The sequence below is a fragment of the Coregonus clupeaformis genome, chromosome 19, assembly GCF_020615455.1.
Source record: "Coregonus clupeaformis isolate EN_2021a chromosome 19, ASM2061545v1, whole genome shotgun sequence".
NCBI classification, from domain to species: Eukaryota; Metazoa; Chordata; class Actinopteri; order Salmoniformes; family Salmonidae; genus Coregonus; species Coregonus clupeaformis.
This window is the reverse complement of record NC_059210.1, coordinates 33,609,041-33,851,921: the sequence shown is the minus strand read 5'-3', so window position 1 is coordinate 33,851,921 and position 242,881 is coordinate 33,609,041. Positions and strand designations below refer to the sequence as shown.

At 42.7% G+C, this 242,881-nt stretch overlaps 1 protein-coding gene across 3 annotated transcripts; it reads right to left on the bottom strand.

Moving 5' to 3' along the window:
- Positions 1–25,710: 25,710 nt before the first annotated feature.
- On the bottom strand, positions 25,711–199,118 carry LOC121532073 (transcription factor SOX-6). 3 transcript variants are annotated; one of them, XM_041837744.2, is made up of 16 exons: positions 198,815–199,118; positions 158,365–158,435; positions 120,693–120,912; positions 119,043–119,253; positions 83,668–83,757; positions 73,473–73,645; positions 71,865–71,933; positions 63,800–63,920; positions 59,818–59,897; positions 45,853–46,002; positions 44,591–44,765; positions 43,526–43,707; positions 36,553–36,649; positions 34,995–35,168; positions 30,725–30,941; positions 25,711–28,615 (listed from the first exon to the last, which is right to left on the bottom strand). In XM_041837744.2, the coding sequence occupies exons 3-16, from the start codon at positions 120,909–120,911 to the stop codon at positions 28,312–28,314; spliced, it is 2,262 nt and encodes a 753-aa protein (XP_041693678.1). In that variant the 5' UTR covers position 120,912; positions 158,365–158,435; positions 198,815–199,118; the 3' UTR covers positions 25,711–28,311. The 3 variants fall into 3 exon arrangements, with proteins under 3 accessions (XP_041693678.1, XP_041693677.1, XP_041693679.1); XM_041837743.2 differs by lacking the exon at positions 198,815–199,118 and adding an exon at positions 197,613–198,079; XM_041837745.2 differs by lacking the exon at positions 198,815–199,118 and adding an exon at positions 167,447–167,465.
- Positions 199,119–242,881: the final 43,763 nt, after the last annotated feature.

Here is a 242,881-nt window from a genome sequence, read left to right as displayed (position 1 = left end):
AAGTTAGTTCTAGTAGCTATGTTGACAATGACGTGACAACGATGTAGGCTGTGTTTAGCGGTTAGCGGTCATGATATGAAGGTTTGGCTTGGACAGGTTTTTTCGCCTGGTCACAGACAGCTGATGTGTCGTGCACTGAAGTTCACAAACGAAGGGAAAAGGTGAGAGGAAGAGAGCGCGTAGATAGATGCAAGAAGGAATTATATATACAACGAGCTGTTTGTATGTGGCTACTATGAAAGTGAACTGTGTTTGTGTGATCAGGGGTTTATTCTTTGCGCTGATTCTGTTGAAAAATGTTTCTTAAACGGAATGAAACTGAACGAAACGGGGATAAACATACCTGAATTTGTCCAATAGAAACTGTTGTTTGCAACTGTTGAACTAATGATTACACCCTAGATCAGCTAGATGCAGGCAAGACTGTGCAAGGCAGTATTGAATGTGTCACTGTCACTTTGATTACTCAAAATTCTCGGAAATAACGGAAAAGTGGTGCATGCATATGTATTCAACTCCTTTGCTATGAAGCCCCTAAATAAGATCTGGGGCAACCAATTACCTTCAGAAGTCACATAATTAGTTAAATAAAGTCCAACTGGGTGCAATCTAAGTGTCACATGATCTCAGTATACAGTTGAAGCCGGACGTTTACGTACACTTAGGTTGGAGTCATTAAGACTTGTTTTTCAACCACTCCACAAATTTCGGTTAGGACATCTACTTTGTGCATGACACAAGTAATTTTTCCAACAATTGTTTACAGACAGATTGTTTCACTTATAATTCACTGTATCACAATTCCAGTGGGTCAGAAGTTTACACACACTAAGTTGACTGTGCCTTTAAACAGCTTAGAAAATTCCAGAAAATTATGTAATGGCTTTAGAAGCTTCTGATTTGCTAATTGACATAATTTCAGTCAATTGGAGGTGTACCTGTGGATGTATTTCAAGGCCTACCTTCAAACTCAGTGCCTCTTTGCTTGACATCATTGGAAAATCAAAAGAAATCAGCAAAGACCTCAGAAAAAAAATTGTAGACCTCCAGAAGTCTGGTTCATCCTTGGGAGCAATTTCCAAACGCCTGAAGGTACCACGTTCATCTGTACAAACAATAGTACGCAAGTATAAACACCATGGGACCACGCAGCCGTCATACTGCTCAGGAAGTAGACGCGTTCTGTCTCCTAGAGATGAACATACTTTGGTGTGAAAAGTGCAAATCAATCCCAGAACAACAGCAAAGGACCTTGTGAATTTGCTGGAGGAAACAGGTACAAAAGTATCTATAGCCACGGTAAAATGAGTCCTATATCGACATAACCTGAAAGGCCGCTCAGCAAGGAAGAAGTTACTGCTCCAAAACCGCCATAAAAAAGCCAGACTACGGTTTGCAACTGCACATGGGGACAAAGATCGTACTTTTTGGAGAAATGTCCTCTGGTCTGATGAAACAAAAATAGAACTGTTTGGCCATAATGACCATCGTTATGTTTGGAGGAAAAAGTGGTCGCTTGCAAGCCGAAGAACACCATCCCAACCGTGAAGCACATTTACATTTTAGTCATTTAGCAAACGCTCTTATCCAGAGCAATTTACAGGAGCAATTAGGGTTAAGTGCCTTGCTTAAGGGCACATCGACTGATATTTCACCTAGTCGGCTCGGGAATTAGAACCAGCAACCTTTCGGTTACTGGCACAACGCTCTTACCCACTAAGCTACCTGCCGCCCTACGGGGGTGGCAGCATCATGCTGTGCGGGTGCTTTGCTGCAGGAGGGTCTGGTGCACTTCACAAAATAGATGGCATCATGAGGCAGGAAAATTATGTGGATATATTGAAGCAACATCTCAAGACATCAGTCAGGAAGTTAACGCTTGGTCGCAAATGGGTCTTCCAAATGGACAATGACCCCAAGCATACTTCCAAAGTTGTGGTAAAATGGCTTAAGGACAACTAAGTCAAGATATTGGAGTGGCCATCACAAAGCCCTGACCTCAATCCTATAGAAAATGTGTGGGCAGAACTAGAAAAGCGTGTGAGAGTAAAGAGCCCTACAAACCTGACTCAGTTACATCAGCTCTGTCAGGAGGAATGGCCCAAAATTCACCCAACTTATTGTGGGAAGCTTGTGCAAGGCTACCCGAAACGTTTGACCCAAGTTAAACAATTTAAAGGCAATGCTACCAAATACTAATTGAGTGTATGTAAACTTCTGACCCACTGGGAATGTGATGAAAGAAATAAAAGCTGAAATAAATCATTTTCTCTACTATTATTCTGATATTTCACATTCTTAAAATAAAGTGGTGATCCTAACTGACCTAAGACAGGGACTTTTTACTAGTATTGAATGTCAGGAATTGTGAAAAACTGAATTGAATTGTATTTGGCTGAGGTGTATATAAACTTCTGACTTCAACTGTATATACACCTGTTCTGAAAGGCCCCAGAGTCTGCAACACCACTAAGCAAGGGGCACCACCAAGCATGCGGCACCATGAAGACCAAGGAGCTCTCTCTGATTTTACACCCTTTTTCATCGCTGCAACTCCCCAACGGGCTCAGGAGAGGCGAAGGTCGAGTCATGCGTCCTCTGAAACATGACCCGGCAAACCGCGCTTCCTCACACCTGCCCGCTTAACCCGGAAGCGAGCTGCACCAATGTGTCGGAGGACACACCGTTCAACTGACAACTAAAGTCAGCCTGCAGGTGCCCGGCCTGCCACAAGGAGTCGCCAGAGCGCAATGAGCCAAGTAAATCTCCAAATTCTATCTTTTGGGAGGGGCAGAAAACAGTTTTCAACCAGCGATTGAGTTGTGCGAGTCTGCTGTAGAGCTCATCACTCCCCCTAACTGGGAGGGGGGCAGAGAAAATTACGCTATGCCAACTCATCTTTCTAGCTAAGTTACACGCTGAATCTATGTTGCACTTGGTGACCTCTGACTGTTTCATCCTAATGAGTCTGACGCAAAGGATTTACTGCTGCTCCCTGTCCAGGCCCAAATCTCTGTCATTCACTTGAAGTGGAGATGGAGAAACAGAGGCCGCAGATCCGGGTGACTTGTGAGAATTTGTTGGCGAGTGGGTAACCCGCCTCTACCATCCATCTTATTGGCCAATGTGCAATCACTGGAGAATAAACTGGATGAGCTCCGTTCGAGACTATCCTACCAACGGTACATTAAAAACTGTAATATCTTATGTTTCAACGAGTTGTGGTTGAACAACGACATGGATAATATACAGTTGGCTGGGTTTTCCGTGCATCGGCAAGACAGAACAGCTACCTCCGGTAAGACGAGGGGTGGTGGTCTGTGTCTATTTTTCAATAACAGCTGGTGCGTGATCTCTAATATTAAGGAGGTCTCAAGATTTTTCTCGCCTGAGGTAGAGTACCTCATGATAAACTGTAGACCACACTATCTACCATTAGAGTTTTCATCTATATTTTTCGTAGCTGTCTATTTACCACCACAAACCGATGCTGGCACTAAGACCGCACTCAATGAGCTGTATAAGGCCATAAGCAAACAAGAAAATGCTCATCCAGAAGTGGAGCTCCTATGTCAAATGACGTGGATGCTAAGCTACAAGACTGTTTTGCTAGCACAGACTGGAATAGGTTCCGGCATTGGCTTTGAAGAGTATACCACATCAGTCACCGGCTTCATCAATAAGTGCATTGATGACGTCATCCCCACAGTGACCGTATGTACATATCCCAACCAGAAGCCATGGATTACAGGCAACATCCACACTGAGCTAAAGGCTAGAGCTGCCGCTTTCAAGGAGTGGGACATTAATCCGGACGCTTATAAGAAATCCCGCTATGCCCTCAGACGAATCATCAAACAGGTAAAGTGTCAGTACAGGACTAAGATTGACTCCTACTGCACCGGCTCGGATGTGGCAGGGCTTGCAAACTATTATGGATTACAAAGGGTAACCCAGCCGCGAGCTGCCCAGTGACGCGAGCCTACCAGACGAGCTAAATGCCTTCTATGCTCGCTTCGAGGCAAGCAACACTGAAGCATGTATGAGAGCACTAGCTGTTCCAGATAACTGTGTGATCACTCTCTCCATAGCCAATATGAGTAAGACCTTTAAACAGGTCAACATTCACAAGGCCGCGGGCCAGACGGATTACCAGGACCTGTACTCAGAGCATGCGCAGACCAACTGGCAAGTGTCTTCACTGACAATTTCAACCTCTCCCTGACCGAGGCTGTAATACCTACATGTTTCAAGTAAACCACCATAGTCCCTGTGTCCAAGAACGCCGAGGTAACCTGCCTAAATGACTATCGCCTCGTAGCACTCATGTCTGTAGCCATGAAGTGCTTTGAAAGGCTGGTCATGGCTCACATCAACACTATCATCACGGAAACCCTAGACCCACTCCTATTCTCATACCGCCCCAACAGATCCACAGATGACACAATCTCAATTGCATTCCACACTGCTCTTTCCCACCTGGACAAAAGGAACACCTATGTGAGAATGCTGTTCATTGACTACAGCTCAGCGTTCAACACCATAGTGCCATCAAAGCTCATCACTAAGCTAAAGACCCTGGGAGTAAACACCTCCCTCTGCAACTGGATCCTGGACTTCCTGACAGGCCGCCCCCAGGTGGTAAGGGTAAGCAACAATACATCTACCACACTGATCCTCAACACGGGGGCCCCTCAGGAGTCAGTCCCCTCCTGTACTCCCTGGTCACCCACGACTGCGTGGCCAAGCATGACTCCAACACCATCATTAAGTTTGCCGACGACACAACGGTGGTAGGCCTGATCACCGACAACGATGAGACAGCCTATAGGGAGGAGGTCAGAGACCAGGCAGTGTGGTACCAGTACAACAACCTCTCCCTCAACGTGAGCAAGACATAGGAGCTGATCGTGGACTACAGGAAAAGGATGGCCGAGCATGCCCTCATTCACCTGGACGGGGCTGTAGTGGAGCGAGTCGAGAGCTTCAAGTTCCTTGGTGTCCACATCACCAACAAACTATCATGGTCCAAACACACCAAGACAGTCGTGGAGAGAACACGACAAAGCCTATTCCCCCTCAGTGATTGAAAAGATTTGGCATTGGTTCCCAGATCCTCAAAAAGTTATACAGCTGCACCATCGAGAGCATCCTGATAGTTTGCATCACCGCCTGGTATGGCAACTGCTCGGCATCTGACCATAAGATGCTACAGAGGGTAGTGCGTACGGCCCAGTACATCAATGGGGTCAAGCGTCCTGCCATCCTGAACCTCTATACCAGGCGGTGTCAGAGGAAGGCCCTTAAAATTGTCAAAACTCCAGCCACCCAAGTCATAGACTGTTCTCTCTGCTACTGCACGGCAAGTGGTACCGGAGCGCCAAGTCTGTTTCCAAAAGGCTCCTTAACAGCTTCTACTCCAAAGCCATAAGACTGCTGAAGAATTAATCAAATGGCTACCCAGACTATTTGCATTTACCCACTTTTTTTATGCTGCTGCTACTCAATGTTTATTATCTATGCATAGTCACTTTGCCCCTACCTACATGTACATATTACCTCAATTATCTCAACTAACCTGTAACACCGCACATTGACTCAGTGCGGTACCGGTACCCCCTGTATATAGCCTCGTTATTGTTATTTTATTGTGTTACTTTTTTAACTTTCGTTTATTTAGTAAATATTTTCTTAACTCTTATTTTCTTAAAACTGCATTGTTGGTTAAGGGCTTGTAAGGTCATGCGCCCAGACTTGAACCCGATCTAACATCTCTGGAGAGACCTGAAAATGGCTGTGCAGCGACGCTCCCCATCCAACCTGACAATGCTTGAGAGGATCTGCAGAGAAGTATGGGAGAAACTCCCCAAATACAGGTGTGCCAAGCTTGTTGCGTCATACCCAAGAAGACTCGAGGCTGTAATAGCTGCCAAAGGTGCTTCATCAAAGTACTGAGTAAAGGGTCTTAATACTTATGTAAATCTGATATTGCATTTTTTTGTTGTTGTTATAAATGTGCAATCATTATGGGGTATTGTGTGTAGATTGATGAGGGGTAAAAAAACAATTTCATCAATTTTAGAATAAGGCTAAACGTAACAAAATGTGGAAAAAGTGAAAGGTTCTGAATACTTTCCGAATGCACTGTAGGCCTACAAACACAATTTACAATCTTTCATTGAAATACCCTTTTTCCCTTTGGTCTCAACGTAGAGTTTGATCTGAAGCCATTCTTGTGATTATTGTGTTTTTGCTATCCATTGTAAATAATGTCTGTAGGCCTTATGTTATCCATTCAAGCTTTTTTATATCTTCTATTTATCTCTAAATCAACCAATGAAATCAAGCTACAGCCGACCATGATTACAGACACCTGTGTGTGTCCTTTCAAACTATACTGAACAAAAATATAAACTCAACACGTAAAGTGTTGGTCCCATGTTTTATGAGCTGAAATAAAAGATCTCCGAAATTTTCCATACGCACAAAAAGCTTATTTAGCTCAAATTTGGTGCACAAATTTGTTAACATCCCTGTTAGTGAACATTTGTCCTTTGCCAAGATAATCCATCCACCTGACAGGTGTGGCATATCAAGAAGCTGATTAAACAGCATGATGTGGCAGGGCTTGAAAACTATTACAGACTACAAAGGGAAGCACAGCCGTGAGCTGCCCAGTGACACAAGCCTACCAGACGAGCTAAACCACTTCTATGCTCGCTTCGAGGCAAGCAACACTGAAGCATGCATGAGAGCACCAGCTGTTCCGGATGACTATGTGATCACGCTCTCCGTAGCCGATGTGAGTAAGACTTTTAAGCAGGTCAACATTCACAAGGCCGAGCATGTGCTGACCAACTGGCAAGTGTCTTCACTGACATTTTCAACATGTCCCTGACTGAGTCTGTAATACCAACATGTTTCAAGCAGACCACCATAGTCCCCGTGCCCAAGGACTCTAAGATAACCTGCCTAAATGACTACCGACCCGTAGCACTGACGTCTGTAGCCATGAAGTGCTTTGAAAGGCTGGTCATGGCTCACATCAACAGCATTATCCCAGAAACTCTAGACCCACACCAATTTGCATACCGCCCCAACAGATCCACAGATGATGCAATCTCTATTGCACTCCACACTGCCCTTTCCCACCTGGACAAGAGGAACACCTACGTGAGAATGCTATTCATTGACTACAGCTCAGCATTCAACACCATAGTGCCCTCTAAGCTCATCACTAAGCTAAGGATCCTGGGACTAAACACCTCCCTCTGCAACTGGATCCTGGACTTCCTGACGGGCCGCCCCCAGGTGGTAAGGGTAGGTAACAACACATCTGCCACACTGATCCTCAACACGGGGCCCCTCAGGGGTGCGTGCTCTGTCCCCTCCTGTACTCTCTGTTCACCCATGACTGCATGGCCAAGCACGACTCCAACACCATCATTAAGTTTGCCGACGACACAACAGTGGTAGGCCTGATCACCGACAATGATGAGACAGCCTATAGGGAGGAGGTCAGAGACCTGGCCGTGTGGTGCCAGGACAACAACCTCTCCCTCAACGTGACCAAGACAAAGGAGATGATTGTGGACTACAGGAAAAAAAAGAGGACTGAGCACACCCCATTCTCATCGATGGGGCTGTAGTGGAACAGGTTGAGAGCTTCAAGTTCCTTGGTGTCCACATCACCAACGATCTATCATGGTCCAAACACACCAAGACAGTCGTGAAGAGGGCACGACAAAGCCTATTCCCCCTCAGGAGACTGAAAAGATTTGGCATGGGTCCTCAGATCCTCCAAAAAATTCTACAGCTGCACCATCGAAAGCATCCTGACTGGTTGCATCACCGCCTGGTATGGCAACTGCTTGGCCTCCCGACCGCAAGGCACTACAGAGGGTAGTGCGTACGGCCCAGTACATCACTGGGGCCAAGCTTCCTGCCATCCAGGACCTCTATACCAGGCGGTGTCAGAGGAAGGCCCTCAAAATTGTCAAAGACTCCAGCCACCCTAGTCATAGACTGTTCTCTCTGCTACCGCACGACAAGCGGTACCGGAGTGCCAAGTCTAGGTCCAAAATACTTCTCAACAGCTTCTACCCCCAAGCCATAAGACTCCTGAACAGCTAATCATGGCTACCCGGACTATTTGCACTGCCCCCACCCCATCCTTTTTACGCTGCTGCTACTCTGTTAATTATTTATGCATAGTCACTTTAACTCTACCCACATGTACATATTACCTCAACTACCTCAACTAGCCGGTGCCCCCGCACATTGACTCTGCAACGGTACCCCCTGTATATATAGCCTCCCTACTGTTATTTTATTTTACTTCTGCTCTTTTTTTCTCAACACTTTTTTGTTGTTGTTTTATTTTACTTTTTTGTTAAAAATAAATGCACTGTTGGTTAAGGGCTGTAAGTAAGCATTTCACTGTGATGTCTGCACCTGTTGTATTCGGCGCATGTGACCAATAAAATTTGATTTGATTTGATTTGATTACAGATGTCTCAAGATTTGAGGGAGTGTGCAATTGTCATGCTGACTGCAGGAATGTCTACCAGAACTGTTGCCAAATAATTGAATGTTCATTTCTATACCATAGGCCGCCTCCAACATCGTTTTAGGGAATTTGGCAGTGCGTCCAACTTGCCTCACGACCGCAGACCACGTGTAACCACGCCAGCCCAGGACCTCCACATCTGACTTCTTTACCTGCGGGATCGTCTGAGACCAGCCACTCGGACAGTAGATAAAACGGAGGAGTATTTTTGTCTGTAATAAAGCCCTTTTGTGGGGAAAAACTCATTCTGATTGGCTGGATTCCCAGTGGTTGGGCCTATGCCCTCCCAGGCCCACCCATGGTTGTGCCCCTGCCCAGTCATGTGAAATCCGTAGATTAGGGTCTAATGAATTGATTTCAATTGACTGATTTCCTTATATGAACTGTAACTCAGTAAAATCATTGAAATTGTTGCATGTTTAGTTTATATTTTTGTTCAGTAATATATAAACTAGTCACCCGCAATGTTTGTGATTATACCCTGATGAAGACAGCTTGGCTGTTGAAACTGTGATGAGTGTGATAGAAGGAGTCAGGCACAGGAGGGTAATTCACCGAATATAGAGTTTATTCCATCGTACACAATAGCGCTGGATAGCGACACACGAAAACAGGCACAGGGGAAACTATCTACCCTGGCAATACAAAGTGCGCGTAGCTCCACCGAGCTACACTACTCTCACAAACAACACTCACCCACAAGGACAAGGGGGGAACTGTTTCTTCCTTCCCTACACTTAAATTGCCCTTTCCTAACGATTGTGTCTGAAGCCGGGCTTGCAACTCGGCTATACTCACCTTGAGGCGATAGTTATCCTGTATATTATGAGTACAGCGACTGCAAAGAAAAGGCATAATGTTACTTAGCTTTTTCGGCTGGAGGAGGTCCTGCAAATCCATGTCCAGATAAGTGGAAGTGTGACGGAATGTAACGCCTGTCCCTTTTAATAACCGGGCATCAGCACACACTTCAGCAAATAAACGCCTCTTTCAAATAAACGCCGGGTGTAATTTAATTGTTTACGAGGTTACCATGGACACAGCTTTGATATTCCCACGGTCATGTGCATTAAATCTATTAATATTTGTTATTATGTCATCGTTGCTAGCCATGGTGCCACCAAAAAGAAAACACGCCATCAAATTCTAGCTAGCAGTGAACAAATTCAGAGAGCAGAATTTGGGCGAGGCAACAGCCAGGCATTTTGGAATTGATCCAAAATGAGTGAGAGAATGGCGAAGTCAAAAAGTCTAACTTCAACGTTTGTCTGAAGTGGATCAGAAGAGGGCGAAACTGCAAGGTGGGGGGAGGAGAAAGGTAAGTAAGGAAATAGATGCCTGGCTCAAATAGAAACCTGTCTCTAATAAGTGCCAGTTGTGTACAGTGATTGAAGCAAATGGTACATTTAATTTATTTAAGGGGCGATGTTTCATTTCATCATCAAACATACAGTGGGGAAAAAATGTATTTAGTCAGCCACCAATTGTGCAAGTTCTCCCACTTAAAAAGATGAGAGAGGCCTGTAATTTTCATCATAGGTACACGTCAACTATGACAGACAAATTGAGATTTTTTTTCTCCAGAAAATCACATTGTAGGATTTTTCATGAATTTATTTTGGTTGTGGACAGGTGTCTTTTATACTGATAACAAGTTCAAACAGGTGCCATTAATACAGGTAACGAGTGGAGGACAGAGGAGCCTCTTAAAGAAGAAGTTACAGGTCTGTGAGAGCTAGAAGTCTTGCTTGTTTGTAGGTGACCAAATACTTATTTTCCACCATAATTTGCAAATAAATTCATAAAAAATCCTACAATGTGATTTTCTGGATTTTTTTTCCTCATTTTGTCTGTCATAGTTGACGTGTACCTATGATGACAATTACAGGCCTCTCTCATCTTCTTAAGTGGGAGAACTTGCACAATTGGTGGCTGACTAAATACTTTTTTCCCCACTGTATTTGTATCACAATGTTGTGTCAAATGCATGTACATCAGTTGTACAACCTGAGTGTGTACATGGCCAATGTTGTATCAGATTCTCTCAATTTAAAGTAGTCCCTTAACGAAAAAACTGGCTTCTGGCAAACAAATCTATTGACAATTTGCCACAACTTGTGGCTAACTTTCAACTTCTGCAAATTTGCTGCAAACTCATTACAAATAATAATTAGATCAGATGTTTGGTTACTTTGGGTATTAACAACATTGAAATGCATTATCTACATAAACCAAATCACATATAACTTTAAATGAACTTGCTTCTCACAGAGAACTAAACGAAACAAACTAAATATATTCAATGTCTTAACAGATAAAAAAATAAATCCAATACAACTTTCTTATCTATCTCACAATGAAAGCATTATGCCAAGTGGTACAATATTAACCTTGAATTCATCAGAATGCTAATGAAGAAAATAACATAGACTGAATATTTCCCAAATAAATTGTTTCTTTAATATTTCTATGTAGCTACAAAATGTACATGAGAGAAATATGAACACTATGGGGATGTAACCTTAGGATGTTTAAAGGGGCAACTACAGAATTTACATGAGCCATTTGATAACTGAGCTTTCAACCAATGGAAGTTTAAAAGAGAATGAACAACATTTAAATAATTAAAACAACAGAAACAAAATCAAACCCAGTTCAGAACTGTTGTCTTTTTGGGTGAACTTTGGCGATGGCGGCGCTGTGGATGTCCTTTGTCCAAATTGTTGAATGCATGCACTGAAACAATCAGAAAACACAAAACAAAAAGAACATTTAGATACTGAAAACAATTACTGAAAACATTTTATATTTTGGCATCTTTACAGGTAGACTCAAGGGTTAATGGGCGGGTTTGGCTCGGACCTTATCAAGCTGAAGACAATACACTAATATATCACCAAAAAAAAGTGTTATGAGTGACTGCACCACAAACATCTTTCCAGGGTGTTGATGCATCCGCTTCCCAATCCAGTTCCACCTCAAAAAGCATAAGAAAGAGGATTTCGACACCCATCATCTCAGATTGTTCTGAAATCGTTTCTGTAGTTAGTAACAGATACGATTAGCATTCCTGAAACATTATTTTGTTGGAATATAATTAATTAAGGTAATTGATTGCACCCAAATTGGCCATTTTAATTTATAGGATTCAGATAATATTAAATAAATATAGTACCCAACATCCGATTTGGACCAAACTTCTTCCTACCAATGAGTAAGACATGAGGACCCCCCACACCCCATGCCAATCCCACCCCAATCAATCAATCACAGTTATTTATAAAGCCCTTTATACATCAGCAGATGTAACAAGGTGCTTATACAGATACCCAGCCAAAAACCCAAAACAGAAAGCACTGCAGATGTAGGAGCATCTGGCAGATGGCTAGGAAAAACTCCATAGAAAAGGCAGGAACCTAGGAAGAAACCTAGAAAGGAACCAGGCTCTGAGGGGTGGGCAGTCCTCATCACGCTGTGCCGGGTGGAGATTATAAGAGTACATGGCCATTAAGGCCAGATCGTTCTTCAAGATGTTCAAACATTCATAGATGACCAGCAGGGTCAAATAATAATCACAGTGAGGGTACAACAGGTCAGCAACAGGTCAGCACCTCAGGAGTAAATGTCAGTTGGATTTTCCTAGCCGAGCATTTAGAGGTCGAGACAGCAGGTGCGGTAGAGAGGGAGAGAGAGAGGGAGGGAGAGCAACAGAGTGAGAGGGAGAGAGAGCGAGAGGGTCGAAAACAGAAGGTCCGGGACAAGGTAGCACATCTGGTGAACAGGTCAGGGTTCCATAGCCACAGGCAAAACAGCAGGTGGACTGGGGACGGGGACAGCCAGGAGTTATCAGGCCAGTTAGTTCAGAGGCATGGTCCTAGGGCTCAGGTCATCCGGAAGGGGGGAGGGAGGGAGAGGGAGAGGGAGAGAGAGAGAGAGAGAGAGAGAGAGAGAGAGAGAGAGAGAGAGAGAGAGAGAGAGAGAGAGAGAGAGAGAGAGAGAGAGAGAGAGAGAGATGGGAGAATTAGAGGGAGCATACTTAAGTTCACACAGGACACCAGATAAGACAGTTGAATTTTACCAGATAGGACAGACTGACCCTAGCCTCCCGGCACATAGACTATTGCAGCATAGATACTGGAGACTGAGACATGGGGGGTCGGTGGACACTGTGGCCCTATTCGACGATACCCCAGGACAGGGCCAACCAGGTAGGATATAACCCCACCCACTTTGCCAAAGCACAGCCCCAACACCACTAAAGGGATATCAACAGACCACCAATTTACTACCCTGACAAGGCTGAGTATAGCCCACGGAAATCTCCTCCACCGCAAGAGCCCGAGGGGGCGCAAAACCAGACAGGAAGATCAAGTCAGTGGTTCAACCCACTCAAGTCGAGTTTAGCGGGAAAAAGCCTGGCAAGACATGACGCACCCCTCCTAGGGACAGCATGGAAGAGTACTAGTAAGCCAGTGACTCAGCCCCCGTAATAGGGTCAGAGGCAGAGAATCCCAGTGGAGAGAGGGGAGCCGGCCAGGCAGAGACAGCAAGGGCAGTTCGTCACTCCAGTGCCTTGTCGTTCACCTTAGCACCCCTGGGCCAGACTACACTCAATCATAGGACCTACTGAAGAGATGAGTCTTCAGTAAAGACTTAAAGGTCGAGACTGAGTTTGCGTCTCTCACATGGATAGGCAGACCATTCCATAAAAATGGCGCTCTATAGGAGAAAGCCCTAACTCCATCCGCTTAGAAATGCTCAGGACAATAAGGAGGCCTGCGTCTTAGCGTACTTGTAGGTATGTACAGCAGGACCAAATTGGAGAGATAGGTAGGAGCAAGTCTGTGTAATGCTTTGTAGGTTAGCAGTAAAACCTTGAAATCAGACCTAGCCTTAACAGGAAGCTAGTTAAGGGAAGCCAGTAGAGAGGCTAGCACTGGAGTAATATGATACATTCTAGTCAAGATTCTAGCAGCCGTATTTAGCACTGACTGAAGTTATTTAGTGCTCTATTCGCATAGCCGGAGAATAGAGCATGGCAGTAGTCTAGAAGTGACAAAAGCATGGATTAGCTTTTCTGCATCATTTTTGGACAAGATGTTTCTGGTTTTTGCAATGTTAAGAAGATGGAAAAAAGCTGCCCTTGAAATATTCTTGATATGTTTGTCAAAAGAGAGATCAGGGTCCAGAGAAACGCTGAGGTTCTTCACAGTTTTATTTGAGACAACAGTACAACCATCAATATTAATTGTCAGATCAAACAGCAGATCTCTTTGTTTCTTGGGACTAGCTTCTCTGTTTTGTCCGAGATTACAAGTAAAACATTTGCCGCCATCCACTTCCTTATGGCTGAAACACAGGCTTCCAGGGTAGGCAATTTTGGGGCTTCACCATGTTTCATCGAAATGTCCAGCTGTGTGTCACCTGCATAGCAGTGAAAGTTGACATTGTGTTTCCGAATGCCATCACCAAGAGGTAGAATATATAGTGAAAACAATAGTGGTCCTAAAACGGAACCTTGAGGAACAGCAGAAATCACCATTGATTTGTGAGAGGACAAACCACCACAGAGACCAACTGATATCTTTCCGACAGATAAAATCTAATCCAGGCAAGAACTTGTCCGTGTAGACCAATTAGGGTTTCCAATCACTCCAAAAGAATGTGGGGATCGATTTTGTCAAAAGCAGCACTAAGGTCTTTGAGCATGAGGACCGATGCAGAGCCTTGGTCTGATGCCATTAAAATGTAATTTACCACCTTCACGAGTGCAGTCTCATTATTATGATGTTGTCTAAAACCAGACTGGAGCGTTTCGTATACATTATTTGTCTTCAGGACGGCAGTGAGTTGCTGCGCAACAGCTTTTTCTAACCTTTTTGAGAGGAAAGGGAGTTTCTATATAGTTTTTTAAATTTTCCGGGTCAAGGTTTGGCTTTTTCAGGAGAGGCTTTTTACTGCCACTTTTAGTGAGTTTTGTACACATCCGGAGGATAGGGAGCCGTTTATTATGTTCAACATAGGAGGGCCAAGCACAGGAAGTAGCTCTTTCAGTAGTTTAGTTGGAATAGGATCGAGGTGCTGGAAGGTTTAGAGGCCATTTTCGTGAATGTGTCGAAAGATACAGGATTTAAAAATTTGAGTGTCTCCATTGATCCTATGTCCTGGCAATTCTGTGCAGACTCAGGACAACTGAGTTTTAGAGAAATATGCAGATTCAAACTGGGGGAATGCTGCTTTTTAGTTAGCTTTGCGACAGTATCAAAAATACATTTCGGATTGTTTTTATTCTCCTCAATCAGGATGGAAAAGTAGGCTGATCGAGCAGCAGTGAGGGCTCCTCGATATTGCACGATACTGTCTTTCCAACAACCAGTATACAGTATCAGTTTTCTATGTTTGAAAAGTACCATGAAGCTGTGGCTTGGAGTATTGCTTCTCCATCTCATAAAACTCCATCGCTTACTAGGCATCAATTAGCTAACACAATTTTTTTGTTTATTGGGACGTTTAATTAATAAGTTAGACACTCACCGGACAACTTTGTTAGGTAGGTCATTTGGTTTCCATTTCCAACAGATTTTTCTTCTTCCCCTGACTTGTCAATCGTTACAGGTCTTGGAACTCATGTGTTCACCAGAAACGACTTCTAGTAAACTGTTTGCCACTAGTGGCAATAAATATTGTTTCCACAGGTTTGCCACAGATTAAAATAGAAGAATCTCGAGATAATTGTTTTCCAGAAAAAAAACTCTGGCGAACTGTTTGCTACTAGTGGCAATACATATTATTGTTGCCAAAGGTTTGACGCAGATTCACCACTAGTGCAAACTTCTGGCAACATTCTTTGGCACACTATTTAGTTTGCAGTAAATTTGCCACAACCTTAAGGGAAGTTTGCAGCAACAAATTCATTTTTGTAAGGGGTACTTACAACACACCAAGAAAAGACATTGACAGCTCTTGTCTTTGTGTCTTTATCCATTACTAAAAGAGATGCGAATACAAAAGCGATTGTAAAATGGTTATTGATGTAGGGGCTGTTATTTTTTGTACCATAAGTCTTGGACATATGGCAATGCATTCCGTTACATCATTAGAAATAGAGCTGCACACAATTCCACTGATCAAGGCTGCGATAATGCCTTTCATTCACACAATCTGACAAGCTTTCAAAGGAACATTGATTGAATCTAGGATATTTAATTAATGAACTGAGCATGTGAAAGCGACCAAGGACTTTGATTCAAGAAAGGACAAAATGGCCTTTTGTCCACTGACCATTTTCCTTTGAATGTTTCCTTTTTTAATTTAAATAAAAGGTTTGATGTATAAGTACAGAATTCTAAAGCCTGTCTCACAAAGGCAATGTTTCAACATCTTATTTTATTTGTGTGATTTGCATTTAGTATTTTAGTATCTCCAAGGTTGACCCTTGGTATTTTAATTACTAGTGTTCCTGAACTGAACTTTTTTTCAATACACTGGTATTTAAAAACTTTTACAGTGACCTTATTGTAGGCCTTTCTATCAAAGCTGAGGATGATTGCTACTGCTTAGTCATTGGGACACTAAACCTACAGATATACGTCACGTCACAGCACAGCAAAGCATGCCGCAGTCACCCGGGTCCAAATCTGTGCGAAAAAGGCAGACACAAAATAATGTCATTTCTGTGGCATTTGTTTTTGTAATTTAATTAAGTAAAATATTTATCCCCAGGCGAGTGGGGCATCCTGGGCTGTGTTGTGACATGCAACAACAAAAAAAGGACTTGGACCTGACTGAATCGATGAACTGATAGTTGTTTATTGTACCTCCACGTCTAGCTGTAACAAAGACATCTAATGAGACAACATTGGCTTATAGAAGCGTGTTAGCATGACCAAACCTTCTACTATAATGACCTCATCAGATGCAAAATACCTTTTGATGCCTCATCGGGAAGAGAGAGCCTCTCCAAGATGTTTGAAGAGCCTGCCTTTGTAATAATGATTTATAATTCTCTTGATCTGAAGCAAGAATTGGTGAAAGGAAAAAAAACAATTTTGTAATGTACATAAAAACGTTAATTGTTCCTCGAGGGTCCATCTTAAGGAGAGACTTTCATAAGAAGATCACCCAAGAGCAGAGCATGTGATTATGTCACAGCTCCTCTATAACCATAGAAGAATAAAGGGCAATTCAAAGTCTGTGTAATTAACATCAGTTTATTAGTGTCAATCTTTCTCTCTGGCATTGGGCCATAAGAACCAGTGTTAGATAAGAGCAGAACTCATGTCTGCCTTCCTTTTTAGATTTGATTCATTTGAAGATAGTGGATTTGTACTCAAGTGGTGTATTAGAAATCTCATTACATTTCCAAGTGAGGCACCAGGTAAATGCACAAACAGGATCCCTCACCCTGGTAGATTGAACATGCCTCTGGATCCACTGTGTCAAATCTGTTGTCAACTCAAACTCAAAATATTTCCAAGTTAACATCTATGGCAGTAACATTCTTGGTAGCCTTGTTTTTAACACCTGTTCTTTGCCAAACTTGGTTAGGTTTGTATTTACTTTTTCCTGTCTCTATTAAACAAATTAATTGATATAAATCAATATACTTAGAAACCAAAATATTTAGAGTCTGTAAACAATGTCAGGTCATCCATTGTGCCAATTCTGAAATTAAGCATCATTATGTGAGCAAAAAACATGCATATAAAGGTGCATCAACAGCATCAGAAAAGTACAACCCCTTGGGCCCATAACTGTGTAGTCAGCACAGGAGAGTCCATTGTATATGCACAGCAATACATTCATGTTAATGATCTGCATCCCAAAGATCCACGACTTTGTGCTAACGCTAACTTAACAATCAATCCAAACACTGCACTTGAGCTAAGTAATCATTCCTAGTATTTGGAACTCACTGGCAAATCACACACACACACACACACACCAGAGGAGGCTAGCTGGAGGAGCTATGGGAGGACAGGATCATTGTAATGGCTGGAATGGAATAAATGGAACGGTATCAAACACATTCGATTCCAGCCATTACAATGAGCCTGTCCATCTATAGCTCCTCTCACCAGCCTCCTCTGATACACACACATACAGTACACACACACACACACACATGCACACACACGTGAACATGTGCAACTGATCCTTTTCTATTTATCTGGTGTATGACAAACTGTACATCCTATAAAAAATTTGAAAAGGAAAGGGAAATGTAAATGATTATGACTTATTTAATGAGATTAAGATGGCAATGGCACAATTATGATTTCAAGCAGGCTCATCTCCTGGGAGCCACATACACACACACACACACACACGCACACACACAGAGCAGTGTGACAAATTTCCCAGTTCCCCTCGTACAGTCAATTTGGGAATTACAATAAGATTTATTGTGTGGGTGGCTGGGAATGGCTGGGACTCTATGCAGCGAGCACCGGCGCCGCGTGCACACACCACAGCTTAGTGAGAATGTGTGGCGTTCCCAAACACACACCGACACACAGGCACACATACACCACACAGACACACACACACACACACAGAGGCAAGGATAACTCATGATGAAGGAAAATAACAATAGGCACATTGAAACCGGTTCCCAAAATGATACGAATAGAAAGGGGTATTGTCCAATATTATTGGATGGGGACGACATGGATGGGAGACGGTATACAATCAGAATGTATTACAGTGGGGAAAAAAAGTATTTAGTCAGCCACCAATTGTGCAAGTTCTCCCACTTAAAAAGATGAGAGAGGCCTGTAATTTTCATCATAGGTACACGTCAACTATGACAGACAAAATGAGAAAAAAATTCCAGAAAATCACATTGTAGGATTTTTTATGAATTTATTTGCAAATTATGGTGGAAAATAAGTATTTGGTCAATAACAAACGTTTCTCAATACTTTGTTATATACCCTTTGTTGGCAATGACACAGGTCAAACGTTTTCTGTAAGTCTTCACAAGGTTTTCACACACTGTTGCTGGTATTTTGGCCCATTCCTCCATGCAGATCTCCTCTAGAGCAGTGATGTTTTGGGGCTGTCGCTGGGCAACACGGACTTTCAACTCCCCTCCAAAGATTTTCTATGGGGTTGAGATCTGGAGACTGGCTAGGCCACTCCAGGACCTTGAAATGCTTCTTACGAAGCCACTCCTTCGTTGCCCGGGCGGTGTGTTTGGGATCATTGTCATGCTGAAAGACCCAGCCACGTTTCATCTTCAATGCCCTTGCTGATGGAAGGAGGTTTTCACTCAAAATCTCACGATACATGGCCCCATTCATTCTTTCCTTTACACGGATCAGTCGTCCTGGTCCTTTTGCAGAAAAACAGCCCCAAAGCATGATGTTTCCACCCCCATGCTTCACAGTAGGTATGGTGTTCTTTGGATGCAACTCAGCATTCTTTGTCCTCCAAACATGACGAGTTGAGTTTTTACCAAAAAGTTCTATTTTGGTTTCATCTGACCATATGACATTCTTCCAATCCTCTTCTGGATCATCCAAATGCACTCTAGCAAACTTCAGACGGGCCTGGACATGTACTGGCTTAAGCAGGGGGACACGTCTGGCACTGCAGAATTTGAGTCCCTGGCGGCGTAGTGTGTTACTGATGGTAGGCTTTGTTACTTTGGTCCCAGCTCTCTGCAGGTCATTCACTAGGTCCCCCCGTGTGGTTCTGGGATTTTTGCACACCGTTCTTGTGATCATTTTGACCCCACGGGGTGAGATCTTGCGTGGAGCCCCAGATCGAGGGAGATTATCAGTGGTCTTGTATGTCTTCCATTTCCTAATAATTGCTCCCACAGTTGATTTCTTCAAACCAAGCTGCTTACCTATTGCAGATTCAGTCTTCCCAGCCTGGTGCAGGTCTACCATTTTGTTTCTGGTGTCCTTTGACAGCTCTTTGGTCTTGGCCATAGTGGAGTTGGGAGTGTGACTGTTTGAGGTTGTGGACAGGTGTCTTTTATACTGATAACAAGTTCAAACAGGTGCCATTAATACAGGTAACGAGTGGAGGAGAGAGGAGCCTCTTAAATAAGAAGTTACAGGTCTGTGAGAGCCAGAAATCTTGCTTGTTTGTAGGTGACCAAATACTTATTTTCCACCATAATTTGCAAATAAATTCATTAAAAATCCTACAATGTGATTTTCTGGAAAAAAAAATCTCAATTTGTCTGTCATAGTTGACGTGTACCTATGATGAAAATTACAGGCCTCTCTCATCTTTTGAAGTGGGAGAACTTGCACAATTGGTGGCTGACTAAATACTTTTTTCCCCCACTGTATATATAACAAATCGACATGGCCGCAGTGGAGAGGGTCAAAAGCTTCAAGTTCCTCGGCGTGCACGTCACTGAGGACCTGAAATGGTCCCTTCACACCGACAGCGTGTTGAAGAAGGTGCAACAGCACCTCTTCAACCTCAGGAGGCTGAAGAAATGTGTCTTGGCCCCTAAGACCCTCACAAACGTATGTAGTTCCGAAAGTTCAATCAGTAAGGCTGGTCTGAATGGATCGTCACTTTTCAATCATCTAGTAAACTCATAGAATTCACATCGCTTCCTATCTCACTCATCAGCGTAGCAGGTATTTATAAGGTAGTGTCTATAACATTAACCAGCATAGGGCAACCTATCATCAGCATCTGGCTCTGAGGAGCATTCTTCGGAGACGAGGCCTACCCCAAACTATTCAATAAAATTCCATATTGTATTTTGTCTCTGTTGTCATTCAGTTAAGCCTGTACTCGTTTAAACTACAGATGCACCATCGAGAGCATCCTGTCGGACTGTATTACTGCATGGTATGTCAATTGCACCGCCCGCAACCGCAGGGCTCTCCAGAGGGTAGTGCGGTCAGCCCAACCTGCCCTCCAGGACATCTACAGAACCCGGTGTCACAGGAAGGCCAATAAGATTATCAAGGACCTCAGCCACCTTGCAGTTCTTGACACAAACCTTTGCGCCTGGCACCTACTACTATACCCTGTTCAAAGGCACTTAAATATTTTGTCTTGCCCATTCACTAAAATTATTATGCTCACTCAGCTGTGCCTTGCAAGTAATACAAAAAAGTATTTATTACCAGTGTGATCATATACCATTTAAAACATATACAGTGGGGAGAACAAGTATTTGATACACTGCCGATTTTGCAGGTTTTCCTACTTACAAAGCATGTAGAGGTCTGTAATTTTTATCATAGGTACACTTCAACTGTGAGAGACGGAATCTAAAACAAAAATCCAGAAAATCACATTGTATGATTTTTTAATAATTAATTTGCATTTTATTGCATGACATTAGTATTTGATCACCTACCAACCAGTAAGAATTCCGGCTCTCACAGACCTGTTAGTTTTTCTTTAAGAAGCCCTCCTGTTCTCCACACATTACCTGTATTAACTGCACCTGTTTGAACTCGTTACCTGTATAAAAGAGACCTGTCCACACACTCAATCAAACAGACTCCAACCTCTCCACAATGGCCAAGACCAGAGAGCTGTGTAAGGACATCAGGGATAAAATTGTAGACCTGCACAAGGCTGGGATGGGCTACAGGACAATAGGCAAGCAGCTTGGTGAGAAGGCAACAACTGTTGGCGCAATTATTAGAAAATGGAAGAAGTTCAAGATGACGGTCAATCACCCTCGGTCTGGGGCTCCATGCAAGATCTCACCTCGTGGAGCATCAATGATCATGAGGAAGGTGAGGGATCAGCCCAGAACTACACGGCAGGACCTGGTCAATGACCTGAAGAGAGCTGGGACCACAGTCTCAAAGAAAACCATTAGTATGCACGCAAGGTCCCCCTGCTCAAGCCAGCGCATGTCCAGGCCTGTCTGAAGTTTGCCAATGACCATCTGGATGATCCAGAGGAGGAATGGGAGAAGGTCATGTGGTCTGATGAGACAAAAATATAGCTTTTTTGGTCTAAACTCCACTCGCCGTGTTTGGAGGAAGAAGAAGGATGAGTACAACCCCAAGAACACCATCCCAACCGTGAAGCATGGAGGTGGAAACATCATTCTTTGGGGATGCTTTTCTGCAAAGAGGACAGGACGACTGCACCGTATTGAGGGGAGGATGGATGGGGCCATGTATCGCGAGATCTTGGCCAACAACCTCCTTCCCTCAGTAAGAGCATTGAAGATGGGTCGTGGCTGGGTCTTCCAGCATGACAATGACCCGAAACACACAGCCAGGGCAACTAAGGAGTGGCTCCGTAAGAAGCATCTCAAGGTCCTGGAGTGGCCTAGCCAGTCTCCAGACCTGAACCCAATAGAAAATCTTTGGAGGGAGCTGAAAGTCCGTATTGCCCAGCGACAGCCCCGAAACCTGAAGGATCTGGAGAAGGTCTGTATGGAGGAGTGGGCCAAAATCCCTGCTGCAGTGTGTGCAAACCTGGTCAAGAACTACAGGAAACGTATGATCTCTGTAATTGCAAACACAGGTTTCTGTACCAAATATTAAGTTCTGCTTTATCAAATACTTATGTCATGCAATGAAATGCAAATTAAATACTTAAAAATCATACAATGTGATTTTCTGGATTTTAGATTCCGTCTCTCACAGTTGAAGTGTACCTATGATAAATATTACAGACCTCTACATGCTTTGTAAGTAGGAAAACCTGCAAAATTGGCAGTGTATCAAATACTTGTTCTCCCCACTGTATATATAATTTCAAAATAGTCTGAGAAGAACAACATTGGCAGGGCCTATAGCCTACTGCACAAACCTCATCGCTACAGAACTGTTTTTAATTGGTTAACGTTTTTTAAGAAAATATATACGCAACAATTTCAAACATTTTACTGAGTTACAGTTCATATATGGAAATCAGTCAATTCAAATAAATTCACATGACTGGGCAGGGGCGCAGCCATGGGTGGGCCTGGGAGGGCTAGGCCCACCCACTGGGGAGCCAGTCCCAGCCAATCAGAATGAGTTTTTCCCACAAAAGGACTTTATTACAGACAGATATACTCCTCAGCTTCATTAGCTGTCCTGGTGGCTGGTCTCAGACGATCCTGCAGGTGAAGAAGCCGGATGTGGAGGCCCTGGGCTGGCGTGGGTACACGTGGTCTGCGGTTGTGAGGTCGGTTGGATGTACTGACAAATTCTCTAAAACGACGTTGGAGGCGGCTTATGGTAGAGAAATGACCATTCAATTTTCTGGCAACAGCTCTGGTGGACATTCCTGCAGTCAGCATGCCAACTGCACAATCCCTTGAAACTTGTGACATCTGTGGCATTATGTTGTGTGACAAAACTGTATATTTTAGAATGGCCCTGTATTGTCCCCAGCACAAGGTGCACCTGTGTAATGAGCGTGCTGTTTAATCAGCTTCTTGATATGCCACACCGGTCAGGTGGATGGATTATCTTGGCAAAGGAGAAATGCTCACTAACAGGGATGTAAACAAATTTGTGCACAACATTTGAGAGAAATAAGCTTTCTGTGCGTATAGAACATTTCAGAGATCTTTTATTTCAGCTCATGAAACATGGGACCAAGACTTACATGTTGCGTTTATATTTTTGTTCAGTATATATTCCGGACTCTGGTCTGAAAGCTTATTGCCTGCAATTCTATCCATTTTGCCATGGGGTTTCGTACTGTGTATTTAAATACTGTATTCTCAACATAGCTCATTATAATATTTATCCTTCTGTACATTGCATTTTAGTTACAGCGTTTATACACACCACATATTTATTTATATACTGGACAAATATATTTACTGCTATACATATCATTCTTAGTATATTTTGTGAAAATTAATCTGGTGTAGATACATAGATTGCATTTGGATTACTGTTACAGTGCTATTTGGGTTGTTAATTGGATTCGTTCCGACATTTCTTGATTTCTTGTTGTGTTTTTTATTATTATTATTATTATTATTTGTACTATTGTTATTGTTGTTGTTACTATTATTATTTGTGTACTTGTTAGACATTTACTGCATTGTCAGGAGCTAGTAACATAAGCATTTCACTGCACCTGTTATAACATCTGCTAAACTGTGTATGTGACCAATAGATTTTTATTTTCTATATTTATGTAGGATTATTGTGGAAAAACAACCAATTTTGAAGGCAGTTCTTCCACGAAAAACCCAATTTAACCATTAAGAATAATAGCTCAATATACTTTTTTGAGAAAACACATTTTAATCAATAAATATCTAACATTTTCTCTAACCTCAAATTATAAATTCTGCTCATATTTCTCACTAAACCAAATAGTAAAGATCCTTTATATGGCCTGTTAATTCTTAGTAAAATGTATGTACGCTTGGCATGGACTCGAGCATACAGTGGGGGAAAAAAGTATTTAGTCAGCCAACAATTGTGCAAGTTCTCCCACTTAAAAAGATGAGAGAGGCCTGTAATTTTCATCATAGGTACACGTCAACTATGACAGACAAATTGAGAAAGAAAATTCCAGAAAATCACATTGTAGGATTTTTTATGAATTTATTTGCAAATTATGGTGGAAAATAAGTATTTGGTCACCTACAAACAAGCAAGATATCTGGCTCTCACAGACCTGTAACTTCTTCTTTAAGAGGCTCCCCTGTCCTCCACTCGTTACCTGTATTAATGGCACCTGTTTGAACTTGTTATCAGTATAAAGGACACCTGTCCACAACCTCAAACAGTCACACTCCAAACTCCACTATGGCCAAGACCAAAGAGCTGTCAAAGGAACCAGAAAACAAAATTGTAGACCTGCACCAGGCTGGGAAGACTGAATCTGCAACAGGTAAGCAGCTTGGTTTGAAGAAATCAACTGTGGAAGCAATTATTATGAAATGGAAGACATACAAGACCACTGATAATCTCCCTCGATCTGGGGCTCCACGCAAGATCTCACCCGTGGGGTCAAAATGATCACAAGAACGGTGACCAAAAATCCCAGAACCACACGGGGGGACCTAGTGAATGACCTGCAGAGAGCTGGGACCAAAGTAACAAAGCCTACCATCAGTAACACACTACACCACCAGGGACTCAAATCCTGCAGTGCCAGACGTGTCCCCCTGCTTAAGCCAGTACATGTCCAGGCCCGTCTGAAGTTTGCTAGAGTGCATTTGGATGATCCAGAAGAGGATTGGGAGAATGTCATATGGTCAGATGAAACCAAAATAGAACTTTTTGGTAAAAACTCAACTCGTCGTGTTTGGAGGACAAAGAATGCTGAGTTGCATCCAAAGAACACCATACCTACTGTGAAGCATGGGGGTGGAAACATCATGCTTTGGGGCTGTTTTTTCTGCAAAGGGACCAGGACGACTGATCCGTGTAAAGGAAAGAATGAATGGGGCCATGTATCGTGAGATTTTGAGTGAAAACCTCCTTCCATCAGCAAGGGCATTGAAGTTGAAACGTGGCTGGGTCTTTCAGCATGACAATGATCCCAAACACACCGCCTGGGCAACGAAGGAGTGGCCTGGAGTGGCCTAGCCAGTCTCCAGATCTCAACCCCATAGAAAATCTTTGGAGGGAGTTGAAAGTCCGTGTTGCCCAGCGACAGCCCCAAAACATCACTGCTCTAGAGGAGATCTGCATGGAGGAATGGGCCAAAATACCAGCAACAGTGTGTGAAAACCTTGTGAAGACTTACAGAAAACGTTTGACCTGTGTCATTGCCAACAAAGGGTATATAACAAAGTATTGAGAAACTTTTGTTATTGACCAAATACTTATTTTCCATCATAATTTGCAAATAAATTCATTAAAAATCGTACAATGTGATTTTCTGGATTTCTTTTTCTCATTTTGTCTATCATAGTTGACGTGTACCTATGATGAAAATTACATGAAAATTCATATTTTTAAGTGGGAGAACTTGCACAATTGGTGGCTGACTAAATACTTTTTTCCCCACTGTACATTACTATAGAAAGCCAGTTGCTGCAACTAACTTCCTCCTGTGTGTGTGTGTGTGTGCTTACTTTACTTGTTTAGATCAGCTTGGTTTCAGTCTCTTATTGAGGATACTGTGTTAGTGTTATAATCACTAATAAACAAGTAAATACAATAAGTAACATACAGCAAAAAGTGCTGCCTTTTGTCCATTGATAAACACTTCATACATGTCAATGATGATTTTGTAAGGAAATCTGTCTTTATTTTTTTCTGATTGTCTTTCTCACCAAGTTGTACTGACACTTTTAGAGCCAACACCAGCTAATAAATACAATTAAATGTTAAAATGCACAATTGAATTTCAAATACAGGAAAAATGACGTCTGCTTCTGTAGGTTGAAATTGACTGGTGGTCTGAGTGACATTTGACTTGTGTCAAAGGGCAGAGCACCTCATGCAGCACTGGAGCTAAAACAATGATTTCTGCATAAATAATAATGCTACTAAACTGGACATTTACTCAAATCTGGCAGATGTGAGGTTTTCCTCCCAAGTCCAAACAGGCGACTTTTTGTTTGTCCGAATTTTGTCATTGTCGTTTTTTTTTCTAACAACAACTTCACATTAGGCAGTACTGAAAAAAGAACATTAATATCCAGTGCTTGTGATGCTTATAACACTCGAAACAATGTCTATGCATGAGGCAAACAGTATAACTCTCCTTTTTTTTGTAATGCAAGCTAAATCAAACTTCAGTCCAAACAAAAACGTTTTTTTCTACCAACCTGCAAAATATCGTTCGACATGGTCATAAAGAGTTACAAATCACATACAAAACAACCAGCAAACAGAGTAACACAAACCCTAAAATAGAGCTTGTAAAAGTAGACATATTTGCAAAGTGGAGATGGGCATATGAAAATAGGACTTTTATGGGTATGTTTTAATTTACTTGAAATATCCGTTTCAAAATATACATGCACTGCAGAAAAAAGTGTACCTTTTGAAATGCTAGACGTTATATTGACCCATGTGTTTTTGCCAACGTACCAATTTTACAAAAACAAAACATTGATTTGTATTTTGAAAACCACCTCTGACGGCAACATAATTGTAAACTGATCAATTCACAGAAACAAATCTGATCTTCTGTACCTCGGTATAATATAGTAAAGAAAATCTACATTTTAAACCCATAAATATATGGTGTCCCTACCATAGAAATTACTGTCTGGACCGCTCCTCTGCGTTTTCCTGTAATTCGGAATGACCATAGAACTAAGAGTCTAACTTTAAGACTTATTGTGCCTATTAAGATGTACTGTGTCGTTAACAAAATTTGCTGAGTCTGTATAACACATGTTATATTCACAAACTCTACACCAAACTTGAGCCAGGAAAAAATATTGCAAACCTAAAAGCCACTCCAGCTGAACGTCAGTGTACTGTAACAGTGTACCAAAATAACTTGTTTGATCCTTTTTGGCCCCTATGCATTATGGGTGAATTAAAGTGGAAGTTCAGGATTTTACAACTTGATGTTAGATGGTTCCTCACCATGAATATAGTCTATTGGCCAGGAAAAACTGTAATACATGGTTTGGTTTTCTCTAAACAGCCAATACAAACTTTAGTTGTAAATTCCTGAACCCCTTTAACATCCTGTATAAGATGTGGGCTAAGAAAAGGGAGGTGAAAACACTTGGGGCTAAACATCCACAGATTGATACTCTCTACAGGTCTGTGTCATTGCCAGAGGGGGTGCCAGAGATGACAGTATCAGACTCCTGAGACATTGCGACTGACGATGAGTGCTGGGGGGGTGGGTGATTTCTCCTAATATGGACACATCAGCAATAAAAAGTGATTGTATAAGACTTTTTGCAGCATCAAAATTAAGACTAGAATATTTCAGAGGGATGTGAATGTAGGTTTGGCACATTTCAAGAAAAACTGTACAATATCTCAGAAAATAATAATAATATTAATAATAATAAAAGGGATTTTTCCCCCCGTTTCATTGTCAGTCTGAAAAGTCCTACCACTCTCTCATGAAATCAAAACCACATTCACAAGCTGGCACAGCATACCTGAGCAAGGATATAAAACCCCATCATAAACAGTAATGTAACATATTGTAAGCATTTGTTGAGAAAGGTGTAGATGTACTGTACTCATAAGAAATAATAATGTCAAACTACAATAGCTAAGGATTTATATTAACTTTCACATTTTCAAGTCCTGACAATCCAAGGTTTTACAGGCAGTAACCTATCAGGAAAATGTCCATGAAAATCAAAAACCCCACAAAAAAAGGTAAAGGATCATAAAAACTTCATCACACTTAAAATAAACATTTAAGACTGACAGTTGTTGAAGACCAATTCCTGATGTTTTTGTCAAATCCATGCACGCTCCTATAAAAAAAGACACACAGAAATGTGTCTGTTATCGCTTTGTTCTAACTTCTCATCTCATTTTCTTCTCATCGCCCTTTTACTGACTCTTACTTGCTCTTGTCTGTGTTGCACTGTAATTGTTGTGTGAGTATGTTCACTGTCTATCTGTTAGATTGTCTGGAGGTTGTCTAGAGGTTGTCTTTGCCCAATCACTTTGTACGGGATTGTTCCGAGACCAAGAAGCGTTCTCGTCCAAAAAAGTATTTTGAGTAACATGGGCGGTCTGTGAGATCTGAGCATGTTCAGTTTATGTCACGTCCTGTCGAGAGTCAATCTGAGAATGCTCAGTCTGTGGTGCATCATATCCCGGACGGAGCTGCTTTGAGAACATGCTCAGCTTAAAAAAGTTCAAAAAGATAAGAAGTTCTTCTGAGCGTGCTCAGTTGGCACTGACAGGCTCATGTGTCTCATGCTCACTGCTGTAGTCCGATTTATCCTCAAAGTCTTCATACATGTCTATCTCATCCTCTCCGTTGACCGGGTGGTCGCCGGTCACCATTGCGACTGGCTTGGGCTTGACCACGCCGAACGTGCTCTGGATGACGGGGATGGTGGGCTCGGGGCTGGCCGAGGCGCTGGAGCAGTCCGACGTCAGGTGCGGTGAGGGCGTGGCTGTCGCTATAGTGATGGCAGCCGGGTAGAGGCCGCCTGCACTGTTGCTGATGGGGATCTGAGGCTGTGGCCTGAGGTAGAGAGAGAGAGAGAGAGAGAGAGAGAGAGAGAGAGAGAGAGAGAGAGAGAGATAAAGAGAGAGAGAGAGATAAAGAGAGAGAGAGATAAAGAGAGAGAGAGAGATAAAGAGAGATAAAGAGAGAGAGATAAAGAGAGAGAGATAAAGAGAGATAGAGAAGTAGAAGTAGCAAGAGAAGGTAAGTGAGAGAGCGTGTAAGAGAGACAGATAGGGTGTTTTGGAAAAACAGATTCATTCTTTCCTGGCCTGCTTTTGAACAGCTATTTATAACAAGTTGAACAGTAGCTAACTCTTGTCTTTCGGGCAAACCTTAACACATAGCTTTTGCCAGCACACAGTAGTCCTGTCAACGTCAGCTAAATAGCCTCTTGAGAAATGGATGGAATGAAGGTAAACGCATATCACTCAAGCAAGCCCTCTGGCTCCTCAAATGAAGCACATAAACCAAGAAAATGGATGTCAGTTTCCTCACCTAACAGTTCCCCCCTTCTAGAAACAATTACCGCAGAGAACATCTGACAGACTAATTTTCACATTAAACTGCTTAAAAACGACCCTGTTTCATTATACGGAGCCTGGTCGAAATTGGTCATACCTCAACTTATAGCTTCTCCCCAGTTATTTGATTCAGTCCTGAGTGAAACTCCAGTCGCTATGGTGAATCAGGCTTTTCTTTTGCTTGACCACACACACTAAATTACAGAGTTAAACTCTCTCTCTCTCTCTCTCTCTCTCTCTCTCTCTCTCTCTCAAACATCTGCTAGTATAATTTCTACCGCCCGCAAGCGCCTGCCATTGTCCTAATTTAATAAATGACAACTATTAAAAATCACTCCAATTCAAAGCTGTGCCCCTGGTAAATCCATTTAAACGTGGCCTGCCGTGATGACTTTAATCACATCTATGCCTGTTTTCTATTAAGACCAAGCCACTGGCTTTGGCTGAATCCTAAAAGGCACCCTATTCCCTATATAGGTCACTACTTTTAACCAGGGCCCATACTGTAGAGCTTTGGTCAAAACTAGTGCACTAATTCGGGAATAAGGTGCCTTTTGGGGCACTGCCTTGTTCTCAGCATTGCCTGCAGTTTGACATGAGAGGATGAGAAAAGCCTTATGATAAAGAGACCTTGTTATCTTTAAACTAGTAGTTTGGATTACAAATTCAGCACTATTGCTTGAGGGAAATAGTCAGAGTCAGTACTGGGTGCAGTACTGTACAAATACCAACTTTCCCTTAACAAAATGATTAGGAGCAGTTGATTCAAGTATTCCAATTCGAAAATGGGAGCCGTCCATGAAAAAATATTTTAAGAGATAGTTGATACCATGATCAGTTTGCTTAACTCTATTAGCTTAGTATTAAAGTGACCAATAATTATTTACAATATGAGTTAAATAATTTTACTTTAATTAAGTATGTTAAAAATCTGTCTTTCTGTGTTTGAATGGTGTGGGTGTACCCCAACAACAGAATTATGTGGGTGTATACCGGTAATAAAAAATATGCATGACAAGTAACGGCTGGTTGGCCAGCTCAGTCAATGAGCCAACGCAATGTCACGCTATATGAGGAAATAGCAAGCATTTTTTGAAACAGTCTGTTTGATATACAAGTTTAAGGTGAGGTTTTGGAAGGTTTTTTTCACTAATTAATGCTTTGGCCACAAATACGAGTATAGGATGAGTCAACCACATTATTTGGGTATGAGTTAACAGAACATGAACCTTTAAAAGTGAGATTTTCACTGGCCAGTTACTTTAAAGGGTATTACTCCAAAATCAAAGTTTGTCAGATGTTTTCTGACCTCAAAAGTAGTCTAATGTCAAGATGAATCCACGTATCACATCATCGGTTGTGTATGTCCAGCTATAGTCAAATGAATAAAAAATATCTCTTTGTTCTGGAAATATGGAAATGACATGCTCAATTTACAAAACAAATGGCCTGGGACATGGACTTATCTCAACAGAAGACCACTTTTGAGGTTTGATCAACTTTGATTTTGGAGTGTAATGTCCCTTTAAGTATACTAACAGATAACCTAGTTAGCCTAAAGACTGTACAACAGTCAATCAGAAGAGTGTCTCTCTCTTCTTACCCCACACTGAAGAACTGCCTCATCTCCTGGCGCCGCGAGCGCATCATCTGCTTGTACTCGCCAATGCGCAGCTTCTTGCCGTCGATGATGCAGGTCCTCTTGGGCCGGGGCTTGTACTTGTAGTTGGGGTACTTCTCCAAGTGGATCTTACTGAGATGGGCCTGTTCCTCGTAGTATGGCTGCTTCTCCTGGTTGGTCATGGACTTCCAGCGAGAGCCTATACACGGATAGCGGGACACACACACAGCAAGAGTCAGGGTTGGAACCCAAACTACAGCGTAAGGACACACACACACACAAACACACTCATGTGTGCACACACATACTCGCGCGCACACACACACGTGCACGCGCACACACACTGAAGGACACTATTAGGGTATTGATGTTCGTAGAGTGTATTGGAGTTGGTGTTCATAGAGTGTATAGGAGTCAAAGTTTGTCAAGTATAGTATGGGTGGGGGGTATCGATACAGTTACATATCGCAATGTAATTTTTCAACAATATTATATCGATATTTGACTCCAAGTATCGATTTGTAAAAATAAATAAGTCGTTATTTTTTGCTACTGTAGGTAGCGTTAATGAGCGCTAGTCGGCTGTACCTGCGCCAAAACTCCGGTATTTTTCATCCTATAGCTTGTTCTTTAATTTTATTTTTAAATAGTGAGCCAAAATTTGCTCTACACATTTATTTCCCTGACTGATCAAAACTAATTTTCTCCTGCTCTCTCTCGTCTCTCTGCAGCAGACATATCGTGAGCAATATGTTTGGAACATCAAATCGCAATAAAATCACAGTATCGAATCGCAATACATATAGAATCGTGAGAATCGCAATAAATATTGTATCGGTACCTAAGTATCGTGATAATATTATATTGTGAGGTTCCTGGCAATTCCCACCCCTATCTTATTATGTGGTTCAATTAGCCATTGAACCTTACGAGACAGCGCTTCCACTGCACTACATTTTATAATAGTAGGAAATCTCTTCAAGTAGGAACTTGTAATATGAGAGAGACTACTAGTGCATCTACACTGTTGAAGTGTGCTTGAAAACAGGAATCTGTCCCTCTTCAGGATCCCTGATACATTGTGTTCTCATCATGTCTCTCCTATAAGCACCCAGCTGACGGAACAAGTGGACAGGACCGTCACCGCAGGAATGGAGCACATCTGCGTGGCTTTCTGACAACCCATTATACACACACCACAGCTAGAACACACACAGAGAGGAATCCAGGGCTGCGTCCCAAATGACACCCTATTCCCTATTTAGTGCCCTATTTAGGGTAAAGGGTGCCATTTGGAGCGTAAACCCAGGACTCTGTTTACCAACGTTTATCGAGACTCCCTTCTTTTTCAACTAAGGAAACAGTGAGGTCCTTTTTTTTTTTTTTTTTTTGCCTAACGCGGCTGCATCGTGTCCCTCGTCTCCAGCTGTGTTATTGTGTTTGGGCAGCACACCCTCCATCGTCTCCTGATCGCCTCTCAGGTCTGGTGTTTCCCTGGTGTCACCACAAACAAACCGCTAACTAGGTAAATATCCGGAATGTTCAGTCTCCGCCGGATAGGAGGAAGTGATAGGTGACCTCTGACCCTTTACATTTGACCCCAACTTTGAGTGATGAGGTTTGAGCTATCCAATGCTTTAGAACCCTCAAACTCAACTCTGGACCACGAAGCCAGTTCCACTGAGTTTTTTCATTGTTGCCCTCCTAATCAGGGACTGATTTAGACCTGTGACACCAGGTGGGTACAATTAATTAGAAAACCAGCAAGCTCCGGACCTCGTAGGGTAAGAGTTTTAGAATGATAACTTCAGTGATATTGAACAATGGTCTATGTATATGACGGATGAGCAAAGTGCAAAGATTGTATTTCTTTAATACAGCGTTCAGTTTGCCTCAATTCATTTAGCGAGTAAAGTCACTTGACACCGTTTGCTCAACGGCAAACATTTTGGCCTAGTGCAGGGGTCGACAACCTTTATTACTGGAAGAGCCATTTTTTCCATTAAAAAAAAAATGTTTTGAGGGAGCCGCACAAGACAATATCTGACAATATCTGATATTCAGCACCCCGGATAGCAGTCTGATCAAATTACCACAAAATCTGACATTCAGGGTCACAGAGCAGTGGACACAGTGGCTGTCTGTTGAAGTTGCAAGGAGAAACGAATCTCGTGAACATGCTACTGTAGTGATGTTACTTTTTGATTTAAAAACCGACCAACGAAGGAAATGTTGTTGTCCAGTGATTAACTGAAATACCCACATCAAGCCCCGCAAGAAATGGAATAATGAAACACAGATAAACAAGTATTATAAGGTAAACGGAAGGTTTGATTGTAATAAATATGTATTAAAGGCCTACTGCTTTACCTTAAAACAAAGTGTTGTCTGTTTCTTTACCTTATTTTTATAATTACAATTTTAAAACTCTAAAATGCTATTTGGAGAACAGCAAAAACAAGCAAAAACACTATTATTGCACACAGAGTGAGTCCATGCAACTTATGTGACTTGTTAAACACATTTTTACTCCTCAACTTATTTAAGCTTGTCATAACAAAGGGGTTGAATACTGATTGACTCAAAACATTACAGCTTTTCATTTTTCATTAATGTCTAAAAACATAATTCCACTTTGACATTATGGGGTATTATTGTGTGTGTAGGCCAGTGACAAGAAATCTCCATTTAATCAATTTTAAACTCAGGCTGTAACACAACAAAATGTGGAAAAGTCAAGGGGTGTGAATACTTTCAGAAGGCTAGTATCAACACAAGAAGCGCTTTTCACTGCACATATCCATCACCCCAGTCAGAGTCTCACAGTGGAGCTCTGTGTGTGTGAGAGAGAGAGAGAGAGTTCTATGGGTGCGTGTGACTTCTATACTGAACTTTGTAAGAGGAAAATATGTTATTTATTCTACTATGAATGATTCAATAAGATCAGATTAACCGATTGATTGGTAGATTTACAATATTTTGAATACATCATTGAATGTTTAGGTGGACGTGGGGGATAGTGGTAACGCTTTCAGTTGCTGTTTCATATGGCAGTGTTGTTTCAAATGAGACCCTCTTAAAACATGACATAGCCGCCCATGCGATGGAAAGCAAGCGCACAGTGTGCACAGTTACCCCTTATGCCCTCTATGAAAGAGCACGCCTACACCCTAGCTGCACGCCTACACCATCTTACTCAGGATTACCCTATGAACTGTGTATGAGCTGACCAGTGGGGGAAGGCTCAGTGACTGACAGCTCAGTCAGTTTGAGGGTGGGTGCTCGTAACACCAGAATTTAGGGTTAAGTCACCGCATAGGCCACATACACTGAGATTACGTTCCAATTTTTTTGGGGGGGGTTAAAGACTCCAGTCACCCAAGTCATAGACTGTTCTCTCTGCTACCGCACGGCAAGCGGTACCGGAGCGCCAAGTGTAGGTCCAAAAGGCTCCTTAACAGCTTCAACCCCCAAGCCATAAGAGTGCTGAACAATTAATCAAATGGCCACACGGACTATTTACAATGACCCCCCCCGCTGCTACTCGCTGTTTATTATCTAAACAGCATAGTCACTTTACCCCTACCTAAATGTACAAATTACCTCGACTAACTTGTACCCCCGCACATTGACTCAGTCCTGTGTAGCTCAGTTGGTAGAGCATGGTGCTTGCAACGCCAGGGTTGTGGGTTCATTTCCCACGGGGGACCAGTATGAAAAAATTTATGCACTCACTAACTGTAAGTCGCTCTGGATAAGAGCGTCTGCTAAATGACTAAAATGTAATGTAAATGTACCTCGTTATTGTTATTTTATTGTGTTACTTTTTATTTTAAGTTTATTTAGTAAATATTTTCTTAACTCTATAAAGCACGGTAAGGTCTACACCTGTTGCATTCTGCACATGTGACAAATACAATTTGATTTGACTGTGTCCCAATCCGGGATGATTTGCAATGTTTTCACACTCAAAACCGCTAAATTGCTGACTGTGGAAAATCAATCCACTTAATCTTTGCAACTGAAAGACCCTGTATGACCATAACAAGGCCACGGTATATGGAGGGCATATCATTTTATTTTTTTATATATATTTTTGACATTTCATTCAGACAGTAAGGAAATCAAACGGGCATGTGGGAGAAACAGTGAGAAGGATGGACGCCGGGATTGAACCCTGGTCTCCGGTGTGGAGTTTTATATGCGACATGCCAGGGAGTGTTACCGCTTGACCACAGCGCTGCCATCTTACCCAGGATTTTGCTGATATTGGAATTGTGCATGTCGGGGAAGGTCTGCAGGATCTTCCTCCTCTCGTCCTTGGCCCACACCATGAAGGCATTCATGGGCCTCTTAATGTGGGGCTCAGTACTGTTCCTGCCCCTGGTCTCCCTGAAGACCCGGGCCTCCGTAGTGCTGGCGACACCTGTGGGAAGGGAGGGACATTTCATGACTTACTCAATCGCTCACTCGTTCGTGTAAAAACCCATTAAGCCATTAGTACATATACTGCACAGTATGTCTAAGAGCATGGCCTCCAGACAGTGAGGGAGGGGACAACTGAAAGGCAAGAGATGGGTAAAGAATATATGTGTGCGTGTGGTGTGTGTGTGCACGCATGCGTGCGTATGTGTCTGTGCACTTGTGTGTTACAGAAATGAGGGGGGCCTGCGTCTACTCTACACAGAAGAGCATAAATAGGGATGGACCCGCTCGGTTTGGTCGCCGTCAACGACGCTCTGATTATCAGCCAGATAACATCTCTGTTTACGGTCCTGTGTTTATGGCTCTGATTTCAAACTACAGCGTGATGAATGCTTCCCAATCTACCGTAACCTGTAAACACTGGGGGTTTATAGAAAACAGGTGGGTTCTGAGCCGGAAAATATAAAAAACTCAATTCCGTTTTAACTGCCTTGCTTCTGTTTGCATACTTCGGCAGGGTGGAATTGTCTGAGACACAAACAGTGTTAGTGGGTTGGAAAGATGGGGAGAATCTAGAATACACTTTCTCGCCGTAGACGTAAAAGCCCACTGCAAAATTGTGTCGTATTAAAGGTCCTTAATTCGAAAAACAAAACGGAGGGCCCGCCACTTGGTTTGGTATAAAGCTCAGGGGTTGTGATGGGGTTAATAAACTAATCTCATGAGGCCTTAAGTGATCGAAAAAAGCTGTTAATATCACAGAGTGGGCCTATAAGTACAAGGCAGGGGTTTGGAAAACATTGTGCCTTGACTAAGGCATTCCGAGAAGAACACAATAAATATTTGGGTCTGGTGAATACCTGTGTGCAGAGCAGACTATCTCTCTGTCCGTTTCTCTACCATAGGGAACACAGTTGAAAGAGGCCCTAAAAAGTGGCGCTATCTAACCAAGGGCCCCAAGTGAAGGGTCACTAGCATCCATTTAGCCTGAGCAGGATGTGCCCACTTTTACCTCAAACCTAACCTCTTTTCCTGTCTTTTAAATATCCGTCTGACCCTCTCTCTTCTCTTCTCCTCTGTTCTTCTACTAGTATGCACCAAGCCATACAACGGCAATGTATTCTTATACACATTCATATAAACATGGATGGTAAGCATTCACACAGTCATAAACATGAACCAGAACATACTGTACTGTACAGAATGCACTTACATAAAAGTATGGAGAACTGAAAGAGATCGTTGTGTATGTAGAACTTTAAGAAGATGGAAAGAAAGGGAGAAATATATATTTTTTACATTTTGAAACGAAGAAAGAAAATATTATTTAGACATTTTGAAGAAAGAAAGAAAAAATAGAAAAAAAGAAAAAAGACGGAACTCACCATGAACATCCTCAGGTCTGGTAAGGTCAATGACCCTGTGGCCCATCTTTCCATCCTCTCCCAGGTGCTGACTCAAACTCTCAAAGTGCATCCGCTCCTAAAACACAAAGAGGTCAAAGGTCAATAAGATTTGATTCACACTACGGAGCAAAGCCAAGCGAGCCGAGCCGAGCTGTATAAAGCTGCCCTGGTTTATACATGCATCATAGTTGTTGGAACCATGCTGGAAAGGACAATGTGAAATGAAATATACAGTTTGGGTCTGCCTAATAGTGTGAAAATGCTATTAAGAGTCCAATTAAACTAACTGTAAAGCTGTGGTATAAGAGCTCAGAGAGAATAACACAATCATCACAGAACACACATTTTCAAAGAATTTCAGCAATTTAGCAAACATACACATCAAACAAGTTTCAGTCTTCAATGCGTAGCTGTTTGCATTGTAATTTGGGCGTCTTTGGATCAAAGGTCTTGTTCTTCTTTGTGATCTTAGAGTGGGTCTATATGATGAGGTCTGTGCTAATGATCGTGTAACAAACTCAAGTCATACTTTCTCACACACTGCTTTCGGCGAGAGGCAAGAGTTGCAAAAGACAACCATTCCAGCTTAGGGGAGATAGAAAGGAGGTTTTGAGAAAAGACAGGATAGAAAGAAGAAGAGAAGAGAACAGGATAATAAATTAAGTAAAATAATAAAATAAAAATGAAGAGAGAGACAGAGAGAGAGAGAGAGAGAGAGAGAGAGAGAGAGAGAGAGAGAGAGAGAAAGCGAGAGAGAGAACGGGAGAAAGTGAAAGAGAGAGAGAGAGAGAGACAGAGAGAGAGAGACAGAGAGAGAAAGCGAGAGAGAGAGAGACAGAGAGAGAGAGCGAGAGAGAGAACGGGAGAAAGTGTGTGAGAGAGAGAGAGAGAGAGACAGACAGAGAGAGAAAGCGAGAGAGAGAGACAGAGAGAGAGAGCGAGAGCGAGAACGGGAGAAAGTGAGAGAGAGAGAACGAGAGAGAAAGACAGAGAACGGCACCCCAAAAATTATTTACAGCCACAGAAAAGACAATACGCGAGATCTACCCAGCACAGCGCTACCATGTAAGCTGCCTCTGACTCGATGCTCCCCACCCATCCTGCCTACTGTCTCTGATTACCCTGCGCTGCCCACCCTTCCGCCCGCTCCTTCAAATGAGTCCACCACACTCACAAACTGTGGTGGAAAACAAGGGCCTCCACAATCACCACGCATCCACCTTTTCTCCTCCTCCTCCTCCTCCCCGTTTTCTGGTGACAGACATGTTTTATAGACCATTCCTCCATACAGAATATTTTCAGATCCTTGATATCCTTCGTCTGCACGTATGGACTGCCCGCTTCAATTCAAAACAAAGGTTTTCAATGGGATTCAAGTCTTGAGATTTTGTGGTCAATTAACAATTGATTTGTGCATTTTGATGTGTGCTTGGGGTTGTTGTCTTGCTGGTAGATCCACTTCTGGCCAAGTTTCAGGCAGAGGCAACCAGGTTTTTGGCTAAAAGTCCTGGTACTTGGTGAAGTTCATGATGCCGTTGACCTTAACAAGGGCCCCAGGACCAAAACAGCCCCATAACATCAAAGATCCACCACCATATTTTACAGTAGGTATGGGGTTCTTAGCTATCTGCTTATGCATTCTAATTTCAATGCCAAACCCACCACTGGTGTGTATGGCCAAAAAGCTATATTTTCATGTCATCCAACAAATGTAAATGTCTGGAGTTTGCTAAACGGCATTGGCACTTGGATTGAAACCAGTGCTATTGTCAGATTACATGAAAATTCACATCAACGGGGCTGTAGTGGAGCGGGTTGAGAGCTTCAAGTTCCTTGGTGTCCACATCACTAAGGACCTATCATGGTCCAATCAAACCAACACAGTTGTGAAGAGGGCCCGACAACGCCTATTCCCCCTCAGGAGGCTGAAAGGATTTGGCATGGGACCTCAGATCCTCAAAAAGTTATACAGCTGCACCAACAAGAGCATCCAGACTGGTTGCATCACCGCTTAGTATTGCAACTGCTCGGCATCCGACCACAAGGCGCTACAGAGGGTAGTGAGTAAGGCCCAGTATATCACTGGGGCCGAGCTTCCTGCCATCCAGGACCTCTATACCAGGCGGTGTCAAAGGAAGGCCCTATAAATTGTCAAAGACTCCAGCCACCCAAGTCATAGACTGTTCTCTCTGCTACCACATGGCAAGCGGTACCGGAGCGCCAAGTCTGGGACCAAAAGGCTCCTTAACAGATTCTACCCCCAAGCCATAAGACTGCTGAACAGTTAATCAAATGGCCACCTGGACTATTTGCATTGACCCCCTTATTTTATTATTATTTTTTGCACTGACTCTCTTGCACAAGCTCGATGTACACTCACTGGACTCTAACCACACACTCACACATACTACACTGACACTCCAACACACACGTGGACACACACAAAGCATACACACACACATGCATATTGACGCCACACACACACACACACACACACTCCTTCACACTCTTCACATACGCTGCTGCTACTCTCTGTTTATTACCTATGCATAGTCACCTTACCCCTACCTACATGTACATATTACCTCAATTACCTCGACTAACCTGTACCCCTGCACATTGACTCGGTATCGGTACCCCTTGTATATAGCCTAGTTATTGTTATTTGTTATACAGACAATAAAGATACAATGACTTGAGAGCAGTGCATGAATAGAAACTGAAGAGGCCCATTTCAATACTTTTTAATACTTACAGAAAATTAGGAAACAGTCTACAGGACTAACTCAAGATCAAATCAGCACTCACCAAAAAGTCCCCAAAAAGTAATTTAGGACTTAATCTGTACCAGGACTCAGTATGGCAGCAGGCCTAAAGTCAAAAGTCCAATGTGGTCGCTCGTAAATTACAACAATGACGAATAATCGACATTAGCTACATTGTTCAAAGCTATAAAATAACGTTATATATTGTTACTTTACGGGACTGAGGCTTGTCCAAAATTCAACTCGATCTATATCGGAACTTAAAGAGACACACAGAGCTGCTCTATTGCCTAGGCTCTCCTGCACTCGTTGACTGGGCACACGTTTCAACGGATTGCTATGGCAGCCCTATAAACACTGCGCCGGCCGAGCAGTTTTATCAGCGTCGTTTTGAGCTCATTACCGCGGCGACGCGTACAGGCAAACCCTGCTCTAACCGACCCACAAATGTTTACTGCCTCCTCCAGGAGCAGTGAAATCCCTCACTCCTCCTTCCCTCCGTCCTTTACTCTGCCTGTCATCTTTCAATACAGACGCCTTGCCTGTTGTACATTGAAACTGAAGAAGCAGTGAAGTCCCTCTCCCTCCCTCCTACTCCTCCTCTCCCTCCTTCCGACCTTCTTTCACTCTGCCTGTCATCTCTCAATACAGACGCCTTGCCCTGTTGCCCATTGAAACTGAAGGAGCTTACGCCCACCCTATTTCTAAAATAGTATACATAGTTGTTGTATAAATACAGTGGGACAGTGACAATTTTGTTGTTGTTTTGGCTCTATACTCCAGCACTTTGGATTTGAAATGATACAATGACTATTAGGTTAAGGTGCAGACTGGCAGCTTTAATTCAAGGGTATTTTCATCCATATCGGGTGAACCGTTTAGAAATTACAGCACTTTTTGCATATAGTCCCCCCATTTAAGGGGGCCAAACGTATTGGGACAAATTCACTTGATGCATATTAAAGTAGTCAAAAGTTTAGTATTTGGTCCCATATTCCTAGCACGAAATGATTACATCAAGCTTGTGACTCTACAAACTTGTTTGATGCATTTGCTGTTTGTTTTGGTTATGTTTCAGATTATTTCGTACCCAATAGAAATGCACTTTAACCTCATTGTCATTGTATCATTTCAAATCCAAAGTGCTGGAGTAGAGAGCCAAAAAAACTAAAAATGTGTCACTGTCCAAATAATTACGGCGGGCACTGTATCTATAGGCCTTGGAATTTGGACATCAACGCTAACGCAAAAGTACTTATACATGATTTAGCGCAAAAACTATTAGACGCATACAACCAATGACAATGCGCACCATAACACCCTGTGAATAGCACTACAGACAAAAGAGACTGCTGTGTGGTGACTGGCCTGACTTGACTCAAGTCATCCACATTCTAATGTTCTCCTCAACTGTCCCTCCTTTCCCTGTGGTGTGGCACACAAAAGAGCTGGTGTAACGTACTTGAGTAGTCCTGAGAGCTGATGTCAACTCCCGACAGAGTTAAGTGGGCTTAGTGACAGGGGCGTTCAAATAAAGTACTAGTCCTCTCCTGAGTAGGACGCACTAATGCTCTATTCAAGGGCAGCTCGCTTGCTCAAAACTGGCCTAAACTTACTCCACACACAAACACTTTCTCTTTCACACCCACGCACTTACACTCAGTGGCTATTTCAGTGTGCTTGCTTGGCAGCATAAGCGTAACGTGATACTCCACAATGCCACTTGCTGGACATAGCTAGCGTCTGTGCGCAAGAGGAGCTATAATGACATTAGCATGGCTAAGGCCAGCCCACTGCCAGGACACAAAACTGGAGCCAAAGTCAAACAGCAACAGAAAGAGGAGACCTGGATCACTTTCAGTAGTAGAACGTATATAGAAGGGAACTGTGCTTAAATTGAACGATGACTAAGGAGAAGGCCAGCACATGCATGCATACAGACACACAGCCACAGACACATGCACACACACAATCAGCATAGCTCCATATACAGTTATACCACACACTCTCTCCAACCCAAGGTGTAGTATAAGAACACATTCATCTGTGTGGATACCTCACTCAATCTCTTATAGCTGAGATCAGAGGTGGATCACGTGTTTCAGTAGTTTCATACTGTCTAATCAAATGTATATCTAAAGAATGTCTATAAAATGTCCCCAAAATAGCAACAAATATTGCTAGAAAAATGCTTTTCGAGAAAGCTTGATGCTCAGACTCAAATACAGAAGTGGATCATCTCCATTTAATTGTACAGTGGTACAATTTTGCAGAATGGAGGAGGTGAGTCATGAATTGACTAAGACAGATACAATCCTATGAGTGGCTAAAAAATGCTCCCTTTTTACAGAAAAAGGATACATTTAAAGCTAAGAAAAGAAAGCTTGAGGAACCGTTGTTAGGTAACGAATAACACTGAACTACAAACACTGGCCTGCCGTGTTTTAGAACCGGAAACAATTACTTTGAGGGATTCCAAATGAGCATTTTATTAGGAGGAATGGAGCCATAAAGTAAATTGCTGCATCTCTCGGTTTGTTCTTATAAAGCCAGAAAATATAGTATTGGTACATGTGAGAGCGGAACAGAGAAATGCACAAGAAACTCACCTAAAAACCTGTTGTTCACAATAAACCAAGCTTCATTTGATCATTTAAAGGCCCAGTGCAGTCAAAAATGTGATTTTCTTGTGTTTTATATATATTTCCACACTATGAGGTTGGAATAAAACTGTGAAATTGTAAAAATTATGATAATGCCCTTTTAGTGTAAGAGCTGTTTGAAAAGACAACCTGCGGGTGGCAGATACCTTAGTGGGTAAGAGTGTTGTGCCAGTAACCGAAAGGTCGCTGGTTCTAATCCCCGAGCCGACTAGGTGAAAAATCTGTCGATGTGCCCTTAAGCAAGGCACTTAACCCTAATTGCTCTGGATAAGAGTGTCTGCTAAATGACTGAAAAATGAAATTTCAGCCTGTTTTGGTGGGATGGAGTTTTGGCCTGCCTGGTGACCAATAATATACCATAATTTATAGACCAATAAGAAAGAGAGTTCCAAACCTCTCTGCCAATCAGAGCTAGATTCAGTTTTCCCCTTCCCACTCAGACCAGTCCCAGACAGTCATAGCAAAATTATTGCTTGAGAAACTGCTCTTTGCTAAGCATTCTTTTTTTCCTTTTGACCATTTTAATTGAAAACAATCATTAAGGTACTTAATTGTTACCCAGAAATGATTTGATATTGAGATGAAAATGGCTGCATTGGACCTTTAAGATAATTGACACATTTAGACGTTTCGATTAGGATCATGTAAACCCATCTATAAAAACACTGATAAATAGCAGCATATTTTACCACTTTAAGCTAAACAAACAACTCCCAATCAAAAACAGATATCCTAGTAGGTTGTGTTTAATATGTACAGTAAGCTTGACCTAGTTGGGGCTGTGGCTGAAGGGGTTCAAAGTATCCATTGCTAAAATATTAATTATTTATCTTTGCTTTCCTCCTTCCTCCCTGCCAACATTGGGATCAATCAATCCCTTCGGAAGATGGCAGGATAATTTCTTCTTTTCAAAATGTATTTTCCCTTGCTCCTATCCATGATTGACGGACCTGATTGATATTTTGAAGATATTTTTTTACATGGGGGGGTTGAATGCCCTCTGCCCAGACTGAGGTTCTAATTGGGTACAGACCTCCGAGGCAGAAATCCCCAAATGGCAAGAGAAGAGGAACTGCTGGACTCAACGCCCACCCCCCCCCTGCTTCACACACATACACACACTCAGACATGCACACGCGCACACACACATGCACACACCCACACAAAGACAGAGACACACACGGCCCAGTTGCCGGCTGTTCAAAGCAGTTGGCTTCTGGGTGGCCATGTGGACAAGAAGGAAGAGAGGATCTCAAGAGCACTGGCCAGGGTTCCAGGGCAAAAGGCAGACAACATTATTTCCCTTTACAGTACATGCATGAGAGGAGAAAGTGACAGAATGACAGAATTGTGCTTGCCCTGTGTCAATCTGAGAATGAATTTATAGTAGAGTATGTAAGAAGACAAGTGTACATTGTTCAGGCATCTGTCTGCATTGTGAGCCAAACCGAGGATAATAGTGCTAATTAGATAGTAGCTAGTGTGTGTGCTTGTGTGTGTGTCTTTATCTGTGTCGTGACTAACCTTGCTGCCATTGCTGAAGCTAATGCCGCTCAGGGCCGTGAGCTTGGCTTCCAGGCTGTGCTGCTGGTGATGAAGCTGTTCTCTCTGAATCTGCTCCCTCATGTTCCTCGCCTCCTGGATGGCGTTCATCACTGCATCCTGGTCCCCAAACAGTGCTGTGGAGTTCAGGCTGGACAGGATGTCTGTGGGCGGGAAGCATTGACCCCGTCAGTATCTGATTGTGACGGACACAGCGGCAGACCAATCGGCATCATTGCTGTACGTGACCTCAATGGAAAAAATCTAGACGAACGTCTGATTCCAAATGGACACCTAGCTCCTACTCTCTAGACATGCGTAGAGCTGAGAGGATCGGACAAGTGTAAGCAATATAGCAAAAATTGTGCCTAGACTATCAGAAGGCGAGGTGGAGCTGTTACCATATTGTAACGTCTGCTAAATGACGTTAATGTGCCCTTGAGCAAGGCACTTAACCCTAATTGCTCCTGTAAGTCGCTCTGGATAAGAGTGTCTGCTAAATGACTAAAATGTAAATGTAAATGTTTACATATCCAGCTCTTTCAGATCTACACATGTGCCTAGGTGGTAGAGGCTAGGGGTTTATTTGGGGTTAGAAAATGAAAGACTCCTCTGGACATTATATTTTTTCCAATTGCAGTTTCTCTACAAGCACCCACAATTCCAGTATGTTTTTGAAGCTTCTATGTAAATAAAAAAAAAAGGGGGGCATTAAAAAAGGCGAGAAATAGCACATAGGAAGGAACACAAGTGAAGTGGCGCGTCCTCAAAGCCTCTCTAGAGGAGCTAGCAAAATTGTTTCACCGTAATGAGAGGCTTTAGATTGGGCTTAATCACAGATAGCAGAGGTAGAGCATAAAGGTTTATGTTACAGGGCAGACAATGATGTGAGGAAGGTCTCCTTTGGGGTTGAAATCTCATGACTCGAACTGGCGGAGGATGCTTGGATTGTTTTTGTGCAGTGTGAAGGTGTTTGTGTGCATTTACATGTGTACCTAATGTGAGTGTTTGCGCATGCATGTGTGTGTGTGTGTTCACTGTACCCACCCAGTGAGCCCCTGCCCATGTTGGAGAGGGGGCTGGGGATGCGCCCCTTCCCCAGGCTGATGGGCCTGCTCTTGTTGCCAGGGTACAGGCTGTGTGACGGCGAGGATGGGGAGTGGTGGGGCTCGCTAGTCTTGGGTCGGGCTGAGAGATTCAGGGGCTGCGTCGATCCTTCCTCCTGGGGAAGATAGAAGAAAGAGTGGCGAAGGCTGAAAACACACCATGGACCTGTTACATGGGCAAACACAAATATTTTGACGGTGTTATGAAGGAATTATAACAAACTGCTTTAAGTGAAGACCTGGTGAAAAACTTGGTTGTTGGTTGGAGAGTGTGTATAATGTGTTTGAGAGTGCGAGAGTGCTTTAAGCCTTTTGTGGTGTTCCCCAGGGCACTGTGTTGGGACCGCACATTATTCAGAGGAAGGAAAAATAAAGCTACACAGCTATGCTTTGAACCTCAGATTGCTACCCGATCAGGTCTTTACTCAATTATCCCCCCTCTCAGGTTGTGGCCATTTATAAATACATTTGATCATTCCGATCCAAAATACAGGGCTCTGTACTGTTCACCACTCCAGCGCTCAAATTGAAACGTCTAAGTCCTTAACTATCTCATCATCCAGTTCTGTTGAAAAAAAGCCAATGGGACTTTTGTTGTGGCGTCTCCTCCTCTCTTTCTTAATCAAAGGTTCATGACCATATCGCCTCACATTGAGTTTGTGAGAAATCCCTGGAAGGGGATAACAACTGGAAAAGAAGTAAGCATGTCAACACCGCCTGACTGGGCCTCTTGTGTGGTGAAGGGTACACTAACAAACATGGATTTAATTTGGAACCGGTCTTGAGGAGAGGAGAAGGAACGTGATTTGGGAGGCTGGGGGATGGGTGGGATGCCAGTGTGATGGGTAGCGAGAGTGGAAAGGGGTTAGAGAAGGGTGGAAGTTCCAAGGCCAGAGTACTACTGTAGAGCTGAGTTCTGACACTGGTCTATTGTAATGCTGGTTGCAGCGACCCCACATAGACACATGGCTCCCATTATTGCCTCGTCGAGTCAAGATTATGAGTATGCTCTCGAGCTCACTCCAGTGAAGATGTCTGAGCCCATGCCAAACAGCAGCCAGTGCCAATGACTCTGTGTGTGTCTCTGTGTGAGCGCATACATGTTCATTCCCTTTCACTTGAATCATTGCTTCAGTCAGTGATTCATAGATAACCAAGGCCCAAAACAAAACGCACAATGTCAAGCATAAAGGGATGGCTCACCTTAATGTGAGTGACAGGACTCAATGCTCTCTTCTTACTCTTCAAGGCAGAGGGCGAGAGGGGGCCTGAGGAGTTGGGAGGCTGCAGCAGGGAGCCCATTTTGGCTCCGGGTGAGATCTGCATGCTGGCCAGCTGGGCGGCGTACAGCTGCTACAAAGGGAGGAAATAGGGAAACCGACAAGTTATTAACATCAGCAGCCAGCCGCTAGTCGGACGCTTGCTTCCCGCCTCCTCTCTCTTCATGTCCCAGTGTGTCTTTTTCTAATCTCTGTCTGGCACAGCTCCTGTCTACAATGTGATGTGTGTGTCAGAGCCAACCACACACACAAACACACACAGAAGTATACGCGAACATAAAAACACACAAACACAATTCTGAGAAAAAACGCACTTGTCTTTAGTTGATCGGGTTGAAGCTGGAATGAAAAAGACAACTGTGAGCATTGTTGGAGGAATGTGTTTGTTTATCAAGGTTGGGTTCCAGAGAAAGCACATTTAATTCAAATCAGCGACAATCTACCTACGACGCCGATTCATTCAACAGATGCAACAGAGGGGCTTGCGTATTGATTAATATCAATGCTTGGATCCAGTTTGAGGTTTTGAGTGTTCCTCAAAACTTCATCAGAGAAATGCTTAAAGTTAAATGTCAGAGTACATATATATACAGTGGGGAGAACAAGTATTTGATACACTGCTAATTTTGCAGGTTTTCCTACTTACAAAGCATGTAGAGGTCTGTATTTTTTATCATAGGTACACTTCAACTGTGAGAGACGGAATCTAAAACAAAAATCCAGAAAATCACATTGTATGATTTTTAAGTAATTAATTTCCATTTTATTGCATGACATAAGTATTTGATACATCAGAAAAGCAGAACTTAATATTTGGTACAGAAAACTTTGTTTGCAATTACAGAGATCATACGTTTCCTGTAGGTCTTGACCAGGTTTGCACACACTGCAGCAGGGATTTTGGCCCACTCCTCCATACAAACGTTCTCCAGATCCTTCAGGTTTCGGGGCTGTCGCTGGGCAATACGGACGTTCAGCTCCCTCCAAAGATTTTCTATTGGGTTCAGGTCTGGAGACTGGCTAGGCCACTCCAGGACCTTGAGATACTTCTTACGGAGCCACTCCTTAGTTGCCCTGGCTGTGTGTTTCGGGTCGTTGTCATGCTGGAAGACCCAGCCATGACCCATCTTCAATGCTCTTACTGAGGGAAGGAGGTTGTTGGCCAAGATCTCGCGATACATGGCCCCATCCATCCTCCCCTCAATACGGTGCAGTCGTCCTGTCCCCTTTGCAGAAAAGCATCCCCAAAGAATGATATTTCCACCTCCATGCTTCACGGTTGGGATGGTGTTCTTGGGGTTGTACTCATCCTTCTTCTTCCTCCAAACACGGCGAGTGGAGTTTAGGCCAAAAAGCTCTATTTTTGTCTCATCAGACCACATGACCTTCTCCCATTCCTCCTCTGGATCATCCAGATGGTCATTGGCAAACTTCAGACAGGCATGGACATGCACTGGCTTGAGCAGGGGGACCACTGCACATTTTCCTTAAATCAGCATCTCTACATGTATGACAGCCATTCCATTCCAGTGTCTGTTGAATTCCAACACAGGCACACCTCATTCTACTGAAATAGTTACTGATTAGGTGATCACCTGAACCAAATTTTATTTAATGAGGAAAAGTATAAAAACCACTGCTGTGGTCATCACTATCCTCTTGCAATAGGACCAGCTGGGTGGTAAAAACAGTGCTAATAGTACCTCAAAAGTAATTTTAATAAAAAAAATACTATTGACCATGCCAAAAGAGTTCAAAAGGAAAGTTTTGAGTGAAGAAAAGAAGGGTTCAATTCTGGCTTTACAGGCAGAGGGATACAGTGAGCGTCAGGTTGCTTCCATCCTTAAAATTTCAAAGACGGCGGTTCATAAGAACAAGGTCAAGCAGCAGACATTGGGGACAACAAAGCTACAGACCGGCAGAGGGCGAAAACGACTCTCTACTGACCGGGATGACCACCAACTCATTCGAATGTCACTCAACAACTGTAGGATGACATCAAGTTACCTACAAAAAGAATGGCAAACGGCAGCTGGGGTGAAGTGCACGGCGAGGACGGTTCGAATCAGGCTCCTAGGGGCAGGGCTGAAGTCGTGCAAAGCTAGAAAAAAGCCCTTCATCAATGAGAAGCAAAGAAGAGCGAGGCTGAGGTTTGCAAAAGACCATAAGGATTGGACCGTAGAGGGCTGGAGTAAGGTCATCTTCTCTGATGAGTCCAATTTTCAGCTTTGCCCAACACCTGGTCGTCTAATGGTTAGACGGGGACCTGGAGAGGCCTACAAGCCACAGCGTCTCAAACCAACTGTGAAATTTGGTGGAGGATCGGTGATGATCTGGGGGTGCTTCAGCAAGGCTGGAATTGGGCAGATTTGTCTTTGTGAAGGACGCATGAATCAAGCCACGTACAAGGTTGTCCTGGAAGAAAACCTGCTTCCTTTTGCTCTGACATTGTTCCCCAACTCTGAGGATTGTTTTTTCCAGCAGGACAATGCGCCATGCCACACAGCCAGGTCAATCAAGGTGTGGATGGAGAACCACCAGATCAAGACCCTGTCATGACCAGCCCAATCTCCAGACCTGAACCCCATTGAAAACTTCTGGAATGTGATCAAGAGGAAGATGGATGGTCACAAGCCATCAAACAAAGCCGAGCTGCTTGAATTTATGTGCCAGGGGTGGCATAAAGTCACCCAACATTAATGTGAAAGACTGGTGGAGAGCATGCCAAGACGCATGAAAGCTGTGATTGAAAATCAGGGTTATTCCACCAAATATTGATTTCTGAACTCTTCCTAAGTTAAAACATTAGTATTGTGTTGTTTAAAAATGAACATGAACTTATTTTGACCAGTTGTCATTTTCTGCAAATAAATGCTCTAAATGACAATATTTTTATTTGGAATTTGGGAGAAATGTTGTCAGTAGTTTATAGAATAAAACAAAAATGTTATTTTTACCCAAACACATACCTATAAATAGTAAAACCAGAGAAACTGATAATTTTGCAGTGGTCTCTTAATTTTTTCCAGAGCTGTATATTTTTTATGCTTCACAGAATAACTCTTGAGAATAAACCTCAATTTCAGAGAATTCACACAACGCTTCAGTCCAAGACACATAGTAAATATCAAAAACCCCAATCTAGCAAAGAGAAACACAGTCTCTGTCTAAGGTCCAGCAGTCTAAATCAAAGCTCTGACCACTGCCTGAAACCGCTGTCAACCTCCGTCTGAGGACTTGACAACATATCAAAGCCCCAATCCTGCAGGAAAACCACCCAGACATGGCTTGTGTTCAGTAAGACTTGGCTTGCCTCACTTTCCTCTCTACCTCCTCCTCTCCTCTAATCTCTCCCTTTCCCCACTCTTCTTTTATTTGATATTCTCTCTCTTTCTCTCCTGTCTCCTCTCTCCTCCAATCTCCCCTTTCACCACGCTTCTCCTCTCCTCCCTCTCTCCTCTCCCCACTCTGCTCTCCTCCCTCCCCACTCTGCTCTCCCCCCTCCCCCTCTCTCATCTCCCCCCTCCCCCTCTCTCCTCTCCCCCTCTCTCCCTCTCCCCCCTCCCCCTCTCTCTCCTCTCCTCCACCCCTCTCCTTCCTCTCTCCCAGTCTCTCATGGCCTCAGTGTTGTGAGATCTAATTTCACTTCAGTATAAACTGCTAGGCCTCCTGGGAGCTCTGAGGTCCGGGAAGGAGGGCGACAGACACACGAGACCCACCGCAGCGGAGCGGAGGACCGCCGCGCCGTCTCATTCTTTGGTTCAGGCAGTGAGTTGGACGGCCTTCTCCCAAGCCGATATTAAACACAAACAGAAGGTGCCCTCGCCGCAATGAAACAAAGCCCTGATGTCAAGCCGCTTATTTTCCTTGGAGCGTACGAGGAGCGCACGGGCCTCTGGCGATATGAGATCCGCGCTAGAATGTGCTTTGAATGACTGGTGGGGCCTCGCACGTCAATCATTCGTGGCCGCAAGCGTTACTCGCCGCGGTGCATGGCTGCTGATCATACGACTGGGAAGGAGAGGAGAGCTGAGTTTGAGGTATAGAAGCTGAATGTCTCGGAGGCCCACGCACACGCACAAACACACCCTGTCTCTCTCTCTCTACTGAGCAAGCATTATGTATGGGAATGAATTAGACAGTTACTGTAGACACTGGAAGTCTGAGCTATGGGCCTCTATCCCCAATCATATTCATACCCACACAAACTTAACTCACACAAACAAACTTTAACATGAATACCCCCACACAAACAGAGATAGCCCTGCCCCTTTCAATATGGCTGCCAAAACAACATCAGACAAGAGCTTCACACATAGATCTGACAAACACGACCGTAGTCGACCGTAACTAGGAAGTCAAACAGTGCAGATTGCCACAGTCATTCATAGCCACATTGAGTCTTGTAAATGTATAATTGGACTATTGTTTACTTGACATCGACCCTATCCTTGCCAATTGACATAATGCCGTTTAAGGAACTGTCGAACAAACAAAAGAGTAAAAAACAGGCCTTTTTCTCCCTTTTCCCGAGAAAAAAAAACACTGCGGGATCGATGGCCGGCTAAAAGCCAATGTGCAACGTAAACAACCCCAATCGGACCTCTCGCTGTTCAGTAAACCCTGAGGGAAGACAATGCGGCAATTTTCTAAATTACAAATTGACAAACAGTCTTCAAAAAGACCCCTCACTGCCTGACTATTGGACAGGGGCTCTGGCAGTTAGTGCTAATTTGACTGAAACTAAATGATGAGTGTCATTTTCATCCATCAATGCTGGTTTTGATAGCAAGGTTAGTGAAATAATACGCTAAGAGAAAGGCATGTTCTTGTGCTTTATAGATTTGCATGAGGGCTGAGTACTGCTGATCTAGGATCATTTGTACCTTTTAGATCATAATGAATAGATCATAATGAATAAGACTACATGGATCCTAGACCTGCCCCTAGGGGGAGTGGGAGAATCCCCTAAGCTAGCTAGGTTTCAATTGATCAGGAAAACAAATGGGGTTTTGACTTATTTCAGCAGGTTAGCAAGGAGAGAAGGGGGAAAATGGACTGCCTGTCTGCCTGACACTCACTAAGGAAAGGCTAAATGAAGCACTTCCTGGTGTGTGTGTGTATGTGTGTGTGCGTGCCTGCATGTGTGTGTATTCCTGTGTGTGTGTGTGTGTGTGTGTGTGCATGCGTACGCACATGCGTGTGTGTGTAAATGTACATGTGTGTAAACATTCACAGTAAGCGTGTCTATATATATATATATATATATATATATATATACATACATATATACATATACAGTGGGGAGAACAAGTATTTGATACACTGCCGATTTTGCAGGTTTTCCTACTTACAAAGCATGTAGAGGTCTGTAATTTATATCATAGGTACACTTCAACTGTGAGAGACGGAATCTAAAATAAAAATCCAGAAAATCACATTGTATGATTTTTAAGTAATTAATTTTCATTTTATTGCATGACATAAGTATTTAAAAAAAGTATTTAGTCAGCCACCAATTGTGCAAATTCTCCCATTTAAAAAGATGAGAGAGGCCTGTAATTTTCATCATAGGTACACGTCAACTATGACAGACAAATTGAGATTTTTTTTCTCCAGAAAATCACATTGTAGGATTTTTTATGAATCTATTTGCTAATTATGGTGGAAAATAAGTATTTGGTCACCTACAAACAAGCAAGATTTCTGTCTCTCACAGACTGTAACTTCTTCTTTAAGAGGCTCCTCTGTCCTCCACTCGTTACCTGTATTAATGGCACCTGTTTGAACTTGTTATCAGTATAAAAGACACCTGTCCACAACCTCAAACAGTCACACTCCAAACTCCACTATGGCCAAGACCAAAGAGCTGTCAAAGGACACCAGAAACAAAATTGTAGACCTGCACCAGGTTGGGAAGACTGAATCTGCAATAGGTAAGCAGCTTGGTTTGAAGAAATCAACTGTGGGAGCAATTATTAGGAAATGGAAGACATACAAGACCACTGATAATCTCCATCGATCTGGGGCTCCACGCAAGATCTCACCCCGTGGGGTCAAAATGATCACAAGAACGGTGAGCAAAAATCCCAGAACCATACGGGGGGACCTAGTGAATGACCTGCAGAGAGCTGGGACCAAAGTAACAAAGCCTAACATCAGTAACACACTACGCCGCCAGGGACTCAAATCCTGCAGTGCCAGACGTGTCCCCCTGCTTAAGCCAGTACATGTCCAGGCCCGTCTGAAGTTTGCTAGAGTGCATTTGGATGATCCAGAAGAGGATTGGGAGAATGTCATATGGTCAGATGACCTGTGTCATTGCCAACAAAGGGTATATAACAAAGTATTGAGAAACTTTTGTTATTGACCAAATACTTATTTTCCACCATAATTTGCAAATAAATTCATTAAAAATCCTACAATGTGATTTTCTGTATTTTTTTTCCTCATTTTGTCTGTCATAGTTGACGTGTACCTATGATGAAAATTACAGGCCTCTCTCATCTTTTTAAGTGGGAGAACTTGCACAATTGGTGGCTGACTAAATAATCTCTTTCTTTCTTTCTTTCTTTCTTTCTTTCTTTCTTTCTTTCTTTCTTGCTTGCTTTCTTGCTTTCTTTCTTGCTTTCTTTCTTTCTCCCCTAACCACATACATTTCTGCCTTCTCTCCTCTACACTACTATCTCTCTATTTCTCACCATGAGTCAGAGCCTCCCACTGGACCACAGCTGTCCCAGGGTCAGTCTCTGTGACCCTGCTCCCCTATCTGACCCCACTCTGAGCCTGTCACTGCCCCTGCCCTTGCCAGTCCATGCACACTAGCCATCAGGTAGGCAGGCTGCCTCTTGCCCATCCAGCTACTCCAGTCTGGTCAAACGTCTGTCTCATCTGATGGCATCTGGTATCCGATGGGCTCCATTGTAGCCAGCTTTCATTCAAGCTGATGTATGCTTACATTTGGCCCTGATACATACAGTAGACAATGACCCTGACACACGTTCATCCGCAGCTCTTTGACTCTAGAACACTACGATAGAGTAAAAACACACTCTTTTTCTTAATGTTGTAGAAACTGTTTCATACTGTTATGACAAATGGAGCTGTTGAGGCCTGTTACCTCTTGTCTTTGTGTCTCTCTGTGTCTCACTCAGTGGAGTCTCCTCAGAGGAGGAAGGGGAGGACCATCCTCCTCAGTGAATTTCATAAAACTAAAAATGGTAAAACCTTTTTAGATTAAACTATACTAAATATAATCACGTCACCAAATAATTGATTAAAACACACTATTTTGCAAAGAAGGTCTACAGTAGCCTCAACAGCACTCTGTAGGGTAGCACCATGGTGTAGCCGGAGGACAGCTAGCTTCCGTCCTCCTCTTGGTACATTGACTTCAATAAAAAACCTAGGAGGCTCATGGAATTAATCTAGTACTGAAAGCATAAACTACAGCTAGCTAGCACTGCAGTGCAGAAAATGTGGTGAGTAGTTGACTCAAAGAGAGAGAATGACAATAGTTGAACAGTTTTGAACAAATACATTTCTTACAAAATGAAGGAGAAGCAAGAGAGAAATATATATAGAGAGAGAGATTGTCATTTATTTTCACTTTCAATTTCACTTACTTAGCTAGCAAATGCAGCTACTGAAACACCCTGCTCAAACAGAGGGATGCTATGTTAGCTAGCTGGCTATGACTATCCAACACAACACTGGAACTCAAGTCAAGGTAAGCTTTTGGTTTGACGAATGTATTGTAACTGATTACTCACTGTACACTGTAACGTTACTGCATGATCGTAGCGGGTTTACTAACGCGTTAGTTATATTAGCTATGCTGACTATGATGTTACACTAGCTAATATGGTGACAAAGATGTAGGCTGTGTGTAGCGGTTTGGCTTGGAAAGGTTTTTTCCCCTGGTCACATACAGCTGATGTATTGTGCATTGAAGTTCACAGGGGAATGGAAGAGGTGAGAAGAGGAGAGCGCATATAGATGCGAGAAGGAATACAACAGCTGTGTTTTAAAGCGTGATCAGGGGTGTATTCATTCCGCCGATTCTGTTGAAAAACATTTCTTAAACGGAAGCAAATGGAACAAAACGGGGATAAACATACCTGAATTTGTCCAATAGAAAATCTTGTTTGCAACTGTTGAACTAATGATTACATCCTATATCAGCTAGATGCAGGCAAGAGTGTTTAAGGCGGTATTGAATGTCACTGTCTGTCCATGTGTCTCTCTCTGTCACCTCAAATTTGTCTCTCGACATGTGTGCACCTACGTTGTAACGTTGTAAACGAGGCTAGGTTGTAGAAACCTCATGATGGGTTTAAGGAAAATTAGAGTATCATGTAGTAGCCTAAACCTATCGATGTTACATTGAACTGGGTGAATGGAATATGAATGACAGTCATCCAATATGCTGTAATAACAATAAGGCCATGCTCATGAAAAAAAATTGTCCTCCCTCATCTTAAATGCCACTGACCGCCACTGATCTCACTGTGTGTCTCTGTATCTCACTGTATGTCTCGTTCATCTAACGGTGTCTCTCTTTCATCTCACGGTGTCTCTCTTTTATCTCACAGTGTCTCTCTTTGTCTCACTGTGTCTCTCTGTCTTACTGTGTCTCAATTTGTCTCTCTGGGTGCGTTTACACAGTCAGCCCAATTCTGTTTTTTTTCTCCACTAATTGGTCTTTTGACCAATCAAATCAGCTCTGAAAAAGAATTACCAATTCGTGGAAAATAATATCTGAATTGGGCTGTCAGGTGGGACCGCCAAAAAAGATGGCAGCACTTTAGAGAGCTCCTAATACCAGCATGTAAATACTGAAATTCAACGGCATACACTTTCATTTTTGTACAGTTTTTAATATAAAGATAATTTCTATTTTGAAACATCTCACTTAAGTGGCGCTATTGGAATGTCGACACACGCTAAAAACTTCTTCAAGCCTAACATGCAGTATTCACAGAAGGCCACATCGACTAGCAAACAAACAGCAAGTCCTCCCGAAACCCCCGACCAAGACATGGATAAATACATAAACCCAGAGAAATTGGTAAATCTGAAGGATCTATTTGAGCAAATGGGAAAGATGATCACGATTCTGTTGGATGTTGCATTACATTTACATTTTAGTCATTTAGCAGACGCTCTTATCCAGAGTGACTTACAGTTAGTGAGTGCATACATTTTTCATACTGGCCCCCCGTGGGAAACAAACCCACAACCTTGGTGTTGCAAACGCCATGCTCTACCAACTGAGCTACACGGGGCCATGTATGGGATGCTTTTTTGCATCTGAGCAAAAGGAAAAAGTTGATGCGATACAAGAGAGGATGGATGAGGCAGAGGGACGGATTTCGAAAGTGGAGGATGCCATTTCCCGTCTGGAGAAGGGTAATGAGAAGCTGGATATATTGTGGAATCGTGTCGAAGAACTTTAGAACAGAAGTAGGAGAAATACGGTGAGATTGGTTAATCTGAAAGAGGGGAGTCAGGCTGGCAGTGGACTAATATCGTGTGTGCAGAAAATCATCGCAGAAGGATTTGGATTTGATGACCGGCACGAATTCGAAATTGAACGAAGCCATCGCAATTTAACCATGCCTGACGAGAATGGCCCATGAGAACGGTTCTCATCCGCTTCCTACGATATACAGCCCAGGACAAGGTACTTAAAGCTGCAAAAAAAAAGGGTGGTGTTCAGTGGGAAGGCCGCCAGCTGTCTTTTTTCTGGACCTATCCAAGGAACTGGCAATGAAGAGGAAGAAGTTTGCAACGGCGAAGAAACAACTACACAAGAAGAACGTCAGGCACACACTGGCATTCCCAGCGACCCTGCTCTTTACTTGGAAGGGAAAGAAAATGATTTTCAAGGACAACGTGGAGGCAAAGAGATTCTTGCTAGAGCAAGGTGTTTAGCCTAGATAAAGAAGACGAGACAAGGTGAAATACAAGTTGAATTGTATGCCGTTTACTATACAAATGAAGGTATGTGTTTGCGGGACTCTGGGGCACGTTGCTAATTTAGCCTTTCAAGCGCCTCACGGACCATAAGGAATTTTGAGTTGAGACTGCAGGTTATCTTCTGCAGCGTCAAAGACAGTTCTGTGATGATTGACTCATCGAGAAGCAACTCTAGTTGCTTTGTTTTATTTTGGGATTGGTTTTCTACATTTATTTACACTGATTTATTGTACAGCTGGAGCATATATTGTGAAATGTTATATAATGATGTTCATTAGCGTTGTCATGGGTGTTAAATGGGACACGTCACGCTCACAGGCTATAACTACTCAGCGCAAATATGGCTAATGGTTATGTAAACATAATCTCTTGGAATATAAATGGTTGTGGTAACCAAGTGAAAAAAGATTGACATATTTAAAATCAAAACAGGCGGATATTGCGTTCATACAGTAATCACATTTAACAGATACAGAGGCACTGAAATTTTGAGGAGGCTTTGTTGCAGAAGTTTATCATAGCTCATTTAATTCCAAACAAAATGGGTTGATTATTCTGATAAGCAAAATACTTAATTTTGTAATGTTGAAGCAACACTCTGATGAGTTTGGCAGGCTTATCTGCATTGAGGTTCTTATAAATGAGATTAAGGTAGTGTTATTCAACATATATGCTCCCAACAAGGAGGACCCTGCGTTTTTTCATGAGGTCAAAGTTATACTGGGAAATATGGAGAGGCAGATCGTCCTTGCTGGAGACTTAAACCAACTGATGGACAATATGATTGATAGGATAGACTTGCAATATATATGCTAGCAGAATATATGGGCCTTACAGACATGGAGATTAGTCCATCCTAATGATAGAGAATATACTTTTTTCTCCCACTGTCATAAGACACACTCCAGAATAGATTTATTCTTGATATCTAATTTCATGGTTAATAATGTGATTGATTGCAAGATTGGGCCCATTGCCCTCACAGATCATGCTATAGTAGAGTTACTTGTTGATATAAACTCTGAAAATGTGGGGAAGGGTATATTTAGACTCAACACCATGCTATTACAAGATGCAATATTTAGCCAATCACTAGCAGATGATCTTAGATCCTTTTTTGAGATCAACATAGGCTCAACTGACGGTATGGGAAACCTCTAAAGCATATACTAGAGGGAAAATAATAACACATAACACACACAGAAGGAGCTGAAGTAGTAAAAAGATTAGAAACCGTGACATGTGTCTTGGAAAGGGATTTGGCACAACATTTCCAAGATAGCACATTTCAAACTGCCTGCAAATAGAAATTTCAGTTGCACGAAATGTATAACAAAAAGGCAGAATATGCACTGTTTAGACATAGAACCAGTTTTTATGGAGGTAGGTGAGAAGACAGGCAGGCTACTAGCAAGACAACTAAAAATGGAGAACACTTCTAACGTAATTCCAGCAATTAAGAAGGGTTCCTACTGGGATGAAATATTTGGGTATTAAGTTGAGCTCCAATTTGGAGGAAGTGATTGTACTACATTTTGAGCCACTCCTAGTCAAGATTAAGACCAATTTAGAAAAATGTGAAAAGATCAATTTGATTAAAATGTTTGTGGTCCCACAATTCAATGATATCTCTGCAATGTTACCTATGAATATTCCAGACCGGTATTTTAAACAATATGACAAATTAACTAAATACTTTTTGTGGGATAGAAACAGCCCAGGATGAATATGAAGTGCTCACCAAGGGATGTAGGAGACTTGGCTTTATCAGATGTTAAATTGTACAATTTATCATTTGAAATGGCTAAATTGGCGAAGCATTGGGGTAAAGGGGATGCTGGCTTGGATTGGATAACGGGAACTAAGTTATCCTTTCACCCCTGTTGATACTCTGTCACATAGTCTTACAGGGGAGAGGTCTGTTGAAACTCCCAACCCAATTTTGTTACACTCAAAAGAGGTGTGGAATTTCACATCTAAAACCAGGATACTCATCATTGTGGCACAATCATAGGCTACGGATAGGAAAGAAGTCTGTGTACTGGAAACAGTGGCTAATGAAAGGAATTCATACTATAGGTGATCTGTACAATGAAGGTGTTTTAATGTCATACTCAGATTTGGTACAAAATCTGGAAATATTTACGATTGAGAGAATGTTTGTTAACTGGCTATCAACAAAATCCAGGAAAGAACCCAGTAGCTGAGTATTTGGAATTACCTAAACATAAAGCAGCCATCTTTTACTCAATATTTAGTCATCTGCAGAGTAAAGACTGTAAAAACCTCAGAACAATATGGCAAATTGACCTTAAGTGTGAAATTGAGGATGATACCTGGTTGAATATCTTGTCCAGCTCAGGGAGGAACATAAGGGAAGCCAGGGGGAAACTTACTCAATAGAAAATACTACATAGGTTTTATTGGACCCCAACAAGGCTTCATAAGATGGGACTGACCAACAATTCTCTGTGTTGGAAATGCCCAAAAAACACTGGGACATTTTTACACGCAATATGGGAATGTACATTAGTGCTACCTTTCTGGAAGGATATTTTGAAATATCTGGAGGAATGGTTGGGTTGAACAATTCCAGTTTCACAGAGAATATGTCTCTTTGCCAATAGAACAGTTACCTAATGTAACAAATTAGGAATTTGCACTGATCACTGTTGGTATCATTACAGCAGCTAGAGTAATCCTTAGAATTTGGAAGGGTCATGCCACTCCTACTCTGAAACAGTGGATAGAATCAATGTTGGAGGTAAAATGTTATGAAATGCTTGCTAGGATCACTGGTAGAAACGACAATTCTAGAAGCTGGATGCGTTTTATTTGTCATGTTTCTAAGACTGGGAGGTGATTACTTATGCTTGTGAACCCATTTAGTTCTGTATTGTATCTTGTGAGATACTAGTTGACTGTGTATGTGTGCTATGTTGGAGGATATGTCTTGATGTCACGCTCAATGTTTTTTATTTGTTTGTTTGTGGGAAAAAGGAAAAAATAAATACAACTTTAATAAATCAAAAATCAAAATCAAAAAAGAATTGGGCTGCCTGTGTAAACACAACCTTTGTGTCTCTGTGGCTCAATGTCTCACTGTGTCTCAAAGTGTATCACTATGTCTCTCTGTGTCTCAATGTGTCTTACTATGTCTCATTGTATCACATTATGTCTCTTTCTCACTATGTCTCACTGTCATCTTACTGTATCCTCACTGTGACTGATCTCCTGAGAGAGGGAGCCTTTTTTGTTTTTCTTCTTCTTTGTAGCCATGTTCTATGATAGCTATTATCTATACGTGCCAATCTCTAACCACAGGTATCAAGCACCAATAAAAATATGATGAATTGCCTAGGCCAGGTGCTGTGCTGGTGGGTTGGAACTTGGCATACCAAAGTGATTCATCATATTGGCCTTTGTTTGACTCAGCCGACATGTTTCAGATAAGGGAAGTGGTGAGATTAATAACATGAGTCTATAGGCTTGGTAAACATGGGAGTCTATAGGGGGGTTGATTAGTTAGCATTGTTGCTAATGCTGAGTTAGTTTTTTAGGGTTAGACTGTTTAACAAACTGATAATAACATTGGCTTATTGGGATCTACCCTCTAGACGTAATTCCCTCTGAAAAAAAACAACAACAAAAAACAGTTACAACTTTGCACCTGGTGCAGATATTTCGTAGGCCTAAATCTGGTACTGTAAATGCTTGTTAGCATATCAGCATCTTTCCTTTGTGGAGCAGCACATGGGGGTGTAGGGTGAAGTTGCCCCTAGATGCTGATCTTGGGTCAGTTTTACATTTCCACCACTAATGGTTAACATTAGGATTGGGGAGGGGGAAGCTGATCCTAGATGTGTACCTACGGGAAACGCTTGACTGGAGCAGCACATGAGCCTACCTGTAGATGTAGTGGGCTCAGTCCTGAAGCGGCTGCAGCTGCCATTGTGGATGGAATGAACTGCATGGGGTAGTTATCACCTGTCAGGAGCGGACAGACAACACAACATACAGCATGGGATGAGACAAGGGAGTTTACCACACCAAGAGCAAACCTGCACACCTCCCCACTCCACACTTGTTTCCTCACTTTGGTTCTTTCTCTCTTTCTGTCTTGCTCTTTAGGGGCATTCCTGTAGGGGGCTTTCCTAATGTCTAGTTCCTCCACACAAAAAGGTCTAGACTACTAGCCTTTCGACGAGCCCGTCCAGGCCTATAATGAATTGTGGCCTGAGCGTTTGTCAAAGGTTACTAATGTGTTATGTCTGTATTCATGAGTAGCAGTAGAGTGGATGCACCACTGCTCCTTCTGAGCAGTAAGACTTCTAACTTCTAACAGTAAGGTTTCTGATTGTGATGCACTCATGAATCACAATCATGCCTTCAACAACCTAGCGTGGGAATGTTCCACAGAACCCCCCAATGTTTGTCCTAAAAGGCTTTCCATGTCCACCTCATTGTTAAAATAAAAATACTGTAAACAACAAAAAGATAACCATAACCACAGCCCACCCCTCTTTGAGGGATAACTTTATTACTGTATTTTATTATTTTTTATTTCATCTTCTCTCTCAAAGATGTCTTATGTTCTTGCTCAAAGACTTGTGTTCTTGCGCTAAGTTTTATAACAGTACTCAAAAAATGCTAGAATCTATTATTTTGAGCCCCATAAAGTATTCCAGGTTTCCCCAACTGGCGGCCCGCGGGACAAATTTGGCACGCAGGTGGTTTTATTTGGCCCACAAATTTCCTGACCAAAAACGAAATAGTGATTTACATTTAGAAAGTCTGTTCCTACAGTGAGGGAAAAAAGTATTTGATCCCCTGCTGATTTTGTATGTTTGCCCACTGACAAAGAAATGATCAGTCTATAATTTTAATGGTAGGTTTATTTGAACAGTGAGAGACAGAATAACAACAAATAAATCCAGAAAAATGCATGTCAAAAATGTTATAAATTGATTTGCATTTTAATGAGGGAAATAAGTATTTGACCCCTCTGCAAAACATGACTTAGTACTTGGTGGCAAAACCCTTGTTAGCAATCACAGAGGTCAGACGTTTCTTGTAGTTGGCCACCAGGATTGCACACATCTCAGGAGGGATTTTGTCCCACTCCTCTTTGCAGATCTTCTCCAAGTCATTAAGGTTTTGAGGCTGACGTTTGGCAACTCGAACCTTCAGCTCCCTCCACAGATTTTCTATGGGATTAAGGTCTGGAGACTGGCTAGGCCACTCCAGGACCTTAATGTGCTTCTTCTTGAGGCACTCCTTTGTTGCCTTGGCCGTGTGTTTTGGGTCATTGTCATGCTGGAATACCCATCCATGACCCATTTTCAATGCCCTGGCTGAGGGAAGTAGGTTCTCACCCAAGGTTTGACGGTACATGGCCCCGTCCATCATCCCTTTGATGCAGGGAAGTTGTCCTGTCCCCTTAGCAGAAAAACACCCCCAAAGCATAATGTTTCCACCTCCATGTTTGACGGTGGGGATGGTGTTCTTGGGGTCATAGGCAGCATTCCTCCTCCTCCAAAAACGGCGAGTTGAGTTGATGCCAAAGAGCTCCATTTTGGTCTCATCTGACCACAACACTTTCACCCAGTTCTCCTCTGAATCATTCAGATGTTCATTGGCAAACGTCAGACGGGCATGTATATGTGCTTTCTTGAGCAGGGGGACCTTGCGGGTGCTGCAGGATCTCAGTCCTTCACGGCGTAGTGTGTTACCAATTGTTTTCTTGGTGACTATGGTCCCAGCTGCCTTGAGATCATTGACAAGATCCTCCCGTGTAGTTCTGGGCTGATTCCTCACCGTTCTCATGATCATTGCAACTCCACGAGGTGAGATCTTGCATGGAGCCCCAGGCCGAGGGAGATTGACAGTTATTTTGTGTTTCTTCCATTTGGAATAATCGCACCAACTGTTGTCACCTTCTCACCAAGCTGCTTGGCGATGGTCTTGTAGCCCATTCCAGCCTTGTGTAGGTCTACAATCTTGTCCCTGACATCCTTGGAGAGCTCTTTGGTCTTGGCCATGGTGGAGAGTTTGGAATCGGATTGATTGATTGCTTCTGTGGACAGGTGTCTTTTATACAGGTAACAAACTGAGATTAGGAGCACTCCCTTTAAGAGTGTGCTCCTAATCTCAGCTCGTTACCTGTATAAAAGACACCTGGGAGCCAGAAATCTTTCTGAATGAGAGGGGGTCAAATACCTATTTCCCTCATTAAAATGCAAATCAATGTATAACATTTTTGACATGCGTTTTTCTGAATTTTGTTGTTGTTATTCTGTCTCTCACTGTTCAAATAAACCATTAAAATTATAGACTGATAATTTCTTTGTCAGTGGACAAACGTACAAAATCAGCAGGGGATCAAATACGTTTTTCCCTCACTGTAAGCATTCATGCATAATAGAGAGACACATGATCGTATACATATGTAAGCAAGGTTCGAAATGATTATATTTTCGTCAAATATTATATCTGTTGGGTCTTCTTGCGGTCAATTTGCAGTCTATTCATTATTTGTAATTATGTTCCCGGCCCCCCAACCATCCGCTCAAGAAAAAATCGGCCCACGGATGGATCTAGTTGATGATCCCTGAACTATTCATTAACATGTTGTTGAGTAAGTTCTGTACAGGTGTAGTATCTTAATTTGATCACTCTGTTGTCACAGAGAATCTTCCTGCGCTGCAGGAAATTCAAAAGAGCCTCATGACTTAAATAAATTCACTGAAAATCCGTAGTTCTCTTTCTCTCACTAGATCTCACAGCTAAACTATAGCCTAATATAGCCTAAAATGAATTTCCTGTTAGAAATGATCATTTTTAATGAAAATAATAATATCCTCCTGCTGATGGATTATTTTACTCCTGCGACGAAACTGGTCAAATTAAGGACCCACATCTGTATGTATGTGCAGTGTCTAGACCTGCGTCCCAAATAGCACCCTAATGCCTACATAGTGCACTATGAGCCTTATTGACCCTGGTCAAAAGTGATTCATTATATAGGGAATAGGGTACCATTCGGGACAAAGCCTTGGAATGTGTGAAAGAATGGAATGTGGAAAAGGAAGAGGAGAAAATAGAAAGCAGAATACCATGTACTCCAGAGTGAGGGAGTCTGTGGTGTGTGTGTGTGTGTGTTTGTGTGTGTGTGTGTGTGTGTGCGTGTGAAAGAGTGAAATTCCATGTCATATATGTGTTGTGTAACTGACATGCTTTCAGCACATCATAAACAGCAACATTCCACCGTTCACTATAGCCAATCTATTGTTCCTGAAATGACCAACCAGGACGTTAACATTTCTTGGTTGAAACTATGTCAAAATGTTGTGAATTAATTAATAACGATTCACAGACAAAGTCACTACTACTACACGTCATTTCTTTGTGAATCATTATTCATTCATTTACAACATTTTGACAGCAATATATCTCCATATAAAACCCCCAGCATTCCCAACATGACACACTTCATTAGGGGAGACAAGGATGACTAACACTGTTGTGTCCCAAATGGCACCCTATTCCCTATTATAGTGCACTGCTTATGGACCCTGGTCAAAAGTAGTGCATTATAAAGATATTATGGTGACATTTGGGATGCATCCTGGGCTGTTCAAAGGGAGAAGTGTATGAAGTTTATGTGGGGTCAGGATCCTGTCAGGACCTTGTCTCACACAGGCTTCTGCTTATCTCATGGGCAACAGAAGTACAAGAAAGATACGGAGAAAGAGTGTGAAATACTGCAGGGAAGGAGGGCAACAGAGAGAGAGAGAGACTGAGGGCCAAATCAAAAAACACATTGAACTGAAATATTTCATGTGTATGTGTGTTTATGTAAATGTATGTGTGTGTGTCTGCATGTGTACCTGGCTTGTAGGACATGTTCGGTGGGAAGAGGAAGCCCTGCTGTGTGGCGGCGGCGGCAGCCAGAGATCGCTGGTCGTGAGGAAACACTGGGATCATCAGAGGAGGCATGTGACCCTGCACCTGAGATAGAGAGAGAGAGAGAGAGTTTAATAGTTGTTGTTGTACTAATGGCTATTCTGATGAATATTTCTAAATGCCTTCTTCTTCTTCTTGTTCTTCTTCTTGTTCTGTTTCTGTTTCTGTTTCTAATGAATGCTTCTTAGTGTGTTTATGTTTCCAATGTTGAATTGTTCAACATTGTCGCTTTGGCAATACAATAATTATTTATTATGCCAATAAAGCAATTAAATTGAAATGTTATTGAGAGACAGAGAGAGAGAGAGAGAGAGAGAGAGAGAGAGAGAGAGAGAGAGAGAGAGAGAGAGAGAGAGAGAGAGAGAGAGAGAGAGCGCGAGACAGATGGGGAGGGAGAGAGACAGAGAGAGAGAGAGACAGATGGGGAGGGAGAGAGACAGCGAGAGAGAGAGACAGATGGGGAGGGAGAGAGACAGAGAGAGAGAGAGACAGATGGGGAGGGAGAGAGAGAGAGAGAGAGAGAGACAGATGGGGAGGGAGAGAGACAGAGAGAGAGAGAGACAGATGGGGAGGGAGAGAGACAGAGAGAGAGAGAGACAGATGGGGAGGGAGAGAGACAGAGAGAGAGAGAGACAGATGGGGAGGGAGAGAGAGAGAGATAGAGAGAGACAGATAGGGAGGGAGAGAGACAGAGAGAGAGAGACAGATGGGGAGAGAGACAGAGAGAGAGAGACAGATGGGGAGAGAGAGAGAGACAGAGAGAGAGAGACAGATGGGGAGAGAGACAGAGAGAGAGACAGATGGGGAGGGAGAGAGACAGAGAGAGAGAGACAGATGGGGAGAGAGAGAGACAGAGAGAGAGAGACAGATGGGGAGAGAGAGAGACAGAGAGAGAGAGAGACAGATGGGGAGGGAGAGAGACAGAGACAGGGGGGATAGGGAGAAAGATAGAAGAGTATATCGATCCTGTGAAACTAACATCATCACATCCAAACAGCATATATTGCCCACAATTCACATGCTCATATCTTCCAGAGAGAGAGAGGTAAGAGAGTAGGCACTTACACACGCGCACACACACAGACACACAGACACACAGACACACACACACAGAGTAGAGATCAGAGGAGACCTTCACACAAACACAGGAGCAGAGTAATGAAGGATCAACTTGGGGTGAAAAAAATATAAAGCAGTGTGTAGTTTCAACAGAGCCAGTATTATTTTATCTGACCATGAAAGCTCTCAATGTGGGGGTTAAGTTTAGCATCAAAGTAGTTAAAGCAATGATGTTGGTATTGAATGGATGACTAGATCATATCAAAGACAAGCCTGAGGGTTTTCTCTTTTGAGTACATCCCCCTATCCACATCGACGGGACCGCAGTGGAGAAGGTGGAAAGCTTCAAGTTCCTTGGCGTACACATCACTGACAAACTGAAACGGTCCACCCACGCAGACAGTGTGGTGAAGAAGGCGCAACAGAGCCTCTTCAACCTCAGGAGGCTGAAGAAATTTGGCTTGGCACCTAAAACCCTCACAAACTTTTACAGATGCACAATTGAGAGCATCCTGTCGGGCTGTATCACCGCCTGGTACGGCAACTGCACAGCCCGCAACTGCAGGGCTCTCCAGAGCGTGATGCGGTCTGCCAAACGCATTAACGGGGGCAAACTACCCGCCCTCCAGGACACCTAAAGCACCCGATGTCACAGGAAGGCCAAAAAGATCATCAAGGACATCAACCACCCGAGCCACTGCCTGTTCACCCCGCTATCATCCAGAAGGCGAGGTCAGTACAGGTGCATCAAAGCTGGGACAGAGAGACTGAAAAACAGCTTCTATCTCAAGGCCATCAGACTGTTGAATAGCCATCACTAGCACATTAGAGGCTGCTGCTGCCTATTGAAATCATTAGCCACTTTAAGAAATGGAACACTAGTCACTTTAATAATGTTTACAGTGAGGGAAAAAAAGTATTTGATCCCCTGCTGATTTTGTACGTTTGCCCACTGACAAAGAAATTATCAGTCTATAATTTTAATGGTAGGTTTATTTGAACAGTGAGAGACAGAATAACAACAAAAAAATCCAGAAAAACGCATGTCAAAAATGTTATAAATTGATTTGCTTTTAATGAGGGAAATAAGTATTTGACCCCCTCTCAATCAGAAATATTTCTGGCTCCCAGGTGTCTTTTATACAGGTAACGAGCTGAGATTAGGAGCACACTCTTAAAGGGAGTGCTCCTAATCTCAGCTTGTTACCTGTATAAAAGACACCTGTCCACAGAAGCAATCAATCAGATTCCAAACTCTCCACCATGGCCAAGACCAAAGAGCTCTCCAAAGATGTCAGGGACAGGATTGTAGACCTACACAAGGCTGGAATGGGCTACAAGACCATCGCCAAGCAGCTTGGTGAGAAGGTGACAACAGTTGGTGCGATTATTCGCAAATGGAAGAAACACAAAAGAACTGTCAATCTCCCTCGGCCTGGGGCTCCATGCAAGATCTCACCTCGTGGAGTTGCAATGATCATGAGAACGATGAGGAATCAGCCCAGAACTACACGGGAGGATCTTGTCAATGATCTCAAGGCAGCTGGGACCATAGTCACCAAGAAAACAATTGGTAACACACTACGCTGTGAAGGACTGAAATCCTGCAGCGCCCGCAAGATCCCCCTGCTCAAGAAAGCAAATCAATGTATACAATTTTTGACATGCGTTTTTCTGGATTTTTCTGTCTCTCACTGTTCAAATAAACCTACCATTAAAATTATAGACTGATAATTTCTTTGTCAGTCGGCAAACGTACAAAATCAGCAGGGGATCAAATACTTTTTTCCCCCACTGTACATATCTTGCATTACTCATCTCATATGTACAGTGGGGAAAAAAAGTATTTAGTCAGCCACCAATTGTGCAAGTTCTCCCACTTAAAAAGATGAGAGAGGCCTGTAATTTTCATCATAGGTACACGTCAACTAAATACTTTTTCCCCCCACTGTATATACTGTATTCTATAATATTCTACTGTATCTTAGTCCATGCTGCTCTGTCATTGCTCGTCCATATAGGTATATATTCTTAATTCCATTCCTTACTTAGATTTGTGTGTATTGGGTATATGTTGTGAAATTGTTAGATATTACTTGTTAGATATTACTGCACTGTCGGAGCTATCATTTCGCTACACCCGCAGTAACATCTGCAAAACACGTGTATGTGACAAATAAAATGTGATTTGATTTGATTTGTATGCACAGTTAATGAGTGTGCTCTCTCTCCCTCTCTCTTTAGTTGTTTTTTCTCTCCCCTGTCTCTTTTTGCCCCCATCTCTCTCCATATCCTGACTTGTTCACTCTTTCTTTCTCATCTAGTTATCATATTCAGTGACACTCTTTGATTATCTGACCTTACTAACTGTTTAACTGCATACTCACTGGAAAAGGAGGTGACATTCAGACAGAAGTAGAAGACAGAAGTAGAAGTGGAGAATATATGGGGAATGTGTGCGATTGCGGCTGAATGAGTTACATGAGTGATGTGTCTCTAGGGTGTGAACTCAAAGAGCAGAGAGGAGACACAAACAACCCAGCCTTGATTGTGTGTGTGTGTACGTGTCTGTGTGTGTGTATGTCTCTCTCAAAGACTGCGGACCGCTTTTCTTGATTGCCATCGCTTGGAAGGGCAAAAGACTGCTCTCTCATATTTCTACATAGGAGTGTATGCATGTCTCCATCAGATTCCACTGAACACTTGGAAGCGAGATTCAAGGTCCTATAAGGTTCACTCTCACTGCACACATGGGAGGCCCAGACACAAAGACACACACACAGCTCCCCCCCATTTCACACATACACACACACACACACGTCTTGTGACATCACCGAGAGACCAGGGCAAGAATGAAGGGAGAAGAAAAACAAGTCTGTGTGTCCAAGTGGAGGGGGGAAAGCGGGACAGAATGCTCCATTCATTGTGTTCCTCTGGGAATGCCTAGACTCCCCTCCACCAGTGCAAACACAAAGCACAGGCCTTCTTCTAGGGGGGAGAGAGAGCTGCTAGGAGAGGGATGAATGCACTGCCCTGCTCTCCCCCAGCCCTAAGAAAACATAGGGCCCCCTTCCCCAACTGCCCACCAGACACACGTACGCACACACAGACGAGCACACAAGCGCACACACCCACGTATGCACACATGCGTACATGGTATTAATGGTCCTACTGTGTAAAGGTTGGGGTGGGGTGGGAGGCGGGGGCGTGTGTGTGTGTGTAAGGTAAGGTTGGGGGCTGAGCGATTGTGAATGTGTATGTGAGAGAGGGGGAGAGAGGAAGTGAGAAAAATGAAGAGAAAGAAAGAGGGAGGGAGAGTTGGAGAAAGAGAGAGCGAGAGCGAGTATACATATGTTTTTGCAAGATAGATTCCTGTCCGTCTGCATTTTTGGGGTCTAGTTTAGGCTGGTAGGCAGTTACTTTTTGTAGGCTTTACATCCACAGATTCATATCAGCAGCTTTTAAATCATATTCTAAGTCAGTGTTTCCCACTCCTGGTCCTGGGGACCCAAAGACATTTAGTTTTTTGCTCCAGCACTAACACACTTGATTTAAATCATCATCAAGCCTTTGATTACAAATTTCAATCAGGTGTGTTAGCAAAAACGAAAATGTGCACCGCTTTGGCTCCACAGGAACAGGTTTGGGAAACACTGCTGTAAGTGTAGAGGTAATTTCTTCATTCAGTAAAACGTTTATATCTAAAATCATATTATCCAACCTCTGAATATTTTCCCGAAATGGTGCTTCTTCCTGAAAGAACTCACTATTGTCTAACGTGGTGTATGTGTGTGTATAACAAATGTGTGTTACTAATTTCCCTAACAAGTGTGCATTGCCAGCAACATTAGCTCTAGACAAATCCCTTACAAGCCAATCACCATGATGGCTCACACTTTAATTCCTGTAATTTTCCATAGTTACAGTTGGCCCACTGGCTTTCCGAGCCATTCTGTCCAGTACTGGTTGCTGAGGTGGTATCTATTGGCCATTTATGTGCACCATTAGGTCTTAACATGGCTTTAGTGGACTAACAGTGCAGAATTCACCTCACGTCAGCAATTCTCATACTGGCTATTGAAAAGAGAGCTCACTTCATTTTATACCTAATTGTTAAAGAGCGACGGCATTAGCTACTGGGTAGAATGGACAAGGTCAGGTTTAAGGGAGAAAATAGGAAATAAAGGTGAAGAAAGAAAACATTTGAAAAGTGAGTGAGTGTGATGAGAGGGAGAGTGAGGAGAAGAGGTGGAGGTAAAAAGAAGAAAATGGCTTGATAAGGAATCAAAAAGAAGCCAATGAAAAACATCAACATCAAGAAGAGGAATAAATTAGCTGAGGGGAGGAGCACTCGAAGGGAAGAGGAGGAGCAGATACGTTTCATCCAAGAGGAGGTGAAGAACAAGGGAGGGATGAGGAGTAAAAAAAAAGTGAGGGAAAATGAAAGCAAGAGGAGGTCACTGAAGAACAGAGGGGACAGAATGAAGTGTGGGTTTGCAGTCATTAATTAGGCACGTTAGATTGGCCCGGGCTCTGTAGTCTGGGCCTGCCTTTGAGGCCCTGCGGAAATGAAGATCATATGAGACACATTAAGTAAGGGCTCACTTAACAAAGACACATGCCTGTCAACCACTGTGGGGAACAAATGAAGGGGCACCCTCACTCACTCAGAGTGTATGTGTGAGTGTAACCAAATCTTTCACCAGGAGGCTGTCGGAAGCTTTCCTTTAACCCTTGGAAGTTCCCTACTGTTTCTACAGGCCATTTAAAACCACATGACAGGAAACCAGTGTCACTTTGAACTGGGCTCTCCCTCACAATAAAGCAGAAGACTGACAAAAACTCATTACAACCAGAGAAAGGAAAACAACGACTTCTACATAAGCGGTTGTACTTTTGGATTCATAAAAAGGGAAATGTTGGGTAATTTCCATTCATCCAAATTGCTAGGAATTAAGGACTTACAGTAAATGCCTCTGTTTAGTAATTTTATTTACTCCAATCTGGGAAGTATAGATCTGAACGGGGGAACGTAATTTACACACAGGATCATGTTGATCTCATCTGGATGAAAATGCTGTGAACCACTGTCCCCAGAAGTACAGCATAGGCCATGGCCGCGTCCCAAATGGCACCTTATTTCCTATGTAGTGCACTACTTTTGACCAGGGCCCATAGGGCTGTGGTCAAAAGTAGTGCAGTATATAGGGAATAAGGTGCCATTTGGGACACACCCGGGGAATGAACCCCAAACAGTAGCCCTTGGTCAGTCCCTTAGAGCATTGGTCCCAGTAGCCTAGAAGAAGAAGCAGGTCTGGAGTTGATAAGTAGAAGCAGACTGACTGTTCTTGTGGTGCCGCGCTGCCTGTATGTTTAAGGCCAAAACACTTTCAACACTGCATAAACAGCCAGTACCCCAGTGGCCAGGCTCTAAAGTGAATCCATATTTCAAGGCATTGTATTCAACAGCTGGAGTTAAGATTATAATATATAGGCTACTTCTATAATAGAATAGGAGTAATCCTACTCCTACTCCTATTATTAGAATAATGTTCTTTCTAATAATGATACATTTTATACTGTGCTTTTCATGGACCCAAATACACTTTTACTTCCTAACTAAGCACAGGCTGTTGCTTGTATAAAATGCGTTAGAAGTCAATGAATGTAATTTTCCCTATACTCGTTATTACCTATTACACCACTAGAGTCACTATTGGTAGAAACTGGTAATAATAATAATAATTATTATGATTATTATTATTATGATTGATTATTCCTAAGCACTGTTCAAGACACACAAGGGCATTCATTGTACACAGCAACCAAAGCTTACTTAGCTCTTTCAAATGACTTAGCATGTTTAAGAGTATTAACAATGCATTGCCAGACATGGGTTCAAATACTATTTGTGCTTGACTGAGCTTGCCTGTTGCAATGGAAGCAATAGAAAAGTCTGAAAAGTGTAAAACCCCACCCACTTGACACTCCAGGCAGACTAAAGCAAACGCTCAAAGTGTTTGAAAGATTTCAAATAGTATTTGAACCGAGATCTGCCGATTATGTTTGCACTTCTTAACAGCGCAGACGTGCCAAAACCTTACTTCTCTGAACAACACCAAAACACACTGTAGCCTAAGGACACAGTGAGGCCATGTGATCATAGAGACTAGTCGTTTTATTGTCACACACACTCTCCCGAGGGCCGGTCCTACTGAACTCAGATCTGTGGTTTATTAAAAGCAGAGGGGGGCGTTGTAAAAGAAGGAGGCCTTGTTAAAAGCAGAACACCTCCAGAGCTGCAGAGCACAAGGGGCCCTGGCTCACTGCCTTCCCCAGCCATGGCAAGCCTTTTCTGGGGTGTGGGAGAGGAAGAAGCTCCCCTGTGGCTCACCAGTGGTGAAGGCGGGTCAGTGGGAAAAGTTATAGTTTGGTGAAGAGGGAAAATGAGCGAGAACTCTGCCACACCTTACGATAGAAGGAACAAGAATGAAGGAGAAAATAGGTAGGTGCGAGTGAAAGAGGTGTGAGAAATGGAGTGTAGATGAAAAATAGATGAACAGTATGATTGAGGGAATTAGAGGAATGAAAGTGTGGAGAAAGGAAGGAAAAATATGTTAATAAAGGGAAGAGGTAATAGAGAGAAGCCGATAGTAGGGACCCCAGGGATAGAGTATTGATCAAGGCATGAGCAATGACCCAGCAATTGATCCCACTATAAACAGGTCAATTACAGGGGTCATCGTGTGTGTTTATGTGTGTGCACATTCGTGTGTGTGCATATGTACGTGTATTTGGGCGTGTGTGTGCGTGCATGTGTGTGTGTGTGTGTGTGTGTGTGTGTGTGCTTGTATACGTGTGTGTAGGTGTGTGTGTGTATGAACACATGACTAAGATGAGAGAGAATGAACACGTCCACAGTCAGCTGACCTGTATCTGCTGCTGGAGAACATTGATCTTGTGCTGCTGCTGCAGAAGCTGCTGCTGCTGCCTCGTAATCTGAGGGGGCAGGAGTGAGACAAAAATGAGACATGAATGAGAAAATTAGATGTGAGATGTTGGGGAGACAAAGACAAACGACAGAAGAGAGGGAATAACACGCACACATCCTTTAAAGCTTGAGTTTTAAGTTTGAACATAGCAATCTGGGGAAAGAGACAGAGCAGAGTGAGACAAGGATGAGACAAGAATTAGACAACAATTAGAAAATAATGAGATGTTAATGATGTGTTGGAGTAGACAAAAGAGAAAATACAGAGTAACACGCAAAAGGTGAGTGTTTTGAGTTTGAACATAGCAAGACTAGGCATACAAGACAGACAGAACAGAGCAAGACAAGAATGAGACAAGAACAAGACATGATAGAACAGAGTGAGACAAGAATGAGACAAGAACAAGACATGATAGAACAGAGTGAGACAAGAATGAGACAAGAACAAGACATGATAGTACAGAGGACGACAAGAATGAGACAAGAACAAGACATGATAGTACAGAGGACGACAAGAATGAGACAAGAACAAGACATGATAGTACAGAGGACGACAAGAATGAGACAAGAACAAGACATGATAGTACAGAGGACGACAAGAATGAGACAAGAACAAGACATGATAGAACAGAGTGAGACAAGAATGAGACAAGAACAAGACATGATAGTACAGAGGACGACAGGAATGAGACAAGAACAAGACATGATAGTACAGAGGACGACAAGAATGAGACAAGAACAAGACATGATAGAACAGAGGACGACAAAAGAGATGAGATGACTGGAAAGAAGAGAATTTGAGCTTGAACAAATCTTTATTTTTGACATTAGGTGACAGAAGATAGAGACAGGATATTTAAGTGAGAAACATGAGTAGCGACAGGAGGGAAAGGGCCGAGACTGGGGGAGTCAAAAATTAGACAAAGACGGAAATATTGGGAGACAAGAGTGAACATAGCGGATTATATAACCCAAATCAACACTGGCAGTAGCACGTGTTCAAGCGACGCTATCAGTCGACAGTGAAGCAGTGAGATTGACATGTTTACGACTCTGACTGACACAAGGCTGCCTCCCCCTTGGCTACCTGTCGCCAGGGGCGGAGCCTAGGCAGTGACAGACAGTTGGAATTGACTAATCACACAAGGTAAAACTCCCAAAGACGGAGTGTATACTCACTCAATGAGAATACAAACAGCTGCCCCATTTTTGAAAAGTTATTTGATATTTATTTGTATTTATATAATTACAGGCTGTTCATTGTGGGACGTCGCTCATCCGAACATGTGTCAGGATTCATTTAGGCAAGGCTTCTCAGTGGCGTCAATATAGGTCATTGCCCCGTCATGTCTGAACAGCTAAATAGCAGGCTAATATTGTAATCTGTCTGTCTATTACTCACACTCACTTTTCTTTTGTGATGTGGTGGAATGTTGTCTCTTAATGGGCTGATGGGAATGAAGAACTTGTCCAAACATAATCACACATTCAGACTCACAGACACATCTATCCCCCAAACACACTCTCTCTCTCTTTCTCTCTCTCACCTGGTCCTGCTGCTGACGGGCCAGCTCCATTTGCTGCCTCTGCTTCTCCATCTGTGAGACGGCCATCTTCTTCTGCTCGTCGTGGGCCGCCAGGAGCTGCTCCCGCAGGCTGATGAGCTGGCCGATCATGGTGGAAAGCTGCCGCTCCTTCTCTTCCAAACTCTCCGGGGTACCTGACGGAGAGAGAGAGAGTAGGGGTTAGGAGGAGGGAGGGAGAGAGAGGGAAATGTCGACGACATCGATGACCCCTCCTATGTTATATAAGTGAGATATAAATGTATACATGATCATTTTCAATTTGCTATATTCCATTCATCTACAAGGTCTTCCATCTGTTGCCCTGACCTCTGCTTCCTACAGTTGGTCTGCATCCCCATGCATTCACCACTGCTTTCGTCAAGGAACTTGACTACAATGTATTTCCATGTAAAGAGTAATACCTTTCCCATTATAAGTGACATATGTATGTTATTGAATTGCAGGCTAATATCAATAGCTTTATCCAGATGGATTAACCACAGTAATAGTGTATCTACAATAAGCCCAAGAGCGGAATACACTTGATGACTCTCTGTTCCATGTACAGTAACTTGATTTTGCCTGCATCCCAAATGGCACCCTATTCCCTATATAGTGCACTACTTTTGACCAGGGCCCATAGGGTGAAGCCAGTTGAGAAAATGCCAAGAGTGTGCAAAGCTGTCATCAAGGCAAAGGGTAGCTACTTATATAAATATAATATAAAATATATTTTGATTTGTTTAACACTTTTTTGGTTACTTTGTGATTCCATATGTGTTCTTTCATAGTTTTGATGTCTTCACTATTATTCTACAATGTAGAAAATAGTAAAAATAAAGAAAAACCCTGGAATTAGTAGGTGTGTCCAAACGTTTGACTGGTACTGTACATATACAGTATATGTATTTATTATACCATGTGCAATAACACATTCCTCAAATATAGCTGACACTAATAATAATTTCAGGCTTTTCTGCCCGTTAACTAACCATCCATCAGGATTATGCATGAAGTGTCATGCCTGTTGAACTTACAAGCCAAAACAGAAAAACAATTACCTTTCTTTCTCTCTCCAAAACACCAAGAGAGCTTTGACCAATTATGCAATAATACGATTGAAAACTGAAAACCATTTCATCTTTAATCCACACACAAACAAACAAAGACACACACCACACAGACACAGAAACACCACACACACACACACACACACTGTACATACCATGATGTCCTCTACTTTCTTTCTACTAGCTCTGACTTTGCTGATAGATACTTTCTTGAAGAAAATGTACTTACTATGACTGGTTGTCCCACCTGCACTTGGTATAAGTCGCTCTGGATAAGAGTGTCTGCTAAATGATTCAAATGTAAGTGTAATGATGATGAAATGAAGATGTTTGTGGCAGGAGACCCTGTTCCTCTTGCCAAAAACATAATAATGTCAAAGGTACTCCTGTGTGTGTCAGCTTATTGCGTTCCACTTTATGACTAACCTCCCTTCAGTGGCACACAACAAAAAGACCCTGACACCTAGCCCACACACCATCACGCTACACAAAAACAAACATGTCCGCCACATCTGTCACAAGTAACACAATGTTTCAACTGGGAGCTGAGCTGAGGAACTCTAGCTCAGATTTTATGCACCTTATTCATATGAGCTCACCTATTCATTACATGTAAGTCAATGAACCTCAACGGCACAGGTTCCTTCCCAGCCCCAAAGGTTTATCAATAAAAAACAAAACAGCACAGATTAAAAACCCAAGAGTGGTACAGTAGACTGAATTTAACAGACACTTCTATCACAGATTTCGTCAGGCCGACAGAGGAAAGATCTGGGAAAATATGATCAGATTTGTCCAGGCAAAAAAGAACTGTGACTAACTACCTACCTACCTACCTACCTACCTACCTACCTACCTACCTACCTACCTACCTACCTACCTTCCTACCTACCTACCTATCTATCTATCTATCTATCTATCTCAGTGGTTAGGTCCCGTTCCATGTCAGCCATTAAGAAGTGAGTTGGCCGTTTCAAATTAATCACAGTGTTTTGGAGTGAGGACACAGCTGGTGGAACAGAGAGCGCTCTGTGTAGAGAGAGTGAGAGTGAGTGTGTGTGCATGCATTTGTGTGTGTGTGTGCATGTGGAGAGACCATATAGTCGCTTCCTGTGGAGTTGGGGGATAGACCGGCATTGCTTTCCGCAGGGTGCAGATAGAAATGTAGTGAATAGAGCTTACACAATTCCTTATTCTACATGTCAGAGAGGCATATATGTTCTACACTACATGTTTCTATCTGAATGTTCCACAACGTTGTGCTCTACTGAATGCAGCCCACATATTTGCACTGTGTGGGAAAAGACCATAGTGTTGCTCCCTCTGATGGGACCAGGGTTGTATTCATTAGGCAGCAAATGGAAGAACATTTACTGAATCAGGGAGGGACCACCTGATTTTGTCCAATAAGAAACACTAGTTTTCATTTTGCTCCATTTTACACTAATGAATATGACTCAGGTTTAAGGCTACATGGCCATCAACGTTTCCAATGTAACCTTAATAACAGTTAATCAAAAGCATCTCTCAACAACTTAAAACAATTGAATACATAATGAACTAAACTTTTTTGCCATCCCAAAAAGGAACTGAAAGATAGAAGGAGACTGAGTGAACGAGAGAGGGAGATGCAACCAAAGTGAGAGTGAGTGAGTGAGTAAGTGAGTGAGTAACTATGCGGGAGAGAGAGAGAACGAGAGAGAAAGTGAGAGAAAGAGAGAGAGAGTATACATGAGAAAAAGGGAGATGGAGAAAGAGACAGCTCCAGCTGCTTAAACATGAGAGTTGAAGTGAGGAGGCTCAATGTCAGTCCTGTTCCCATTCAGGAGCGTTTCTGTGTATTTTTTATGCTTTCCGCTTAGGAAATGCTTGCCATTTCTAAGGGTCCAATCTAAATGGCGCTTTCAGAGTGCCACTAAGAAGGAGCAGATTGATGAGGAATGAAAGGGTTGGACTCAGAAAGCTCATCATGCGTGCATCCCAAATGGCACCTTACTGTATTCCCTATATAGTGCACTACTTTTGACCAGGACCCATACGGCGCTGATCATAAGTAGTGCACTATGTAGGGAATAGGGTGCCATTTGGGACACAGCCATAATGTTAAAGCCAGGAGGGTTTTTCAATATAATGTCCAGAACATGTTGTGTAGCATGTTTTTAGAGTTTTGGATGATTATTCAGCTGGATATCAGTTATTACTTGTGGTTTATAATCATTTTATCAGATGTTATAAGCGTGTCTGAACAGAGCCTGCAGTCACAGACACTGAGGAGGCCCAGAATATGGTGAAATAAAAGGGAACTGTTCCAAATCAAAGTATTCCCGTCCAATATGGATGTGTGTGTGTGTGTATGTGTGTGTGTGTGCATCCCACATAATCAAGGCTATAAAACACTCTATAAAACATATTGTCATCTCTGTAAGTCAGCTTTCATACAATGTACAGCCTCACAGCCAATCCTATTAGTGTCACGATCGTCTAATGAGGAGGACCAATGCGCAGCGTTGAAGGTGAACATATTTTATTTATTTAATGATCACACGATCAAAACAACAAACGAAAAACGTGACGTCTATGGTTACAACACAAACCAACACAAACAAGAACCCACAAAAACAAAGGAAAAACCGACAGTTTAAATATGGCTCCCAATCAGAGACAACCAGCAAACAGCTGACACTCGTTGCCTCTGATTGGGAGTCACTCAGGCCAACATAGAAATAGAGTACATAGATCTACACACCCTGGCTCAACATAACAGTGTCCCCAGAGCCAGGGCGTGACAATTAGCATGTATAGAATGGTATGGATGTTAACCTATAACCAAACTAAAGCACTTGTTTGATTTATCCATCAACATGCTGTGGATCTTAATACGTCAAAGCCTTTTTGGTTGCATGCTAATTAGTAGACCTTGTGCCTTGCCAACTAAAGGACGATGATGCATTTTCTCTCTCTGTGTGTGTGCGTGTGCATGTGTGTGTGTTTGTAGGGGTCAATCTATCTGTGTTGTATTTGAAGGTGTGTGTCTGTCTGTATGTCTGTGTGTGTGAGAGCGAGAGAGAGAGAGAGAGAGAGAGAGAGTGAGAAAAATAATAATTGATATGGTATTCAAGTTTGTAACACCTAAAGTAGATCCAGTCCGCTTAAACGGGCCTGTGTGCGATTCTACGTATCGCTCCTCCACCTGTGTCTATTCACAAGCTAGTCCTTCATGATCTGAACCTTCACAATGAATGTGAGTTTGAATTGAAAATGACACGCTAAAATCTTTTAGCTTTCCTAGCCCCATGCTCAGATTTGCTTTCTTTGCATATCAGACCAAGTGAGAGGGCCAAGCTTCAGCCCCACATCACACACAAACCATCACATTCACCAACTGACACTCACGAATGCTTGATTGACTATTAGCTGAACAATGTTCTTTTCATTCTTTGTTTGATAGCCATAATATGGGGAAAAAACGATCTCTTATAAGCTACTCAGGAAAGGTCTAAAAATAACCCATATTAATATACTGTACGTAGACTTAGCAAGTTATTAATTTCATGAACCTTATTTCTAACACCAGATAACATTCATATATTGGCCATCTCTGAGACTCACTTAGATAATTCCTTTGATGATACAGCAGTAGTAGACAGGAATGCCTATGGGGGAGGTGTTGCTGTATATACAGTGGGGGAAAAAAAGTATTTAGTCAGCCACCAATTGTGCAAGTTCTCCCACTTAAAAAGATGAGAGAGGCCTGTAATTTTCATCATAGGTACACGTCAACTATGACAGACAAATTGAGGAAAAAAAATCCTGAAAATCACATTGTAGGATTTTTAATTTATTTATTTGCAAATTATGGTGGAAAATAAGTATTTGGTCACCTACGAACAAGCAAGATTTCTGGCTCTCACAGACCTGTAACTTCTTCTTTAAGAGGCTCCTCTGTCCTCCACTCGTTACCTGTATTAATGGCACCTGTTTGAACTTGTTATCAGTATAAAAGACACCTGTCCACAACCTCAAACAGTCACACTCCAAACTCCACTATGGCCAAGACCAAAGAGCTGTCAAAGGACAGCAGAAACAAAATTGTAGACCTGCACCAGGCTGGGAAGACTGAATCTGCAATAGGTAAGCAGCTTGGTTTGAAGAAATCAACTGTGGGAGCAATTATTAGGAAATGGAAGACATACAAGACCACTGATAATCTCCCTCGATCTGGGGCTCCACGCAAGAACTCACCCCGTGGGGTCAAAATGATCACAAGAACGGTGAGCAAAAATCCCAGAACCACACGGGGGGACCTAGTGAATGACCTGCAGAGAGCTGGGACCAAAGTAACAAAGCCTACCATCAGTAGCACACTACGCCGCCAGGGACTCAAATCCTGCAGTGCGAGACGTGTCCTCCTGCTTAAGCCAGTACATGTCCAGGCCCGTCTGAAGTTTGCTAGAGTGCATTTGGATGATCCAGAAGAGGATTGGGAGAATGTTATATGGTCTGATGAAACCAAAATATAACTTTTTGGTAAAAACTCAACTCGTCGTGTTTGGAGGACAAAGAATGCTGAGTTGCATCCAAAGAACACCATACCTACTGTGAAGCATGGGGGTGGAAACATCATGCTTTGGGGCTGTTTTTCTGCAAAGGGACCAGGACGACTGATCCGTGTAAAGGAAAGAATGAATGGGGCCATGTATCGTGAGATTTTGAGTGAAAACCTCCTTCCATCAGCAAGGGCATTGAAGATGAAACGTGGCTGGGTCTTTCAGCATGTCAATGATCCCAAACACACCGCCCGGGCAACGAAGGAGTGGCTTCGTAAGAAGCATTTCAAGGTCGTGGAGTGGCCTAGCCAGTCTCCAGATCTCAACCCCATAGAAAATCTTTGGAGGGAGTTGAAAGTCTGTGTTGCCCAGCAACAGCCCCAAAACATCACTGCTCTAGAGGAGATATGCATGGAGGAATGGGCCAAAATACCAGCAACAGTGTGTGAAAACCTTGTGAAGACTTACAGAAAACGTTTGACCTGTGTCATTGCCAACAAAGAGTATATAACAAAGTATTGAGAAACTTTTGTTATTGACCAAATACTTATTTTCCACCATAATTTGCAAATAAATTCATTAAAAATCCTACAATGTGATTTTCTGGGAAAAAAAATCTCATTTTGTCTGTCATAGTTGACATGTACCTATGATGAAAATTACAGGCCTCTCTCATCTTTTTAAGTGGGAGAACTTGCACAATTGGTGGCTGACTAAATACTTTTTCCCCCCACTGTATTCACAGCCATATTCCTGTAAAGCTTAGAGAGGGTCTCATGTATAAAGCTGTTGAAGTGTTGTGTTTGCAGGTTCACCTGCTTCATCTAAAGCCTCAACTGTTGGAGTGCTGCTATAGGCCACCAAGTGCTAACATTCATTAACTGGATAATATATGTGCAATGCTTGATAATGTGTGTGATGTTAACAGAGCAATCTATTTTCTGGGTGACCTGAATATAGACTGGTTTTCATCAAGCTGTCCGCTCAAGGAGAAGCTGCTCACTTTAACCAGTGCCTGCAATCTGGTTCAGGTTATTAATCAACCTACCAGGGTGTTTACAAACAGTACAGGAACTATATCATCCACATGTATTGATCACATTTTTACCAATGCTGCAGAACTCTGCTCTAAAGCTGTATCCATACCCATTGGATGTACTGACCATACTATAGTGGCCATATCTAGAAAAGACAAAGTTCCAAAGGCTGGGCCTAAAATAATGTATAAGAGATCATACAAAATGTTTTGTACTGATTCCTATGTTGAAGATTTCAAATAAAATGTTGGTCTGATGTGTATAATGACGGGTATCCAGATGCTGCACTTGGTGCATTTATAAAATTGTTTCTTCTAGTTATTGATAAGCAAGCACCTATTAAGAAACTGACTGTTATAACTGTAAAGGCCCCGTGGATTGATGAAGAATTGAAATATTTTATGGTTGAGAGGGATGAGGCAAAAGGAGCCTAGACAGCTGCCCTGGGGAATTCCTGATTTTACCTGGATTATATTGGAGAGGCTTCCATTAAAGAACACCCTTTTTGTTCTGTTAGACAGGTAACTCTTTATCCACTATATAGCAGGGGGTGTAAAGTCATAACACATACGTTTTTCCATCAGCAGGAAAAACGTATGATCGATAACGTCAAAAGCCGCACTGAAGTCTAACAAAAAGTCTAATAAAATACCAATACCAAAAAAATACCAAGTACATTTACCCCACCTCATTTATAGGCTGGTAAAAGTTACTGCTAACGCATACAAACACTAGAAAGTGGACCGCTTTTTTGTACATGCACTTAATCAAAGTTACAATTACAACCTGGACAGGAAAAGGTTTATTGCTCAATCAATTGTGAGAAATACCAGAGTGTGTGGATAGACTGTTTCCCTATATATGAATAAATACATGCATACTGGTAACAGCTTTCACCAAGCAAGAGGAGAAATCTGCTGTCTTGATAAGAGGTTCTTACATTATGTTGTATTTGTAAAAGTCTCCTGAAGGTCCCCTGAATGTTCTTGGGAGGTTTTGTATAGTTTGCAGTTGGTCGCAGAGGACGTTTTTTGGACATTCTTTGGACATTGTGTCATTGTCCCCTGCTGGTTTTGTCACGTGATTGTCACAGGTGTCCCAAACCATTACATGCAAAGTAATTAAATGGTATGGGTGTTTTAATGTAAGTAGTAAGCTGTTCAGCTAAAATAGTGTAAAAATATTTAATCAATGACAATGTGATTACATTTGGCATGATCACTTAGTATTGTTTCTTCAATATCAACCCACCTGACATTTGAACTCAAAACCTCTGGATTGGGGGTATTCTGATCTTTCTGCTGCGCCACAAAGGCTGTAGAGCTCCCCTACACATTCATTACCTATAATGCATCTCTGCACTTAGCAAAAGTGTGCCATCTCCACTTCTATTTTAGTTATCAGTTAATCTGACTATTCTCTAATCTGACCTATTTCAGCAATTTATATGTGGGTTTTCAGTATAGTTGTCTAATGTTGGTGGGGCATATTATTCTGTTTTAATTCTGTTACTCCTGAATCACTATGATAAATATAATAGTTCTTCTTCAGTGTATGAGAATGTACTTTGAACTGCAAAGTGTAGGAATATGCCTGCAGGTGAAATCATTCATTGACATAGACATGGTGGCGTAGCAGGAAAATCGCAACACTGTGACGCAAGAGGTTGTGTGTTCAAATCCCAGGTGAGGACATGTTAAATAATAATTACTGTATGAATAATTATACACAATGTAATTGTGGGTCAAATATGTATGTTAAAAGCACTGTGGGTGTCCCTAGCATTGCCAAGATATAAAGAGCTTTGACTGGTTCAGGGGTTCACCAATCAGGGCCTTGATGGGCTTGGCAACAGTAACAAAGAGTGATGCGTAATCGAGCTTGGGTGGCCATGCCCTGGGTAAAAAAAAAATGTGGGCAGGTAGAACGTTTCTTCGCAACCATCAGGTGACGTCCCCGGGACAAACCGGGAAGTAGACAAAAACTTCCAGGGGACCATGACAACGTCCTGACCATTTCGTGTCCTAACGACTCATTATTATCTTACATCTTTAGAGAACATTCCCATAAGTCTCATTAGGTCATTAACTAACGTTTTCATAGGAATGTTCCGGTGTTGTGCAAGGAATGTTTCCAAGATACCATTCCTTTAATGTCAAATTGAACTTACCCAGAACATGGTTACCATGTTCTCAGAACATAAGATATTAATGTTCTAGACACGTTAAATGAGAACGTTGCAAGAACATTCATGTGTTCAGTTTTCTGTGGGTTAGGATAATACTCCATCAACGTCCCACCAAACATACACAGAACATGGTTGCCATGTTCTCAGAACATAAGATATTAATGTTCTAGACACGTTAAATGAGAACGTTGCAAGAACATTAATGTGTCCAGTTTCTGTGCATGTTTGATGTGACGTTGATGGAACATTCTCCTAACCCTCAGGAAACTGGACATACGATTGTTCTGGCAACATCCCATGAAACGTGTCTAGAACATTAATATTGTATATTCTGAGAACATGGCAACCATGTTCAAAGGGAAACTCATCTGCGTGCTCGTCGCCCTCACCAGGGTCTTGACCTGACTGCAGTTCAGCGTCGTAACCGACTTCAGTGGGCAAAGGCTCACCTTCTATGGCCACTGGCACGCTGGAGAAGTGTGCTCTTCACGGATGAATCACGGTTTCAACTGTACCGGGCAGATGGCATCATGTGGGCGAGCGGTTTGCTGATGTAAACGTTGTGAACAGAGTGCCCCATGGTGGCGGTGGGGTTATGGTATGGGCAGGCATAAGCTATGGACAACGAACACAATTGCATTTTACCGTGACGAGATCCTAAGGCCCATTGTCGTGCAATTCATCCACCGCACGGCCCCATGTCCCAGTTCTTCCATGGCTTGCGTACTCACCAGACATGTCATCCATTGAGCATGTTTGGGATGCTCTGGATCGACGTGTACGACAGCGTGTACCAGTTCCTGCCAATATCCAGCAACTTCGCACAACCATTGAAGAGGAGTGGGACAACATTCCACAATCAACAGCATGATTAACTCTATGCGAAGGAGATGTGTCGCGCTGCATGAGGCAAATGGTTGTCACACCAGATACTGACTGGTTTTCTGATCCACGCCCCTACCTATTTTTTAAAGGTATCTGTGACCAACAGATGCATATCTGTATTTCCAGTCATGTGAAATCCATAAATTAGGGTCTAATGAATTTATTTCAATTGACTGATTTCCTTATATAAACTGTAACTCAGTAAAATCTTAGAAATTGTTGCATGTTGCATTTATATTTTTGTTCAGTGTATATCTGAATGTTGGTATACATTTAAGATATACAATACACCACACCACCATTCCATTAATTAAACGTTGACCTACCAGTACCATCACCCACTTCTCCATTCCTCCACCATCCAATGCTTTGGGAAGTAGTGAAGTAGTGCACATTTCAGGAGAAAGGAGATATTATTGGGACACACCCTGTGAATAACAGCCGTCTCACCTTTGACCTCTCCTAGGAACTCGCTGGCATTCAGTCTGTCCATCCTGTCTTTCCAGTCCTTGGACAGAAGTGTCTCCACACAGGTAGACTCTATGGAAGGAGAGGAGGAGAGGAACACACAAGTCAGTAACTTGGTTCTTTCAAACAAGGCACATATTCTCCCCTAAGCAGAATGCAATGGGAACTAACACACCACTCTGAATCGTTCATTGGGACTTTTTTGTTTCTCTGTGGCAAGACACGGATATTGTGTTTAGCGTTCATCTCCATGCACCCAACATAACCCCTCAGAGGCTTGTGTGTGTGTGTGCGTGTGTGTCTTGTGTGTTCGTGGATACATGCTTTTGTGTATCTGTGTGTATGTGTGTATGAGTCTATCTTCCCGAGATCGTATCATGGTTGTAAACCCCATAAGAAGAGTTTCATTCCTCAGTGAGATCGGAGAAGTCTAGCACTCAAGACGCCATTCTTCGCTTCCAGTATTGAAAAAACCCCAAAAGGCTTTCTAGATAAAAAATGGTTAAGTGGACAATGGCTCATTTGTGAGACTTGATCCTAACAAAAGGACAAGCATTCATAAGCATATGAGCATTGTGAATGGCTTAATGTTTGGTTTGAGAGGTTTGTGCATGTAGGCTATTGTGGTCATGAGGCCCTCGAAGGGGGAATACAACTTACTTAGCATGTGCCCCAAATGGCACCCCATTCCCTACGTAGTGCACTACCTTTGACTGGAGCCCTATGGGCCTTGGTCAAAATAAGTGCACTATATAGGGAATAGTGTTACCATTTGAGTCACACCCTTATTCAGTCCCATTAAAGCCTAGCATGTTTACACTGGATTATGATTATTGTAAATAAGTTCATGCTGCACGGGATCACATGGGATAAACACGAACAATGTTCAACAAAGGGAGGCAATGGATGTGTCCCAAATGGTGCCCTATTTCCTAATTAGTTATTCTGACCAGGGAATAGGGTGCCATTAGGGATGCAACCCATAACAAACAGCAACAGAACGTAAATGCTTACAAAAGAGGCTAACTTCAAAATGTTTTTCAAATTCTAAAGGCCTTTCCCACCCTGTATACGCAAAACAGGGAATTTACAAGTCTGATTCCCAATAACAAGATAGTTGATTCAATTTTGCTGTCAAAATCCTGTGTAATTTATTGATTGTTTGTCGCCTAGCTTGATATGTACTGTATATATTTGGTAGTAATTTAGACTATTTACAACCAAGGGAAGAGAATGTCTTTCCCTCACTATGAGAGTTAAACACACACAGTCTGCTAGGCCTTGCCTAAAATAGATTTAGAAGGAGGATTTATTGACGCACTTAGGGAAGAAAATACAACCTACACTGTAGAATGCACAGTAAAATACTATACATGTGTTTTACAGCATTAATGCTGTAGATAGTACTGTATTATGGCTAAAATGCTGAAAATTACTGTTATCAACTGTGATTGGAAGCCTCCTGTAACAATTACTCGAACACACTGTCTTTTTTTACAGTAACAGCTTATGCCTACTGTAGATTCAAATTATTCAGTTTCAGGCGCCAACCTCACGCTGTCAGGTGACACATGAAGCTCAGACTATTTTTGTAAATATCTTCTTGAAACGGCTCTGAAGTGGAAGCATATTTTCAGCAGCTGCTGGGTAGGTACCTTGACTTGTTTAAAAGTATCTTTATTGCTAGCCAATGTTGAATTACTGCACGTTTTCTTAGCTAACCTAGCTTTGAGTTAGCTAGTGCAAGTTGACACAAGCCATTTCAGTCTGCTCTAAATTGCTCGTAAATATATTGCTGTGCAACCTAGAAAAAAAAGGTAATAAGTGTTGTGATGATAGGCTTTTAGATACACCGCAGCCTCTTAGTGCCATAGAGAATAAACAGAGCACAGATTCGTGACCGTTATGTTTTCACCATTACTACAGAGAAAATGGCTTGTTTCTAGCAGTTCAAAAGATATTACCCATATTATTTTTTTCAGATTGACAGGCCGCTTTTTAAACATAAACCACTTCATGGGCCGTTAAACTACTCGCAAGCCACTAAAGTCGATGCGAATGACCAGTGCACCGGTGTCGTATCGAGGTGCCTGCCGACCTAAGGTGCTTGCCACACTGGGCAGCTGTAACAGTGTCGCTGGTAGTAGCTAGTAAAATGGCCAATTGTTTTCCCTCCCAGAATTATATTTCAAGTAGGATAGCAGACTACACAATGAATAACTAATATTGGTAGCCATCTAGATGGCACCATGATACAGGCTACTGAATGGGGATAGCATGAACGGCAACAACACCAGGATACAGTGTCCTCCTTAGCTATCACAACTCTGTGGGATTCCGACCACTCGGCTCTCAGCTGCGCGACATACATCATTGTTTTGCAGGCCAGGAGTGTCCGTGTAGCCTCTCCCTGCTAACCATTTGTTTAATTTAAACAATATTTTTCCATAATGTTACAGTATTAGCTAAACCTGTTCACTTTAGTAGTAGTATGCAAACGTTTGGTGGCAGAGAAAGAAAGGAAAAAGTGGTAAAATAATCTGTGATATTTTGTAGGCTATTGCAATGTATTATTAGTAAGCTAGGATTTGAAGTAGGTGTATATAGCAGTCTTATTTGTGTTTGTTCAATGCCTCAATTGATATCATATGGCTATACAGATTCCTAGTTCAAATTAACCCAAGATGATGAATCCTGAAGATGGGACAAAGTGCATGACAAGGTGGCCCAGAGGAAGCCAGCTGTTCTCAACTCCTACATTGCCCCATTCTACCAAGAGCTCACAGTTTGAATGAAGACCTCTAGTGAGGTAAGTACGTACACACACACACACACACACACACACACACACACACACATATGCTTTGTCACCTGTATTTTTACCCACAGAGTTACAGCCCTGGCACTCTCTGTCTCTCATTCTATTATACATTTTTCTATGCTTGTCCTAGGGGTGAAAAGAGCTGACAAATCAGAAGCGAGGAGGATTGTTGTGGAACACCTGAGGAACACCTGATGCCGCGCTGACTTCACTCTCCTGGATGCTCTCCTCCCTGAATAGAATTGCCCCTGATCATAGATCTGGGATTGTACCCAATCCCAATTTTAACTCCCTCTCTCGCTTTGTCTCTCTCTCCCCCACACAATATATTTTTTAGATTAGTGTTGTAATGATGCTCTTATTTGGTTACATACTTCTATTGTCAATTCGGTTGTTTAATTTGTTGTTAATGTTGTTACCAATTTGAATTAATTAATTGTATGCACAAATGTATTGTTTTTCTTACATTTCGATTTCAGTAGTGCTGAGCGATTAGTGCTTTTTAAGGTCGGTTTGGTTTCGGTACGATTATTAAAACATAATCACTAATTTCGGTTTTGATTATTTGGGTTGAATGCTGTAACAACACAGAAAAAAAACAAATGAAGTCCCATGATGATAGTGACTGCCCATTACTGTTTATCACTTATTAACCATTACTTTAATAAAATATTTCAGTTGTGTATATTACATTTGTTTTATTTGATTACTTTATTATTTAATTCCAAGTCACCTCATCTCTATATTTTGTAGTTCTTCAAAGTAAATCAGGCATACTTTTATGACTGCTGAATACCAACTATCAAATCACTTAAATCGTGTATTTTCAGGTGGAGATACTTCTCCAAGCTTCAGCTGCTCTCTATATCCCTTCACGATCGTGCATTCTTCTGTCTCTTCCGTAACAGGCATAAAAGAAACACAGACCGGACAAGTAGATTCACAAATAATTATTGTCATTGTAGTTAATTACCACATTTTATGCGCTAAACTACGTGAAGTAGAAAGTTTACATACAGTGGCTTGCGAAAGTATTCACCCCCCTTGGCATTTTTCATATTTTGTTGCCTTACAACCTGGAATTAAAATGGATTTTTGGGGGGTTTGTACACTGATCAAAAATATAAAGGGAACACTAAAATAACACATCCTAGATCTGAATTAATGAAATAATCTTATGAAATACTTTTTTCTTTACATAGTTGAATGTGCTGACAACATAATCACACAGAAATTATCAATGAAAATCAAATGTATCAACCCATGGACGTCTGGATTTGGAGTCACCCTCAAAATTAAAGTGGAAAACCACACTACAGGCTGATCCAACTTTGATGTAATCTCCTTAAAACAAGTCAAAATGAGGCTCAGTAGTGTGTGTGGCCTCCACGTGCCTGTATGACCTCCCTACAACGTCTGGGCATGCTCCTGATGAGGTGGTGGATGGTCTCCTGAGGGATCTCCTCCCAGACCTGGACTAGAGCATCCGCCAACTCCTGGACAGTCTGTGGTGCAACGTGGCGTTGGTGGATGGAGCGAGACATGATGTCCCAGATGTGCTCAATTGGATTCAGGTCTGGGGAACGGGTGGGCCAGTCCATAGCATCAATGCCTTCCTCTTGCAGGAACTGCTGACACACTCCAGCCACATGAGGTCTAGCATTGTCTAGCATTAGGAGGAACCCAGGGCCAACCGCACCAGCATATGGTCTCACAAGGGGTCTGAGGATCTCATCTCTGTACCTAATGGCAGTCAGGCTACCTCTGGCGAGCACATGGAGGGCTGTGCGGCCGCCCAAAGAAATGCCACCCCACACCATGACTGACCCACCGCCAAACCGGTCATGCTGGAGGATGTTGCAGGCAGCAGAACGTTCTCCACGGCATCTCCAGACTCTGTCACATCTGTCACATGTGCTCAGTGTGAACCTGCTTTCATCTGTGAAGAGCACAGGGCGCCAGTGGCGAATTTGCCAATCTTGGTGTTCTCTGGCAAATGCCAAACGTCCTGCACGGTGTTGGGCTATAAGCCCAACCCCCACCTGTGAATGTCGGGCCCTCATACCACCCTCATGGAGTCTGTTTCTGACCGTTTGAGCAGACACATGAACATTTGTGGCCTGCTGGAGGTCATTTTGCAGGGCTCTGGCAGTGCTCCTCCTGCTCCTCCTTGCACAAAGGCGGAGGTAGCAGTCCTGCTGCTCGGTTGTTGCCCTCCTACGGCCTCCTCCACGTCTCCTGATGTACTGGCCTGTCTCCTGGTAGCGCCTCCATACTCTGGACACTACGCTGACAGACACAGCAAACCTTTTTGCCACAGCTCACATTGATGTGCCATCCTGGATGAGCTGCACTTCCTGAGCCACTTGTGTGGGTTGTAGACTCCGTCTCATGCTACCACTAGAGTGAAAGCACCGCCAGCATTCAAAAGTGACCAAACATCAGCCAGGAAGCATAGGAACTGAGAAGTGGTCTGTGGTCACCACCTGCAAAACCAGTCCTTTATTGGGGGTGTCTTGCTAATTGCCTATAATTTCCACCTGTTGTCTATTCCATTTGCACAACAGCATGTGAAATGTATTGTAAATCAGTGTTGCTTCCTAAGTGGACAGTTTGATTTCACAGAAGTGTGATTGACTTGGAGTTACATTGTGTTGTTTAAGTGTTCCCTTAATTTTTTTGAGCAGTGTATCATTTAATTTACACAACATGCCTACCACTTTGAAGATGCAAAATATTTTTTTATTGTGAAACAAACAAGAAATTAGACAAAGAAACTGAAAACTTGAGTGTGCATAACTATTCCCCACCCAATTTTTGAATTTTTGAATTTTGGCCCATTCCTCCTGACAGAGCTGGTGTAACTGAGTCAGGTTTGTAGGCCTCCTTGCTCGCACACGCTTTTTCAGTTCTGCCCACAAATTTTCTATAGGATTGAGGTCAGGGCTTTGTGATGGCCACTCCAATACCTTGACTTTGTTGACTAAGCCATTTTGACACAACTTTGAAGTTTGCTTGGGGTCATTGTCCATTTGGAAGACCCATTTGCGACCAAGCTTTAACTTCTTGATTGATGTCTTGAGATGTTGCTTCAATATATCCACATAATTTTCCTTCCTCATGATGCCATCTATTTTGTGAAGTGCACCAGTCCCTCCTGCAGCAAAGCACCCCCACAGCATGATGCTGCCACCCCCGTGCTTCACGGTTGGGATGGTGTTCTTCGGCTTGCAAGCGTCCCCCTTTTTCCTCCAAACATAACGATGGTCATTATGGCCGAACAGTTCTATTTTTGTTTCATCAGATCAGAGGACATTTCTCCAAAGAGTATGATTTTTGTCCCCATGTGCAGTTGCAAACCGTAGTCTGGCTTTTTTATGGCAGTTTTGGAGCAGTGGCTTCTTCCTTGCTGAGCGGCCTTTCAGGTTATGTCGATATAGGATTTGTTTTAATGTGGATATAGATACTTTTCTACCTGTTTCCTCCAGCATCTTCACAAGGTTCCTTTGCTATTGTTCTGGGATTGATTTGCACTTTTCGCACCAAAGTACGTTAATCTCTAGGAGACAGAACGCATCTCCTTTCTGAGCAGTATGACAGCTGCGTGGTCCCATGGTGTTTATACTTGCGTACTATTGTTTGTACAGATGAACGTGGTACCTCCAGGCATTTGGAAATTGCTCCCAAAGATGAACCAGACTTGTGGAGGTCTACAATTTTTTTTTTCCTGAGGTATTGGCTGATTTCTTTTGATTTTCCCATGATGTCAAGCAAAGAGGCACTGAGTTTGAAGGTAGGCCTTGAAATACATCCACAGGTACACCTCCAATTGACTCAAATGATATCAATTAGCCTATCAGAAGCTTCTAAAGCCGTGACATAATTTTCTGGAATTTTCCAAGCTGTTTAAAGGCACAGTCAACTTAGTGTATGTAAACTTCTGACCCACTGGAATTGTGATACAGTGAATTATAAGTGAAATAATCTGTCTGTAAACAATTGTTGGAAAAATTACTTGTGTCATGCACAAAGTAGATGTCCTAACTGACTTGCCAAAACTATAGTTTGTTAACAAGGAATTTGTGGAGTGGTTGAAAAACAAGTTTTAATGACTCCAACCTAAGTGTATGTAAACTTCCGACTTCAACTGTATGTAGAATATTGGCCTGTTGGAAACTACAACTCCGTACTACATTGCCCAGTTCAGGTTGGATCTGATTTAACTTTAGAGAAACTGTGCAATGTGCGAATTGAGCTCACAGAAAGAAAAAAAAACTAAATGGAATTCAAATAATTGAACGGACTTAGGCCAATTAGTTGTTTAAAAACCGAAAAACAACCGAAATTGCGGTTAATCGCTCAGCACTAGGGAGAATGTCACTGTAAATTTATAGCATTACAGTATTGAGCTGGCAACTCTGGTGACAGTATAATGCTGTAAATTTACAGGGAAAAGTTTTAAAGTGTGTGCATACGTGCACGCGCATGTGTGTGTGAGGGGTGTACATGATTTATACCCCCCAAACTGATAAACACATCTGAAAAGAGAAGGAAGCGCAAGAGGCAGAGGGATGGAGAGGAGAAGAGAGGAGGAAAGGAGGATGAGATGTGTTTAACCCTAGAGGGGTCTCTATCTCTCCTTCCTTTCTTAACCCTACAGAATGAGGATCAAGTGCTGTTTAGATTGGGGACTGGATAAAAATTCCACACTGTCCACACTCGCTCTCCTTCCCCTAGTACAGGGGATATTCAAATGATGAACGACTTGTGAACAACGTCCAGAGAAGGGAGGGAGAACGGGGAGGATAGAGAAGGGGAGAGGGAGAAAGGGAGAGAGGGCGAGAGGGCGAGAGGGAGAGAGGGAGAAAGGAGGGGATTGAAGAATGAGGAAGAGGAGGGTAATGAAGAGGAAGAGAAGACGGGAGGAGGGGAGTGGGCATGGTGAGAAGAGAAGAGGTAGGAGAAGAGGAGAAAGAGGAGGAGAAGGAAAGCCTCACAGTGCTTCTCTTAGGTGCTAATCCACACACAGACAAAGCTGTCATTGTAAATCTGTGAGGCCCAGCCAGCCAGCCAAGTATCAGAGATTGTGTTTGGTGTAAACAGACTTTTTATCACCTGGCTGTCTCAGCATTGTGCCAAAAGCAAGTGTTTATGGTGTTTAACAGAAACCATAGGCTTGTAACATGTGTGTGGCAGGCAAGCATCAACAGTCCTGGAGGGAGGACACTGCCAGGAGTTTAGGAGCCTTTACTGCCTACAGCAGCCTACCATTAGGTCACCACTTGGAAAAATAAAGATGATATCTCTCCTCTCTCTCTCTCTCTCTCTCTCTCTCTCTCTCTCTCTCTCTCTCTCTCTCTCTCTCTCTCTCTCTCTCTCTCTCTCTCTCTCTCTCTCTCTCTCTCTCTCTCTCTCTCTCTCTCTCTCTCTCTCTCTCTCTCTCTCTCTCTCTCTCTCTCTCTCTCTCTCTCTCTCTCTCACACACACACACACACACACACATGCACACACACACACAACACTAGCAGTTGTCCTAAATGCTAATTTAAGGTTAGTTTTTTTTTTTATCCTCCCAAATGGTTAATGCATGATACCCACAGCACTGAAGCTTAAATAAGAGAACCATCGAGATCCACCAACCAAGTCTAAATCAATCACTATATACAAATTAGCAATATCAACTCCTCTTCCCTCCCACAGCAAATGGAGTGTGGAGAGCAATTAATTAACAACGTTTGCTTAGCTACCATCTACTGTTAGTCCACTTCTTATTTAGGAGGGCGTATCAGACACATGCACTATACCTAGTTCAGGGGGGGGCAGTACCCAATATTGCACTGCAGTTGTAGAGAAGGAGGGGAGAGAAAGAAAGAGAGAGAGAGAGAGAGAGAGAGAGCAGCTGGGCTGAACAGCTGGCCAGGAGGATTTATGTCAGAGTGAAATAAAACTCAACATATGTCCAAACACAAGAGAGGCCAGAGAGGAAAGGAGAGATCCTCTCTTTAGCACATACAGCACAGTCACTAACATACACGCACACAAGTGCCCCCCACAATGCTCTCACTAAGATACAGCCACAAAACCTATAGCAACCAAACTTCACACACAGCTCACCCACAGAGTTATGTCTCACACACACAAGTAGCCTAAGGATTCAAGTAAATGTGTGTACTCTAGCCAGCTAGCCACTACAACAGCTAAGTGCTGTAAAACCATTAGAGTCCCGAGTCAGATGTGTGTTATGTGTGTTAGCGCGGTGTCCGTTACAGAGACACTATTTTCATCTGTCAGATGACACCTGCTCTGCCTCGCTCTCTTGTTCTAGCTGCCAGCCACGGGCTCAAGGGTGAAGTTTCTCCTAGGTACAGCTCTAGGGTCAGCTAGCCCTCCCCAATCCTAACCTTAACCATTAGTGGGAAAAATGAAAAACTGACCCAAGATCACCTAGGCCATGGTTGGAGAATGCCTGCAAGCAGCTCCTTTAGAGAGGGTGGATGGGGGCTGGTAGAAGGGGGTAGTAGCATACTAGTCTCCCTGTATGACCTCATCAACTGACCAGCATCTGAACCACAAGCTTCCACCCTATGCCCATTCTCACTTCCACTCTCTTCATGTTCCAATTCTTTCTCCTGAAGTGTGCACTTGAAAAGCGTTGGATTGGTATATGAAGGGAAGTGAAAAAGTGCACAGAAGGGTAGAAATGTAGAGAATTGGGAGACACACACAGTTTTCTGGAATAAAATGGCTGCTGTGCTTCATCCCGTTGGGTGCGGCTACATTGGCAGTTGCAGATAATGAGTCCCTAGTCTACATGACAGAGGCAAATCTGTTCTAATACTGTACTGTACATTTCTCTATGAACATTCTGTAACGTTGAACCCCACTGAACGAGTGTCATCCTGTTCTGGGTAGACCTCAGTTATTTGTGACAGTCATGGCGTCAGTTGTACTGTAGCACAGTTATAGTATAAAGAAACTTAACACTAAGCTTTTCACCCTCAACTTATTACCCACTCTCGACTTATACAGTGGGGTCCAAAGTTTTTGACAACCTTGATAAAGATGAAGAATCTTTATCAAGGGTGTCAATAATTTTGGATCCCACTGTATATAACAATATACTCCATTTAGCAGTAGTGCTGGGAATTTAACCCGCTATTCTGGCATTGCAGAGCCATACTCTACCAACCAGTGGAGGCTGCTGAGGGGAGAACGGCTCATAATAATGGCCGGAACGGAGGAAATTGAATGGCATTCCATTGATTAAGCTCCAGTCATTACCATGAGCCTGTTCTCCCCAATTAAGGTGCCACCAACCTCCTGTGCTACCAACTGAGCTATAGAGGACCAGAGGACTTGCTTATCACACCTGAGGTCTCTCAGTGCAAATACAGACTGTACAATTGAAACAAAAGAGAACGTCTCACCCCTGTCATGTTTCAGAATACCTCACCCCTCCAAAACGTGGGTTAAAGTCCATTGGCTTCTGTTTCCACTTTAGTCGTGATCTGAAGAAACCTTATCCACTCTCGCCACCCCCAACACCATGTGAGACGATGACACAATAGAAGCGTTGTTGTGGGGGGCCATAGGGTAACAGGGGTTTGGGGTGGGAGTGGTGGTGGTTGGATTCACAGGGGGCAGAAGAGGGGTTGGAGGGGTGAGGGTTGGAGGTTTTTGCCGGGGTTGACAGCTGAGTGCAGCAGAGAGTGAGAGGACGACCTAGTATGTCTGCCCACGGGTCGCCACCGCTGTCGACGCGTCCGAATAGGAGAATCCGATAGGGGGGTTTGGAAAGACATCCGGACGCACAGAGAGAACAGCACACAAGCAGCTGGTTCATTATATCATCTGTAAGGGGAGCGATCTTCAAACCCTCTCACAGCCACTCTTACAGCCTCCTGCTCTTAAAACAAACTCTGAACCACTATACATCGTGTATTTTATGCCACACACTGAATTAGAGGCCTGCTACTCTTTTAAACCGGGGCCTACAAAATGTAATCAGTAAAAAAACAATTGTTTAAAAAAAGACAAACATGTTTGGTGTATTTGAGGGAGTGCTGGTCTACCTCAGGTACTCCAGGGAGGTGTATGAGGACTGGATGAGATATATCAGAGAAGACCATCTGTTCGTTTGGCCAACTGCCAAGCCGTGGAAAAGGCTACTGGGCATCACGTGGCTTGATGTAGTTAAGGCACTCTGCCACAGATCATTACAGCAGAGATCCCTATTCATTATGGGGAAGATAGGGAACGAGACCACAATACCACCATATAGAGAGGTGGAGCATGCACACACACACACACACACACACACACACACACACACACACACACCCACACCCACACCCACACACACGCAAGCTGCCAATCCTATAGAGAAGGGCAAACACAGTGGCAATGCCAAGCCTTGAGTCAAATACCTTGTTTATTTAGCCTATAGGCTTAACCCTTAGCCTGACACTATTCTCTCTGCACCACCTCTACCACTGTACCACCCCTACTACCACCTCCCTGCACCCACACAAGCGCCTACACGCATACACACACACACACGTCCTTCACAGATTAGAATGGGATAGGGCATGTGTCGAAAATGGCACCCTATTCCTTATATTGTCCACTACTTTTAAAGCAGAGCCCTATGGACTCTGGACAAAAGTAGTGCACTACATAGGGAAAAGGGTGCCATTTGGGATTCAGCCTTAGCGTGTAACCGACAACGCCTACCATGCCCATAAGGTAACACCTAAATGGGGATTGCTTTATGAGAAAAAAGGATTATGACATGAGAAAAGATGATTACTCTATGGAACATAATGAATCCTAAGTGAGGATAAGTAACTGCTAGTGATATGACTGGTACAGTGGTAAAGAAATAGAAAGGTAAGAGCAAGGGTGACAGAATAGGAGTGTCTAATTATATCGGGCACACACAGAGATTGTCAGGCAGGCTGGACGGAATAGATGCACGCCTCTTTTTAGAGAGGTATTTCCGGATACACTGAAAGACACACACACCTGTACACAGACTAGGGCTGTCCCCGGCAAAAAATTATAATTGTAGACCAAAAGTCATCTGTTCTTTCGACCAATCAATTGGTCTGCATTTTTAAAAGTGTATTTTCCCATATAGACACACTCTATGTGTTTTAATAAAATGAACTATATGCATTGAGCTTGTCTGATGCTTAAAGCTTACTCATAAAATAAGACAAATGCCTCAAGAGGGCGCCAGAGATCTTAACCTGACCCAACTATTCTCCTCCTGCTCCTGCTGGCTTTCACAGATTCTGCCATTACTCTCCTGAAGTTGCCGGTAATAGGCTACACGAGGAGTCGGCAACCTTTCTCACGTTGAATGCCAATTTATCTTACCATTTCTACGGATCTGCGTGCCAGTTATGGTTTTCATATGCACATTTTCGTGAAACAGTTTCATTTAATTTATAATAACGTTTTCATATCTCAAAATCATTGTCATGTGGTAAATAAAAAATTATATCCAAATGAAAATGAAATGATACAAACCTAAAAAGTAACTTCTATTGCCATTGCCAACTATGTAAAAATAGCCTACATAAAGCCAACAAATAAAAACATTGCAGCCTGCAGGCAGAAAATATCCTGATGAAAATAAATATCCTATCAATCACATTGGCTACACATGGCCTGTCTGTAACGAACTTGAAACATTGTATCAACTATTAACTTGGGTCAGGTCCAAAGCTTGCACTAGCGAACTTGCAAAATTTTATAAAATATTTTGGTCCCTCAAGAGTTTCCTGCGCCACTGAGCTCGGGACAGACACAGCTGTAGGCTATTTGCGCAAGGGATTGGAAGCAGTGCTTGACTTGGGTAGGAGCTCACCGGAGCCGAGTACCAGCACCTCAAATTTTCTACAGCTTGAGTTCCTGTTCCTCTAATAGAATATTAGCTCAAAAGTATTGTGGAGCTCCTGCACCTAACTATAAACAGTACCAGCGCCCAAAATGAGTACCGGAACCTATTTCAGTCCAAGTCAAGCACTGATAAGAAATAATCAGCAAAAACAGATTTTTTTAATTTTTTGCAAATTTATAAAAAATAAAAATCTGAAATATCACATTTACATAAGTATTCAGACCCTTTACTCAGTACTTTGTTGAAGCACCTTTGGCAGCAATTATAGCCTTGAGTCTTCTTGGGTATGATGCTACAAGCTTGGCACACCTGTATTTGGGGAGTTTCTCTCATTCTTCTCTGCAGATCCTCTCAAGCTCTGTTAGGTTGGATGGGGAGCGTCGCTGCACAGCTATTTTCAGGTCTCTCCAGAGATGTTCGATCTGGTTCAAGTCCGGGCTCTGGCTGGGCCACTCAAGGACATTCAGAGACTTGTTCCGAAGCCACTCCTGCGTTATCTTGGCTCTGTGCTTAGGGTCGTTGTCCTGTTGGAAGGTGAACTTTCGCCCCAGTCTGAGGTCCTGAGCAGGTTTTCATCAAGGATCTCTCTGTACATTGCTCCATTCATCTTTCCCTCGATCCTGACTAGTCTTCCAGTCCCTGCCACTGAAAAACATCCCCACAGCATGATGCTGCCACCACCATGCTTCACCGTAAGGATGGTGCCAGGTTTCCTCCAGACGTGACGCTTGGCATTCAGACCAAAGAGTTCAATCTTGGTTTCATCAGACCAGAGAAACTTGTTTAGCCTATAGGCCTACTTCTATGTGTGCACGTCCTTACTCAACATTGACAGGAGCGCTCCAAACAAAAGACAATGACTAAATTGACAAAACTCGTAAATGGAATGAAACAAACCAAAACTTGTTTCTCACAAGTGTAGCATAGGTTGTGCACTCTGCAAACAATGTGTCCACTCAGACAATGAGAACGAGAAGACTGGAATAATAATATTGAATGCATAAAAATAATTACTGTAACTAAAGTAACAAACATTGTAGATTAGAAATGATAGGAATTAATGGTAAATGTGCTACTGGTTATATATGTAATGGGGAATTTATATACACCACTAATAATCAAACGCAAACAATTCACACAATGAAGTTATGAATGTGCACAAATTGGTGGGAGAAAATGCATTCTGGAGAGTGAAGTGCATTGTGCATCTGGGCGCATGGTCAATCCAACTCAGCAGAAGTCAGGGCATTCATACTTCTTGTGCTTTGCAGAGCAGTGCAGAGCTGCTGTCAAGGAAGTGAGTTTGTGTTCATACAGGATGTACCGCCCCCACCTACCATCAACCAATCATGTCAATGAGGAGCTATACAGAGCCCTCCGCATTGTTACAACATTTGGGAGGCACATGGCGATGTGGTACAGAGCTCGATTTGGCCTCTGCATGCCTCTGGAGGCTCCGCAATTGCATCACACCCTCCAAATAGAGCCTCCGACCACATCTTCGGATCAAGCATAAATTGGCTTTTAGTCTAGGCCTCCGCAATGGATTAGTTCACTGAGATCGGCGCAAATATTTATATATATATATATATATATATATATATATATATATTTGTTACTGCTCGACTAAAACAATCTCAGTCGACCAACAGCCTAATGACCAAACAATCGACCAGTCGACTAATTGGGTTCAGCCCTAACACAGACACGTTTACATGTGCACACATGCACACACTCTCTCTCCCTCTCTACCTCTATCCCAGGAACAATAGTGCCTAGGGAAAACCAGCTCTGTGTTTTGAGTGGCATTGACAGAGATGCTGAAATGGCCTATCAGCGCTGAGAGAACAAAGTGGAGAAGCACACAATGAGTCTATTGTCACAGACAGGGGTTAAGGGAAGTTGGACTCCTTTGATGTTGCCCTCCAACTGGTTAAGCCATTAGATGTTGTGATCGGATCCCCAGGCCTGTGATGCGTCCCAAATGGCACCCTATTTCCTATACAGCGATTTCACATGTGAAGTGTTCCAAAAACATGAGAAATGCCAGATTTATTGGCAAGAATATATTAATGCACTTTGCTAAAAGTTGCCCAGAATCAAGTCAATCTGTCAGTCTGACAACACCAACTAAAAAGTAGCAGTGCTCAGGGATACTTGACAGTAAAGCCTAGAGTCAATCAGATCAAGCATAAACACGCAATAGCTGACAATTATGAGGATTTCTAGGTGTAGATTACATATCACATTCCAGTGTTCCAACTTGGAAGGCTGCATGGGATTTATCTTAATGCAGCCAACGGCAATTTCCGCTTCAGGTATAATGCCGGAAGACACTTGTGGATTTGACAGCTCTAACGCAGTTCCAGCTCAGACACCGCCAAAACAATCGCTATGTGGGTGTCCGCTAGCGCGGATATGATAGAATCTAGCCCTAAGTGTGCATAAATGCTCTCGGGATTTGAACTTGTAACCATTTGTCAGAGGTCAGCATGTGGGAGCTCAGGGATGATAGACTCGTTTCCTACTAGTAATTACAAGTGGATTTTTGCCAGTCGTATGTGGTAAATTCCCATTTCCCATTTGGTTACGATCGCAGCATTAGGTACAATCACTACTGCACTTTGAAATGTAGGTGGGGCAATGTGCTGATGGGGGCTCATTAGCATATTTGGGGGCACGGTCTAAAATATGTGGTATTTGTGCCAACCGTCAGTCGAAATGTCGTACCAGTTTAAGTTGGTTTATCATTATGTTGATGAAGGTTGAGCAACTATTTTGACATTGTCAGTACTGCAATCTTAAAAAATAAATATATATATATATATATAACAATTTCAGAAAAAAAAAAAAAAAAAAATACGCTTGCGACAATAAAGAGTGACACTGTTAAGAGGTTACTGTGCATTTCCAGTAGCTTAATGGTAGCTGGTTCACAGGAAGTTAATGTTTAAATTTCAATAATTTACTGTCAACTAATTACAAGTGGGTTATTGCTAATCCATCACTCCCTGACCTGATGGTCTGGTAGGGAAGAGAGCGTTACAATAACATGGTGACTAGCTATAAATGAAACAGCATATGGTTCTTTGGTATCACATGCACTTATATCAGCCTTTAACAAGGCTGCAGAACTGACATGTTTATCAACAGACCATGTTAACTGGGATGACCTTCCCTTTTATGGGAGACCAAAAAAAATCTAGCTGCACGCCACACCTGCAATCCTCTGATAGGCTGGTGCTGTTACAGTATGCTCCCAATCAGCAAATTATGTGCACGTTGCCAACAGAAGAGTCAGAGGAGGCACAGTAGGTTATTGGCAAGATTGCTAGTGGAAGCAAGTTCTTGTGACTATGAAAATAACTTACTGCCAAGTAGTTTCCAGTTAAGAAATTCGCAAGTCAGCATTAAGTTACTGGAACATTCACAATAACCTCTTCACAGTGCAGCTCATTACTGACACATTCTCTTATAACATTTGCTGAACAGCCAGTGTCATATGAGGTGCTCAATTTGCACTGGCATAACCATCAAACACTTAAAACTGCTACAACATTTCCACTGATGGTTGGCACAAATACACATATTCAGTTGAAATTTTAACAAACTATAGTTTTGGCAAGTTGGTTAGGACATCTACTTTGTGCATGACACAAGTAATGTTTCCAACAATTGTTTACGGACAGATTATTTCACTTATAATTCACTGTATCACAATTCCAGTGTGTCAAAAGTTGACATATACTAAGTTGACTGTGCCTTTAAACAGCTTGGAAAATTCCAGAAAATGATGTCATGGCTTTAGAAGCTTCTGATAGGCTAATTGACATATTTTGAGTCAATTGGAGGTGTACCTGTGGATGTATTTCAAGGCCTACCTTCAAATTCAGTGCCTCTTTGCTTGACATCATGGAAAAATCAAAATAAGTCTGGTTCGTTCTTGGGAGCAATTTCCAAACGCCTGAAAGTACCATGTTCATCTGTACAAACAATAGTACGCAAGTATAAACACCATGGGACCACGCAGCCGTCATACCGCTCAGGAAGGAGACGCGTTCTGTCTCCAAGAGATTAATGTACTTTGGTGCGAAAAGTGCAAATCAATCCCAGAACAACAGCAAAGGACCTTGTAAAGATGCTGGAGGAAACAGATACAAAAGTATCTATATCCACAGTAAAACGAGTCCTATATTGACATAACCTGAAAGGCCGCTCAGCAAGGAAGAAGCCACTGCTCCAAAACCACCATAAAAAAGCCAGACTACGGTTTGCAACTGCACATGGGGACAAAGATCGTACTTTTTGGAAAAATGTCCTCTGGTCTGATGAAACAAAAATAGAACTGTTTGGCCATAATGACCATCGTTATGTTTGGAGGAAAAAGCCGAAGAACACCATCCCAACCGTGAAGCACGGGGGTGGCAGCATCATGCTGTGGGGGTGCTTTGCTGCAGGAGGGTCTGGTGCATTTCACAAAATGGATGGCATCATGAGGAAGGAAAATTATGTGGATATATTGAAGCAACATCTCAAGACATCAGTCAGGAAGTTAAAGCTTGGTCGCAAATGGGTCTTCCAAATGGACAATGACCCCAAGCAAACTTCCAAAGTTGTGGCAAAATGGCTTAAGGACAACAAAGTAAATGTATTGGAGTGGCCATCACAAAGCCCTGACCTCAATCCTACAGAAAATGTGTGGCCAGAACTGAAAAAGTGTGTGCGAGCAAGGAGGCCTACAAACCTGACTCGGTTACACCAGCTCTGTCAGGAGGAATGGGCCAAAATTCACCCAACTTATTGTGGGAAGCTTGTGGAAGGCTACCTGAAACGTTTGACCCAAGTTAAACAATTTAAAGGCAATGCTACCAAATACTAATTGAGTGTATGTAAACTTCTGACCCACTGGGAATGTGATGAAAGAAATACTATCTACTATTATTCTGACATTTCACATTCTTAAAATAAATTGTTGATCCTAACTGACCTAAGACAGGGGAATTTTTACTAGGATTAAATGTCAGGAATTGTGAAAAACTGAGTTTATGTAAACTTCCGACTTCAACTGTATACCACTCCTCCAAATATGCTAATGAGCCCAACCAGTATATTGCCCCCACCTATCAAAGCGCAGTGATGATCGTACCTTATATTCAAAATATTGGGTAGAAAAATGTCCCATTAAACCTACAAGTTAGCAAACTGTACCATGTGAGTTCATTGTGCACCTGTGAAGTTTACCTTTGACCTTGGTGTACCCCAGGTAACGACACTGTAGTACACCCTAACCATACCCTTATTTTTTGAGAGTGTGTTAATATACAGTATGTTCCATGCAATTAGTATGAACCTGGTGGCACTGCAGAAACATTGATGCACTCCCAACCAAGAAGTTACAAGTTCAAATAATGAATGTATACTCTACGTCAAGTATACTTGAGCACTGCTAGTTTTATGTTGGTGGTGATAATTGGATAATTATTTACTTGATTCTGTGCTGCTTTTAGCAAAGTGCAGAAATGCATTCTTGTCAATAAGTCTGTGGCCATATCTCTTTCACGCTCACAGATCTGGTGATGTAGCTGCACTGTAGTAGGACATTTCTGTTTGCTAGCGACCAAGAGGTTATGAGTTCAAATTCTATTTTTAGACTGAGTCCCAATTGTGGTCACAGTACAAGATCGTACAGTAATTGAAATCAGAATACAGCAGCATTCTGTCATTTTATAGAAATAACACCTTCAAGTTGTTGTATATATTTACTTTCGTTTTACTGCAACTTTAGGCAAAGTTCAGAAATGTCTTCTTGCCAATCTCCATTAAGTCCACAGACCTGGTGGCGCAACAGGAACTTCATCTCACTAGCAACTAAGAGGTTGTGAATTCAAATCCCAAGTGAGGTTGAGTAGTAAGTAATGAGCATATAGTCGCTTAACATTAACACCTGATTTTAGCTGTAAAAATAGTAACTAACACAACTAGACAAAAACCTCCAGCGGACAATGACAGAGTTCTAAGAACGTCAAATGTCCTTGGGGACGTCACTAGAAAAAAATGGGAACTAGACAAAACCTACAGGGGACCATGACTGCTTAAAATTAATTAATGTAAATTATCCCTTTGAAAGTAAAATATTCATAATGACATTTGTCACATGCGTAGAGTCATGCTATTACATCTTGAAATTTTGCATCCCCATGTTGTCACATTTATTTCACATGAGATCGTGTTCTCACGTGCTCACGTTGTCACGTGTAGTTTTGTTATCACATGTTGCTTCACATGTTGTCATATGTTAACCCATTAACTTCATATTAAATCACATGTGATCACATGAGATCACGCGTTCACATGTGTTCACGTGAAATTCGTGTGTTTTTTCCGTAAGGGGCTAGTCGTATATAACTGTATATATAACTGTATTTAGCCTACTCTGCACTTCACTCTCTTCTGTGTGTTATGACAGTTAAGATGAACTATTTATCCACGCTACATATCGAAATGGATAAATAATTTAGCCTCTAGCCGAATACTCCCTGTTATGAATCTGTTGTGTTCCTTGTCAACTGTCTTTCAAAACATTTGTTGGGAGATGCAGCACAAAAAATTTATCTAGTTCTTAGTGTTTCTGTCCAAACAGCTGTGAACATTGTCAATGGACTCTGACAGACAGTCTTCAGAAGCGAGCCCATGCTAACACTGCATGTGTGTTACTGCATCAGTCAGCATATGTTCACCAATTGAGACGAAGCATGAGAGTGATGTCTTGCTACATCACTACATCTGAGAAGATGCGTGTGTCAACCCCCCATAACTCTACATATCATCAACTCAAGGCTGCAGCGAATCCCCTTTCTCATGTCTGAAACTGACAGGCTTTGAAGGGACTTGAGCATGCATTGTGTGAAATATATATATATAAAAAAGAAGAATATAATTAAAATGAATTTGAAAAAATACTGAAATATATTTTATTAAAATTATTTCTTGTGATAGGGCTTACCCAAGACAAAATTACTAATTCCTGTATGACTAAAATAATTAAGGTACATCGGCTTGTGAAAGTATTCACCCCCCTAGGCATTTTCCTATTTTATTGTCTTACAACCTGGAATTAAAATTGATTTTTTGGGGGTTTGTATCATTTGATTTACACAACATGCCTACCACTTTGAAGATGCAAAATATTCTTTAGTGTGAAACAAACAAGAAATAAGACAAAAAAAAACTGAAAACTTGAGCGTGCATTCACCCCCCACAAAGTCAATACTTTGTAGAGCCATCTTTTGCAGCAATTACAGCTGCAAGTCTCTTGGGGTATGTCTCTATAAGCTTGGCACATCTGGCCACTGGGATGTTTGCCCATTCTTCAAGGCAAAACTGCTCCAGCTCCTTCAAGTTGGATGGGTTCCGCTGGTGTAAAGCAATCTTTAAGTCATACCACAGATTCTCAATTGGATTGAGGTCTGGGCTTTGACTAGGCCATTCCAAGACATTTAAATGTTTCCCCTTAAACCACTTGAGTGTTGCTTTAGCAGTATGCTTAGGGTCATTGTCCTGCTGGAAGGTGAACCTCCGTCCCAGTCTCAAATCTCTGGAAGACTGAAACAGGTTTCCCTCAATAATTTCCCTTTATTTAGCTCCATCCTCCATTCCTTCAATTCTGACGAGTTTCCCAGTCCCTTCCGATGAAAAACATCCCCACAGCATGATGCTGCCACCACCATGCTTCACTATGGGGATGGTGTTCTCAGGGTGATGAGAGGTGTTGGGTTTGCGTTTTCCTTGATGGCCAAAAAGCTCAATTTTAGTCTCATCTGACCAGAGTACCTTCTTTCATATGTTTGGGGAGTCTCCCACATGCCTTTTGGTGAACACCAAACGTGTTTGCTTATTTTTTTCATTAAGCAATGGCTTTTTTCTGGCCACTCTTCCGTAAAGCCCAGCTCTGTGGAGAGTACGGCTTATAGTGGTCCTATGAACAGATACTCCAATCTCCGCTGTGGAGCTTTGCAGCTCCTTCAGGGTTATCTTTGGTCTCTTTGTTGCCTCTCTGATTAATGCCCTCCTTGGTTTTTTTTTAACCCAACCCTGATCTGTACTTCTCAACAACTTTGTCCCTGACCTGTTTGGAGAACTCCTTGGTCTTCATGGTGCCGCTTGCTTGGTGGTGCCCCTTGCTTAGTGGTGTTGCAGACTCTGTGGCCTTTCAGAACAGGTGTATATATACTGAGATCATGTGACGCTTAGATTGCACACAGATGGACTTTATTTAACTAATTATGTGACTTCTAAAGGTAATTGGTTGCACCAGATCTTATTTAGGGGCTTCATAGCAAAGGGGGTGAATAAATATGCACGCACCACTTTTCCGTTATTTATTTTTTTGAATTTTTTGAAACAAGTAATTTTTTTCATTTCACTTTTTCACCAATTTCGACTATTTTGTGTATGTCCATTACATGAAATCCAAATAAAAAATCCATTTAAATTACAGGTTGTAATGCAACAAAATAGGAAAAACGCCAAGGGGGATGAATACTTTTGCAAGGCACTGTAGTAGAAGGAGTGACTATATTTCTAATCTACTGCACAGTAGCCGAGCTGCTCCAGAGCCACATTGGGGACTGAAAAGTTTCTAATTCGGTAAAGTAAATCAGACTAGGCAGGGTATAAGTGTGGATTAGAACGATATCAAACGCTTGCCAGGCACCAGAGCTGCTCTGGGCACATTAGATGGCTGACTAAGTTGGCATGGGGGCACTGCGCGCCGATGCCATAGCACGTTAACACTGGGACGCTGGTTGCTGCGACAATACTATTCCTAATAATGAGGGTTCAAACGTGTTCAGACTTTGGCTGGTCCCAAATGACACCCTGTTCCCTGGATTCTTTTGACCAGAGCCCATAGAAAATAGGGTACCATTTCAAACACAGACCCATTGTCATGTGTTCAGATATGATTTTCACCACGTGACATTGTCCTTACGCAAATCACTGAGAGTCATATGGGGAGGCTGGAAGAATCCAGTTCGATGTGGATTGAACCTCTATGTACCTGCCTCTCAACTAGAACTTGATGTATGTTTTTTAGTGAAGTTTATTTCTTTCCTCCGTTTCTTTTTTTATATTTCATAGTCTTGTCTTACTTTAGTTTTTCATAGCCAAAATAGTTCATATTTTCTTCCTTGATCCTGGATTTCCTAAAGGGCAGACCACAGGCTGTGAGGATTGGTAACAACACTTCCTCCACACTGACTTTTAACCATAGACATTAAAACCAGTAGATAGTGATAGTGCTGACGTCATCCACGTATTCCTATGGAAAACTCCCGATGGGGCATAAAGTATTTGAATTTGAAGCGCCATATTGCTGAATGGGGCGGAATAGCACCAAAAAATCAGGATCAAGGTGAAAGTGGCCGTGACTAGCAAATGATCATGATCAATTTAGTCGTTTTCATCCTGCCTGAGAGAATCAACCCAATGCTACTAGATGACGTCGGCGTCAATACCGGAAGCCTTGGACATAAACAGTCGAGAAGAGTGTACATGAGGGCGCGAGCCTCCTCACAGCCTGCCGGCCTGTGATTGGTCTGTGTCAGCATGTGGTCTGGTGTGACGACGAATGTAGTAGTATGAATGGATCACTATTTCATTAAAAATATTTTTTTTCTTTAGGGGGTAGATCAGCTTTAATATTGCAGATATATTGTAACTTCCATCAATGTAATTATCTGCATCACTTCCAATCCCCCATTTGTTTATTTTCCCTTTATTACTTTCCAACCCCACCACCCCTTCCCTAGTTGGAGTAAACTAGTGAACAACAATGCTTAGGCCTCTACTTCCAGCTTATAAATACTATATACATTTTATGGACACAGTCAATTTAAAATAATTATATTTTGTTTGTTTTTACTCCTGAACTCTACTCTCAACCTCTCCGATCATTTTCATGATGTCCATCCGGTTTGCTTCTATATGCCATATCTTTCTGAATGTGCTCTTTCACAAAAGCTCTCAACCTATAACCTATATACTTATTATGGACACAGTATGCTTTACATTAGTTATCTTGTTGTTATTAGTTGTTGTTAGTTGTTATTAGTCCCATCCTTCAACTCCATTCAACACCTCCCATCTATCTCTTAACACCATCCATATTGGATTTCTATTTGCCATATATTTTTCCACTGTACTTTGATGTTTTACACAAGTTCTGAACCCTTCTATTCTCATTGTTTCTACAGATAAATTGAAAATAAACATTTTTGCTAAAAGTGTTATTATATTATTGATCGATTGACTATGACTTTTCAGATCACCCAGTAGTGCTATCTGCAGGGTTAGGTCCAGGTAAATATTGCAATCCTTTAGCCATTCCTGGACCTGTGTCCAAAAACAAGCTACAAATGGACAGTACCAAAACAAATTATCTAATGATTCTGTCTCTTCGCAGCAAAATCTGCAGAGTTGGGAAGATTGTATCCCCCATATAAATAACATTCTATTGTTAGCAAGAATTTTGTATAATAATTTAAATTGAAAAATTCTAAGTTTTGAGTCCGGCGTCGTTTTGCGTATAAGTTCATAAACACTATGCAATGGAATCGGTACGTCAAAAATCTCTTCCCAACTATTTTGCAATCTATATGGGACGGCTGTCAATCCTTTGATCCTTAAATGAAACTGGTATATAATTAATTAAATATCTTGATTTGAAGCGAACTTTTAAATAATTCACTGTGGGGATCGAACTTGATCATACTAAACTAATTTTAGAGGCCAAAATGGCAGTCTAAAATGGTTTTGTTTGGCCGTTCTGGCAATCAGAATTTACATGGGCTTTCTAAGGCAGACCAGTTCTTTTGGCACCGCTAGGTTGCTACCCAGTAGCAGACCAGCAGAGCTTGTGACTTCACGCTCCAACCAGACACTCAGGGCCTGATCTTAACACAGGGACCCCCCAGGGGTGTGTCCTCAGCCCTCTGCTCCCTGTTCACCAACAACTGCGTGGCTTTGCACGACACTAACGCCATCATCAAGTTTGCTGACGACAACACGGTTGTAGGACTGATAACCAACAACGACGAGTCAGCCTATAGGGAGGAGGTAAGTGAACTGGCATTAGTGTTTTTATTGTTCATATGTTAGTGTTTTTATTTGTTCTATCCACTTTGATATTACAGTGTATTTTGTATAGATTGTTTGACAAAACATTACAATTAAATCCCACTTTGTAACAACAAAATGTGGAAAAAGTCATGGGGTGTGAATACTTTATGAAGGCACTGTAAAAGCAAAATAGAACCATAGCTACAAAAGTTGTCCTCAATCACAGAACAGGTCAAGAGGAATGGGTCAGAATCGAGAAATGTCTGAAAAAAGCTCTGAGTGGAAGAAGAATGACAAAAAAATGCCTAAAATGATCAAATGTTGTTCTTAAAAGCGAACCCTTCAAAAATGAAAGAAAAATAAAGACTGAAAGAAGGAAAAAGGACAGTAGTTCAAGAGGTTTCTGTAAAGAGATCGGTACGTAGCAGCACTTCAGTCCACATCAATCTAGATCTATATGTTTATGGCTGCTTTTGAGTTTGTGGAGATATGTTCTCAGAGCCAATCAATGCATTAATTTAGAAGGGACTACATCCGTCTCTCAGCCTTAGTGATTTATTGATCTCCTGCTCTCTTTAGCCAAACACATTGAATGAAAATGATTCTAAATGAAAACTATTCAGTTCACTGGGCGTGGTCAAATGCCAAAAATGTAAATACAACATCATCAACAATATTTAATATACGAGTGAAGGACTGAAATTCTAATGGTTACAGTACAGTACCCCGAGGCATCATCGCTGTAATTCATGTCATCGTGATCTCAAACTTCAAATAGGGAGCTAAAACAGAGAGTTGTTACTTGTAGCCAATGGGATGGTTGAATCCTAATCTCCAACGTAGTGCTTTGGTTATTGGTTTTTCTAATTCATTTTGCCTTGGCTAAGTGCTCTCAGTACGATCAATGCAACAGGTGGGTCCTTGGAGACTACAATCATACTAATTACAGTGAGGGGAAAAAAGTATTTGATCCCCTGCTGATTTTGTACGTTTGCCCACTGACAAAGACATGATCAGTCTATAATTTCAATGGTAGGTTTATTTGAACAGTGAGAGACAGAATAACAACAAAAAAATCCAGAAAAACGCATGTCAAAAATTGTATACATTGATTTGCATTTTAATGAGGGAAATAAGTATTTGACCCCTCTGCAAAACATGACTTAGTACTTGATGGCAAAACCCTTGTTGGCAGACGTTTCTTGAAGTTGGCCACCAGGTTTGCACACATCTCAGGAGGGATTTTGTCCCACTCCTCTTTGCAGATCTTCTCCAAGTCATTAAGGTTTCGAGGCTGACGTTTGGCAACTCGAACCTTCAGCTCCCTCCACAGATTTTCTATGGGATTAAGGTCTGGAGACTGGCTAGGCCACTCCAGGACCTTAATGTGCTTCTTCTTGAGCCAGTACTTTGTTGCCTTGGCCGTGTGTTTTGGGTCATTGTTATGCTGGAATACCCATCCACAACCCATTTTCAATGCCCTGGCTGAGGGAAGGAGATTCTCACCCAAGATTTGACGGTACATGGCCCCGTCCATCGTCCCTTTGATGCGGTGAAGTTGTCCTGTCCCCTTAGCAGAAAAACACCCCCAAAGCATAATGTTTCCACCTCCATGTTTGACGGTGGGGATGGTGTTCTTGGGGTCATAGGCAGCATTCCTGCTCCTCTAAACACGGCGAGTTGAGTTTATGCCAAAGAGCTCGATTTTGGTCTCATCTGACCACAACACTTTCACCTAGTTCACCTCTGAATCATTCAGATGTTCATTGGCAAACTTCAGACGGGCCTCCTGTATATGTGCTTTCTTGAGCAGGGGGACCTTGCGGGCGCTGCAGGATTTCAGTCCTTCACGGCGTAGTGTGTTACCAATTGTTTTCTTGGTGACTACGGTCCCAGCTGCCTTGAGATCATTGACAAGATCCTCCCGTGTAGTTCTGGGCTGATTCCTGACCGTTCTCATGATCATTGCAACTCCACGAGGTGAGATTTTGCATGGAGCCCCAGGCCGAGGGAGATTGACAGTTCTTTTGTGTTTCTTCCATTTGCGAATAATTGCACCAACTGTTGTCACCTTCTCACCAAGCTGCTTGGCGATGGTCTTGTAGCCCATTCCAGCCTTGTGTAGGTCTACAATCTTGTCCCTGACATCCTTGGAGAGCTCTTTGATCTTGGCCATGGTGGAGAGTTTGGAATCTGATTGATTGATTGCTTCTGTGGACAGGTGTCTTTTATACAGGTAACAAGCTGAGATTAGGAGCACACCCTTTAAGAGTGTGCTCCTAATCTCAGCTTGTTACCTGTATAAAAGATACCTGGGAGCCAGAAATCTTTCTGATTGAGAGGGGGTCAAATACTTATTTCCCTCATTAAAATGCATATCAATTTATAACATTTTTGACATGTGTTTTTCTGGATTTCTTTGTTGTTATTCTGTCTCTCACTGTTCAAATAAACCTATCATTAAAATTATAGACTGATCATTTCTTTGTCAGTGGGCAAACGTACAAAATCAGCAGGGGATCAAATACTTTTTTCCCTCACTGTAGGAGTGAAACAATAGGCCTGTTTTAATTCGCTAACAAAGTACCGTTACTGTATATTTCACCACTGTCTGTTCCTATACATTCTTTAATGACAGAGGGCAATTTAGGAAGCTAAATTAGTGCTTTGATTATATGAATTTATTTAATTTTACACATAGAATTCTGTTAACTACTTTTTCTAGTATTAAAATATACTGTATATTACCCTTACACACAAACTTACATACAAACACACACACACACACACACACACACCCATAAACACACACACAGTCAACGCTGCTGTTCTAATATATACTATTGATTTCACTACACACTTTATATTTATAAATACAGTCCATTATTACTATGCATACTACCTCTTCTATTACTTGTTATTTTTGAATTGACTCTTTAGTGTTATTATTGATTAATGTACTGCACTGTTGATGTAGATAGCACATTCAGTTGAAGTCGGAAGTTTACATACACTTATGTTGGAGTCATTAAAACTTGTTTTTCAACCACTCCACAAATTTCTTGTTAACAAACTATAGTTTTGGCAAGTCATTTTAACAACAATTGTTTACAGACAGATTATTTCACTTATAATTCACTGTATCACAATTCCAGTGGGTCAGAAGTTTACATACACTAAGTTGACTGTGCCTTTAAACAGCTTGGAAAATTCCAGAAAATTATGCCATGGCTTTAGAAGCTTCTGATAGGCTAATTGACATAATTTGAGTCAATTGGAGGTGTACCTGTGGATGTATTTTGAATGTACTTTGGTGCGAAAAGTGCAAATCAATCCCAGAACAACAGCAAAGGACCTTGTGAAGATGCTGGAGGAAACAGGTACAAAAGTATCTACAGTTGAAGTTGGAAGTTTACATACACCTTGAAATACATTCACAGGTACACCTCCAATTGACTCAAATTATGTCAATTAGCCTATCAGAAGCTTCTAAAGCCATGACATAATTTTCTGGAATTTTCCAAGCTGTTTAAAGGCACAGTCAACTTAGTGTATGTAAACTTTCGACCCACTGGAATTGTGATACAGTGAATTATAAGTGAAATCTGTCTGTAAACAATTGTTGGAAGAATTACTTGTGTCATGCACAAAGTAGATGTCCTAACCAACTTGCCAAAACTATAGTTTGTTAACAAGACATTTGTGGAGTGGTTGAAAAACAAGTTTTAATGACTCCAACCTAAGTGTATGTAAACTTCCGACTTCAACTGTAAGTCACAACAATAGACAAACACAGTCTGCTTAAACTAATAACACACAAACAATGATGTTGGGTGGAAAAAGTATGTGAACCCTTGGATTTAATAACTGGTTGACCCTCCTTTGGCAGCAATAATAAACCAAACCTTTTCTGTAGTTTTCTGCAGTTGCGGATCAGACCTGCACAACGGTCAGGAGGAATTTTGGACCATTCCTCTTTACAAAACTGTTTCAGTTCAGCAATATTCTTGGGATGTCTGCTGTGATCTGTTCGAGGTCATGCCACAGCATCTCAAATCGGGTTGAGGTCAGGCCACCAGAAGGCGTATTTTCTTCTGTTGAAGCCATTCTGTTGTTGATTTACTTCTGTGATTTTGGGTCGTTGTCCTGTTACATCACCCAACTTCTGTTGAGCTTCAATTGGCGGACAGATAGCCTTACATTCTCCTGCAAAATGTGTTGATATACTTGGGAATTATTTTTTCCGTCGATGATAGCAAGCTGTCCAGGCCCTGAGGCAGCAAAGCAGCCCCAAACCATGATGCTCCCTCCACCATACTTTACCCTCCACCATACTTTACAGTTGGGATGATATTTTGATGTTGGTGTGCTGTGTTGTGTGTTCCTTCCAAACAACTCAACTTTAGTTTCTTCTGTCCACAGAATATTTTGCCAGTAGCGCTGTGGAACATCCAGGTGCTCCTTTGCGAACTTCAGACGTGCAGCAATGTTTTTTGGGGACAGCAGTGGCTTCTTCCGTGGTGTCCTCCCATGAACACAATTTGTCTTACCGTGGACTGATGAACATCAAGGCTTTTAGAGATACATTTGTAACCCTTTCCAGCTTTATGCAAGTCAACAATTCTTAATCTTAGGTCTTCTGAGATCTCTTTTGTTCGAGGCATGGTTCACATCAGCCAATGCTTCTTGTGAATATCAAAATAGAAATTTTTTGAGCGTTTTCTTTATAGGGCAGTGCAGCGCTAACCAACATCTCCAATTTCGTCTCATTGATTGGACTCCAGGTTAGCTGACTCCTGACTCCAATTAGCTTTTGGAGAAGTCATTAGCCTAGGGGTTCACATACTTTTATCAACCTACACTGTGAATGTTTAAATGATGTATTCAATATAGACAAGAAAAATACAATAATTTGTGTGTTATTAGTTTAAGCACACTGTGTTTGTCTATTGTTGTGACTTAGATCAGATCAAATTTTATGAACAATTTATGCAGAAATCCAGGTAATTACAAAGGGTTCACATACTTTTTCTTGCCACTGTACATTTGACTTGATTTTGATTTGTTGATTTGATATACTCTCCATATGTATTTGGACAGTAAATCAAAAAATAATAATTTGTCTACAGTCATGGTCAAAAGTTTTGAGAATGACACAAATACTAATTTTCACAAAGTCTGCTGCCTCAGTTTTGATGATGGCAATTTGCATATACTCCAGAATGTCATGACGAGTGATTAGATTAATTGCAATTAATTGCAAAGTCCCTATTTGCCATGAAAATGAACTTAATCCCCCAAAAACATTTCCACTGCATTTCAGCCCTGCCACAAAAGGACCAGCTGCCATCATGTCAGTGATTCTGTCGTTAACACAGGTGAGAGTGTTAACGAGGACAAGGCTGGAGATCACTCTGTCATGCTGATTGAGTTAGAATAACAGACTGGAAGCTTTAAAAGGAGGGTGGTGCTTGAAATCATTGTTCTTCCTCTGTTAACCATGGTTACCTGCAAGGAAACACGTGCTATCATCATTGCTTTGCACAAAAAGGGCTTCACAGGCAAGGATATTGCTGCTAGTAAGATTGCACCTAAATCAACCATTTATCGGATCATCAAGAACTTCAAGGAGAGAGGTTCAATTGTTGTGAAGAAGGCATCAGGGCGCCCAAGAAAGTCCAGCAAGCGCCAGGACCGTCTCCTAAAGTTGATTCAGCTGCGGGATCGGGGCACCACCAGTGCAGAGCTTGCTCAGGAATGGCAGCAGGCAGGTGTGAGTGCATCTGCACGCAGAGTGAGGCAAAGACTTTTGGAGGATGGCCTGGTGTCAAGAAGGGCAGCAAAGAAGCCACTTCTCTCCAGGAAAAACATCAGGGACAGACTGATATTCTGCAAAAGGCACAGGGATTGGACTGCTGAGGACTGGGGTAAAGTCATTTTCTCTGATGAATCCCCTTTCCGATTGTTTGGGGCATCTGGAAAACACCTTGTCCGGAGAAGACAAGGTGAGTGCTACCATCAGTCCTATGTAATGCCAACAGTAAAGCATCCTGAGACCATTAATGTGTGGGGTTGCTTCTCAGCCAAGGGAGTGGACTCACTCACAATTTTGCCTAATAACACAGCCATGAATAAAGAATGGTACCAACACATCCTCCGAGAGCAACTTCTCCCAACCATCCAAGAACAGTTTGGTGACGACCAATGCCTTTTCCAGCATGATGGAGCACCTTGCCATAAGGCAAAAGTGATAACTAAGTGGCTCGGGGAACAAAACATGGAAATGTTGGGTCCATGGCCAGGAAACTCCCCAGTCCTTAATCCCATTGATAACTTGTGGTCGATCCTCAAGAGGCGGGTGGACAAACAAAAACCCACAAATTCCGACAAACTTCAAGCATTGATTATGCAAGAATGGGCTGTCATCAGTCAGGATGTGGCCCAGAAGTTAATTGACAGCATGCCAGGGCGGATTGCAGAGGTTTTGAAAAAGAAGGATCAACACTGCAAATATTGACTCTTTGCATAAACTTAATGTAATTGTCAATAAAAGCCTTTGACACTTATGGAATGCTTGTAATTATACTTCAGTATACCATAGTAACATCTGACAAAAATATCTCATAACACTGAAGCAGCAAACTTTGTGAAGACCAATACTTGTGTCATTCTTAAAACTTTTGACCATGACTGTATACTTAAGCATTTTAGATTTAAGATAGAATGTTTCATATTAGGGTATTAATTCATTAATTAATTATTTTAGGGTATATTCATGAATCTGCAAAACAATTAGGCACTTTATGTATTAAAGTAGTCAAAAGTTTAGTATTTGGTCCCATATTCCTTGCACGCAATGACTACATCAAGCTTGTGACTACAAATTTAGCATGTTTTGTTGTAAACTCTGAATGGCTCCATTCATTGTTCCCTCTATCCTTACCAGTCTCCCAGTCCCTGCTGCTGAAAAGCATAAACATAGCATGATGCTGCCACCACCATGCTTCATGGTAGGGATGGTGTTAGACAGGTGATGAGCTGTGCCTGGTTTTCTCCAGACATAGCACTTTGCATTCAGGCCAAAGAGTTACATTTTTGTCTCATCAGACCACAGAATATTTTGCCTTATGCTCTCAGCGTCTTTCATGTGCCATTTTGCAAACTCCAGGCATGCTGTCATGTGCCTTTTTCTCAGAAGTGGCTTCTGTCTGGCCACTCTCCCATAAAACACAGATTGGTGAAGTGCTGTAGAGACTGTTGTCCTTCTGGCAGGTTCTCCCATCTCAGTCAATGAACTATGTAGTTCTGTCAGAGTGGTCATTGGGTTCTTGGTCATCTCCCTGACCAAGGTCCTTCTTGCCCGGTTGCTCAGTTTGGTCTGACGGCCGACTCTAGGCAGACTGGGTAGTTCCATATTTTTTTCAATTTCCCAATGATGGAGACCACTGTGCTCTTGGAAACTTTCAACATTCTATAAATTGTTTTATACCCTTCCCCAGATATATGCCTCATCACAATTCTATCTCATAGATCTACGGCCAGTTGCTTGGACTTCATGGTATAGCTTCTGCTCTGACATGCACTGTCAACTGTGGGACCTTATATAGACAGGTGTGTTTCTTTCTAAATCATGTCCAAACAATTGAATTTACCACAGGTGGACTCCAATCAAGTTGTAGAAACATCTCAAGGATGATTAATGGAAACAGGATGCACCTGAGCTCAATTTCGAGTCTCATAGCAAAGGGTCTGAATACTTATGTAAATAAAGTATTTCAGTTTTTTTTTTTTTTTATAGATTAGCAAAATTGTAGGGTATTGTGTGTAAAAAAAATAATTTCATACATTTTAGAATAAGGATGTAATGTAACAATGTGGAAAAAGTAAAGGGGTCTGAATACTCTCCAAATGCACTTTATTACCATTAGTATAACACCATTTATATATTCCTGCTATCAGTCACTTTTCAACCCTGTTTACATGGAAATCCTACTACCAGTTAGTGTTCTCATGATACCAGAATTTTGACTTTGATACCAGGTTTAGTATCATAATTCTCGATACCATCACGATACTCAATACCAAAACAATACCACTGCAAAAAAAGGCATATTAACCAAAGTCACAGAATGGCACTTGATCCAGACTGAAACTCAGCTACTGCTCCATTCAATTGTTGGCCATCTTTTGAGTTCAATATCATTACATTTTATATTTGGGACCCGTTTCAAGAAGCTAGGTGTATGTCGCACGTCACTACTTCACAGGAGAGGCATTTGAACGTTTTTTATATTTTTATCAAAATGAGTTTTTCGGCAGAAATGCCTTCTGGATCATGTGAACTTTCATGTGCCTTATTAACAAACTTGTATAACATCTGTAAATACAAATAAAATGGTTAATTTACGAGCCTAGCTGGTTTAGTCACGGAAAAAGACAGGAACCTTCCCGCTAGCCATGATTGGCTGAGATAATGGATGGGCTGGACATGCCGACAGATGAGTTCGGTTTGTTCTGCCATGTAGATAATCCTTGCTACCGCGGCTTTTTGAAAAATATAATGTTAGCCATGGAGATCTGCACAAGTGTTGCTACTGCTCTCAACATTGCTGTCCAGAATTTAGCAGGCGCTATCAACAAAGATCGGTGGGAAAAAGTTATGATGGACTACTATATGCACATGGTCAGTGTGAACCGGAGTGACTTGACACAATAACAGGCCAAACAAGATGTAGCTAGCTACAAACCAAACGGAAAAGACATGCTACCATGAAGCGTTCATCCATGTATAATGGTAAAAGTCATTTTCATTGCAAGTTATAGCCTAATGTTAGCTAGCTAGCTAACATTGAACCTAGTTGGTCAGCTTTAGCAACCTGCAGATTCATATTCCACCATTTCATGCATAGTGGCTAGCTATTACAATCCGTTTGTAATGTAGCTATGGGTTGGGATTATGGTTCATTGTTTAGCTAGTTAGCTAGCTACATGTCTAAACAAAAGACTCCACTTCACAAGTTAGCCAGGTGTGTCTGGGGGTGATTACGGCCATCTATTGTATTTCATGAACATGTGTACATGTCTAGACAATAGTGACCCATCCACTTAGCTAGATGTGGCTGGGGGGTGGTTATAGTATTTCTTTCACATTACCCATCAATTTAGACAAGTGTCTGGGTAAGCGTCATCTCATAATTATTAAATATTTATACAATATTTTTATCTGGACACTTTCAAAGTCTGATTAGGATATAGGCCAAGGACTAGATTAAGTGTATTTTTACCTGGAATTTTTCCTTATTGTAAGCTACTACTTTCACCACTTTTAGTCTTGAAATCTTTGGTTGTTTACTACACTACCTTACTCACTCTGTTTAGCACATGGCCTCACATGTGAATCCTTAAAGAGATGGGTGGGGCTAAGAAGAGCTCTCTAGTAGGTGTACGAAAACATTCAAATGGGATTACAAGTTTATCAACTTTCAAAGCAGAATTACTTTCCAATTGTTCCTCAACTGCAGTGTATGATATACCATTTTGTAGTCTTTACTTTTATCCTATGTGAAAAACACAAATCACATTTTGCTACACAAGACCGAATCGAGGCCGTGGGTTACATTTTTCAGAGACAGCCATGTATGCATTAATGAATCAATTATACAATCATACAATCAATTTGACTTTGTCTTTACCAATCTAACTACATAGCATAGTGATAATTTATTTGAATGTTAAATCTCTATTGATAAACTGGTTAAATGAAGATGTAGCCTAGGCCTATTGACATGAATGCATATTCAATAGGAGTGTGAGCATTCATTAAGTTATTGAGCTTGTTTTGGCTGATTTCATGGGGCTACAGAAGATAATCTGTTTCCCTTCCATTTGGGACTTATTTTATTGTACTGATCAACAACATTTGCATAGAAAGAGCTTATTGTATAAAAGGGTGCGCTGTCTCTTTAACCAGTAATGAGACCGAGAGACCCATTAAGTGAATTAATAAAGTTTTGGTGGCAATCAGCTTTGAAATCAGCATATTGTGTGTTATGGTTTGCATATTATCACAAACAAAGTACCAGGGTAGTGAATTTATGATAGCTTCAGTTGTAAGCTAGCAAGAACAGTTAGTCTATAAAGCAGTCCCGGTATCTTCTTGCATTGTAAAGTGTTCTAGGCTGTATGGACATTGTTTTGCGAACAGTAATTAACAGTTTCAACATTTCTACATGCCGTGTTGCATTATTCAAGTGTGTTAACTTCTGTGCAGCATGAGTGGGGAGCTAACATGATGCAGCCCAGACTCCCAGTGCAGGCTAAGTGGAGCAGGCACAGTGCTTTCGTGCTAAAAGGGTGACATCGCCGATAGAGTTGATCCGTGAGACACATTTTTTAGAAGTACCAAAAATAAAAAATAATCTAGCACCGAACCATTTTTCATGTTCTAGTATCGAAAAAGTACAGAAGTTTCGGTATACCGTGCAACACACTTTTTATGTATAAACCCACCTCAACCACTCCAGTACCCCTGCACATTGAATAAGGTACTGGCACTGAGCTGTATATACTGGCATTCTCGTGTTTCTAACTCACATCGCAGTTCTTGTGTTTTTTAAAATTGTATTATTTGTTATTATTATTATTATTATTATTATTATTATTATCACTGCATTGTTGGGAAAGAGATCTCAAGGTAAGAATTTCACTGTACTGTTTTAAACCTGTAATATCCTGTGCACATGGCAAATAAAGTTTAAAACTTGAAAAACCACACACACCCATGAAGAGGGCTCACTCACAGTAAACAAAAGGCTTCAGCAGGGGTTCTTAAACATTTTCAGCTCAAGACCCAAAATGAGAAATTGACCGTCCTCCCGTGACCCAAATTGAGAATAAATCGTTTGTGATTATACAGTAGATGCATTCTCATAACTTGCGACCCACCTCTTACATGCTTAGGGCCCACTTTGGGTCCCAACCCATAGTTTAAGAAACCCTGATCTACAGTACAGAAGACATTGCAAAAAAGCTGCGATGCCTTTGGCTATCCGGCTCTAGAGATCACTACTCTACACTCCACTATATCAATAACAAAGTGAAGCATTTAAGATGAAAGATCAGCGGGGCCTCTGATATCATGACAATTACAATGTGTAGCATAACAGTACAGAGAGTTGATAGAACTCCATAGCTGTGGGGTACAGGCGCATGCAGGGGCATGCAATGGGAGTCAACCACTAGCCTGATGTGAGGACCCAGATCTGAGGGTGAGAAAAGGGAAACTAGTGATTTCACTTCTCACAGATCTATGATCTATGGGTGGGGGATTTGTCACTCATTGAAAGGTTCAAAGATCCTCCGAAGAGGATCTGGACACAAAGTAAAGGCTGAACATACTGTATTTACGCAGGCGAGCATGCACGCACACACACAATCACACGCACACACATGTGCAGGAGAGCTCACATACGCATGCACACAGAGAGAGGGGTGTTATAGGACATCTCCTACCATCCTGTTCTGTCTTTGTCAGCTCTACCAGTTTCTTCTGTTTCAGTGTGTCCACCACGTCGGCCAGGCTTCCTTTGCGGCGCTCCGGTGTTCTGAAGGCGGATCCGCCTAGCAGCTCACCGCACTCCTGGGAACACTCCTCAGGCTTTGGTGGAGATGTAGTGTCATTCCGGTAGGAGTTCAAGGAACAGCCCTTGCTACTAGCATTGTCCTATAGGAACAAATACAACAGGGGTGTTTTGGAATTAGTGGAATGACAATACTATGACTTTTTCTTTAGTAGCTTATGGCCATTACTTCAACTAATCACTCACCACAAAGTTAAGTGTAACTTAAAATACAATCTATTTCTATACCTACTTTTTACTTTTCACCACCTCTCTATTGATATCCCTAGACTAATGTTTGCGGTTGTTGTTGCTGTGGGTGTTGTTGTTTAAATCATGGCAATCATCTTCTTACGGCAGAATTTAGACTCGGGCCAGGTTGCAAATCTCTGTATTGGCAGCCAGAGAGTGACACCTTGGCACAGAGGGACTGGCATGGCAGTGTGGAAAGGTCAAGTTGAGATATGTGTCCCAAACGGCTTCCTATTCCCTATGTAGTGCACTACCCATAGGGCTCTGGTTAAAAGTAGTGTACTATATAGGGAATAGGGTGCCATTTGGGACAGACACAATAACTCAGGGGTTTCGCAACAAAGGCAGTCCCCTTATATAGTGCACTATATACACGGTTATGGATATCCACTCCCTCCATCTTGTGATTAACGAATGCAACTCAATACAGAAGAATGACACAGGTCACACATAGCCTGTGGGGCAAGGGTGAAAGGTACATTTTATACCTGTCATACATGGAGAGTGTGGTGTTTTTCAGGTTAAAAAGAGCCAACTCTGACCCTACAGCAAATAATCCCACAGGACTAAGTATGGCCATTTGGGGCGAGTGATTCAGCCATGCTTTTTGTAGGACAATGAGTTATTGTGACATTAAATAAACATAACTTACATCTTCCTTCCATCAGCTAACATATCTACCCCCCCTCCCCCACCCCCCATTAAAAGAAAAGTGGTTGTCCCACTGGCTATCATAAGTTGAATGCACCAATTTGTAAGTCGCTCTGGATAAGATTGTCTGCTAAATGATGTAAATGTTATGCTAGCAGTCTCTCAGTCCAGAACTGCATGTATTTGTAGCTTTATTACGTAGTCATGTGCTACACTTATGACATCATAGGGCAAAGGGCATTCAGGGGCCAGTTATATCGTAGCAGAGATATAGTAGCAGAGACAGTTGCATCCCAAATGTTACCCCTCTGTGGGCTCTGGTCAAAAGTAGTGCACTATATAGGGAATATGGTGTCGTTTGGGACGCAACCATACTGTTTGGTATTAAATCCACATTGTCCATCAGTAGACACTCTAGCACATGTGGCCTGACGAGAGGTTTATTTCTGTATGTTTTCTCCTCCAAGAACTTTCGATGGCTTATGTTTAAAAGACAAGGGGCTTTGACTAACAGCGACATCTTAAGACATCCTTGAAACTGTTTCAAGAGGCATTTGTCTTAAAGAGGAAGATTCCTCTGTATAGGGCTCAGTGACAGTGTGTCAATCTGATGGAGTGTGTGTGTTTGTGTGTGTCTCACTGTCTGAGTAGGGCCTATACTCTCCCAGTCCGACTCAGGCTGGCTGTCTCTTATTGGCTGGTGCTCCTCTGGGAGGGCTTTGCCGTGCAGAGGGGGCATGACTGGCTTGTCATGGCTTTCTCTTTCCTCATTGGCCCCGCCCACACTGTCCTGACCCATCGCTTCGTCTTCCTCTGTCGCCGGGGGAAACGGAGGTGTGGCTCGTTTAGAAGACATCATTCTATAAGGAAACAGGAAGATGGGGAAAAAATATGAATTTCCTCAATATTCATGCATATCTACAGTATATCAATCTTGAAACAGATATGCACCTGCTGGGAAAAACCCCTAACATTCCAGGATTAGGGTGGATGTTGGGATTATAGAATGCTCTCACACTGGAAGAAGAAGACAGGAAAATACCTTTTCTTATCCGTCACAATCACACTGATCGACAGAAGTGTGATGAAGAAATCGTGAACCACAGGAAAACTTCCTGGCTTAAGCTGATGTTGCTGATGGCAGATCGCACGGATATAAGACCCTCAGAGTTTGGGTGTTTATCAGTGGTGTGACTCCATCGCCTACTGATTCCTAGTACTCGAGTATTGAGGTCCATCATTAGGAAGACAATCACAACTACACTGCAAATCAAGTCTTTCTAGTGTGTGGTTTTTACACTTGTTTTTTTAATACTAGTTGTTCCTGCCAAAACTAGCATCTGGATTTAAAAGCACTGCTGTGCACAGGGTTTTCTCTGTCTTCTTCTTCATTTTTTCTGGGAGGTTTTATTAATGCTCTGAGAACGGAACTTATAGTTTATTTGGAGGTTTTTGAATAACTTCCTTAAAGGTGCAATATGCAGAAATCTCTCTGCCATTTCCTGGTTGCTAAAATTCGAATTGTTCGCCTAATTTCAGTTTGTGACAAAACAAGCAATGCATAATGTAGAGAATCATTGTACCATCTAAACCACTGTGAAATATATTTTCAATAACCCAAAATATTGTACTTTCAGCTGTTTTTACAAAACCGAAAGTAAAAGATGGAAAAACAAAACTTATGAACAGGAAGCAAAGAAATAGCACACTTAGAAGAGAGCTACCGCTTATTAGACTTGCTTTCAATGAGAATTACATTCTCATTAGTCGCACAAAAAGTTACATATAGCAGCTTTAAAACTTTTACTGAATGTTTCAATGAGACTGCTAGTTTATTTGGGATTAAGCACAGATAGAAATTCATTTCCTTAGGCATTAATCATGCATCAGGGAGATTCAAACCTATAATCGTCTGTTGTGTATCCATGGAATTAGTCCACTCCGCCACCAGGATGGAGCTAGCATGCAATGTTATTGTTTTTTACGCATAAAGCTGTTAATTTTAGTCTATTCAAAAAGACCCCATTTAAAAGGAAACAAGCACTCATTAAGATCAGGTGTGGCCAATTAGTGTTCACGGCCAACACACCTGAACACAATTAAAAAGATAGAGGATAGAGAGAGTTTTGTTGATGCTGAGAACAGAAGGTATATATTTTTAAATAACATTCTTAGAACGTCACTAATGTTTTCTTGTGGTTTTTATGGAAAGTTTTCTTAACGTTCTCTGAACAATTTGAGAACATGACTTTAAATAGAACCATGAGGAAACCTGTAGGAAACGTTATGCTGAAGTACTGGAATTCCCACAGAAGAACGTTGTTTCGTAACATTCTTGGAACAATTTGAGAACATTACTTTAAATAGAACCATGAGGAAACCTGTAGGGAACGTTATGCTGAAGTACTGGAATTCACACAGAGGAACGTTGTTTCTTAAAGTTCTCTGAACTATTTGAGAACATTCCCAATTTCAAACCAGTTGGAGAACATTCCTAGAACATTACCAAACTTGAAATTAAATGTAATGTAACCATGTTTGAACTTTTAGGAAATGTTCTGTTAAAGTAATGAAATAAAGTTATTTTGTCAAGTTCCTTAAATGTGCTGAGAGTGTTCAAAAGTCAAGCAAATATCCTGCACCATTCCCAGAAAGTTGTATGTAGGTTGAATGCAAAATAACCATTCTGTAGGACAACCACGCTAAGAAACATATGGTTTTCAGAACGTTATGTGCTAGCTGGGAGTGGCTTGAGTCAAGTGGGCTTCTGTGTAAACCTGTATTTCCTAACGCCACCACCTCACCTTACCATGTCAATAAATCATTTGCTGCAATTACTTTACACACAAACCCCTTCAAAACTATTGTTAAGTGTTGATTGCCAATACAAAAGCTGCATGCCAATTCTCCACTCTTTTCCCAAAGTGTACCTTTGCACACTTACTGTCATGGATTTAACAATGGTGTAATGCTTACACCAATCATATGATATCAAATCCATGACAGGGAGTGTGCAAGTGCACACTTGTGGAGAATCAGGACTCAAGCCAAATGGGATTATAAGTGGGAACACGAGAGTTGTGTTTTACGCCAAAGAGAATCAAGACCTAATATTCTATGAAGTAGACCAGTATTAGCACTCCATAAATCACGCAGGATGGTATTCTGTCTCTTGGGCCCCCTAATACACAAATCTAACCTTTACTCAAATATCTAAAACAGGGAGAGAGAGAGTCAGATCAAATGGGAAGGGAAGGGTAGCAGGTGTCCCACAGTAGTAGGTGTCTACAGTGATTTGATAGAAGCATATACAGTGGATCAGAGGTGGGGGTTCTGTAACTGTCAACTGGAGAAAATTATACATAATATGTGCTGAAAGGAAACTTGGAGAGAGGGGGCAGGGTCAGCACTAGCATTGTGTGTGTGTGTGTGTGTGTGTGTGTGTATGTGTATGCTTACATATGTGTGTGTGGTCAAAGGGTGTGAGATGGTTGTGTGATTGTGAGCAAAGCCAAACTTGGACAGGAGAGGCCCCTTGCATATGGCCGTCCTTGCAAAGATGACATCTGACACCAGTCCTGACCCTTCTGTGACACTGATGATAGCATCGGTTAATTACACCCCCAAATACATCTACTGTATTCCTCTGTATTGCTATCATGCACACTACCTACATAAAGGGAAAATTCACTATTTTTCAACATAAAATGCATAATCTCCAGCACCACCGCAATGTCAACATATGTGAAAATGTCGGGTTCTATGTTCTGTAGTTAAAAATATAGAAAAATATAAGGGTTTCTGATGACATCATCTGGAGACACTGATGACATCATCTGATGTGGATCATGTCATTAAAAAAGAAAGGGCTGACAATATTGCCGCTTGCTGTGTTTATGGGTGCTTAAGAGTTAGCTAGCTTCTTGGAACTGAGATTTCATATGGCCTGGAATGCCTGGACCTCATAAATCACTGCCATTGATAGTTTCATCACACAACAGACCCTGGGCTGTTTGTTAGCGTTAGCGAGACCAACAGACCGCGTGTAATTAGTTAGCATTAGCCAGACCCAATCATAGAAAATAGCAATCTCCATTGGCAATATCAGGCACAATATGATTGAGTGAGGCAAGGGTTTGCTTTGTGTTAGCTATAGCGGCAAAACAAACTATGATAACAAGAATGCATTGATGTTTAGTCCTCAAACAGACACTATGGTCATCTAGCAATAACAATTTTTCATCACTTTCGTTCAAATGATCTCAGGCTTACATTGACGGCCATCAATGAAGAGCCCAACCATTGCGGATGATACACTATATATACAAAAGTATGTGGACACTCCTTCAAATGAGTGGATTCGACTATTTCAGCCACACCCGTTGCTGACAGGTGTATAAAATCGAGCACACAGCCATGCAATCTCCATAGACAAACATTAGCAGTAGAATGGCCTTACTGAAGAGCTCAGTGACTTTCAACATGGCAACGTCATAGGATGCCACCTTTCCAACAGATCAGTTCGTCAAATTTCTGCCCTGCTAGAGCTGCCCCGGTCAACTGTAAGTGCTGTTATTGTGAAGTGGAAACGTCTAGGAGCAACAACGGCTCAGCCGCGAAGTGGTAGGCCACACAAGCTTACAGAACGGGACCGCCAAGTGCTGAAGCGTGTAAAAATTGTCTGTCCTCAGTTGCAACACTCACTACCAAAGTTCCAAACTACCTCTGGAAGAAACGTCAGCACAAGAACTGATCGTTGGGAGCTTCATGAAATGGGTTTCCATGGCCAAGCAGCCGCACACAAGACCAAGATCATCACGCGCAATGCCAAACGTTGGCTGGAGTAGTGTATAGCTTGCCGCCATTGGACTCTGGAGCAGTGGAAATGCGTTCTCTGGAGTGATGAATCACGCTACACTATCTGGTATTCTGACGGACTAATCTGGGTTTGTCGAATGCCAGGAGAACGCAACCTGCCCCAATGCATAGTGCCAACTGTAAAGTTTGGTGGAGGAGGAATAATGGTCTGGGGGCGGTTTTTCATAGTTCGGGCTAGGCCTCTTAGTTCCAGTGAAGGGAAATCTTAACGCTACAGCATACAATGACATTCTAGATGATTCTGTGCTTCCAACTTTGTGGCAAGAGTTTGGGGAAGGCACTTTCCTGTTTCAGCATGACAATGCCCCCGTGCATAAAGCGAGGTCCATACAGAAATGGTTTGTCAAGATTGGTGTGGAAGATCTTGACTGGTCTGCACAGAGCCCTGACCTCAACCCCATCGAACACCTTTGGGATGAATTGGAACGCCGACTACGATCCAGGCCTAATCGCCCAACATCAATGCCCAACCTCACTAACGCTCTTGTGGCTGAAAGGAAGCAAGTCCCCGCAGCAATGTTCCAACACCTAGTGGAAAGCCTTCCCAGAAGAGTGGAGGCTGTTATAGCAGCAAAGGGGGGACCAATGCCATATTAATACCCATGATTTTGGAATTAGATGTTCGACAAGCAGTTGTCCACATACTTTTGGTCATGTAGTGTAGGTTTGACTCTCCCTGATGCCGTTTCATAATAAAAAATAAATGTGTTTGCATCATTAATGCCTAAGGAAATACATTTCAATGTGTCCTATCTGTGCTTAATCCCAAATACGCTAGCAGTTTTATTGAAACATTCAGTGAAAGTTTTAAAGCTGCAATATGTAACTTTTTGTGCGACTAATGAGAATGTCATTTTCATTGAAAGCAAGTCTAAGAAGCGGTGTCCACATACTTTTGGCTATATAGTGTATGTGATGAAATCAATAGTTGTACACAAAGGAGCATGAATGAAGGACATTCCCATCTACACACACACCTCTACTCGACTTACCTTGGAGCAATGGCTGTTAATATACATCTGATGAGGCACACAGAGAGAAAGAGACAGAGAAACGCCCAGAGACGTCAGCCTTTACTTCACTGTAAACCAAATATTACTACAGTTTGAGATGCCTGGAGGAAGCCTCAGGAGAGGAATGTAGAAATGTTCTAATTATAGTCGAGGCGGTGGCGGCCATTTTCCCTGAAGTAGAGAATGTTCCCGCTGGGAGCCCAACAAAAGAATGACTCTGGCTTCCTGCAGACACTGATGAGACCATGATGAGACAGTGGTCCTAACAAAACACTCTATTAATCTTTTTCTCATGATTACCAGGCCTGTGGCTCCAAACCGACTAGGGCAACCTAGGCCAACATCCCTGACCGACCACTACACGTTTCCAGATAAATATTTACACACTATTAGAGTATCGAAACCAAATTGCTTCCCTCGAAGTTGCATTCAATAATATCTCTCGGAAAGTCGAGCAAACATATCAAATGTATTGTATCTCCATGACACAAGAGATTTCAAGATTGATAAGGAAACAGACCAGACACTGTGAGACAGTGTCAATCACATATGCCTTTTACCACTTTAGTCATGTTGAGGAAAATGGCTACCTGATATTCCACAAAAACAAGTACCGGTAGCTGTTTCAATCTAATTTAACTGCTGGATACAAAATAGCTGCATGAAGTTCATGTTTAAGCATTTTCTTTCCATAGTAAGGCCAAGGGGGCATATTTTCTACTCATGGTTCTACATTAGGGGTACTTCTGGTTAATATAGTTTCTTCCATCTCTCGCCATAGAAAATGTATAAAAGCCTTTTGGCATTTCCAAAAACACACTCCCCCAACCAATATCAATGGACGTTGTTTGCCGGAAGAGGACGACAGGGGAGCATTTTAACTCCCCCAAAAAAGTTGAGGGTTATTTATAATGCCTTCGTGAGCTCAAGCGAAAAAAGATGGGGGGTCAGAATTTGGCAGGAGTTCATCATTCACTCCTGGAACCTGGAAACATGGAAACCTGACTATTCCGGAGAAACAATAGGCCATTGTGGAGCGTGGAGGCAGAGGGACCTGTCTGTGACAGATGAGAGGTAGAGCGAGGGCCCCTCTTAGGAAAACAGCACACAAAGCACCATTCAGCAGCCAGAGTCCCCTCTGCCACTTGTGGAGTGATGAGGGCGGCAATAAAGGCCTCTGATTCGCTCAATTGGGTGTAAAATCTCCAGCAATACCCGCTGAAGTGAGCTGAGGAAGTGAGACATTTATTTTTTTGTTCCATCATCTTTGAAATGCAAGAGAAGGGCCACAATATAATATTGCAGTTTAGGCCCAATTTAGATTTTGGCCCTAGATGGAAGCAGTGTGTGTGCAAAGTTTCAGATTGATCCAGTGAAGCATTGCAATACTGGACTATTTTGTATCAAGTCTGCCCAAATGTGCCGAATTGGTCAATTGATACATTTTCAAGTACATAACTATAGAAAACATACAACAATTATATGGTAATACAAAATGTAAGTTTACACACTCCCAGGAATGTCATACATTAGCTTATACACTAACTTTCACACATCTAGATGGCCGGGGGGTGTGGGTGTGGAGCCAGAGACAGCAAGGGTCAAACTGCAGAACCCAGTTCCCACATTTAAATATAAAAATGTATTTTATCAAACAAAACTATGCTACATTTTATCTCTGGGACCCTCAGAATGACAAATCAGAGAAGGAATACTGAATGTAAGTACAGTATTTACCTTCAGTGGTGAATGTATCAAACCAGTTGCCGTGATACGTTTTTTGTTGTTGTGCACTCTCCTCAAACAATAGCATGGTATTTTTTCACTGTAATAGCTACTGTAAATTGGACAGTGCAGTTAGATTAACAAGAATTTAAGCTTTCTGCCCATATAAGACATGTCTATGTCCTGGAAAGTTTGCTGTTACTTACAACAGTCATGCTAATAACATTAGCGCACGTTAGCTCAACCGTCCTGTATACGGGACACCAATCCCGTAGAGGTTAATGAGGCTTGAAGAAGTTGAGTTCCTCAAGTTCCTATGCTTATCCAAATGTTGGGATAGCTACCATTTTATGATATTTAAATAATAATGTTTTTAATTGTATATTAAAATATGTAATGTGCCAAAATATTGAAAGAACATGTTTTAATTTGCAGTGTACAAACATAACATGAACAGGAATTACATTTACTCTGTCGGGTGGCCAAAAATACCTTTCTGAAAGCCACGCCCCCAATAGGCCACACCTCCTGAAACCTATGGTCTATTGGGGGGCGTCGCTTTCAGATAGTTCTATTTGGCTACCCATGAGGGCAAATGTCATTCATGTTCATCCTTTTAAGTTTGTACACTGCAAATAAAATTGTTCCTTCACATGACATATTTTAATATAAAATGAATAACATTATTTGAATATTATAAAGTGGTTACAATCTCAACATTGGGATATGCATAGGGACTTAAGGAACTCACATTTTTGTATAAGCCTTATTAACCTTTTGACACGTACCAACAAACGGGTGTGATCATTCTATAGTGGTCTCTGCAGTGTACGCTCAAACCGGTGTGATTAGAACGCGTATTTAGAACATCCAGTTTGGATTGACGCAACAGTCAGTATTTGAGCTGGCCTCACTGTTTTTTCACAGAAACATTTTGCACAAACACAATCCTTACAGAGTTATGTCCTGAATGTGCCCAGTTTATTTTTGTATGCAATGTTCAGACAGTCACAGGAGTAATCCGACAATGGGTAGTTTGTGTGCACCACCATGTTTGTTTTTTTGCGTCAACCAAAGATGAGAAAAGGAGACAAGATGAGTTTGGTCTGTTTGCAGTATGCATTTTGAAGGGGGTGTGTCGTCTACAATCATTTACTTCCCTTCATTCACTTCTGGAAGTTTAGTTGAAAAATCTTTGGTCTGACAGACGTTTACGTGACACCCAGAATGCATTGTATGTCAACATAGCTGGCAAATAACTTAGCATTAGCTCATCATAATCAGTACAACCTTCAAAAAAGTGTTTTACAGGGGCCTCCCGAGTGGCGCAGTGTCTAAGGCACTGCTTCACAGTGCTTGAAATATCACTACAAACCTGGGTTCATTCCCAGGCTGTGTCATAACCGGCCGTGACCGGGAGTCCCATAGGGTGGCGCACAATTGAAAACGTGAATAAAACTGTAAATACATTATGCTACATACATACAGTGGGGAAAAAAAGTATTTAGTCAGCCACCAATTGTGCAAGTTCTCCCACTTAAAAATATGAGAGAGGCCTGTAATTTTCATCATAGGTACACGTCAACTATGACAGACAAAATGAGAATTTTTTTTCCAGAAGATCACATTGTAGGATTTTTTATGAATTTATTTGCAAATTATGGTGGAAAATAAGTATTTGGTCAATAACAAAAGTTTCTCAATACTTTGTTATATACCCTTTGTTGGCAATGACACAGGTCAAACGTTTTCTGTAAGTCTTCACAAGGTTTTCACACACTTTTGCTGGTATTTTGGCCCAGTCCTCCATGCAGATCTCCTCTAGAGCAGTGATGTTTTGGGGCTGTCGCTGGGTAACACGGACTTTCAACTCCCTCCAAAGATGTTCTATGGGGTTGAGATCTGGAGACTGGCTAGGCCACTCCAGGACCTTGAAATGCTTCTTACGAAGCCACTCCTTCGTTGCCTGGGCGGTGTGTTTGGGATCATTGTCATGCTGAAAGACCCAGCCACGTTTCATCTTCAATGCCCTTGCTGATGGAAGGAGGTTTTCACTCAAAATCTCACGATACATGGCCCCATTCATTCTTTCCTTTACACGGATCAGTCGTCCTGGTCCCTTTGCAGAAAAACAGCCCCAAAGCATGATGTTTCCACCCCCATGCTTCACAGTAGGTATGGTGTTCTTTGGATGCAACTCAGCATTCTTTGTCCTCCAAACACGACGAGTTGAGTTTTTACCAAAAAGTTCTATTTTGGTGTCATTTGACCATATGATATTCTCCCAATCCTCTTCTGGATCATCCAAATGCACTCTAGCAAACTTCAGACGGGCCTGGACATGTACTGGCTTAAGCAGGGGGACACGTCTGGCACTGCAGGATTTGAGTCCCTGGCGGCGTAGTGTGTTACTGATGGTAGGCTTTGTTACTTTGGTCCCAGCTCTCTGCAGGTCATTCACTAGGGTCCCCCGTGTGGTTCTGGGATTCTTGTGATCATTTTGACCCCACGGGGTGAGATCTTGCATGGAGCCCCAGATCGAGGGAGATTATCAGTGGTCTTGTATGTCTTCCATTTCCTAATAATTGCTCCCACAGTTGATTTCTTCAAACCAAGCTGCTTACCTATTGCAGATTCAGTCTTCCCAGCCTGGTGCAGGTCTACAATTTTGTTTCTGGTGTCCTTTGACAGCTCTTTGGTCTTGGCCATAGTGGAGTTTGGAGTGTGACTGTTTGAGGTTGTGGACAGGTGTCTTTTATACTGATAACAAGTTCAAACAGGTGCCATTAATACAGGTAACGAGTGGAGGACAGAGGAGCCTCTTAAAGAAGAAGTTACAGGTCTGTGAGAGCCAGAAATCTTGCTTGTTTGTAGGTGACCAAATACTTATTTTCCACCATAATTTGCAAATAAATTAATTTAAAATCCTACAATGTGAATATCTGGATTTTTTTTCCTCAATTTGTCTGTCATAGTTGACGTGTACCTATGATGAAAATTACAGGCCTCTATCATCTTCTTAAGTGGGAGAACTTGCACAATTGGTGGCTGACTAAATACTTTTTTTCCCCACTGTACATACATACATACATTCTGTATATTGCAGTAGAAACGACAACATGATATACAGAAAATAAGGCACTTACTTTGATAGGAACGCACACATAAATGCCCTGATAAATCTACCCTGATTGATTTGATATTGACAAATGTTCCACATAAATATTCTGCGGTTGGTGTTTTTTGTAATGATTTAAGTGACCATTGTGCTGTTGTTGCTGTTAGAAATACTAAGGTTCCAAAGACAAATCCACGTTTTATTCGTAAGAGAAATTTGAAGTGTTTTAATGAGCAGGCTTTCTTTCATGATTTGTTTTATTTTGACTGGAGCAAGATTGAGCTTATCCCTGATGTGGAAACTGCCTGGATATTCTTTCATGATGGTTTTTTCCAAATAGTAAACAATTCCGCAGGTTCAGGGTTAAAGGGCGGGATAATCCATGGTTTTCTTCTGAGCTGTCTTGTATTATTCACGACCGTAATCTAGCCTGGGCTAAAGCAAGGAAATCCTGTTCTGATGCTGATTGGCTTATTTTTAGGCAGTTAAGAAACAAGTGTTATTTTCTTCTCAGGAAGGCCAAGTCTGAATATGTTATGTCTGTTACCACTGATAACCTGAATGACCCTAGAAAGTTTTGGAATGCTATTAAGTCTATGTCTGGTAACAGTAATGTTAATGAATTACCGTCATGTGTTTTGAAGGACTCTGTTGCTATATATGACAAAACTGAAATGCTGAATTGTTTCAATGAGCACTTTGTATCATCTGGTAGGCTGTTTGATTCAGTGTCCTCTGTCTCTGTACAACCCTGTGTGGATGAACCAGTGTCCTCTGTCTCTGTACAACCCTGTGTGGATGAACCAGTGAGAGCTGGTCAAACTTTTAGTTTTCTGCCATTCTCAGTGCAGGTGGTACATAAAGCCCTGAAATCCTTAGATCAAAGAAAGCCTGCAGGTCCTGATCTTTTGGATCCCTGCTTTTAAATCTGGCAGCTGATTTCATAGCTGAACCACTTACATATCTGTTCAATCTAACCCTGGAATGTAATGAAATTCCAAAGATCTGGAAGTCAGCATTTGTCCTACCACTTTTAAAAGGGGGAGATCCAACTCTTTTAAATAATTATAGGCCAATCTCAAAGCTGTCACCCCTGGTGAAAATACTTGAAACCCTTGTAAGTGAACAGCTAAAATAGTTTTTATTTACTAACTCTATTTTATCAATGTATCAATCGGGCTTCAGGAAGAAGCATAGCACAATTACAGCAGCCATGAAGGTTTTAAAATGATATCACTGAAGCCCTTGACAAAAAACAGCACTGTGTCTCACTTTTTATTGATCTCTCTAAGGCTTTTGATACAGTTGATCATGCTATACTAAGGCAGAGATTGTTGAGTGTAGGTCTTTCGGAGCATGCAGTTGCATGGTTTGCTAACTATCTGTCTGATAGAACTCAGTGCACTCAATTTGATGGGCTTATGTCTGTTAAATTGTCTGTCCTGAATGGTGTGCCCCAGGGCTCTGTACTTGGTCCTCTCTTATTCACTATTTATATTAATGATTTAGACAAAAATGTCCAAAATGCACAACTTCATTTTTATGCTGATGATACTGTTATTTACTGTTGTGCCTCATCTCTTACAAAAGCTTTCCAGAACTTGCAAACTGCTTTTTATACTGTTCAACATACCTTGTGTCAATTGAAGCTTATCCTCAATACTGACAAAACTAAACTAATGGTGTTTTCTAATGCAAGAAATAGACCTCTGAACCTTTCACCTGTTACTACCTGTCAGGGCAAGGAGATTGAGGTTGTAACCTCATATAAATATCTTGGAATTCTAATTGATGACGGCCTCTCTTTTAAATTGCATATTCAACAACTTACAAAAAAATTGAAGCTGAAATTGGGATTTTATTTTAGGAATAAGGCCTGTTTTTCTTTTGAAGCCAGAAGGAGGCTAGTATCAGCTACATTTATGCCTTTACTAGACTATGGGGATATTTTATATATGAATGCTTCCGCTCAGTGTTTGAGATCAATTGACACTCTTTATCATGGTACTTTGAGATTTATTTTAAACTGCAAAACCCTTACGCACCACTGTACTTTGTATACCAGGGTTGGCTGGCCTTCTCTAGTCACTCGTAGGCTCAGTCACTGGTATACTTTTATTTACAAAGCCATTTTGGGTTTACTACCTTTTTATTTGGGCATTTTTATTGTTCAGAAATGTGGTGGGTACTCTCTTCGTTCACTGGACTTTATCCTGCTAACTGTTCCAAATGTCCGAACTGAATTTGGTAAAAGGTATTTTATGTACTCTGCGCCATCGTCTTGGAACACCTTACAAAATAATTTTAAACTGGAAGAACTTGTCCCGATTGGTGTTTTTAAATCTCTGATGAAGGATTTTGAGGCTGATTCCCTGACCTGTCAATGTTTTTAATTTGCTGTTTTTGATATTGTTATACTCTTGTGAATTCATGAATGGTTTTTACTAGATTACTTGTAGTTTTTCATGTTGTCTGTCTGTAATTTTTTGTAATGACTTGGTGCTGCCTATCTTGGCCAGGACGCTCTTGAAAAAGAGATTTTAAATCTCAATGAGCCCTTCCTGGTTAAATAAAGGTTAAATAAAAATAAAATAAACACATGTCCAAAGTTATTATTTGTAAGGAAAACAAGTGCCAGCCAGAAAAAGTGCCATGGGGAAAAAGTTTGCGGAAACACTGGGGAAGTGCTTGGGCTCTCCTCAAGAGAAGTTTGTCCGGCTCAGTAAAGCCTAAAACATAAATTGTCCGCAACGGTGAAATGGGCTACTTCTATGTGAATTAATGAGGAGGCGGAACACACCTCAATTCAAACTGTTGTTAGAAAATAAAACTTGTTAGAAAATGTGTTGAAACATAGCCTATAGATAATTAGCAGGCAGCGCGGGTTAACTGTCCTGTTGCGTAAGAATTACATTTTGGAACAGTGAGTGCATTCTGACATCACGTGCATAAAACAACTCACGCTGGGGCGACCATTAGAGATATTTGGAACTCACACGTGAAAAGGTTAAAGCTACAAATGTGCCAGTACTAAAAAAAAAACTTTAAAAAAACATTATGAAAGCCACGCCCTTACTAAGCCATGCCTACAGTCTTCTGAACTGACCCGGTTGATCATAGCTAAATAATCCAGCATCAGTAACCCAATTTAAAGAAAACAATGGGTTGTTTGTGACCCAACTGGCTGGGTCAAAATAACCCAATGTGTGTTCTGTCCAATATTCACCCCAATTGGGTTGTTTTCAACCCAACATTTTTCAGAGTGCATGAGGTGAGAGACAAACTTGGTCCAACAGGCTTAGCTCTACAAACCTTCCCAAACATAATAGGTCCTCTTCTTACTACCGTGTTCCCCAGAGTATCTGAGTGTGCATCCCAAATGGCATCCTATTCCCTATATAGTGCACTACTTTTCCCATCTATAGTGCACTATACAGGAAATAGGGTGCCATTTGGGATGCTTCCAGATCTATAAGTTGTTCATTAGTCAGTCTGGCCCCTCGTTAAATGGTCATTGAGAGGCCCAAACAGAGGCTACTGTCATTCACACATGTTGGAATGCAGACACACAGGCCCTGCTTTCTCCATAGAAATTCTCTAAATTCTCTCAATTTTCCCGAAATAGAAAAATTCACTAGCAACCAATCAGTCGCACCGAAAACGGGCCAATTCTGTCAGCTAGCGCCCTAATGACAAGAAAGCAGTTGTGTTTCCTGTCATTCTGTTCCCATAAATTGATTTCTCTGGGAAGGGGGTGGTGCTGGAGGAAATGAACTTCGGCACTGTGTCCATTATGGGGTGACTCTCTGGGTAGTTGCACGGTGGCTTTCAAGTAACACTACAAATACACTGCATCATGGCGTTGCATCAGATGCAACTGGGGGTACATTCATGATACATTGAAGGAACTTGTGAAGGAAGCAAATATTGTGTATGGTGGATACATCAATTGAGTGGATGTTGTGCGTTTGGTGATAGGTCAATCAAACACTTAAAAAATACAGGAGTTGCATTCATCATTCTATAGGTCAATGGAAAGTTAGTGTATAGTCAACAATGTGTTTCAATGGGACCTCTATGTATTTACCTTATTGGTAAAGGAGTTCCGACCTATCGCAAGGACCAATTCATCTGGCCCCTAGTGAATGGAGGGCCTGGTCAACAGTGTGTTGAAAGCTGACAGCTTGCAGGATGGGTGGCAGGGGAAAGTGAATGGCTGCTGAATAAATACTTGGTAGCAAAGTCCACGTTCTATGTAGAGTTCTGTATGTGTATTGTAATTAACCTGGGGCCGTATCAATCATCTCAGAGTAGGACTGCTGATCTAGGATCACGTCCCCCCATCCACGTAATCGTATTCATTGTGATCTAAAAGACAAAACTGCTCTGGCCCTCAGGGATGCCAAGTTCGAATCCTATTTCGAAACCTAATTTGACCCACCTGAGACGGTGTATCCTTTTGTTCTGCATTTCTCCCAAAACTATCCTTCAGTATGTATGCTTAAGCATTTGTATTACATTGTCAAAACACATTTCTATGAGTATAATTCTAATTTTAAAAGTGTGCATAGCCTGAAATTGTGAATCACATCAGATGGACACCTTGGTGTGGTACGAGCATGTGGATTCGTAGTCTTCTAAAAGGAAAATCTCTGTGAAAATAGAATGGAACCCTTGAAAAGGTTTAATGGCTGAATCGTTAGTTTTCTCACTCACACATGCCCTCTGATACAGGGTCTCTCTGTACTAGTTCTCCCGAAGTCAGGCTGAACCTAAACCGCAGACCACCGAATCCAGGAGTGGTCTTGTTGACCAACACTCTCCCTTGTGTTTTTATTTTTCTTGGCATTGGAACACACCCATGTGTGTGTGTGTGTGTGTGTGTGTGTGTGTGTGTGTGTGTGTGTGTGTGTGTGTGTGTGTGTGTGTGTGTGTGTGTGTGTGTGTGTGTGTGTGTGCAGGCCTGTGTGTGCAGTATAATGGTCTGTCTGGGGCTGGTACTGTACACACCCAACTGTCCCTTACGTCTCTTAGAGGCTTCTTCCCCCTTATCACCTGTCACCTCTGACCACTGACCTCTAGTACTCTGACAAGAGTCAACACAAGTTGCAGCTGGCTCAAAATAAAGCAGCACGCCTTGCCCTTAACTGCACACATAGAACTAGCATCAACAATATGCATGATAGTCTTTCATGGTTGAGGGTTGAGGAGAAATTGACTACTTCTCTTCTCGATTTTTTAAGAAGCATTTGTGCGTTGAAAATGCCTAACCACTTGTATAATCTATTTGCATACACTTCGAATAGACATGCATACCCCACCTGACATACCACTATGGGTTTCTTCACTGTACCCAAACCAAAAACTGATTTAATGCGTCGCTCAGTTATGTATAGAGCCATGTCATCGTGGAATGCTCTGCCACCAGAGGTTACTCAGGCAAAAAGCAAGTTTAGCTTTAAAAAACAGATAAAAAACATATTGTATCACAGCGCCTCTCCTCTTTCTAAACATATAATTTAACTGTATATAAGAATATGAATATACGAATATGTGTAAATAGTATATTTGTTGTGTCTTTGTGTCTTTAAAATATATATCTATTTGTTTTTATATACAGTGAGCGCCAAAAGTATTGGGACAGTGACAAATGTTTTGTTATTTTGGCTCTGTACTCCAGCACTTTGGATTTGAAATGATACAATGACTATGAGGTTAAAGTGCAGACAGCTTTAATTTGAGGGTATTTTCATTCATATCAGCTGAACCGTTTAGAAATTACAGCACTTTTTGCACATAGTCCCCCCATTTCAGGGGACCAAAAGTGTTGGTACAAATTCACTTATGTGTTTTCAAGTAGTAAAATGTATTTGGTCCCATATTCATAGCACGCAATGACTACCATCAAGCTTGTGACTCTACACATTTTTTGGATGCATTTGCTGTTTGTTTTGGTTGTGTTTCAGATTACTTTGTACCAAATAGAAATGAATGGAGTCACTTTTATAAAAAAAAAAATATATGTTTCTAAACACTTCTACATTAATGTGGATGCTGCAGTACCATGATTATGGATAATCCTGAATGAATCGTGATTAATTATGAATGAGAAACAAAAAACGTCACTGTCCCAATACTTTTGGAGCTCACAAAAATATAAACGCAACGTGCAACTACTCAAAGTAAGAGGAAGGGGAATGAAACTTGAAACTTGAATGTGTCATAGCAGGTTTATGTCATTTTTATGACAGTATTTTGCGGGGGTGATATTGGCAGATTAAGACTGTTAACTGCAGTGTGTGTGTTGTGTTCGCCAGGCTGCCACCATCGAGAGACGGTCCATGCCTTCCTCCAGCTACATCACACACACGGTCAGCGCGCCCAGCCTTCACGGGAAAACGGTATGGACTCACACACCCAGTCACAACCCAAACGTGTTGTGTTAGATTACGACATGAAGTCAAGGATCCAGTGTTTCTTGAATAACATGGACACTTTGCAATTAGCTTAACTTACTTACAGTACTTCTTTACAAGGACAACTATGGGATGTGAACCAGCAACATTCTGCTCCATACAGATTTCAGGTTTCTGATATACACTGAACAAAAATATGAAGGCAACATGTAACAATTTCAAAGATTTTACTGAGTTACAGTTCATATAAGGAAATCAGTCAATTGAAATAAATTCATTAGGCCCTAATCGATGGATTTCACATGATTGGGAACACAGATACGCATCTGTTGGTCACAGATACCTTTAAAAAAGGTAGGGGTGTGGATCAGAAAACCAGTGAGTATTTGGTGTGACCACCATTTGCCTCTTGCAGCGCGACACATCTCCTTCACATAGAGTTGATTAGGCTGTTGATTGCAGCCTGTGGAATGCTGTCCCACTCCTTTTCAATGGCTGTGGGAAGGTGTTGGATATTGGCGGGATCTGGAACACGCTGTCATACACGTCGATCCAGAGCATACCAAACATGCTCAATGGGTTACATGTATGGAAGAACTGGGACATTTTCAGCTTCCAGGAATTGTGTACAGATCCTTGCGACATGGGGCCATGCATTATCATGCTGAAACATGAGGTTATTCCGGCGGATGAATGGCACGACAATGGGCCTCAGTATCTCGTCACGGTATCTCTGTGCATTCAAATTGCCATCGATAAAATGCAATTGTGTTCATTGTCGTAGCTTATGCCTGCCTGCCCATACCATAACCCCACCGCCACCATGGGGCACTCTGTTCACAACGTTGACATCAGCAAACCGCCGCCCACATAACGCCATACACGTGGTCTGCAGTTGTGAGGCCGGTGGGACGTACTGCCAAATTCTCTAAAACAACGTTGGAGGCGGCTTATGGTACAGAAATGAATATTAAATTATCTGGCACCAGCTCTGGTGGACATTCCTGCAGTCAGCATGCCAATTGCACGCTCCCTCAAAACTTGAGAGATCTGTGGCATTGTGTTGTGTGACAAAACTGCACATTTTAGAGTGGTCTTTTATTGTCCCCAACACAAGGTGAACCTGTGTAATGATCATGCTGTTTAATCAGCTTCTTGATATGCCACACCTGTCAGGTGGATGGATTATCTTGGCAAATGAGATATGCTCACTAACAGGGATGTAAATAAGCTTTTTGTGCGTATGGCACATTTCTGGGATGTTGCGTTTATATTTTTGTTCAGTGTATATTTATTTATGTTAAAAAAGTAAAAGAAAATATATGGATATTTTTATGTCCTTGTCTATAACTTTTGTACTTTGTCTTGTATTTGTACATTTTATGTGGACCCCAGGAAGAGTAGCTGCTGCATGTGCAGTAGCTAATGGGGATCCTAATAAACTAAACACAATGCCATTCAGATGCGCAATTAAGCTCGTTACACAAGTTTAAGCTCATTGGGCGACCTTAACTTAACTTAACAGTGGGAGTGAACAAGGGACAATCCTATTACTCTAATAATATAAACAAAGCCAAAAGCCCTTTTTCATTCTTAAATAACCCTGTCAGGTTTTGCTACTGGTTTCTGCATGTGAGACACTGTGTGGCCTAAAACACTACAAAAGCCTTGCCATCTCTTAGAGGTATCTTTTTGGAGCGTCTGCTAGTGACCGAAATGTAAATGTAATGAGACAAACAGGTTATATAAATATATAAGCCAAGTGTGTTAGCAAAAACACTTTCAAACGAGAGTCTAATATGTCATGATGATTATTTGATTCGAATAATACCAGAGTCTGTACTATAATGTGGTAGAGTGGTAAGCGTGTTATTAGCTAATTCAATTTGGGCTTGCAACTGATATAGAGATGAGAGCGTGAGTACAGACAGTGACTGGGAGGCTGTCAGTGTGCGACTGCACCAGCTGCCTCCACACATATTTCAGAGACTACATTAGCCCTGAGGCTAAAGAACACACAAAGTCAGCTTTAACAAATCATTAGACCCCTCCCTAAAGTTAAAACAATCACCAAGTGTTCATTGTGAAGCTAAATCAAATATGTTATGTGGTGCATTTGTTGTCATCAGAGACGCATATGCGCACACTCACACACGCGCACACACACACACACACACACCCCTATCTATCATTCAGGACCACAGAGGGCCACAGAGGGCCCACGTCCCACTCAGTCAAGAGAGTTGAATCAGTTATTCTCACTGCTGCTGAGTTAAATCATGTTATGGCTTTGTGAAGTTATTTGTATAGCCCATGTGGAAAACACAAGCGTTACATGACATGACCATGACAACACAAGTTTAAGGTCAATGGCGATACTACAGTGATGCTTACACTTTTTCACCACACCCTGTACATGTATATTAACCTGGAGCCAAATCCATGTTACGGGTGCATCTAATAGTACTGAAATAATCTGTAACAAGCATTCAAACAGGTGGCTTTTCGATAGCTCTAGAGGCACTTAAACCTCAAAATCCAAGATTAAGACTGACAACAAGTCTTCCCTGGACTGGGAATACACCTCCATTGTAGTCCCGCGCTGTCTCCTAGCTCTCCGCTCACAGAACACTTTGTTCGCCATGAAAAAATAAACACGACGACACTGCTAAGTTCGTTTGCATCAAACAGCTGTATTATTCACCACAAAACTTATTTCTAACTGGAGATAAACAAAACAAAAATCTGTATTCAATTATTGAGAGGAGACTTACACACTTTCTTACAGAGGAGAGGAGACTCACAGGGAAACAAGCTCAAGTTCCAAACAGTCCCTCTTATTCACCAGTCACAGACTAAGGGAGACAGAGAGAGCGGGAGTAGATGATGGTGCAAATTCACTGATGGTGTATGTAAGCAGAGTTAGAATAGCGCTTGGATGACTTGAGGGCAGTGGAGGAGGGGAGGGAGGTCAGGGAATGCTGGGGTAGCAACGAGAAAAGAACCCTTAGCCCCTGAAACTCTTGTTCTCTCCCCTCCCAGAGCAGTTGTTGTCGGTTTGCAGGCACGTCAGCAGTGTCCCCTTGGCATGGCCAGCTGTCAGAATGCAAGATAATCCTCTGAGGTATCTCCCCACCAGGCCAGGACATGGTATGGCCCCCGTCCCCCACTGCTGCCCCGGCCTGCACCACACTGTCTGTCTGTCTGTGTGGGTCACGTTAAAGGTTTATTATGGGGTATCAGGCAAAAGGCTGGGACAGACACACATTTAGATTTGTTAGCATAGACATACAGTACAGACAGACAGAAAGATACAACATAGATAGATCTACCCCAACAAACATGCCCGCACACACACACACACACACACACACACACACACACGCACACTAAAATCTTGTCTGGTTTTGAGAGTAAATCTTAAATGGTAAACCAATCCATCCTGGCTCCTACACAAGGTAGCCATTTTCCCATGTTGCCACGGACGTTGTATAGGTAAAAGAAGACCTTAGGCGCTAATTTAGCTAATCATAGCCTTTTTATTCACATAGGGCTAAAACCTCAAATCACCATCAACATCAGCAAAGTCTCGAGGGCTTGTTTAATCAAAATATTTAACATGTCCCACAAGGAAAATACGGCTTTTGTGTATTGAGTAACACCTGTGTTTGACTGTGCGTATAAATAGGCTCAGTCTTTGTTGTCGACTCACTCTTTGACTGTAGCAACAGTATTACAGCTGTTGGGATTTCTATCAAATTAAAGTTAATCATATCAACAATCTCCTCTCCGGCCCTCATGGACTTGGTGAGATGTGAGGAAGGTCATAGATGGGCTTCCGTCTCAAATGGCACCCTATTCCCTAAGTAGTGCACTACTTTTGACCAGGGCCCATAGGGAATATATAGGGAATAGAGTGCCATTTGGGACGCTACCTTGGAAGAAAGCCGTTCTTAAGCACTTTGTTTGCTGGCATTTATGCCACGATGTTGATGATAATGAATTGGTATTTTTCTCTGAACTGCATTGAACTGTGTACAGCATCTCTGCTAAATCGGTCTCTCTCTCTGATTCAACTCTGTTAAACCATCCCTCAATCCGTCACGCTGCTGTCTTTCATCAGACTCTTTCGTTCTCTCCATCCGTTCACTGAACCCACTGGCTTCTCTACTGTATATTTTTAAGGTATTTTCAAATTGTATTAAAAGATTTATTATAGATATGAAGATGGGGCGGCAGGTAGCTTAGTGGTTAAGAGCGTTGTGCCAGTAACCGAAAGATCGCTGGTTCTAATCCCCGAGCCGACTAGGTGAAAAATCTGTCGATGTGCCCTTAAGCAAGGCACTTAACCCGAATTGCTCCTGTAAGTCGCTCTGGATAAGAGTGTCTGCTAAATGACTAAAATGTAAAAAAATGAAATAGAGGAGAGGGATACAGTAGAGAAAGTGAGAGGCAGAACGGGGGATCCAACCGCTTCTTCCAGGGGCATTTGTGGTCTGGGGACGGCAACACTACCACTAGACCAGCCCCGGCACTACCACTTGGCTTCACTATCGAGGTTCTAGATATGTAGTAGTATTAAGCAGTTCATTTGTCAAGCATGGTTTACTAACACTCACAGCTGGTCCCTAGGCGCCCATCATATATTAGCCAACCATGAGTAGATTCAATTCTCCTGTGTGTGTCTGTGAGGTGTTTATCTGATTTATACCCCACCAAACCTTTTGTGTTAGTGATGGAGGGACATAAATGACCATACATCAAAGTTCATATATCACTGCCTATTAACCATTAACCATAGATCATTATTGATAGTGTCTATTGAATAGATAGTACAACAGTAAACTACTTAAAGGGATAGTTCAGTGATTTTACATATTTAGATATTTGTTTCCTTATCTTGAAAGCAGTCACTCCTTGTCCATACACTGCTTTTCAAGGTAATTCAAGTTCATATCTAATTATGTAAAATCGCTGAACTCTCCATTTAATAATATAATATTATTAATTACTAGTCACCATACAGTGAGCAGTGTATGAAACAAACTGGAGCGTCACAAGTATTTATTTACTTTTCCTAATACACACCAGAGCTGTTTGCCTACCTAATCTCAAAAATGCATCTGTTCTGTGTTTGTTTTACAGTCAGTTCAGTACCAGGAGTGCTCAGGGCAGTGTGGAGCTCTTCTGTTTCTCTGTGTGCATCCCAAATAGCACCCTATTTCCTATGTAGTGCACTACTTTAGGGCTCTAGTCAAAAGTAGTACACTATGTAGGGAATATGGTGCAGTTTGGGACACAAGCTCTGTCTAATCTTAGTCCATTTGTTATACTCTACCTCCATTCTACCCTTTTCTTTCCCCATTGGGCACAAACTGGTTGAATCAACGTTGTTCCGCATCATTTCAACCTCCAAAAATCTATATGATGACGTTGAATCAACGTTGAAAACTAATCGGATTTGAAAAGTCATCCACGTAAGGGTATTTCATATTATTTTCACCCAACTTTTAACCTCAATTAAATGACAGTGACATTTTTTGTTGATTTCACGTTGAATTTAAGTTAGAAGACAACTGAAAACTAGACGTTGAACTGACGTCTGTGTCCAATGGATCTTATTTTATTTTTCTACCCTTTCTGTAGCTGCATGGGTTCTGTGGGTCAAGCAGGTGAGCGAGGTGTACACATGGAGTGAGACTTGACCAGTGAGAACAAATTAACTCCCAAAACTTATACTGCTGCGTATTCACATGGCATCCAAAGGTTCAGTTGGGAGTGAATAAAGTGGAACTATCATAGGATAGGAGACAGTGGCATACAGTGGCATACAGAGCAAGCATACAGGGGGGGCAGCATTTTCCTCAAGCAAACCTACACGCACTGTGAGTAAACGTAACGTTTTAAATAAACAGGAAATTGTCAGAAAAAGGTTACAGCATATTATAATTTCACTCGCCCCAACTATTTGAAATATTACTGTGCGTTTGCGCACAGAACAGGTGAGGAAAATTTCACCCTGGGACTTTAAAAAAAACGTTCCCACTACTTCAAAATCCTAATTTCGACCCTTGATTACTTGTCTCTCTCTCTCTCTCCCTCTCGCTCTCTCTCTCTCTCCTCTTGTGTGTCAGTCAGCATGTTGTTTACCCTAGAACCGCAATAGATGTTTAATTTTGTAAAAAAATAGGCCCCCAAAAAAAGACACATCCTGCTCCTTCCCCGACTTTTCCGAAATGTTTGTATTTGACATTGCTCATTTGTCAGAATGTTTCAATCATTAACAGACAAATATTTAGAGCCTTTTTACAATGTTTTTTTACACCAATTCCCAACCTGCCAAAACAATGCGCAGTAGGACATTGGTACCCAGCCAGGTGCTAATGTGTCGCTCTCTCCTCACTGAATGAATGACAAATGGATGAATGGGCGATAATTGTGCACATTACTTCACAATTTAATTTAAATTAGGCCTAACTGACTGGTAAGGAGGGTGAAGAAGTTGATTTAATTTAGAACAACCATGATGTAATGAGTTTGTGTTATGCCTATTTATCAGCGTTGGCGCTCATGTTAATCATTTTATAATTTGACCGCGCCTTGCGGGTTGATACCATTCTCTTTTACGTTTTACTTTGTAAAAATAAGTTGTTACGGGGCTGTTTGATTTATTACAACTCTATTACTTATCACATTTATTGTAAGGGAAATGAAAACATGCTACAGTGGCTTGCGAAAGTATTCACCCCCCTTGGCATTTTTCCTATTTTGTTGCCTTACAACCTGGAATTAAATTTTATTTTTTGGGGGTTGTATCATTTGATTTACAAAACATGCATGCCACTTTGAAGATGCAAAATATTTGTTATTGTGAAACAAACAAGAAATAAGACAAAAAAACTGAAAACTTGAGCGTGCATAACTATTCTCCCACATGACTTTTGGCGAACACAAAATGTGTTTGCTTATTCTTTTCTTTAAGCAATGGCTTTTTTCTGTCCAGTCTTCCGTAATGCCCATCTCTGTGGAGTGTATGGCTTAAAGTGGTCCTATGGACAGATACTCCAATCTCCACTGTGGAGATCCTTCAGGGTTATCTTTGGTCTCTTTGTTGCGTCTCTGATTAATGCCCTCCTTGCCTGGTCCGTGAGTTTTGGTGGGCGGCCCTCTCTTGGCAGGTTTGTAGTGGTGCCATATTCTTTCCATTTTTTAATAATGGTTTAATGGTGCTCCGTGGGATGATCTGTACTTCTCCACAACTTTGTCCCTGACCTGTCTGGAGAGCTCCTTGGTCTTCATGGTGCTGCTTGCTTGGTGGTGCCCCTTGCTTAGTGGTGTTGCAGACTCTGGGGCCTTTCAGAACAGGTGTATATATACTGAGATCATGTGACAGATCATGTGACACTTAGATTGCACAAAGGTGGACTTTATTTAACTAATTATGTGACTTCTGAAGGTAATTGGTTGCACCAGATCTTATTTAGGGGCTTCATAGCAAAGGGGGTGAATACATATGCACGCACCACTTTTCCGTTATTTATTTCTGACAATTCTTTGAAACAAGTTCTTTTTTTCATTTCACTTCACCAATTTGGACTATTTTGTGTATGTCCGTTACATGAAATCCAAATAAAAATCCATTTAAATTACAGGTTGTAATGCAACAAAATAGGAAAAACGCCAAGGGGGATGAATACTTTTGCAAGGCACTGTATGTGTTGCACTAGGCCTTTTAAAAGAATGCTAAACATATTCATGACTATCCAAGTTGATGAGCGAGGGGAAACAAATGGTGCCAGTCAGCCTGCGCAGCCAGCCCGTCAAAACTACACCTAACCTATACCAAAACTAATTTCACACATAATAAGAGTTAGCCTAAAGAAAATAATAAAACTGACAATGGTCTGTGTGACAATATTATCAGTTGTCAAATTGTACATGAAGACATGGACGCAGCTTGTAATTGATAGATGCAGGGAAAGGAGCATCACTTTATCAAATCCTCCTTCAGAGTCACATGCAGGTAAAACATTTTGATTTCTAAATAGCGTCAGAAAGAGCATATTCTGTAGTTTCTATGACACCTTTGTCAAATAACTCAAAGTTCAAGAGGTCGTGCAGCTCTATTTCCAAATTTCACTTTTTCCAAGAATATCTGCAGTGTCCATGCGTTCAGCACATGACCACTCGCGTTGCAGCATTTCTCTGGCTACTAAGCAGAGACTAGTAACATAATAAACTTAAAATATGCTATTCTGTTTTTCTTATTTCCACAATGTTTCTTTAGACCTGCCAAAACGAAATTATTAAGACTTCTTTGTGATGGACTTGAACTAGCGGTTTGTAGTTTATACTTTTAGCCTAAAGTAACATAAACTAATGAAAATGCTATTATTTTCTTTTGAAATAATAGTTTTTTAGTATTTTAATGTTACCTAAGACCTTTATAAACACAACCAAATTATTATTCTTCTAATAGCATATATGAAATATATTTATTAGACTGCTAGAATGTTGATGTGTCATTGACTGGAAGTGTACAAAATTGGCTTTAGGCCTAGGTTTTTCACTAGGACTTTGTAGAATTATACAAAACATATCCTTGACTCTATCTAAACCACTATTGTTATATTTTTATATGGATATATTTCCACGAATATTTCTTCATGCAATTCATGGTTTACAATTATTTATGCACTATTTATCATGCGTTGGTGTTTAAGTTTGCGCACCTTGCAGGTTGAAATGCAACTGATGCAGTATGCTAAAGGAGACGCCCGGCAACGTTCTCAAAGGCCAGGCGGTTCTAGTTTTAAGACCATATTGGTCCACAGTCAGGTTAACTTTCTGAGAACTATTGGAATAGTCTAAGGATTACTTACCGATTACGGGGGGTTAAGTTCAAGTTGTTAGGTCTATATTTAGTAGGTGGAAACTCCATAGTGAAGAAGAGAGGGGCAAAAAATGAGAAAGAGATCCTATTTGCCATGTCAACCTTCCTGTTCTTAATCTACTCTGATCCTGTTGGAGGATAAAGTTCAAAAAACACTATGGCGCAAGTACGCACACACACACACACACTCCTCCCTAGTTTAATTGAACAGACAGGGCGCAAAGGCTCCCAAAGCCACAACTAGGCCCTCTGACATAAAAATAACTGTCATGTATTGGTAGGAGAAACACTGCACTAACCAAATGGAAAGCGCATTTCACCACAACAAATACAATCTCCTGCCTTCGTGTTTTGACACTGCCTTGCTACAGATCACAGAATGGACAGTGTATTCTGAAGAAGAGTGACACAGATGAAATGCATTCACTTCAGTATGGTGAGAGTCTGAGTCTCCCCTTGGGGAGATATGTGTATTGTGACATATGCCACTGTGCATCTGAAGTCATCTGAGAGGATGAGAGGGGCGACTGAGGCAAGGAAGGATGTTCGAAGGATGTCAGTCATCACTGAGGATAGGAATGATGATAATGAAGATCATGAAGACGATGATGACAATGATGTCGATAAAGACCATGACAATTTGCTCCTATGGATTGACATGGCAGTGAGCACAACAACATATTTTGTGCCACGAACACTCATGGTACAGTAAGCAGTACATCTTTACTCCGTAGTGGAAGAGACTGAGAGTCCTCCAACTCTCCACTCCACCTCCCTTTTGTTATATCTCTCCCTCCCTCTCTCCTCCCTCTCTCTCTCTCCCTCTATCACCCCATCTCTCACTGCATGACCTCATGGAAGGAGGATCGCCCTAAAGCCACAGTGGTTATAGAACAGACAAAAGTACTAATCTAGGGGAAGCTGCCGTCGCTTGTGGTTTGGAGGCCGAGAGGGGGAAAAAGTGACTTAGCCGCGTGGCTCCTTTCTTCTCTCTACTCCTCCATAAACTGAGGGATAAAATAGAAGGAGATAATAATTAGAACAAGCCTAATTTCAATGGTGATATAAGTGAAAGAGGGTTAGAGCTGGTAGTTTTGTGAAGACGCTGTGGGATGAGGCTGGTGGATTCTCTCACTGGCTCTGAGCCGCTTGCTGATCCAGCCTAAGTCAGGAACCACATCCTGGACCCAACCTATAGCCTCTCCATCTGCAACCAATGAGCGCATTCAAAACAGAACCACATGGACCTCGGGCAGTATAGTAACACAGAGGCGCACACACACACACACACACTCCCTCCCTCTTGAGCTAGCGCAGACATCTGATACTCATTCACACTGCCAGCTAAATGGGTCCCTCATCACCACAGACCTGCAAGGCATTTCAATTGAAATTCGTTTTTATTTGTGTGGCCTCTTTTTACAAAGAGCCTATAACATACCCTCCAAGTCAAATGGATGCAAAATTATAACTGAATGATAACTTCCACCCTGACCAGCATTGAGGCAGACTTGTCGAGTCTTGTTACCATGTTTGCATTTGACAAAATACCAATCAAAAATCCTGATGAAGGCTAATGACCGAAATGCGCTGGTTTTACTTTGAACAATAAAGAAGCACTTTCATCAACTTCTACTGTCCTCCAAGAGTTGCTGAACTTTCTCTTCATTCAGTTGGCCACTCAATTCATGCACCTCTGTTGGAGAGCGAGGTAGTGGTAGTGTTCCCTTACCTTTGCATATGACAAAATGGAAAGACAAAGTAGCAGGATGCGGAGGGTACTCAGTAGAACATCGTATATTGTTTGGTTTTAAGGGTGCCACACCGGGGAGTAGGGTGAAGACGCCTTTAGACGCTGATCTTCGGTCAGTTTTGCGTTTTCCCCACTAATGGCTAAGGTTATGATTGGGGGAGGGAAAGCTGATCCTAGATCTGTACCCAGGGGAAACTTCACCCTGGAGCAAGCCAAACCAGCAACCTCAGAGGCCTCATTAACTTATTAGCTTACCACAAATCCATCCAAAAGGGTGCTGACTTGCCAGGTCAGTTCTCCCTGCGTCCCAAATGGTACCCTATTCCCTATAGAATGCACTACTTTTGACCAGGGCCCATAGGGCTCAGATGAGGTCAAAAGTAGTGCACTATATAGGGAATAGGGAATAGCAATGAATAGTTAGCACATAAGGACAGTGTTTACCACTGTTGGGCAATTTGTCTGTCTTGAAAGAACACTATGGATCTATCCTAAATGGCACACTACTTTTGACCGGGCCCATTGGGCTCTGGTCAAAAGTAGTGCAGTATGTAGGGAATAGTGTCCAATTTGGGATGCAGGCCAGGAGGGATATAGTTCTTTCAAGACAGACAAATGGCCAAATAAACAGTTGTAAGGAGTTTCCTTGTGTCCTTCCTAAAAAACAGATGAATGTTGACAAGATTAAATTAACTCTGATTTGCCATTAAAGCACAAATTACACAAATAAAGGCATTAGTGGAAAAAAGGTTATATCTAATAAGGATGGACTAAGGCAGGCGGGGGCAAAGTACGACCTACGACCTTCAATCCAGCCCGCGAGACATTTTTTAAATGTAATAAATATTATTATATTTGAGTTACGATTTTTGGCCTAAAATGACTCATTCCATGATATACAGAGGTGGTCCTCTGTAGCTCAGCTGGTAGAGCACGGCGCTTGTAACGCCAAGGTAGTGGTTTCGATCCCCGGGACCACCCATACATAAAAAATTTATGCACGCATGACTGTAAGTCGCTTTGGATAAAAGCGTCTGCTAAATGGCTTATTATTATTATTATATACAAACAACCTCCAATTGATGGCGCTGTAGCCTGGCAGCACGCTCTGTATTTGGGCCTACAGTCAGATTCAGAATGCGCACAGTCATCATAGCCACTTCATTGCTTGACGACTTTTGACGTGAAAAATGAGTGCTGTGAAAATGAGAAAAGTGGACTCTGATAATACTTTTTTTACTAATATTGGACATAAGGCCAAGATATGCCAATAAAGTGTTGCCATTTTAAAGGAATATCATCTCAATCGTCATTTTTCAAGCAAGCATGCTAAAATTGTGTTAAAGCTGGAAAATGTTGTCAAAGTGGTTGTAAAACTTGTCAACTTTATACGGGCAAGGGGGCTTTACCATCGTCAGTTCATTCAGCTGCTCAATGACACAGAGGCAGAGCACCAGGACTTGTTGTACCATTCAAATGTGCGCTGGCTAAGCCTGGGAAAAGTATTTTGCCGTGTGTGGGAACTGAGAGTGGAGATAGGTATGTTCCTTGATACGGTTGGTAAAGCTGACGACTTCTCAGAGTTGAAAGACACAGACTGCCTGGGTGACTTTGCTTTCGGTGTTGACATATTGGGGCATCTGAACGATCTAAATGAGAAACTGCAGGGAAATTGTGTTTTTGTGCATGAACTGTATTCCAACGTGAAAGCATTCAAGGCCAAACTTGTGTTGTTCTCCAGACAAATGAGCAGCCGCTCTCTCGCTCATTTTCCGATCACTGGCCGCACTGAGACATACATTAGCACTTTGATTGACCTGCATCATATTCATTGTGATTTAAAAGCCTAAACTGCTTGAAATCCTAAATCAGCACTCCTGCTTTTTTTGAAAGATATCATGAAGAACCAAACAAGTTTTACTACTGCTCTCAACATTGCTGCCCTGAAGTTAATAGCGCTATAGACAAAGCTCAGTGGGAAAACATTGTGATGGACTACTTCCTGGAGAATTATCGTGCCTTGCTGAGACTCTCTCTGATTCTGAAAATGAATCAGACAATAAGGAAATCCCTGATTTAGGTAAAAACATTTTAATTGAACCAGACATTGTAGTCTTCTGATGAGAATGGTGGGGAAGAAATGGTGTCGTTGTGAAGGAAGAAGTTGACCGAGTTTTGAAATCAGTGGAATGCCTGGTGGAAGCAGAGAGATGATTGCCAAATGCAGAGAGATTCCAAAAAGAGAACACAGAAAGAAGGCTCTACCTTACTTGTCACCCTAGACCCATTTCAATTTGTTTACCGCCCCAATAGATCCACAGATGATGCAATCGCCATCACACTGCACACTGCCCTATCCCATCTGGACAAGAGGAATACCCACGTTCATTGCTGTTCATTGACTATAGCTCAGCATTCAACACCATAGTATCAGTATCCTCCAAGCAAAGTCAAATGTGGAGACAATGAAATCTAGGATAGGTCTGTATAGGTTAATGGTTCTTTCAGATTATGTACCAAAATCCAAAATGAATGGAAGCACCATGTTCTTTCCAGATTTGCGATGCTTATGTCTTCTGTTAATTTTGTTTGAGGCCTAAAGCTGCATCTTGCTAACCAATGGGCTGGGACAGGAACTCATCTTGACATTAGACTATGACAGAGGTTAGAAAACAGCTGACAAACTTTGATTTTAGAGTGTAATATCCCTTTAACTTTGATTCATAACAGCCCTTCAACACTTTCTCCAGGTGTAGACAATCTCAAAGGTCTCTCAATCAAATTGAAAGAAATAGAGTTGACTTTAGCTTTACTCAAGTTATTTAAATTAATGAGTTAAGTAGTATGGATAGGAATACAACATGAAGTGCACACCTCGTAAAGAACAAAGCCAAATGGAGCTCCCTTCCCTAGCCAACAAAGTGGACACGTATTAGCCTATCACCAAACAGTAAATCAGTAATACCTGCTCAAGCTGAGGGCCAATGAGGATCAGGAACATGATGACCTACTGTATACTGTAAACTCCCTTCCCCTCTGACATGAGAAGACAACTATAATTACAACTATAATTACTTTAAAACTGTGATTAACCATATGGCACTTCTTTAACTTCTCCCATCTTTACATTTCATATGTTTCTCCTATCCCCCTGGCAAAACCATTTAAATCTACATGACTTCAGTATTGCTGGTCTTAATTTGGGCTAGTGTTAACTACAGCGACATTTGACTCTTTATTGCGAACAGAGAGAAAGTCCATTAAAGGGCTACTGTAACATAGCGTTAAAAGGTTCCTGGAGTGTTGCCTGCCTGTGTGTCTTTAAAAGAGGCCTTTCTACACCATACTGAATGCTCCTATTGAGTGAATACAGAGAAACACACTGACCAGAGTAGCGGTCTACATCAGTATGAGGGAAGCTTTCAAAGGCACTCTGTGTGTGAACGATGAAGGCAAACTAACTGACACGCACAAAGTCAGGTACAGTTTGTTCAGATAAGCAAAAAGGTGTGATGGGTCCGCACTCAAAAATATGTTGCATAAAGCTTACTTCATTTTTGTATTATTATTATTGTTGTTGTTGTTGTTGTTGTTGTTGTTATTATTATTATTTTCACTGCATCAGGGATAGCGTACACAAGACGTTTCAGCTTCTGTGTGTGCAGGGAACACAGGTGAGCAAATGATGAGCAGCAGGTGCTTCTAATCAGAGTTGCCACTCATCTGCCAATCAGGGATGTTGCTTCTCTGGTCTACCTGCATACAAGTTACAATCACAAAGAAATACATAGAAATACAGACTTATAGGGCATGGGAGCGGCCATGACGGGCAATTGGGGGTATCAGGCGTGAACCGTCCATGCATCAATTGCCTTAGGTGCTCACTTGGATACATTATATCAATTTATGAGAGCTTATCATAAAGGAAATCAGGCTAAGCCGTTGTCGTGCCCTCTTCATGATTGTCTTGGTGTGCTTGGACCATGTTAGTTTGTTGGTGATGTGGACACCAAGGAACTTTAAGCTCTCAACCTGCTCCACTACAGCCCTGTCGATGAGAATGGGGGCATGCTCGGTCCTCCTCTTTTTCCTGTAGTCCACAATCATCTCCTTTGTCTTGATCACGTTGAGGGAGAGGTTGTTGTCCTGGCTCTGACCTCCTCCCTATAGGCTGTATCGTCGTTGTCAGTGATCAGGCCTACCACTGTTGTGTCATTAGCAAACTTAATGATGGTGTTGGAGTCATGCCTGGCCATGCAGTCATGACTGAACAGGGAGTACAAGAGGGGACTGAGCACGCACCCCTGAGGGGCCCCCGTGTTGAGGATCAGCGTGGCAGATGTGTTGTTACCTACCCTTATCACCTGGGGGCGGTCCGTCAGGAAGTCCAGGATCCAGCGGCAGAGGGAGGTGTTTAGTCCCAGGGTCCTTAGCTTAGTGATGAGCTTTGAGGGCACTATGGTGTTGAACGCTGAGCTGTAGTCAATGAATAGCATTCTCACATAGGCATTCCTTTTGTCCAGGTGTGAAAGGGCAGTGTGGAGTGCAATAGAGATTGCATCATCTATGGATCTGTTGGGCGGTATGCAAATTGGAGTGGGTCTAGGGTTTCTGGGATAATGGTGTTGATGTGAGCCATGACCAGCCTTTCAAAGCACTTCATGGCTACAGACGTGAGTGCTACGGGTCGGTAGTCATTTAGGCAGGTTACCTTAGTGTTCTTGGGCACAGGGACTATGGTGGTCTGCTTGAAACATGTTGGTATTACAGACTCAGACAGGGAGAGGTTGAAAATGTCAGTGAAGACACTTGCCAGTTGGTCAGCGCATGCTCGGAGTACACGTCCTGGTAATCAGTCTGGCCCTGCGGCCTTGTGAATGTTGACCTGTATAAAGGTCTTACTCACATCGGCTACGGAGAGCGTGATCACACAGTCGTCCGGAACAGCTGATGCTCTCATGCATGTTTCAGTGTTAATTTCCTCAAAGCGAGCATAGAAGTAATTTAGCTTGTCTGGTAGGCTTGTGTCACTGGGCAGCTCGCGGCTGTGCTTCCCTTTGTAGTCTGTAATAGTTTGCAAGCCCTGCCACATCCAACGAGCGTCGGAGCCGGTGTAGTACGATTCGATCTTAGTCCTTTATTGACGCTTTGCCTGTTTGATGGTTAGTCGGAGGGCATAGCGGGATTTCTTATAAGCTTCCGGGTTAGAGTCCCGCTCCTTGAAAGCGGCAGCTCTACCCTTTAGCTCAGTGCGGATGTTGCCTGTAATCCATGGCTTCTGGTTGGGGTATGTACGTATAGTCACTGTGGGGACGACGTCATCGATGCACTTATTGATGAAGCCAGTGACTGATGTGGTGTACTCCTCAATGCCATCGGAAGAATCCCGGGAACATATTCCAGTCTGTGCTAGCAAAACAGTCCTGTAGCTTAGCATCTGCTTCATCTGACCACTTTTTTATTGACCGAGTCACTGTTACTTCCTGCTTTAGTTTTTGTTGTAAGTAGGAATCAGGAGGATAGAGTTATGGTCAAATTTCCCAAATGGAAGGCGAGGGAAAGCTTTTTATGCGTCTCTGTGTGTGGAGTAAAGGTGCACTAGAGTTTTTTTCCCTCTGGTTGCACATTTAACATGCTGGTAGAAAATAGATTAAATGGATTTAAGTTTCCCTGCATTAACGTCTCCGCCACTAGGAGTGTCACCTCTGGATGAGCGTTTTCCTGTTTGCTTATGACCGTATACAGTTAATTGAGTGCGGTCTTAGTGCCAGCATCGGATTGTGGTGGTAAATAGACAGCTAAGAAGAATATACAGTGAGGGACAAAAGTATTTGATCCCCTGCTGATTTTGTACGTTTGCCCACTGACAAAGAAATGATCAGTCTATTATTTTAATGGTAGGTTTATTTTAACAGTGAGAGACAGAATAAAAACAAAACAATCCATAAAAACGCATGTCAAGAATGTTATAAATTGATTTGCATTTTAATTAAAGAAATAAGTATTTGACCCCCTCTCAATCAGAAAGATTTCTGGCTCCCAGGTGTCTTTTATACAGGTAACGAGCTGAGATTAGGAGCACACTCTTAAAGGGAGTGCTCCTAATCTCAGCGTGTTACCTGTATAAAAGACACCTGTTCACAGACGCAATCAATCAATCAGAATCCAAACTCTCCACCATGGCCAAGACCAAAGAGCTCTCCAAGGATGTCAGGGACAAGATTGTAGACCTACAAAAGGCTGGAATGGGCTCGTGGAGTTGCAATGATCATGAGAACAGTGAGGAATCAGCCCAGAACTACACGGGAGGATCTTCTCAAGGATCTCAAGGCAGCTGGGACCATAGTCACAAAGAAAACAATTGGTAACACACTACGTCGTGAAGGACTGAAATCCTACAGCGCCCGCAAGGTCGCAAAGCTCAAGAAAGCAAATATACATGCCCGTCTGAAGTTTGCCAATGAACATCTGAATAATTCAGAGGAGAACTGGGTGAAAGTGTTGTGGTCAAATGAGACCAAAATCGAGCTCTTTAGCATCAACTCAACTCGCCGAGTTTGGAGGAGGAGGAATGCTGCCTATGACCCCAATAACACCATCCCCACCGTCAAACATGGAGGTGGAAACATTATGCTTTGGGGGTGTTTTTCTGCCAAGGGGACAGGACAACTTCAACGCATCAAAGGGACGATGGACGGGGCCATGTACCGTCAAATCTTGGGTGAGAACCTCCTTCCTTTAGCCAGGGCATTGAAAATGGGTCGTGGATGGGTATTCCAGCATGACAATGACCCAAAACACACGGCCAAGGCAACAAAGGAGTGAATCAAGAAGAACCACATTAAGGTCCTGGAGTGGCCTAGCCAGTTTCCAGACCTTAATCCCATAGAAAATCTGTGGAGGGAGCTGAAGGTTCGAGTTGCCAAACGTCAGCCTCGAAACCTTAATGACTTGGAGAAGATCTGCAAAGAAGAGTGGGACAAAATCCCTCCTGAGATGTGTGCAAACCTGGTGGCCAACTACAAGAAACGTCTGACCTCTGTGATTGCCAACAAGGGTTTTGCCACCAAGTACTAAGTCATGTTTTGCAGAGGGGTCAAATACTTATTTCCCTCATTAAAATTCAAATCAATTCATTAAAATGTTGACATGCGTTTTTCTGGATTTTTTTGTTGTTATTCTGTCTCTCACTGTTCAAATAAACCTACCATTAAAATTATAGACTGATCATTTCTTTGTCAGTGGGCAAACGTACAAAATCAGCAGGGGATCAAATACTTTTTTCCCTCACTGTAAACCAATCTAAACTGGAACAATCATTTCAGTAAAGGGTACAACAAGTAACAGATTGGATTAGTTGAGAAAATGTATGTTATTAATATTTGAGTAGTATGAGATTAATTATTCAATCAATGTACATGCAAAAACATAGATATTGAAACAAACAATTATAAAAATCAACTCGCAATAGAGCACGCTGGGAAATATGATAATCTTGGCCGTGGTTTTGGTTTAACTCTGGTTATTAACACCAACACTTGGGTTATTTTACACCAGGGCTGCCCAACCCTCTTCCTGGAGATCTACCGTCCTGTGGGTTTTCAGTCCAACCCTAATTTAACACACCTGATTCTACTTATTAGCTGCTCAACAAGACCTTAACTAGCTGAATCAGATATGCTAAATTAGGGTTGGACTGAAAACCTACAGGAGAGTAGATCTCCAGGAAGACGGTTGGGCAGCTCTGTTTTACACCAATGAGTGTTAATTTAACAGAGTTAAACACTAGAAATGTTACACAGAAAGATTAACACTAGGTAACACTGGCCAATTTGCTGTGGATATATAAATCAAATTCCGTATCCCAACATAGTTTAAACAAATAATTAGATTTCACCTCCTTCCTCTAGGCAAAATGTAGACTCTTGTACAAGAACACTGTCCATATCATATTTTGCATATCATTTATGAGTTTGCCCCACATATTTATGAAGAACCTTGCCTGATGTCCTTTGTGGTAAGCTATCTCATAAATTGATATAATGTATCCAAGTGAGCAGACACCTAAGGCAATTGATTCATGAAAGGCTCACACCTGATACCCCCAATTGCCCTTCATGCCCGCTCCCTACTGTTATTATATTTTACTGCTGCTTTTTAATAATATTTTATTTGTTTATAATTTTTTACTGATCTATTTTTTTTCTTAAAACTGCATTGATGGTTAAGGGCTTGTATTCGGCGCATGTGGCAAATAAAATTTTATATATTTGATTTGATACCCTATAAGTCTTCTCTGTAAATCTTTGTGATTGTGACATGTATGCAGGCAGATCAGAGAAGCCACATCCCTGATTGGCAGATGAGTGGCAACCCTCATTAGAAGCACCTGCTGCTCATCGGTTGCTCACCTGTGTTCCCTATAAATGCTGTTTTGAATTAAAAATATTTGTACTTACATACTGAAGGCTGCAAAGCTGGAAAATTAAGTAAGCGTTATGCAACATCTTTTTGTGTGTGGACCCATCACACCTTTTTGCTTATCTGAATTTACGGGTTTTATGCGCCAACCAAACTTCTGGGAGAGCAAGATGGTCCCCTTATGATTAGGTACAGTTTGTTAAACTGAAACGTGACAACACGCAGACATGATAAGGTGTGCACGCCACTGACATTAACAGTTATACAAGTCCGACATACAGTGAGGGAAAAAAGTATTTGATCCCCTGCTGATTTTGTACGTTTGCCCACTGACAAAGACATGATCAGTCTATAATTTTAATAGTAGGTTTATTTGAACAGTGAGAGACAGAATAACAACAAAAAAAATCCAGAAAAACGCATGTCAAAAATGTTATAAATTGATTTGCATTTTAATGAGGGAAATAAGTATTTGACCCCTCTGCAAAACATGACTTAGTACTTGGTGGCAAAACCCTTGTTGGCAATCACAGAGGTCAGACGTTTCTCGTAGTTGGCCACCAGGTTTGCACACATCTCAGGAGGGATTATGTCCCACTCCTCTTTGCAGATCGTCTCCAAGTCATTAAGGTTTCGAGGCTGACATTTGGCAACTCGAACCTTCAGCTCCCTCCACAGATTTTCTATGGGATTAAGGTCTGGAGACTGGCTAGGCCACTCCAGGACCTTAATGTGCTTCTTCTTGAGCCACTCCTTTGTTGCCTTGGCCATGTGTTTTGGGTCATTGTCATGCTGGAATACCCATCCACAACCCATTTTCAATGCCCTGGCTGAGGGAAGGAGGTTCTCACCCAAGATTTGACGGTACATGGCCCCGTCCATCGTCCCTTTGATGCGGTGAAGTTGTCCTGTCCCCTTGGCAGAAAAACACCCCCAAAGCATAATGTTTCCACCTCCATGTTTGACGGTGGGGATGGTGGTCTTGGGGTCATAGGCAGCATTCCTCCTTCTCCAAACAAGGCGAGTTGAGATGATGCCAAAGAGCTCGATTTTGGTCTCATCTGACCACAACACTTTCACCCAGTTCTCCTCTGAATCATTCAGATGTTCATTGGCAAACTTCAGAAGGGCTTGTATATGTGCTTTATTGAGCAGGGGGACCTTGCGGGCACTGCAGGATTTCAGTCCTTCACAGCGTAGTGTGTTACCAATTGTTTTCTTGGTGACTATGGTCCCAGCTGCCTTGAGATGATTGACAAGATCCTCCTGTGTAGTTCTGGGCTGATTCCGCACCGTTCTCATGATCATTGCAACTCCACGAGGTGAGATCTTGCATGGAGCCCAAGGCCGAGGGAGATTGACAGTTATGTTGTGTTTCTTCCATTTGCGAATAATCGCACCAACTGTTGTCACCTTCTCACCAAGCTGCTTGGCGATGGTCTTGTAGCCCATTCCAGCCTTGTGTAGGTCTACAATCTTGTCCCTGACAACCTTGGAGAGCTCTTTGGTCTTGGCCATGGTGGAGAGTTTGGAATCTGATTGATTGATTGCTTCTGTGGACAGGTGTCTTTTATACAGGTAAGAAACTGAGATTAGGAGCACTCCCTTTAAGAGTGTGCTCTTAATCTCAGCTCGTTACCTGTATAAAAGACACCTGGGAGCCAGAAATGTTTCTGATTGAGAGGGGGTCAAATACTTATTTCCCTCATTAAAATGCAAATCAATTTATAACATTTTTGACATGCATTTTTCTGGATTTTGTTGTTGCTATTCTGTCTCTCACTGTTCAAATAAACCTACCATTAAAATTATAGACTGATCATTTCTTTGGCAGTGGGCAAAGTACAAAATCAGCAGGGGATCAAATACTTTTTTCCCTCACTGTATGCACTAAGAATTCCAAGTTTTAAGGTGAAAGTTCATTTTTTTTAAATGTTCTATTTATTTTCTACTTCCCTTTGGCCTTGTCGATTCCTCCAAAATTATTTTGCTAATTATTTAGCAACGTCCAGAATAAGCTTAACTTCAAAAAAGTGAACTCTCTCTTTAAAATGATGTCTTACACAGTAGAGGTTAGAATAGCCTTAACACTTACAGCAGTAGAGAGACTTCAACCCCAACACCCTCAGCTCACTTGTGGGGCAGTTTTGGATTCATGAACGTCACCTGAAAAAGAGCAAAAACAAGAGATTATCATTACATTGCGATTAAGGAAAACATGTTTAAATACGTATGGACAGTATAATGATGACAAGGTCATATCCTGCAAAGTTAATTGCCTATGTTCTATATTCAGTTTTTCAGGGAGTGTGAATTCCCACAAAAGTTTTTATTGGACAGAGAAGAGATAGGAGAAGATTGTGTAACAAAGGCAGCGGGTCAGAACCCACGCCGACACTGGCAGATGTGCTGTAGGCTACAGCACTGACCTCTAAGTAATCTGCTATTGTTTTGATTGTAATGAGAAATATCTCATTAGGTTCTGTGTGTATGTTTACGATTCGCACAGTGTGTGCCCCTAAAAACAAAAGGTCAGGGCATCTTTAATAAATGATGCTTATTCTAGTTGGTTATCTTACGTCTCCATCTCTAGCATAGTGCTATGCAGTTCTGTCCCCCTCCCTTGCATATACAGTTGAAGTCGGAAGTTTACATACACTTAGGTTGGAGTCATCAAAACTCGTTTTTCAACCACTCCACACATTTCTTGTTAACAAACTATCATTTTGGCAAGTCGTTTAGGACATCTACTTTGTGCATGACACAAGTAATTTTTCCTACAATTGTTTACAGACAGATTATTTCACTTATATTTCACTGCATCACAATTCCAGTGGGTCAAAAGTTTACATACACTAAGTTGACTGTGCCTTTAAACAGCTTGGAAAATTCCAGAAAATGATGTCATGGCTTTAGAAGCTTCTGATAGTATAATTGACATAATTTGAGTCAATTGGAGGTGTACCTGTGGATGTATTTCAAGGCCTACCTTCAAACTCAGTGCCTCTTTGCTTGACATCATGGGAAAATCAAAAGAAATCAGCCAAGACCTCAGAAAAAAATTGTAGACCTCCACAAGTCTGGTTCATCCTTGAGAGCAATTTCCAAACGCCTGAAGGTACCACGCTCATCTATACAAACAATAGTATGCAAGTATAAATAATATACCATTTAGCAGACGCTTTTATCCAAAGCGACTTACAGTCATGTGCGCATACATTTTTACGTATAGGTGGTCCCGGGGATCGAACCCACTACCCTGGCGTTACAAGCGCCATGCTCTACCAATTGAGCTACAGAGGACCACACCATGGGACCACGCAGCCTTCATACCGCTCAGGAAGGAGACGCATTCTGTCTCCTAGAGATTAACGTACTTTGGTGCGAAAACTGCAAATCAATCCCAGAACAACAGCAAAGGACCTTGTGAAGATGCTGGAGGACACAGGTACAAAAGTATCTATATCCACAGTAAAACGAGTCCTATATCAACATAACCTGAAAGGCCGCTCAGCAAGGAAGAAGCCACTGCTCCAAAACCGCCATAAAAAGGCCAGACTATGGTTTGCAACTGCACATGGGGACAAAGACCGCACTTTTTGGAGAAATGTCCTCTGGTCTGATGAAACAAAAATAGAACTGTTTGGCCATAATGACCATTGTTATGTTTGGAGGAAAAAGCCGAAGAACACCATCCCAACCGTGAAGCACGGGGGTGGCAGCATCATGCTGTGGGGGTGCTTTGCTGCAGGAGGGTCTGGTGCACTTCACAAAATAGATGACATCATGAGGAAGGAAACTTATGTGGATATATTAAAGCAACATCTCAAGACATCAGTCAGGAAGTTAAAGCTTGGTCGCAAATGGGTCTTCCAAATGGACAATGACCCCAAGCATACTTCCAAAGTTGTGGCAAAATGGCTTAAGGACAACAAAGTCAAGGTATTGGAGTGGCCATCACAAAGCCCTGACCTCAATCCTATAGAAGATTTGTGGACAGAACTGAAAAAGTGTGTGCGAGCAAGGAGGCCTACAAACCTGACTCAATTACATCAGCTCTGTCAGGAGGAATGGGCCAAATTCACCCAACTTATTGTGGAAAGCTTGTGGAAGGCTACCCGAAACGTTTGACCCAAGTTAAACAATTTAAAGGCAATGCTGCCAAATACTAATTGAGTGTATGTAAACTTCTGACCCACTGGGAATGTGATGAAATAAATAAAATCTGAAATAAATCATTATGTCACGCCCTGGCTCTGGGACTCTATTATGTTGAGCCAGGGTGGGTAGTTTCTATGTGTTTGTGTTCTATGTTTATTATCTAGTATTGTGTTTCTATGTTGGCCAGTGTGGTTCTCAATCAGAGGCAACGAGTATCAGCTGTTGCTTGTTGTCTCTGATTGGGAACCAGACTTAAGCAGCCAGTTTTCTCATAGTGTTTGTGGGATCTTGTTCCTTTTGGTTTGTTAGTACCGTTGGACTTCACGTATCGTTTGTTGTTTTGTTTATCGTGTGTCCACTTAATAAAATAAGATGTACGAGTATCACGCTGCGCCTTGGTCCTCCTTCTTCGACGAGCGTGACAGAAGATCCCACCACACCAGGACCAAGCAGCGTGTCTAGGAGCACACGCAGGAGGTAACATTAGTAGATGTCCTCCTCGGTTGGGGGCAGATTACGGAGGAGGAGGCCGTCCGTTGCCGGAGGGCTATGAAGGGGGAGACCCAGGCAGGAGAGGAGAAGCGGCGCCAACCGGGCCGTGGTCGGACAGGCGAGAGGCACCCCCAAAAAAATTTTAGGGGGGGGGCACATGGCATGGACGACGGGGCTGCTGGAGGCAGATAAGGGGCGAGTAGGTGGACGAGGTGCGCGTCGCCAGCCCGGCCCGGCCTGTTCCTGCTCCCCGCACCAAGCCAATGGTGCGCGTCGCCAGCCCGGCCCGGCCTGTTCCTGCTCCCCGCACCAAGCCTACGGTGCGCGTCGCCAGCCCGGCCCGGCCTGTTCCTGCTCCCCGCACCAAGCCAATGGTACGTGTCGCCAGCCCGGCCCGGCCTGTTCCTGCCCCTCGCACCAAGCCTACGGTGCGCGTCGCCAGCCCGGCCCGGCCTGTTCTTGCTCCCCGCACCAAGCCTACAGTGCGCGTCGCCAGCCCGGCCCGGCCTGTTCCTGCTCCCCGCACCAAGCCTACGGTGCGCGTCGCCAGCCCGGCCCGGCCTGTTCCTGCTCCCCGCACCAAGCCAATGGTACGTGTCGCCAGCCCGGCCCGGCCTGTTCCTGCCCCTCGCACCAAGCCTACGGTGCGCGTCGCCAGCCCGGCCCGGCCTGTTCTTGCTCCCCGCACCAAGCCTACAGTGCGCGTCGCCAGCCCGGCCCGGCCTGTTCCTGCTCCCCGCACCAAGCCAATGGTGCGCGTCGCCAGCCCGGCCCGGCCCGTTCCTGCTCCACGCACCAAGTCAGGGGTGCGCGTCGTCAGCCCAGTCCGGCCCGTTCCTGCTCCACGCACCAAGCCAGGGGTGCGCGTCGTCAGTCCGGCACAACCCGTGCCTGGGTCACCGATGCCTGGTCAGGTACCGGTCAGCTGCTCCACATTGGAGCCTAAGCAATCCGCTCCACCGATGTCCAGTCCAGCTCCAGCCAGTGGGGCCAGACCGGACCAGGGGCGCTACGGGGGGATTGTTGGAGGGTGGTGGTCAAGCCCGGAGCCGGAACCGCCTCAGAGGAGGAATGCCCACCCAGCCCTTCCCTGTTCGGTTATGTTTAGGCGCGGTCGCAGTCCGCGCCTTTGGGGGGGGGATACTGTCACGCCCTGGCTCTGGGACTCTATTATGTTGAGCCAGGGTGGGTAGTTTCTATGTGTTTGTGTTCTATGTTTATTATCTAGTATTGTGTTTCTATGTTGGCCAGTGTGGTTCTCAATCAGAGGAAACGAGTATCAGCTGTTGCTTGTTGTCTCTGATTGGGAACCAGACTTAAGCAGCCAGTTTTCCCATAGTGTTTGTTTTGTGGGATCTTGTTCCTTTTGGTTTGTTAGTACCGTTGGACTTCACGTATCGTTTGTTGTTTTGTTTATCGTGTGTACACTTAATAAAATAAGATGTACGAGTATCACGCTGCGCCTTGGTCCTCCTCCTTCGACGAGCGTGACACATTCTCTCTACAATTTATTCTGACATTTCACATTCTTAAAATAAAGTGGTGATCCTAACTGACCTAAGACAGGGAATTCTTACTAGGATTAAATGTCAGGAATTGTGAAAAACTGAATGTATTTGGCTAAGGTGTATGTAAACTTCCAACTTCAACTGTACATTAAAGTTGGAGCTGCTGCCTGAAAGCTTCAAGGACCAGTAGGAGTGAGACGACGGTAACAAGCAAGGAAATGGACAGGCCAGTTCATTAGGCACCTAATAGGAGAAAACAGGACTTGCTTTCCATTGCGAAATGTTTTAAAAGGTCCAATGCAGCTGTTTCTATCTCAATAACAAATCATTTCTGGGTAACAATTAAGTACCTTACTGTGATTGTTTTGAATTAAAATGGTCAAAAAGAAAAAAACACAGTTTCTTAGCAAACAGCAATTTCTCAAGCAAGAATTTGGGAGTCGTCTGAGTGGGGAGGGGAAAACTGAAAATGTGCTGTTATTGGCCGAGAGATTTGGAACGCTTGTTCTTATTGGTCTATTAACTAATTTACCGCTTGGAGAAGTCAAAACGCCATCCCAACAAAACAGGCTGGTCTTTTCAAACAGCTCTTACACTAAAAGGGCATTATCATAATTTTCACAATTTCACAGTATTATTCCAACTCATATTGTGGAAATCAGGAAAATCTAGTTTTTTGACTGAACTGGGACTTTAACCTGATATGTTGTATGTTCTCAACTTAGAGCAGTGTCTGTTGAGAACAAACTACAGGTACAGTAACTGCCAATATCAAGGAAACACCAATATAGTATGTGTTTTAATAGGGCCACCCCGAGCCAGAACAGCTTCAATGTGCCTTGGCATAGATTCTACAAGTGTCTGGAACTCTATTGGAATTATGCGACACCGTTCTTCAACAATAAATTATATAATTTGGTGTTTTGTTGATGGTGGTAGGAAACGCTGTCTCAGGCACCGCTCCAGAATCTCCCATAAGTGTTCAATTTGGTTGAGATCTGGTGACAGAGACGGCCACGGCATATGGTTTACATCGTGCCTCGTGCCCTGTGGATCGGGGCATTGTCATCCTATGGGGGCATAGCCATGGTAGTCAAAATAATGGGCAACTGGGCCTGCCCAGCATTTTTATACATGACCCTAACATGCAAACCTCACCGGACATGTTGCGTGTGCGAGCATTGCAAAATAAATGTACACATACATGTTATTTAAAAAGATTCAACCACACCACTCGCGCGCGTCAACGAGCGTCTGCTTAGCCAAGTGCTAAAATAGAATAGAAAGAACGTGCAAAGCTGTCATCAAGGCAAAGGGTGGCTACTTTGAAGAATCTCAAATATAAAATATATTTTGATTTGTTTAACACTTTTTTGGTTACCACATGATTCCATATGTGTTATTTCATAGTTTTGATGTCTTCACTATTATTCTACAATGTAGAAACTTTTGACTGGTACTGTATTTTTACAAAAATATATATGGAGTCTCATAGAAAAGGGTCTGAATACTTATGTAAATAAGCTATTTCTGTTTTTAATTTTTAATAAATGTGCAAACATTTGTAAAAACCTGTTTTTGCTTTGTCATTATGGGGTATTGTGTGTAGATTGATGAGGAAAAACATTTATTTAATCAATTTTAGAATAAGGCTGTTAACTTAACAAAATGTGGAAAAAGTCAAGGGGTCTGAATACTTTCCGAATGCACTGTATATACTGAAGATCTGAACCCAATGATTTGGTAGGATGAAGTCAGGACTACATTTTACGAAAATGGCAGAACACAGAGAGAGAGAGAGAGAGAGAGAGAGAGAGAGAGAGAGAGAGAGAGAGAGAGAGAGAGAGAGAGAGAGAGAATATTGGACAGAACACACACTGGCTATTTTTTACTCTCTTGGGTCTTTTTTAATGTAATCCTTAAATTATTTCCAGGAGGCGTGGTTTATTACGGGTGTGGCTTTCAGCTAAATCTTATTGGCCACCCGTGAGAGTAGTACCTCCATTTCTTTAAGAAAACTAATATTACGATTATTTATTACATATTATAATAAGTTATACAATGGGTGGGTGGAATGCTGATTGGTTAAAACTGCATTCCAGCCGGTGTCTATTCCACAAGTTACCGCCGGCTAAATCTAAGACGTTAAAATGCCTATTTACTCTGTTCCATCTGACTGCGCAATCCACTGTCTCATCAACCCAGCCAAGCAATTTATAAACTTGATCTCCACTATAAAAAGCATCTAGACATTATCTCACATTTCTTTTAGACTAACATTTAGTTTTCAACAGCGGATATTTGTATAAACCTTGCTGTCTGTCTCTCTGACATTTGCTACATTGTTTCAATATTCAAATTCAATCTCCAGCTGTCCCATAGTAATGAACGTGTCGGGAGTCGGGACGAGACCGACAGTCAGGCAGCGTTTCTCAGCCAGCTGGCAAATTTTATGGATATATACAAAGAAAGAAACGAAGTGCAGCTAGTTTGCAGTCTTTCCAGCTTCAGTTTGAAGTGATTGTGTTAGCTGTGTTGTTGGCTAGCTCCTCTGAACAACACTGTCCTGACGAGTGAGCAAATGTTCTATGCCAGGCGAAATCGCGCCTCATTAGCTCATTGTTATGGATGTATCCAAATAAATGTCACTAGAAAATAGCTTAAACAAATGCAAATTAGGCTGCTTTGCTGTTATTCTGGCTGCACTGTTTGACGTGACTGTAAGTTAGCCATAGTTGGCTAGCTAGCAAGCAAGGGATAATAATATTGCCAGCCAGTATGGCAATGGAACATTTAGAACGAACGACTGAGTCGCGTCCGTGGATACAGAACAAAAAGTCGCATCTCTAGCAAATCGTGTCCACAGATTCAGAACAAAAAGTTGCGTCTATAGCAACCGAATCGATAGAACAAATGACCAGCCGGCTTGGGTAGCAACCCTAGATTTCTGTCGGGACTATCTTGTGGAAGGATGAAATAGTATGAATAAATTCATCAAAATAGCGTTTTTTATGAAAATATGTCAATCATTATTTGAATATGTTGGTAACCCCTTGTATAAAAGTGATAATGCTAGGCCTCCCGAGTGGCGCAGCGGTCTAAGGCACTGCATCGCTGTGCTTGAGGTGTCACTACAGACCCGGGTTTGATCCCAGTCTGTGTCACAACCGGCCGTGACCGGGAGTCCCATAGGGCGGTGCACAATTGGCCCAGCGTCGTCCGGGTTTGGCTGGGGGGGCTTTATTGTGCTCTAGCGACTCCTTGTGGCAGGCCGGGTGCCTGCAGGCTGACTTCGGTCGTCAGTTGAACTGTGTTTTCTCCGACACATTGGTGCGGGCAGGTGTTAAGAAGCGCAGTTTGGCGGGTCATGTTTCGGAGGACGCATGACTCGACCTTCGCCTCTCCCGAGCCCATTGGGGAGTTGCAGCGATGAGACTGGATCGCAATTGGATATCACGAAAAAGGGGGAAAAAATTTATAATAACCGTGATAATGTCCTTGAAGCCAGTGTTTGGAGAAGATATTGGAACGGTTTGCCGGCCCTCGACTTCGTCCCGGGCCTAACACACATGTCAATATATCTTCCAAACACCGGCTTCGAGGGCATTATCACTTAAGTATTCCACCTTATTGTATCCCAACAATGGGATTTACATAGGCATTCAGAGAACTCATACACTTCTGTAAGTCTCATTGAAGCAACAAAAATGTCAATGTTTGACCTTAACATGTGATAACTGTACAACAGAACAGATGAACAGGAAGGACATTTACTCTCATGGGTGGCTAAAACGAACCATCTGAAAGCCATGCCCCTACTAAACTACGCCTCCAGTCTTCTGATCTGATCCGCTGGGTCATATCTCAATAACCTAGCACCAATAAAGAAAACAACCCAACTAAGTGACCCATCGCCTGCAAACTAGCAATTGGGTCAACCAAACAACCCAGATCTAGGAAGCTGATCCTAGCGCTGTACCTAGCGCTTTACCTAGGCGAAACTTCACCCCAGAGCCTGTTTCACAGTCAGTTGCAGAACAACCACTGCCACCCCATAAGTTACTCCATAATACCACAGAGTCAAAGCCACCTTTAAAAAAAACTTTGCACTAGGTCGGGATCCCTCAAGTGCGGTTCACATTCTCTCGTTAGCTCGTCTGAACACGTTCCAGATATCTGCAGAACCAGTTATTCTAGCTCTCCTCTCCTCCATTCTCTCTTTTTCTCCACCGGTCCACACACCCTCGCCACTCTCCCATTTGCAGCTGGTGGCCTCAACACCTGGAGGATGCTGGGTAATCAGAAAGACAGCTGGCTACCCAGGGGATGACAAGAACAAGCCACGGAACACACTTAACACACATGCTTGTGCACGTTAGAGCACACATACACACTTCACACTTCTTAACATAAATACCTTAATTTCACAGTATATGGCATGTGACATGCTCAACAGAAGTGTGCAGCCTCGAAGACATTTGCGTGTGTACGTGCATGCATGTGTGTTCATGTGTGTTCATGTACATGTGTGTGTAAGGATATCTCGTTGTGCAGGTCAGTGCTCTGTTCGTGCATAGATGCGAGGGTGAGAGGCTCACAAACCTGCCTGCTATGATAACCTAATTAATTGAGGTCTATAAATTTGCTCAGGAAAACACAGAGGCATGACCCAGAGGTCCAGAATAACAAAGACAGGCCTTCTCCTCAGAGAATATCCACCAGATCGTTGAGTTACTGGACCCCATCCAGTCCGACTCAGGCACAGCTGGTGGGAGCGTTGGGCTGACAGTAAGGATCCACACACACATACTCTCATGTGCACATAATGCACACACACACTCATCACATGCACATACACACAGACAAACCGATAACCAGTCTCCCCCTCCACACATACACGTCCCGGGCCTTCCCTAACAACTGGGAAATGGCTGCTACCTGTTTGGCAAGTGTTCCATCAGCTGTAAAATATGACTGTACATGCTAGGCGAACGTTCAGGCAGCTATAGAACATACCTGTTTGAGTGAGGATCTTGAAATGGTTCAATTAGAGGGTAGCTAGCAACCTGTTTGGAAAAATTTCAGGTAGTTGTGAAATAAAACCTTTCGTGAGTCAAGAGAAAGACATTGACCAACGAAAGACAGTACAGTGGAACAACCAGGGTAGATTTGTGGAGAGATACACACATGGCGCAAGACATGCAGTTGGACAAACACATGAATACATGCATTCACACACACATGCCGGCACACCAAAACATCCATGTGTTGTCTCGTCCCAGTTGTCAATTCTGCTCCGAAAAAAACACAGACATTCAATAGGAGACAAAGAGACACTGTGAGACAGAGAGCATCTCTATAACACTTGCAGCCCATGAGCTTCGGCGTTTCGATGTCAATGCTGTACTAAGCACAGCGCTACTCAGATACTGTTTTACAGCAAGCCAATCACATGGTCAATTAAACTACAATAGAGGTCAAATGATCCAGAAATTATGAGCTTAGGTCAGTGGATCCACTGAGCACTCACTGATGGTGCTACACTCTCAGAAACAAAGGTTAAGATTTGTTCCTAAAAGGGTACAACCACTTGTCACTGGGGCACTACCATGTAAGGTCCTCCTTTGAACTTTTATTTACAGGTACATAATTGTACCCCAGTTCATACCTCAGATAGTACCTTTCTCCACAGGTTCAAAAGCATGTTTTTTGCCTTTATATAGTGCCGCAGCAGTGACAAAGCCATTTGTTCCTTATAAGTGGCAAAAATGTACCTCTACCATAGACCACTTAAACTGGTACAACACTTCCCCTCACAGGTGACAAAAAAATCATCTGAAAGCCACACCCCCACTAAGCCACGCCTCCAATATAATTTCCCAGGGTACCTTGCCTTTTCGAGTGTATTTGTTAGTGACATGATTGTTGAATTCATTCATTTTCAGGCCTTCAACAAGTGAAACTATGACAATACATTACATATCTCATAATGCCTTATTTTGAGGTCTAGTTTTACCCTAATACAGTGGCCTGAAACAGGTTTACAGGCCACATCAGGCCTGCAAGTAGGATTGCAAAATTCCGGTAATTTTCTAAAAATTCCCAGATTTTCTAAAAATCCTGGTTGAAGGATTTCCTGCTTATTCCCTCCCGTTTCCATAAATCTTCCAACCAGGATTTCTGGAAAACCTGGGAAGTTTGGGAAAGTTACCAGAATTGTGCAACCCTTTGCAACCCTACCTGCATGTCACATTATGCTGGCTTGCAAAGTGATTTGTAATTATTATTGGAATCCAGACAGAGTTAGGATATCCAACAGTGATATTATGGAAATTTGCCTTTTTCGGGTACCATGCCAGTGGCAAAGTCATTAGTTCCTTTTAGGTGGCAAAAAAATCATCATTGTACCTTATGGTGGGTATTGAGGGTACACAAAAATCTGGGAAACAGAAATGTACCTTCACATTGTACCCCTTTTTTTAGTGAGAATGTGATGATTGTACCTTCATATTCAAAATATGGTTTACATGTGAGATCATTATGTGTACCTCTGAAGGTGCATTGTGTATTTTTATCTTTTTGTACCCCAGGGAACAATACTGTACCCTTATTTCAAAGAGTGTTCTGGTTGATTCAACCATGGCAAGGTGACTGGGAATATGGTAGAATACAAACAGTGTAGCTACTCACTCCGCAAGGCAATTAAACTGGCAAAACATCAGTATAGAGACAAAGTGGAGTCGCAATTCAACATCTCAGACACGAGACGTATGTGTCATGGTCTACAGACAATCACGGACTACAAAAGGAAAACCAGCCACGTCGCCGATACCGACGTCTCGCTTCCAGACAAGCTAAACACCTTCTTCGCCCGCTTTGAGGATAACACAGTGCCACTGACGAGGCCCACTACCAAGGACTGTGGCCTCTCCTTCTCCGTGGCCAACGTGATTAAGACATTTTTTTAAATTTAATTTAATTTATTAAGACATTTAAGCATGTTAACCCCCGCAAGGCTGCCGGCCCAGACGGCATCCCTAGCTGCGTCCTCAGAGCATGCGCAGACCAGCTGGCTGGTGTGTTTATGGACATATTCAATCTCTCCCTTTCCCAGTCTGCTGTTCCCACATGCTTCAAGATAGCCACCATTGTTCCTGTACCCAAGAAAGCAAACGTAACTGAACTAAATGACTATCGCCCGACTCTCCTCTGTCATCATGAAGTGCTTTGAGAGACTAGTCAAGGATAATATCACCTCTACCTTACCTGTCACCCTAGACCCACTTCAATTTGCTTACCGCCCCAATAGATCCACAGACGATGCAATCGCCATCACACTGCACACTGCCCTATCCCATCTGGACAAGAGGAATACCTATGTAAGAATGCTGTTCATTGACTATAGCTCAGCATTCAACACCATAGTACCCTCCAAGCTCATCATCAAGCTTGAGGCCCTGGGTCTGAACCCCGCCCTGTGCAACTGGGTCCTGGACTTCCTGATGGGCCACCCCCTGGTAGTGAAGGTAGGAAACAACATCTCCACTTCGCTGATCCTCAACACTGGGGCCCCACAAGGGTGCGTGCTCAGCCCCTCCTGTACTCCCTGTTCACCCATGACTGCGTGGCCAAGCACGTCTCCAACTCAATCATCACGTTTGCAGACGACACAACAGTAGTAGGCTTGATTACCAACAATGATGAGACTGCCTACAGGGAGGAGGTGAGGGCTCTGGGAGTGTGGTGCCAGGAAAATAACCTCTCACTCAATGTCAACAAAACAAAGGAGATGATCGTGGACTTCAGGAAACAGCGGAGGGTGCACCCCCCTATCCACATCGAAAGGACCGCAGTGGAGAAGGTGGAAAGCTTCAAGTTCCTTGGCATACACATCACAGACAAACTGAAATGGTCCACCCACGCAGACAGTGTGGTGAAGAAGGCGCAACAGAGCCTCTTCAACCTCAGGAGGCTGAAGAAATTTGGCTTGGCACCTAAAACCCTCACAAACTTTTACAGATACACAATTGAGAGCATCCTGTCGGGCTGTATCACCACCTGGTATGGCAACTGCACCGCCCGCAACCACAGGGCTCTCCAGAGGGTGGTGTGGTCTGCCAAATGCATTATCGGGGGCAAACTACCTGCCCTCCAAGACACATACAGCACCCGATGTCACAGGAAGGCCAAAAAGATCATCAAGGACATCAACCACCCGAGCCACTGCCTGTTCACCCCGCTATCATCCAGAAGGCGAGGTCAATACAGGTGCATCAAAGCTGGGACCGAGAGAATGAAAAACAGCTTCTATCTCAAGGCCATCAGACTGTTAAATAGCCATCACTAGCACATTAGAGGCTGCTGCTGCATATTGAAATCACTGGCCACTTTAAGAAATTGAAGACTATTCACTTTAATAATGTTTACAGTCACTTTAATAATGTTTACATATCTTGCACTACTCATCTCATATGTATATACTGCATTATATTCTATAATATTCTACTGTATCTTAGTCCATGCCGCTCTGTCATTGCTTATCCATATATGTATATTTTCTTAAATTCTATTCCTTCCTAGTTTTGTGTGTATTAGGTATATGTTGTGAAATTGTTAGATATTACTTGTTAGATATTACTGCACTGTCGGAGCTAGAAGCGCAAGCATTTCGCTACACCCGCTATAACATCTGCTAAACACGTATATGTGACAAATAACATTTGATTTGATTTAATTTGATGCCTTGTTTTTGTAGCCACTCTTTCACTCATTGAGAATGCAACCTCCAATTTAAGGGGTTCTAAGACACCAGGGCTGTGTTCATTAGGACAAACTGTAGCAAAATGTTTTCAGAAAACAAGCCTTTTTTATATTGAGTTCAAATAGTATCTCCCCGTTTCGGGCTGCTTTCTTCTGTTTCGTACGTACTGAAAACGACCCAGATGTGAGTATGGATGAAAACTCCAAGTCAACACTTTAATGAGGGGGAACAAGGCAAGGGATGCCTTGCATGACTGAAACACTATGGTGCTGGCTCACAAAAGACCTGGTTAACACTGAATCGACTTAACTGACAAAAAGCATTATTGAAGCCGTCGTTAACATGAAATATTGCAGAGGTGAGGGGAAAAGGGACAAGTGGCAACACATCAGTCTCAACCTCACCCTTGCTCGGTACACTTAGGCGAGATTACATTATGCTCGTTGCTATTGTTTCCCGGTTTTCAAGACAAAGCCTGTTCCACTCTGCAAACGCTCCCCAAACGTTGTAAAAACAAGGGCGAATGTCAGAGGCAGCCGTGAATGGGATTTCTCTTCTTTTGTTGGTTCCAGAGAGGTATGCACAAACACGTCACTGCGTGAAAGAGAAGAAAGGAGGCCCTGTGAGGGAGTCGAGGAGCCCGACGGTCTTCGCATGAAAATACCTATCGTGAGAAGAAGTGCCTTCTTGGGCCTAAATAGAGTTCTCGGAAAACAGACCCCTGACAGACCCCGAAAGGCAGACCCTATGAACTCGTAGAGACCGTAAATGAGAAGTTCTACAGTCATAACATTACCAAAAGCGATATATTCCACAGGTCCCAGAGTGGTGTGACATACTTTTTCCTGATCTGGTAACCTAACCAGGTAGAACTCCTTATACCTTATACGGTATGACGTGATTCATTTGTTGTAAAAAGGTTTAATATGGGACCAGAGTTTTTCTAATCAGATCACATGGTTTTAAAAAAACTCCTGGAAAAACTCCTGGCCTTGGGGAAGATGAAAACCCTGTCAAACTGCAGCAATATTTTAAAGAAGGGGGGTTTCCTATACACAGACACGGAGAAAGCAACATAAAACTCACATGCAACTGTAGGCCTATTTAAAAAAAATCAGCTATTGTGTTTATTGATGAATTCCAGTTAATCATTTTGGATTGAAAAGGTCTAGGTGGCCTAGTCAGCCCAAGTTTGAATATAAACCAAATTTGATCCCGTTCACATTTTCTCACAAACAAATGGGATACACAACGTTACCGCTTTGTTTACCCTGGCCAGAGGGACAGGGCATATAGTAGGCTAGACTATGCAGCTGTTGTTGTTAGTAGCCTACAGTTGATCAGACTGAAAAATTGTCTCATTTCCATGCAATACAGCATATCAGATCGCTAATGTTTAGGTGTATAGGCTGGTACATTTCTGTAAGAGTTTTTGCTTGTGTCTGTCGGGAGTGGTGTTATCACGCTTGCTAAATAATACTGGAGGATAGTGGAGAGCGCGCCTTGAGCTTTGTGCGTTGTGCCCGGCCTGCGATTTCTGTGAATCTGATTGGTCAAGCAAAGAGCCTGCAGCAGCACTCCGATGTGAAGGACTGAGAAATTGTACGTGAGTTGACAAATCATGAGGCAAATCGGTAAAAAAAAACTGTACTTTGCCCCTCTTTTTAACGCTTTTGCGTCAATAGATGGTAGTGGTGTGGAGCTGCCACACCTGATTGAAAAGTGCTGTAGCAAATGTCGCCTCGCCACACGTTTTCCGGCGGCCCTGAACTTTAAAACTTTTAAAGTACAAATACAAAGTCAGAGAGAGAAAAACACAAAGAAACAGTTCCTGACCCGTGTGGAGATATCGTAAGCACCCATGAAGACGACAAAACACAGAACCAAGGGAACAGATCCCAGAGCAGTATCAGAACTCTAAAGATTTGACAGCACTGTATCGAACGGAGGTTACACAGCATCAACCTGATGTTGACTGTGTCATGGCCCCAACAACTATTTAAACTGTCAGGGCAATTAACATATCAACCGGCATGCTTTAATTTACAAGGCCAGCTCAGGCCTATAATTAATTGCTGCGTGCATAAATGTAAATGAGTCCAGTGGGAAACGGGGAGGAAACGACTGTCTAACTAATCCTCCAGTGGGCTTAATCTACGAGAGAGGGAAATGATTTAGAGGAGGAACACAAATCTACCGTATGATGGAACGCAAGGAAGGAGGTGTACAGTATGTTGTGGAATTGAGATGGGGGAGTTAGACTAGTCTCTCTTAAAGGAATAATCTATTCAAAAACTATATTTTAGTACTTTCTTCATTGGTCCACTGTTGATACAGTCCAAAAATATTTTGCATGTCAGAAATCAAGTTTTCAAGATATAGGACTTTCCAAAAGCAAATTGTAACTTGCCACATCATCATGATGATGCATTTAGCATCATACTGTGACACTGTATTTTTTAAGTTCTATATCTTGAAAACTTGCTTGCTGACATGCAAAACAATTGTGGACTGTATCAACAGTGGACTAATGAAGAGAAACAAATACCAAAATATCGTTTTTGAGTGGTGTTTTCCTTTAAGTCAGGAAATGTCCGATAAACGTCCTCACTCCAAAAGTCCTCCTCGTCTTTACAGTGGGGTACTGAAGCTGCTTTCTTAGATCAGGAAAGGGGTGAGAACTGTACTGCACCAGTTATTCAGCATCTTCATTGTCTCTTTACTGTCTCTTCTACCTTTTTTCCAGAGACAAGCTTCTATCGTGCTGACCACTGCTTTAATCAAGTGAAATGCTCATTTAGCAGAACGTCCCCTTAACTTGAGGAGGTTAAACAGGAATGGTTGTGCTTGAGAAGGTATGATTAGCTATGTAGCTCAATTGGTAGAGCATGGCGCTTGTAACGCCAGGGTAGTGGGTTCGATCACCGGGACCACCCATATGTAAAAATTTATGCACACACGACTGTAAGTCGCTTTGGATAAAAGCGTCTGCTAAATGGCATATTATATTATTATTATATTATTATATTATATAAGCAAAGAAAGATAGAAAGATACATATTGATCCTCAAGGTATCCACTTCAGCTACCTTCATCATTCCCACAGATCCTAATATTGTATATGTGCAACGCGGTGAGTTCTCTCCTCTTCGAAAGAAAGACGAACTCTGAATCATAACCAATCGCCTTAGACCTTGAAGAGAGATGACAACCTGATTGGCTGTTTGGGGGACTGTCAATCGCCAATGACAAACTTGCCTGTCAGAAAGTGGGTGTATGTGTTTTGAAGTTGTTCGGCACCCATCATTATTATCTTTCATCTGGACCACCAACTATAGAAGTGTGTTACACAATGACAAAAGAGCACAAGATAATAGATATAATAATTTATGGCGGCTTCAATGGCTGCTCTTATTCACAAATCTGTGAAAACGTGAAGTTTAACAATGTATGGTACAAGTAGAGCGAGAAACACTTTAACAAACAGGCCATTGGCTGCCACAATAGCGCCTTTATGACATAAGCTTTAGAAAAGCAAATGAGATTTTTCCTACAGCATGTATCCAGCAATAACAATTGACATCACAAGCCAGCCTATATTTGCCATATTAAAAAGAGAGACACTGTGTAAACTCCCTGAGAAGGAGACTACACATTACACAGCCTGCTGAGGCAGCTATTTTCCAGTTCTGCTGAAGGGAAACAAGAAGTTGGGAACCATGAGAAAAGTTATTCTCCTCTGGCTATACTTGCTTCTAAATCATCGTAAGTCCGGCAAGCAAGACCGACCAATCTCCCTTAACCCTATCAGACCCGAGACCCCAGCCCTTATATTTAGCCTCACAATGAAGTGTTTTACCATTTTATTTTCAGGACAACCAGGGCTACAAGTAGAACACAAAACAATTTTACATAAACAGTTGCATTCATACATTTTGACAAATGTCAATAAAAAAATAAGGTCCGCCAAAGCAAAAACCTGATCAAAAAGAATTTATATGAACGCTGTAAGTACAGAAATTGTTTGCTCACTGGGAAATGAATATCCAACTAGCCAGTGACAACTGTGTGGAGTTTGGAGTTTTTGACAGCAACTATGTGAGCTTATTATAGTATTCTAGACACTATGTCCTGGGATTCCCTATGATATTCTATGTAAAAGAACCCCTTACTTTCTAACAACTTGTGTCGCTTGTGAGCGTCATAGAGTAAAACATGTGCGTTTGTGGGACTCTCAGCTTTTCATAGACAGGTTTTAATAGTTTGTTGCTCAAACCATTCGGACATTACAGACGTTTTTGTAAAAAGACTTGGTCCCGGGCCACTTCGGGATCCGCCCTGGTCTCACAAACACAGGTCTAGCTCAGCCACCATTAATCACAGTCTGTATCTCAAACACACAATGTTTAAAACGGGTTATCAGTCCAAAACTCGCTGGCATTAAGGTGGGACTCATTGGGTTAACAACTCTGTGGTTGTAGGTGAGTTGGTTAGTGGTTTGGCACCATTCTCAGTTCCCATCTCATGGCGAATGCTAACGCAAGGCTAGCGTTGTGGCTGGTGCTGAAAGGCCTCGTAGCATGAGGTTAGCGTTAGCGGTGCTGAAAGCACAACAGGTGGGTCCCATGAAATGTCTGTAATTCTCTTCAGATGGACTGCTGTGCACACTGCTACCGTTACAAGAGGAGAGGAGGAGTTGAGAAACCCTTCAATACAAATGTCAGTGAATCTCAACTGCTATCGGTCATATCGTATACAGTGTGTTAGATTACATGAGGTCCTGCAGCAGTCCAGCCCAGTCAGCTGTACCGGTGCCAAAGCCCCTCTTCAATAATCCGTCATCCAGAAACAGTATGCCTCAGCAGCCCAGCGAATAGGATTCCTGCTTAAACAAGGCTGTACAGTATACTGTATACAAATAAGGCATGTGAGAGAAACATGTAGCCTAATTCAAGTTTTAAGGCTACATCATTTCTTGTCTCTTGAACTGTGTCCCATGGTTGGACTCTTAAAACACAGAATACCATGTTATACACCTCGTACAGTGGGGGGAAAAAGTATTTAGTCAGCCACCAATTGTGCAAGTTCTCCCACTTAAAAAGATGAGAGAGGCCTGTAATTTTCATCATAGGTACACGTCAACTATGACAGACAAATGAGAAAAAGAAATCCAGAAAATCACATTGTAGGATTTTTTATGAATTTATTTGCAAATTATGGTGGAAAATAAGTATTTGGTCAATAACAAAAGTTTCTCAATACTTTGTTATATACCCTTTGTTGGCAATGACACAGGTCAAACGTTTTCTGTAAGTCTTCACAAGGTTTTCACACACTGTTGCTGGTATTTTGGCCCATTCCTCCATGCAGATCTCCTCTAGAGCAGTGATGTTTTGGGGCTGTCGCTGGGCAACACGGACTTTCAACTCCCTCCAAAGATTTTCTATGGGGTTGAGATCTGGAGACTGGCTAGGCCACTCCAGGACCTTGAAATGCTTCTTATGAAGCTACTCCTTCGTTGCCCGGGCGGTGTGTTTGGGATCATTGTCATGCTGAAAGACCCAGCCACGTTTCATCTTCAATGCCCTTGCTGATGGAAGGAGGTTTTCCACTCAAAATCTCACGATACATGGCCCCATTCATTCTTTCCTTTACACGGATCAGTCGTCCTGGTCCCTTTGCAGAAAAACAGCCCCAAAGCATGATGTTTCCACCCCCATGCTTCACAGTAGGTATGGTGTTCTTTGGATGCAACTCACCATTCTTTGTCCTCCAAACACGACGAGTTGATTTTTTACCAAAAAGTTCTATTTTGGTTTCATCTGACCATATGACATTCTCCCAATCCTCTTCTGGATCATCCAAATGCACTCTAGCAAACTTCAGACGGGCCTGGACATGTACTGGCTTAAGCAGGGGGCAGGGGGACACGTCTGGCACTGCAGGATTTGAGTCCCTGGCGGCGTAGTGTGTTACTGATGGTAGGCTTTGTTACTTTGGTCCCAGCTCTCTGCAGGTCATTCACTAGGTCCCCCCGTGTGGTTCTGGGATTTTTGCTCACCGTTCTTGTGAACATTTTGACCCCACGGGGTGAGATCTTGCGTGGAGCCCCAGATCGAGGGAGATTATCAGTGGTCTTGTATGTCTTCCATTTCCTAATCATTGCTCCCACAGTTGATTTCTTCAAACCAAGCTGCTTACCTATTGCAGATTCAGTCTTCCCAGCCTGGTGCAGGTCTACAATTTTGTTTCTGGTGTCCTTTGACAGCTCTTTGGTCTTGGCCATAGTGGAGTTTGGAGTGTGACTGTTTGAGGTTGTGGACAGGTGTCTTTTATACTGATAACAAGTTCAAACAGGTGCCATTAATACAGGTAATGAGTGGAGGACAGAGGAGCCTCTTAAAGAAGAAGTTACAGGTCTGTGAGAGCCAGAAATCTTGCTTGTTTGTAGGTGACCAAATACTTATTTTCCACCATAATTTGCAAATAAATTCATAAAAAATCCTACAATGTGATTTTCTGGAGAAAAAAAATCTCAATTTGTCTGTCATAGTTGACGTGTACCTATGATGAAAATTACAGGCCTCTCTCATCTTTTTAAGTGGGAGAACTTGCACAATTGCAAGTTAATTGCAATACTTTTTTTCCCCACTGTAACTCTCAATTGTATTTCACATGGGGATATTTCAGGGTTGTCAATCAAAGCGTACAAGTGCATTTCTATTCTGGGTTTCCCGAACCCATAACTTTCCCTGTGGCCTCACTACCCCTCCCAGGCCACCAAACAGAGCCAGTCTTACTGTGGGCCCAGCTCTTACCACCACCTCGTAATGACGACAGTTTGATTAAAGGCCTCTCTCCAAACTGGAAACCACGGGAACAGCCTGCATCGACAGCTGCTGGCCACCGACCAATTAGTGTCGGCTATTGGGTCATGGTGGATGGGACCACCGTCCTTCCCCTGGCGGTCCGACCACACACCTGTTTCGGAGGCCTCACACCCCGAGCGGTGCCGCCACGCCCCATTAGTAGAAGGCCTCTGTGCGAGTGGTGAAGTGTGGGCTCATGGAGTTGTAGGCTGGAGCATTTCATCCAGGCACAACAACATCTCGACATGACCACATACTGTGATACATATCAATGCATACAGTATACCCTGCTTAGGTGTGTGTGTGTGCAAGTGTGTGTGTGCTGCGTCTACGTGCGTGTATGTGTGCAAGTGTGTGTGTGCAAGTGTGTTATGCCAGTGCATCTGTATGTGTGTGGCGTGTGCCAGTTTCAGCAGCCCTTTCAGATGGTCAGAGAGGCTCATGGGAACTGAATGGGAGGCCAAACCTCAAACCCTCGCCACAACATTTCAGCACATTTCCCTTTTTAACCCCATCTAGAATAAGACTAACTGTATGTCGATACCACGGAGAACAAATCACAGGATCTCATAAAAGAGTCAAGGCGTTTGTTAATTGTGCATTTTACTCTGATTGGCGGTTCAAATCCAGCTCTGCCAATAGGATTCAGGGAACACATTCATTAAATAAAGCTCTTAACTCAACATTTTTGCAAACCATTGTAAACAGTATGTTCTTAAACACAAATGGTAGTAACACTAGCAAATACATGATAACTGGTAATAATTCTTAGACAGTCTTGCAGGTGTTCAACACTGTGGTGTGAAATGATCGAGCCAAAGGCCATGTGACCCAGCGACCCAAGAGAACTTGAGGTGACACACATATCCACCTAGAGACAATGTGGCGCAGACAGACAAATATCAACACCTTCTCACCCTTTGTTCGTCACGTCTGGTGTTAGCCTTTTGACCATGCATAAAGCACACAATGAAATGTGTGAGAGTGGAGCCTAGTCTCTGTTTTGTTATTTGATATGGTAACTCGTTCACAGCTTTCTTCTATAGCGCCTCTTTTGTTTGTGAAGGAAGGCCATTTTTCTCGCTTGACACACCAGAAAGAAAGCCAGGCTTAACTTCATTATGATTTGTTTTCCATTTCGATCCAAGTCAAGTGTTCATATTTTCCTAGTTTCCCTTTGTTCATCCTGGCGGCTGGTGAACTTGTGGAAGACAGCTTCGGGGAATGTAAGCTTCCTGGTCTGGAGACCATTCATAGCCTGTTCATAGTCTGTTTATAACCTGTTCATAGCCCATTCTCGGAACTAAACCTGCTGCCGCCTTCTGCCTTCTAAACAGTTAGAGGTATTATTAGCCATTTACCTCCTAATTAAGGTTAATTAAGGCTTTTATGCACGTACTAAACTAACACATCTCTGATGTAAAACAAGGTAAGGTGAAATAAGGTGAAGTGAAAGACAAGAGAGAGAGGGATAACAATACATTGAAATTACAAGGGAAGGGAGAGAGAGAGAGAGAGAGAGAGAGAGAGAGAGAGAGAGAGAGAGAGAGAGAGAGAGAGAGAGAGAGAGAGAGAGAGAGAGAGAATATTGGACAGAACACACACTGGCTATCATCAGCAAAACTGCTAGCCTAGCGAGTGTTCTTTCCCGCTGTGGTAAATCATCAAGGCTTCCATTATAAACAAAGCATTTGCTGCAGTGCAATAAGAGGGCTTTACTTTGACTGATGGCCGGGGAACGACTGAAGCACAAATGTCAGTCACTACTAGGCCATCTCACTCTGTCAACGATCCAAAAGTCAGCAATCCATTGGCTTTTAAGGAGACCAACAAATTCAGCAGTTTACCTGCAGTGTACTTCCAGAGGAATTCTTTTCCAGAGCTCCTTGACATGTCCTTTTGGCTGTTCCACACAAGTTTAGAAGTCAGTCAACGAACGATCGAGAAAGTCCAGGCAGAATTATGTTGTTTCTCTTTTACAATGATTCAGTCTTTAAAAAAACGTACTAATAAAGTTACGATGATGGGAGTTACAGACTGATCTATTTTGCATACACCATGCGAGCATCAGACTATCTGCTGCCTGGCCAAGCTGTCATGAGCCCTCTCACTCCACCGGGTTACCACCTTAATTGGTTTCCACTATCTTCCACTCTGCTCACCTCTCTCTCTCTACTCAGCCTAACTAGCTCCACCTGTCCCTGCTCTGCTCGGCTCTAATTACTCTGCCAGCTGCGCTGCATTACCCACTAACCTCTCCCAGTATATTAGGCCCTGTCTTTCAGCTCTCCGGTGTCAGATCGTCTGCAAAGCTCACACCCGGAACCTGTTTGCTCGCGCTTCTGGCTCACCCTGGTTTTGTGACCCCGGACCTGCCTGTTTTTTGGAGACTCTTCTGCCTCAGGAGATCCAGACCTGCTTCTGCCATTACGACTCCTGACTACTCTTCTATCCCGGTAACTCTGACCAGCCTTCTGCCTTGCTACTACGTATTTTGGATTTCCCTTGAACTGTACTGCTGCCTGGTTTCATTCCGCCCCGTTGTGTCTGTGTTTCCTCCCCCCAGGACTTCTGGACCACCAACCACCGGCGTCATCGGACGCATCGCTGCCACTGGGGGGAGGCACAGACCCAGCACATCGGACGGGATAACCCCTGGAGCCTTCACTCACTCCCTACATCCCTTTCCCTTTAAGTTTAAATAAACTTTCTGGTGTGACGCAATTGTGGTCCTCTTGTCGTCTGTCTGAACCGTGACAGTACGATCTGACCATCATGGACTCAGCGCACACTTCCCCCCGACATGGAAACCGAAGAGCCTGAGCAACCCACCGCCATGCTACGCCTGGAACACACTGAGAGAGAGCTAGGCCGCATGAGCGGCGTCATCTCCTCTCTGCTTCAGGTCGGCCACCAACAGCATCAGCAGTTCCAGCAGCACCAGCAGCAGTCCCAGCAGCAGCAACAACAACTCGCCATGATCATTCAACTCCTCACCAACCTGACCCCAGCCAGTCTGCCCACCAGCCCTGCCCCCGAGTTACCTGCCCCGGTCATTGCAGCCGCTGCTCCGGAACCCAAGATTGGAAACCCCGAGCGGTTCAACGGCGATTCAACCCAGGTCCGGCCATTCCTGACTAGCTGCCGACTTCAGTTCTCCTTGCAGCCAAGGACCTTCGCCACGGAGGGGGCTAAAGTTGGGTATGCCATCACTCACCTGACGGGCCGAGCTCGACTCTGGGGAACAGCAGAGTTCGAACGTCAAACCCCCGCATGTGCAACCTTCGACCTGTTTGCTGAGGAGATGCTGAAGGTGTTTGACCTGGATTCCCCAACCGCAGAGGCGTCTCGTGAACTGTTCAGTATTCGACAAGGCAGACGTACAGTCGCAGACCATTCCATCGACTTCCGAACCCTGGCTAGACGAAGTTCTTGGAACACACCATCGTTGGTGGACGCGTTCTTCCATAGTTTGGCTGACTATATCAAGGACGAGTTGGTCTCCCATGAACTGCCTTCCACTCTTGATGAAGCCATCGCACTGACTGTCAGGATCGACAGTAGGATACAGACCCGTCGTCGTGGGAGGGGGGCGCCAAGGTCCACCTACTACCGGCATTCGGAGAGATCCGACTGGGCTCCTGTCATCTACTGCCACTCACCCAGGTCAGCTTGATCAGTCTGAGCCTATGGAGATTGGGCGAGCCTCTCTCACTCCTGCAGAGCGCCAGCGACGCTTCACCTCAAACCTCTGCCTCTATTGTGGAGGTGATGGACATCGTGTGGTAACCTGCCCTTTAAAGGGCCGAAGCTCACCGGGCATAGGGGGAGTCCGGTTGAGTTCAATGACCATCCAGTCCTCCGACCGCAAACCCCTGCTGCAAGTTCACCTCCGCCTCCCTGACTCAACTCACACCCTGGCTGCTCTGGTGGATTCTGGCGCCGAAGCCAACATAATGGACATCAAGCTGGCACGCCAACTGGGACTGGAGAACCTCCGTTTGACACCTCCTATTCCTGCCCGGGCACTGGACGGACACTTACTCGGATCGGTCACTCATGTCACGGCCCCGGTCTCGATGGGTCTGTCCGGAAACCATCAAGAAACTATCCAGTTTCACCTGCTCCCCTCTCCAGGCCAACCCCTCATCCTGGGTTACCCATGGCTCCGCCGGCACAACCCTCAGCTCGACTGGGTGACCGGGGTGATCAGGGAGTGGGGAGAGGACTGCCACCGAACCTGCCTGCTTGCCGCCGCACTACCCCCTCGGCCAGTACCTACTAACTCCGCTCCTGACCCCTCCAAGGACCCTGTGTCGATTCTGCCAAGTCCCTGCATCGTTGCAGCTCTGACCTGGGCTGTTGAGGAACAGGTGCTGGAGGCTCTCCGTAACCAGCCAGGTCCCAGCACTTGCCCAGCTGACCGCCTTTTTGTCCCCCGAAGACCTGAGGTCCCAGGTCGTTCAGTGGGGACATGACTCCCGCCTAGCTTGTCACCCTGGCTCCACCCGCACTTACAACCTGCTCGCCCAGAGGTTCTGGTGGCCCTCTCTGAGGAAGGATGTACGGGGAATTCGTCCAAGCCTGCCCCATCTGCAACCAACACAAGTCGTTCTGCCAGCCCCCAGCCGGATTGCTGCAGCCCCTGCCTGTGCCCAGGAGTCCGCTGGTCCCTGCTGCGCCTTGTCCTCCTCCTCCACGGCTCGTCGATGGTGGTCGGGTTTACACCGTCCGCCGCCTGCTTCGGTCCAGACGGAGGGGTAGGGGTCTCCAGTACCTCATTGACTGGGAGGGCTATGGACCTGAGGAAAGGACCTGGGTGCCAGCTAGTCGGATTGTGGATAGGACTCTCATCACCGCTTTCCACCAACGGCATCCTGATCAACCTGCAATCCGTAGGGGCCGCCCCAGAGGGATCCCTAACCGTCCTGCCCGCTCGGCTTCCTGTCCTGTGCCTGATCCTGTCTCGGGACCTGTCCCATCTCCCGACCACGGCCCTCCGGCTTCCTCCGAGGATGAGGACGTTCGCTCGGACCGTTCGGAGGAGTTCTAGCCCTCCTCCGGCTCCCCTCCTCCCGCCCGGCGTGGTGTTGCTCTTGGGACTTCTGGGGCCGTCCCTTGGGGGGTTCTGTCATGAGCCCTCTCACTCCACCGGGTTACCACCTTAATTGGTTTCCACTATCTTCCACTCTGCTCACCTCTCTCTCTCTACTCAGCCTAACTAGCTCCACCTGTCCCTGCTCTGCTCGGCTCTAATTACTCTGCCAGCTGCGCTGCATTACCCACTAACCTCTCCCAGTATATTAGGCCCTGTCTTTCAGCTCTCCGGTGTCAGATCGTCTGCAAAGCTCACACCCGGAACCTGTTTGCTCGCGCTTCTGGCTCACCCTGGTTTTGTGACCCCGGACCTGCCTGTTTTTTGGAGACTCTTCTGCCTCAGGAGATCCAGACCTGCTTCTGCCATTACGACTCCTGACTACTCTTCTATCCCGGTAACTCTGACCAGCCTTCTGCCTTGCTACTACGTATTTTGGATTTCCCTTGAACTGTACTGCTGCCTGGTTTCATTCCGCCCCGTTGTGTCTGTGTTTCCTCCCCCCCCCAGGACTTCTGGACCACCAACCACCGGCGTCATCGGACGCATCGCTGCCACTGGGGGGAGGCACAGACCCAGCACATCGGACGGGATAACCCCTGGAGCCTTCACTCACTCCCTACATCCCTTTCCCTTTAAGTTTAAATAAACTTTCTGGTGTGACGCAATTGTGGTCCTCTTGTCGTCTGTCTGAACCGTGACACAAGCTTGACGCAATGGGAGATACAGTACATGGAATGGGCAGGTTCTCGAAGGGTGTTTGAGTGCCTCTAGATCTTCCTCAAATTCAAATCTAGAACTCGAAGTCAGTTCCACTGCTTTAAAAAATATATATTCCCCTCTAATCAGGGACTGATTTAGACCTGGGACACCAGGTGGGTGCAATTAATTATCAGGTAGAAGAGAAAACCAGCAGTACTCCGGACCTTGTAGGGTAAGATAAAAAATTTAATTGTAAAAATCATCATTGGATTGGCTTTGGGTTCCTTCATTGCTGGCTCATGATGTCATTTCCTGTGGGCTTTACATTGAATCCTCCAGGTATTTTCTTTGACAAGCCTAAATAAACTGATGATTAAGATGGCTGCCGATCCAGCGGTTTTCTCCCTGTTTGGTGGTGGTGGAAGTCACGGTTTGAAGGTTGTGTTGATACTGCCACGGTTCTTTGTTGAGGCCTGTTGTCTAAAACCACTCGCTCAAAAGTACTGCTTTATTCACACTATGCTGCAGCCTGCAGGTACAGCCCATTGCCACTGTTGGCTTCAGAAATGCTCAGAACATATTGAAGGTTTCCCTTAAAGACAAGATGACCATGGGTTCAAGGTTTTCAAAGGAGGACAGGGGGTGAAGGAGAGAGATAAGGGGATCACAAAAGGGATAAATAAATGTTTTGGCGATTGGAGACTCAGGAGAACTACTGCTACACATTGGGGAACGGAAAAGTACTGTTTTGGTTGCTGTGGTGAGTTTAAGGGGCATGTTCGTGTACGATGTCTAATAGCAAAGTATATTTGGGGAGAGGGGTGCAAACACACTTAAGTGGCTCTTGCAGGAGGAGGCCCAAGCACAGTTTGGGTTGTCAGGTATGATCCCATTCAGACTTATAATTGGATGGTGGGGGAGCAAGTGCTACAGATGTAAGATCTTAATTTGAGCCAGTTTGCTACAGCAGGAAAATAATCCTGTAGCAAAAGGAAATGTGAATTATGTGGATTATAATTAATGGACATTTTTGTAGTGGTTGATATATTTTTCGTAAGGGAAAATCAAGTCTGAAATTTCAAAGTGGAAATTACAAACTTCAGATACCTTTTCATAAAATAAAATCAAGCTTTATTTATACATCACATTTCAGACATGGAATGCAACGCAATGTGCTTCACAGGAAAAAATGAATAAAAACAATGAAAATATTTACTACACCTCAAACACAAGAGGATAAAAAACAATTAGAATAACAAAAACTGAATGACTAAAAAACACACTAAGGAAAAGCAAAGCTAAAAAGGTGTGTTTTAAGTCCGCTTTTAAATATATCCACAGTTTGGGACCCCCTCAGGTTTTCTGGTCGGCTATTCCAGAGGCTGGGGGCATAATAACTAAAGGCTGCCTCTCCATGCCTCTTGGTCCTAGGCTTTGGGATAGTTAAAAGGCCAGTGCCAGAGGACCTGAGGGACCTACTGGGTACATAACTTCAAAGCATGCCTGACATGTATTTGGGTGCACAATCATGGATTGATTTAAAAACCAATAGAGGAATCTTAAAATGTATTCTAAAAATCACAGGCAGCCAGTGCAGAGACCTTAAAACCGGTGTAATCTGTGCTCACCGTCTGTTCTTGGTCAGTACCCGCGCTGCAGCATTCTGTATGTTTTGCAGTTGACCAATGGCTTTCTTAGGTAGACCAGACAGGAGAGCATTACAGTAGTCAAGCCTGCTTGTAATAAAAGCATGGATGAGTCTCTCTGTATAAGCCTGAGAGAGAAACGGCCACACCTTGGCAATGTTCCTCAGATGGTCACATTCCTAATGTGTGATTCGAAATTGAGTTCAGAATCTAAAATGACACCTAGGTTTTTACCTGGTGTTTTATCTTTATTGCCCGTGAATTAAAATGTGCGGCCAGATTCTCGCTCTGTGCTTTGGCTGCAACAATAAGTACCTCGGTCTTGTCTTGATTTAGTTGGAGGAATTTGTGAGCCATCCAAGTATTTAAATCACTAATACAGTCTAATCATTTTTCTGTGGAGCTAAAATCCTCTGGTGACACAGAAATGTAAAGTTGTGTATCGTCTGCGTAGCAGTGAAAATCAATGCTGTGCTTTCTGATAATGCTGCCAAGGGGTAACATATATAAACTGAATAGTACCGGACCCAAAGTCGAACCTTGTGGAACGCCACATGTGATATGTATTTTCTCTGAGTTATGTTCACCATGGGTGACAAAAAACTCTTGACCGGTTTAATAGGTCAACCAATTTAGAACTGGACTGGAGAGGCCAACCCACCTCTCCAGTCTGTCCAGAAGGTCATCATGGTCAATAGTATCGAATGCAGCACTTAAATCCAACAGTACAAGGACAGAGATGTTTGGCATCTATGTTGGCTCTAAGATAATTTATCACTTTAACTAAGGTGGGCACAAAAACCAGATTGGCACTTTTCAAAAATACAGTTGGCACAAAATCATTTTGCTGTCTAAAAACCAATTTCTCTAGAATTTTGCTGAAGAATGGTAAGTTGGAGATAGGCCGAAAATTTCTAAAAGCTGAAAAATCTATATTACTTTTCTTCAGAAGGGGTTTCACCATAGAAGTTATTAGTGCAGAGGGGAAAGTAACTGTGATTTACAATGGCTTGAACTTCTTCAGATATGCAATTAAAACTGTTTTGAAGAAGGTGGTGAGGACAGGATCAAGAAGGCAGGTAGAAGGCTTAAATTGCTTGACTGATACCTAGCCTAATGTTTGTTATCTTATCTCTGAAATATACTGCAAACTTATCACATTTAGATGTGGAGGAAAGTTCACAGGGGTAGACCATCAATGGTCGAGAAGAGCACTCTCAAATTATTCTGATTATTGGTGATCAATTAGAAAAATGAGCCCGTCTGGCATTTCGAATTGCCTTGTTACAGTGAATTCGGAAAGTATTCAGACCCCTTGACTTTTTCCACATTTTGTTACATTACAGTCTTATTCTAAAATGGATTAAATAAATAAAAAATCCTCATCAATCTACACAGAATACCCCATCATGACAATGCAAAAACAGGTTTGAATAAATCTTAGCAAATGTATTAAAAATAAAAAACCGAAATATCTTATTTACATAAGTATTCAGACCCTTTGCTATGAGACTCGAAATTGACCTCAGGTGCAGCCTGTTTCCATTGATCATCTTTGAGATGTTTCTACAACTTGATTGGAGTCCACCTGTGGTCAATTCAATTGATTGGACATGATTTGAAAAGGCACACACCTGTCTATATAAGGTCCCACAGTTGACAATGCATGTCAGAGCAAAACCCAAGCCATGAGGTCGAAGGAATTGTTCGTAGAGCTCCGAAAGAGGATTGTCTCAAGGCACAGATCTGGGAAAGGGTACCAAAACATTTCTGCAGCATTGAAGGTCCCGACGAACACAGTGGCCTCCATCATTCTTAAATGGAAGAAGGTTGGAACCACCAAGACTCTTCCTAGAGCTGGCCGCCATGCCAAACTGAGCAATCGGGGGATAAGGGCCTTGGTCAGGGAGGTGACCAAGAACCCGATGGTCACTCTGACAGAGCTGCAGAGTTCCTCTGTGGAGACAGGAGAAACTTCCAGAAGGACAACCATCTCTGCAGCACTCCACCAATCAAGCCTTTATGGTAGAGTGGCCAGACGGAAGCAACTCCTCACTAAAAGGCACATGACAGCCCGCTTGGAGCTTGCCAAAAGGCACCTAAAGGACTCTCAGACCATGAGAAACAAGATTCTCTGGTCTGATGAAACCAAGATTGAACTCTTTGGCCTGAATGCCAAGCATCACGTCTGCAGGAAACGTGGCACCATCCCTACGGTGAAGTATTGTGGTGGCAGCATCATGCTGTGGGGATGTTTTTCAGCGGCAGGGACTGGGAGACTAGTCAGGATCGAGGGAAAGATGAATGGAGCAAAGTACAGAGAGATCCTTGATGAAAACCTGCTCCAGAGTGCTCAAGACCTCAGACTGGGTTGAAGGTTCACCAACCAACAGGACAATGACCCTAAGCACACAGCCAAGACAATGCAGGTGTGGCTTCGGACAAGTCTCTGAATGTCCTTGAGTGGCCCAGCCAGAGCCCGGACATGAACCCGATTGAACATCTCTGGAGAGACCTGAAAATGGCTGTGCAGCGACGCTCCCCATCCAACCTGACAGAGCTTGATAGGATATGCAGAGAAGAATGGGAGAAACTCCCCAAATACAGGTGTGCCAAGCTTGTAGTGTCATCCCCAAGAAGACTCGAGGCTGTAACCGCTGCCAAAGGTGCTTCAACAAAGTACTGAGTAAAGGGTCTGTATACTTATGTAAACGTGATATTTCCGTTTTTATTTGTTAATACATTTGCAAAAATGTCTAAAAACCTGTTTTTGCTTTGTCATTATGGGGTATTGATGAGATTATAATTTTTTTACATTTATTTTTTAATAAGGCTGTAACGTAACAAAATGTGGAAAAAGGGAAGGGGTCTGAATACTATCCGAATGCACTGTATATATGCTAAGTTGCTCTCTCAGAATTTCATAATGGACCTGCAACTTTGACTTTCTCCAGTTTGGCTCTGCCTTTCTGCAATTTCTCTTTAATTGATTAGTTTCCTCACTCATCCAAGGGGCTCTCCATTTGGATGGGGCCTTTTTCACCCTTACTGGAGATATGGCATCAATGGTTGCACTTAATTTCCTATTAAAGTTATCAACTAAATCATCACAAGAGGAAGGCAGAATAGGTTCATACACTCAATAAAATCTGTAGCAACCTCAGAGGTAAGAAAGTGTTTCTTAATAATGTGTTCAGTATTACCCTGTGGTATGGGCAACAAGGTAGTAAAAAAAACACCGTGGTGATCAGATAAAGCAACATCAACAATAGAGGCTATGTCAATAGAAAGTCCCTCGGTAATAACCAGGTCCAAAGTATGGCCGCGGTTATGGGTGGGCCAACACAATGATTTAATCATAGTTCTCAAGGACAATAAACAATAGTTCCGAAAAATCTGTAAAGAAAGTGGGGCAGTGCTTTGATGGCCTATACAGGGTTATGGCCAGCACTGGTGGCTGACATTTAAACAGTATAGCATGATGATCAAAAGACCCAAAGTCGCCAAACGAAATGTCCTTACAGCTGAGAGCATTGGTAAAAATAGAGGCTGTCCCCCCACCCTTTCCCCTTTTCTGATAGAGTATGAAAAGCTGTAGTCCGGGGGGAGGCTTCAATAAGAGTGGCACTACAGTCTGAAGACAGCCATGTTTCAGTGAGAAACATGTAATCAACTTTGCGCTCAGTAATGAGGTCATCCACGAGAAAGGTGAATGTAAAAGCGCCATGTGTGGGCCACTCTAACCCTGAGGCATCTGCCTTGAGGTAACCAATGGAATAACAACAAAATTATTAACGCTACAACCATGTTTTCTGACAGTCTCCGATCTATCAGAATGGTAGGAGATGACAGTTTGTATAAACTCACTAGAAGGTGGAGTTAAAGGAACATAAATTAGGTTACTCACAATAACCCTAGTGCCATTTCTACAGGAGTTAATATGCTTTCCAAGTCCTCTGTTGCATATTCTGACAGGGAGAACTGGAGCACTACCAGACCCTGTCCATCAGTCTCAAAAACAGTTGGCGATGTTACTGGAAATAATCCTGGAACCCCTGCGGTTAGGGTGAATCCAGTCTCTTTTAAAGAGTGCAATTTCCAAACGCCTGAAGGTACCACGTTCATCTGTACAAACAATAGTACGCAAGTATAAACACCATGGGACCACGCAGCCGTCATACCGCTCAGGAAGGAGATGCATTCTGTCTCCTAGAGATGAACGTACTTTGGTGCGAAAAGTGCAAGTCAATCCCAGAACAACAGCAAAGGACCTTGTGAGGATGCTGGAGGAAACAGGTACAAAGGTATCTATATCCACAGTAAAACTAGTCCTATATCGACATAACCTGAAAGGCCGCTCAGCAAGGAAGAAGCCACTGCTCCAAAACAGCCATGAAAAAGCCAGACTACGGTTTCCAACTGCACATGGGGACAAAGATCGTACTTTTTGGAGAAATGTCCTCTGGTCTGATGAAACAAAAATAGAACTGTTTGGCCATAATGACCATCGTTATGTTTGGAGGAAAAAGGGGGTCGCTTGCAAGCCGAAGAACACCATCCCAACCGTGAAGCACGGGGGTGGTAGCATCATGCTGTGGGGGTGCTTTGCTGCAGGAGGGTCTGGTGCACTTCACAAAATAGATGGCATCATGAGGAAGGAAAACTATGTGGATATATTGAAACAACATCTCAAGACATCAGTCAGGAAGTTAAAGCATGGTCGCAAATGGGTCTTCCAAATGGACAATGACCCCAAGCATACTTCCAAAGTTGTGGCAAAATGGCTTAAGGACAACAAAGTCAAGGTATTGGAGTGACCTTCACAAAGCCCTGACCTCAATCCTATAGAAAATGTGTGGGTAGAACTGAAAAAGCGTGTGTGAGCAAGGAGTCCAACAAACCTGACTCAGTTACACCAGCTCTGTCAGGAGGAATGGGCCAAAATTCACCCAACTTATTGTGGGAAGCTTGTGGAAGGCTACCCAAAACATTTGACCCAAGGTAAACAATTTAAAGGCAATGCTACCAAATACTAATTTTACTAACTTCTGACCCACTGGGAATGTGATGAAATAAATAAAATATGAAATAAATAATTCTCTCTACTATTATTCTGACATTTCACATTCTTAAAATAAAGTGGTGATCCTAACTGACCTAAGACAGGGAATTTCTACAAGGATTAAATGTCAGGAATTGTGAAAACTGAGTTTAAAGGTATTTGGCTAAGGTGTATGTAAACTTCCGACTTCAAATGTGTATATATATATATATATATACATACATACACTACCGTTCAAAAGTTTGGGTTCACTTAGAAATGTCCTTGTTTTCGAAAAAAAAAAAAATGTTTTGTCCATTAAAATAACATCAAAGGGATCAGAAATACAGTGTAGACATTGTTAATGTTGTAAATGGCTATTGTAGCTGGAAACGGCTGATTTTACATAGGCATACAGAGGCCCATTATCAGCAACCATCAGTCCTGTGTTCCAATGGCACGTTGCCAAGTTTATCATTTTAAAAGGCTAATTGATCATTAGAAAACCCTTTTGCAATTATGTTAGCACAGCTGAAAACTGTTGTGCTGATAAAAGAAGCAAAGAAACTGGCCTTCTTGAGACTAGTTGAGTATCTGGAGCATCAGCAATTGTGGTTTCCATTACAAGATCAAAATGTCCAGAAACAAATAACTTTTTTCTGAAACTCGTTAGTCTATTCTTGTTCTGAGAAATTAAGGCTATTCCATGCGAGAAATTGCCAAGAAACTGAAGATCTCATGAAGAAATCAACTGTGGGAGCAATTATTAGGAAATGGAAGACATACAAGACCACTGATCATCTCCCTCGATCTGGGGCTCCACGCAAGATCTCACCCCGTGGGGTCAAAATGATCACAAGAACGGTGAGCAAAAATCCCAGAACCACACGGGGGGACCTAGTGAATGACCTGCAGAGAGCTGGGACCAAAGTAACTAAACCTACCATCAGTAACACACTACGCCGCCAGGGACTCAAATCCTGCAGTGCCAGACATGTCCCCCTGCTTAAGCCAGTACATGTCCAGGCCCATCTGAAGTTTGATAGAGTGCATTTGGATGATCCAGAAGAGGATTGGGAGAATGTCATATGGTCAGATGAAATCAAAATATAACTTTTTGGTAAAAACTCAACTCGTCGTGTTTGGAGGACAAAGAATGCTGAGTTGCATCCAAAGAACACCATACCTACTGTGAAGCATGGGGGTGGAAACATCATGCTTTGGGGCTGTTTTTCTGCAAAGGGACCAGGACGGTATTATTTGTTCTGTTGTTTCTGGAGGACTAAATTGAAATTGCAACCAACTTTCTATGGCTTGTTTTAGAAATAGTGATATTTGGGAGATTATTTCCTTTTCAAATAGCCTGACTCTTTGCACCAGCAACCTGCTGAACTGTGGTGGTCATGGGGGAGGGTGCCACTGGGTGGCCACCGGCTGTTGGTATACACCCAGGAACCATGCTGACTCCCGGGGCTGGTAGGTCCGTCTCAAGTGGGTCAAAGCTGTTTGATAGCTGGATCGGATCTTCTTAGATCGATGAAGGGTGGCCAGACTGCCTCCCCAATCTCCTACGCGTTGCGAGTGTCCAGTTTCCTATGGGCCGCGGAGTTGAGTTTAACATCTGTCCGTTGGATTGGGACAGATCAACTCCTCCCGACTCATCGACAGCTTTTCTATAGGAGGCATTTAAAACAGATTAAGTTTGCCTGGGTTACAGCAAGGTCGGTGTACTTAGAAAGCAGGTTATCCTTTTCTCGCAGCCGAGCTTACAGCCAGAGGGTCTCTTCCCTAAACTGCTTGATGGTGGTGCATTTAAGGCAGACAAATCCCTGTCCATTTCCCAGTTCCACCTAATCTTCATCTTGTGATTATGTGGAAATCTTCTCACACCTGAAGCATTTGTGCCCAGCCGTGGATAAAAACACTGTTGGGCTAGCACTGCTAGCGTTAGACTCCTCCGTTTTCATGATGGCTAGCAGCTAACTGCTACTTAACAGGAATCCGGGACAAAAACTTGATGTCCCAGCCGTAAAGGCTGGCCCCGTCGCGGAATCCGTAGCAATACAAACTTTAGCTATGATTAAAAACGATTTAATGAAAATGATTTCATAAAAACAACAAACCAAGTGACAGTACACTGTTCTGTTGCGCGCGCTGATGATGTCTGTTGCGTGATGACGAAACACAGAGACACATACAAAGCTCTCTCTTTTAAACCTCAAATACACTACCATTGTTTTGAATGTTCTCCTGCAACAGGATGATCAAATTAAGATCCTACATCTGTACAGCAGCACTCACAAAAAGGATAGGTCATTACAGCCATTGAAAGTGAGCAGGTAAAATAAAACAGGCAAAATGGGAAATCGGGACTCCAAGGTTATATGGTGGAGGGAAAATAGAAAGCAATACAATCCCCCCTCAACTGGCACTGTGGTTGAAGAACGTACAGGCATAGGCCGCTGTACTTCAACTGCTCATTCACTAGAGCGTCAACCTTTCTTTTTCAGCAGCAAGGCTGCAATTTGGGTGTGTCGTACAGCCGCAGAAAAATATAGGCTGGCTAATATGTACTTACAACATGGAGAAAAATACTTACGGCTAAATGTTTAATGTCTGTTTGTACAACACATGTCCAATTTGGGTGCAACAACAAATAATTATGACTTTCTAGCTCTGTCACTTACTAGAATAAAGCTTTCTGTTTAGTTCTAATTTCAAAGGTGAATGACACCCTTCATCTCAAAACAACATGCAAAGGGAAAAAGTGCAAATGTGGACTTGATTTAAGTAATACAAATATAATACATGTATAGTGTTTAAAAGCAGCATGCGCTTAATCTAATAAGGAAAAGCCTAACAAAATTACAACAAAAGAACAGGGTCAGAATAAGGATGAAAAAACTAGCAACATTAATAAATATGTATTCTTTAACAATTGTGTTTTAGTCATTATAAAATTGTGTCTTAATGAAATATACCTGTGGCCATTTCTATGTTATTACCATGGTTATAACCATCAGCAAGGCTGCAGGGGAGCTGCTAATGAGTGCAGCCAATTGTGCCAATCTCTAAGTAGTCCATTACTCACATTCTCTCTCTCTCACTCTCTCCCCCTCTCTCTCCCTCTCTCTCAGCTGTCAAACACCCTCACCTGTAAGTCGCCTGCAAACTCTTTCACTCTGCTGCAAATAGCAACTCATTTGACATCAGCGTTTATCGTAGAGTTCTTAAAAGACAACTTGAGCCTTAATAATTTACAAGTCACTTAGCACTGCAGATTGAACCTCAACAACTGTCTCAATGATTTTGAAGATCTGATATATTCTGGGGAAAACAAGTTGAAAAGCAAAGTGTCTTGAAGGCCAAGTGCAAAGAATCTAAAGAAAAATATAATAACCGTTGTTTTATATTATATTTTCTACACAATCACAAACCAAATTGCATCTTTAAGTTATATTTAAGTTATATACAGTACCAGTCAAAGGTTTGGCCACATCTACTCATTCAAAGGTTTTTCTTTATTTTTACTATTTTCTACATTGTAGAATAATAGTGAAGACATCAAAACTATGAAATAACACACATGGAATCATGTAGCAACCAAAAAAGTGTTAAACAAATTAAAATATATTTTCTATTTGAGTTTCTTCAAAGTAGCCACCCTTCGCCTTGATGACAGCTTTGCAAACGCTTTCCATTTTCTCAACCAGCTTCATGAGGTAGTCACCTGGAATGCATTTCAATTAACAGCTGTGCCTTGTTAAAAGTTAATTTGTGGGATTTCTTTCCTACCTAATGCGATTGAGCCAATCAGTTGTGTTGTGACAAGGTAGGGGTGGTATACAGAAGATAGCGCTATTTGGTAAAAGACTAAATCCATATTATGGCAAGAACAGCTCAAATAAGCAAGGAGAAACGACAGTCCATCATTACCTTAAGATATGAAGGTCAGTCAATACGGAACATTTGCTTCGAGTGCAGTCGCAAAAACCATCAAGCGCTATGATGAAACTGGCTCTCATGAGGACCGCCACAGGAAAGGAAGACCCAGAAATACCTCTGCTGCAGAGGATAAGTTCATTAGAGTTACCAGCCTCAGAAATTACAGCCCAAATAAATACTTCAAGTAACAGACACATCTCAACATCAACTGTTTAGAGGAGACTGTGTGAATCAGGCTTTCATGGTCGAATTGCTGCAAAGAAACCACTACTAAAGGACACCAATAAGAAGAAGAGACTTGCTTGGGCCAAGAAACACGAGCAATGGACATTAGACCGGTGGAAATGTGTCCTTTGGTCTGGAGTCCAAATTTGAGATTTTTGGTTCCAACCGCCGTCTTTGTGAGACGCAGTGTAGGTGAACGGATGATCTCTGCATGTGTAGTTCCTACCGTGAAGCATGGAGGAGGAGGTGTGATGGTGTGGGTGTGCTTTGCTGGTGACACAGTCTATGATTTATTTAGAATTCAAGGCACACTTAACCAGCAGGCTACCACAGCATTCTGCAGCGATACGCCATCCCATTTGGTTTGGGCTTAGTGGGATTATCATTTGTTTTTCAACAGGACAATGACCCAACACACCTCCAGGTTGTGTAAGGGCTATTTTACCAAGAAGGAGAGTGATGGAGTGCTGCATCAGATGACCTGGCCTCCACAATCACCTGACCTCTAACCAATTGAGATGGTTTGGGATGAGTCGGACAGCAGAGTGAAGGAAAAGCAGCCAACAAGTGCTCAGCATATTCTCATTCAAGACTGTTGGAAAATCATTCCAGGTGAAGCTGGTTAAGAGAATGCCAAGAGTGTGAAATGCTGTCATGAAGGCAAAGGATGGCTATTAGAAGAATCTCAAATATAAAATATTTGTTTAACACTTTTTTGGTTACTACATGATTCCATATGTGTTATTTCATCGTGTTGATGTCTTCACTATTATTCTACAATGTAGAAAATAGTCAAAAGTAAAGAAAAACCCTGAATGAGTAGTCCAAACATTTGACTGGTACTGTACATATTTATAAACATACACACACACATATATATATATATATATATATATATATATATAATTAAAAGTGTCATTATTGCTTAACTATACCATGAGGTAAGGTCTAGCTCCTGTAGATGCAATATTTTCAAGAATGGGTTATTTAAGCAATAAGGCCAGAGGAGGTGTGGTATATGGCCAATATACCACGGCTAAGGGCTGTTCTTATGCACAACGCAATGCGGAGTGCCTGGACACAGCCCTTAGCCGTGGTATATTGGCCATCTATCACAAACCCCCCGAGGAGCATTATTGCTATTATAAACTGTTTACCAACGTAATAAGAGCAGTAAAAATACATGTTTTGACATACCCATGGTATACAGTCTGATATGCCATGGCTTTCAGCCAATCAGAATTCAGGGCTCAATCCACTCAGTTTATAATATACAATTTTCAGGCGCCTCCCTCGTGCCCTGGCAGATTGGGCACCTCTTGAAGGCCAAATGGCCTTGCCCCTAAAATCAAGAAATTCCAGGCCTGGTGCTAATCATAGCCTAATTATGAAATGACAATGAGTCACAGTTTTCTCAATGCAAGGTTTGTTGTGTTTTTTGTATTACTTCTTGAAGATATTTATCATATTAGGTCTGTGTTTTAATATAGGCCTAAATAGTTGGACATGTTAGCCTACACTTGGGGGCAGTTACAAGGCTAACCTATATGCACTTGTTTGATGGGACTGACATCATTAATAGGCTATACTGTAAAAGTTTAGTGTGAAAGATGAGGGAGGCTTAATTTGTGCGCAGATCATATAAGAAACGACCGCTGAATGAACAACAAATGAACGGTCCATAGCTAAACGCAGGCGAGCTACAGGTGCGCAGCGACTAGAAGGTTTCTCAGACAGTGAATAGCACAGCCCTTGTATAACTGCCGTTCTAGGACAATGTGCTGAATTGGCATCCTATTTATAAGTCTGCCATTTGAACGTGGACTGCACTCTAATGCCACTTTACCTTATGAGGGAACTTTAACCCACAGCACCTGCTCAAAACAAAATGGCATACGAGATCAACTTCACCCCCGCGAAGGGTCCCGTAGTCGGATTGTTTTCAAACAGACACTCTCGCTTACAACGGGAATGTGCTTCTCAATTGGCTAGACCACAGACAATTACATTTAGCTGAAGAATAAAGGCACTATTTAAATCAGGATAAAGGATTTGAAATGTGCCCAAATAGTAATAAGGCTGCTGCATTTCAATGATATGCTAGGTTATTTAGAAGGAAAATGGGGTGGAACGTTGTGTCCTTCATACATCGGTGTCACCTCAGTGTCAACAAGTTAAAGGGATAAAAAAAAGAAATCTGTGTGGCATTGATCCGGATATTGCCACAATCCACTGAATTTCCTTTTTAGTGGTTTTAAAACCCGATCACTCGCACGTGCATTCATTTTGGTCGTCAGTGAGTGCGAGGGCTCTCTTTCAAAACCTTATCACCGGGCGTGCAGCACTCCGAGACGCATTTTCTGAGAACTTGTGTGCGTCTAAATTTGGGAAACACCCTAAAGTGATGACCTATCTCCCTTTTCCAGAAAGACTATGATGCTTCAGTGCGCCTTGTCCTCCTATACCCTGACATGTAAACTTAGCATCAAGTTCACCCCACGAATCCTCACTGTGACCTCAACGAAACTGTCACTCCTTCACACGATAGATAGCCTACAACAATTATATACTGTTAAGTGCAAGGCAAGATGTACAATTCTAAATGTCATTCGAAATGATGTGTGAAGCCTGACTAAATAAACGCTTCTCCTAAATCGCTACGTTCATATGTCAATGAATTAAATGACATTTCGTAATTGGCTACCATAATAGTTATTGCTTGGCAATCATCTATAACAATAGCCTAAGTCAAAAAGGAAATATATAGAGAAAAGTATTCTAGTATATAGGCTACGCTACAGGCTGTTTTCAACTTGAAAACTTTCACAAAAAATAAATGTTAAATGTAGGCTATAGCCTAACGTTAGGCAATCAGAATTCCAATTGAGAACAACTTACTTCAATAACTTTTCCTTTCCTCGCACCGTGTTCTCGCTGGGACCAATGTCTTGTTTCTTCGGTATTGTCTCCCAATGGATCAGTTTTAGAACGAAGGGTTACGTCTATTTTAATTTATGACTCACCACGCATTCTTTTAAGGTCAGTTTCCGTGACCCGAGAGAGAGTAAACTTGTGAGAAAGACATCCCCTACTCCGCAGCGTCGACAATATTCCCATTTTCCAGTTGATTAGAACTGAATAAAATTCATTCTGATTTGGACATGCCGCCGAAGCAAACCGGACTCGCGAGCGCACAGTGGACAAACTCCTAAAGGCTCGGCATTTACACTTGAGGTGGTGTCCCGGTGGCCAGAAAATCGCACGTCGTTTCGATGAATAGTAACCGGCTACCACTATGTGGCCGAACATGAAACTACCTCCAATTACAATAGCCTACAATACCACCAGGCAGCTATCTTCAAGCTGCAGGCTCGCTCGCAAAGTTAATATGGAATGCAGAAGAAACTACTTGTATTAAACTGATTGTGGCGCAGTGGTCTAAGGCACTGCATCGCAGTGCTAGCTGTGCCACTAGAGATCCTGGTTCGAATCCAGGCTCTGTCGTAGCCGGCCGCGACCGGGAGACCCATGGGGCGGCGCACAATTGGCCCAGGGTAGGGCCAGTATGAAAAATATATAATAATGTATGCTCTCACTAACTGTAAGTCGCTCTGGATAAGAGCGTCTGCTAAATTACTAAACTTTATTACAGTGAAATGTGCTGACATAAACCCGATTGCACGGAATTATATCCGTTTACAGTTAAAATAAGCATTTGATAACACTAAAGTTTAGCAAAGTAGTTCAGACTGAAACACTTAACGTAGGCACAAAATATTCCAATATTTTGTAAATGTAATATGCAATGACAAATACAATAGGCTTATGTTGCAAATCATTAGGCTACGTGTAATTTGTTCACTGACCAAACTCGCCTCAATTGACATTTTCCCTTTTAAAAGAACATGTACGTGTAGGCATAGTAGCCTATCAATCTCTGATTTAAAAAAAAAGGAATAACCTCTTAATAACCTATGATGCAGGGACTTAAGCTACACATTGGCTTTCGACTGGGAAGCAACAAAACAGCCACAGCCAGTCAAAGCACCACATTAATATAAATGTTGGGAAATAACAACATAACATATGGCTATTCTTACCTTGGCTTGATGAATCCAGTCTGTGGGTATCACGTTGTGTTATCAAAGCACAATCACATCACTGTTGTTGTCTGTATCAGTGGAGAAAGCAATAAAGTCAACTTGTGTGGCCATGGGCCACTTAAAACTCCCGTGTGCGAAGTGAGTTTCGCTCGAGAGAACTTTGTTAGCTAGTCAATCTTGGCTATCCTGAGTATTTTAAGCATTTCCAGTCCTGCAACAATTTGAAAGTGAGGCGAAGTGTGTGAGTGTTCAGTGTCGTCCGGCACGGAGAGTACTCCCTCTTCCCGATGGATGCAACGGGAGAAACTGAGAACGCAAACATAGACTTTTGAGAAGGAGCGAGAGAGAGAGAGAGAGAGAGAGAGAGAGAGAGAGAGAGAGCGAAAGAGATAGAGTGTCACGTTTTATAAATTGGTCTATTGGAATTTATATAAAGATAATGAAAAAAAATGTTGCTTCAAAATACAACGACCACAGTGTAGAACTGCTATGACTCGTTTGCTTTCAGTAAAACAAGTTTTCCTTTTGGTTATTTTTAATATGTGAATTGTAAAATCTGCTTCTTATAATAACGAAACTAATTGACAAGGAAATTAGACTATCGCTACTTTTGCAACTTCAATGCAACCAGATTTGCGTTGTCTAATGTCAATGCCTTTCATGGCACACATTCGTTGAGTGGCTATCTAAAACAAATATTGGTTCCCGGGTGACTTGTTTAATTAATTCGTTTGTATGATGCTGTTTATAAAAGATAAATAAATGGAGGCGTTTCACTTTTGGATCAAAATTGAATTTGATCAAGCGTTAAGAATATCATGACATGTTGACGACATTGTTGCTTCAATGCTTATCGAATAATTATAGCTATCACATGATTAAATGTTTGGCTGTATTCTAAATTAGTAATATTTCAGAACAATGTATCTTAACGAATAAGATAAACATTCCAAATGCATGCATGTTCACGGCCAAAGCTTTTTGTAAGTCAGCCCATAGCCTATTAAGCAATTATCGAATTTATATTAATTTGATATTCATATAAATTGGAAAATTAATTGTAGCCTATTAAAAACGGAAATGTAGGCTATTTGGTTGTCCTATTCAATCATATCTTAAAATACGAGACATGGGTTATTTATTTCCTTCAAAGATGATGGATTACTAGACTATTGATAGGAGCATTTGGAGTTGAAACTTTAAATGAGTGGCGTTTGAAGATATGCCTGGTAAAATTGTAGAAAAAATAAAGTTACTCTTACGCCACCCTGTGGTAAACGTAGACAGCTCAGCTCAAGTTTACCAGCGTGTCTACGATCACCGCCCAGTAACGCGCACACTTTTGGGAGATGTATCAAAATGGTCAGTACAATCCAGATTCTTGGGACGCCCCATACCCTAAACCCTAACCTTAACCCCTACCCATACCCTAACCTTAACCATAACCCTTACCTAACCTTAACCATTTTACATTTCAACTTCAATGGGGTAGGGACATCCTAAGGATCCCGGATAGCACGGAGCATATCAAAATGCTTTGGGAATATGTATACTGAACAAAAATATAAACACAACATGTTTCATGAGCTAAAATAAAAGATCCCAGACATTTTCCATACGCACAAAAAGCTAATTTCTCTCAAATTTTGTGCACAAATTTGTTTACATCCCTGTTAGTGAGCATTTCTCCTTTGCCAAGATAATCTATCCACCTGACAGGTGTGGCATATCAAGAAGCTGATTAAACAGCATGATCATTACACAGGTGCACCTTGTGCTGGGGACAATAAAAGACCACTAAAATGTGCAGTTTTGTCACACAACACAATGCCACAGATGTCTCAAGTTTTGAGGGAGCGTGCAATTGGCATGCTGACTGCAGGAATGTCCACCAGAGCTGTTGCCAGAGAATTGAATGATAATTTCTTTACCATAATGTCGTTTTAGAGAATTTGGCAGTAAGTCCAACCAGCCTCACAATCGTAGACCACGTGTAACCACGCCAGCCCAGGACCTCTACATCCGGCTTCTTCACCAGCGGGATCGTCTGAGACCAGCCACCCGGACAGCTGATGAAACTGAGGAGTATTTCTGTCTGCAATAAAGCCCTTTTGTGGGGAAATACTAATTCTGATTGTCTGGGCCTGGCTCCACAGTGGGAGGGCCTACCCATGGCTGTGCCCCTGCCCAGTCATGTGAAATCCATAGATAAGGGTCTAATGAATTTGACTGATTTCCTTATATAAACTGTAACTCAGTAAAATCGTTGAAATTGTTGCATATTGAGTTCACATTTTTGTTCAGTATAGTATGGAGAGCGTTTGCCTTGGACTGTAGGATGGAACCCTCTTTACGAATCCCACACATCTCTAGCATAGGGTCAAAAATTCCAAACAGTGCCTTTACAAGTCAGAATGTTGAATAAACTTCATTTGAACTTACTCTACCTGTTGTCACTTATTAAGCATCCAAAGTATTTAATATTTTTTGTGGTCCACCTAAATGATTGCTGTAGATTGTGAGTTATTCTATTTATTTTTCCCATTACCACTATTTCATTTTTTTTCAAGTACATTTTATATCCTGAGCGTGTAGAGTATTCTGAAAATATTTTTAATGAAGGTGGCATTGAGTTTTCAATATTGGCCAGGTATATCAGGAGATCATCTGCAAATAAGTTTAGTTCATATTCATGCAATACTGATACCTGTTACGCTTGGGTCCTGTCAAATGTTTTATGCAAGCGGTTCAATTGCCAGTGCAAACAGGAGGGGGGAGAGGGGACATCACTGTCCTGTGCCCCTTTCTAAAGCAATTTCTTCAGATGATGTATTATTTGCATAGTACCAGTCAAAAGTTTGGACACACCTACTCATTCAAGGGTTTTTCTTTATTTTTACTATTTTTTACATTGTAGAATAATAGTGAAGACATCAAAACTATGAAATAATACATATCGAATCATGTAGTAACCAAAACATTTTAAACAAATCAAAATATATTTTATATTTGAGATTCTTCAAAGTAGCCATCCTTTGCCTTGATAACAGCTTTGCACACTCTTGGCATTTTCCCAACCAGCTTCATGAGGTAGTCACCTGGAATGCATTTCAATTAAAAGCTGTGCCTTCTTAAAGGTTAATTTGTGGAATTTCTTTCCTTCTTAATGCATTTGAGCCAATCAGTTGAGTTGTGACAAGGTAGGGTGGGTATACAGAAGATAGCCCTATTTGGTAAAAGATCAAGTCCATATTATGGCAAGAACAGCTCAAATAAGCAAAGAGAAACAACAGTCCATCATTACTTTAAGACATGAAGGTCAGTCAATACGGAACATTTCAAGAAATTTGAAAGTTTCTTCAAGTGCAGTCACAAAAACCATCAAGCTCTATGATGAAACTGTCTCTCATGAGGACCGCCACAGGAATGGAAGACCCAGAGTTACCTATGCTGCAGAGGATAAGTTCATTAGAGTTACCAGCCTCAGAAATTGCAGCCCAAATAAATGCTTCACAGAGTTCAAGTAACAGACACATCTCAACATCAACTGTTCAGAGGAGACTATGTGAATCAGGCCTTCATGGTTGAATTGCTAGAAACTAATACTACACCAATAACAAGAAGAGACTTGCTTGGGCCAAGAAACACGAGCAATGGACATTAGACCGGAAATGTGTTCTTTGTTCTGGAGTCCAAATTTGAGATTTTTGGTTCCAACCGCCATGGCTTTGTGAGACGCGGTGTGGGTGAACGGATGATCTTTGCATTTGTATTTCCCATTGGAGGAGGTGTTATGGCGTAGGGGTGCTTTGGTGGTGATACTGTCTGTGATTTATTTAGAATTCAAGGCACACTTAACCAGCATGGCTACCACAGCATTCTGCAGCGATACGCCATCCCATCTGGTTTGGGCTTAGTGGGATTATAATTGGTTTTTCAACAGGACAATGACCCAACACACCTCCAGGTTGTGTAAGGGCTATTTTACCTAGAAGGAGAGTGATGGAGTGCTGCATCAGATGACCTGGCCTCCACAATCCCCCGACCTCAACCCAATTGAGATGGTTTGAGATGAGTCGGACCGCAGAGTGAAGGAAAAGCAGCCAACAAGTGCTCAGCATATGTGGGAACTCCTTCAAGACTGTTGGAAAAGCATTCCAGGTGAAGCTGGTTGAGAGAATGCCAAGAGTGTGCAAAGCTATCATCAAGGCAAAGGGTGGCTATTTGAAGAATCTCAAATCTCAAATATATTTTGATTTTAAACACTTTTTTGGTTACTACATGATTCCATATGTGTTATTTCATAGTTTTGATGTCTTCACTATTATTTTGCAATGTAGAAAATAGTAAAAAATAAAGAAAAACCCTGGAATGAGTAGGTGTGTCCAAACATTTGACTGGTACTGTATATATTTTAGCTTTAGGACATTTAAACAAACAAAAAAAATATTACATTTATTAATTCAGCTAGAAAATGTTACTTTTCCAAAGTTTTCAATAGAAAAGGCCATTCGAGATGGTCAAAATACATTTTTTGCATCAACCGCCATTATTGATAAATCTATATCTTGTTTTTTTAGCGTATTGTGTTAAACTGAAACATTTTCTTGTAAGTGTCTATTTTTAATCAACCCTGTTTGATTGATTTGTATCAAGTCTGGTAATATTCAGGTAATACTTTTGCCATTCTATTGCTTGTAAGCGTTGTTCGTATTTATTGTCACAGTTTATTAAACTTATAGGTCTATAATTGGTAAGGGACTCTCCAGATTTTCCTGGTTTTAATATAACTGAAATAACTGCTTGATACAGGGAACTGGGATGTACTGAATTGAGTGACATGTGTGTTGTCATTTGTGTAAATAGGGGCGCTACTTTGTCCCAAAATGTTTAATAGAATTCAATAGGAAAGCTATCCATTCCTGGTGCCTTTCTCCATGCGAATGTTTTTAACGGTATCTAATATTTCTTTTTTTTGGTGATCTCTGTTTTTAATAATATTTTTTTGTCTGCTGATAATTGCTTCAGGGTTATTGAGTCTAAGAAGGCTATAGGATCCATCCAACTGTTGTTTAATTCAGATTTATATACATTTTCAAAGAAGCTTTAAAAATTGTCATAGATCACGTTATTTCTAATTACCACATTTGTATCTTTATATATTAGAATTATAACTAGTTTAGCATGTATTCATTTTGGGAGAGCAGCAAGATATTTACCAGGTTTATTTGCCATTAAGTATACTTTATTTGAGTTTTATTTTCATCTTTACCTTGTAAATATTTTCTATGAGCTTTTTTAAAGATAGTAATACATTTTTCTTTAATATTATTTTTTCTGCTTTTGCTGAGTATGAGATTATATTTCCCCTAATGAACGCCTTAAAGGCATCCTACATTATATCGAGGGGCGGCTTTTCTCCATCCTCTATGTCTACATTTGTAATAATAAAGGTTTTTATTTTTTCGTTTGCGTATTTAATACGTTTTGGGTCCAGAAGATGCGCTCTGTTCATTCTCCAAATTCTGTCACTAAGTGTATTTTCAATAGGTGTAATTAAGCATGATACCAGAGAATGATCCGATATCACTATATTATGAATTTTTGAATCTAGTAAGTTGTTGAGTGCATTTTTGGAAATAAAATGTACTCAATTCTTGAATAGCTTTTCTTACTTTGAGAAAAAAAGGAATAGTCTTTTGTAGTTGGGAATAGTAATCTCTAGTAAATAATTTGTAGAGATGTAGAGTCTCTTTGGAGGCGCCCTAAATTTGCCTTTTTATTATTACTACGTCTTTCAATCTTATCGAATGCATGATTTAGGTCACATGCTAAAATAATAGTTCCTGTCTGGATTTGATCTAATGTAGTTTGAATTCTATCTAAAAACACAAGATTTGCCCCTGGTGGGATATATAATGAACGTTATGCTTTTTTTCCCATCATGGGGCCCGTGCACATTCCATGTGATAATATCAAATGAAATCTAATTTTATTTGTCACATGCGCCGAATACAACAGGTGTAGACCTTACAGTGAAATGCTTACTTACAAGCCCTTAACCAACAATGCAGTTGTAAAAAGAATAAGTGTTAAGTAAAAAATAGAAATTATTATAGAGCAGCAGTAAAATAACAGTAGCGAGGCTATATACAGGGGGTACCGTTACAGAGTCAATGTGCGGGGGCACAGGTTAGTCGAGGTAATTGAGGTAATATGTACATGTAGGTAGAGTTAAAGTGACTATGCATAGATAATAAACAGAGTAGCAGCAGCGTAAAAGAGGGGTTGGGGGGTACAATGCAAATAGTCCGGGTAGCCATTTGATTAGCTGTTCAGGAGTCTTATGGCTTGGGGGTAGAAGCTGTTTAGAATCCTTTTGGACCTAGACTTGGCTCTCCAGTACCACTTGCCGTGCGGTAGCAGAGAGAACAGTCTATGACTAGGGTGGCTGGAGTCTTTGACAATTTTTAGGGCCTTCCTCTGACACCGCCTGGTATAGAGGTCCTGGATGGCAGGAAGCTTGGCCCCATTGATGTACTGGGCCGTACGCACTACCCTCTGTAGTGCCTTGCGATCGGAGGCTGAGCAGTTGCCATACCAGGCAGTGATGCAACCAGTCAGGATGCTCTCGATGGTGCAGCTGTAGAATTTTTTGAGGATCTGAGGACCCATGCTAAATCTTTTCAGTATCCTGAGGGGGAATAGGCTTTGTTGTGCCCTCTTTACGACTGTCTTGGTGTGTTTGGACCATGATAGTTTGTTGGTGATGTGGACACCAAGGAACTTGAAGCTCTCAACCTGTTCCACTACAGCCCCGTCGATGGGAATGGGGGCGTGCTCGGTCCTCTTTTTCCTGTAGTCCACAATCATCTCCTTAGTCTTGATCACATTGAGGAAGAGGTTGTTGTTATCCTGGCATCACACAGCCAGGTCTCTGACCTCCTCCCTATAGGCTGTCTCATCGTTATCAGTGATCAGGCCTACCACTGTTGTGTCGTCGGCAAACTTAATGATGGTGTTGGAGTCGTGCCTGGCCATGCAGTCATGGGTGAACAGGCAGTACAGGAGGGGACTGAGTACGCACCCCTGAGGGGCCCCTGTGTTGAGGATCAGCGTGGCAGATGTGTTGTTACCTACCCTTACCATCTGGGGGCGGCCCGTCAAGAAGTCCAGGATCCAGTTGCAGAGGGAGGTGTTTAGTCCCAGGGTCCTTAGCCTAGTAATGAGCTTTGAGGGCACTATGGTGTTGAACGCTGAGCTGTAGTCAATGAATAGCATTCTCACATAGGTGTTCCTTTTGTCCAGGTGGGAAAGGGCAGTGTGGAGTGCAATAGAGATTGCATCATCTGTGGATCTGTTGGGGCAGTATGCAAATTGGAGTGGGTCTAGGGTTTCTGGGGTAATGGTGTTAATGTGAGCCATGACCAGCCTTTCAAAGCACTTCATGGCTACAGATGTGAGTGCTACGGGTCGGTAGTCATTTAGGCAGGTGGTCTGCTTAAAACATGTTGGTATTACAGACTCAGTCAGGGACAGGTTGAAAATGTCAGTGAAGACACTTGCCAGTTGGTCAGCGCATGCTGGTGCTGTGGCCTTGTGAATGTTGACCTGTTTAAAGGTCTTACTCACATCGGCTGAGGAGAGCGTGATCACACAGTCGTCTGGAACAGCTGATGCTCTCATGCATGCTTCAGTGTTGCTTGCCTCGAAACGAGCATAGAAGTAATTTAGCTCGTCTGGTAGGCTCTTGTCACTGGGCAGCTCACGGCTGTGCTTCCCTTTGTAGTCTGTAATAGTTTGCAAGGCCACTCCAGGACCTTAATGTGCTTCTTCTTGAGCCACTCCTTTGTTGCCTTGGCCGTGTGTTTTGGATCATTGTCATGCTGGAATACCCATCCACGACCCATTTCCAATGCCCTGGCTGAGGGAAGGTGGTTCTCACCCAAGATTTGACGGTACATGGCCCCGTCCATCGTCCCTTTGATGCGGTGAAGTTGTCCTGTCCCCTTAGCAGAAAAACACCCCCAAAGCATAATGTTTCCACCTCCATGTTTGACGATGGGGATGGTGTTCTTGGGGTCTTAGGCAGCATTCCTCCTCCTCCAAACACGGCGAGTTGAGTTGATGCCAAAGAGCTCGATTTGGGTCTCATCTGACCACAACACTTTCACCCAGTTCTCCTCTGAATCATTCAGATGTTCATTGGCAAACTTCAGACGGCCCTGTATATGTGCTTTCTTGAGCAGGGGGACCTTGCGGGCGCTGCAGGATTTCAGTCCTTCATGGCGTAATTGTTTCCTTGGTGACTATGGTCCCAGCTGCCTTGAGATCATTGACAAGATCCTCCCGTGTAGTTCTGGGCTGATTCCTCACTGTTCTCATGTCATTGCAACTCCACGAGGTGAGATCTTGCAAGGAGCCCCAGGCTGAGGGAGATTGACAGTTCTTTTGTGTTTCTTCCATTTGCGAATAATCGCACCAACTGTTGTCACCTTCTCACCAAGCTTCTTGGCGATGGTCTTGTAGCCCATTCCAGCCTTGTGTAGGTCTACAATCTTGTCCCTGACATTCTTGGAGAGCTCTTTGGTCTTGGCCATGGTGGAGAGTTTGGAATCTGATTGATTGATTGCTTCTGTGGACAGGTGTCTTTTATACAGGTAACAAGCTGAGATTAGGAGCACTCCCTTTAAGATTGTGCTCCTAATCTCAGCTCGTTACCTGTATAAAAGACACCTGGGAGCCAGAAATCTTTCTGATTGAGAGGGGGTCAAATACTTATTTCCCTCATTAAAAAGCAAATCAATTTATAACATTTTTGACATGCATTTTTATGGATTGTTTTGTTTTTATTCTGTCTCTCACTGTTAAAATAAACCTACCATTAAAATAATAGACTGATCATTTCTTTGTCAGTGGGCAAACGTACAAAATCAGCAGGGGATCAAATACTTTTTTCCCTCACTGTATTCAGACGATATGCTTCTATACCTCTCAGACCCAGTAGCCTCTGTCCCTAACCTACTAGTATCTCAGATAATATTACAGCAAGTGAGCTAGAGAGGATACCATTTAAAGTGGTGCATGACCACTTAACTTACCTGGGACTAAAAATACCTAGAAATCCAAAGCTCATCTTCAAGCTTAACTACAGTGAGTTGGTTGCAAAGCTAAAACAAAACATAGAGAGATGAAGCATGTTGATAAGGTGCCTGATACCTCCTGATATGCTTTAATCATTATTTTGTTCCATCTCGGTCTGATAAGGTGTTTGTTGAATGGAAGGAGAAGGGACTGGCCACAATTGAAGACTTATACATAGATAAGCAATTAGCATCATTCATCCAATTAAAGAATACATTAAAACTCTCCCATTCAAATGTTTTCCATTATTTACAAGTCAGACACTATATCAAAAATTCAAAATGTTGATACCCTCCCTGTACAACATTCGTTTAATGATTTGCTACAGCGCCCTCCCAACTCAAAACACCTAATCTCACAGTCTGACTCCTTTTTCTCCAACTACACAGAGGCCTCTATTAGTCATTTCAAGGAGACCTGAGGTAAAGAGTTAAATATATAAAGATCTCAGATGATCTATGGGGAGAAGCCCTGTCTAGAATTCACTCCTGTTCCATCAATGCCAGATATCAATTGATACAATAGAAAGTCATGCATAGACTTCATTACTCCAAAACAAAATTACATTGAACTTACCCCCAGGTCTCCTCACTGTGTGACAAATGTAACACCTCAGAGGGTTCATTATCTCATCTTTCTTGGCTCTGCCCCATACTTAATAATTTTTGGAGGAACATCTTTGATTGGTATTCAAAGGTAATATGAGAGGGCCATTGAACCTGACCCAGAACTTGCTCTCTTTGGCTGCTCAGAGTCTGTTCTTTTTTCAATTTACAGTTTTATTACGTTTTCTTGTTTTTCAATCAACAAACAAAACACATTCCACATTCACAGATGTGGCAGACATAAATAATAAAATAAAATATAAAGCAAAACAAACAAATTTGCAGCAGCACTGTCTGTGATCATGTTAGCTATTTCCAGCTTTAGCTAAGACAATGAGCAAATAATTCGTTTTTACAGCACCTTACACAACATGTATATACACTCATTTCCCTAATCAATCTGTCCAATTTGAAATATAGTTGAGTAGTGGAGACCAGAGTCTATCAAACCTGGGCTGTCTCTTGCGGCGGTCATAAGTGAGCTTTTCAAGAGGAAGAAAGTCAATAATCGGGTCAGTCCACATTTTAAATGTAGGAGAAGAATTAAAAGCCCACAGTAGGAGAATACATTTCTTAGCAAAGTATGTGATAGTCATAAACACATTTTCTCTGTCTGGCTCAAGAACAATGTCCTGCTGGGCATGAAGAAGATAGAGACACAGGTTCATATCAAACTGTACACACGGCCAAGGCAACAAAGGAGTGGCTCAGCAGCAGCAGCAGTATGTATAGATTGCCAAAATCTGGTAATCTCTCTACAACTCCAAAATACATGCATATAGGTTCCACTTTCAGAGGTACATCTTTTACAATCAGGACATATGTCTGTATTCATTCTATGGAGTCTCATAACTAATCACTGGTAGTCAGACAAAGGTCCTTTTCCCAGATATCCCAGGAGGAGCCCACATTCTCAGAAAGGAGTCTATAGATATAGGAGATTTTGCATTTGATGGATTGTGCTATAGCAAGAAGGGTCTGAACTTCATTCAGCTGAGCTCTAAACCTCCCCTTGGAAGTGAATGAGGAAATTACGTGTCAAATTTTAAGATATATATATATATTATTATTTTTTATGGATCTAGGCACATTGAATTCACTGCAGAGCTCTTGAAGGGATTTCAGTGTAGTTGTGTTCTGATGAAACAGGTCTGAAAAGGTCCTGATCCCTAGAGTATGCCAAAGATTAAAGTTGGCTTCACTCAAGGCTTTTAGCAAGTCTGGGTTGCATACTATAGGCGAGTGAGAGCATATCTGAGAGGAAATGCCAAGGTATTTCTTACAGTCCTTCCATGCTAGTAGGGTGCTGCAAATCACAAAGGTTTTGGCTATGTTGTCCACTTCACTAAAGTTATTAATAAATATAATTGAGCTGAGGGCCAATGAACCACAGGATTGGTCCTCTATCTGAATCCACATTGAGTCTTGTCTGTTTATGATCCATGTTAGCATGTTGCAGATTTGGGCAGACCAGTAGTACAATTGAAGGCATGGAAGAGCAAGACAACCCTTAGATTCCGGTTTCGATAGAGTGGAGAACTTGATCCTAGGTTTTTTATTGCCCCATATACATTTGGTGATGCTTTGGTTGGTTGTTTTGAAAAAAGAAACTAGGAGATAGCGTGGGAGCATCTGAAATAAATCGTTCAATCTAGGGAGGATGTTCATACGGATAACAGTGATTCTTCTGACTAAGCTAATTGGGAGGGAGATCCAGGTTCGGAGGTCATTCTTGATTAGATCCAGGAGTGGGAGATAATCTTCCTTGAAAAGGCAATTCAGAAACCCCTGTCTTCCATTGGAATGGGCAGTGTATTCATAGAGCTGGTGAACGTAAGATTGAGAGGGCAAACAATGGATTTGTACAAATGTATCTTATATCCTGAAAACTTGCTGTACTGAGCAATTGTGTCTAAAATGAGAGGGAGGGATTTCTCAGGGTTGGATCTGTAGAGCAAGACATCATCCGCGTAGAGCAAAATCTTGTGCTGAAGGCCGCCTGCAGAACACCCATAATACTTGGATTGCTCCTTATCAACTCTGCCAAAGGCTCCGCCCCCAACAAGTAGAGCAGGGGGGACAGCGAGCATCCTTGTCTTGTGCCACGTCCCAAAGGGAAGATTTCAGAATTCAGACCGTTAGTAGTCACCATTGCATTTGGATGAGAATAAAGGGACTAAATTCATTTAATAAAGTTTGGGCCCATATTGAACTTTTCTAAGACACTTCTCAGCATCCAGTGAAGCCAGCAGGACATGTTTCTTCTGTGCATTTACTTGATCTATAATATCAAAACAGCGAAAGTTATCAGAAGAGTACCTGTCTCTATTATTTGGGGAATTATTTTGGGAAGAAGAGTGTTTAGTCTTTTGGCAGGCAATTTGGTAATTATTTTGTAGTCGAAATCCAACAAGCTTATTGTCCGGAAGGACAAGCAGGATAGAGGGTCCTTGTCTTTTTTGAGCAACACTGTAATGCGGGCTGTGTACATAGAATCTGGGAGAGCTCAGTTTTTGCTAAAATCATCCAGCATTGGCATGAAAATAGGGCTAAACTGGGCCAAAAAGCTTTGTAGAACTCTCTGGGAAATCCGTCTGGGCCTGCGGGCTTGTTAGGTGGCATGGAGATAATTGCCGCTAGGACCTCCTCAGGAGTGAAGGGGAAGTTGAGATCTTGGTCGGTCTCTAATAGTTTTGGTAGCGAGATTCCCTCTAGGAAGGAATGGAGTTATGCATCCGTATGTTTTCTCTCAGAAGTATATAATTTGCAGTGATAATAATGAAAAGTTAAATGTATCTTATTTGGATCACATGTGACCTCGTCATCTGCTGTTCGGATGGCCATGATTGTACGGTTTGACTGTTGTTTTTTATTGGTATGCAAGCAATCTGCTAGGCCTATTGCTATACCTATTGTATTTCTGTTTGATGAGTGAAGGGCGTTTGCCAGCAGCAGGTTCGGCAGCAGCTAGAAGGCCGGCAATGCCGAACACCTGAGCTGGACAGGAAGGGGAGCCAAAGCGAAGGATGGTGTGACAGTTAGGGGTATATACAGTGCCTTCGGAAAGTATTCAGACCCTTTGACTTTTTCCACATTTTGTTACGTTACAGCCTTATTCTAAAAGGGTTTAAATAAATACAAATCCTGAGCAATCTACACACAATACCCCATACTGACTAAGCGAAAACACATTTTTAGAAAATGTTGCTAATTTATTAACAATAAAAAACCGAAATACCTTATTTACATAAGTATACAGACCCTTTGATATGAGACTCGAAATTGATCTCAGGTGCATCATGTTTCCATTGATTACGCTTGAGATGTTTCTAAAACTTGATTGGAGTCCACCTGTGGTAAATTCAATTGATTGGACATGATTTGGAAAGGCACACACCTGTCTATTGAAGGTCCCACAGTTGACAGTGCATGTCAGAGCAAAAACCAAGCCATGAGGTCGAAGGAATTGTCCGTAGAGCTCCAAGACAGGATTGTGTCGAGGCATAGATCTGGGGAAGAACACAGTGGCCTCCATCATTCTTAAATTGAAGAAGTTTGGAACCACCAAGACTCTTCCTAGAGCTGGCCGCCCGGCCAAACTGAGCAATCGGGGGAGAAGGCCAGGGAGGAGATCAAGAACCCGATGGTCACTCTGATAGAGCTCTAGAGTTCCTCTGTGGAGATGGGAGAATCTTCCAGAAGGACAACCATCTCTGCAGCACTCCACCAATCAGGCCTTTATGATAGAGTGGCCAGACGGAAGCCACTCCTCAGTAAAAGGCACATGACAGCCCGCTTGGAGTTTGCCAAAAGGCACCTAAAGACTCTCAGACTATGAGAAACAAGATTCTCTGGTCTGATGAAACCAAGATTGAACTCTTTGGCCTGAATGCCAAGCGTCACTTCTGGAGGAAACCTGGCACCATCCCTACGGTGAAGCATAGTGGTGGCAGCATCATGCTGTGGGGATGTTTTTCAGCGGCAGGGACTGGGAGACTAGTCAGGATCGAGGGAAAGATGAACGGAGCAAAGTACAGAGAGATCCTTAATGAAAATCTTCTCCAGAGCACACAGGACCTCAGACTGGGGCGAAGGGTCACCTTCAAACAGGACAATGACACTAAGCACACAGCCAAGATAATGCAGGAGTGGCTTCGGGACTGTCTGTGAATGTCCTTGAGTGGCCCAGCCAGAGCCCGGACTTGAACCCGATCGAACATCTCCGGAGAGACCTGAAAATAGCTGTGCAGCAACGCACCCCATCCAACCTGACAGAGCTTAAGAGGATCTGCAGAGAAGAATGGGAGAAACTCTCCAAATACAGGTGTGCAAAGCTTGTAGTGTCATACCCAAGAAGACTCGAATATTATCAAAATATTCTAAAAATCTGTTTTTGATTTGTCATTATTGGGGTATTGTGTGTAGATTGCAGATATATATATATATATATATATATATATATATATATATATATATATTTTAAAATCAATTTTAGAATAAGGCTGTAACGTAACAAAATGTGGAAAAAGTCAAGGGGTCTGAATACACCTGTCCCACCCAAGCTCTGCGGAGTTTAGCATGTTCGGCATCACAGAGGTGTGTCTCTTGTAATAGCGCAATGTCTGCTTTTTCTTTTTTGAGAGCACATAGTATCTGTTATGATGAGTTTCTCGGGTAACAAAGAATCAAGGATGCAAGGATATACTTAGACATTCTGTGGAGATTTCATACCAAGTATTTATTGGATCACGAGCTCGTGAGTTCATCTAACAAACGGACATGGCTTTGCCCTTCGTCAGTTGAACTCACTTGAACAAAGGAGACACTCTACCTTATATACCCTTGGTTATCTTCCTTTCACATACATCTGGAAACCATCATAGGCCTCCCTGTCTCTGTTATTATTACCCTTTGCCCCCAGGTCACTACATCCTGTCCATCAATCACACTACCCTAAACATCACTAATCTACTTTGACACAAGGAATGTAGACTCAGTGGAACCAAATCACTTATCCAGTAACTCTACCTCTGTCCCCACAATACTATGACATGACATCATTCCAATCCATTTTTTTTTCTTTTGTGCTAAGTGACATAACTTAACCCCAACAATTCACATATAACTTTATATAAAATACAATATTCTCCAATCAGTAGTACATACATCTCTGACTAGATCCTAAACTATGCTATATAACTGAGAATTGACCCCTTCAACCTTTCATACCTGAATCCAACTTGATTCTCCATTTATTTAATCAACAAAGGTATAAATTCTCAGTCATATATCTTATGTGATATCAAACCTCTCAAACCTCTATAGACTCAGTCTGAGTAAAAGATAAACACATAATTAACTACTATATATTCATGCTCGTAGTCTATGTAGTCAAAACCTTATTTGTCATATATAAGGACCAATCCCACATACACATCCCCTCTTTTAAAATGACCCCTTTTTCTGAGCCATGCAACCCCCCCCAAAAAACACACATAGAAATACATTTTTAACATAATGACATCAACAATACACAACAATTATACATACTCATTACTACGTTACATGGATATTATAATCTATACACATTGATATAAAAATAACAAAAACGTCCATCTTCATCATCCATGCGTTGTCAGAGGAACCCCAAGTTTTTCCTGGTCACAAAGGGCTCTATCTGATCCATTGAGATATCCATCTTCTTCCTGTAACCCTTAATTCCATGGCATACAATTCCAATTTAACATTCCTTGTCCCCAATCAACATTATCAATGGAATCTGAACTGGAACAAGCTGACAAAGAAGAAGAATTCCTTTCCCTCCTTGCATTAACACTAACTGATACATCTCTAACTGTAATCACTGGCATGTTAATAATCGTTTGTACAGATCTTAAAATCAATCCCCGAAAAATTTGAAAAACAACACCCCATAACTATGGCTACAATAATTACTATGGCCACTAGAGGACCTAGAATGCTTGCCATCCATGTTCCTATGGAATTACCACTAAAAAAAAAAAGTTGAAAAAACTTCAACAGCATTCAAATTACCATATCATCCTCATCTTAATATAATATCATCCAATGCCCTGTGATTATCAATTACCCATTCTAATGATTAACATCTCAGACCCAATTCTTAAAAACCCATGATCCTTAAAATATACAATTTTCAACTCCGACTCTGTTCTCCTCTTATTCCTAATATGACATACACTTTATAACACTATATTATCACTCCCTGTTAAATCATTACATCTCTAAACTATTCCTGCTTTAATAATTCAACCAAATTCAGATCATATGAAAATATCATAACCCCATGATAATAACCAATTAAGTACTTGCCTATACACATATATATTTACCACTCTAAACATCCATACAGTGGGGGAAAAAAGTATTTAATCAGCCACCAATTGTGCAAGTTCTCCCACTTAAAAAGTTGAGAGAGGCCTGTAATTTTCATCATAGGTACACGTCAACTATGACAGACAAATTGAGAAGATTTTTTCCAGAAAATCACATTGTAGGATTTTTAATGAATTTATTTGCAAATTATGGTGGAAAATAAGTATTTGGTCACCTACAAACAAGCAAGATTTCTGGCTCTCACAGACCTGTAACTTCTTCTTTAAGAGGCTCCTCTGTCCTCCACTCGTTACCTGTATTAATGGCACCTGTTTGAACTTGTTATCAGTATAAAAGACACCTGTCCACAACCTCAAACAGTCACACTCCAAACTCCACTATGGCCAAGACCAAAGAGCTGTCAAAGGACACCAGAAACAAAATTGTAGACCTGCACCAGGCTGGGAAGACTGAATCTGCAATAGGTAAGCAGCTTGGTTTGAAGAAATCAACTGTGGGAGCAATTATTAGGAAATGGAAGACATACAAGACCACTGATAATCTCCCTCAATCTGGGGCTCCACGCAAGATCTCACCCCGTGGGGTCAAAATGATCACAAGAACGGTGAGCAAAAATCCCAGAACCACACGGGGGGATCTAGTGAATGACCTGCAGAGAGCTGGGACCAAAGTAACAAAGCCTACCATCAGTAACACACTACGCCGCCAGGGACTCAAATCCTGCAGTGCCAGATGTGTCCCCCTGCTTAAGCCAGTACATGTCCAGGCCTGTCTGAAGTTTGCTAGAGTGCATTTGGATGATCCAGAAGAGGATTGGGAGAATGTCATATAGTCAGATGAAACCAAAATAGAACTTTTTGGTAAAAACTCAACTTGTCGTGTTTGGAGGACAAAGAATGCTGAGTTGCATCCAAAGAACACCATACCTACTGTGAAGCATGGGGGTGGAAACATCATGCTTTGGGGCTGTTTTTCTGCAAAGGGACCAGGACGACTGATCCGTGTAAAGGAAAGAATGAATGGGGCCATGTATCGTGAGATTTTGAGTGAAAACCTCCTTCCATCAGCAAGGGCAATGAAGATGAAACGTGGCTGGGTCTTTCAGCATGACAATGATCCCAAACACACCGCCCGGGCAACGAAGGAGTGGCTTCGTAAGAAGCATTTCAAGGTCCTGGAGTGGCCTAGCCAGTCTCCAGATCTCAACCCCATAGAAAATCTTTGGAGGGGAGTTGAAAGTCCGTGTTGCCCAGCGACAGCCCCAAAACATCACTGCTCTAGAGGAGATCTGCATGGAGGAATGGGCCAAAATACCAGCAAGTGTGTGAAAACCTTGTGAAGACTTACAGAAAACGTTTGACCTGTGTCATTGCCAACAAAGGGTATATAACAAAGTATTGAGAAACTTTTGTTATTGACCAAATACTTATTTTCCACCATAATTTGCAAATAAATTCATTAAAAATCCTACAATGTGATTTTCTGGATTAAAAAAAGTATAATATTTTTTTCCCCACTGTAGCTACGTTGTTGTTTACCAACCTCGCATGCCCTGGGGAGGGCTCATTAGCACGACTGACTGAACTGACTGAACCGAATCTGTTCGTCTCCACTCAACTCTCGCAGCGCGACATACAGTGCATTCGGAAAGTTTTCAGACCCTTGACTTTTTCCACATTTTGTTACGTTACAGCCTTATTCTAAAATTGATTAAATAAAAAACGTCCTCATCAATCTACACACAATATCATATAATGACATAGCGAAAAACGTTTTTTTGACATTTTTGCAAATATATATTTTCTTTTTTAAATACCTTATTTACATAAGTATTCAGACCCTTTGCAATGAGACTCGAAATTGAGCTCAGGTGCATCCTGTTTCCATTGATCATCCTTGAGATGTTTCTACAACTTGATTGGAGTCCACCTGTTGTAAATTCAATTGATTGGACATGATTTGGAAAGGCACACACCTGTCTATAAAAGGTCCTACAGTTGACTGTGCATGTCAGAGCAAAAACCAAGCCATGAGGTCGAAGGAATTGCCCGTAGAGCTCCGAGACAGGATTGTGTTGAGGCACAGATCTGGAGAAGGGTCCCAAAAAATGTCTGCAGAATTGAAGGTCCCCAAGAACACAGTGGCGTCCATCATTCTTAAATGGAAGAAGTTTGGAACCACCAAGACTCTTCCTAGAGCTGGCCGCTCGGCCAAACTGAGCAATCGGGAGAGAAGGGCCTTGGTCCGGCAGGTGACCAAGAACCCGATGGTCACTCTGACAGAGTTCCAGAGTTACTCTGTGGAGATGGGAGAACCTTCCAGAAGGACAACCATCTCTGCAGCACTCCACCAATCAGGCCTTTATGGTACAGTGGCCAGACGGAAGTCACTCCTCAGTAAAAGACACATGACAGCCCGCTTGGAGTTTGCCGAAAGGCACCTAAAGACTCAGGCCATGAGAAACAAGATTCTCTGGTCTGATGAAACAAAGATTGAACTCTTTGGCCTGAATGCTAAGCGTCACGTCTTGTAGCGTCATACTCAAGAAGACTCAAGGCTGTAATCTCTGCCAAATGTGCTTCAACAAAGTACTGAGTAAAAGGTCTGAATACTTATGTAAATGTGATAATTCCATTCTATTTTTATTTTTTTTGTTACAATTTCTAAAAACCTGTTTTTGCTTTGTCATTATGGGGTATTAATGAATATTACTAACAACAACAGAATAAACAAATTTGGCCAAGGGATCTGTGGAATAAATTGGGGTGTACAATACAATGTAATATTATTAATCTACAATTTCATATCTGTTCTTAACCCTGGGCAACATGGGCATGGGAGGCTCACAGGGATATTGGTATACACAGTACTCCACCAATTATACATTTTTCAACTCAATACTTCCTGTATTCCCCCAAAATGTTTTTGGGAACATAAATGCACTGTAATTTAAGCTTTAAAACGGCTAAGTTTTCTCTCTGCTTCATAGCAAAATGTGTAGAATTGCAGGAAATTAGCTTGAAACCTGCAACATTTTCTCTTCCCAGGGCCCGAGACTTGGTTTGTCCGGACATGCCCTGCCGAAGTCATAGTAAAACTCCTTTTATGCTATTTTCATCTCACTCGAGTTGTGTTCTGATTATGAGGGGATCCCTGATGAATTTGCTATCACAAAAGGGGTCCCCGGGCCCAAAATGTTTGAGAACCCCTGGAGTAGAGTTCAGTACAGTACAGCAGAGTAAAGTACAGTAAAGAAAAGTAGAGTATAGTTCAGTATAGCACAGTACAGTAGAATACAGTAGAGTAGAGCTCAGTAGTGTAGAGTTCAGTACAGTACAGTAGATATGTTTAGTTCAGTAGAGTACAGTACAATACAGTACATTAACTATACTCTACTCAACTTTCCTGTACTCTACTATGCTCTACTGTACTGTACTGTGCTCTACTGCAATTGTGGTTTGTGACTACTATGATTTCCCATTGTGCCCAATTGCTGCCATTCTGTTACAGATTTTCCGGTCACTCTGTTACTGATTTGGTAACAGAGTGACACGTTTGAATCACTTAATGTGCGGGGGCACCGGTTAGTCGAGGTAATTGAGGTAATATGTACATGTAGGTAGAGTTATTAAAGTGACTATGCATAGATAATAAACAGAGAGTAGCAGCAGTGTGGGGGGGGCAATGCAAATAGTCTGGGTAGCCATTTGACTAGATGTTCAGGAGTCTTATGGCTTGGGGGTTGAAGCTGTTTAGAAGCCTCTTGGACCTAGACATGGCGCTCCGGTACCGCTTGCCGTGCGGTAGCAGAGAGAACAGTCTATGACTAGGGTGGCTGGAGTCTTTGACAATTTTAAGGGCCTTCCTCTGACACCGCCTGGTATAGAGGTCCTGGATGGCAGGAAACTTGGCCCCAGTGATGTACTGGGCCGTACGGACTACCCTCTGTAGTGCCTTGTGGTCGGAGGCCAAGCAGTTGCCATACCAGGCAGTGATGCAACCAGTCAGGATGCTCTCGATGGTGCAGCTGTAGAACCTTTTGAGGATCTCAGGACCCATGCCAAATCTTTTCAGTCTCCTTAGGGGGAATAGGTTTTGTCGTGCCCTCTTCGCGACTCTTTTGGTGTGCTTGTTGGTAATGTGGACACCAAGGAACTTGAAGCTATCAACCTGCTCCATTACAGCCCTGTCGATGAGAATGGGGGCGTGCTCGGTCCTCTTCTTTTTCCTGTAGTCCACAATCACCTGCTTTGTCTTGATCACGTTGAGGGAGAGGTTGTTGTCCTGGCACCACTCCTCCCTATAGGCTGTCTCGTCGTTGTCGGTGATCAGGCCTACCACTGTTGTGTCATAGGCAAATTTAATGATGGTGTTGGAGTCATGCCTGGCCATGCAGTCATGAGTGAACAGGAAACACAGGAGGGGACTAAGCACGCACCCCTGAGGGGCCCCCGTGTTGAGGAATCAGGAGGATAGAATTATGTTCAGATTTGCCAAATGGAGGGCGAGGGAGAGCTTTATACACATCTCTGTGTGACGAGTAAAGGTGGTCTAGAGTTCTTTTTCCCTCTGGTTGCACTTTTAACATGCTGGTAGAAATGAGGTAAAACGGATTTAATTTTCCCTGCATTAAAGTCCCTGGCCGCTAGGAGCGCCGCCTCTGGATGAGCATTTTCCTGTTTGCTTATGGCCGTATACAGCTCATTGAGTGCGGTCTTAGTGCCAGCATCGGTTTGTGGAGGTAAATAGACAGCTATGAAGAATATAGATGAAAACTCTCTTGGTAGATAGCGTTGTCTACAGCTTATCATGAGATACTCTACCCCAGGCGAGCTTAACCTTGAGACTTCCTTAGATATCGTGCACCAGCTGTTGTTTACAACTATACATAGACCGCCACCCCTTGTCTTACCAGAGGCTGCTGTTCTATCCTGCCAATACAGTGTATAACCCGCCAGCTGTATGTTATTCATGTCGTCGTTCAGCCACGACTCGGTGAAACATAAGATATTACAGTTTTTAATGTCCCGTTGGTAGGATATATACGTGCTTGTAGTTTGTCTACTTTATTATCAAGCGATTGTACGTTGGCCAATAGTACCGATGGCAGAGGCAGTCTCTTTCTACTGCGAATGACGGGGATAAGGGCCCTGTCGGGTGTCTGGAGCAAATCCCTCTCGTCCGACTCGTTAAAGAAAAATGATTCATCCAGTTCAAGGTGAGTAATCGCTGTTCTGATGTCCAGAATCTCTTTTAGGTCATATGAGACGGTAGCAGCAACATTATGTACAAAATAAATTACAAACAATGCGAAAAAACAAACAAAATAGCGCGGTTGGTTAAGAGCCCATAAAACGGCAGCCATCCCATCCGGCACCATTCTAACAATGCGCACACAACACAGTGATATAACGTCCTGTAGAGCCCTCGGCAGAGGGATTCTGTAAAACTTTTAGCGTCTTTGTTAATAAGCGTTTAACAGTGGCTGCCATAGAGATTTTGGGTGCAGTAGAGAAAGTGGTAGTGGATTACCAGGAGGAGAAAAATCTAAAGAGGAGAATGACCAGCTATGGAGACTGCTGCTGATCACATCACACCGGAGATAAAACTACATGTGGACACCTGCTTGTCAAATATCTCATTCCAAAGTAATGGGCATTAATATGGAGTTGGTCCCCCCTTTGCTGCTATAACAGCCTCCACTCTTCTGGGAATACTTCGGGGACTTGCTTCCATTCCGCCACAAGAGCATTAGTGAGGTCAGGCACTGATTGTGGGCGATTAGGCCTGGCTCGCAGTCGGCGATCCGATTTATCCCAAAGGTGTTCGATGGGGTTAAGGTCAGGGCTCTGTGGGCCAGTCAAGTTCTTCCACACCAATCTCGACAAACCATTTCTGTATGGACCTCACTTTGTGCACGGGGGCATTGTGATGCTGAAACAGGAAAGGGCCTTCCCCAAACTGTTGCCACAAAGTTGGAAGCACAGAATCCTCTAGAATGTCATTGTATGCTGTAGCGTTAACATTTCCCTTCAATGTAACTAAGAGGCATAGCCTGAACCACGGAAAACAACCCTAGACCAATATTCCTCCTCCACCAAACTTTACAGTTGGCACTCTGCATTCGGGCAGGTAGAGTTCTCCTGGCAACCGCCAGATGGGGAAGCGTGATTCATCACTCCAGAGAACACGTTTCCACTGCTCCAGAGTACAATGGCGGCGAGCTTTACACCACTCCAGCCGATGCTTGGCATTGCGCATGGTGATCTTAGGCTTGTGTGCAGCTGCTCGGCCATGGAAACCCGACGAACAGTTATTGTGCAGACCTTGCTTCCGGAGGCAGTTTGGAACTCGGTAGTAAGTGTTGCAACTGAGGACAGACACTTTTTAGGCGCTACGCGCTTCAGCACTCGGCGGTCCCGTTCTGTGAGTTTGTGTGGCCTACCACTTTGCGGCAGCTCTAGCAGGGCAGAAATTTGACGAACTGACTTGTTGGAAAGGTGGCATTCTGTGACGGTGCCACGTTGAAAGTCACTGAGCTTTTCAGTAAGGCCATTCTACTTCAAATGTTTGTCTATGGAGATTGCATGGCTGTGTGCTCGATTTTATACACCTGTCAGCAATGGGTGAGGCTGAACTAGCCGAATCCACTAATTTGAAGGGGTGTCCACATACTTTTGTATATATAGTGTATGTAGAATAGACTCCCTCCAGTTCTCTCTTACTGTCTCTGAGGAGGTTAGCCCTGTGCAGCAGCACTGTGAGCAGGAGGAGTGGAACTCCTGTCTCGAGATGGAGGACCCAGATCCCATAAAGATTAAAGAGGAAAAGGAGGAAGTCAGGACCACTCAGGAGTTAGGGCTGGAGGCTGACATTATAGAGTTCATATTTACTCCTCCCCATAGGCGCGGGAAGTAGGGGTGCTGAGGGTGCTGCTAGGGCAAAAAACATTTAGCTGTGGTGACTGTGGGAAAAGCTTCAACCATAAGGGAAACCTAACTGTTATTTTATTGACTCACACAGGAGAGAAACCTTTTAGCTGTGGGTCCTGCTGGGAAAGCTTCAGACACAAATATAGCCTTAAAAAAGCTATTTCGACTCACACAGGAGAGACATTATTTAACTGTGCTGAGTGTAGGATACGTTTCAGACACAAAGTGATCCTGGACAGTCATTGCAGGGTACAGTGAAATTCTTAAGCTCCAAGCTCCAACAGCGCAGGTCGAAAAGAGAAGTGAATAAAAATGATTACATATACAGTACCAGTAATGTACCAGTCAAAGCTTTGGACACACCTACTTTATTTGGACACACCTACTTTATTTGTACTATTTTCGACATTTTAGAATAATAGTGAAGACATGAAAACTATGAAATAACACATTGAATCATGTAATTTAGTAACCAAAAAAGTGTTAAACAAATCAAAATATATTTTATATTTGAGATTCTTTAAAGTAGCCACCCTTTGCCTTGATGACAGCTTTGCACACTCTTGGCATTCTCTCAACCAGCTTCACCTGGAATGCTTTTCCAACAGTCTTGAAGGAGTTCCCACATGTACTGAGCACTTGATTGTGGAGGCCAGGTCAACTGATGCAGTACTGCATCACTCTCCTTCTTGGTCAAATAGCCCTTACACAGCCTGGAGGTGTGTTTTGGGTCATTGTCCTGTTGAAATACAAATGATAGTCCCACTAAGTGCAAACCAGATGGGATGGCGTATCGCTGCAGAATGCTGTGGTAGCCATGCTGGTTAAGTGTGCCATGAATTCTAAATAAATCACCAGCAAATCACCCCCACACCATCACACCTCCTCCATGCTTCACGTGGGAACTACACGTGCGGAGATTATCCGTTCACCTACTCTGCGTCTCACAAAGACACGGAAGTTGGAACCAAAACTCTTAAATTTGGACTCATCAGACCAAAGGACAGATTTCCACCGGTCTAATGGCCATTACTCGTGTTTCTTGGCCCAAGCAAGTCTCTTCTTATTATTGGTGTCCTTTAGTAGTGGTTTCTTTGCAGCAATTCGAAAATGAAGGCCTGGTTCATGCAGTCTCCTCTGAACAGTTGATGTTGAGATGTGTCTGTTACTTGAACTCTGTGAAGCATTTATTTGGGCTGCAATCTGAGGTGCAGTTAGCTCTAATTAATTTATCTGCTGCAGTTAACTCTGGGTCTTCCATTCCTGTGGCGGTCCTCATGAGAGCCAGTTTCATCATAGCGCTTGATGGTTTTTGCAACTGCACTTGAATAAACTGACCTTCATGTCTTAAAGTAATGATGGACAGTCGTTTCTCTTTGCTTATTTGAGCTGTTCTTGCCATAAAATGGACTTGGTCTTTTACCAAATAGGGCTATCTTCTGTATACCACCGCTACCTTGTCACAACACAACTGATTGGCTCAAACGCATTAAGAAGGAAAGAATTTCCACTAATTAACTTTTAACAAGGCACACCTGTTAATTGAAATGCATTCCAGGTGACTACCTCATGAAGCTGGTTGAGAGAATGCCAAGAGTGTGCAAAGCTGTCATCAAGGCAAAGGGTGGCTACTTTGAAGAATCTAAAATCTAAAATATATTTTGATTTGTTTAACAATTTTTTGGTTACTACATGATTCCATATGTGTTATTTCATAGTTTTGATGCCTTCACTATTATTATACAATGTAAAAATAGTACAAATAAAGAAAATCTGGAATGAGTAGGTGTGTCCAAACTTTTGACTGGTACTGTACATATCTACAAACATTGGGGGGTGGGGGCAGGGTAAATGTCCGTTGGGAGGTGGGGGGGCGGGTATAATGTTCCTGAGGGAACGTTCATAGGAGGAGCAGCAGGGGGGGAAGTGAAAAGTGAATGAAACAATAATAAAAATGATAAAATATACAGATTTAGAACTGTAACAATGATAAATGGTTCCTCCTGAAGTCCACAGTCAGCTCCTTTGTTTTGCTGACGTTGAGGGAGAGGTTGTTTATCTGGCACCACGCCGTCAGAGTGCCTACCTCCTCTCTGTAGGCCTTCTTGTCGTTGTTGGTAATCAGGCTTACTACTGTCATGTCGTCAGCGAACTTGCTAATGGAGTTGGACTGTGTGAGGCCATGCAGTCGTGTGTATACAGGGAGTACAGGAGTGGGCTGAGAACGCACCCTTGTGAGGCCCCCGTGTTGAGGATCAGAGTGGAGGAGGTAATGCCTACCTTCATCACCTGGGGACGGCCAGTCAGGATGCCCAGGACCCAGTTCGATAGGGAGGAGTTCAGTCCCAGGGCCGTGATCTTTGTGGTGAACTTGGAGGGCACTATGGTATTGAAGGCTGATCTGTAGTCAATGAACAGCATCCTCACACATGCATTCCTTTTGTCCAGATGTGTGAAGGCAGTATCCAGTGCAATGGCGATTGCGTCATCCGTGGATCTGTCAGGGCGGTTGGTGAATTGGAGAGAGTCTTGTGTGTCGGGAAGGGAGGAGGTGATGTGGTCTTTGACTTGCTTCTCGAAGCACTTCATGATGACGGAAGTGAGTGCTACGGGTTGGTAGTCATTCAATCCAGTTACTTACCCTTTCTTGGGCACGGGAATAGTGGACATCTTGAAGCAGGTGGGGATAATAGTCTTGAAATGTCAGAAAACACAACAGCTAGCTGGTCTGCACATGCTCTGATGGCACAGCTATGGATGCCGTCTGGGCCGGCAGCCTTGCGAGGGTTAACATGCTTGAATTACTTACATACGTCCTCCATAAGCACGTAGCCCTCATTGTCCTCAGGGGCTCTCCTCGGCAGCTCAGAGTCGTTATGCTTGAAGCATGAGAAAAAGGTGTTTAGCTCGTCCATTGTCCGCAACATGACTGGCTTTCTTTTTGTAATCCTTGATCGTTAGAAGCCCCTGCCACATACACCTCGTGTCCGACCCGCTGAATTGCTCCTTCACTTTGTCCCTAGACTTGTGTCTCGCCATCTTGATCGACCTGCGTTGGTCGTATTTGTACTGTTTAACCATACAATTGTCCCCAGTCACCTTGCCATTTTTATAAGCAGCATCTCTCTCCAGTTTCCCGACAAGGCTACCATCAATCCACAGTTTTCGATTCGAGTTTTGTAAAGACACCATCGGTATCACATCATCTATGCATTTTTTTATGAATCCGGTGACTGAGTTGGCATATTCATTGATGTTATCCCCAGAGGCGCCCCGGGACCATATTCCAGTCTACGTAATCAAAACAGTCTTGGAGCATGGACTCTGATCAGTCAGACCAGCATTGTACAGACCTGACCACTGGAAGGAACTTCCCTCAAGTCTTTGTTTGTAGGTGGGGCGGAGCAAAATGGAGTCGTGGTCAGATTTGCCGAAAGGAGGACGGGAGAGAGCCTTATAACCTTGTCAAAAAGGTGTGTATCAGTGGTCAAGAGTGGAATTTCCACGAGTTGGACAGTCAATGTGCTGATAGTAATTTGGGAGCAAGGACCTCAAACATTGAACGCTGCCTCCGGGTACGCGGTCTCCAGTTTGTTCAATGTCCAATGAAGATCATTTTTGAGAGCATTTTTGGTGTCGGCTTGGAGCGGGATGTACACCGTGGCGATAATCCCTGAGAACTCTCTCGGGAGGTAAAAAGGGTGACATTTGATGATGAAGTCTTCCAAGTAGGGAGAGTAGAAGCTCGCAAGTTCCTATATGTTTCCATCGCTCCACTTGGTCATGAAGCAGACTCCACCGCCTTCGTTCTTGCCAGAGAGAGCCCGCTTCGTATCCGCTCAATGAACTGTAAAACCCGCTGATTGTATGTACTGTTTGGATTTCGGTGGAAAGTACAGTCTCAGAAAAACAGAGTATGTTGCAGCATCTGATGTCCCTCTGGAAGGAGATCCTCTCTGTGAGTTCGTCAAGTTTATTCACTAATGATTGAACAATGGCGAGTAGTATGCTCTGTAATGGAGGATGAGTCACCCTGCATTTCAATCTCACTAAGACCCCTCCACGTCTGCCTCTCCGTCTGAGTCTTTGTTTCCTTCTCTCTGATAGGAAACCTGTACTTGTAGGAGCTCGAGGCGAGGCTACCATGTTCGTCGACGCCATTGTGTGTGACAGAGATCTATCAGGAGTTGGGAATAAAAAGGCAGGATATGGACAACACTGTTAGGAAAGCAAATCAACTCTAGATCATTCATGTGGTAGGCTTCAGATATTTATATTTGTAAAACGTTCTTTGTAAATAAAGTTTGGTTTTATTTTATTTGAATGATGATGTTATGATCAAACTGTTAAGAGTATTGTAGGAAACCAAAGTCCTACTCTGTGAGGAAACTCACACGGCTGTTGTTCAAAGTATGGTGTTGATGTTTTCACGTTATTAGAGATGGGAATTCTCTAACATGCATTCCTTTTCCTTTTGTGTTGGAGTCGTGGCCAAGCACGACAGCATTACGTTTGCTGACGACACAACGGTGGTAGGCCTGATCACATAACAACGATGAGACAGCCTATAGGGAGGAGGTCACAGACCTGGCAGTATGGTGCCAGGACAACAACCTCTCCCTCAACGTGAGCAAGACAAAGGAGATGATCGTGGAGTCCAGGAAAAGGAGGGCCGAACACGCCCCTAATCACATCGATGGGGCTGTAGTGGAGCGGGTTGAGAGTTTCAAGTTCATTGGTGTCCACATCTCCAACAAACTAACGTGGTCCAAACACACCAAGAAAGTCGTGAAGAGGGCACGACAACGCCTTTTCCCCCTCGAGAGACTGAAAAGATTTGGCATGGGTCCCCAGATCCTCAAAAAGTTATACAGCTGCACCATCGAGAGCATCCTGACCAGTTGCATCACCGCCTGGTATGGTAACTGCTCGGCATCCGACCATAAGGTGCTACAGAGGGTAGTGCGTACAGCCCAGTACATCACTGGGGCCAAGCTTCCTGCCATCCAGGACCTATATACTAGGCAGTGTCAGAGGAAGGCCCAAAAAATTGTCAAAGACTCCAGTCACCCAAGTCATAGACTGTTCTCTCTGCTACCACACGGCAAGCGGTACCGGAGCGCCAAGTCTAGGTCCAAAAGGCTCCTTAACAGCTTCTAACCCCAAGCCATAAGACTGCTGAACAATTAATTAAATGGCCACCCGGACTATTTGCATTGACACCCACCCCCATTTGTTTTTACACTGCTGCTGTTACCTATGCATATTCACTTTACCCCTACCTACATGTACAAATTACCTCGACTAACCTGTACCCACGCACATTGACTCGGTACCGGTACCCCCTATATATAGCCTCAATTGGTGTGAGGTCACTTCCGTTTTGAGCGCGTCACTTGTATCCATGCTACGCTGTTTGTTGCTGCTTGGCTACCTGCCAAACTTGACTATTTTTACTGATTTAAAACCGTTTAATCTATCTTCATTTAACACATTTTACCAATGTCTTAGTTATTTTTATATTTTTTACTCGCTCTATTTTTTTCATTCAACTTTTTCACCCCGGACACTTTATCTGGACATGGTTCTACAGGACCTCCACCAGCCGAAGCTAAGTAGTAACATTAACACTATGCCATCTAATTGCAGTCGCTGTACTCATAATATACAGGATAACTATCGCCTTATAGTGAGGATAGCCGTGCTGCAAACACAGCTTCAGACGCAATCGTTAGGCAATGGCAATGTAAGTGTAGGAAAGGATGAAACAGCATCTGTTCCACCAGTAAGTACAGATAGTAGTATAAATCCCCTCGCACAGTCCCGCAGCCGGACAATTTTCTCAAGGCTTCTGGAAAGAAATGCTGTCGGCATGCTCAACCGTTGTCGCTCATTCAGCCGACAGAAACGTTCAACCGGTTCTCCCCATTAAGCAACGAGTCGGAGTCAGAGGCCGAGCCTTCTCAGGTCTCTCCTCCACCCGTTACGGGTTCTGAGCCACGAAGCCTCTCACCATTAGCTCTGACAAATTGAAAATCCTAGTCATTGGCGACTCCATTACCCGCAATTTTAGACTTAAAAAGAATCATCCAGCGATCATACACTGTTTACCAGGGAGCAGGGCTACCAACGTAAAGGCTAATCTGAAGATGGTGCTGGCTAAGGCAAAAACTGGCGAGTGTAGAGAGTATAGGGATATTGTTATCCACGTAGGCACCAACGATGTTAGGATAAAACAGGCAGAGGTCACAAAGAGCAACATAGCTTCAGCGTGTAAATTAGCTAGAAAGATGTGTCGGCATCGAGTAATTGTCTTTGGCCCCCTCCCAGTTAGGGTGAGTGATGAGCTCTACAGCAGAGTCTCACAACTCAATAGGCGATATGCACAGGCGAGCATGACGTACTTCCGGTTAAATCTCAGGATGGATGTAAACTTCCGGTTATCGTAGAATGCTGTGCTACCGTATGCTAGCATTGAATGCTTGTTGTCAAAAACATCCAAAACGGTTAATTTTCGTTGTTATTGTTGTTGTTTATCTTAATGTTTATGTTAATGTTTTTACTTGTAATACTTCGTCTTGACTTATAACACGATGACGTGTAAATGTACGAAAGTGTCCTTTAAAAAACGGGATGACAGCTCTTCCAGCCATCACTGCTGTGTGCCGCAATGTACAGTGTCTGCCAGATGCAATTCTTCTGTTAGTTTTTTTACTTTTCCTAAAGACAGTGAATTACATAAACGGTGGGTGATTAACATTCGACAAGTCAACTTTCTTACAACAAACACACAAGTCTGCAGTCGACACTTTCTAAGTGAAGATGTGATAGAGCCTCCGACTCCAGCTGGGCGCAGACGTCTGAAGAAGGGAGCTGTTTCAATGGAACAATTTCAGTCTTCCAGCCCCACCGCCCGGAGTTTGGGACAGAGCGTCCCAACACAGAAACCATGAATGATCCGTCTGTGGAATTGGACTGTCCTCCTGACCATGACTACTGCAACAGTACTGAACCTGCTGCGCTGGATATGTCCCTTGACCACAATGAAGAACTTAGTGTAGATATAGCAAGGCTCCGAAATCAAATTGAGGAGATAACTATCAGCAGCAAGTTCTGCTTGGAGCGGTTTGCTGGATCTGATGATGACATAAGGTTTTTCACAAGGTAAATTAAAATGTCCAATGTGTTTAATATATAGGCCTATGTATTTGAGCTGTCAACAATGACTAGTATTATTATCTGTTTAAATGATGTGTGTTGTTGTAAGCTACTGGAAACCTTGAATTTCCCTCGGGAGTAGTAAAGTATCTATCTACTAGCGCATTTATTGTATTTTAAAATACTGAGAATGGCAATGAAAGCTGTGGTAACATTAAACGAGTAAAACATGTGTTGAATGGAACCTTGAACAAGTTCAACAGAACTTTGAACGTGTCACTTAATCTAGTCCTACTCTCAGCTGGTGTGGTGGCTTTAGTTTCTTCATTGAGCGGTAGCAGTGGGCTCTCACAGAGATCTCATTTGTAGCCCTGTTTTTACCTGATACTTTCATAAAAGTACAAACACATGAAGTGAGAGGTATATACACATAAACTTTATTTAAAGCATGATTAACCTGAAGCAGGACGGAGTCATTACTTAAAACACCAAAGCAAGGCTTCTAGCTCAGGCTAGCTAGCGTTAGCATATTACCTTTAAAGTTGCAAAGAAAAGAAGAAACATAAAATTTGAAGCCTTTATCCAGTTTGCTACGTGGTGTCGTACTGGGACGACCCTCCGTATATCATTAACAGATACTTTAGGCAACTCCAGCAAACACCTTGTAAACTTCATCTCTGCCATCATAACGGTCTACTGTCACTGTCTAATGTTTTTTTCCGGTAACCGGAAATGCCCAAGCATCCTTACGCCAATGTGGAAGTGATGCGTGCATAGAGCCTATTGCTGGATGAAAACTGTTTTCTGCCCCTCCCAAAAGATAGAATTTGGCGATAATTGGCCCTCTTTCTGGGACTCACCAACAAACAGGACCAAGCTTGGCCTGCTGAGGAGTGACGGACTCCATCCTAGCTGGAGGGGTGCTCTCATCTTATCTACCAACATAGACAGGGCTCTAACTCCTCTAGCTCCACAATGAGATAGGGTGCAGGCAGCAGGCTTTTAGCCAGCCTGCCAGCTTAGTGGAGTCTGCCACTAGCACAGTCAGTGTAGTCAACTCAGCTATCCCCATTGAGACCGTGTCTGTGCCGCAATCTAGGTTGAGCAAAACTAAACATGCCGGTGTTTGCCTTAGCAATATCACTGGAATAAAGACCTCCTCCATTCCTCTCATTATTGAAAGAGATTGTGATATCTCACATCTCAAAATAGGGCTACTTAATGTTAGATCCCTCACTTCCAAGGCAGTTATGGTCAATGAACTAATCACTGATCATAATCTTGATGTGATTGGCCTGACTGAAACATGGCTTAAGCCTGATGAATTTACTGTGTTAAATGAGGCCTCTCCTCCTGGTTACACTAGTGACCATATCCCCCGCGCATCCCGCAAAGGCGGAGGTGTTGCTAACATTTACGATAGCAAATGTCAATTTACCCCCCAGAAATGACTGCGTTTTCATCTTGTTCATCATGTTCTCTGAATTCCTATCGGACCTTGTAGTCATGGCAGATAATATTCACATTTCTGGTGACTTTAATATTCACATGGAAAAGTCCACAGACCCACTCCAAAAGGCTTTCGGAGCCATCATTGACTCAGTGGGTTTTGTCCAACATGTCTCCGGACCTACTCATTGCCACAGTCATACCCTGGATCTAATTTTGACCCTTGGAATAAATATTGTGGATCTAAATGTTTTTCCTCATAACCCTGGACTATCGGACCACCATCTTATTATGTTTGCAATCACAACAAATAATCTGCTCAGACCCCAACCAAGGACCATCAAAAGCCGTGCTATAAATTCTCGGACAACCCAAAGATTCCTAGAGGCCCTTCCAGACTCCTTCCACCTACTCAACGACGTCAGAGTACAAAAATCAGTTAACGACCTAACTGAGGATCTAAATGTAACATTGCGTAATACCCTAGATGCAGTCGCACCCCTAAAAACAAAACACATTTGTCACAAGAAACTAGCTCCCTGGTATATAGAAAATATCCGAGCCCTGAAGCAAGCCTCCAGAAAATTGGAACGGAAATGGCGCTCCACCAAACTGTAAGTCTTCGAGAGCAATATCGAAGAGCCCTCACTGCTGCTCGATCATCCTATTTTTCCAACCTAATTGAGGAGAATAAGAACAATCCAAAATGTCTATTTGATGCTGTCGCAAAGCTAACTAAAAAGAAGCATTCCCCAAGAGAGGATGCCTTTCACTTCAGCAGTGATGAATTCATTAACTTCTTCTTCGACGAAAAGATCATGATCTTTAGAAAGCAAATTACAGACTCCTCTTTCAATCTGTGTATTTCTCCAAAGCGCAGCTGTCCTGAGTCTGCACAGAACTGCCAGGACCTAGGATCAATTGAGACACTCAAGTTTTTTAATTCTATATCTCTTGACACATTCCAACTAAACTACTGAAAGAGCTACTTCCTGTGCTTGGCCCTCCTATGTTGAATATAATAAATGGCTCCCTATCCACTGGATGTGTACCAAACTCACTAAAAGTGGCAGTAAAAAAAGCCTGTCTTGAAAAAGCCAAACCTTGACCCAGAAAATGTAAAAAACTAAATCGGCCTATATCGAATCTCCCATTCATCTCAAACATTTTAGAAAAAGCTGTTGTGCAGCAACTCACTGCCTTCCTGAAGACAAAATATCTATACGAAACGCTTCAGTCTGGTTTTAAACCCCATCATAGCACTGAGGACGCACTCGTGAAGGTGGTAAATGACCTTTTAATGGCATCAGACCAAGGCTCTGCAACTGTCCTCGTGCTCCTAGACCTTAGTGCTGTTTTTGACACCATCGACGACACACAGCTCTACATTTCGATGAAACATGGTGAAGCCCCAAAATTGCCTACCATGGAAGCATGTGTTTCAGACATAAGGAAGCGGATGGTGGCAAAGATTTTACTTTTAAACTTGGACAAAACAGAGATGCTAGTTCTAGGTCCCAAGAAACAAAGAGATCTTCTGTTGGATCTGACAATTAATCTTGATGGTTGTACAGTCGTCTAAAAAAAAAAAACTGTGAAGGACCTCAGCGTTACTCTGGACCCTGATCTCACTTTTGATGAACATATCAAGAATATTTAAAGGACAGCTTTTTTCATTGCAGAAATCAGAAACTTTTTGTCCAAAAAATGATGCAGAAAGCTAATCCATGCTTTTGTCACTTCTAGATTAGACTACTGCAATGCTCTACTCTCTGGCTACCCAGATAAAGCACTAAAAAAACTTCAGTTAGTGCTAAACACGGCTGCTAGAATCTTGACTAGAACCAAAACATTTTATCATATTACTCCAGTGCTAGCCTCTCTACACTCGCTTCCTGTTAAGGCTAGGGCTGATTTCAAGGTTTTACTGCTAACCTACAAAGCATTACATGGGCTTGCTCATACCTATCTCTCCGATTTGGTCCTGCCGTACATACCTACACGTACGCTACGGTCACAAGATGCAGGCCTCCTTATTGTCCCTAGAATTTCTAAGCAAACAGCTGGAGGCAGGGCTTTCTCCTATAGAGCTCAATTTTTATGGAACGGTCTGCCTATCCATGTGAGAGACGCAGACTCGGTCTCGCCTTTAAGTCTTTACTGAAGATGTATCTCTTCAGTAGGTCCTATGATTGAGTGTAGTCTGGCCCAGGGATGCGAAGGTGAACAGAAAGGCACAAACCGCCCTTGCGGTCTCTGCCTGGCCGGATCCTGTCTCTCCATTGGGATTCTCTACCTCTGACCCTATTACGGGGGCTGAGTCACTGGTGCGTTCCATGACGTTCCTAGGAGGGGTGCATCACTTGAGTGGGTTGAGTCACTGACGTGATCTTCCTGTCCGGTTTGTCGCCCCCTCGGGCTCGTGCAGTGGAGGAGATCTTTGTGGGCTATACTCAGCCTTATCTCAGGGTAGTAGGTTGGTGGTCTGCTGATATCCCTCTGGTGGTGTAGGGGCTGTGCTTTGGCAAAGTGTGTGGGGTTATATCCAGCCTGGTTGGCCCTGTCCGGGGTTATCGTCGGACGTGGGCCACAGTGTCACCCGACCCCCCCGTCTCAGCCTCCAGTATCTATGCTGCAATAGTCTATGTGCCGAGGGGATAGGGTCAGTCTGTTATATCTGGTGTTATTCTCCTGTCTTATCCGGTGTCCTGTGTGAATTTAAGTATGCTCCCTCTAATTCTCTCTCTCCCTCCAATCCCGGAGGACCTGAGCCTAGGACCATGCCTCAGGACTACCTGGCCTGATGACTCCTTGCTGTCCCCAGTCCACCTGGTTGTGCTGCTGCTCCATTTTCCACTCTTCTGCCTGTGGCTATGGAACCCTGACCTGTTCACCACCCCTCAGAGCCTGGTTCCTCTCTAGGTTTCTGCCTTTCTAGGGAGTTTTTCCTAGCCACCGTGCTTCTACATCTGCATTGCTTGCTGTTTGGGGTTTTAGGCTGGGTTTCTGTAAAAAGGGCTTTGTAAATACAATTTGATTGAAATTTGATTGATTATTGTTATTTTATTGTGTCATTTTTTTTTTTTTACTTTAGTTAATCTAGTAAATATATTCTTAAAACTGCATTGTTGGTTAAGGGCTTGTAATTAAGCATTTCAGGGTAAGGTCTACACCTGTTGTACTCGGCGCATGTGACAAATACAATTTGATTTGATTTTGATTTGATTTGAATTCGAGGTCGTTTGTTTTGGAATGTCTCTCAGGGTGATAAGACAATGGTGAGACAGATGTTATTGATACATTAACCATTGTATACTTTTCAGTATACATAAAAAACAACTAATTAACCATCATGTCCTTGATTAGAATCAGATGTGATAATGCTGGGCTGAAACTAAAATGTGCACTCGTACCAATAATTCACACTCCTTGGCAAAATTGCACTTCTTTATCTTGACCACTTGAGGGTACTATAACCAAAGGAATCGCACAGCAATCCATCATTCATTTTATGACCGTTGTTTTCCACAGTATCTCTGTTGATTTACCAAGATATTACCATGAAAGAGCGCATATCATGATTAATGTTGCCGCATGGTGCTGTGGGGGATAGGTGTAATCTTTGCTTTCTTAATCTAGTGAAATTGTGCTTATTTCGTTTTTCATCAGCATTCACTTGAGAATTTACTGGCACAAAAATCATACACAAAGGATATTAATTATCCTCTGATCTCATCTGTTCTGATCTACACCATCTTTCTATTTTAAGTCTGTTATTTTATGACCAGTAATTTTGCATTTGAACTGCAACTGTACTAACTAATCATTTTTAATCTGAACTGTTACTGGATATATTCTATTATTATATTGATTCTTAAAAATAAAATAAAAATCATGATCATGCTGTAGGCCAGTGGGCACCTGCTGGTCCTACTAATGGTAGTGTCACGATTCTCTAAAGCAGAACCCAGAAGCAGACCAGGACAAGGTGAGTAGAACGAAGGTGAGTACTCAAATGTGGAAGCAGAATAATCCAGGAGACGGAGCGGGCAGCGGAGGTGAGTTGGTGGGAGTGAATAGGCAGATCAAATGGTGTCACAGAAGCCACCGACGACCAGGCAGGGGTGGGGTGAATGTTCCGGGAGAATGACTGTAGACAGAGTAAACAGAGGTGAGTACACAGCAAGCAAAAAGTACAGAACAACAAAACTAACTCTAGTAAACTTGAGGCTGATACGCTGACACAACATACTGTTCATGGCTAACGATCCGGCAGGGAATGGATGTCAGGTCAGAGCTTATGAAGTGGAGAGGTGATGATCAGGACCAGGTGTGCAGATCGCTGATGAGATGCAGGTGCGGGTAATAGAGAGATCTCCCGCCTAGCTTCGTTGCCTGGCAACCAGACAGGGTGCGTTCAGGAACCTCAGGAAACAGACTTCAGGACAGAAAACAGGCAACACAGGCAGAAACAGACTCAGGAAGCGGGATTCATGACAGGTAGTCATCATTCAGGAGCCTTTTTATATACCAGGCGGTGTCAGAGGAAAGACCTCAAAATTGTCAAAGACTCCAGCCACCCTAGTCATAGACTGTACTCTCTGCTACCGCACGGCAAGCGGTACCGGAGTGCCAAGTCTAGGTCCAAAAGACTTCTCAACAGCTTCTACCCCCAAGCCATAAGACTCCTGAACAGCTAATCATGGCTACCCGGACTATTTGCACTGCCCCCCCACCCCATCCTTTTACGCTGCTGCTACTCTGTTAATTATTTATGCATAGTCACTTTAACTCTGCCCACATGTACATATTACTTCAACTACCTCAACTAGCCGGTGCCCCCGCACATTGACTCTGCACCGGTACCCCCTGTATATATAGCCTCCCTACTGTTATTTTATTTTACTTCTGCTTTTTTTTTCTCAACACTTTTTTTGTTGTTGTTTTATTTTTACTTTTTTGTTGAAAATAAATGCACTGTTGGTTAAGGGCTGTAAGTAAGCATTTCACTGTAATGTCTGCACCTGTTGTATTCGGCGCATGTGGCCAACACAATTTGATTTGATTTGATTTGATTTTTACCACTGGGGAAAATAATTGTTTGGCTCTAAGCACCAAGATAACAGCAACGTTTTGTCACCAAAGCCCCATATACTACCCACCATTGTGACCTGTACGCTCTCGTTGGCTGGCCCTCACTACATATTCGTCGCCAAACCCACTGGCTCCAGGTCATCTATAAATCACTTCTAGGCAAATCCCCGCCTTATCTTAGATCATTGGTCACCATAGCAACACCCACCCGTAGTATGCGTTCCAGCAGGTATATCTCACTGGTCATCCCCAAAGCCAACACCTCCTTTGGCCGCCATTACTTCCAGTTCTCTGCTGCAAATGACTGGAACGAACTGCAAAAATCTCTGAAGCTGGAGACACTTATCTCCCTCACTAACTTTAAGCATCAGTTGTCAGAGCAGCTTGCCGAACACTGTACCTGTACACAGCCCATCTGTAATTAGCAGAGGTGTGGACTCGAGTCATGTGACTTGGACTCGAGTCAGACTCGAGTCATGAATTTGATGACTTCAGACTCGACTCGACAAAATGTACAAAGACTTGCAACTCGACTTGGACTTTAACATCAATGACTCGTGACTTGACTTGGACTTGCGCCTTATGACTCGAGAAGACTTGCTACGAGGACTTGTAATGACTTGCAAAGGCTTGCTAAGAGGACTTGAAATGACTCGAAACTAAAATGTAGGACTTTGGACTCGACTTGAGACTTGATGGCTTTGACTTTTGACTCGACTTGGGACTTGCCTCATCTTTGACTCGACTTGACTCGGGACTCGAGGGCAAAGACTTGAGACTTACTTGTGACTTGCATAACAATGACTTTGTCCCACCTCTGGTAATTAGCCCACCCAACTACCTCATCCCCATATTGTTATTTACATTGTTATTTATTTTGCTCATTTGCACCCCAGAATCTCTATTTGCACATCATCTTCTGCACATCTATCACTCCAGTGTTAATACTAAATTGTAATAATTTTGCACTATGGCCTATTTATTGCCTTACCTCCATAACTTACTACATTTGCACACACTGTATATATATTTTCTATTGTGTTATTGACTGTACGTTTTGTTTATTTCATATGTAACTCTGTGTTGTTGTTGTTTTTATCGCACTGCTTTGCTTTATCTTGGCCAGGTCGCAGTTGTAAATGAGAACTTGTTCTCAACTGGCTTACCTGGTTAAATAAATAAAAAACTTTCAAGCATAAGAACACCAAACATTCACTGTTTATTGTTATAAAACTCAAAACTTTGTGGGCTAGTTGATGTTGGTTAGCTAGCAGCCTATAACATTATGAAGCTGGAGAGGAATATCATGTGGAGACGGCTCTGGGCTACCTACTGTAGGAAAGAGATAGTAAGATAAGTTACAAGATGTAGCAGCATTTCAGGTAGGATTTGTATTTGCATTTATTATGGATCCTCATTAGCAGCAGCTACTCTTCCTGGGGTCCAGCGAAATTCAGGCAGTTATACATTTAAAAAACATTACAATACATTCATAACAGATTTCACAACATATTAAGTGTATGCCCTCAGGCATCTACTACCACATCTATAACACAAAATCCATGTGTATATAGTGCGTATTTACATTTATATCATTTAGCAGGCCCTCTTATCCAGAGTGACTTACAAATTGGTGCATTCAACTTATGATAGCCAGTGGGACAATCACTTCTTTTTTTATGGGGTGGTGGGGGAGTAGGGGAGGTAGAAGGATTACTTTATATATTCCAGGTATTCCTTAAAGAGGTAGGGTTTCAAGTGTCTCCGGAAGGTGGTCAGTGACTCCGCTGTCCTGGCGTCGTGGGGGAGCTTGTTCCACCATTGGGGTGCCAGAGCAGCAAATAGCTTTGACTGGGCTGAGCGGGAACTGTGCTTCCGTAGAGGTAGGGGAGCTAGCAGGCCAGAGGTGGATGAACGTAGTGCCCTCGTTTGGGTCTGATCAGAGCCTGAAGGTAAGGAGGTGCCGTTCCCCTCACAGCTCCGTAGGCAAGCACCATGGTTTTGTAGTAGATGCGAGCCGCAACTGTAAGCCAGTGGAGTGTGCGGAGGAGCGGGGTGACATGAGAGAACTTGGGAAGGTCGAACACCAGACGGGCTGCAGCGTTCTGGATATGTTGTAGGGGTTTAATGGCACAGACAGGGAGCCCAGCCAACAGCGAGTTGCAGTAATCCAGACGGGAGATGACAAGTGCCTGGATTAGGACCTGTGCCGCTTTCTGTGTAAGGTAGGGTTGTACTCTGTGAATGTTGTAGAGCATGAACCTGCAGGATCGGATCCCCGCTTTGATGTTAGCGGAGAACGACAGGGTGTTGTCCAGGGTCAGTTTCTTTGCACTTTGGGAGGAGGACACAATGGAGTTGTCAAGCAGTCCTTCCATTTTTACATTTTAAATTTTTGTTCATTTAGCAGACGCTCTTATACAGAGCGACTTACATGAGCAATTAGGGTTAAGTGCCTTGCTTAAGGGCACATCGACAGATTTTACACCTAGTCGGCTCGGGGATTAGAACCAGCGACCTTTCGGTTACTGGCACAACGCTCTTACCCACTAAGCTACCTGCCGCCCCGGGAGGAAGAGCAGCTCCGTCTTGCCGAGGTTCAGCTTGAGGTGGTTATCCGTCATCCACACTGATATGTCTGACAGACATGCAGAGATGCAATTTGCCACCTGGTTATCAGAAGGGGTAAAGGAGAAAATGAATTGTGTGTCGTCTGCGTAGCAATGATAGGAGAGACCATGTGAGGATATGACAGAGCCAAGTGACTTGGTGTATAGAGACAATAGGAGAGGGCCTAGAACTGAGCCCTGGGGAACACCAGTGGTGAGAGCACGTGGTGCGGAGACAAATTCTCGCCACGCCACCTGGTAGGACCAACCTGTCAGGTAGGACGCAATCCAAGAGTGAGCAGCGCCGGAGATGCCCAACTCGGAGAGGGTGGAGAGGAGGATCTGATGGTTCACAGTATCAAAGGCAGCGGATAGGTCTAGAAGGATAAGAGCAGAGGAGAGAGAGTTAGCTTTAGCAGTGCGGAGAGCCTCCGTGACACAGAGAAGAGCAGTCTCAGTTGAATGACCAGTCTTGAAACCTGACTGGTTTGGATCAAGAAGGTCATTCTGAGAGTGATAGCAGGAGAGTTGGCTCAATAGTTTTGGAGAGAAAAGAAAGAAGGGATACTGGTCTGTAGTTGTTGACATCGGAGGGATCGAGTGTAGGTTTTTTGAGGAGGGGTGCAACTCTCGCTCTCTTGAAGATGGAAGGGACATGGCCAGCGGTCAAGGATGAGTTGATGAGCGAGGTGAGGTAAGGGAGAAGGTCTCCAGAAATGGTCTGGAGAAGAAAGGAGGGGATAGGGTCAAGCGGGCAGGTTGTTGGGCGGCCGGCCGTCACAGGTCGCAAGATTTCATCTGGAGAGAGAGGGGAGAAAGAAGTCAAAGCATAGGGTAGGGCAGTGTGAGCAGGACCAGCGGTGTCATTTGACTTAATAAATGAGGATTGAATGTCGTCAACCTTCTTTTCAAAATGGTTGACGAAGTCATCCACAGAGAGGGAGGAGGGAGGGGGAGGAGGAGGAGGATTCAGCAGGGAGGAGAAGGTGGCAAAGAGATTCCTAGGGTTAAATCAAATCAAATCCAATCAAATTTTATTGGTCACATGCGCCGAATACAACAGGTGCAGACATTACAGTGAAATGCTTACTTACAGCCCTTAACCAACAGTGCATTTATTTTTAACTAAAAAAAGTAAAAATAAAACAACAACAAAAAAAAGTGTTGAGAAAAAAAAGAGCAGAAGTAAAATAAAATAACAGTAGGGAGGCTATATATACAGGGGGGCACCGGTGCAGAGTCAATGTGCGGGGGCACCGGCTAGTTGAGGTAGTTGAAGTGATATGTACATGTGGGTAGAGTTAAAGTGACTATGCATAAATAATTAACAGAGTAGCAGCAGCGTAAAAAGGATGGGGTGGGGGGGCAGTCCAAATAGTCCGGGTAGCCATGATTAGCTGTTCAGGAGTCTTATGGCTTGGGGGTAGAAGCTGTTGAGAAGTCTTTTGGACCTAGACTTGGCACTCCGGTACCGCTTGCCGTGCGCGGTAGCAGAGAAGACAGTCTATGACTAGGGTGGCTGGAGTCTTTGACAATTTTGAGGGCCTTCCTCTGACACCGCCTGGTATAGAGGTCCTGGATGGCAGGAAGCTTGGCCCCAGTGATGTACTGGGCCGTACGCACTACCCTCTGTAGTGCCTTGCGGTCGGAGGCAGAGCAGTTGCCATACCAGGCGGTGATGCAACCAGTCATGATACTCTCGATGGTGCAGCTGTATAATTTTTTGAGGATCTGAGGACCCATGCCAAATATTTTTCAGTCTCCTGAGGGGGAATAGGCTTTGTCGTGCCCTCTTCACGACTGTCTTGGTGTGTTTGGACCATGATAGTTTGTTGGTGATGTGGACACCATGGAACTTGAAGCTCTCAACCTGTTCCACTACAGCCCCGTCGATGAGAATGGGGGCGTGCTCAGTCCTCTTTTTTTCCTGTAGTCCACAATCATCTCCTTTGTCTTGGTCACGTTGAGGGAGAGGTTGTTGTCCTGGTACCACACGGTCAGGTCTCTGACCTCCTCCCTATAGGCTGTCTTATCGTTGTCGGTGATCAGGCCTACCACTGTTGTGTCGTCGGCAAACTTAATGATGGTGTTGGAGTCGTGCCTGGCCATGCAGTCATGGGTGAACAGAGAGTACAGGAGGGGACTGAGCACACACCCCTGAGGGGCCCCCGCGTTGAGGATCAGTGTGGCAGATGTGTTGTTACCTACCCTTACCACCTGGGGGCGGCCCGTCAGGAAGTCCAGGATCCAGTTGCAGAGGGAGGTGTTTAGTCCCAGGATCCTTAGCTTAGTGATGAGCTTAGAGGGCACTATGGTGTTGAATGCTGAGCTGTAGTCAATTAATATCATTCTCACGTAGGTGTTCCTCTTGTCCAGGTGGGAAAGGGCAGTGTGGAGTGCAATAGAGATTGCATCATCTGTGGATCTGATGGGGCGGTATGCAAATTGGAGTGGGTCTAGGGTTTCTGGGATAATGCTGTTGATGTGAGCCATGACCAGCTTTTCAAAGCACTTCATGGCTACAGACGTCAGTGCTACGGGTCGGTAGTCATTTAGGCAGGTTATCTTAGAGTCCTTGGGCACGGGGACTATGGTGGTCTGCTTGAAACATGTTGGTATTACAGACTCAGTCAGGGACATGTTGAAAATGTCAGTGAAGACACTTGCCAGTTGGTCAGCACATGCTCGGAGTACACGTCCTGGTAATCCATCTGGCCCTGCGGCCTTGTTGACCTGCTTAAAAGTCTTACTCACATCGGCTACGGAGAGCATGATCACATAGTCATCCGGAACAGCTGGTGCTCTCATGCATGCTTCAGTGTTGCTTGCCTCGAAGCGAGCATAGAAGTGGTTTAGCTCGTCTGGTAGGCTTGTGTCACTGGGCAGCTCGCGGCTGTGCTTCCCTTTGTAGTCTGTAATAGTTTTCAAGCCCTGCCACATCCGACGAGCGTCAGAGCCAGTGTAGTACGATTCAATCTTAGTCCTGTATTGACTCTTTGCCTGTTTAATGGTTCGTCGGAGGGCATAGCGGGATTTCTTATAAGCGTCCGGGTTAGAGTCCCGTTCCTTGAAAGCGGCAGCTCTACCCTTTAGCTCAGTGCGGATGTTTCCTGTAATCCATGGCTTCTGGTTGGGGTATGTACGTACAATCACTGTGGGGACGACATCATCGATGCACTTATTGATGAAGCCAGTGACTGATGTGGTGTACTCCTCAATGCTGTCTGAAGAATCCTGGAACATGTTCCAGTCTGTGCTAGCAAAACAGTCCTGTAGCTTAGCATCTGCGTCATCTGACCACTTTTTTTATTAACCGAGTCACTGGTGCTTCCTGCTTTAGTTTTTTGCTTATAAGCAGGAATCAGGAGGATAGAGTTATGGTCAGATTTGCCAAATGGAGGCGAGGGAGAGCTTTGTATGCGTCTCTGTGTGTGGAGTAAAGGTGGTCTAGAGTTTTTTTTCCTCTGGTTGCACATTTAACATGCTGGTAGAAATTAGGTAGAACGGATTTAAGTTTCCCTGCATTAAAGTCCCCGGCCACTAGGAGCGCTGCATCTGGATGAGCGTTTTCCTGTTGATTTATGGCCTTGTACAACTCATTCAGTGCAATCTTAATGCCAGCATCGGTTTGTGGTGGTGAATAGACAGCTATGAAAAATATAGATGAAAACTCTCTTGGTAAATAGTGTGGTCTACAGCTTATCATAAGATACTCTACCTCAGGCGAGCAAAACCTCGAGACTTCCTTAGTATTTGATTTTGAGCACCAGCTGTTGTTTTCAAATATACACAGACCGCCACCCCTTGTCTTACCGGAGTCAGCCGTTCTATCCTGCCGATGTAGCGTATAGCCCGCTAGCTGTATGTTATCCATGTCGTCGTTCAGCCACGACTCGGTGAAACATAAGATATTACAGTTTTAATGTCCCGTTGGTAGGATAACCGTAATCTTAGGTCATCCAATTTGTTATCCAATGATTGAAGATTGGCTAATAGGATTGATGGAAGAGGCAGTTTACTCGCTCGCCGTCGGATCCTTACAAGGCACCCCGATCTACGTCCACGATATCTCCGTCTCTTCCTCACGCAAATGACAGGGATTTGGGCCTTGTCGGGTGTCTGTATGATATCCTTTGCGGCCGCCTCGTTGAAGAAAAAATCTTCGTCCAATACGAGGTGAGTAATCGCTGTCCTGATACCCAGAAGCTCTTTTTGGTTATAAGAGACGATGGCAGAAACATTATGTACAAAATAAATTACAAATAACGCGGAAAAACACACATAATAGTACAAATGGTTAGAGGGCTGTAAAACGGCAGCCATCTTCTCCGGCGCTGTTCTTTTTATATATTTAGAGGCAGAGGCTTGGAATTTAGAGTGGTAGAAAGTGGCTTAGCGGAAACAGAGGAAGAGAATGTAGAGAGGAGGGAGTGAAAAGATGACAGGTCCGCAGGGTTTCTAGTTTTCATCCATTTCCGTTCGGCTGCCCGGAGCCCTCTTCTGTGAGCTCGCAATGAGTCGTCAAGCCACAGAGCAGGAGGGGAGGACCGAGCCGGCCGGGAGGATAGGGGACATAGAGAGTCAAAAGATGCAGAAAGGGAGGAGAGGAGGGTTGAGGAGGCAGAATCAGGAGATCGGAGGGAGAAGGATTTAGCAGAGGGAAGAGATGATAGGATGGAAGAGGAGAGAGTAGCGGGA

What these genes read in the sequence shown, in the direction of transcription:
- LOC121532073 (XM_041837744.2), bottom strand. Translation starts at nt 120,911, where the DNA reads ATGATGTCTTCTAAACGAGCCACACCTCCGTTTCCCCCGGCGACAGAG. An exon ending in GTATAGGCCCTACTCAGACA is followed by an intron (nt 119,254 to 120,692) that starts GTGAGACACACA and finishes TTGTTCCTATAG; the next exon opens with GACAATGCTAGTAGCAAGGG. An exon ending in AGGCAGTTCTTCAGTGTGGG is followed by an intron (nt 28,616 to 30,724) that starts GTAAGAAGAGAG and finishes TCTCTACCTCAG; the next exon opens with GCCACAGCCTCAGATCCCCA.